Source organism: Phyllobates terribilis, unplaced genomic scaffold (genome assembly GCF_046119375.1).
Source record: "Phyllobates terribilis strain yellow unplaced genomic scaffold, ASM4611937v1 Scaffold_3__8_contigs__length_932513732, whole genome shotgun sequence".
Lineage (NCBI taxonomy): Eukaryota > Metazoa > Chordata > Amphibia > Anura > Dendrobatidae > Phyllobates > Phyllobates terribilis.
This window is the reverse complement of record NW_027362763.1, coordinates 139,106,680-139,395,037: the sequence shown is the minus strand read 5'-3', so window position 1 is coordinate 139,395,037 and position 288,358 is coordinate 139,106,680. Positions and strand designations below refer to the sequence as shown.

At 46.5% G+C, this 288,358-nt stretch overlaps 2 protein-coding genes and 2 long non-coding RNA genes across 5 annotated transcripts; 2 read left to right on the top strand and 2 right to left on the bottom strand.

The window, feature by feature from the left end:
• Window positions 1–101,505: 101,505 nt before the first annotated feature.
• Window positions 101,506–106,209, bottom strand: ODC1 (ornithine decarboxylase 1). 2 transcript variants are annotated; one of them, XM_073674159.1, is made up of 11 exons: window positions 106,015–106,209; window positions 105,012–105,158; window positions 104,782–104,924; window positions 104,517–104,690; window positions 103,969–104,141; window positions 103,626–103,760; window positions 103,347–103,512; window positions 103,057–103,219; window positions 102,857–102,972; window positions 102,036–102,250; window positions 101,506–101,941 (listed from the first exon to the last, which is right to left on the bottom strand). In XM_073674159.1, the coding sequence occupies exons 3-11, from the start codon at window positions 104,881–104,883 to the stop codon at window positions 101,803–101,805; spliced, it is 1,383 nt and encodes a 460-aa protein (XP_073530260.1). In that variant the 5' UTR covers window positions 104,884–104,924; window positions 105,012–105,158; window positions 106,015–106,209; the 3' UTR covers window positions 101,506–101,802. The 2 variants fall into 2 exon arrangements, with proteins under 2 accessions (XP_073530260.1, XP_073530259.1); XM_073674158.1 differs by having other exon boundaries at window positions 102,857–103,219.
• On the top strand, window positions 106,021–112,172 carry LOC141258911 (uncharacterized). Its single transcript, XR_012318346.1, has 3 exons — window positions 106,021–106,381; window positions 110,789–110,857; window positions 111,170–112,172. It is a non-coding gene; the product is annotated as an uncharacterized lncRNA (long non-coding RNA).
• A 2,545-nt stretch (window positions 112,173–114,717) lies between these two features.
• On the top strand, window positions 114,718–196,843 carry LOC141257982 (uncharacterized). The gene is made up of 3 exons (XR_012318157.1): window positions 114,718–114,868; window positions 190,794–190,871; window positions 196,081–196,843. It is a non-coding gene; the product is annotated as an uncharacterized lncRNA (long non-coding RNA).
• Window positions 196,844–211,066: 14,223 nt separating this feature from the next.
• On the bottom strand, window positions 211,067–268,780 carry NOL10 (nucleolar protein 10). Its single transcript, XM_073674157.1, has 21 exons — window positions 268,572–268,780; window positions 268,074–268,119; window positions 267,736–267,834; window positions 267,569–267,646; window positions 266,577–266,614; window positions 265,753–265,889; window positions 265,251–265,316; window positions 264,983–265,043; window positions 264,776–264,861; window positions 263,908–263,986; window positions 259,389–259,538; window positions 255,907–255,973; window positions 254,312–254,364; window positions 233,558–233,684; window positions 232,652–232,731; window positions 232,449–232,547; window positions 231,249–231,335; window positions 230,209–230,376; window positions 229,514–229,761; window positions 215,721–215,823; window positions 211,067–211,372 (listed from the first exon to the last, which is right to left on the bottom strand). Exons 1-21 carry the CDS (start codon window positions 268,635–268,637, stop codon window positions 211,256–211,258), a joined length of 2,055 nt encoding a protein of 684 aa, XP_073530258.1. The 5' UTR covers window positions 268,638–268,780; the 3' UTR covers window positions 211,067–211,255.
• Window positions 268,781–288,358: the final 19,578 nt, after the last annotated feature.

The following is a 288,358-nucleotide window of genomic DNA, read 5'->3' as shown; positions in this document are numbered from 1 at the left end:
GTAAGGATGGAGGGTGGACCAGGGCTCGGTAGGCTGCATGCATCACACACACCCCATTTCCGAGGGACAGCTCAACGGTGCTCCCATTAGACAGTAATGCAGGCACGACAGAATCTGTCCCTGGCTGGAGTGGGGAGGGGAAGGATAACCCAGTGGTGTAGGAGCAGGAGGGGACGGTCTCTGGGCATAGGCAGGAGCCCATTGGTTGCAAGTCACCTGGGCTCATACACTAGAGGGAGGTATATAAGGTGGACACCATCTTAGAGAGTCAGACAGTCAGAGGAGAGGAGTGAGAGAAGGAGTTCAGCCAGAGAGGGCTGACAGGGAGCTGTGGCTCAGTCTGGGCCCAGCTCCATGAGGCAGGCCTGGAGCAAAAGCCAGAAACCGCAGAGAGGAACAGAAACAGCAAGGAACAGGAACAGAAAGGAAAGGAAGAAGGAAACAGAACACTAGGAGAGGCCCAGAGACACGAGGGCAGAAGGAACCCCAAAGGCCCAGGAGATTGCGGGTGACGGATTGGCAGAACAGGGTACCGGATCCCAAGTTGGTGGAGTTGACTAATCCTCAGCCAAGGACCGGCGGTCGTGATCATATCTTGGTGCGACCCCTCGCTACACCTACTAGAAAGGCAGACCACATAGGGTCAGGGAGGTGAGCATGAAGCCCTCCCAAGAGAAGACCCGCGGGAGCTGGACAGACGTAGTGTCACTGGTGGGGCACGGCCAGAGAAAGGAATAGAAGGGAGTCCTGTGACACACTCTGGAACTACCTGGGGGTTGACCGAGCCCCCTGCCTGGTGGACGCAGCACGGCTCGGGCAGTCATTGCCGGCAGAATGACTAAGAATATAACGAACTGTGAGTAAAGCATTTGAACTGCAACCCCACGTCTCTGTGCTTCATCGCCGCGCCAGCACTACTAGTGCTGGGACGCTCGCACCATCACTCCCATCATCCACTCTTACTGCCCTGGGACTGCACTCTTCCCGTGGGGAGTCACACTACCTCAGCTGCATACACCATCAGCCCCAGCGGTCTACCTTGCAGCGGCGGTCCACACTGACCGCAACCCACGGGTGGCGTAGTCGGACAATTAACTTAAAACCCTATAAAGACTGCCACTGGTTTGACCACCCTGAGCCACGGGACCGGGTCGCCGCCACGGAGACAACAACCCCCCCCCCCAGAGACCTGGTTCCGGGTAACCCACTACACGTGTACGCTAGGCCCAGGGGGCGAGTCACATCAAAACTATGAATTAACACATGTGGAATTATATACTTAACAAAAAAGTGTGAAACAACTGAAAATATGTCTTATATTCTAGGTTCTTCAAAGTAGCCACCTTTTGCTTTGATGACTGCTTTGCACACTCTTGGCATTCTCTTGATGAGCTTCAAGAGGTAGTCACCGGAAATGGTCTTCCAACAATCTTGAAGAAGTTCCCAGAGATGCTTAGTACTTGGTCGTTTTGCCTTCACTCTGCGGTCCAGCTCACCCCAAACCATCTCAATTGGGTTCAGGTCTGGTGACTGTGGAGGCCAGGTCATCTGGCGTAGCACCCCATCACTCTCCTTCTTGGTCAAATAGCCCTTACACAGCCTGGAGGTGTGTTTGGGGTCATTGTCCTGTTGAAAAATAAATGATGGTCCAACTAAACGCAAACCAGATGGAATAGCATGCCGCTGCAAGATGCTGTGGTAGCCATGCTGGTTCAGTATGACTTCAATTTTGAATAAATCCCCAACAGTGTCACCAGCAAAGCACCCCCACACCATCACACCTCCTCCTCCATGCTTCACGGTGGGAACCAGGCATGTAGAGTCCATCCGTTCACCTTTTCTGCGTCGCACAAAGACACGGTGGTTGGAACCAAAGATCTCAAATTTGGACTCATCAGACCAAAGCACAGATTTACACTGGTCTAATGTCCATTCCTTGTGTTCTTTAGCCCAAACAAGTCATACACCTAAAATGTCTGCTCGATGACTCACCACCACTACCACAAACAGAGTTTTTAAGCTCTGTTGAGCCTCTTCCACCAACAGCGGTTGTGGCATCACCTGCTCCTGATTTGACCACAGAAAATGTTGATCTGCCCCTAGAATATCTTTAGGACAAACGTAGGCTGCACGCTTTATCAACGACGCTAATAACATCCCCTCTTCAGTCCCCAGATCTTTTTCCCAGGTCTTGTCCACCACAGAAGCTCATCAAGAGAATGCCAAGAGTGTGCAAAGCAGTCATCAAAGCAAAAGGTGGCTACTTTGAAGAACCTAGAATATAAGACATATTTTCAGTTGTTTCACACTTTTTTGTTAAGTATATAATTCCACATGTGTTAATTCATAGTTTTGATGCCTTCAGTGTGAATGTAAATATAAAAAACATGTCAAGGAAAGAAAGTTTTTGGATTTTTGAGATGGACACCTTGAAACCAAAGGAACTTAACACTGAAATCGAAATCTTTGCCTTTAATGACCAATGAAGGCTGATCAAGCGCTTTACCAATTAAGATGGATCTATCAATCAATTAATACTGACAGACATTAACTATAAAAAGGATCATAGGCAGAAGTTGGACCATCCCTGATGAAGAAAGCCGCAGCTTTAGAAACGCGTAGGAATTGGTCCTTCTGCCACACCGTTACCAGCCCAATCACGTGCTTCACACGTGACTGCGACGTCACGTCAGGTCCTGAAAGGCCCTGCATCGGCGCCGCATCGCTACATCAGGCATCGCGGAGCTAGAGTCACCGGCTGGGACTCTGCTCCTCCTCTCCTGGTGCTTCACTGTATCCTCCAGCCTGGGGACACATCCAAACAAATGGAGGTAAGACACTGATCTCCGTGACTCACCGCAAGACAAGACTCCGCAGACTCTAGAACGGAGGTAAGCCACAAACCTCCCCACTTGCAACACCAGCAGCAATCAGGGAGATCCTCTCCCACAGCTCCACCTGCTACCAGGCATCGTCTTACAGACCATCTACCTGGGTAAGCGTCCATCGCCACACAATTCATTGCCACACTCGTCACTTAACCCCCCTGCTCATTCCTCCCTTCCCCCTCCTCCTTCTCCTACAGGCCAATCTGACTGGTTGACAACATCCATCTGACCAGTCCACACTGACCCATATTTGAAGACCCAGGGAGGACTCCCACCATCCATTGCTAAACTGGTCCAACCATACACCACGCTGTGCCCAAGGGGAGATCCATAGGTGCCACTCTTTGACACAGGTACATTTTCTAAAAGCCAGTACACCTGACCTGACAACCTGTATGACCATTAACCTATTTCATTATCTACTTAGGTATCTAAGGTACCTCTATCAGCAACACTAGCTGGCCTACATCCATCCAGCCCAAAATTTCAGGTCAATTCCTCCAATCCTATAACCGGTATATCATTTATATCATATATGCACATCCACTTATAACAGACGACTGTGGATTTAACTAATCTTTACTTGACTCCAACCAGCTTTCCACTGTTGCACACGTGACGATCCCGTTACCTGTGAACCTATACTAGACCACCTAATAACCAGGTAACTATTATCAGCCTCAGGCCCTAACAATAGCACCCACTACAGCCACTAATTTACCTCCTTTTCTATTTTCTAACAGAAGAACTACCATCTGGTGCACGCTCTAAAAAATCACCAAAACAGCGGATCCCACCAGGATTCCATCATCACCTTCAGCCTTTTAAATTGTTTTTATTATATTCTTGTCCTAAAGACCCCACTTTAGGTTTTAATTCCCCTCCTCATTCTCTTTTAAACCATACTAAATAAACTGTGATTTCATTGTGAATCTGATCTCTCTCTACTCATTTATTCTGGGGATTTATGTCATTTAATTTATCTAGTCACATTTATTTATTTATTTATCTACCCAATCAATACTCAGCCAGTGCACCATTTAGCGGTTTCCTTGGTCTAAAGGGCAGCGCGAATTTACTTACCTAAATTATACCCTTGGTACCAGCTACTGATACCACCTGGACAAGTAGTGGCTCTTGTTCCAAATTTGCTGCAAGCCCAATTGACCACCTACCAGCGCCACTGCTTTTTACTAATTCACTTAGATTTCACCATAACCACTGCAGAGGCAGCATAGTAGGATCACACCATAATTTCCTCCTCTCTCTTCTAAATCTCCATCCTAAATAATGGCAGACCTTTGGAACGACAGAAGATCACGTATACATAACATTCAAAAAATTTTTCAAATACCACATCACTCAAACTCCTGTCCTCCTGATAACGATAAAATTAATAACATCAAAGAATCGCTTAAAATACTAGATCAACTACTTCTAAAAGAAATGCGAGACCAATGGGAAATAGCTACCCTGGACCTGTACCTCGCACAAGACATGATCCCACAAGGCCTCACTGTCTCAAAACCACTATCAGGGGACATAGGGGATCCAGCCACCTTACTAGAATGGGAACACATGTTCAAAATGTTTTCCCAGCAAGCGGTCAAATTCATTATTGATAAAAGGAGAAAACAAGTAATGGAAAGCAAAACAAAAATAGCTGAACTTTTTAATGAAATAAAACCATATCAGAATCTCCCTGAAGTTATTTGCCTATCCAACAACATTAGGAATCAGATCAACAACAAACAAAAAGACATCACTGACAAAAAATGCCGGAAATTTGGCAGAGACGCCACCTCAAAAACCAATAAACGTTATTACGAAAAAGAGAATAACAGATATGAAATTATTGATGAGATAGGAGCTACTACCCCCACCTCCCCATTCTCAGAGGATAGATTTTCCATCTACCCGGTCTCTGAAGAGGACTCCCCCTCAACCCACCAACCAAACAATGAATCACCCCACCAGTGTCCCATTCCCGCATTAAACCCTCAAGCTATTAATACCAACGTACCTCCTGCGACCCCAATTCACACTCAGAATAGATTTGATCCACTGAACGATCATAATGAAACTCCCCCGATTGACCTACCTTCATGCAGTCATTCTCAAAACCCTACTACGCCATGCGCAGAAACAACCACCAATCCTCCACAAGTGAGAAAAAGAACAAGCAAATCAAATTTTTTTCAGGTGGCCCCAAAAAGAGATCTAAGAGGGGCAACAGGGGGGGGAAGTTCACCAAAAAGAAAACACAATCTCAGAAGTCAAACCAATACCAGACCCTAAACAAAGGTGTCTTTAATTTAAGCCAGTACCCTTTAAAACAAAACAAAATCTCTCTGCTGAACAAAGGCCTCAAATATGTCCCATCCTCTAAATTTTAAAAATGTGAAGCATTCATAGGGATAAAACAGTTCATGCGCAAACTTGCCATCAAAAAGCACTTCCTCAAGAAGGAACCAATTATAGAAAACCTGGCCACGGAAGAACCCAACGTGACCTATGTACACACAAGGTTGAGAAACAAATCTAACTTCAACCCCCTCAACGAATATTCAGAAGCCCTCTTAAGCTTCCCAAAAAATACCATCTCGGACATACGCCGCATAAGCGACAAAAAATGAGCAAAATTCAAGAATAACCTTACAATATCCGAGCAAAAAGCGATACAGCAATCACAAAATAATAAAAATATTGTCATTAGGCCAGCCGACAAAGGCGGTGGAATTGTACTCTTGGAATCAAGTCAATACCAAAATGAAGCCTCTAGAATCTTAAATGACACACGCACTTATAAAATTCTACAACATGACCCCACTAACGCTTATAAACTCGAACTAAATGAATTAACGTTGAAAGGATTACAATCAGGTTATATAAATAAAAAGGAGTTTGAGTATATTAACATTCCCCATCCAAGAACTGCCGTTTTTTACTATCTACCCAAAATTCATAAATCCCTTTCTAACCCTCCAGGCAGACCCATCATATCCGGCATACAATGCCTCACTTCTAATCTATCAAGATATGTTGATCACCGCCTTCAAAACCTTGTTCCGAAACTTCCCTCGTACCTCAAGAATAGCAAACATATATTACAATTACTTCAGAATCTAGTATGGAAAGACAACTATATCTTGGGCACCTTGGACATAACTGCACTCTATACTGTCATACAGCATGATAAAGGCTGCGAATCAGCAGCATATTTTTTAGACAACTTGAGCCAGACACCATCGGAACAAATCTCATTTTTAAAGGACTGTATGCAGTTTATTTTGACCCACAACTTCTTCCTACACGAGGGACACTACTACACCCAGCAATGGGGCACCACAATGGGGACCAGGTTCGCTCCCAGTTACCCAAACCTTTACGTAGGTAAATGGGAACAGACCGCTATCTACCGTGGGGGAACCCTACACACGAACCTGGTCCTCTGGCAAAGATTCATAGACGATATTATTTTTATCTGGTCAGGTGATCAAATCTCACTTAACCAATTTCTGTCAGACATAAATAAAAATGACTATCATCTTGAATTCACATCCCAAACTAGTTCCAATCAAATCAACTTTCTGGACCTAGACATATATATTGAGAAAGGGCACTTACAGACCCGCACTTATTCAAAACCAACGGACGCAAACAGTTTTATTCCATTGGACAGCTGTCATCTACCCCAATGGTTACTAAATATACCCCGTAGCCAATACACCAGACTTCACCGTAACTGCTCACTCCCTCAAGATTTTGAAACAGAAGCAAATACCCTGACAAACAAATTTTTGGAGAAAGGATATCAAGCGTCATTTCTGGAATCAGCAAAGAATAAAGTCCAGAAAATCTCTAGGAATAGGTTATTGACAGACAAGGAGCCCAAATCCAACCTTACACATAACGACATCATTATAGATGTCCCTATAATTCCGCAATATAACTCAAACACTCACCTAATTCGGAAAATTTTTAAAAAAACACTGGGACATACTCAAGGACAACAAGATCTTAGGGGCAAATTAGCACAAAATCCAAGATTTGTTTTTAGAAAGGCCCAAAATTTGGGAAATTTAATTGCTCCATCAGTCAGAAATCCACCAAAGCTTAACAATTTTTCCAACACACTCACAAAAAACCTGAAAGTTTTTTTTCCATGTAAAAAATGCAAAGCCTGTAAACAGTCATTAACGTCCAAACAAAGAACCATCATAACGCCACAAAAGGAATATCCTATCAATGACTTTATTACATGCTCCACATCTGGCGTCATTTATTGCTTAAAGTGCCCATGTGAGAAGGTTTACATAGGGCGCACCATACGCCCCATGTTTAAACGTATCAACGAACACCTAAGAAATATTAAAAATCTATTTCCAGGACACCCCCTCTCTGTACATTATGCAGAAACACATGGGGGCAATATCGCAGGCACTCAGATAATAGGGATACAGACTATACCAAAAAATTGGAGAAAAGGCAACTATATAAAAAACATGTCAAGGAAAGAAAGTTTTTGGATTTTTGAGATGGACACCTTGAAACCAAAGGGACTTAACACTGAAATCGAAATATTTGCCTTTAATGACCAATGAAGGCTGATCAAGCGCTTTACCAATTAAGATGGATCGATCAATCAATTAATACTGACAGACATTAACTATAAAAAGGACCATAGGCAGAAGTTGGACCATCCCTGATGAAGAAAGCCGCAGCTTTCGAAACGCGTAGGAATTGGTCCTTCTGCCACACCGTTACCATCCCAATCACGTGCTCCACACGTGACTGCGACGTCACGTCAGGTCCTGAAAGGCCCTGCATCGGCGCCGCATCGCTACATCAGGCATCGCGGAGCTAGAGTCACCGGCCGGGACTCTGCTCCTCCTCTCCTCGTGCTTCACTGTATCCTCCAGCGTGGGGACACATCCAAACAAACGGAGGTAAGACACTGATCTCCGTGACTCACCGCAAGACAAGACTCCGCAGACTCTAGAACGGAGGTAAGCCACAACCTCCCCACTGGCAACACCAGCAGCAATCAGGGAGATCCTCTCCCACAGCTTCACCTGCTACCAGGCATCGTCTTACAGACCATCTACCTGGGTAAGCGTCCATCGCCATACAATTCATTGCCACACTCGTCACTTAACCCCCCTGCTCATTCCTCCCTTCCCCTCCTCCTTCTCCTACAGGCCAATCTGACTGGTTGACAACATCCATCTGACCAGTCCACACTGACTCATATTTGAAGACCCAGGGAGGACTCCCACCATCCATTGCTAAACTGGTCCAACCATACACCACGCTGTGCCCAAGGGGAGATCCATAGGTGCCACTCTTTGACACAGGTACATTTTCTAAAAGCCAGTACACCTGACCTGACAACCTGTATGACCATTAACCTATTTCATTATCTACCTAGGTATCTAAGGTACCTCTATCAGCAACACTAGCTGGCCTACATCCATCCAGCCCAAAATTTCAGGTCAATTCCTCCAATCCTATAACCGGTATATCATTTATATCATATATGCACATCCACTTATAACAGACGACTGTGGATTTAACTAATCTTTACTTGACTCCAACCAGCGTTCCACTGTTGCACACGTGACGATCCCGCTACCTGTGAACCTATACTAGACCACCTAATAACCAAGTAACTATTATCAGCTTCAGGCCCTAACAATAGCACCCACTCCTTTTCTATTTTCTAACAGAAGAACTACCATCTGGTGCACCCTCTAAAAACCACCAAAAGAGCGGATCCCACCAGGATTCCATCATCACCTTCAGCCTTTTAAATAGTTTTTATTATAGCCTTGTCCTAAAGACCCCACTTTAGGTTTTAATTCCCCTCCTCATTCTCTTTTAAACCATACTAAATAAACTGTGATTTTATTGTGAATCTGATCTCTCTCTACTCATTTATTCTGGGGATTTATGTCATTTAATTTATCAAGTCACATTTATTTATCTATTTATTTATTTATCTACCCAATCAATACTCAGCCAGTGCACCATTTAGCGGTTTCCTTGGTCTAAAGGGCAGCGCGAATTTACTTACCTAAAGTATATAATTCCACATGTGTTAATTCATAGTTTTGATGCCTTCAGTGTGAATGTACAAGTTTCATAGTCATGAAAATACAGAAAAATCTTTAAATGAGGTGTGTCCAAACTTTTGGTCTGTACTGTATATAGATGTGGTATTGTCTGTACACCATCATACTGTAGCTCTCATTGCCACATATGGATGGCCAGATTAAATAATTATACCTGGTTAATAAAAACATAGCAGAATGGAAAGGTCAGAGCAATGAATGTTATTAGTACTCTGTCTGCAATTTCTTATATCACAGCAGCTATCTCAGGCGGACAAGTGAAAATGTCACATTATCAATTCCAGTTTCCAAGGTTCAAATTGGAAAAAGTAGATTCAAAGTGACATCCTCTGACAACCTGCTTAATGGAAATACAATGGTAGCTTATCAAGCTGCTACAATATTATCTAAAATGCTCTATAAATTAATTATATACTGTATATCAGTGACATCATAACTGTGGAATTGGAGATGTCAAATGTCACGACAAGAGGAAAACCCGTTGTATCCACATTTTATGATTCCTTATCGCCTTGTATTTCCTCATCCCCAGCTATTTTTCTTTTGACATTTCCAGTATGTTGTTACTAATGAGCCTTCTAAAATTGGGTAAGTTCGCTCACAGTATATGTAGTGGTACCTTATCTATGATGCAAGACTTTTGTCTTCTGGGTAGAGAGGGATAAATATATACATAGCACTATCTTTATTTAACCGAGGAAAGTTTTAACTTATCTTTATGCAGCATGCAGGGCCAGCATTTGGGGGTTAATTGGGCAATTGCCCAGTGCCCCCATCATGAGGGCTGTTACGGATCCGGATGGTGGAACCTCTATGCTGCGGTGCAAGGAGGGACCCAGAGGGGCGTAACTAGGTATCAACTCGGAGCGACCCAGGTCGTAAGGCGGCTAACGACTCCGTGACCAGGGAGGATCCGAGCAGAGGGACCAGGTGCTACTCTGGGGATGACCTTGTAAGGGAGCAGGTGACTCCCACGGTACAGATGGCAGGGACTGACCGATATTGCAGATGGGCACAGCAGGCAGGCTGAGGAGTGATCCGGGTGGATGGACTGGCAGACACGGCAGGTGACAGGCAGGAGCCTCTAGGTAGGCTGTCAGGTGATCACGGCAAGTGACGGACAGGAGCCTCCAGGTAGGCTGACAGATGGTCACGGCAAGTGACAGGCAGGAGCCTCTAGGTAGGCAGTCAGGTGGTCACGGCAAGTGACGGGCAGGAGCCTCCAGGTAGGCTGACAGGTGGTCACGGCAAGTGACAGGCAGGAGCCTCTAGGTAGGCTGTCAGGTGGTCACGGCAAGTGACGGGCAGGAGCCTCCAGGTAGGCTGATAGGTGGTCACAGCAAGTGACAGCAGGAGCCTCCAGGTAGGCACGGCAGGTAGCGGGCTGGTGCTTCCAGGTAAGCAGGCGGGCAGAGCCCATAGTCAGACTGTCGGGCTGAAGAGTAGTGAGGCTGGCGGACTGGCCTCTTAGTCAGGCTGGCGGCAGGACTAGTAGTCAGGCTAGCAGCGGGACCTGAGGGCTGAAGCAGAGGTAAGTACACTGTGCATCAACTATTGCTCGGGCACCTCCATTTTGGAGGAGGTGCCTTATATATGGGAGGACCTCTGGCAATTGGCCGGGGACTCCTTAGGGCGGCAGCAGCAGGAAGAGGCGCGCTGGAGAACGCAGGGCGGGGAGCGCGGCGGTGAGAGGGATGGCGTCTCTGCCTGGCAGGGGGCAGAGACGCCGATGCTACAGTACCCCCCCTTTTACGCCCCCTCTTTTTTAGGCCAGAAAGAAATTTTTTAAGGAGAAGCGGGGCATGAATGTTCTCCCTGGGTTCCCAAGTTCTCTCCTCTGGGCCAAACCCCTTCCAATCCACCAGAAAAAAGATTTTTCCTCTTACCCTCTTGGTGGCCAGAATGTTCTCTACCTCAAAAACGTCCTCAGCGGAAACCGGAGCAGGGGGAGTACCTGGATTGTTGGAAAAAGAATTAAACACAACTGGTTTGAGGAGAGACACGTGGAAGGAATTGGGAATCCGCAAGGTGGCCGGGAGTTTTAACTTGTAGGCCACTGGGTTGATTTGTTTGAGGACTTCAAATGGACCAATGAACCGAGGACCCAACTTATAGGAGGGTATTTTGAGCCGAACATGTTTGGAGGAGAGCCAAACCTTGTCTCCTGGAAGGGAATTGAGGCGGATCCAGACGTCTCTTGTCAGCATGTCTCTTCATCCGCTCGGAGGACTCAAGAAGTGCGGACCTAGTATTTTCCCAAATGGTGGAAAATTCGCTGACCAGAGACTCCGTAGCAGGGTTGTCCACAGAAGCGGAGATGGGAAACGGAATCCGGGGATGTTGACCGTAGACTACAAAGAACGGGGACTTGGAAGTCGATTTGCTCTCATGATTGTTGTAGGAGAACTCGCCCATGGTAGGAGCTCCACCCAATCGGTATGGTGAGCGTTAACAAAGTGCTGGAGGTAGCTGGTAAGGATCTGGTTGATACGCTCCACTTGGCCATTGGACTGTGGATGGTAAGCGGAGGAGAAATCCAGGGTGACATCCAGTAGCTTACACGTAGCTCTCCAGAAGCGTGAGGTGAACTGAACTCCTCGATCCGACACAATGTGGAGGGATAGGCCATCGAGACAGAAGATGTGAAGGATGAAGTCCTTAGCCAGCTCCGATGCAGACAGGAGACCAGGCAGGGGAATGAAGTGGGCCATTTTAGAAAAGCGGTCGGCGACCACCCAAATGACTGTACAACTGGCAGAAACAGGGAGATCTGTAATAAAGTCCATAGCAATGTGCTGCCATGGGGCAGCAGGTATGGGAAGGGGCAAGAGGTGACCAGCTGGAAGATGTCTGGGAACTTTGTTGCGGGCACAAGACGAACAGGCCGAGACGAAGTCTACCACATACTTGCGCAGGGTAGGCCACCAGTAATGCCGGGTAATGAGCAGGAAGGTCTTCTTCTGACCGGCATGGCCGGCTAGTTTAGATGAATGACCCCAGTGAAGAATATTCTCCCGATCTGAAACCGCTACAAAGGTCTTACCGGGTGGGAGACAAGTCAGATCCAAGGGGGCCATACTCATCACTTTGGAGGGGTCGATGATGTGCATAGGCTCCTCCTCTAGATCGGAGGACAGGAAGGATCGGGACAAGGCGTCAGCTTTAACATTCTTGTCCGCCGGGCGGTAATGTAGGATAAAGTCGAAGAAAGCGAAGAACAGAGACCACCGGGCCTGACGCGGGTTGAGTCTTTGGGCATTCTGAAGATATGCTAGGTTCTTGTGATCAGTATAGATGATCACCGGGTATAGAGCCCCTTCAAGCAGGTAACGCTACTCCTCCAGTGCCAATTTGATAGCTAGCAGTTCTCGGTCTCCTATGGAGTAGTTGCGCTCAGATGAGGAGAAGAGTTTGGAGAAGAAGCCGCAGGTTACCATTCTCCTGGATGAAGATTTTTGGGTGAGCACCGCTCCGGCTCCGGAGGAGGAAGCATCAACCTCCAGGAAGAACTGTTTGTCGCAGTCTGAACGGTGCAGCACTGGGGCAGAAGAGAAGGCTTGCTTTAAGGAAAGGAAGGCCTCCTCAGCTTCGGGCGGCCATTCCTTGGGATTTGCTCCCTTACGGGTGAGCGCAGAGATGGGAGCAGTCCGGGAAGAGAAGTGCGGGATGAAGAGACTGTAGTAGTTGGCGAAGCCCAGGAATCGCTGAATCGCCTTCAACCCCTCCGGACGGGGCCACTTTAAGACAGCAGAGAGCTTTTCGGGGTCCATTCATAGACCTGTCTGGGAGATAATATAGCCCAGGAACGGAAGGGAGGTCTGCTCGAAGAGGCACTTCTCAAATTTGGCATAGAGGTGATTCTGCCTGAGCCTAAGCAGGACCTGACGAACATCCCTCCGGTGTGTGGGAAGGTCCGGAGAGAAGACCAAGATGTCATCCAGGCACACCACCACACAGGAATATAGAAGGTCACGGAAGATGTCAAAGGCTAATTCTTGGAAGACGGCGGGAGCATTGCAGAGACCGAAGGGCATTACACGGTATTCATAGTGACCGTCCCGGGTATTGAATGCCGTCTTCCACTCGTCTCCTTGACGGATCCGGACCAGGTTATACGCCCCACGTAGATCCAGCGTGGAAAAGATCCTAGCGCCCTTAAGGCGGTCAAACAACTCGGAGAAGAGCGGCTGGGGGTATTTGTTTTTGATTTTGATTGAGTCCTCTATAATCTATACAGGGACATAATGAACCATCTTTCTTCTTGACAAAGAAGAATCCGGCTCCAGCCGGGGAGGTAGATTTCCGGATGAATCCCCTAGCCAAATTCTCCTTAATGTATTCCGACATGGCCCGGGTTTCGGCCGACGACAACGGGTAAATACGCCCACGGGGTGGAGTGGCACCGGGTACCAGGTTGATCGGGCAATCATATGGCCTATGAGGTGGCAGTGTCTCTGCTTCCTTTTTGTCGAAGACATCTGCATAGGACCAGTAAGGTGCCGGTAAAACGGGTAGATTAGCCGGGGTGGGTGGCGGACGAACCGGGCGGACCGGGACCAGGCAGGTCTTATGGCAATCCTGCCCCCAACGGAGAACTACACCGGATTGCCAGTTCAGCACGGGTTCATGTCTCTGAAGCCAGGGTAGACCTAGCAATAGGGAGTGAGAGAGACCGGAAAGCACATGGAAGGAGATCCTCTCAGAGTGCAGCATTGCCACCTGCAGGGTTATAGGTTCTGTGACGAGCAGAATGGTCACCGGAAGGAGTCTTCCATCCACGGAAGCGACTGCCAATGGTTCAGCCAGAGGTTTGGTGGGAATGTGATATTTCTCTACCAGGGACTGGGAAATGAGGTTCCCAGCAGCTCCGGAATCCAGGTGTAAAATTTCAAAGTAGCGGTTCTCTCCCCAGGAGATAGAGACGGATAAAGTAAAGGACAGAGAGGATTTACTTTTGCCTAGGACGACCTCTCCGAGCGGTCCTAGACTCTGGAGTTTCCCGGCTTCACCGGGCAGGAACGGATCAGGTGCTCCTTACTACCACAGTAGAAACAGCTCCCCTCGGTTCGGCGAGTTTCTAGGCGAGACTTGACCATCTTGGTCTGGTCAATCTGCATAGGTTCGGGCGAGCGTGCCCGGGGCATTGCTGGTTGTGAAACCGGTTTCTGAAAAACAGGAGCAAGATGAGGAAATCTTCTCTCCCGGGCAACCTCCTTGGTACGTTCTTGGAAACCGATGTCAATCCGGGTAGCTAGTGACACTTGGTCATCCAGGGTGGTAGGAATGTCCCGATCGGCTAACTCGTCCTTAATCCGACCGGAAAGACCCTCCCAGAAGATGGACACCAGAGCCTCGTTGTCCCAGGCAAGCTCAGAAGCGAGGGTACGGAACCGTATGGCATATTGGCCCACGGTGAGACTCCCTCGGCGGAGACGTAGCAGAGAGGAGGCAGAAGAGGATTTTCGTCCTGGTTCATCAAAGACTCTCCGGAAAGCAGCGAGGAAATATGATAGATCGGACACCAGGGGATCCCCCCTCTCCCACAGGGGATTTAGCCATGCCAGTGCTTCTCTGGTGAGGTGAGACATGATGAACGCCATCTTGGACCGGTCGGAGGGAAACTGATGTGCCAGAAGTTCAAAGTGCAGCGTGCACTGGTTCAGAAAGCCCCGGCATGAGACGGGGTCACCTCCAAAACGAGGAGTTGCAGAAAGCCGGGGACCTGGGTTGGATGCCGTGGTATTGGTGGGCAGCGCCGCTGCCGGAGCGGGAGTCGCACGACTCGGGGCGGACACAGGTGGGACAGACAGTGTGTCCAGGCGGGAGTTGACATTCCGCAGGAAGTTCAGGATGGTTTCCTGTTGGGATCTCTGATGAGAAACCTCCTGGTACAGGTCAGAGAGCGAATGGGCTTGGGGGCCACCGGGTTCCATGGCCCGAGAAAACTGTTACGGATCCGGATGGTGGAACCTCTGTGCTGCGGTGCCAGGAGGGACCCAGAGGGGCGTAACTAGGTATCAACTAGGAGCGACCCAGGTTGTACGGTGGCTAACGACTCCGTGACCAGGGAGGATCCGAGCAGAGGGACCAGGTGCTACTCTGGGGACGACCTTGTAAGGGAGCAGGTGACTCCCACGGTACAGATGGCAGGGACTGACCGATATTGCAGATGGGCATAGCAGGCAGGCTGACGAGTGATCCGGGTGGATGGCAGGTGACAGGCAGGAGCCTCTAGGTAGGTAGTCTGTCAGGTGATCACGGCAAGTGACGGGCATGATCCTCCAGGTAAGCTGACAGGTGGTCACGGCAAGTGACGGGCAGGAGCCTCTAGGTAGGCAGTCAGGTGGTCACAGCAAGTGACGGGCAGGAGCCTACAGGTAGGCTGACAGGTGGTCACGGCAAGTGACAGGCAGGAGCCTTTAGGTAGGCTGTCAGGTGGTCATAACAAGTGACGGGCAGGAGCCTTCAGGTAGGCTGACAGGTGGTCACAGCAAGTGACAGCAGGAGCCTCCAGGTAGGCACGGCAGATAGCGGGCTGGTGCTTCCAGGTAAGCAGGCGGGCAGAGCCCATAGACAGACTGGCAGACTGAACGGAAGACAGACTGTCGGGCTGAAGAGTAGTCAGGCTGGCGGACTGGACTCTTAGTCAGGCTGGCGGCAGGACTAGTAGTCAGGCTAGCAGCGGGACCTGAGGGCTGAAGCAGAGGTAAGTACACTGTGCATCAATTATTGCTCGGGCACCTCCATTTTGGAGGAGGTGCCTTATATATGGGAGGACCTCCGGCAATTGGCCGGGGACTCCTTAGGGTGGCGCGCGCGGCCCCTTTAAGAGGGAGGGAGCGCGCGCGCGCCCTAATCACAGAGCCCGGGAAGCTGCGTGCGCCGGCAGCAGCAGGAAGAGGAGTGCTGGAGAACGCCGGGCGCGGAGCACGGCTGTGAGAGGGACGGCGTCTCTGCCTGGCAGGGGGCAGAGACGCCGATGCTACAAGGGCCTCCAGCAGTACACATACATGGAGTGGCCAATTTACTGACAACTATATTGGCGTGTCCCAGCATTATCTCTCATCGTTATGTAAGCCACAGGTTGCTTTACTCCTGCAGCCTACAGAACGCCGGGAGCATACTTAAGACAGGAGTATCCTGGCTCAGGCGGCGTGATGGCACCACTGCATTACTCCGCCCGTGCTGGCAGACTCAGGGATGGGTGAATAAGGTTTATTTTTTTACTGTATAGGTTAGTACTCGCAGAGGAATGTGTGGACACTATACCATGTATAAGGAGCTGTAGGGACTATTATACTGTGTATATGGGCTGTGAGGGCCATCATACTATAGATAGGGGGCTGTGGGGGATATTAAACTGTATGTAGAAAGATGTGGGGGACAACATACTTGATTAAGGGGAGCTGTGTGGACCCCATACTGTGTATAGGGAGCTGTGGGGACATTATACTGTATATAGGGAGCTGTGGGGGACATCATACTTTATACAGTAGCCTGTGGGGGTCTCATACTGTGTATAGGAAACTGTGGGGACATTATCCTGTAAATAAGGGGTTGTGGGGGCCACATTCTGTATTTAGGGGGCTGTGGGGACCCAAAATTGGTTATAGGGGGGCTGTGGAGGCTATTATACTGTATATAAGGAGCTGTGAGGAACATCATACTATATGTACTGTATGTGATTTGTCCAAAGGCGAGCCAGCACTGATTGGCAGTAGGGATCAGTGACATAATGTCAAGGTCCACTGGAGAGGCAGTGCCAACACCATTGGATCGGTGCCTGCATCGGAGGTGAGTATAAGTGTTATTATTTTATTGGGGGTAAACATAGATGAGGGGTTGTCTGAGTAGTAGACAACCCTCTTAATGGGGGTTTATCATCTGATATTGCTAGGAAATGCCATCATTTAACGATTGGTGCCAATTTGACCTGTGGGACCCCTAACAATCCTTAAAACAGTGGACACACAGAGGAGTTGAGCAAAATGATTTGCAGGATCCTGGTCTAACAGCTGTATTGGTAGACCATGGCCGACAGACCAGAGCTCTGCGTACTCCCTACTACCTGAAGTCAGTCCCGATACCTCTTCTGATTAGTAGGCCTTGAGCAACATCGTGCATTTAATGCTCTGCAACAATGATGTTGTGCTGGCTTACTAATCAGAAGAGGTGCCGGGGGGGTGACAAAAGTTAGGAGGAGGTTTACAGGGCTCTGGTCAAGTGGTCACGGGCTACTGCTAGGTTTTTTCTGCACCAGTCTGTGCAGAGAACTGCAGCCAGTCTCGGACATTTGAATTGGGTCACTGCTGTGAAAGTGACAAGTAGTGATGGGGAAACTAATAAATTAGCGCTTTACACTCCAACTGTGGCTAAAGCCGGAGATTTGGAGAACCAAATGTGGAAAACCCACCCATATAAGGATATAGTATGAAATGAATTCACATTGACTCTTAACCTTCACATGAGGGAGCTTGTTTCCATCTTGTGTTCACATTAGTGACTATAAGCAATACATTAGTGAAATTATAGGGTCCATTAAAAGGTATACCCATATAACTATGGGTGATTTTCAGTAACTAATGTGTTAAAAGGTCACATGAGAATAATCTACTCTGCATAAAGCATTTAGATTTATTTTCAATGGGTTTGCATTTATGTAAATGTTGTATAATTTGTCATTTTGCCAACTGGTACATGACAAATACGTGACATCTGGATCCTGAAAATAGCACTGAGCACATAATATAATAGAAGATGCTTTGTTGTGTAATTGGTTTTGAGGAGAATACATATAGGAGCTGATACTATGTTGCTTTTGTGCCTTTTTTTCTGAAATAAAAATGTTTTTCATATTGACTTTTTACTTGTGCCGTATTCATTATTTGATTTGCACCTTTTATAAGATTATTTAGTTTTAGCTGTTTTTTTTTGTTTCGCATTATGAGCATGGTTTTGGTTATCCAGATGTTTTAGCCTAATTCAACATTTATGACTTTTTTAAATGCTACAAAATCTTTGCACAATTGTTCTCTAGTATCTGCGTAGGTACAAAATTTGTCAATTTTTTTTTGTTCAGTTAAAGCCTAATGTGCAATGTTTTAAAGGTTATTTGAAAGGGCCATGCAACTTTTCACTCTAAAAAGGTACAAAAGAGTAAAAAAAAAAAATAGTCCACTAGTTGTAGAAATACAGGGATCCGTCACTGCTTCCATTCACACTGTGCGCGATAAAACAGTAATGATGAAACTAACTACCGTATTTTTCGGACTATAAGACGCACCGGACCATAAGACGCACCTAGGTTTTAGAGGAGGAAAATAAAAAAATACAAATTTAAGCAAAAAAATGTGGTCATCATGCACTTTTAAGGGGGAGGGGGTCTTCTGCTGACACTGGTATAGGGGTAATGTCCCCCAATTCTGACAATATCCCCCATCCTGGTATATATGCCACCCCCCTTCCTTTTATATGTGGTCCCCATCCCCATCCTGGTATGCCTGGCACCCCTCCATCCTGGTATGCATAGCACCCCTCATCCTTATCCTGGTATGCATGGCACCCCTCATACCTATCCTGATATGCATGGCACCCCTCATCCCTGTCCTAGTATGCATGATACCCCTCATCCCTGTCCTGGTATGCATGGCACCCCTAATCCCTATCCTGGTATGCATGGCACCCATCATCCTTGCCTGGTTAGCATGGCACCCCTCATCCCTGTCCTGGTATGCATGGCACCCTTCATCCCTGTCCTGGTATGCTTGGTACCCCTAATCCCTGTCCTGGTATGCATGGCACCCCTAATCCCTGTCCTGGTATGCATGGCACCCCTAATCCCTGTCCTAGTATTCATGATCCCCCTAATCCCCATCAGGCTGCACATTAAAAAAAAATAAACATTCCTACTCACCATTCTTCTCTCCTCCAGCGCTGGGACCGGTCTGCCTGCACTGATATCTCCATGTGAGCCGCACATGACGTCACTGCCATGCGCGGCTCACATGGAGAGATCAGCTGCTGGAAGTCACTGCTCCCCACGCCGGGACTGTGTGCGCGGGGAGCAGTGACTTCACTCTCCTTCATAGCCGGCGCACAGCGGAGCCGCGCTGCGGCTGCTGCTGCTGCCGGCTATCTCCTGTGCCCGTTCATTAAAGGGCATGAATATTCACCCCCTCCCCACGCCCATGGGCGTGGAGAGAGGTTGAATTTCATGCCCTTTAACAGAGGGCACAGGAGATAGCCGGCAGAAGCAGCAGCCGCAGCGCGGCTACACTGTATACCGCTGTTAAGGAGCATGGGCGTGGGGAGCAGTGAATATTCATTTTCTTTAGCAGCGGGGACAGTGTAGGCTGCAGCAGCAGGGACAGTGTAGGCTGCAGCAGGCGGCTGCTGCCTCCTGTGCGCCGCTCCTCCACCGATACCGCTCCCCCCACACCACACATAAATATACACCCCCCCCCAACATTCAGACTATAAGACGCACCCCCCATTTTCCTCCAAAATTTTGGAGGAAAAAAGTGCATCTTATGGTCCGAAAAATATGGTAGATTCAGCAGCTGATTAACAGTCTTAATGGTGCTCACCAGGACATAGTCCAATAGTAATGTAAGGAAAAAATGGGGCACTCACCACTGTGCATTAAAATAAGCTTTATTTGCGGTTCCAAACAGAGATTGTGGAGACAATGTGGCTGGCAGTTGTTTCGCGTCTAAGTCATGCTTCCTCTGAGCCATCCATTCATGGCTCAGAGGAAGCGTGACTTACATGTGAAACGACAATCTCAAATTTGGAATCACAAATAAAGCTTATTTTAACACACAGTGGTGAGTGCCCCATTTTGTCCTTGCGTAAAAATAAATAAATAAATAAGCATCTTTGACGTGCTCCCATTTCCAATAAGAAAAATAATTACTTAAAAAAATGCAATTGATGAATCAGATCAGCAGTGAACAAGAGGATACAAGTGTATATTTAAATTATACAGATATGTCTTCCTTTCCTCTCATCCCCAGATGATTGGCGAGAGATGAGCTGCTTTGCAAAAAAAAAATGTTTTTCTTTGTTGGCCATTACTTATGTTATATGTCAGCAAGAAACTGAAGTTTGTCTTGAACAAAGGAATACAGCAGCGCTCTGTAAGCACTAAGATCAGTGGCGTACCGCCAATGGCAGCAGGCCACGCCACTGCTATGGGGCCTGTGACCGGAAGGGGGCCTGTGAGCCGGGAGGGCCCCAAACAGCGTGGGAACCAGGAGGATAGGTGAGTATTGGGGGGGAGGGAGGTTGCGGTGGCGGAGGAGCGGGTTGCGGTGGTGGAGGAGCGAGCACACGTGGTAGCCGCTGCTGCAGCTACCGCTTGTGCCCGCTGCTAAAGGGACATATTCCCTCTTCTCTACTCCCATGGGCGTGGAAAAGAGGTAATATTCATTCTCTTAAGTAGCGGCCAAGGAGGAGCGCTGAGCCCCGGCTCCTGCTGTCAGTGCCCGCTGCTAAAGAGAAAGCACATTCGCGCTTCTCCACGCCCATAGTCCCGGCATGGAGAAGCGTGAATGTGCCGGCAGCAGCAGCTCACCTCGGCTTCTGAGAGCGCGCCTTGCTCAGATGCCGACATGAACTGCAGCAGACAGCGCTGGCGCAGAGGTGAGGAAGGAAGGTGAGTATAAGTGTTTATTATTTTATGTGTGCAGTGATTGGGGCCATACATAGTAGGATTGGGGAATGAGGAGGCCACACATACCAGGATTGGGGGGATTGGGGAGGCCACACATACCAGGAGGGGGTATTGGGGAGGCCACACATACCAGGATTGGGGGGATTGGGGAGGCCACACATACCAGGATTGGAGGGGGGATTGGGGAGGCCACACATACCAGGATTGGGGGGGATTGGGGAGGCCACACATACCAGGATTGGGGGGGATTGGGGAGGCCACACATACCAGGATTGGAGGGGGGATTGGAGAGGCCACACATACCAGGATTGGAGGGTGGTTGGGGAGGCCACACATACCAGGATTGGGGAGGCCACACATACCATGATTGGGGGGGATTGGGGAGGCCACACATACCAGGATTGGGGGGGATTGGGGAGGCCACACATACCAGGATTGGGGGGGATTGGGGAGGCCACACATACCAGGATTGGGGGGGATTGGGGAGGCCACACATATCAGGATTGGGGGACTGGGAAGGCTACACATACCAGGATTGGGGGACTGGGAAGGCCACACATACCAGGATTGGGGGATTGGGGAGGCCACACATGCCAAGATTGGGGGACTGAGAAGGCCACACATACCGGGATTGGGGAGGCCACACATACCAGGATTGGGAGACTGGGAAGGCCACACATACCAGGATTGGGGGATTGGGGAGGCCACACATACCAGGATTGGGGGATTGGGGAGGCCACACATACCAGGATTGGGGGATTGGGGAGGCCACACATACCAGGATTGGGGGATTGGGGAGGCCACACATACCAGGGTTGGGGAGGCCACACATACCAGGATTGGGGGATGAGGGGGTGCCACACATACCAGGATGGGGAAATTTACCAATAGCTGCTGCATTTCTCACCCTAGGCTTGTACTCAAGTCAATAAGTTTTCCCAGTTTTTGTGGTAAAATTAGGAGCCTCGGCTTATACTCGGGTCGGCTTATTTAAAATATATGGTATTTTAAAATCAGTGAGTACGTGATGCCCATAATACTGCAGGACTGTGGCGTGCATTATACTATATGGGGGCTGCATTTTACCCTATGGGGTGTGTAATATACTGTATGGAGGACGATGGGGAGTGCATTATATTCTATGGAGGACCATGGGAAGTTCATTATACTATATGGAGGATTATGGGGGGGCGCATTATACTATATAGAAGATTATGGGGGGCACATTATACTATATGGAGGATTATGGGGGGCGCATTATACTATATGGAGGATTATCGGTGGTGTATTATACTCTATGGAAGGCTGTGGAGCCATTATAATATTTTGAGGGCTATGTCTGGGGCCATTATACTGTATGAAAGCAATTATACAGTGTGAAGGGTTGTGTGGGGTCCATTATACTGTTTGGAGGGCTCGTGCGGGCCATTATACTGTATGTAGGCACATTATAATGTATGGAGAGCTTTGGGGGTCACAGTTGGGGGATCATACTGTGTTGGGGTCACCATACTTTGCCTTGGGAGTTGAGGTGGGGCACAGTAGGGTCATCATACTGTGCATGTGGAGGAATTCACCATGGGGGTGTCATACTGTGTTTGGGGTGCACTTTTGTTGGAATCACACTTTATGGGTCAATGAAAGAGGAATCTAGGACTTCAGCAGGAGGAAAATTACTGTGTAAAGGCTGGAAAGTTGTGAGATCTGCTCTTCTGTGACACAGACAAATATTTATTTATTTTTTGTGGGGGGGCCCAATTATAGCTTCTGCTATGGGGCCCCATGATTCCTATGTACTCCCCTGACTAAGATGTATGCAAGCATTGATATATATGAAATTTGATTTGCATTAGGGTATGTGCACAGGTTAAGTATTTGGTGCCAAAATATCTGCACTATTTCTGTGATTTTTTTCCACCCATTCATTAGTATGGGTGAAATCTGCAGCAAAAAGTCTGATAGAATTGACATGCTGCAGATTTAAATCTGCACCAAATCTGCAAGTCACAAATAAGCAACGTGTGCATGACACTTCAGGATTCTCATTCACTTTGCTGGCATCAGGAAACCCTTCAGGTTTTGTGACACCTATACTGAAAAAACGCAGCAAAAACGCAAAGTGTGCACACAGCCTTACTGCTATATAGAATATACTTATAAAAATGAAGGTACTTAGAGCATAAATTGGCCAATTCATGTGTGCCCCTCAACCATGGCAAGGTGACCTCTCTTTGATGGGTCCCTAAACCTAAGATTTATCAAACATGCCTCTCCAGGAATATAAGCTTACAAATTTAAAGGGCAGGTCGGATACAGCACTAAATAAAAGTAGCCTTAGGCTGATGGGAGGAGCACAGTCAGAAAAGGAGGAGGTGACAACCTTCAATAGTAAACTACAAAAATAAAAAAAACTGACCAGCACCTCCGAACAGAATAAAGCATGAACAGGTGGAAGCTGCCATGACTTCATAATATACAAACAAAAGAATACAGCAGCACTCTGCAAGCGCTAAGATGTATGCAAACATTGAATATATGAAATTCCCTATTGAAGTTGGCAGACCATAAAGGATGCGCACATCTATACCTGGGGTGAGCAGCTCACATCTCTTTGGTGACTGTAAAGTGGTGAGGGGCGGTAGCTGTGAGCGAGGTACTCGTCTCTTACGCCCCGGCACGTTACATGAAGGTGGGGGTCCTGACTTGGTGTGTGAACTTGTGGTGTAGGGGTGCGATGCCCGTGCAGCAACATGTAACCTGTGACATTGGTTTGCCAGGACAAGGTGTTGAAAAGTTCAATGAGGGAGACCACCAGTCAAAACAAACTTTTTACTCAACGATAACTGGAGAAGGGATTATATAGAGGAGATAGCGAGCACATGATGAACCTTTCTTTCATGATACAGAGAATTTTTCACACACAGATTCCTTCCTCTTTTCTCTCTCTTCCTCTATCTTCACCTTTCCTCTTTACATCACCACAGACCAGCTCAGTACTACAGTCAAACTTGTAAAAGTTCTATGCTCAACCCGCGTTTCTGCTTCCTTTTCCCTTAGGGGAGCTACTTTGCCACTATGGTCTTTACGTATCTCTTCTCTCTTTGACGCTCTGGAACTCCCACCCAGGGCACTCTCTTCGTCTCATGTACTCAGTCCCGTCTAGGCCCGTTACCTCTTGGAGTTGTAAACTCTGGCCTACTCTGCTAGGCGTCCCTCTTAGGACCTGTCTCCAAACGATTACTCTGCTCTCTAGGTCGTGTCTCTCTTCTTCTCTCCGCTAAGATATCGCTATCCTCCATTTCTGTCTACTCTCTCTTTAAGGAAACCCATGTCATGCGGCGCTGCCCACATTAAACCTAATGTGGTTTCTCTATGCACGCTGGGCCCTTTCTGATGTTCTAACAGGAAACTGTCACTTTCCCTTCATCTTAGTCCCTCCCACTCTGGGCTAGTCCCAAACATTACCTTTTGCTTTCTCTACTGTCAAGCAGGGGCGTACATAGAAATCATGGTGCCCCTTAGCAGAAGTTCTAATTGGCCCCCTTCCCCCAAAAGAACAAAGAAAAACAAAAATTAAATACTTGTCCGGGTCACAGAAGACCATATCTCACAACTTTCCAGATTCCTAGATTCCTCTTTCATTGCACCCATAAAGTATTATGCCAACAAAAGTGCCCCCCAAACACAGTATGATACCCCCATGGTGAATTCCTCTACATTAGCTTTCACTTGCACAGTATAATGACCCTACTGTATCCCATCTCAACTCCCGAGGAAAAGTATGGTGACCCCAACACAGTATGATCTCCCCAAATGTGACCCGCACACAGCTCTCCATGCAGTATAATGGGCCTACATACAGTATAATGGCCCCACACTGTATAATGGCCCGCACTAGTCCTCCAAACAGTTTGATGGACCGCGCACAAACCTTCAAACTGTATAATTGCTTGCATACAGTATAACGGCCCCACATAACCCTCAAAATATTATAATGGCCCCACATAGCCTTCCATATAGTATAATGCTCCCCCCATGGTCCTCCATACAATGTAATGTACCCCCCATGGTCCTCCGTACAAAAAATGCACCCCCCATGGTCCTCCACACAATATAATGCACTCCCCATAGTCCTCCATACAGTATAATGCAGCCCCTATAGAATATAATGCAGCCCCCATAGGGTATACTGCAGTCCCCATAGGGCATAGTGCAGCCCCCATAGGGTAAAACACAGCCACAGTCCTCCAGTAATATAGGCGCCATGTACTTACTGATTTTAAAAAAAATAATAATACATACTTACAGCTCCTCATTCCCCCGCTCGCTGCTTCGGTCTCTGCAGCGTGTCTCCTCAGCTCCACAACCTGACCCAGCGTGGCACGATGAAGTGACATAATTGCGCCCACTGCGTCAGACACAGAGGGGGAATTATGGGAGAGGGAGTGTCACATGATGATCCCTCCTCCATCATTGCTTTCAACTGTAGAGGCATCTGCTTATACAGTTGAATGCTGGTCAGGGGGAAGGCGTTGGCTGTCTGGAAGGGTGCACAATGTGGGGGGGCCCGATTGTGGGTGCTGACACCAGGCCCCATGGCTCACGGGCCCCAGAGCAGTCGCGTGGCCTGGCGACATTGGTGGCACGCCACTGCTGTCAAGCAATTCACATTATCAACATCAATAACAGCTTTAATGCGCAACACAGTTCACATCACACAATACAATAGCACTTGTTTCTTCAAGGGGGAACATGGGCAATATGTCCACCTCATTACATCACTTCTCCATTTGTAGCCTGGATAGTGGTGCACAGAGGTCAAAGGTCCTCTCTGTACTACCATATAAGTTGCTTTGGGTGAAGTATGAGTAAGGAGATGGACATATTGCCCTAATTTTCCCTTGAAGAAACAAGTGTAATGTAATGTGAATTGTTATATGCGTTAACGATGTTGGTAATGTGTGTTACTAGAATGGTACGGCAAGTTAGAGTTAAGTTCAGGATTAACCCAGAGTGGGAAGGTTTAGGTTGAAGGGACAGAAACAGTTTCCTGTTAGAAAGGGCCCAGAATGTGTAGAAAGAAGACCTAAGGTCTGATGTGAGCAGCGACACATGACGTGGGTGTCCTTAACGAGAGAGGTGAGAGAGACAGAGGATAGCCAGAGCCTAGTGCAGAGCAGGAGAGAGAAATGACCAAAAGAACAGAGTGATCGACGGCAGACGGGTCCTGGGAGAGGACGCCTAGCAAGATGAAGAGAGTGCCCCGGGCCGATGTTCCAGAGTGTCAGGGACACAAAAGATAAGTACTGGCCATACTGGAACATAGTTCCCTTGATGGGAAAGAAGATACATAACCGTGGGTTCAGAATAGGACTCTTGCTAACTGGACTGTAGTACTGAGCTGGGCTATAGTGAAGTAGAAAAGGAACGTTAAAGACAGAGGTAAGCAGGTTCAGAGGAAGGAATTGAAACAGTGTGTGGAAAATGCTCCGTATTGTAAAGGAAACGTACATCAAGTTGTATGCCCGCTATCTACTGTACATAATTTCCCCCAAGTTACCGTTGAGTGAAAAGTTTATTTTTGACTGGTGGTCTTCCTCATTGAACTGTCAAACATCTGGTCTTGGCCAACCAACGTCATCAGTTACAGGCTACCTGCAAGGGTGTAGCGTGCCAATAGCACAAGTCCACACACCTAGCCAGGACCCCCGCCTTCAAGTAACGTGTCGGGATGTAAGAGACAAGTACCTTGCCCATGGCTACCACCCCACGCCACGTTATATACAGTGAAGGAAATAATTATTTGATCCCTTGCTGTTTTTGTAAGTTTGCCCACTGACAAAGACATGAACAGTCTATAATTTTAAGGGTAGGTTAATTTTAACATTGAGAGATAGAATATCCCAAAAAAATCAAGAGTATCACATTGTATAAATTAGATAAATTTATTTGCATTTAAGTTCAGGAGCACATTGCTCCTCTGCCTCCCAGCACTTGAAGACTGACATTTTGGGCCGGTGGCATTGGTAAGCCGCACTGCCCACTTTCTGATGCTGCTAGCTGTGACAGCTTTGCCTCTGATAAAATGGAAGTGCACAGGGGCACTGAAGCTGGTAGAAACCAGCCAGTTTCAAGGCAGCACTTACAAGCTGTAAAGCAAACAGCTTTCAAGTGCACGCTACATATCTAGCAAACTGGCCACTTAACACTGGCAAGAAGCTGCATTCTATAGAATTAAAAATCCCTCTGTTCTTGAGAATGGAGAGGATTTTAACCACTTCGCACCAGAGCCTGTTTTTGCCTTCGTGACCGGGCCAATTTTTTCAATTCTGACCACTGTCACTTTATGAAGTAATTACTCTGGAACGCTTCAATGGATCCCCCTGATTCTGAGACTGTTTTTTCGTGACATATTGTACTTCATGGTAGTGGTAAAATTTCTTCGATATCACTTGCGTTTATTTGTGAAAAAATCGGAAATTTGGCGAAAATTTTGAAAATTTTGCAATTTTCAAACTTTGAATTTTCATGCCCTTAAATCAGAGAGATATGTCACACAAAATAGTTAATAAATAACATTTCCCACATGCCTACTTTACATCAGCACAATTTTGGAACCAAAATTTTTTTTTGTTAGGGAGCTATAAGGGTTAAAAGTTGACCAGCGATTTCTCATTTTTCCAACAAAATTTACAAAAACATTTTTTTAGGGACCACATCATATTTGAAGTCACTTTGAGGGGTCTTTATGACAGAAAATACCCAAAAGTGACACAATTCTAAAAACTGCACCCCTCAAGGTGCTCAAAACCACATTCAAGAACTTTATTAACCCTTCAGGTACTTCACAGGAATTTTTGGAATGTGGAAGAAAAAAATTAACATTTAACTTTTTTCACAAAAATGTTACTTTAGACCCATTTTTTTTTATTTTCACAGGGGTAACAGGAAAAAATGGACCCCAAAATTTTTTGTGCAATTTCTCTTGAGCGCGCTGATACCCCATATGTGAGGGAAAACCACTGTTTGGGCGCACTGCAGGGTTCGGAAGGGAAGGAGCGCCATTAGACTTTTTGAATGTAAAATTTGTTTGAATAATTAGCGGACGCCATGTTGCGTTTGGAGAGCCCCTGATGTTCCTAAACAGTGGAAACCCCCCACAAGTGACACCATTTTGGAAACTAGACCCCTTAGGGAACTTATCTAGATGTGTGGTGAGCACCTTGAACCCCAAGGTGCTTCACAGAAGTTTATAATAATGAGCTGTAAAAATAAAATTTTCACATTTTTCCCACAAAAACGTTTTTCATCCCTTAATTTTGCATTATCATAAGGGTAATAGGATAAATTGCACCATGAAATTTGTTGTGCAATTTCTCCTGAACACGCTGATACCCCATATGTGGAGGCAAACCACTGTTTGGGCGCACGGCAGGGTTTGAAAGGGAAGGAGCGCCATTTGACTTTTTGAATGTAAAATTTGTTTGAATAATTAGCGGACGCCATGTTGCATTTGGGGAGCACCTGATGTGCCTAAACAGTGGAAACCCCCCACAAGTGACACCATTTTGGAAACTAGACCCCTTAGGGAACTTATCTAGATGTGTGGTGAGCACCTTGAACCCCAAGGTGCTTCACAGAAGTTTATAATAATGAGCTGTAAAAATAAAATTTTCACATTTTTCCCACATAAACGTTTTTCATCCCTTAATTTTGCATTATCATAAGGGTAATATGATAAATTGCACCATGAAATTTGTTGTGCAATTTCTCCTGAACATGCTGATACCCCATATGTGGAGGCAAACCACTGTTTGGGCGCACGGCAGGGTTTGAAAGGGATGGAGCGCCATTTGACTTTTTGAATGTAAAATTTGTTTGAATAATTAGCGGACGCCATGTTGCATTTGGGGAGCACCTGATGTGCCTAAACAGTGGAAACCCCCCACAAGTGACACCATTTTGGAAACTAGACCCCTTAGGGAACTTATCTAGATGTGTGGTGAGCACCTTGCACCCCCAGCTGCTTCACAGAAGTTTATAATATTGAGCCATAAAAATAAAATTTTCACATTTTTCCCACAAAAAATGTTTTTCATTCCCTAATTTTGCATTATCATAAGGGTAACAGGATAAATTGCACCATGAAATTTGTTGTGCAATTTCTCCTGAGTACGCCGATACCCCATATGTGGGGGAAAACCACTGCTTTGGTGCATGGCAGGGTTCGGAAGAGAAAGGAGCGCTATGTTGGCTGGGATAGGTTGCAGACACCATGTCACATTTGAAGAGTCGCTGACATGCCGAAACAGCAGAAACCCCCACAAGTGACCCCATTTTGTAAACTACACCTGTTAGAACTCTCCTGTTAGGTTTTTTCTATTATGCTGGTCACATGACCATTTTTGCCTATTTAATCCTGCTCCGCCCTTCTGGCCTTGCTGGACTTCATTGTAATTTCTACTCTTAAGCTAGCCAGGTGCTTTGTTACCTTTCTCAGTCAGTTTAGCTAGGTCTTTTGACCTTTATGTTGTTTGTTTGTCTTTTTACTGCTACAATTTCTGCTAGAAGGTGTCCATCTTTCTCCCAGTCCCTAGTTCTTGTAGGGATCCCTCCCTCACATCTATAGGTCTTCATTCAGACTAGCTGAGGACTTTAGCGGGTCTGATCGCAGGATCAGGTTCCCCGTTACATCGTAGGGATCTAGCTTAGTTCTATTGTAGGGACAGATCTCCTGTCTTTCCTTAGTGCTTGTAGCAGATCATAACAGTAAGTCCAGCCCAAAAAATTTCTCTAAGGAAAGACCTCCAGTTTCCATCATGGTGTCGGTTCAGGATTTGGCTCTACGCCTGCAGGGACTCTCTCTGGAGGTGGCCGAGCTCCAACAACATGTGAGTAGCTGTTCTGGAGCGCAATTTGTGGAGCCAAAGGTACGATTGCCTGATTTATTTTTTGGTGAACAACAAGATTTTTTTTCCTTTAAAAATGCTTGTTTATTGTATTTTCGTTTGAGACCCAGATCCTCTGGTGATGAATCACAGCGCATAGGGTTCATAATGTCACTTTTGCGCAAAGAACCTCAGGGATGGGCCTTTTCTCTCCAACCTAGTGATCCATGCTTTAGATCAGTGGATAGTTTTTTTTCTGCTTTGGGGTTGTTGTATGATGATCCTGATCGTGTCTCATCAGCTGACACGGAATTGAGACATTTGAGGCAGGGATCAAGTAATGAGAAAAAATTATTGTACTCACTTCCGTCGGTGGTCTGCTCAGGTGGGGTGGAACGATTCAGCTCTGAAAAGTTTGTTTCTTGCTGGGCTAGGTGAAAGGGTTAAGGATCTGCTGATTGCTTATCCTACCCCTGGAAACTTGCAGGAGGCAATGCAATTAGCTATACGGGTGGACAGGAGACTGCGTGCAAGGGTTAATGAGAGTAAATCCTCTGCCATGTCAGCTCCAAGTCTTGAGAGGATCTGTACTGACAGAGCCGATGGAGATTGGGGCGATGTCACCCCGCTCTCAGGGAAAAGACCACAGGTTTTCTGAAGGTTTGTGCTTTTATTGCGGCAAATCTGACCATTTCATTAAGAACTGTGTGCTTCGTATGAACAAAGAAAAAAAAAAGTCAGTTACGCCCGTATAACCTGTTTAAACACTAAGGGTGTATTTCTTTCTGCTACTACCGCAGCTCAGGAAGAATTAATTGAATTTCGGGTATTTGTGGATTGTGGTTCAACTCTGAATGTGATTGATGGGGGATTCTTGGAAAAACTTAATTTAAAACCCAAACCTTTGTCATCCCCTATTGCCGTGGTTTCTGTCGATGGCTCTCCCTTGAAATGTGTTACTCACAAGGTTTATGAATTTCCCTTCACTATTAATGGTATTCACCAAGAAAATTTGGATTTGGTGGTATTAAATAATTTGCCTTCTCCAGTAGTTTTGGGGTTGCCCTGGTTAAAATTGCACAATCCTGTACTGGATTGGTCTACCAATGAAATTAAGTCCTGGAGCCCTAAGTGTTATGACAAGTGTTGTAACGGGCGCATTGCTGCTGTGGATAAAGGGGACTTACCTGTACCTATTCAGGATTTTTGGAAAGTTTTTTCTGAGGAGGAGTCGCAAATTTTGCCTCCCCATAGAGACTACAATTGTACCATTGAATTTGTCCCTGGAGCGACTCTTCCTAAAAGTCGTTTATTTAATCTGACTATTCCTGAGAGAAAGGCTTTGGAGGAATACATCCAGACGAGCTTGGCCGCCGGTCATATCAGACCCTCTAAGTCACCTGTGGCTGTTGGATTTTGTTAAAAAAAGGACGGCGGTTTACGTCCTTGTTTGGACTTTCGCGAGATTAATAAAATTACTGTATGCAATCCCTACCCACTGCCATTGATTCCTGATTTGTTTAACCAGTTAGTGGGGGCCAAGTGGTTCTCTAAAATTGATCTCCGGGGGGCATACAATTTGTTGCGCATGAAGGAGGGTGATGAATGGAAGACTGCTTTTAACACTCCTGTGGGTCATTTTGAGAATTTGGTTATGCCTTTTGGTCTTACCAATGCACCAGCATTTTTTCAGAATCTTATTAATGACATCCTTAGACCTTTGATCGGCAAAAATGTGGTTGTGTATTTGGATGACATTTTGATTTATTCGCCTGACCTGGAGTCTCATTGGCGGAGCGTACGTGAGGTATTGCAGTTATTGATTGACAATTCGCTTTTTGCTAAGCTGGAGAAATGTGAGTTCGCTGTACAGAGAATTAGTTTTTTGGGCTACATTATCTCCAGCGAGGGCTTTGAGATGGACCCGGTGAAAGCTCAAGCTGTGCAGGAATGGCCTAGGCCTATTGGTTTGAAATCGATGCAGAGGTTTTTCGGTTTTGCCAATTATTACAGAAAATTCATTAAAAAAATTTCTATTATTGTTAAACCACTGACCGATCTCACCAGGAAAGGTTCTAATACGGTTCAGTGGACTACTGAGGCCATTGAAGCTTTTGTGTTTCTAAAGGAGAGGTTCAGCTCCGCCCCCATCCTTATGCAGCCTGATGTGACTAAGCCGTTTTTGGTTGAGGTTGATGCTTCTTCTGTGGGGGTCGGTGCGGTGTTGTCTCAGGAAAACAAGGATGGAGTACATCCCTGTGCTTTTTTTTCAAAAAAATTTTCTGAGACTGAACTTAATTACGATATTGGTAATCGGGAATTGCTGGCTATTAAACTCGCATTTGAACACTGGCGTCATCTCTTGGAAGGTGCTAATTTTCCCATTCAGGTTTTCACTGATCATAAAAATCTGATCTATCTTGATGCTGCCAAGCGCTTGAATGCCCGTCAGGCTAGGTGGGCACTTTTTTTTTCGCGGTTTAATTTTTCCGTTACTTACATCCCAGGTACCAAGAATGCTAAAGCTGATGCTTTGTCTCACAGCTTTTCTCCCATGGTCGGTGCTGAGGAGGAGGAGAGCATTTTACAAGAAGGTGTTGTGATTGCTGCATTGGACTCCGTTTTGGAAGATGAGATTCTTAAAGCACAGGAGAATGCCCCATCTAACACTCCCCATGGGAGGTTGTTTGTGCCTAGGACCTTTAGGAGAGATTTGTTTGTTGAGTGTCATGAGTCTCAGTTGGCAGGTCATCCTGGAATTTCTGAGACCAATAGACTTGTGGGTCGCAGTTTTTGGTGGCCTGGATGGCAGAAGGAGGTCAGTAAGTGGGTGCGTCAATGTACTGTGTGTGCTAGATCTAAGTCTTCACATACTCCTGCTGCGGGGTTGCTTTGCCCTCTGGAGGTTCCTAGTGCACCTCGGACACATCTGGCTATGGACTTTATTACTGACCTTCCCCCCTCTGAGGGTTTCACGGTCATCTGGGTGGTCGTGGACCGTTTTAGCAAGATGTGTCACTTGGTTCCCTTCATCAAACTGCCCTGCGCTAAGACACTCGCTAAGGCCTTTGTCAAGGCGATTGTCAGACTCCATCGTGTTCCTACTGACATTGTTTCTGATAGGGGACCTCAGTTCTTGGCTCGTTTTTGGCGTGCCTTTTGTGACAGGTTGGGAGTTCATTTGTCATTTTCATCTGGATATCATCCTGAGTCTAATGGCCAGACAGAAAGGAAGAACCAGGATGTTGAGCAGTTCTTGCGTTGTTTTGTGGCAGACAATCAAGAGGGGTGGTCTGAGTTTCTGCCACTTGCTGAATTTGCTCTTAACAACCATACATCCTCTTCTGCTGGGTGTTCGCCTTTTTTTTGTTGTTCTGGGAGACATCCGTCTTTTGGGTCATTCTCCAAATTGGTATCGGCTGTGCCTGAGGAGGAGAGTTTTTCCGGTGATTTGGAAAGAGTTTGGACGAATGTGCGTGGTAATCTTCAGGAGGCTAGCAAAAAATCTAAGAGGTACTTTGACAGGAAACGTTAAGAGGTTTGGTTTACGGTTGGTGACATGGTTTGGTTGTCCTCTAAGAATCTGCGGTTGAGGATTCCTTCTAAAAAATTGGGTCCCAAGTTTGTAGGGCCCTTTAAGGTGCTTCAGGTAGTTAACCAATCTGCTGTTAGGTTGGAGGTTCCTACCTCCTGGAAGATTAATCCGGTGTTTCATGTTTCTCTATTGAAAAAAGCTGATGTATCAGATAGAGACGCCACTGCCACTGTTCCTCCGGTGGTGGAGGACGGGGAATATGAAATTTCCCGCATCCTTAATTCTAGACGGTATAGAGGGAGTTTGCAGTATCTCGTCGCTTGGAAGGGTTTCGGTCCCGAGGATAACTCATGGGTGAGGGCAGATGATGTTTCTGCTTCCAGACTTGTCAGAGCGTTTCACAAGAGGTTTCCTGATAAGCCTGGGCCTAGGGGATCCGGAGGATCCTCATAGAAGAGGGGGTACTGTTAGAACTCTCCTGTTAGGTTTTTTCTATTATGCTGGTCACATGACCGTTTTTGCCTATTTAATCCTGCTCCGCCCTTCTGGCCTTGCTGGACTTCATTGTAATTTCTACTCTTAAGCTAGCCAGGTGCTTTGTTACCTTTCTCAGTCAGTTTAGCTAGGTCTTTTGACCTCTATGTTCTATGTTGTTTGTTTGTCTTTTTACTGCTGCAATTTCTGCTAGGAGGTGTCCATCTTTCTCCCAGTCCCTAGTTCTTGTAGGGATCTCTCCCTCACATCTATAGGTCTTCGTTCAGACTAGCTGAGGACTTTAGCGGGTCTGATCGCAGGATCAGGTTCCCCGTTACATCGTAGGGATCTAGCTTAGTTCTATTGTAGGGACAGATCTCCTGTCTTTCCTTAGTGCTTGTAGCAGATCATAACAACACCTCTCAAGGATTTCATCTAGGGAAGTAGTGAGTATTTTTTAATTTTTAAATTTATACCATTGGGCAGTGAAAAAAGCATAATTATATTTTTACCACAAAAAAATGTTTTACCCTCAGATTTTACATTTTCACACAGGGCAATGGGTAAAAATGGTGCCGAAATGTGTCACACAATTTCTTCTAAAAGTGTCAATACCCCATATGTGGCTGTATCGTACCGCTCAGCCATACGGCGTGATCTGGGGGGGACGGAGCGCTATTTGACAATTGGAGAACAAATTATTGTAGAATAGGCATTTGGATTTGGGAGCACAAAATTTTCTGAATTTCTTTTGGGGGGCTTTTCCAGAGCCTTTCTGCTACCAGTAACTTGGAAGTCCCTTATATTTTTAACAGATGACGGACCTGAGTGGGGACTAGCTTTTTTTGAGGACTGAGTTGAAGCTTTTATTGGGAACATTTTACGTAACATTTATCCGGCGCTCTAGGCTGAGCACTTACATCGGGGTTTCCATCTAAATTTCCAAGTGATGTAATTCAGATGAAACCCCTGCGGGATCCATTCACTGTAATGAGGCAGCAGAGTTACTCTGGACTCCATCTGGCCTCTGTTTAGCGGTGTCCTTTTTTTCAGAAGTGCACAAAACTGTGGCCAACCTCACTTTTATACACGCCTAAAACAAATGACACCGTGGGATCACAGGCCAGACGGCATCCACAGTGGCCTATATCTGCCTCATTACAGGGAATCTTCCGTCATGGGTTCCGGCTGAATCACATATTTCAGAGATTTACACGGAAACTCTGGTGTAAGCGCTCAGCGCAGAGCGCAGGATAAATGTGAGCAGAGCCTTACTGCGATCATAATAAACAAATCAGTAGCAGGTGAAGAATTGGTTTTATTTATTTTTTACGCCGTTCCTCGTGCGGTATAAGTGATGAGATTACTTTATTCTTTGGGTCGATGCGATTACAGAGATACCAGATTTATATCGGGTTTTTATGACTGACAGCTGTCACACACTAAGAGACGCTTTTTTTTGCAAAATCTAGTTTTTGCATCGCCATATTTTGAGAGCTATAATTTTTCCATATTTCGGCCGACAGAGTCATGTGATGGCTTGTTTTTTGCGGGACGAGTTGACATTTTTATTGGTACCATTTTTGGGTACGTGACATTTTTTGATCGCTTTCTATTCCGTTTTTTGGGAGGTAAAATTAACAAAAACCAGCAATTCAGGAATTGTTTTTTGAGGGTTTTTTTTATGCCGTTCTGCGTGTGGTAAAAGTGATCAGGCAGCGTTATTCTTCGGGTCAGTACGTTTACAGCGATACTACACTTACTGTATTTTTTTTTAATGTTTTGGCGCTTTTACACAATAAAACAATTTTATAGAAAAAATATTTTTTTTGCATTGCTTTATTCTGAGCGTTATAACTTTTTTATTTTTCAGTTGATGGAGCTGCATGGTGGCTTTTTTTTTTGCAGAACAAGATGACGTTTTCAGCGGTACCATTTTTATTTCCATTTTGCTTTTTGATCGCATTTTTTTCCACTTTTTATTTGGCGATATGATGAAAAAGCATATTTTTTTGCTCCGTTTTTTATTTATTTATTACGGTGTGCACAGAAGGAGTTAATTAGTGTGACAGTTTTATAGATCGGATTGTTTCGGACGCGGCGATACCAAATATGTGTACTTTTTTTGTTTTTGCATAAATATACGGATTTATTGGTTTAATATTTTATTTATTTATTTTTATTTATTTTGTGATTTTTTTTTTTAACAGTTTAAAAACATTTTTTTTTACTTTTTTTTTTACATTTTTACTTAGTCCCTGTATGGGACATTAATTTTTATTTTTCTGATCACTGATCTCATGTAATGTAATAGACATGTATTACATTACATGAGATCTTTGCTGACTGTTTCACAGTCAGTGTGTCCTGCCAGGCTTTAGCTGCAGGCTGAGCCAGGCAGGACACCATATATGGCATTGCTGGAGGCGGTCATGTGACCTCCAGCTGCCATAGCAACGTCAGGTCCTGGAAGGTATCAGGGGTCTTCGGAGAGGTAAGTAAGACGACCCCCTCTCCTCTGTCTATCTTCTATATGCCGCGATCACTATAGATCGCGGCATATAGAACATAGCAAAGGGTTAACATCATTGGGACCTGATCCAATCAGGTCCCGATGATGTCCCTTGTCAGAGCTAACGCTCTGCACCGGAATCGCAGCGCTTGCAGGACCCTGGGGGTCCTGAGCGCTGCGAGACCACCCACCGTTTTTAAAAGTCGGCGCTGCACAGAGCCCAGCAAGCGCCGACGTTTATCTACAGTGGGCCATCGCGAAGCAGTTAATAAAAGTTAAAAATAGCAAAGTTAATTGTTTTACAAGCACTTTGCAATTTTACCCAATTATTATTAATATGAGACAGACCATCTAAAACAAACAATTTGGGAATGTATTGGTCCAAACAGGACCCCTTTCAAAAGTGGTTGTCACCTCAGTGTATTTGCCATTTCCAGTGGGGGTTCTCTAAGCAGATTTTGCAGCATCCAAAAAAAGTTTAACTTCAGCCTGATAACATAGTAAAAAACGTGATACAAAATATCAAACTAGGCAAGCAGGGGTGGATTAAGAGTATCAAGGGCCCCGGGCAGTTTAGAAGGCATGGGCCCCCCACACACACACAAACCTGATGTATCACATGTCACATGATCCCCTGTGATAGATCATGTGATAGTTGACGTGAAATTAATTTGGCACAATATTAATATATTAATTCTAATAATTTTTTTTAGGCTGTGTGCCCACTATGCGCTTTTTAAGCGTTTCCGCAGCGGCAATTCCACTGCAGAAACGCTTAAAAAACGCTTGGTAGAAAGCCTGCCATGTTCCCCAATGATAATCTGCATGTGCTGTGCACATGCTGCGGAAATTTCTGCTGCGGATTATCATTGCAGAAAAATCCGCAGCACTACCAATTATTTTGCGGAAGCGCAGCGTTTTCGCCACCATTGACTTGCATTGGAACACATGTGTAGCATCGGCGTCTCTGCCCCCTGCTAGGCAGAGACACCGTTCACCTCACCTCTCTGCTCCGTGCTCGGCGTCCTCCTCCCGCGCTGCTGGCAGCGCACGCTCTTCCCAGGCACTGTGCTTAGGGCGCGCGCGCTCTCCCTCTCTCTTAAAGGGGCCGCGCGCGTCGTCCTAAGGAGTCCCCGGCCAATTGCCGGAGGATCTCCCATATATAAGGCACCTCCTCCAAAATGGAGGTGCCCGAGCAAAGTTGTTTGCACGGTGTCTTCCTGTGCTTCAGCCCTCAGGTCCCGCTGCTAGCCTGACTTCTCATCCTGCCTGCCAGCCTGTTATCCGCCAGTTACCTGCCTGTCACCTGCCTCGTCTGTCAGACCGCTCACCTGGGAGCATCCACCAGTTACCTGCCTGTTACCTGCTGTCTCCGTCAGCCCGCTCACCTGGGAGCGCCCGCCACTTACCTGTCAGGTATCCGCCTCGTCTGTCTGCCCGCTCTCCAGGGAGCGTCCACCAGTTACCTGCCTGTCACCTGCCTTGTCTGTCAGACCGCTCGCCTGGGAGCGTCCACCAGTTACCTGCCTGTTACCTGCTGTCTCCGTCAGCCCGCTCACCTGGGAGCGTCCACCAGTTACCTGTCAGGTATCCGCCTCGCCTGTCTACCCAGAGACTGTCCCCGTCACTTGCCGTGACCACCTGCCTGTCTATCCAGAGACTGTCCCCGTCACTTGCCGTGACCACCTGCCTGCTTACCCAGAGACTGTCCCCGTCACTTGCCGTGACCACCTGCCTGTCTACCCAGAGACTGTCCCCGTCACTTGCCGTGACCACCTGCCTGCTTACCCAGAGACTGTCCCTGTCACTTGCTGTGGCTACCTGCTTGCCTTCCCTGGGAGTCACCCGCTTCCTTACAAGGACTTCCCCCTTGTATTGCAGCTCAGAGGTTCCACATCCCGGCCCCATTACAACATGGAATCCGCATCACTGCATCTGTACATGCGGATTCCATGCGGTTCAATGTGAGGATGGTACCCGGGTCTAGAGAGGAGGAGACTCTCCTCTGGACCCGGGCACCATAGTACCTGTAAAAAAAGAATAAAATAAAAAATAAATATTATACTTACCTGGCACGGGGCTTCATTAACCAGTGCACCCTGCACTTCGAACTTTTGGCACACCAGTTCACCACCGACCGGGCCAAGGTGGCCTTCATCATGTCCCATCTCACTGGAGAGGCACTGGCCTGGCTAAATCCTCTATGGGAGAGAGGAGACCCCCTGGTGTCCAACTTGCCAGCCTTTCTCACGGCTTTCCGGAAAGTCTTCGACGAACCAGGACGTAAGACCTCTTCTGCCTCCTCTCTGCTATGCCTCCGCCAAGGGAGTCTCACCATGGGCCAATATGCCATACGGTTCCGTACCCTTGCTTCCGAGCTTGCCTGGGATAAAGAGGCCCTGGTGTCCGTCTTCTGGGAGGGCCTATCCGGCCGGATTAAAGATGAACTTGCCGGTCGGGACATTTCAATCACCCTGGATGACTTGGTGACACTTGCCACCTGGATTGACATCCGGTTCCAGGAGCGTACCAAAGAGGTCACCCGTGAGAGGAAGTTTCCCCGCCTTGCTCCTACTTTCCAGAGACCCGTCTCTTCATCTGTAACTCCCCGGGCGCACTCGCCAGAGCCCATGCAGGTCGACCAGACCAAGATGGTCGAAACCCGTCAAGAATCACGCCGTGCTGAGGGGCGCTGTTTCTACTGTGGCAGTAAGGAGCACCGGATCCGTGCCTGCGCAGAGAGGCCGGGAAACGCCTGTGTCTAAGATCGCTCAGAGAGGTCGTCCTAGACAAGAGTAAACCCTCTCCATCTCTGATGCTGTCGGTCTCTATCATCTGCGGGGAGAACCGTTACTTTGAACTAGCTCAACTTGATTCTGGATCTGCCGGAAATCTAATTTCTCAGTCCCTGGTAGAGAAATACCGCATTCCCACTAAACCGCTAGCTGAACCCTTATCTGTCGCCTCCGTGGATGGGGGCCTCTTACCGCAAACCATCCAACTCATCACCGAACCCATAACTCTGCAGGTGGGAATGCTGCACTCTGAGAGCATCTTCTTCCATGTTCTACCTGGACTCTCTCACGCCCTTTTGTTAGGCCTACTTTGGCTCCAGGGACATGCACCCGTGCTGAATTGGCAGACCGGAGAAGTCCTACGCTGGGGGCAGGACTGCCATAAGACTTGTTTAGTTCCTGTTCATCCTGCTCGTCCCTCTCCTTCTCCAGCCAATCTACCCGGCCTACCGGTCCCTTATTGGTCTTACGCTGATGTTTTCAACAAGAAAGAAGCTGAGACATTACCCCCTCATAGACCATAATATTGCCCAATCGACCTGGTACCCGGCGCTACTCCACCCCGTGGGCGTATTTACCCGTTGTCCGCTGCCGAGACCCGGGCCATTTCTGAATATATCGAGGAAAATCTGGCCCGGGGATTTATCCGGAAATCTACCTCCCCAGCGGGAGCAGGCTTCTTCTTCGTTAAAAAAAAGGATGGTTCACTCCGTTCCTGTATTGACTATAGAGGTCTTAACCGGATCACGGTGAAGAATAAATACCCCCTTCCGCTCATTCCTGAATTATTTGACCGTCTGAGGGGTGCCAGAATCTTCACCAAGCTGGATCTCCGTGGGGCGTATAACCTGGTCCGTATCCATCGGGGGGATGAATGGAAGACGGCATTCAACACCCGGGACGGCGACTATGAATACCTCGTAATGCCCTTCGGCCTCTGTAATGCTCCCTCCGTCTTTCAAGAGTTGGTCAATGACATCTTCCATGACCTTCTCTACTCTCTACATCTTGATCTTCTCTCCGGATCTTCCCACACACTGGAGGGACGTTCGTCAAGTCCTGCTCAGGCTCAGGCAAAACCACCTCTACGCAAAATTTGAGAAGTGCCTCTTTGAGCAGACCTCGCTTCCATTTCTGGGCTACGTCATCTCCCAGACCGACCTACGAATGGATCCTGAGAAACTTTCTGCCATCCAGAAGTGGCCCCGACCGGAGGGGATGAAGGCTATTCAGCGGTTCCTGGGCTTCGCCAACTACTACCGCCTCTTCATTCCGCACTTCTCTTCCCGGACTGCCCCTATCTCCGCGCTCACCCGTAAGGGCGCTAGTCCCAAAGAATGGCCGCCCGAGGCAGAGGAAGCCTTCCTTTCTTTGAAACAAGCTTTCTCCTCCGCTTCTGTGCTGCACCGTCCGGACTGCAACAAACAATTCTTCTTAGAAGTAGATGCTTCCTCCTCCGGAGCCGGAGCGGTACTCACCCAAAAGTTGCCATCCGGGAGAATGGTAACCTGCGGCTTCTTCTCCAAACTCTTCTCCTCGTCTGAGCGCAATTATTCTATAGGAGACCGAGAATTGTTAGCCGTTCAGTTGGCACTGGAGGAGTGGCGTTACTTGCTTGAGGGGGCTCTTCATCCGGTAATAATTTATACGGACCACAAAAACTTGGCTTACCTCCAGAGTGCCCAAAGACTTAACCCGCGCCAGGCCCGGTGGTCCTTGTTCTTCGCCCGCTTTGATTTCATTCTTCATTTCCACCCAGCAGACAAAACTATCAAAGCCGATGCCTTGTCCCGATCCTTTCTGTCCTCCGATCTTGAGGAGGAGCCAAAGCACATCATCGACCCCGCCAAGGTAATGCAGGTGGCCCCCGTGGATCTGAATCGTCTTCCACCCGGTAAGACGTTCGTGACAGTACCTGATCGTGAGAAGGTTCTGCTCTGGGGACATTCGTCTAAGCTAGCCGGTCATGCTGGCCAAAAGAAGACCCTCCAGCTTATTACCCGGCATTACTGGTGGCCTACCCTGCACAAGGAGGTAATAGACGTTGTCTCGGCCTGTGCGTCCTGCGCTCGCAACAAGGTTCCGAGACATCTGCCAGCCGGCCACCTTCTGCCTCTTCCCGTACCTGCTACCCCATGGCAGCATATAGCCATGGACTTTATAACGGATCTCCCTGTCTCTGCTGGTTGTACGGTCATTTGGGTGGTCGCTGACCGCTTCTCTAAGATGGCTCACTTCATTCCCCTGCCGGGTCTTCCGTCTGCATTTGAGTTGGCTAAGGACTTTATTCATCATATTTTCCGTCTCCATGGTCTTCCTCTCCACATCGTGTCCGATCGAGGGGTCCAGTTCACCTCTCGCTTCTGGAGAGCCATGTGTAAACTGCTGGGGGTCACCTTGGACTTCTCTTCTGCTTATCACCCACAGTCCAATGGTCAAGTAGAGCGGATCAACCAAATTTTAACCAGTTACCTCCGGCACTTTGTTAATGCCCACCATTTCGACTGGGTGGATCTTTTACCGTGGGCCGAATTCTCCTATAATAATCACGAGAGTGAATCCTCTTCCAAATCCGAGTTTTTTACAGTCTACGGTCAAAATCCCCGGATCCCGTTTCCCGTTTCCACCTCCGTGGACAACCCGGCCGCGGAGTCTCTTGTTAGCAAATTCTCCTCCATTTGGGAGAGTACCAGATCCGCACTTCTTCAGTCCTCTGAGCGGATGAAGAAACAGGCTGACAAGAGACGTCTGGATCCGCCCTAATTCCGTCCTGGAGATAAAGTCTGGCTCTCGTCCAAATATGTCCGGCTCAAGATTCCTTCCTACAAGTTAGGGCCCCGGTTCATCGGCCCACTGGAAGTTATAAAGCAAATCAACCCGGTGGCCTATAAATTGAAACTCCCGGCCAACTTGAGGATCCCCAACTCCTTCCATGTATCTCTCCTCAAACCCGTGGTACTTAACTCTTTTTCCAAGTCTACAGGTACGCCTCCTGCTCCGGTCTCCGCTGAAGACGAGCTTGAGGTAGAGAGCATTCTGGCCATCAAGAGAGTAAGAGGAAAGACCTTTTTTCTAGTGGATTGGAAGGGGTTTGGTCCTGAGGAGAGAACATGGGAGCCCTGGGAGAACATCCATGCCCCGCTCATCCTTGATAAATTTCTCTCTGGCCTAAGAAAGGGGGGGCCTAAAGGGGGGGGGGTACTGTAGCATCGGCGTCTCTGCCCCCTGCTAGGCAGAGACGCCGTTCCCCTCACCTCTCTGCTCCGTGCTCGGCGTCCTCCTCCCGCGCTGCTGGCAGCGCGCGCTGCTTCCCAGGCACTGTGCTTAGGGTGCGCGCACGTGCGCTCCCTCTCTCTTAAAGGGGCCGCGCGCGCCGTCCTAAGGAGTCCCCGGCCAATTGCCGGAGGATCTCCCATATATAAGGCACCTCCTCCAAAATGGAGGTGCCCGAGCAAAGTTGTTTGCACTGTGTCTTCCTGTGCTTCAGCCCTCAGGTCCCGCTGCTAGCCTGACTTCTCGTCCTGCCTGCCAGCCTGTTATCCGCCAGTTACCTGCCTGTCACCTGCCTCGTCTGTCAGACCGCTCACCTGGGAGCGTCCACCAGTTACCTGCCTGTCACCTGCCTCGTCTGTCAGACCGCTCACCTGGGAGCGTCCACCAGTTACCTGCCTGTTACCTGCTGTCTCCGTCAGCCCGCTCACCTGGGAGCGCCCGCCAGTTACCTGTCAGGTATCCGCCTCGTCTGTCTGCCCGCTCTCCTGGGAGCGTCCACCAGTTACCTGCCTGTCACCTGTCTTGTCTGTCAGACCGCTCGCCTGGGAGCGTCCACCAGTTACCTGCCTGTTACCTGCTGTCTCCGTCAGCCCGTTCACCTGGGAGCGCCCGCCAGTTACCTGTCAGGTATCCGCCTCGCCTGTCTACCCAGAGACTGTCCCCGTCACTTGCCGTGACCACCTGCCTGTCTACCCAGAGACTGTCCCTGTCACTTGCCGTGACCACCTGCCTGTCTACCCAGAGACTGTCCCCGTCACTTGCCGTGACCACCTGCCTGCTTACCCAGAGACTGTCCCCGTCACTTGCTGTGGCTACCTGCTTGCCTTCCCTGGGAGTCACCCGCTTCCTTACAAGGACTTCCCCCTTGTATTGCAGCTCAGAGGTTCCACCTCCCGGCCCCGTTACAACATGGAATCCGCATCACTGCATCTGTACATGCGGATTCCATGCGGTTCAATGTGAGGATGGTACCCGGGTCTGGAGAGGAGGAGACTCTCCTCCGGACCCGGGTACCATAGTACCTGTAAAAAAAGAATAAAATAAAAAATAAATATTATACTTACCTTCTGATGGCCCCCGGTGTCTTTATCCGATGCGTCCTGGCTTGCCGGCAGCTCGCGGTAGACTAATGGACCTGTGGTGACGTCATTTAGTTATGTGACAGGTCACGCGACCGCTGACGTCGGCAGGCCATCAGAAGGTAAGTATATATTTATTTTTTACCATTCTTTTACGGTCACACTATATAAATCCATGCCGGTTGCATGGATTTATATAGTGTGACCAAGTTGTCAAGCACTTTCCAAGTGATGCTAAAATCGCTTGGAAAGCGCTTGACAACCCGCATGCGGAAATGCATGTGAAGAACGCTTCACTTCCGCTTGTCCCTGGCAGGAAAAACGCATGTACAATCCGCATGCGTTTTTTCTGCCAGGGAGATGCAGAAATGCTCAAAAAAAATCTGGAGCATTTCTGCATCGTGGGCACATAGCCTTACATTAATTGTATGGCTTAATATTGAGCACACGTAGCCATCTATACACAGCGGGAGGCCGCACATAGCCATCTATACACAGCAGGAGGCCACACGGCGACATCTGTACACAGCAGGAGGCCGCACGGTGCCATCTATACACAGCAGGGGGCCGCACGGTGCCATCTATACACAGCAGGGGGCCGCACTGTGCCATCTATACACAGCGGGAGGCCGCACGTAGCCATCTACACACAGCGGGAAACCGCACGTAGCCATCTATACACAGCAGGATGCAGCACGGTGCCATCTATACACAGCAGGAGGCCGCACTGTGCCATCTATACACAGAAGGAAGCCACACATAGCCATCTATACACAGCGGGAGGCCACACGTAGTCTTCTATACACAGCAGGAGGCCGCACGTAGCCATCTACACACAGCGGGAGGCCGCACGTAGCCATCTATACACAGCGGGAGGCCGCACATAGCCATCTATACACAGCGAGAGGTCGCACATAGCCATCTATACACAGCAAGGCCGCACGTAGCCATCTATACACAGCAGGAGGCCGCACGTAGCCATCTACACACAGCGGCAGGCCACACGTAGCCATCTATACACAGTGGGAGGCCGCACGTAGCCATCTATACACAGCAGGAGGCCGCACATAGCCATCTATACACAGCTGGAGGCCGTACGTAGCCATCTATACACAGCAGGAGGCCGCACGTAGCCATCTATACACAGCGGGAGGCCACACGGCGCCCCCCAGATACAGCGGGAGGCTGCACGGCGCCATCTATACACAGCAGGAGGCCGCACGTAGCCATCTATACACAGCAGGAGGCCGCACGGCGCCCCCCCAGAGACAGCGGGAGGCCGCACGCAGTCACGCACACACATAAACATATACAGACATATACATACACGCATAAACACATTTGAAACACAAAAATACATATAAACAGACATCACACAATGATATCTGCCTGCACACACACACACACACACTCACTCAATCACACACTCACACACACACTTACACACACACACTCACACACACACACTCACACTCACACAGTGAGGCACTATGTGTATGCACTGTGTAGGCACTGAACGCATACCGCGATCTCCGGCGCCATACTTACATACTTACCTGACTGGAGGAGCATTGCCGCGGCACCTCTCTTCGCCGGAGACCGGGGTAGGAGTGAGGCGTCAGATCAGCGCATGCGCATAGCGCTATCCGGCGCCATTTTACTGAAGACACATTTACAGTGTGTCTTCAGCAAAATGGCGCCAGACAGCGCGGTGTTCTGGCGCCGCACTCTTCCCCCGACCTCCGGCAGAACAGGACGCAGCAGCGCTGGAGCACAGAGAAGAAAGGTGAGTAAAGCTGTTTATTTTTTTTGTATGTGTGTACAGTGTGAAAGCGATGAGGGGGCCACACATACCAGGATTGTGGGGTGAGGGGACCATGCATATACCAGGATTGTGGGGTGAGGGGACCATGCATATACCAGGATTGTGTGGTGAGGGGACCATGCATACCAGGATTGGGGAGTGAGGGGTACCACGCATACCAGGATTGGGGGGTGAGGGGTACCACATATACCAGGATTGGGGTGAGAGGACCATGCATACCAGGATTGGGGGGTGATGGGTACCACACATACCAGGATTGGTGGGCGAGGAGACCATGCATACAAGGATTGGGGGGTGAGGGGTACCACACATACCAGGATTGGGGGTTGAGGGGACCATGCATACCAGAAAGGGAGTGAGGGGTACCACACATACCAGGACTGGGGGGGTGAGGGGACCATGCATACCAGGATTGGGGGGTGAGGGGGTACCACACATACCTGGATTGGGGGGTGAGGGGACCATGCATACCAGGATTGGGGGGTGAGGGGTACCACACATACCAGGATTAGGGGGTGAGGGGTACCACACATACCAGGATTGGGGGGTGAGGGGACTCAGCATACCAGGATTGGGAGGTGAGGGGTACCACACATACCAGGACTGGTGGGTGAGGGGACCATTCATACCAGGATTGGGGGGTGAGGGGTACCACACATACCAGGATTGGGGGGGTGAGGGGAACATGCATACCAGGATGAGGGGTACCACACATACCATTATTGGGGGATGAGGGGCCCATGCATACCAGGATTGGGGGGTGAGGGGACCATGCATACCAGGATTGGGGATGAGGGGTGCCATGCATACCAGGATTGGGGATGAGGGTGCCATGCATACCGGGATTGGGGATGAGGGGTGCCATGCATACCGGGCTTGGGGATGAGGGGTGCCATGCATACCAGGATTGGGGATGAGGGGTGCCATGCATACCAGGATTGGGGATGAGGGGTGCCATGCATACCGGGATTGGGGATGAGGGGTGCCATGCATACCAGGATTGGGGATGAGGGGTGCCATGCATACCGGGATTGGGGATGAGGGGTGCCATGCATACCAGGATTCGGATGAGGGGCCATGCATACCAGGATAGGGATGAGGAGTGCCATGCATACCAGGATTCGGATGAGGGGCCATGCATACCAGGATGGGGATGAGGGATGGGGTACCATGCATACTAGGATAGGGATGAGGGGTGCCATGCATACCAGGATTGGGGATGAGGGGTGCCATGCATACAGGATTGGGGATGAGGGTTGCCATGCATACCAGGATTGGGGATGAGGGTTGCCATGCATACCAGGATAGGGGATGAGAGGTGCCATGCATACCAGGATTGGGGATGAGGGATGCCATGCATACCAGGATTGGGGGTGAGGGGTGCCATGCATACCAGGATTGGGGGTGAGGGGTGCCATGCATACCAGGATTGGGGGTGAGGGGTGCCATGCATACCAGGATAGGGGTGAGGGGTGCCATGCATACCAGGATGGGGATGAGGGGTGCCATGCATTCCAGGATAGGATGGTGGGGACAGGATGGGGGCAGCACAAATACCAAGGGGGGGCAGCACATACCAGCATGGAAGACCATATGGAAATAAAAAACAGGTTCAATAGCTAGTAGATAGATAGATAGATGCCGAATTAAAATGTAACTTTTAATAGATATTTAATAAAATATATAAAGGACAAACCACCCAAATGATAGATATATACATTAAAAAAGGAACTACCAGTCCCTGTAATGAACTCACACTCGTCCCTGCCTGACAGCGGAGGTTCGCATCATTTTTCCTACACCAGTGGCGCCTCCGCTCCTTGGTGGCTATCCCTTCTATCCCTATAGGGCCCTGATACTAGATAGGGAAAAGAGAACAACTATGTGTACCTGGCACCGTATGCCTATAGGTACACATAATTATTAGTGTTGAGCAAGCACTAAAATGCTCGGGTGCTCGAAGCTCGGGCTGAGCTCACCGTGATACTCGGGTGCTCAACTTGAGCAATGAGCCCAATGTTAGTCTATGGGAGACCCAAGCATTTTTGCGGCGGCACCCCGGCAGTCTGTAGAAAGCCTAAAAAGTGCCCAAAACGATAGTGACAGTGCTCAAATGACATGGGGACAGCATGGGGATCGCCCCAGGAAGCATTTCTGACCCCCAGGTCACTGCTGTCAACAACGTGGTCAGAGGTATTAAGCTACTTTTACGGGCTCACAATAAAACGTTCAAAAACGAAACTGAAACTGTTTTCCTGTGAAATATGTTAAGGAACATCCTTTCCAGGGTAAAGACTTGTGTATAAGGTAAAATAAATAACTAAAAACAAAAATACTCCTCCACGCCTTGGGTTATGTTCAAAAGTAGCATTTTTTATGCGTTTTTGCACTTTTGTATTGCTTTCAACCGTGACAAATGCAGTCACCGGGAAATGTCATTTTAATATTTTACAACCTTATCTGGCCAAGTGCTGTGTGACACATGCATACAGTGCTGAAAAGACATGGGAACAGCATGGGGAAGACCCCTGGAAGCATCTCTGACACCCAGGTCACTGCCTAAAAGTGTGCCCATCAGAAGTGATCCTTGCCGCATCAGAAGATGCAGACTTGCAACTATCCCAGTGCAAGTCCTTGTCCCAGGGCAGTGTTCAATTGTACCTCCCCCATTCCTTGCAATGCAAGCGCAAATATGCAGCCTACCACCCACCCACCCGCAGGCTGCAATACTATACTGCTAGCTTGCACTTGAAATGGGGCCTTTTAGTTTGGAGGAGGCCAAAGCTGGCCACTACCTCATGGCTGCGTCGGCGGCGAGGTCTCCATACTCAGTCCCCAGCTGCCACTATTTGTCCCGGGAACCTTCCCCACACTTTTCTTAGCCTGTCCTGCTTTAGGGCAGCATTGGATGAGCCCACCAGACAACCAGAGACTCCTCCGGTGGGCCCTGGCTTCTCCATCAGGGGAGTTGAGAGTGCCAAGGTGAGGAGCATGGTGATGATGATAGAAGTTAGCATCAGCTTTGTTATCTTGGAATGCAAGCATAAGTGTGCAGCCTGCCACCCACCCACCCCCAGGCTGCAATACCATACTGCTAGCTTGCACTTGAAATGGGGCCTTTTAGTTTGGAGGAGGCCGAAGCTGGCCACTACCTCATGGCTGCTTCGGCAGCGAGGTCTCCATACTCAGTCCCCAGCCGCCACTATTTGTCCCGGGAACCTTCCCCACACTTTTCATAGCCTGGCCTGCTTTAGGGCAGCATTGGACGAGCCCACCAGACAACCAGACTCCTCCGGTGGGCCCTGGCTTCTCCATCAGGGGAGTTGAGAGTGCCAAGGTGAGGAGCATGATGATGATGATAGAAGTTAGCATCTGCTTTGTTTTCTTGGAATGCAAGTGACGCGCCCCCTGGGACATATTCCTTTTTGAGGGGAATACCCGGCACCGGATCAGATGGGGGGTTGTAGTCTCCGAGCGGCTGTGACCCGGCCCCGTGCCCAGGGCATCAAGCTCAGTGTTATGTGGCAGTCCTACAGATGTTATTAAGAGTTCTTTTGTGTCGACTACGCCACCCGTTGTGATGCGGTCACTGTGGCCGCCGCTGCAGCAGGGTCCGCTGAGGCTGATGGTGCAGGTGCAGCTTGAGATGGTATAACCCCCAACGGGTGGGGTATAGCCTCAGGGGGGACAGGTGCAGAGGATGGGGGTTGTGGTGGTGCAGTGCAGACGGCAGTGAAGACAGAGTCGGGTTGTGCAGTTAAGGGTGTTTACTTACTGCAGATGTTGTACTGGTCACTCCAGCTCCGAGTGACCACCCGAGCCGTGCTGCGTCCACCAGGTCCTGGATCCAGCCAACCCCCAAACAAGTCCGGAGCGTGGCCCTGAGCTCTCCTTCTGTCCCGTTCTCTGGCCGTCCCCACCAGTGATCCACCTAGGTCCAGCTCCCTCGGGCCTTCTGTTGGGACACCCTTGGCCTTGGGTTCCCTGACCCTTCATGTGGTGTGCCTTTGGGGTGGATGTGGTGGGTGACCGTGGCAAACGCTGCCCACGGTCTCCGGTCTCTGGCTGGGGAATGTTTTTACCCCCACCAGCTTGGGTTCCGGTACCCTGATGCCGACTCTTCACCCGGGGTTTTAATTTGGGATCTTAGAGTCCTGTTCTTCTGTGCCTCTGGGTCTCTCTCTCTCCTCTCTCACTCTGGGTCTTTCCTTCTCCTCTGCTCCTGACTTGTTCTCTGCATCTGACCCTGTTCTTAGTTGGTGCCCACCTTATATACACCCTCTATGTGTGAGCTCAGGTGACCAGCACCCAATGAGCTCCTAACTTTACCCAGGCTGCTCCCCCTATCTGCCCCTACACTACTTGGGATGTACCACCCCCCTCCCACTCCAGCCAGGAACAGACTCGGTCGTACCTGCACATTTCTAAGTGGGAGTACCGTCGGTCTGCTCCTCGGAAATGGGATGTGTGTAGTGCATGCAGCCTACCGAGCTCAGTTCCACACTCCATCCTTACCCGGGAGTGGAATATCACACCTCTGGGTTGAGGTGCAATACCCCTGTAGCAGCCGAATCCTCAGGGTGCTACACAAGCGTAAGTGTGCAGCCTGCCACCCACCCACCCCCAGGCTGCAATACCATACTGCTAGCTTGCTTGCACTTGAAATGAGGCCTTTTAGGCTTGTAGAGGCAGACACCGGCCACCATGTCATGGCTGCGTCGGCAGCCTGGTATCCATACTCAGTCCCCAGCCGCCCGGCGGCTGGGTGTCCACACTCGGTCTCCAGCTGCCAGGGGGCGGCCAGGTGTCCATACTCGGTCCCCAGCCGCCCATATTTGTCCCGGTGCGCCTTATACACAAGCGCGCATACCAAAATATTACCTGTGCCCTCCCCAGTGCATTTAGTGGGAAGGACAGCCTATTCCGCTGTAGTGTGTGCACCCAACCCCCTGTTCATGGCACATGCGAAGATGCCTCCCGCCCTGCACCTGTCGTTGCAGACTTGCAACTATCCCCGTTCGAGTCCTTGTCCAAGGGCAGTGTTCAATTGTACCTCCCCCATTCCTTGCAATGCAAGCGCAAGTATGCAGCCTGCCACCCACCCACCCTCAGACTGCAATACCATACTGCTTGCTTGCACTTGAAATTGGGCCTTTTAGGCATGTGGAGGCGGAATCTGGCCACCACGTCATGGCTGTGTCGGCGGCCTGGTATCCATGCTCAGTCCCCAGCCACCCGGCGGCCGGGTGTCCACGCTTGGTCCCCAGCCGCCAGGGAGCGACCGGGTGTCCATACTCGGTCCCCAGCCGCCCCGCGGCCGGGTGCCCACACACTGTCCCCAGCCACCTGGGGGCGGCCGGGTGTCCATAAACGGTCCCCAGCCGCCCCTATTTGTCCCGGTGCACCTTATACACAAGCGCGCATACCAAAACATTACCTGTGCCCTCCCCAGTGCATTTAGTGGGAAGGACAGCCTAACCACAAACACGTGGACAAGTGAATGTGGCCAGGGATGGTCCATCTCACTGACGCCTTCACACTCAGTTAATATTGTGGAAGCCAGGACACAGTTGGACACTGGGATGCAAGAAGTCCTCCAGACATAGAGGATTGCGGGTCCTGGGTCAATCAGGCTTCAACACAAAGTTCAGAAGGTAGACAGCAGCAGTGGTCGGCCTCCTACACAAAAAGTAAATTATTCATGATCAAGAGGCCATCCATCTCCTTAGCTTTCTGCTCCTTGGAATGCAAGCACATGTATGTAGTAGCGGCTAGGCCTGAGGTGGTCAGCGTTTTGGCGCATATCCTACCTCCTTCGAGGATTGCTGGATGTTTTCCTGCTACTATCCCAGTTCTATGACTCCCGTTAAAACAAAGCTTCAGGTGATGAATGAAGGATGAGGTGGTGGCAAAGGAGAAAGAGCAGGAAGAACAGGGACCATTCACATCAATATCAGGCCAGTCAACCACACATGTCTTGTAGGATATGTTTCTGTACCAAAAGGAGCGGTTCGGCTACACAGTTATAGGGCATACAGTGAGTGCAATGCCTACCAAAAATTTCGAGGCACTCCAATGCCCCTTGGAAGTGACATGGAGGTCAGAGGGCCTTAACTAAACCGTTTTTTCCATTTATAGCAACTGGGTCTCCTGTACACTGTTGGCCTAAGCAATGAATGGAAGGCTTTCCAAAAATTATGAGGAACTGCAATGCCCCCTGAAAGAGACGTGGATTACAGCGTACTAAAAACCTTCTACCCATTATTGGGGAGTGGGTCTCCCTTAGTGTTCGCCTATGCATTGAAAAGCAAAAGCTGCCTAAAATTAGGAGGAAATGCAATGCCCGTTGGAAGAGTCGTGGAGGTCCCAGTGGAATAAAAAGACAATATCAATGCCCCTTGGAAGAGTGGTGGAGGTCCCAGTGGAACAAAAAGACAATATCAATGCCCCTTGGAAGAGTGGTGGAGGTCGCAGTGGAATAAAAAGACAATATCAAATGCCCCTTGGAAGAGTGGTGGAGGTCCCAGTGGAATAAAAAGACAATATCAATGACCCTTGGAAGAGACGTGGAAGTCACAGTAGCTTAACAAGACGATTTTAATGCCCCTTGGAAGAGACGTGGAGGTCACAGTAGCTTAACAAGACGATTTTAATGCCCCTTACAAGAGCCATGCAGTACAGCATATTAAAAACATTATTCCCATTATTGGGGAGTGGGCCTCCCATAGTCTTGCCTATGCCTTCCAAGCAAAAGCTGCCAAAAATTAGGACGGAGGAACTTGCAATGCCCCTTACAAGAGCCATGCAGTACAGCATATTAAAAACATTATTCCTATTATTGGGGAGTGGGTATCCCATAGTCTTTGCCTATGCCTTCCAAGCAAAAGCTGCCAAAAATTAGGATGGAGTAACTTGCAATGCCCCTTACGAGAGCCATGCAGTACAGCATATTAAAAACATTATTCCCATTATTGGGGAGTGGGTCTCCCATAGTCTTTGCCTATGCCTTCCAAGCAAAAGCTGCCAAAAATTAGGACGGAGGAACTTGCAATGCCCCTTACAAGAGCTATGCAGTACAACATATTAAAAACATTATTCCCATTATTGGGGAGTGGGTCTCCCATGGTCTTTGCCTATGCCTTCCAAGCAAAAGCTGCCAAAAATTAGGACAGAGGAACTTGCAATGCTGGCAACACGGACCACAGTCACCCTGGTGGTATAGTGGTGGTGGAGGCTGAGGATAAGGAGAAGAGCAAAAAACAGCCGAAATGAGGAAGCGTATACCCATGTGTGGGTGTGAAGCGGTGCATGGGAATACACCTCCCGAAATAACACAGTGGATTTGACTTTATGTTACTCTGCTGTCATTTGGTGGTGATGAGAAGTCTGGCACAATGCAGCCCTTGTTCATTTTGATAAGGGTCAGCTTGTCAGCATTGTCAGTTGACAGGCGAGTGCGCTTATCAGTTATAATTCCCCCAGCGGCACTAAAAACACGCTCCGATAACACGCTAGCGGCAGGGTAGGCCAGGACCTCCAAGGCGTACTTAGCGAGTTCATTGCAAGTGTCCAGCTTGGATACCCAATAATTAAAAGGCACAGAGGAATCACGGAGGACGCTGCTACGGTCGGCAAGGTACTCCCTCACCACCTTTTGAAACTTTCCACTCCTTGTGAGAATACCCCGCGCCTCAGGGCCTGTAAGCTGGGCGGGTCTCATAAAACTGTCCCAGAACGTTGACAGTGTTCCCCTGCCTCTGCTGGATTGGAGTTGTGTCTCTCTCGCCTGGACGCCTTTGTTGGGCAACAAACTGTGACCTCTGCCGCTAGCGTGTTCAGATGAGAATTTTTTTAACAGTTCTGCAGCATGGGCCTTCTGATACTGCCCCATTTTTGTAGACCTCTCCACCTCAGGAATAAGAGAGTGAAAGTTCTCCTTGTAGCGGGGGTCTAAAAGTGTCACCAACCAGTAATGACTGTCACCCAACATTTTGACAACGCGAGAGTCACGGTTAAGGCAGCGTAACATAAAGTCAGCCATGCGTGCCAGACTGGTAACGGGCAAAACTTCCGTGTCCTCACCAAGATGATGACTGACCATGCTCTCCTCCTCCTCCTCCTCCCCCTTGTCCTCAGGCCACCCACGCTGAACCGACGGTATGACAGTTGTACAGGTACTACCGTCTACAGCGCATGATACCAGCTCCTGCTCTTCCTCCTCCTCCTCTCCCTCATTGTCCCCCAATGCACGTTGGGATGAGATGAGGCTGGGCTGTGTGTAATCGCCCGCTACTGCTTCTTGACCCATCTCATCATACTCTGGCTGCAGTGCCTCCTCTTTAATTCTCTGCAGAGAGCGTTGCAAAAGACAGACAAGTGGGATGCTGACTCTAATGATGGCGTCATCGCCACTCACCATCTTGGTGGACTCTTCAAAGTTTGTCAGGATGGTACATATGTCAGACATCCAGGTCCACTCCTGAGGTCTTTTGTGTGGAGTCTGACCTGAATATCGACGGCCTTGTTGCAGCTGGTACTCCACAACAGCTCTCTTCTGCTCACAAATCCATTGCAACATGTGGAGGGTAGAGTTCCAACGTGTGGGGACATCACACACCAGTCGGTGTGCCGGAATCTGCAAACGGAATACCCTCCCAGAGCTGTTGCTTAGATGTGAACTGCCTCCCGCCATCATAGACACTCCTTTTGATGATGCTCCAGAGGTTCTGAATGGGGTAGAGGTCAGGGGAGCATGGGGGTCACACCATAAGTTTGTCCCCTTTTATGCCCATATCAGCCAGAGATGCAGATGTTTTATGTCCAGCATGAGATGGGGCATTATCATGCAAAAAAATGATCTTGCTGTGAAATGCACGGTTCTTCTTCTTGAACCATGGCAGGAAGTGCTGTTTGAGAAAATCCACATACATTATGGAGTTCATCTTTAGCGCCTTCAGGGATCCTAAAGGGGCCGACAATCTCTCTCCCCATGATTCCAGCCCAAAACATTACTCCACCTCCTCCTTGTTGGCGCTGTAGCCGTGTTTGCATGGGGTGTCCATCAACCAGCCATCCTCCACTCCATCCATCTGGACCATCGAGATCATTTCATGCAAAACCTTTCAATTGTACTCTAATAGTTATTTGACTGGAAAATTACAACGACTGCAATTCATATAGATAATTTGGGAAAATCTGAGAAAATATTATTTGCATAATAATTTGGAACACAGTGTAATGTGACACAATGGCGGGTCCATTCATGACATTTTTTCGCTCCTAAATCTTCCCCCATCACCTGTGAGTGATATTATTGAGAAGTAGAAGGAAACGCAGCAACTCAGCCGTGAAGTGGAGACCCCATAACGTTACAGAGCAGGGGAATGAGTGCTGAGGAGCTGAGGGCAGAAAAGTCACCAACGCTCTGCTGACTCCATGACTGCAGAGTCCAGACCTCCTCTGGTATTACCATCAGCACAAACACTGTGCCCCCGCCAGGAGCTTCATAGCTGAGCAGCTGCACGCAGCCTTACATCACCAAGCACAATGCTGAGTGTCGGATACAGTGGTGTAAAGCCGCCGCCACCACTGGACTATGGAGCAGGGGAAACGTGTTCTGTGCAGTGACGGATCACACTTCTCTGTTTGGTTTCGGATGTATGAGTCTGAGTTTGATGAAAGCCAGGAGAACGTTACCTGTCTGACTGCATTGTGGCCGCTGTACATTTGGTGGAGGAGGGATAATGATGGGTTTGTTTTTCAGACGTTGGCCCTGGCTCCTTAGGCTACGGCCCCACTATCAGTATTTGATCAGTATTTTTTCTCAGGAGTGGGAGACAAAACCAGGTGAGGAACAATCAGAGAAAAGGTATAATAGAAACAAGTCACCAATTCTGCATTTATCACCCACTCTTGGTTTTGGCTCCCACTCCTGAGAAAAAATACTGACCGAATACTGACCAAATACTGATAGTGGGCCATGGCCTTAGTTTCAGTGAAGAGAAATCTTAATACTTCAGCACAAGACATTGTGGACAATTGTAGCTTCCAATTTTGTAGGAACAGTTTGGGGAAGGTCCTTTTCTGATCCCCATGACTGTGTCCAATGCACAAGTTCCATAAAGACATGGTTGGGGGAGTTTAGTGAGGAAGAACATGACCGGCCACACAGATCCCGGATCTCAACCCCATCCATCACCTGAGGGATTAACTAAAATGGAGATTGGGAGCCCGGCCTCTCCTCCAACATCAGGGTCTTCTGGATGAAGGGGCAAAATTTACCACAGATACCTCCAAAATTTCATAGAAAGTTTTCCCAGTAGAGCGGACGCTGTTTTATCTGCAAACGGTCCAACTCCATATTAATGTCTATGGACATAGAATGGGGAGGTTGTAAAAGCTGTTATAGGTGAAATATGGAAGTGTTCAAAACTTTCGTCCTTTTGTCCACATGATAGATATATATAATCATTTACAGGAGGTAAACTGTGCACAAAGCATTTTTTTGTTCTTCATGGCTTCTGGAGCATGTCTTCCCTCTGTACTTTGGAATTGTTTCTGCATGAGATGTATATACCGTATACAATGACAGACAGCGCAAAACATTAACATTGAAAAAAGAAATAGACAGAAGTTAGTGTTCCTCGTCGTTTTAATTCAAGATTATTGTAACTTCATTATTACAAATGTGGATTTAGTAAAGCTGTCTCTCAGCTTCTAGGGGAGAAAATGGAAAAAGGAACGGCGCAGATCTAAGTGCAGTATGTTTTAGGATTTGTAAATAAGGGTGAGGTAACTAAAAACTGCTCACCTTTAAGTAATCTTGAGGTTTAACGTTTAGTAGTGGTGGACTCTTGTGGCTTGCAGCACGCTTTACCGGAAGGATCAGGTCCTCATGTTGGAAGATCCTGTTTGCTCAGTAGATCGGTTCGATAAATTCCGGTTTGTATATCGCGGCGCTTCCAAATAGGGCCCAGTGGATATTTACATTCGGGATTTATTGATTAGAATATAAAATAGCAATGTACAACGCGTTTCTACTCATTACAGAGTCTTCATCAGGTACAATTTCGTAGTCATGCTTATGGAAAGTCTCTTCGTTATATAAAGCACTGATCAGGTTCATCAGGGTCATGGACCGCCCAGTTAATTAATCATGTTAATTGAGTTGATTTATGCATGTGATTAGTTATGCAATCTAAGGTTGTCTCTACTAGAGTAAAATCAAATAAAAATACAACAACAGCTACAATAAAAATGCAACAACAACAACAAAAAAAAAAAAAAAAAAAAAAAAAAAAAAACACACAAAATACTTTCTTAAATAATTAAGAAGAAATAAAAACCTGTTTTTGGTTAAAATGTTTAAAAGAATGTTTTTCTCCCCTGCATGTAGATCCAGTAACACTATCGCTCACTATTGACAGATTGTATTTAAGAGGAAAATCAGATTCATAATAATATTATGTTGTTCTTACTGACCTTCAGTGTGGTTATTATTTCTCTATTTAATGACTAATAAATATATGTTTATTGTTAATATATTCAAGGTCCTCTAATGTAAAGTGAACTCAGTGTGGTTCTGCCTGTTCAACTTTGTTTTTCTGTCAAATATATTCAATTCTGTCATTTAATCCCTCTGGCTGTAGACACCGCATGCGATAAATCCAGAAGGATTCCTTTCTATTCAATGTTTGAATTCTATTCTGGGTGGAAACTGGTATGGATTCTACGGGGGTTATTTGAACTTCAAATTTCCCCCCGTGATTCTGCAGTAGATGGCGTGATAGGCTATGTGTTAAAAGCCCTATTTTGGCATTGTGACGGTGTCCACTAAGGCGGTTTTGCACTTTTCTTATGGTACGACCGACGTATTGTAAACCGCATTTGCAAGTAATAACGTATATAACGTAGTCTGTTTGACAGGTGAGATACTGGCGAATTGGAAATTTTTCACCTGTACTATGACAGATAATCTCTTTGCAGCCGTGTGATATACATCTGCAACAGTTGCAAAGTTTCTTTCTGCATTTGAATACTCCCACTGATTTGGTTGTATTGAATCTTTTTCGCTCAGATAAAGTGGGGATGTTTTTAAGTCGGCTTGGAGCTATCAAATTCCTGATGGTTTTTCCTCTTCTAAAGGTGATCCCTGGTCTTTCAGGTAGGGATTCTCTTAGAAGAGGATCTTGTTGCAGAATATAACAATATTTACTGAGTATTTTTCTGACATTTAAATTTTCCGTAGATATATATATCCGTAGATATATTGATGATCTAGTTATCCTGTGGAAAGGAGACCAAAAAATGGCGGAACAACTTATTTATGAACTAAACCAAAATGAGTGGGGTATCAATTTCACTTTTAATATGAGTATAAATAAAATCAATTTTTTAGATTTAGAAATCAGTTTTAAAAAAAAATCATTAATAACAAAAACATACTTTAAAGTAGTAGATTCAAATGGATATTTAGAGTTTAATAGTGCACTTATAGTCAGTTTTTACGTATAAGGAAAAATAACACACAACTAGAGGACTATAATATACAAGCAAAAGTCCTTATAGACCGGTTTAAAACAAAAAAGTACCCCAAAAAACTAATTTCAGCAGCATATGAAACCAACAGAAAAAAGACACAGAAGGATTGCCTTTTGGCAATGAAAAATAAGTCAAATAAGACAGAAAAAATTAAGGAAAAGAGCAAGGAACACAAATTAGAAACAGATACCACCTTAAAATTCCCCAATGACAGTACAAGGTTCACAAAAAATCCTTTACAACCTAATAAATGGAGATTTAACTTCATCACAGCCTATAATAAGGAAAATTTAAATGTCAGAAAAATACTCAGTAAATATTGGTATATTCTGCAACAAGATCCTCTTTTAAGAGAATCCCTACCTGAAAGACCAGGGATCACCTTTAGAAGAGGAAAAACCATCAGGAATTTGATAGCTCCAAGCCGACTTAAAAACATCCCCACTTTATCTGAGCGAAAAAGATTCAATACAACCAAATCAGTGGGAGTATTCAAATGCAGAAAGAAACTTTGCAACTGTTGCAGATGTATATCACACGGCTGCAAAGAGATTATCTGTCATAGTACAGGTGAAAAATTTCCAATTCGCCAGTATCTCACCTGTCAAACAGACTACGTTATATACGTTATTACTTGCAAATGCGGTTTACAATACGTCGGTCGTACCATAAGAAAAGTGCAAAACCGCCTTAGTGGACACCGTCACAATGCCAAAATAGGGCTTTTAACACATAGCCTATCACGCCATCTACTGCAGAATCACGGGGGGAAATTTGAAGTTCAAATAACCCCCGTAGAATCCATACCAGTTTCCACCCAGAATAGAATTCAAACATTGAATAGAAAGGAATCCTTCTGGATTTATCGCATGCGGTGTCTACAGCCAGAGGGATTAAATGACAGAATTGAATATATTTGACAGAAAAACAAAGTTGAACAGGCAGAACCACACTGAGTTCACTTTACATTAGAGGACCTTGAATATATTAACAATAAACATATATTTATTAGTCATTAAATAGAGAAATAATAACCACACTGAAGGTCAGTAAGAACAACATAATATTATTATGAATCTGATTTTCCTCTTAAATACAATCTGTCAATAGTGAGCGATAGTGTTACTGGATCTACATGCAGGGGAGAAAAACATTCTTTTAAACATTTTAACCAAAAACAGGTTTTTATTTCTTCTTAATTATTTAAGAAAGTATTTTGTGTGTTTTTTTTTTTGTTTTGTTTTTTTTTGTTGTTGCATTTTTATTGTAGCTGTTGTTGTATTTTTATTTGATTTTACTCTAGTAGAGACAACCTTAGATTGCATAACTAATCACATGCATAAATCAACTCAATTAACATGATTAATTAACTGGGCGGTCCATGACCCTGATGAACCTGATCAGTGCTTTATATAACGAAGAGACTTTCCATAAGCATGACTACGAAATTGTACCTGATGAAGACTCTGTAATGAGTAGAAACGCGTTGTACATTGCTATTTTATATTCTAATCAATAAATCCCGAATGTAAATATCCACTGGGCCCTATTTGGAAGCGCCGCGATATACAAACCGGAATTTATCGAACCATTATTACAAATGTATTATTGCTTCTAATTTTGTAGTAATTCATTAAACAAATGAATCTAAATATACATAAAGGGGTATTAAGGTTTAGGAAAGATATCACCAATACACTCGATTGGTGTCAGGGGCACGCTGGGCCAGTGGGGGGCTGAGAAGCAAATGTTCCCCAAATCAGTACCCCAGAAGCTGCTTAAGGCCACCTGCTTCTTTAGTGGTCGTGGATCATCACTGTACCATTAAATGTGTACCATTACCTCGATTGCCATTGCACCAGGGCAATCGGGAAGAGCCGGGCAAAGCTCCAGAATTGATGCATCTAATGTGATGCGCCACTTCTGGGGTAGCTGCGGGCTGGTATTTTTAGGCTACTTATCTATCTATTCTACGTATCTATCTATTCTTAGGGTTCTGGCTGTGAATTTACTGTACTTAGCTGATGAAATTTCCTGGTTCCTTTGAGATGTGTGTGACAAAAAACCCCACATGGTCCCTGTGCCATCCGTTTTTTTATCGCACCCATGGACTTGCATTGGCGAGTCTTGTCCTATATAAACAGTCAATCGCAGCATGCTGCAATTTTTTCCTGTCCGGTTACGTTCTGGCACTTTACTGGAAAAAAGTGTCCCAGTGTGCTGTCCGGTGTGGGGTGCATCACACTCACTTGTAGGCCGCAGGCCTCCTCTGTCTCCAGGTCTCTGTCCTCAGTAGCCACCCCACACAACTCAGGGGACACCAAGTTCATTGCAACAAGCAAATGTTTACTAGTCAGTTCAAGTTCATCAGGTTATGACATGTGGGATAGGGCATAACACTTAATATTCCTTACTTTTTTAGCACAACACAGCCCTACAATTCGTTCCTCCGGGACTATCCCTAAGCCACTGACTCCATCAGCCCCAGGAAATTCCTGTCCAGTTCAGCAGTACACCCAGGATCAGCCACCTGTCCTTCACACGGTTCCACGTCCATCTTCCCCTGTACACCAGAGGACGCGATGCACCCATCAGCCTGAGAGGGGGTGGTCGAGGATTCCCACGCCCCTCTAAAGCTGTTTCATTATATGTGTGTATTATAGTTATCATAAAGTGTGTTGTTTATAATATGGCCATTAGATGGCAGCAGTGTATTACAGTTATACCACTTGACCAGTTTGTCAGTAATACAGAGAGTTAACCAGTTTGGGCCAGCCTCAGGAGGTGTGAGTTAGAGACTGAGGGATCTCTGGTGTACCAGGAGTGTTCTTCAGGACACAGGCGAGAAAACCAACTCTTACACAGTTGGTTCCCAACATAACTATTTTACTTATTTAAGTGAATATTTTTACCTGGACAATAGAAAACATTTAAACATTATGCAGACATTAGCCAACGGCTGGAACCTCTGTGCTATATATACAGCATGTTACCTAAGCAAGCTGTATTTACTATTTTTCTATAGGTTTGCCTGCTGGCGTGCCTGTCTAAACTGGCCGCCTATTACTGTTTTACACCCTGAGAATCAGATTACCTGTATGCGTGTAACGTAAAGGCGAGCCTGCGGTACAGCACTGAAGTTTACAATCTTACAAATATGTACTCTATTTCCCCAACCAAATTTCCCTCTCCCTTCCCGTGGTGTCTACGGCAAGCTCAGAGGAACAGTCTGTCCTCAACTGTATCGAAGATACCCTAAAAAAAAACTACGGTGACGGCAGGTTAGCCATAAATAAAGTCTTACGCAGTTGAATAACTGTCCAGTACTAAAATGCTCCTCAGAAACGTTCTCTTGGAACAAAATGGAGTTCAAGTGCGGTCCACAGTCTGTTGTGTGCAATGTCGGCACAAACAGAAACCGTGGCAGCGAATCTGAAAGTTCTGGACGCTGGTATTATTAGCAAACGTTGTGTGAAGCAGTCAACATGCCTAACTACCTACAGGCTATATTTCAGCCTTAAATATTTTGCCAAAATGTTATGTTATGCGTGAACCAGTGAGCAGTACCATTGATGCTTGTGGCTTAATTCCTCAGCGGTGTCCAACACCATCGCTGTAGGTCCCGGCCTTTATTGTCTCTTAACAGCGTGTCAGACAGGAATCTCCTCAAACCTGGACAGGTTCCGTCCGTGAGCAAGCTCAGCTCCAATATGCCACATCTCTGGTGTCAATGGGGTGTTTTCACAAGTAGATGTTGCTGAATTCCCTTCCAGCGCATCCTCTCCTGTTCAGGACATATCCCAGACTACCCCCAAGATGGCCGCTCCACTTATTCCTGTCATGTACTTTTCAATAGTCCACTGGGAAATCCCCTGAGCACATTAACTAAGCCCCTCCCACACTGGAGCTAGACCAATCACCAACTCTCCTTATGTAATACAATGCATTTTAAATCATTTACAGAGTTAAAGTCTTACATCAAAATATATACACAGTCTTTCAACAATTCTTAGAGAAAAGCGACATTTTTGTAAAGAAGCAATTCTATTTACAAGTACAGTGTTATACTGGTGTGGATTCAGATTTACACAATTATATCACTCTGGTGACACACATCTCACACTGGGAGTTGGGACAGCCATCTTAGAGTTCAGTTAGTAAGTGAGTCTGTGGGAAGACATGTGAGGAGCATGGGAGAGAAGAAGAGGACGGGTGTGTGTGGCGAATACTAAGGATCAGGATCAACGGGGACAGTTCAGGACAGTCTGTACTCAACAGGTCAATCTGCGGATTCTAGCCTTTTTCAGCCGTCAGGCAGTATTGAACATTTCGGGACTGCGACAACCTTATCAGCAAGGGGGATCCTGAAAGAGACAGGCAGTGGGAACAGTATGGTGAAAGAAAGAGCTCCCTTATGTCCAGAGGTAGTTTCCCTTAGGGCCGAGCCACACTGTGGAAGCTCATTGTGTGGGGACTATACCTGTGTCCAGAACACCATAAAGTGCCGTTGTCTGTAACATTAATTTTACCTGCAATCCTCTGCATCTGAAGGTGTAACAAGTAAAGTGGACTCTGTGTTTTTAAGACCTTTGTCTCATTCTGAGGACCAGAAGATCTGGATCTGCATAAGTAAAGAATGGAAGTGAGTAAACTTATCCACATCTACAGAGCACAGCACACCACATGCCCAGGGGCATGAAGATCCCCATATTTGTGTAGCGGGTCAGGGTCACAAAACAGGGACCCTTGGACATGACTACCACCCTACCCCTCTCTACAAGCCCACACAGTGAGCTTTGGGCTCCTGACGTTGCCGGAATGTCTGCAAGAGACATCAGTATGGCCTCCCACTGAGTTGAAAGATAGGTACATCCTGGCCCACCAGGAAGTCCCTTATTTTCACTAGCACTTCACCCCCACCCACTGTGGGCTCGTCCCAAACATTAACTGTATCTTATACCTGTAACTTGAGCAAACTAGAGTTACTATCCTATAACAGTATGTACTAAGCCTATTCTTATCTTACGTCCTGGTCTATTTTAATCTATACAGTCTTATGCTTACCCTATGCACATTCTGCACTACACACTACTCACATTGTATGTTAACTCTTCACATTACTTAAACACTGTATATTACCATAACACAATACATGGCAATTCACACGACACAATAAATGTATGAAAACGCATGACACTATACACATTACACGATTGTTGTCTTCAGGGTTAGGAACACGACAGTACATCCCCACCCTTAAAATAACACTTCCTGCAATTACATTAATTAATTTCTTAAAGGGATATTCTGCTCCAAGCAAGTTTCACCTATCCACGGGTTAAATTGATGTGGGTTCCATCAAACTTGTCACTTTTTTTTCAATGGGCGCAAAAGTTTGACCAGGAGGAGTTGAACTGAGTGTTTGGATCAAATCTATGACACTGACGAATATACCCCAGCTCAATGTGTGGCTATCATTGTTGTATCTTCAGCACCATTGACATCAAGTACAGCAGCAGGTTGTGTGACTAGCTGCTCCATTCAACTCCTTCTTGACGAAATTTTGCATACATTATTGATCTGATAACATCAGCATGATCATTTAGAGGGACCAAGAATTAGTATTGTTTCTTTTATTTTGCATTAGTAGTAGGTGGTGCAGTGTGAGTGCGGTTCAGTCATACATTGTCTGTGATGTGGACAGACAGCAACCCAAAAACAAATCTAGTTAGTCCACTATATCAAATTCATCAAGGAGTGGACTCGATGGATCAGACTCCACCTAAAGCCAGCTGGCATGTGTGCATGTGCGCACTGACACCGCCTGTCCCCGGTCACGTATGCATACAGAGGCTGGGTGTGCTTTCCCTGACGCCTCTCTGCTGACGCTGATCTCCACACTTCTGGGTGTATCAGTGTAGCGAGCTGAGTCAGCAGGGAGAACGCGTTTGGCCACTGTGTGTGCTCGCGGCCAGTCACAGGTAGTGTCAGTGCGCACACAACAGCTGACTTTACGCAAAGCTTGTCCTGGTAAGGAAGTGATTCTGTCATACAGAAGCAGGGGTAGCCCCCAACATGCAAAATTAGGGGGCTTAGCAGTGTACTGAGCTGTCGGGCATATCAAGGGTGCACCAGAGACCCCTCATTTGTATACAAATTAAAAGATATTTTCTCAGGCAATGTCCTAGTAATATGTATAGTGCTAGTATGCTTTTTATATGGGGCTAAGGCCTCTATATCACTGTATGGCTCATTTAAACTCCATTTTGGGGGTGACAGAGTCCCTTTAAGGGGTAACGTTGCTCTTTCAGAAGAAAAATACGGCCACCTCCATTGTAAAACAAAGCAAAAACAGATCTAAAATATCTTATCATTTACAAACTACGGATATCCCCATTGGTTGGAAATCGGGATACATTTATACACGAGCTTAATCTAGAATAAGGGGACGACAATATATATATATATATATATATATATATATATATCAGCCAAGCAAACACATGGGAAAAAAACACAAAAACATATTCATAAGTAGCGCTCTGCAGAGCCATAGACTGTAATAATCTCATGGAGTAAAACTATGCTTAATAGGTGTAGTATAGACTTTACTGTACTATTAAAAAGAAATGTTTACCCGGCATAAAGAAAGTCAAACATAAAGATAAGTAACTATGTCTGACCACTGCAGTCTGTGGCTCAGCGGAGCGGGACCTCCGACACCTCATTTGTGGGTTTTCAAATGTACATGTTCGGTCAACGCAAGATTGAAATGTGAGCAGCAGCTAAGTAAGGCTCTGTTCACATGTCCAATTATCTCTTCCATTTGTCGGTTCCATTTACAACAGACAAACGGAATTATCACCCTGAGTCAAATGGAAGGGAAGGACCCATTGATCTTTATGGGATCCAGGCTTGGACTGGATTACAGGAGAACAGGAGAATCCTCTGGTGGGCCACTCTGCAACAGTAAGCAAAAGGAAACTGACCTGCCTTCTATTTTACATAATGCATCTAGTAGTGCAGGGCTAGGTAAAATATGAGGAAGGTCAGTGAACGATCAGTGAGCTGTCATAACATCAAACAGATGAATATGTAATCAGAGCACCAGGTAGAGCGCCCCCCTATAGGCTGCCCAGAAGCACGAGCATATAATTATCTCAAAACTGAAAGTAAAGATTGCACAGGAACCACAGAACGGATTTCATCAACCAACCAAGGTATCATTTTAATCAGTGTAATGTCACCCATCTGACAGTGTATGTAGTTTACTGAGCACAATCCTGCTGACAGTTGCGCTTTAATTCCACTTGTATGTTCCTAAAACAGAAAAGACAAATACTGTAGATAACGCAGATGTAAAAAAGCCATTACAGATTTAGTAAATATGGCCCAAACATCCAAATATGTTTTACACACACATATACACTTATACAAACACCACAATACACTGTTACATACACACAGACACACATTTTACAAACATACAGTACAGACCAAAAGTTTGGACACACCTTCTCATTTAAAGATTTTTCTGTATTTTCATGACTTTGAAAATTGTACATTCACACTGAAGGCATCAAAACTATGAATTAACACATGTGGAATTATATACTTAACAAAAAAGTGTGAAACAACTGAAAATATATCTTATATTCTAGGTTCTTCAAAGTAGCCACCTTTTGCTTTGATGACTGCTTTGCACACTCTTGGCATTCTCTTGAATGTGTCCAAACTTTTGGTCTGTACTGTATATGCAAACAATTCCCCATGCACACACACATTGTAGAAAAAAATACTTGTCAGCTCACCCAAGGCTAAATGTAACTCCCAGATCCAATATAGAAGGTGAGGGAAGCACGGAAGGAAATCCCAGCTGGTTCCTGGATGAAGTAGCACTGAAGAAGCAATGAGAGGCTGACATTTGTATGTGTATGTCTTTGACCTATAGTGTTATAAATTTGAAGTTTTTGGATCCTACATAAGATAAAACACTATTCCTAATAGAACTATCTTTTGCTATAAAAGTTTTCTTTCAATTGATTGCATCCACAAAGTGTTTTTCTTTAATTATGGAGTAATATAAAGGGAATAATAGGGGACTGTATGTAAGAAGATGGAATTGATGCCCACATTTCCCCTGAAAGACACATGTATTGTTGCAATGTATTTTATGTGTGACATGACAGTAATGTGTTGTCATGCCGTAAACGGCAAAACTGGGAAATGGCTGAGTGTTGGGATCCGCACCTGTCCCTGCTACACTAGGGGGCCCTGACTTTCCTTTATCTCAGGGGTACCTCTGATGGTGAGGAGGCCTGAGCCGCCAGCATCTCCTTATCTCCTGCGCAGGCCCTGACAGTGACCCCCTCTCCCTCCAGGGAGGAAGACAGTTCAAAATAATGATACTGTGACAAGACAGGGAAATACAGACAGGGTAAACAGAAATAGCAGTCACACAAAATGCTCACTCACCACAGAGAAAACACAAGGGAGATAAGGAGGGGAAACCAAAAAGGAGAGAAAGCAGGTAAACACACAGCAAAACAGCAACCACCATAGCTAAGTAAACCTCCAAGCTCCTATACACAACGCTCTTCCTTCACTCTCCAAGTCAGGAAGATGAACTGATCACTGACACTCCAAGAAGTCAGAGCTGAATCTATATAGAAGGGAAGAGTAGTTAACCCAAATCAGATGAGAGACCAGAATCTCAGGAAAACCCAGCAACCAAGATTAACTCCTGCACTGCTGACAAAAAGCTGTAAGTTAATAAACTGGAGAGGAGCTTCGGGCCAGTGTATGTGAACTATGACCAGAACGCTGCAGTTCTCTGGAACCTCTCTGTCGCGGTAACCCCTTGACATGTGTGTTATTAGTAGTAAAGTTGTAGTCTGCCCAACACTAGGTAGTTGATAAGAACAGTTAGGTTTAACGGTTGGGAGGGGAACTCGCCCAGAGTAGGAGGTGCTAAAGTGAAGAGACTGAGAGAGTTTCCAGTCAGGAAGGCAGATAGGGCAAAGAGTGCAGCAGAAGCAGACCTATGGACTGACCAGCGAGCAGAGCCGCATGAAGTGGATGTTTCTGAAGTGAGAGGAGACCGAGGCATCGGAAAGCGAGACCCAGAGTGGAGATAAGGAAAAGCGATAGATGGAGTGAGTGATTTACTAGGAATGGGGTCCAGGACAGGAGGCCTAGCGGGACGGTCCCGAGTTCGCAAGCCAAAGAGGTGACGCAGCAGAGCAGAGAACACGAGACAAAGAGAGTGCCCCGGGCGGTAGCTCCAAGGGAGAAACCCCCACAAGTGACCCCATTTTGGAAACTAGACCCATCAAGGAATTCATCTAGGGGCGTGTTGAGGATGTTGAACCCGTAAGTTCACATAACTTTTTAAACTGAGGCTATGACAACGAAAACAATCTTTTTTTCTGCTAAAATGTTGTTTTAGCCCCAAATTTTTCATTTTCACAACAGATGATAGGAGACCCCATATTTTTGTTATGCAATTTCTCCCAAACGCAATGATACTCCATATATTGTCAAAAACTTCTGTTTGTGCACATGGCAGGGCTCGGAAAGGAAAAAGGGCTATTTGATTTTTGGAGCGTAAATTTGTCTGGAATAGATTGTAAGTGCCATGCCGCATTTGCAGAGTCCCTGACATAACAAAACAGCAGAAACGTCCCCAAGTGACCCCATTTTAGAAACTAGACCCTTCAAGGAATTAATCTAGTGGCGTACTGAGCATTTTTAACCTGCGGGTGATTCACAAAACTTAGTAACATTTAGATGTAAAAACAAAAAAAATATTTTTTTTCTACTAAAATACTGTTTTAGCACCAAATTTAAAATTGACACAAGGGGTAATAGGAGAAAATGGGCCCCATAATTTGTGATGTAATTTCCCCCAAACACAGAGATACCACATATGTGGTCAAAAAGTAATGTTTGGGCACATGGCAAAACTCGAAAAGCAAACAACGCTATTTAATTTTTGAAACGCAAATTGGGACACCGTGTTGCATTTGCAGAGCTCCTGAGGTAGCAAAAAAGCAGAAACACCCATAAGTGACTCCATTTGTCAAACTAAACCACATAATGAATTCATCTATGGGTGTGATCAGCATTTTAACCCATAAACTACAGAATTTTATAAGATAGGGCTGTGAAAACAAAAAAAATAGGATTTTTCCTCTACAATTTAACTTTAGCCTCAAATTTTTAATTCACACAAGGGGTAGTAGGAGAAAATGGACAGGACAATTTGCTATGCAATTTTTACCGATTGTAGCAGTACCCCATATGTGGTTGTACACTACTGTTTGCGTACATGGCGGGGATCAGATGGGTAGTAGTGCAACTTGGCTTTTAGAATCCAGATTTTGTTTGAATAGATTGCGGACTCCATTAGCCAAGCCCCTGAGGTGCCAGATCAGTAGAAACCCTCACAAGTGACCCCATATTGGAAACTTCACTGCTTAAGGATTTCATCTAGGGTTATATTGAGTATTTTCAATCCACAGGTGGCTCACAGAATTTTATAAAATTGGGACGTCAAAATATAAGATTTTAGTGGTACAAATGTAATTTTTTTATTAGCTGCAATTTTTTCAGTTACACAAGGGTTAATATGTGAAATTGGACACCACAATTTATTGCGCAATTTCTCCCAAATGCAGTGATGTCATCAGAAACTACTGTTTGGCAGCACGTCAGGGCAGAGAAGGAAGGAGCGCTATTTGGCTTTTGGAGCACAGATTTTGCTAGAAAAGATTGCGGGCGTCATTTGTGGAGCCCTGAAGGTGAAAAGTGACCTCATTATAGAAACTGCACCTCTCAATGAATTCATCAACTACTGTAACATAAAGGCCAGGCTTTGTTTTGGAGAATTGAAAATCTGCCAGCTTAGTGCCGATACATTGTGCCCCCATAAAGTGTACAGCCCCCATATATTGTGCTTTTGGAGACACGCACTCCGTAAATTGTTAAGTCCTCTCCCTACTATAATAATGCCAAACATGTGGAGGCTTAATGCGGTTTACGCACAGTGGAGCTCAGAAGGAGGGAAGCATTTGGATTTGGGAGCACAGAATTCACTGGATTTTATTTGAGGGGGGGTAAGCTGTCACTTTTAAAGAGTCTTTTGTTCTAGCAGAAACATGAGAACCCCCTATATTTCCAGGGACCGATGACAGACATGAGTGGGGGCTGGTTTTGTGTGGGATAAGTTAGGGGTTTTATTGGTAACATTTTTGGGTACATAACATTTTTTGATCACATCCAGTATAAGGCTGGGTCACATTCTTATGATCACATTCTTATGATACCAGCCTTATTCTTTACAACAGGGTTTCCGTGTAAATCCTACAAAAATTCAAACCCCCTCACTATAATGAGGCATATGAAGACACTTTAGAGTCCATTTGGCGTCTGGCGGTATCCATCTTTTAAGGCGTGCACACTTGTGTGCTAAAAAGATGCCTAAAATGATGGGACACCGCCGGAACAGAGACCAGTCCAAAGTAACTCCATCTGCCTCATAAGTGAGTAGTTCCATTGGGGGTTTTGTCAGAACCGCGATTTTTGGTATTTACACAGAAACCCCGATGTAAACGCTAAGCGGAGAGCGCAAGATAATTGTGAGCCGAGCCTTGTTCAGATTTTTGGGAGGCAGAATGTATAAATAGACAGCAGTGCAAAAATAGTTTTTATTTTTATTTTTGCGCAGTTTACCATGCGGTATAAGTGATAAGGTGGATTTATTCTTCGGGTCGGTACAATTAGAGCGATACCAGATTTCTATGGGTTTTTTTAGGTTTTACTGCTATCACAGAGTAAAAATGCTTTTTTTATATAAAGTTTTTTCATCACCATATTCTGAGAGCTGTAACTTTATTTTTTGGCGAACAAAGCTGTAATGGGAGCTTAGTGCTAAGCATCTCTGGGAACTCCTTCAAGATTGTTGGAAGACCATTTCCGGTGACTACCTCTTGAAGCTCATCAAGAGAATGCCAAGAGTGTGCAAAGCAGTCATCAAAGCAAAATGTGGCTACTTTGAAGAACCTAGAATATAAGACATATTTTCAGTTGTTTCACACTTTTTTGTTAAGTATATAATTCCACATGTGTTAATTCATAGTTTTGATGCCTTCAGAGTGAATGTACAATTTTCATAGTCATGAAAATATAGAAAAATCTTTAAATGAGAAGGTGTGTCCAAACTTTTGGTCTGTACTGTATAACTTTTTTATCACTTTTTATTCAGTTTTTTTGTGGGTAAGTGTGATGAAAAAGCTACATTTTTGTTGTGTTTTTTATTTTTTTATGGTGTTCACAATACAGAATAAATAATGTGACGGTTTTATAGATCAGGTCGTTATGGACTCAGTGATACCAACTATATGTACTTTTTTTGTTTATTTTTGCTTTAACCCAAAGGCTCCATTTTAGTGGCAAAACGGGTTTTCATGTTATTTTGTATGCTTTTTGTGTGTTTTTCTTTACTTTGTTACATATTTTATATGATTTTTTTTACTTTTCCACTTAGTCCTACTGTGGGATCGTTGGTTTCATACACTGAGATCTGTCAGTGACTCACTGACAGCACCTGTGAGACCCTGCTTATAGCTGGATCTAACAGGCCACCGTACCCTGGGGTCATCAGATGACCTCAGGGTACCATGACAACTATCAACACTTGCGGTTATGATCGTGAGGGGGGGATGGTGTCAAAGGGAGTTTCTATTAACCCCTTTTTAACCACTTAGATGCCGCAGTCGGGATTTTCAACCACTGGGGGGCACGATCCTGATCGCCATTTTTGTTGTGACGGGTACGATGTATGCGCTGTGCTTGTGACGGGTACGATGTGTGATTCACTGAAAACAACGTTGTGGATTTCTCCAATGTTGTTATAATACTGTTTCACTGACTAATCCAATTGGAGTGATAGTTAAGAGACCAGATGCTTGCTTCATGGCTTACACATTTGAAATAAATTCTTCTGACGAAGATTAGAAACCTGTAATGTCCTGCAACTTTTTAAATTTAACTTTAATTAATAGTTTAAAAATGCCAAGATATAAACAGACAAAAAGTGACAAAATAATCCAAAAATTATATAAAATCAGGTATACACTCAGAGTTCTAATTAACTGGAATGTATTGAAATTCCTTTAGTGAGAATAAGATTATTTCAGCTGCAAACTGATATCTATTGTTATTTATAGTTATATTTGCCCATTTAACTTTATCAGCCTGCACTTAATTCATCCAGTATCACTTGTCTTAATGGCTACAAACAGCATTGCCATACTTGCTGTATTTGATTAATCTGACACTAGAACTCCATATGTCAATCTCCTATACCAGCTTTATACTGGCTTATCGTTTCTGGAGACCCACCCTGCACCCTGTTTGCTGTTAAACTATGGTTAGCACACCTTTCATTAATCTCCTATAACAGCTGATAGCTGACTAGTAGCTGCTGGAGACTCTGCCCTATGGTTTCTTCACTACTTTTAGTTGCTGCCATGAATCATCAGGGGCTGGTAGTGTTCAACTATAACACAAAATGTCAATTAGGTATGATATACTATTGTTATTGACTGATAACGTATCGGCATGATGGCCGGCCGCTGGCAGTTAATTAGAACTCTATGAGTGAATATAATAGGCTAGTGTTACACCCTGCACATATAGCACTTTAATGAGCAGAACATCCATATCTGCTATTATCCTCTAATAGTAGCTCGGGAATACATGATCTTATATAATTTTTTGATTATTTTGTCACTTTTTATCTGTTTATATGTTGCCATTTTTAAACTATTAATAACAGTTACATTTTAACTACCACTCCAATTGGATTAGTGAATGACATGGGTATGATGTGTGCTCTGCTCATGTGTGTGACGTGTATGATGTGTGCACTGTCCTTGTGTGACATGTACGATGTGTCATGTGCACAGTGCTTGTGTAACGTGCACAATGTGTGCGCTGTGCTTGTGTGATGTATCAGATGTGTGTACTGTGCTTGTGTGATGTGTACGATGTGTGCGCTGTGCTTGTCTGACATGTATAATATGTGCACTGTGCAGGTTTGACAACAAGTACGATGTGTATGATGAGCTTGTGTGACGTGTATGATGTGTGCGCTGTCCTTGGGTGACAAACCAGGGGAGGAGTCCTGAGGAGATAATTTGCATATTCCCACTGCATTTTGGGGTAAGTGAAGAGTCTCCGCGAGCTCAAAGAACACTGGATTTTGGCTGTTGGAGCTGAAAAGAGGACATCGGTAAACCAGGGGAGGAGTCCTGAGGAGATAATTTGCATATTCCCACTGCATTTTGGGGTAAGTGAAGAGTCTCCGCGAGCTCAAAGAACACTGGATTTTGGCTGTTGGAGCTGAAAAGAGGACATCGGTAAACCAGGGGAGGAGTCCTGAGGAGATAATTTGCATATTCCCACTGCATTTTGGGGTAAGTGAAGAGTCTCCGCGAGCTCAAAGAACACTGGATTTTGGCTGTTGGAGCTGAAAAGAGGACATCGGTAAACCAGGGGAGGAGTCCTGAGGAGATAATTTGCATATTCCCACTGCATTTTGGGGTAAGTGAAGAGTCTCCGCGAGCTCAAAGAACACTGGATTTTGGCTGTTGGAGCTGAAAAGAGGACATCGGTAAACCAGGGGAGGAGTCCTGAGGAGATAATTTGCATATTCCCACTGCATTTTGGGGTAAGTGAAGAGTCTCCGCGAGCTCAAAGAACACTGGATTTTGGCTGTTGGAGCTGAAAAGAGGACATCGGTAAACCAGGGGAGGAGTCCTGAGGAGATAATTTGCATATTCCCACTGCATTTTGGGGTAAGTGAAGAGTCTCCGCGAGCTCAAAGAACACTGGATTTTGGCTGTTGGAGCTGAAAAGAGGACATCGGTAAACCGCGCGCCGCGCATTTTGAAGCTTTTTTTTTAAGCTTTTTTCACTGTTTTCAGAACATTAACAATAAGAACATGGAAGAGTCCAGGAGCCATTTGGTGAGCTGCATATCCTGCTACATGTTCACAGACTTGCCAGTGGAAAAGCCAAACTTCACATGCCAGAAATGCAAGCTTGTGTCCCTGTTGGAGGAAAAGTTGCGAAATCTAGAAGAGAGGTTAACTACCTTGAAAATCATTAAGGAAGGTGAAGAGTTCTTAGACAGAGCAGAATTATCTCTTCATGATTCAGAAAGAGAAGAAATTCGAACTGCACCTGACGAAACAGAGGAATGGAAGCATGTGACCCACAGAAGCAGGAGGATCGAGAGGCAGTCAGCACCCATACTGCTCAGGAACCAGTACCAGGCTCTCACGCAGGAGAACCATGAAGAAATACAGCAAAATAAGACTTTGCCAGCAATGAATAACCTTGTAAGCCCTCAGAATCCTCCTGGATGGAGAAAGAAGAATGTTGTGAAGAAAAAACGGAGAGTGGTGGTCATGGGGGATTCCCTGTTAAGAGGAACAGAGGCCGCTATCTGCAGACCAGACATAACCTCAAGAGAAATGTGCTGTCTTCCAGGAGCAAAAATTAAAGATGTGTCTGACAGGATATCAAGACTCTTCAGACCTACAGATCACTACTAGAGATGAGCGTTGTTCTACTCGAACTGTTCGCCAATCTCAAATTCGAGCTGTTTTGGGCGGTGTTCGAGCCGATCGGCGAACACGAACAATTTGAGAAAAATTCGGCTGTTCGAGGTTATGTTCGATAACTGTTCGTGCACCAAAATCATAACTGGATTTTTTCTCAGTAATGATGAAAATTAATGTTAATACGCAGTTTGAGTGTACAGCGGGGCGGGGGGAGGGGCAGGGGATGGATCTCTGCAGGAACAATGAAGATCTCCATTTTTTTTTCTCTTTCCCGCATTTACAGTGGGGAGGTGCAATCTGTCAGCCTATCAGCAGCGCACACACGGAGCGAAGTGCTTTTTTTCACACAAGCAAGGGCATGTGTGATTGGCAGTGTATGTCACATGTCCTTGCCCTATAAGACCAAGCCATTTTCCCCGTCGCCACCATTTTCTCACTGCTGCAGCTGCGTGTTAGACGGCACCGCTGTTGCTGTGTGCGCTATACCTTGTTAATTTCAAGCCAATTTTCGCACAAATATACAGATAGCTTGGGAGTAGGGAATAGTTGTGATTGCAGTCCTTTTAAGGACTAGGTTACAGCATTTCCTACGACTTTTATCAGGCAGGTCTGTGCTCTTAAATAGATAGATTGTGGGAGTAAAGACTAATTGTAATTGGAGTCCTTTTCAGGACTAGGTTACATCAGTTCCTATCAGTTTTTGCCAGGCAGGTCTGTGCCAGTGCTGTGCAAGTTTTTTTCACAGCATTTGGCTGAATCTAGCAAAGCTAATCCTTTTTGGCCTATTGCAGAGTGTGTTAGTCAGTGGAGTAGCCTATCTGTGTTGCAAGATATACCACCTGTGTATAGAATACCAATTTTTTTACTGCACCTAGTGAAGTAAAATCTTTTGGGCATAGCATCATTTTATTAGTCCATCTATACTGACCTCCATCAGGTTGCAAACTGAATATAATTTTTTTCTGCATCTAGCTCTGAAAAAATATTTGGGCTTCTAGCAGTGTGTGGGACTTGGTCTATTAGTCCATCTATACTGACCTCCATCAGGTTGCAAATTAAAAATAATTTTTTTCTGCATCTAGCTCTGAAAAAATATTTGGGCTTCTAGCAGTGTGTGGGACTTGGTCTATTAGTCCATCTATACTGACCTCCATCAGGTTGCAAATTGAATAAAAAAAATTTCTGCATCTAGCTCTGAAAAAATATTTGGGCTTCTAGCAGTGTGTGGGACTTGGTCTATTAGTCCATCTATACTGACCTCCATCAGGTTGCAAATTAAAAATAATTTTTTTCTGCATCTAGCTCTGAAAAAATATTTGGGCTTCTAGCAGTGTGTGGGACTTGGTCTATTAGTCCATCTATACTGACCTCCATCAGGTTGCAAATTAAAAATAATTTTTTTCTTCATTTATCTCTGAAAAAATATTTGGGCTTCTAGCAGCGTGTGGGACTTGTTCTATTAGTCCATCTATACTGACCTCCATCAGGTTGCAAATTAAAAATAATTTTTTTCTGCATCTAGCTCTGAAAAAATATTTGGGCTTCTAGCAGTGTGTGGGACTTGGTCTATTAGTCCATCTATACTGACCTCCATCAGGTTGCAAATTAAAAATAATTTTTTTCTGCATCTAGCTCTGAAAAAATATTTGGGCTTCTAGCAGTGTGTGGGACTTGGTCTATTAGTCCATCTATACTGACCTCCATCAGGTTGCAAATTGAATAAAAAAAATTTCTGCATCTAGCTCTGAAAAAATATTTGGGCTTCTAGCGGTGTGTGGGACTTGGTCTATTAGTCCATCTATACTGACCTCCATCAGGTTGCAAATTAAAAATAATTTTTTTCTGCATCTAGCTCTGAAAAAATATTTGGGCTTCTAGCAGTGTGTGGGACTTGGTCTATTAGTCCATCTATACTGACCTCCATCAGGTTGCAAATTAAAAATAATTTTTTTCTTCATTTAGCTCTGAAAAAATATTTGGGCTTCTAGCAGTGTGTGGGACTTGTTCTATTAGTCCTTCTATACTGACCTCCAGCAGGTTGCAAATTGAATATAATTTTTTTCTGCATCTAGCTCTGAAAAAATATTTGGGCTTCTAGCGGTGTGTGGGACTTGGTCTATTAGTCCATCTATACTGACCTCCATCAGGTTGCAAATTAAAAATAATTTTTTTCTGCATCTAGCTCTGAAAAAATATTTGGGCTTCTAGCAGTGTGTGGGACTTGGTCTATTAGTCCATCTATACTGACCTCCATCAGGTTGCAAATTAAAAATAATTTTTTTCTTCATTTATCTCTGAAAAAATATTTGGGCTTCTAGCAGCGTGTGGGACTTGTTCTATTAGTCCATCTATACTGACCTCCATCAGGTTGCAAATTAAAAATAATTTTTTTCTGCATCTAGCTCTGAAAAAATATTTGGGCTTCTAGCAGTGTGTGGGACTTGGTCTATTAGTCCATCTATACTGACCTCCATCAGGTTGCAAATTAAAAATAATTTTTTTCTTCATTTATCTCTGAAAAAATATTTGGGCTTCTAGCAGCGTGTGGGACTTGTTCTATTAGTCCATCTATACTGACCTCCATCAGGTTGCAAATTAAAAATAATTTTTTTCTGCATCTAGCTCTGAAAAAATATTTGGGCTTCTAGCAGTGTGTGGGACTTGGTCTATTAGTCCATCTATACTGACCTCCATCAGGTTGCAAATTAAAAATAATTTTTTTCTGCATCTAGCTCTGAAAAAATATTTGGGCTTCTAGCAGTGTGTGGGACTTGGTCTATTAGTCCATCTATACTGACCTCCATCAGGTTGCAAATTAAAAATAATTTTTTTCTGCATCTAGCTCTGAAAAAATATTTGGGCTTCTAGCAGTGTGTGGGACTTGGTCTATTAGTCCATCTATACTGACCTCCATCAGGTTGCAAATTGAATAAAAAAATTTTCTGCATCTAGCTCTGAAAAAATATTTGGGCTTCTAGCGGTGTGTGGGACTTGGTCTATTAGTCCATCTATACTGACCTCCATCAGGTTGCAAATTAAAAATATTTTTTTTCTGCATCTAACCCAGCCAATAGTTTTGGCCTAATACCACAGTTTGGCCACTCAGCTCTGCTCGGTTACCATCCATTGTTTTTTTGTGCAAACAACTCCAGAGTTGTGAATTAGTTAACCACCAAAATGAGTGGAAAAAGGCCTGCTGCTGGTGGAAAGGGGAATAGGCGTGTTGGGAAGGGGAAAAAATTTTGTGTCCGTGGGGTAGGTGCAGAAGAAAGACCATCTTCCAGCCAAACTAAAATGTCTACTTCTTTTAGCGGACAATGTGATAAGATCCCTTTCTTACGGCCACGCCAATCGCTACAAATTCCAGATGAGGCACAAAAACAGCAGGTGCTTCAACGGATATCAAGTGCTCCTTTAAGTGGGCTCTCCTCCACATCAACTTCAACATCACAAATACTCCAGTCCTCAAAGGTGTCACCCAAATCGCACTTGCTTCCTCACAGCTCCCAAATCTCCAGCTGCCCGTCTGAGTATGAGGTAGAACAGATGGTTGAGTCTGCAGAGCTGTTTACTCATACTATAGCCTGGGAATCAGAGGTCGACTCCAGCGCTTCTGTGAATCCAGACGAGGAAATGATCTGCACTGATGCCCAGAATCTTTATGAGTCGGATCCAGGACCAGATGCAGAAGGTTCTGACCATAATGTAGACCCTCATTCCCAAACTGTAACTCCTGTTGGTGGAGACAATGAGGAAGATGATGATAAGACTCAAATACCTGATTGGAGCGACAACTTTAGTTTTTTGTCAGGGCAGGAACAGGTTGGCTCTGAGGACGACGGGTGTGATAACGCACAGGGTGATGATGATGAGGTCGGAGATCCCACTTACTGTCAACCCACAGTCAGCCAAGAGATGAGGTCAGCAGAGGAGGTGGAGGAAGATGCTAGTGACGACGAGGTCAGGTTGCGCCTTTCTGGACAGAGACGTAGTACTGGAAGCACGTCAACAACTGCATCCTCAAACACAACTCTGCCTCTCACCACAAGTCGTGGTGGCTCTTCAGGTCGCATGGGTGCTAAGCCTTGCATAGCCTGGGCATTTTTTCAGATCGATAAAGATGACCCAACTCGTGTTATCTGTAACATTTGTCAGCAAAAGCTAAGTAGAGGCCAAAAAATACATAGTTTGAGTACTTCATGCATGAACCGGCACATGGACATGAAGCATAAGTTGCAGTGGGAAGCTCAGTGTGCTACAATGCGGTCTAGCCGGCCGGGCCAACCACCGTCTGCCATATCTTGTGCATCCGCGGCCTCTTCATCCTCTGTGACTGGGGGGACAGCAGTCACACCTGTTTTGGGGCGCAGACCTGCCACCTCTTTACCCGCAACAGCCAGCGTGATTGGCAGGTCATCATTTTCTTTGGAGGTGGTAACACCAGCTGGTCTTGAGCGCTGTCCGACATCGATAGCACCACCTTTGGATCAAGGCAACCTAACATGTCCGCCTGCATCTTCCTCACAGACCGTCAGTTTGCCGGGGACACCCTTATCAACCCCGTCTAAGCACAATAGCCAGCCCTCGGTCCCTCAGATGTGGACAAGTAAAAGACCATTTCCTCCTAGCCATGAGAAAGCTAAGAGGTTGAATTTCACCATCTGCAAGCTCTTGGCTACAGAAATGCTGCCTTTCCGCCTGGTGGACACAGAGGATTTTCGAGACCTTATGTCCGTCGCAGTGCCCCAGTACCAGATGCCCAGTCGGCACTACTTCTCAAAGAAAGGTGTGCCTGCGCTCCACCAGCATGTCGCACACAACATCACCGCTTCTTTGAGAAACTCTGTGTGTGACAGGGTGCATTTCACCACAGACACTTGGACGAGTAGGCATGGACAGGGGCGTTACATGTCGCTGACTGGGCACTGGGTAACTATGGTGACAGCAGGACAAGGGGCTGCTGTCCAAGTCTTGCCGTCCCCACGAGTTGTGCGTCAATCCTCTTTATGTCATTTTTCCTCCACTGCTTCTGCCTCCTCAACCTCCTCTCGGTCTTCCACCTGCACCCAAAGCCTGTCTGGTCATGCTACAAGCTTTCTAACTGCGCAGAAGGGATCCTGCACACCTCCTTACTATGCTGGCAGTAGGGCTCAACGTCATCAGGCGGTTTTTACATTGAAATGTCTGGGAAATGTGAGTCACACAGCTGAGGAGTTGTGGTCAGCTCTGGAGAACCAATTTCATGAATGGTTGTCTCCACTGGACCTGAAACCAGGGAAGGCCGTGTGCGACAATGCTGCAAACCTGGGTGCGGCCCTTCGCCGGGGCAATGTCACACACGTGCCTTGTATGGCTCACGTGTTGAACCTGGTTGTCCAGCAATTTTTAGCCCACTATCCCAGACTAGATGGCCTTCTGCAGAGGGCACGGTCGCTGTGTGCTCACTTCCGCCGTTCGCATCCCGCAGCTCAGCGACTTACATCTCTACAGAAGTCGTTGGGCCTGCCACTTCACCGGCTAAAATGCGATGTGCCTACCCGGTGGAATTCAACTCTGCACATGTTGCAGCGACTGTGGCAGCACCGACAAGCCCTGGTGCAATACGTTCTGACGTATAGCCTGGGCCAACGAGATTCAGAGGTGGGGCAAATCACGCTGGAGGAGTGGTCTCAGATCAGGGACCTATGCACCCTTCTGCACAGTTTTGAAATGGCGACGAAGATGTTTAGTGCTGACGATGCCATTATCAGCATGACTATTCCGGTGATTTACATGCTGGAGCACATGTTAAACAGAATTCGGAGTCAGGTGGTGGCACAAGAGGAGGTGGAGGAAGTAGAGGAGGAGGAGTTGTATGCGGAAGGGCTAACATCTGCAAGGTCCAGACGGTCGGCAGCACCAAGGCGGCAGGCATGTGAGGGTGGGGGAGATGATTTTACCAGGGCGCATGGTAGCAGCCAAACTAGTGAGGAAGGTGCAGGAGCCCAGGAAGAAGTGGAGGACGAACTGATGGAAGACTCATCAGATGAGGGAGACCTTGATCACATTTCTGTTGTGCGAGGTTGGGGGGAGAGGACAGAGGAAGGAAGCATGATTGCTACCTCGCCACCAACACAACAGGGACTTGGTGCTCCTGGATGCGCAACACACATGAGTGCCTTCTTGCTGCACTACCTGCAACATGATCCTCGAATTGTGAGAATTAGAAATAATCCTGACTACTGGGTTGCCACACTGTTAGATCCCCGGTACAAAAGTAAATTTGCAGAAATTATTCCTGCCATAGAAAGGGATGCACGCATGCAGGAGTATCAGCAGAGACTGTTGCAGAATCTTACATGTGCTTTTCCACAAAATACCAGTGGTGCACGTAGTGAATCTCACAGTTCCAACTTGCCAACCGTGGGACCGTCAAGTGTTCAGCACTCAAACCGTAACAGAACCACAGTATCTGCTGGTAACATCAATTTTGCGGAATCATTTCACCACTTTTTTAGCCCATCCTTTGCAAGGCCACAGGAGACAAGAAGTCTGACACATAGTCAACGCCTAGAGACGATGGTACAGGAGTATCTCCAAGTAAACATTGAAGCCACGACTGTGTCACTGGACCCTTGCTCTTTTTGGGCTTCCAATCTGGATAAATGGCCGGAGCTAGCCACTTACGCCTTGGAGATCTTGTCATGCCCCGCAGCCAGCGTTCTGTCTGAACGTGTGTTCAGCGCTGCTGGTGGTGTGCTGACAGATAAGCGCACGCGGCTCTCCACTGATAATGTAGACAGACTCACGTTCATAAAGATGAACAAATCATGGATCCGAAACGACTTTTCTACCCCTGTGTCATCCTGGGGAGAGTAAAAGCTTGATGATTGGTTAAAATCACCCTACCAACCGTTTTAAGCTTTCAAATTACTAATCATGTTTATCTGTATCTTGACTGGAAAATAATTTGGGCTTTGTAGCAGTGTGCAGCACTGATCCTATTAGGCCATCTATAATAAGCTTCACCAGATTTAAAATTAAAAATAATTTTTAGCTGCATCTAGCCCGGAAAATAATTTTGGGGCTCCGAGATGCGCAAGACACATAAGTGCCTTCTTGCTGCACTACCTGCAGCATGACCCTCATATTGTCAGAATTCGAAGTAATCATGACTACTGGGTTGCCACACTCTTAGATCCCCCAAACTTTTCGATCAACCTTTTCATTTTAATAAAGACCAAAAAAATGGTCATTTTTGAAATTATAAGCATTAGCAGGTTGTTAGAAACTGAAATCAAACAGTTTTCAACTCAAAACTTTATTCTAGGTGATGTTACATTTTCACATAGGACCCCTTGTTCGAAAGGAGCTTCTGAACTCTCTCGTCCATTGAATTTGTCAGGTTTTGGATGGTTTCTGCTTCAATTGTTTTGCATGAGGACAGAATACCCTCCCAGAGCTGTTGCTTAGATGTGAACTGCCTCCCGCCATCATAGACACTCCTTTTAATGATGCTCCAAAGGTTCTGAATGGGGTAGAGGTCAGGGGAGCATGGGGGTCACACCATAAGTTTGTCCCCTTTTATGCCCATATCAGCCAGAGATGCAGATGTTTTATGTGCAGCATGAGATGGTGCATTATCATGCAGAAAAATGATCTTGCTGTGAAATACACGGTTCTTCTTCTTGAACCATGGCAGGAAGTGCTGTTTGAGAAAATCCACATACATTATGGAGTTCATCTTTAGCGCCTTCAGGGATCCTAAAGGGGCCAACAATCTCTCTCCCCATGATTCCAGCCCAAAACATTACTCCACCTCCTCCTTGTTGGCTCTGTAGCCGTGTTTGCGTGGGGTGTCCATCAACCAGCCATCCTCCACTCCATTCATCTGGACCATCGAGCGCTGCACGGCACTCATCCGTGAACAAAACAGTTTTGAAATCAGTCTTCATGTAATGTTTGGCCCACTGGAGCCGTTTCTGCTTGTGTGAAGTGGATAGAGGAGGTCGACAGGATGGCATATGCACAGCTGCAAACCTCTGAAGGACCCTGCATCTTGTTGTTCGGGGGACGTTGGAGGCACAAGCAGCTTCAAAAACTTGTCTGCTGCTATGACAAGGCTTTTTTGCCGCTGCTGTTTCAACCTGACGTAATTGCCTGTAGGAAAGAGTCCTCAATTTGCCCTTATCAGCACGCACACGTGTGTACTGTGAATCAGCTACATACTTCTTGATTGCCAAGACACTTCATCCTGATCATCGCACAATGTTGATTGTAGTCATGCCTTGACCTAAACACTCCACAATTTGTTGCTTCTCAGCAGCCGACACATCCTTTTTCTTTCCCATTTTGGCAGAAAATGTAGGCTGCTTAATAATGTGAGAGAGCCTTCTTAAGTAGTCTTGCCTTTCATTGGACACACCTGCCAAACTAATTAGCACAGGTGTCTGCAATTGCTTACAGTGATATAAAGAGCCCTGACACACATCACCATCAATGAGTTTAACTGACAAACAAACAAATTCTTCCCTTATCACTCCTAAACACTTTTTGCATAATAATTTGGAACACAGTGTACATGTGCTTTTCCACAAAACACCAGTGGTTCACGTAGTGAATCTTACAGTTCTAACTTGCCAACCGTGGTCTGTATGGAATTGTTCAATAAAGGGCCCAAAATTAAGATAACATAGAAGGGAGAGGTCTCTATGAATAGGAATTCCTAAGTATTTGATACCCTGTGAGGGCCAGGCAAAGGGAAAGTTGGACTGGATGGAATCCTATATGGATTTAGGGAGGGAGACATCGAGGGCCTCAGACTTCGCTGCATTGATTTTAAAATTTTACCATGTAACAAAGTGATCTATTTCAGCCATAACAGCAGGGATGGATATATGTGATTGAGTGATATATACTAGGACATCATCAGCAAATAGAGAGCACTTGTACTCGGTGCCTCCCACCTCAATCCACCTAATATTGGGGTTATGGCGAATTGATGAGAGCAGGTGCTCCGTCACTAGGATGTATAAGAGAGGGGACAGAGGACATCCCTGCCTTGTCCCATTGGTGATTGTGAAAGGTGATGAAAATGTTCTGACGCACCCCCTGGGCCTTGGGACACCCGGAGCCGGACCCTTTTTGGTGGATGCTGGTGGTTGTAGTCTTCGTGGCGGCGATCCGGTTCCGTGGCTCAGGGCGGTCAAACCAGTGGCGGAACTATTTATGTGGTTTTGATGTTTAAATGTCTGACTACGCCACCCGTGGATTGCGGTCAGAGTGAACCGCCGCTACAGGGCAGACCGCTAAGGCTGGTGTTGTGGGTGCAGCAGAGCGTAGCATAACTCCCCACGGGAGGAGTATAGCCTCAGGGCAGTGTATGCGGAGGATGGGGGTGATGGTGCAGGGCAGCAGCAGTAACGACACGGAGTCAGTGATGCAGTTCAGGGCCTTTACTCACAGTTCTTATTATCCAGACCACGTCTGCAGGTAACGGCTGCCCACGTCGTACTGTGCTCACCAGGTGAGGGGCTCAGACAACTCCCAGATAACTTTGGAGCGCTTCACAGGACCCCCTTTGTGTGTCCTTTGTCTGGCCTTTCTTACCAACACTTCTGTCCGGCTGCCTCGGGCCTCCTCTTGGTAAACTTGGCGCCAGTTTCCCTGACCCTATGTGGTGCCTTCCTAGCGGGTGGAGCAAGGGGCTGCGCCACATAAAATGTCAGAGCCTCCGGTTTCTAGCTGAGGGTCGTTTCCTGCCTCCACTAGTTCGGGGACCGGTCTCCCCCTTTGGCCTGACCCCTCCACGCAGGTGGATTCGGGTGTGCGGTGGCGACTCGCCCGTCCGCACCCCTGGGATCCCTTCATTCCTCGTTCCTGGAGCCTTCTCCGCTCCTCTTCCTTCCTTCTCCCTCTTGCAGGCCTGGGCCTCTGTTACTAGGCCCGCCTCCGGAGCAGAGCTCATGCAGAGCCCCTGCTCCCTGCCACTTCTGCTCAGACTTCTCTGCACTGAACTAAGATGGTGCCCACCTTTTATACTCCCTTCTCAATGCACCCAGGAACTGCTTCCTCCCTGCTCCTGCACTGCAGGGTTCCCCTTCCTCAGTGTTCCCTCCCCCCACTCCAGCCAGGGACAGGGACTGTCGTGCCCATCTCAGGGGCATATTGGTCGCCCTGCCCCACGGCAATGTGGTGTAATGCATGCAGGTGTCGGGTCCTGATCCACACTCCATCCTTATCTGAGAGTGAGATATCACACCTCTGGGTGAGGTGCAATACGTCTGTAGCAACCGAGCCCTCGGTGCTACAGTTCCATTTATCTTCAGCCTAGGTGACGTATTGTGATACAGGGCCGTGATTTTGGCTATAAAAGGGTCCCCTAGACCCCTACCCCAAGCTTTTTAAGAGAATCATATATGGCGTGCCAGGAGACTCTATGGAATGCTTTCTCAGCATCCAACGAGAGTATCTACTTACAAATTTTTAACTGCATCTAGCCCAGGAAATACTTTGTGCCTAGTAGCAGTGTCTGCTAGTCAGCGGATTATCCCGGCTGTTAAGCAAGCTACACCACCTGTAGTTTGGACACTTAATTTTTTCAAAGGAAATGCTTCGGGACCACGGGATACTTAGTGAAGAGCATCAGGAGGCACCCCAAGGCATAGGGGCTGGGACTGGCACTAGGATGCCTTGCGGTGGACAGCCGAGCTCGATCCTTATAAAAGCTTTTTAACTGCAGCAGCTTTAGTGGACGCTACTGGAGCTGGAATTACGCGGCTGCTGGCATGAGACTTGCCCTCCAATAGATCCTTGTAAATGGATTTAAAGTGTATTCATTTAAATTAGAGGGACAATTTAAATTAAAAAGCTTAGAGCTGCCTCCACCACAGGGGGGCTCTCTCGACCCACCAGCGGACAGGCACCAGTATTGGGAGAGGGGGGCTGGCCGTCAGGGTTCACCGCGACTCTGGCACAAACCCGGCGACACGGAGGTGGCACGGGCAGGAGCGGACTGGCCGTCTCGGCTTCTCACTTTTTGGATTTTAGAAGGGCATGACATGCCTATATCTGTGTCTCCCCCTCCTTTTACTCCTCCACCTCTTTTCTTTTCGCATGACTATATGTACTTGTCACTTTTCCATGTGTTAGTTGTGTCTTCTGAGCAGTTTGTCAGCTTTTGGACACCTTTGAAGGTGTTTTCTATGTGTTTCTATGTGTTTTTGTTTGCCTGCCATTGGTTTTAACGGTGTTCGAAGGTGTTCGACGAACAGTTCGACGAACAGTTCGGCGAACACACGGGTGTTCGACGAACCGAACCGAACTCGAACACTACGGGGGTGGCTCAACACTAATCACTACCCATTCCTGCTAATACATGTGGGGACAAATGACACCGCAAGAAAGGACCTGGAAACCATCTGCAGTGACTTTGAAGACTTAGGCAAGAAAGTGAAAGAATTGGGAGCGCAGGTGGTCTTCTCATCCATCCTCCCAGTGGATGGCCATGGAACAATGAGGTGGAATAAGATTCTACAGGTGAACAACTGGCTACGTCGATGGTGCCGTCAACAAGGATTTGGATTTCTGGATCACGGAATGAATTACCTATACGATGGACTACTTGCTAGAGATGGGGTGCACCTTACGAAGACTGGAAAACATGTATTTGGAAGTCGCCTTGCTACACTCATCAGAAGAGCTTTAAACTAGAACAATGTGGGAAGGGAAGCAAAAGGCCAGAAAAAGCCATACAGCTGACAAATACTATTGAGATCTCTGCTACTGGAAGTGGAAAGGAAGAACAAAGACAAAAAAATCTAAATAATAAAAATATGGGAGGAAGAGAAACCAATCACAAACTAAAATGTTTTTATACAAATGCACAAAGCATGGGCAACAAACAAGGAGAATTGGAACTACTAATGCAGGAAAAGGAATATGATGTCATTGGAATCACTGAAACTTGGTGGGACGATACACATGATTGGAATAAAAGGCTAAAAGGATACAACTTATTTGCAAGAAACAGACTTGATAAACGAGGAGGAGGTGTCGCATTGTATGTTAGAAAAGCGTATATCTGCACAGAGATTGAAGCTTCAGAGACTGGGAGTTCTGTGGAAACTGTTTGGGTAAGAATACAAGGAGAGAACAACGGAAAGGACACCATTGTAGGCATTTACTACAGGCCACCTGGGCAAGCTGAAGATATGGATGAACTCTTTATGTATCAAATGACCAAGTTCTCCAAAAAATATGACGTAGTGGTCATGGGAGATTTCAACTATCCAGACATTTGTTGGGAATCTCTCTCAAGTAAAACTAACAGGTCAAGCAAATTCTTATCCTCTCTTGCTGACAACTTTATCTTCCAAAAGGTAGGGGAGAAAACAAGGGGATCTGCTACTTTGGATCTAATCCTTATAAACAGGGAGGAAATGGTTGAGGAGGTAAAGGTGGCTGGGACCCTAGGAGGCAGCGATCATGCTATTATAGAATTTTGGATAACTAGAGGAGGAAGACATGTGAAGACTCAAACTTCAAGGTTAGATTTTAGAAAGGCAGATTTTAAGAGACTCAGAAAGAGAATAGGAGGGATCCAATGGCTGGATGTCCTTAAGGACAAAAATGTCCAGGAAGGATGGGAAATTTTTAAAAATGAGATTCTCAAAGCACAATCGTTAACAATCCCGAAAAGTAGGAAGAATGGGAAGCATTTAAGGAAACCAGGATGGATGAACACAGAACTTAAACACATGCTAAAAAGAAAGAAAGAAATGTTTATTAAATGGAAAGAGGGAGGCATATCTAAAGAAGATTATAATGCAGTCTGCAGATCCTGCAGGGCACGTATCAGGTTAGCTAAAGCTGACAATGAATTAAGGCTTGCAAGAGATGTCAAAAGCAATAAAAAAGGATTTTGGGGGTATGTCAAAAGTAAAAGAAAAGTCAAAGATGCTATAGGATTTTTACAGGATGAAAATGGAGAAATGGTAAGAGAGGATGTTGAGAAGGCCGAACTTTTTAATTCCTATTTTGCATCTGTTTTCTCTCAGAAAGAAAATGTAACATCAACTGATCTTCACTGTCCTTTTAAAGGAATAGAGGAATCCAAGTTATCTGTAAACATAAAGATTGTGAGGGAATATTTAGCTAACATAAATGAGTTCAAGTCTCCAGGTCCAGATGAATTACACCCCAGAGTACTGAAGGAGATCGTAGAAGAAATTTTAGAACCACTCTCCATAATCTTTGAAAATTCTTGGAGAACAGGAGAAGTCCCAGAAGACTGGAGAAGAGCAAATGTTGTTCCTATCTTCAAAAAGGGGAAGAAGGTGGACCCAGGGAACTATAGGCCGGTGAGTCTGACTTCTATACCAGGAAAGATCTTTGAACAAATTATTAAACAACATGTATGTAAGTACATGGATAAGAATGAAGTGATTAACCAGAGTCAGCATGGGTTTGTAACTAACAAGTCATGTCAGACTAACTTAATTTCCTTCTATGACAGAATCACTGACTGGGTGGATCAGGGAAATGCTGTAGATATAGTATATCTTGACTTCAGCAAAGCATTTGACAAAGTATCTCACACCATCCTTATTGAAAAAATGACCAAGTATGCAATGGACCAGGCAACTGTTAGGTGGATTCATAACTGGCTTAGTGATCGGACTCAAAGGGTGGTTGTAAATGGCTTCACATCCAGCTGGATGAATATCTCAAGTGGGGTACCACAGGGCTCCGTCCTGGGACCTGTATTGTTCAACATCTTTATCAATGATTTAGATGAAGGAATTGAGGGTAAACTGATTAAATTTGCTGATGACACAAAGCTAGGAGGGATAGCTAATACTAGAGAAGAGAGAGAGAGGATTCAAAAAGACCTAAATAAACTGGAGCAGTGGGCAGCAACCAACAGAATGTTTTTTAACAGGGAAAAATGCAAAGTACTTCATCTGGGCAATAAAAATAAAAAAAGCATATACAGAATGGGAGGAATAGAGCTAAGCAACAGTACATGTGAAAAAGACTTAGGTATACTAATAGATCATAGACTGAACATGAGTCAACAGTGTGATGCAGCAGCAAAAAAGGCAAATACAATTCTGGGATGTATTAACAGAAGCATACAGTCTAGATCACGTGAAGTCATTATCGGTCTTTACTCCTCTTTGGTCAGACCTCATCTGGAATACTGTGTACAGTTTTGGGCACCACATTTTAAAAAAGACATAGACAAACTGGAGCAAGTTCAGAGAAGAGCGACCAGAATGGTGACTGGTCTGCAAACCATGTCCTATGAGGAACGGTTGCAGGATTTGGGAATGTTTAGCTTGCAAAAAAGAAGACTTAGAGGAGACTTAATAGCTGTCTACAAATATGTCAAGGGCTGTCACATTGTAGAAGGATCATCTTTATTCTCATTTGCACAAGGAAAGACTAGAAGCAATGGGATGAAACTAAATGGGAGGAGACACAGATTAGATATTAGAAAAAACTTTTTGACAGTTAGGGTGATTAATGAGTGGAACAGGCTGCCACGAGAGGTGGCGAGTTCCCCTTCAATGGACGTCTTCAAACAGAGGCTGGACAGACATCTGTCTGAGATGATCTAGTGAATCCTGCTTTGAGCAGGGGGTTGGACCAGATGACCCAGGAGGTCCCTTCCAACTCTACCATTCTATGATTCTATGATTCTATGTACGATGTGTCATGTGCACAGTGCTTGTGTAACGTGCACAATGTGTGCGCTGTGCTTGTGTGATGTTTCTGATGTGTGTACTGTGCTTGTGTGATGTGTACGATGTGTGCGCTGTGCAGGTTTGACAACAAGTACGATGTGTGTGATGTGCTTGTGTGACGTGTATGATGTGTGCGCTTTGCTTGTGTGACAGGTACGATGTGTGCTCCGCACTTGTGTGACGTGTACGATGTATGCTTTTGTGATGTGCTGTATGATGTGTGCGCTGTCCTTGTGTAACATGTATGATGTGTCATGTGTGCTGTGGTTGTGTAACACGTATATTTTTCAGCTGTGCTTGTCTGACATGCACAATGTGTGAGCTGTGCTTGTGTGACATCTGATGTGTGCACTGTGCTTGTGTAATGTGTTCGATGTGTATGAGGTGCTTGTGTGACATGTACGATGTGTGCGCTGTGCTTGTGTGATGTGTGCGCTGTGCTTGTGTGATGTGTATGATGTGTGCGCTGTGCTTGTGTGATGTGTATGATGTGTGCGCTGTGCTTGTGTGATGTGTATGATGTGTGCGCTGTGCTTGTGTGATGTGTATGATGTGTGCGCTGTGCTTGTGTGATGTGTATGATGTGTGCGCTGTGCTTGTGCGATGTGTATGATGTGTGCGCTGTGCTTGTTTGAGGTCAACTTGTGACCTGTGCTTGTGTGACGTATCTGACGTAGGCTTTTTCCTTATATGACATATACACTGTGATTTTGTGATTTGCACTCAACAGATTTTTGCTGTATGAAATATATAACTTAAAGAGATTTTCCATTTTAATATTTTTTTCATTTATTGAAAAATAATAAAATTAATTGTGTGCTGTAGTCATAATGTCACCTGTGCAGTCTGTTAATCGAAGACCAGACCCAGGGAGGATGATCAACTCTAATTTTATTATTTTTCCCTAGCGTAAGCTTATGAACTTGAAAAATTAATATGGAAAACCACAATTTCCCACACATTAGTCATAACTCTTTGTCCGCTCCTGCGTCTGTGCCTATGTAAACAGTGAAGGGCATATGGTGCTTGCAGAAGCCCACAAGTCTAGACCATCAGAGTTACAGACCTGGAGCCTCGCTTTAAGGCCATGGCTCCACTATCAGTATTTGGTCAGTATTCGGTCAGTATTTTTTCTCAGCAGTGGGAGCAAAAACCAGGAGTGGATGATAAATGCAGAATTGGTGACTTGTTCCTATTATACCTTTTCTTTGATTGTTCCTCACCTGGTTTTGGCTCCCACTCCTGAGAAAAAATACTGACCAAATACTGATAGTGGGGCCGTGACCTAAGACCTTGTGTAGAACCACATGACAAACCATCTCCTGCTACCGTGATTCTTGCTAATTTGCGAGAGCCTTGTTTGCGTTTTAGATGCCACCAGGGGGAGCTTAGGACCGTCATTCATACCTCCGACATCAAGAGCTGTAAAGTACGTCCACATGGGATGGAAAAAAGTTCCACAAATGCACCTGTGAATTGCTCATTTGCAATTGAATTCCTTATATCCAAATAACTTCTGGTAAATCAGATCATCGTTTCCCTCTTAGGGTAAGGTTAATGACTATTCATTACCCTTTTTCTGCGTCTGGAACCTAAACTAAGACTTTTATTTATCAGCACAAATAATTCTTCTAAGCTCAGTTTCACACATCTGTAAAACACAGACATTGTTCTGATTGAAAGACCCAGCCTAACTTATCCAAACCTGACTATCAGGCAGTTAGTACAGGTCAGCAGACCCAGCGGTTGGGTAAGGTCTTCCGATCTGAGCATGGTCTGTGTTTCACGGATGTGTAAAACTGGACTAAGGCTACATTGACACATTCAGACAATTCTTGATGAGAGACCCTACGGCTGCCTGCACCTGCCCTTGCTCACAGATCTCTCACTCGGATCCATGATTTCACGGATGTATTTATGGATACATGTAATTCTATGGGTCAGTGTGCTGGCTGAGAAAAAAAATTGGACAGTACATGGACTTACATGTGAATGTAGCCTTAGGCACACATTTTAGAGCAGACGGCACATGGAACCATATAGTCTCATTGATCCGTACACACAACCATTTGAAAAATATCTTCCGTCTTGTCCGGTTTAGAAATAAGACTCAGGTATTAAAGTTTATGGAGATCCATTACAAACAGATGAAAAAGTGGAAGACATCGGACCGATTCATCAAAGCTTTCACACCACAATTCTGGCGTAAAACCTTAGAAGAGTCACAAAATTTAGGCATAACTAGGAGTTGCACCAAAATTTAGCAATTTTTGGCATTCTCACACCAGTTTCTTCCATCTCCGACAAAATGGGTGACCTCTGCTAGTCAAATTCATGGCTATTCGCCATGTTCATGGCTTTCCTTTCGCCATGCCACAAATCTTATTCCAGCAGCGGCTGGGGTAGGATTTGTGGTAAGGTGCACATGTAGGCCCATACCACTCGTCTGACGCTCCTGATTCACAAACGGGTGTATGAATCTTCATGCAACAGCGGCTTCTGACCCCAGCATGTCCCCCTTATCTAGACAGTCATGAATAATAAAACCTTGCTTTCCATCTCCCCTTTTTTAACTGATTTGATCATGTATGTCTAGTTAAATAATTGTTAAATAAAATTGTTTGTCTCATTATTTGTATGGGAGTTCTCTTTTGGCTTTAGTTTAACCCCCTGCTCCTATACACTTTTTTGACCTCCTTTGGTTGTTAGTCGTGACTTGTGAATAATACTGGTCTTGATGAAACGGGCCCATACTTTAGCAGCGGGAGGTAATTATAAAAAAGCTTCTTTTCATCATAAAAACACATTGGGCTATTTTGAATCGTAGTGGAGAACCCTTTTAAGTTCTTACTTTGCTCAAGACCTGGCTGATCATCTTTTAATAAGAAGGTTCATGACTGCAGCCTCTTGATTATCCCCGAGAGTAGTCAACTTAGGCCACGGCCCCACTATCAGTATTTGGTCAGTATTTTTTCTCAGGCGTGGGAGTCAAAACCAGGAGTGGGTGATTCCCACTCCTGGCCGCTATCACTGGCCGCTCACAGGCAGAACGTGACCCCCCACTGATGTCACGTCAAGTGAGGTGTGACTCAGCGCTGGGGTCCCCCCGGTGGCGGCTAGGCTGTGGGCGGGGTTATTCCCCGCGTCACACCCAGCATCCACTGCGCGCTTTCCCAATGAATGAGGAGAGGGAGAGCGTGCGGTGGATGCCGGGTGTGATGAGCAGGGTAACCCCACCCACAACCCAACAGCCACCATGGAACGCAGAAGAGGGACCCCCGGCTGTATCCGGAATCATGATGTGACATCAGCAGAACAGCAGAGGAAGGAATTTACAAAGAAGCTTCTATTCATCATAAAAACACATTGGGCTATTTTGAATAGTAGTGGAGAACTCCTTTAAGGCTGAAATCTGAACTTTTAACGTATTGAGTTTCATCCCCTTCTGTAGACCATTTTGGAAAGTCTTGGATTTTAGCAATACCCTCAACAATCGCATACTTTTCATTACCATAAGGCACGGGAGGGATGATAAAGGTCCTGAATCAAGGGGAAACTTGAGGAGGACCAGGCAATTAACCTCTGCTGCCCAATAAGCAAAAGGTTGAAGGGTATATTTAAAAAACAGTCTCTGCCACAGAGCAGAGCCCTGCTGAATAACCTCTTCATGGACCTCCAAAACAACAGGAATAATACTGACGTATGGAGGTGGGAAGGGGCTATTTAACCTCTGTGTGTGCTGCCCCTTAGAGCTTGGAGTCAACTTCCTATGGTGCGGTCATCGAGGTTGACTTGAGAAAAAGTCACTTATTATCTAATGCTTTTTTCTAAAATGTCATCTAGAGCCAAGCTAAAGAAAAACCTAGTTTAGCTTTGGAAGCTGTTCTCTAAGGCTATGTCCACCTAAACCTTTTTTATTTTGATACTTTTTAAAAACCACATTCAAAATTGCTTCAAATACTCTTTAAGAGTTTGGGCTTTGGAGCAAATCCACTTAAAAATTCTGCTCAAAACTGCATATGAACTTAGACTAAGGGTCTTGTTTTAGATGTGTAATTCTAATGAGATCTTGTGACCAAGATGGCAGGAATATTGAGTTTAAAATGATATTGCAAGGATTAATGTCCATAAAATGCAGTGCAGTCTTCTTGGGAGATTGTAAAAATGGAAGCATTACTAAGTTCAAAGGAGAACTCAAAATACCATGACAATCCCAATTCGTTGCAGATTGCCCATGGATCTTCAGCAAAACCACAAAAACAAATCACTGCTAGGTTAGAAAGAAACTGTACAAACCTCTCTGCCTGAGGTTGGGATATACAGAAGCAGGTAGACGACCAGGCCAACAATCATCACAGACGGGGATTCTTTACTGTGTGAGCAGTGAGACTACGGAACTCTCTGCCGGAACATGTTGTAACGGTAGATTCACTAAACAAGTTACAGGAGGGCCTGAATTTATTATGCTTGCTTATATAGTGCCATCATATTCTCTAGCGCTTTTACAGACTGTCATCACTGTCACCATAGGGGCTCACAAACTAAATTCCCTATCAGTATGTTTTTGGAGCGTGGGAAGAAATCCATGGAAACATGGGGAGAACATACAAACTCTTTGCAGATGTTGTCTTTAGTGGGGTTTGAGCCCAGCACCGCAAAACAACAGTGCTAACTATTGAGCCACTGTGCTGCCTTTCATAATAAATATATATGACAGGTTATGGGTACTAGATTCTGTGATGGCACGTTTCGAAATCATCCAATTTCTTCATCAGGATAGAAACCGCAAAAAAACAAGCCGCCAAACAGCTTCATTAGTGGAAAATTAAAAAAAAAGTTATAGCTCTCAGAATATAACAATATTTTTTCTATAAAATAGTTTTTATTGTGTAGAAGCGACAAAACATAAAAAATTACATCAATGTGGCATTGCTGTAATCGTACGGACCCAAAGGTATAGAGCTGCCTTATCACTTTTTACCACATGTGGAACGGCATAAAAAAACAAAGACCAAAAAGGAATTCCTGAGTTGCTGCTTTTTGTTCAGTATGCCTGTCAAAAATCGGAATAGAAAGTGATCAAAAAATACTGTGTGTCTGAAAATGATATCAATAAAAACTCCAACTCATCCCACAAAAAACAAGCCCTCACATGACTGTCAGCAGAAATATGGAAAAATTATAGCTCTCAAATTATGGAGATGCAAAAACTTTACTTTTGTAAAAGAAAAGGCTTTTTTTTACTGTGTGACAGCAGCCAAACATAAAACACCGATATAAATCTAGTATCGCTGTAATCGCACCGACCCAAAGAATAAAGTCGTCTAGTCACTTATAGCGCACGAAGAATGGCGTAAAAAATAAATTAAACCAATACTTTACCTGCTGTTGATTTGTTCATTCTGCCTCCCAAAAATCACAGTAATGCTCTGCGCTGAGCGGTTACACCGGGGTTTCCGTGTAAATCTCTGAAATAAGTGATTCAGACGGAATTCCCGGTGGAAGATTCCTTATAGTGAGGCAGATGGAGACACTAGACGCTGTCTGGCCACTCCGTCTTTTTATTAGGAGTGGCCACAGTTTTCTGCACCTCTGAAAAGCCAGATACCGCCAAACAGAAGCCACACAGTCCAGACTAATTCTGATGCCGCATTAGTGAATGGATCCCTCCGGGGTTTCATCCAAATCACATTCCTTTTAGATTTAAATGGAAACCCAGATGTAAGTGCTGAGCGTAGAGCGCAGGATAAATGTGAACTGATCCAAAATGTTCTGTACCCCAAAATGCCACCAATAAAAGCTTCTATTCAACCCACAAAAAACAAATCCCCACTCAGGTCCATCATCTGTTAACAGACTTATAGGTGGAGTTCACATTATTGGTAGCACAAAGGCTCTGGAAAAGTGACATGGCTCCCACAAAAACAAAACCAGTGAAATCTGTGCTCCCAAATCCAAATGCCCCCTTTTTCCTGAGCCCCATAGTGTGCCTAAACTGCAATTAGCACCCACCTGTTTTTATTTCTGTAATGATGAGAGCCCACTTAATTTACAGTGTTTGTCTCTAGAAGCACGAGATGGTCACTACAATGTATGGGCACTCTAATGTACAGGCACTCTAATGTACGGGCACTGCAATGTACGTACACGTGTGTGCGTCCGCAATCGATTCCACAATTTTGCATTCCTAAAATCAAATCGCACTCCTTCCCTTCCAAGCCTTGCCATGCACCCAAACAAGAGTGGGTGTGGGGTATGCTGTGCTCATGAGAAATTGCACACCAAATTATGTGGTCCATTTTCTCCTGTCACCCATGTGAGAATGAAAAATGTGAGGGCTAAAACAACATTGTGAGAACTCGTAACTATTAATTTTCAGTCTAATGTTTTAAAATTCTGTGAAGCACCTGTGGGTTTAATATGCTCACCACTAGATAAATTCCGTGAGGGAATTGGGTGCATAGGGTGGATCGAGGATAGAGTGATGCTCTCTAAAGATAAGCTAAGGAAATCAAACGAAAGGTTTTTATTAGAAATGGAGAGGTGGTGGGCTGGATGGCTTAGGGTGCTTTCAACATTTGGTTTAGGCACCCGTTCAGTGGTCCCGTCGGGGCTTACGTCCAAACTCTGGCAAAACAGAATTTGAACGTGCGCTCTGTCGTGCATCGTTTTCAGGTATATACGCCTTACTGGGGGCGGACACACAGACGCCATTACCAAAGCTGGGTTCCTCCTCAGAACCCGATAGGGAAGCTTAGGTCCTCACTCCTGTGGTGATGTTAATGACACAGAGTCCACATACACAGATATACATACATAGGAAGAAAATCATAAAATGATTTGGTATATCCACAACTGGCTCCTAATACAGGAGCTTTGTAAAACGCAGAGGGGCCACAAGAGAGACTACATTTGAAACTACCTCTATACAAGTCATTAGTGCAGACACATCAAAGTTTGTTTTTTTTCACGACCAGTTATCAAACTTGGGCTCAGCCTGGAGAAAATAAAGGCCTAAAGGTGATGCCACTACCGTGTGTGAATAAACGAGGGACCAAAAGATCTTCAGTGATATTTGTACACCGGACTACAACAATGGAACGGACTCTCCTCTATAACTAGAGGAACGTTTCTTCCCATCACAGAAAGACATCTACTGTGAGGCAGTGGGACTACGAGTTCCCAAAATGTAAGAGCCCCAGATACAGATTATTATAGGAGCCCTGACTGCTGTAAGAGTAGTGAGAGATGGGATCCTCCGCACATGATGTACTGTTGATTCACAACAAAGCATAAAGAGGGCCGTGATACCTTCCCTGATAAACCATCACAGATTATGGGACCAGAATCTAACATGATGCTGATCAAGGAAACTAGACAGATTTCAGTATGTGGAGTCGGGAAGGATTCTTTCCCCCAACACGATTAGCATCTATCTCGTGGTATTATCTACTCCTGGAACAGTAGTATGTCAAGTTATAGGATGAACGCAATAGATATATGTCTCCCTACAACCATAACTATGAAAGAGTGCTAACTTTAGCACTTAAGGGCAGTAGCTAAATTGAGACTGCTGTTACAAACAGAAGCAATACTAAGCCAATCCAAGCATAGTTGTTCCTTCGACTAATCCTAGATGCAAAGAATGAGGCAAAAGGAAGCTGGTTCTGGGTCCAAAGACACGAGGACTCTGTAACTGAGTCGAGGCAAGAGAAAGTGTGAAGTGGTAGGCTGCGACACAAGGCATGACACCGGCGTCCCGAGGAACAAGGCGCTATAAAAGGAACAATGTACAGACTAGGGTCATTCTTGACCAGACTCAAGAGTTACAATCCAGAGGGTAATCCTTCTGAATTCAGGATAAACCTCCACCTCAAGGCTGTGTGCCCACGCTGCGCTTAAGCGTTTCCGCAGCAATTCTGCCGTGGAAACGCTTAATAAATGCTTGGTAGAAGGTCTGCCATGTTCCCCAATGATAATCTGCATGTGCTGTGCACATGCTGCGGAAGTTTCCGCAGCAGATCATTGTGGAAAAATCCACAGCACTACCATTAATTTTGCGTTATCGAGCCGCTTTCGCCACCATTGAACCGCATAATATCCGCATGACTACATGTGCACATGCAGATATTCTGCGATTCAATGTGCGGATGGTACCTGGGTTTGGAGAAGAGGCAGAAGGATGTAGTTAGCCCCAATCAGAGGTGCCCATGTCACATGACTGCAAGTTGCTGATGGGTTCACATGACAACCTGGGGTCTGCAGGAGACCCCAGGGGATCGCCAGGATGCTATGAGTACCGCCCAGTGGTCAGCACTCATAGCAAGTGAGCATTTCTGCTATACATAACAGGGCTGAAGTGGCTTGAGGCAAAGACTCTACTCTTCCACCCCCCTCCCCCGTACAGCTTGAAAGAGGAGAGGGAAGGCCGAGATATCCTGTGGAGCTTCGTGGTATCCTCACTCTAGGTGCAACCTCATGTGACTATACCCTGTAAGGACAGGGAAATCACTGGATGGGCCTTTTAACCTGTCCTGTTATAGGTTAAGGAAGGACTACCTCCAATGGTGATGTCCAGATGGATGTATTGGAAATCTATAATAAATTGGGTACAGTAGTACAATGCAGGCTGTGCTGAATATTTTTTCATACAAATTTGGATAAGTTATGAAATGCCCTTTAAGTGTCTGTCCCTGATCTAAGGACCTGGGCTTTTAGTTGAGATGAATCTGTAGAGTCAAAAGTTTGGCTTACCAACTTCACAGTGTAGCGCCCCGAGGGTTCGGTCGCTACAGAGGTATTGCATCTCAACCAGATGTGCGATATCTCACTTCCAGGTAAGGATGGAGTATGGCTCAGGACCCCGACACCTGCATGCATTACACCACATTTCCGGGGGCAGGGCGACCGATATGCTCCAAGTAGAGCACGACAGTCCCTGTCCCTGGCTGGAGTGGGGGGAGGGAACACCGAGGAAGGGGGGACCCTGTTGTGCATAGGAGGGAGAGGGCAGTTCCTGGGTGCACTTAGAGGGAGGTATAAAAGGTGGGCACCATCTTAGTTCAGGGGAGTCCAGTCAGAGGAGGAGACAGGGAGCAGAGGCTCAGTCCGAGTTCTGCTCCGCAGGCAGGCCGGAGAGAGCGGCCGGAGCCTGGAGGAAGGAGAAGGAAGGAAGGGGAGCGGAGGAGGCTCCAGGAACAAGGAACGAAGGGACCCCAGGGGTGTGGACCGGCGAGTCGCCACCACACGCCCGAATCTACCGGTCAGGCCAAAGGGGGAGACCGGTCCCCGAAGCTAGTGGAGGCGGGGAACTACCCTCAGCTAGAAACCGGAGGCTGTGACATTTTATGTGGCGCAGCCCCTCGCTACACCTGCTAGGAAGGCACCACATAGGGTCAGGGAAACGGCACCAAGGTTTACCAGAGAAGGCCCGAGGCAGCCGGACAGAAGCAAGGTCACTGGCAGGGTATGACAGGCCAGAGAAAGGACACACAAAGGGGGTCCTGTGAAACGCTCCAAAGTTATCTGGAAGTAGGCCGAGCCCCTCACCTGGTGAACACAGTGACGTGGGACGTTATGACCAGCTGTAGTAACGTGGATAAAGAACTGTGAGTAAATACCCTGGACTGCATTACAGGACTCTGTGTCGTTACTGCTGCTCCCACGCGCCATCACCCCCAGCATCCACACTTGCTGCCCTGAGGCTATACTCCTCCGGTGGGGAGTTATACTACCCTCTGCTGCACCCTCAACACCAGCCTCAGCGGTCTGCCCTGCAGCGGCGGTTCACTCTGACCGCAATCCACGGGTGGCGTAGTCGGACATTCAGCATATAGACTGCCATTTGGGTTGACCACCCTGAGCCACGGGATCGGGTCCCCGCCACACAAGGACTACAACCCCCAGCATCCACAAAAGGTCCGGTTCTGGGTATCCCCACACACACACGGTCCAGGGGGCGCGTCAACTTTTGGCGTAGTCGGCAGGATTTCGTGCCCGCAACCACCGGGTACTGCGTGCCTGAAAGACTGTTTTACTGTATTGAATGTGGTGCCCACCCCAGCAGAACGGACGCCATTATGTGCGCGCCAAAAGACAACAAGAAGCCACCTCCCATCGTGGGTCAGGTCCCAGAATGGTGCCAAAGAAGGAGCCCACCCCCAACAGCCTTGAGTGCGGCTGTAGAGATGTCCATCAATGTGGGGGGGCGGCCCCTGAGAGTGATTGTCAGCAGGTTGCCCCGGGACCACCCCCAACAGGGGCGGAAGGAGAAGGAAACCGGGGGGCAGGGTGTGGTTTGGATCAGTCTTGGCAGACCACACCCGGAGATGGCGAGCAGCACCGACTCCAGCACCCTGATGGGTGGCCTGCTGCAGGCCGAGGCGGTCCCGTACAGCCTCACGGAGCTGATTGCTCAGCTCCCTGGAGAAGACCCGGAGTTCATTCGGACTGCACTGGAGGATCTGGACCGGAGGATGGTCCACGTGCAGCGGGAGGCCATAGCGGGATGGAGAGAGGAGATGGCCCGGCAGGTCGCGGCCCGGCATCAAGTGACGCCGCCAGCACCGGACAGCGAGCCAGCGCCTGAGGACGAGGAGCGGAGGCCGGGAGCCGAGAACAGCACAGCCCTGGAAGCAGGTAAGGGGGACACCCCTGCCACCAGCCCTGATGCTACAGACCTGCCTCTGGACCCCGTCATGGAGCCAGACGTCCCGTGAGTCACTGCGCCTCCTTCGCTCCCGCCGCCGGCATCTAGGCCCCAAGCTGTGAACACAGTCGCCGGACCACGGCCCAGGCCGTGCCCCCTGACCCCGGGTGCGGTCGGAAGCGGCCCGCTCCAGGCCCGGTCGCAAGGCCTGATCTCCCCAGGCGCCTTCCAGCAGCGTGCGCCCCCGGTCCCAACACTGCCACCCCTAGGGACCGATTTATACAGCCAGCTCGCCGGACCCGAAGGAGAGCCGGTCCCACTTCCAAGCTGATGGGTTCACCCTTGTCTCTGGAGGGACCTGTCCGCAGGGGCCGAGGTCCCGCTTGCTCCGCTCCTGTCCACTTCACCGCAAGTCACCAGCCCCCGGAGGAAGAGGTCCAGAGAGTGGGACCAGACCGGGGAGGACCTAATGGGGTTTTCACAGGAGACGAGGGCGGCCGCAGCTCGCAGGCGGGAGTTCTGTCAGCGGGAAATAAGGCAGCTGGAGAAGGAGGAGCAGACGTGGCGCCAGAAAAGGGAGCAGCTGCAGGCCCGGAGGAGAAGATGCGGACCCACCGAAACCCCCAAGCTGCACGCGATCCCAAAATTACCGGGACCGTGGTTAAGTTCCATCAAGAGAAGGGGTGGGGGTTCATCTGGGACCCCACCACAGCCACAGACCTCTATGTTGACAGGAGGGATGTGGAGGGTCACCTGCCAGCGGGTCACCCGAAACGGGAGCTGCTCTCGGGAGATCGGGTAACATACACCCTACATAGAGTACTGCAAGGGTGGTACGCCCTCAATGTGTGGAGGGTAGAGAAAGAACACTACCCCGAACCCTACTACCCAGAGGACCCGGACGGGTCTGAAGAGTATGGTGAGGAGGAGCAGCATCCACAAGGAGGACATCGCTATTGATGAGCGATAGCCTAACTGTATATAGTTACCCGCCTGGGTGAAAAAAAAAAAAAAAAAAAAAAGAAAAAGAGTTTCAGGACACACCATTTCTCAGATTATAAGAAGTTTACCCAGTTAGGGGTTGTTGTTCGTTAGTTTTATTAAAGTTACCCAAAAAGGGTCTGTGAATTATCCAGCTGAGGACTGAGAGCAGCCAATCCATGTAAGTAGTTGCACTTCCTAAAGTGCCCTCTACTGGTTTCATAAACGTTGCAACCAGGTAAGGATGGAGTGTGGATCAGGACCCCGACACCTGCATGCATTACACCACATTTCCAGGGAGCAGCGTGATCGATATGCTCTAAGTAGAGCATGACAGTCCCTGTCCCTGGCTGGAGTGAGGGGGGGGGGGGGGGGACACCGAGGAAGGGGGGACCCTGTTGTTGTGCATAGGAGGGAGAGGGCAGTTCCTGGGTGCACGAAGGAGGTATAAAAGGTGGGCACCATCTTAGTTCAGGGGAGTCCAGTCAGAGGAGGAGACAGGGAGCAGAGGCTCAGTCCGAGGCTCAGTCAGGCCAAAGGGGGAGACCGGTCCCTGGAGCTAGTGGAGGCAGGGAACTACCCTCAGCTAGAAACCAGAGGCTGTGACATTTTATGTGGCACAGCCCCTCGCTACACCCGCTAGGAAGGCACCACATTGGTGCAGTTTCCCTGACCCTAGGTTTACCAGAGAAGGCCTGAGGCAGCCAGACAGAAGCAAGGTCACTGGCAGGGTATGACAGGCCATGACCGGCCAGAGAAAGGACACACAAAGGGGGTCCTGTGAAACGCTCCAAAGTTATCTGGAAGTAGGCCGAGCCCCTCACCTGGTGAACACAGTGACGTGGGACGTTATGACCAGCTGTAGTAACGTGGATAAAGAACTGAGTAAATACCCTGGGGACTGCATTACAGGACTCTGTCGTTACTGCTACCATGCGCCATCACCCCCAGCATCCACACTTGCTGCCCTGAGGCTATACTCCTCCCGTGGGGAGTTATGCTACGCTCTGCTGCACCCTCAACACCAGCCTCAGCGGTCTGCCCTGCAGCGGCAGTTCACTCTGACCGCAATCCACGGGTGGCGTAGTTGGACATTCAGCATATAGACTGCCATTTGGGTTGACCACCCTGAGCCATGGGACCAGGTCCCTGCCACGCAAGGACTACAACCCCCAGCATCCACAATAGGTCTGGTTCTGGGTATCCCCACACACACACATGGCCCAGGGGGCGTGTCAACAGCACCTGCTGTCAGGTAACATACCCGGTCGTTACCAACACTGGCTTCATCACCAGACCACCTAATAGATGTGTGGCTCCTTACTCTTGTGATGCTGATGTTAGAGGGAGTTTGAACTATGGTAATGATGAAAGCAGCCTGAATAAATGCATTTACAATTGGTGGTGGCACAAGTTTTTTTTGTTAACCGACAGGTTATCATACTTGGGACTCACTCAGCTTGCAAAAACAAAAGATGACCATTCTACAGTGAAAGTGAGGGAAAAGCACGATATCCTTCCAAAGATTTTTTTAACACCTAGTCTGCAAGTGGCCATAGTGTATATCTAAAGGAAAGCAAGCTTTTCTAATAAGAGGGTAATTCTTTACTGTAAGAGCAGTGAGATTGTGAAACAGTCACATGATGTTGTAAAGTTTGATTCGTGACAGTTCGAGGACGGCCTGTATGCCCTTCTTGATTAGATTGTGATGGGAGTGTTGATCCTGGAAGCCAGTGATTGCATATGTGGCGTAAAGAAGGATCTTTTCCTCCAATATGGGGAAAGTTGAACATTTGCCCCATGGGTGTTTTTTTACTCTTCTCCCAGTAGTAAGATGTAATCACCATGTTTTGCACATTAGGTTTGTCATTTAGTGACTTAAAGATAACAGAAGTGCAAAAATTTTAAATATTCTTTATTTGTAAAATGGGTTAAACAAGAAGAGGACAGTCTGCCAGTACACAAGCTAAAATGCTTGGTGACAGCAATGTCTCTAATACAACTGAAAAGAATTAAAAAAAAGAAAAGTTTCCATAGGAACACAGATAATTGTGACCCCATCTCATAGTCATCCATTTTGTTGCATTAATGCTGAACGTTTAACTCTACAAAACAAAGTTAAGTTATGGTCCCAAATAACTACAGCTACATATAGTAACTAAACCTACCTACAGCAGTTAAATAGAAAAAAAACTTTATACATTGACGCTCGCTGAAGTACAGGCTGTGGTACTCAGCTCTTTCCCACTCTCCTGGGCACAAGACACATGAAGCGCGCTCGACTCTGGAACCTCAGGAACAATCCCATGCTCTTTGATATCATGCATCAGTTGCCTGAAAAGGTAGTAAAGGAGAAAGTTACTACCAGCAGCAAGCCAGCTCAGAAAGCAAACCAACATTTGTTTCTCGTTCGAGCGCCATTTCTTACCAGTATGGCCTGGACATCACATAGAAGAGCGATGGTCTCTGGAATCCATTGAATGTTGAGGATGCAGCTACAGTGTAAGCTCCCATGTTCTCAAACAGCATCCAGTCTCCAACCTGCAACTCCGGTAGGTCAAATCGCTCGACGATACGATCCAGGCCGTCACACGTTGGTCCCCAAATGCTGCTAGAGTAGTATTTTTCATCCATTTTAGGCTTCTGTAGTGATAAAGATGCGTTTTTAGGCCACAGATTAATCTTCATCTTGGCAATTGCCCAACAGTAAAGTAGGAAACGTGAAGCTATGTTGTATGGCCTTATGCTACCCTACTTTAATCCAGAGATTACAAGAGTAAATCTTCGTTAGCTACATGCATTCAATAAGTCATTTAGTCCAATTCAGACCCATTTATTAGAGTCACAAAGCAACCAGTAGTCACAATTATGCTCCTGCAAGATTAAAAGGAAACATGAGGCTTTGATACCTCAACCTAAAAGGATGTATGTAGAGGTGATCATGCAGAGTAAAGTTGTACCTTGATGTTTGATAAATCCAAGATTGAAATTGTAGGTAAACAAAGGGTGGGACATCTACTACCCTATACCCCACCATCCGTTTGTCTGGCAGGGAAAAGGGACGAAGGAAGGAGCGCTGTAAGTGCAGTGTCCCACACTGAAGCACTTGCAGCTCCTTTACCTATGATTTTAATGATAAAGGTATGGATTTACCCAGCATGACAGTGCCTGTACATACATGCCATGAGGATTTTAAGCTGTATTTATTTCTCCTGAAACAGCACATCTGCTAATGCAGCTCTTAATTACCTTCTGTAAGACAGGCTTCACATGAGCATGGTCATACAAGATGCAGTTGAAAGATCCATAGACGCCATCGTTGACATAATACATAAGCGTTTTGTCACAGCTAGAGTCATCTTCATCTGAAATGGATACAGTATTGTTACATCGGCTTGGAGTTTGGGATTTTTTGCTTTTTTGTAAAAACGTTAAACCTTCACACATACCATCAGATCCAGTCTGTTCAGTCACCATAACCTTCTTTGCAATGATATTGACAGCGAGGGTGAAGGCTGATGCCACGTAGTATCTTCCAGGTTCTGCAATGATTTTCACTTTGGAATCAACTGGGAAGTATTTGTCTAGAGCCGGGTTTATTACAGAGGTTACCTATAAGGAAATACGATGCACAGGGTCATGACAGACCAAACACCACTTTACATTTGACCTCCAATATTATTTACAGGGTATAGACTGACCCAATAACTTGCGGACAAGTCTCCAGATATAATCTTACCTCCTCAAACTTGAGCTTGACATCTTCAGATCCAGGAAATCCTCCACCGATGTCAAGTAAGTGCATATTGAACCCAAGCTCTTCTCCCATATCAAAGACGCATCGGGCATCAGAAACCGCTTGAACAAATGTCTGAGGGTCTGTGCACCCACTGCCAACATGGAAGCTAGTTGGGAGAAAAAGCAAGATTTGGTTACAACCATTAATATACAAGTACATAAATCCAAGCCTACAGCCAGGAGCATGCAGTGGTACATTATTCTAGAATTAAACCCTTACCTTACACCAATGATCTCCACATTGAGCTCCTTTGCACGTTCCAGAAGAGTCCGACTCATTTTAAGAGTGGCTCCAAACTTTACACTCAGTCGACACACCGCTTTGGAGTCATCGGTGGCGATTCGCAGAACAAGCCTGAAAAGAAAAAAAAAAAAAAGACTTTTATACCAACAGAAACAATGGGCCAATGTGGCAACAGATGCAGAACTAAGGAGCTGGTGGCTTAGGAGAATTTTTTTTTTTGTATGTTGTACCAGGCCACATAGTTGTGGTACTAAACTATTGCAGTATAAAGCAGATATCGCAGTGGTACGAGAGGCTTTGGGCAGTACAATACACTTACTTGGCATTGGGATGGTTTCTTGCCACTTTCATTAGTTCCACTTCACTGTCAAAGGTCATTTTCTCCACACCGCTGCTAGCAGCATACTTGATCTGGGAAACTTGTTTGCAGGGGTTGGCATAGATAATCCTCTCGGGTGGAACGCCAATACTTTGGACAAGTTGTATTTCAGTCTGGAAAAACAGAAAACTTAGTCTACGAAGACTCAAATTGTTTAAATATATGCCCCAAAACCATAAACTATGTCTAAAACCAGAAGGACTAGTACAACAGCTATTATCCATGACTGGTGAAGCAGTTAACAGCCTTGGAAAGGGGAAGACTTGCTGAAATGAATATTTTGCTTTGCTAAAAGTTTGGATGGCCTTGAAGGGGTAATCAAGTACCACATCAGGTTTGCAGGTTAAAGACAATAGTGGGTACAAATAATGCAAGCTCCAGGTATCAAACACCTGTCCCATATTGGAGAACATTAGCGGGAAGATCAGTAAATGTCATTATCCACTCATTCACCTCCTGATGGAAGGATAACTCCTTTAAATCCTTACCTTGCTGGCACAGTCAAATCCAGCCCCCAAGATGGACAGGGTCTTCACAATGGCCTTGCTATCATTGCATTTAACAGCATAAAATGGAGTGACTCGGGGGAGCGCTTTAAACCACCGAACATGCTTCTTCACAATATCCCCGAGGTCAGCCACATAAAAGGCATCCTTGTCGTCCTAAAATATAACACCGGATCAGCGATATAGAAACTATGGATAGTCATGGCATAAACACCCCCCACCCTCCTCTATGAACTCTCAAACTTACAGATAACGACACTTCGTTGATCTTCTGCTCCAGGACATCGCGAGCAGAGAAGCCTTCCTCGAGGAAGCTAAAGTCAAAGTCTTCGTTGCTGAAGCTGTTCATTGTCTCAACGTAATAAGATCACAAGACGAGAATGCAACAAACTGAATAAAAAGGCAAAAGACACTGGTTACAAACTCCATCACAAAGCGGGGCAGAAAAACAAAAACTGCTCATCAGCTGTCACTTACATGGACAAGTTAGAGATGGGGTTTATTACAAAGAGGGACTCAGCTTTGCACCCAAGGAGGCTCTCCGGTGAAATAGAAGCCTGGTAAGTATAAAACTAGCCCTACGCTCTCAAAAGAGCCGTTCTTTACTGCTGTGCTGCTGGCGTTCTGCAAGAGGAAGAAAAAAGTCATTAGTCATCACACATCTTCTCGTTACTTATTAATCAGTTACGATCACTAGGGGAAAAAAAAAAAGATTTTGAAACTAGATCCACTGCGTCATCATGCACCCAACCCATTCCATGAATGAGAGGCTCCATCCACCTACACAGAAAGCTGCCTCGTGTCACTAGCCGGCAGGGAGGGTCCTCGGCTGCCCAATCAGCGCCCATACCGGCAGCCGCCACCACCCGCTGCACCCAGCACTTGACAGCATGAGATAGACTATCAGAGAAGATCCAAGATCACCGTACAGCTCCAGATACAGACTTAAAGAGGTCATCCAGAAATGGAAAAACATGGCTGCTTCCTGTCCATAGCTTACACCTGACATTGCAGATCACATCCATTCAGAGTTGTATACCAGACATGACCCATGCTCAGTGGAGGCTTATCACAGAAAGAAAGCAGCCATTTTATTTTAGTTTTGAACAACCCCTTTAAAAGAAGAAGACACCCTTAACAGTTGTAAAACATGATCCCCTGTCCTCAGTGCCCAGGAATCCCCTTATTAAATGTCCAACATGTCATATGCTGGCTCCTTAGGTCAGGTCTCAACTATTTGGGGATACTGGACATAAGAAAACGTTTCCTGGGGTCAAACAAGTCGAGATAGTCACGATACAAGTCCCCCATCCCCCACCTCATTCATCAGCCACGTGTGCAGCACCTGCTCTCCAGTAAGAGCTTGTTAAAAGATATAAACTACGGAACGCAAAAAGGTATAAAAGTGCTCAAATCGCGCACCGCATGTGTCTCCCTAGTAACATAAAGACCCCCTCAAACGCTGTTAGGTAAAACTTACCTTAAAAAGCATTTACGAAATCTGTACCCATCGAGGCACCAAATGCCCAGAAGAGAAGAAATATAGCCACGAGGAGAACAGACACAAAATATAGCCGGATAGACCCGTACGAACCGACCGCACACTCCTCGCCGCCCGCGAACCTGACACTGACTGAAATGAAGAAGCTAGCGCTCGCTGCCTTATATAGACCGGCCTGCGTTGTCAAGGCGACGCGCCAGCTCAAACCAGCGCTGATCGGTTTACTCCAGGAGTCAGTCCGAGCGCGCTTGGCGCGCAGCCACTCGCCTATTGTGACGTCACCGCCCGGCCGTGGTCACCGGCAGGAAGAAGTGATGGAGGCGATATCTGTGTGTACAGAGCCGAAGTGTGTGGTAAAAGTGTGTGCGATCCGGATGGGGAGCATCATATATACAGATATATGTGTATATTACAGTGTGTGCGGCTCTACAGACTGCATATAGCAGAAGGGATAGCTCTGCACACACGATAATGGTCATGTGATGGAAACCAATTCTATTGTGAAACTTTTCCTGTCAGAAGTTCAGGAAAGTTTTATCAGAGACCAGGAAAAAAAATAACAAAATGGCATAAGCATGACTGGAAATTGCCGTTTTCAGGCGAAGTCTCGAGACGCTGATGTCCGAAGCGGCCGCGGGTGACCTGACAGACTCAGCCTAGCGGGCATGTAGGAGACGCGCGGCCGCTCCGGACATCCTGGTCCCATAGTCTTCCCATGATTGTCAGATATTGGAAACTGGCCTAAGGCGCTGTTCACACACTGCATTCGGTGTATTTTCGCTGCCATTCTTCACAACTCCTTCACGCAGTGTTTTTGGAATCAGAAGCTGGCGTAAATCATAGAATCATAGAATGGTAGAGTTGGAAGGGACCTCCTGGGTCATCTGGTCCAACCCCCTGCTCAAAGCAGGATTCACTAGATCATCTCAGACAGATGTCTGTCCAGCCTCTGTTTGAAGACGTCCATTGAAGGAGAACTCACCACCTCTCGTGGCAGCCTGTTCCACTCATTAATCACCCTAACTGTCAAAAAGTTTTTTCTAATATCTAATCTGTGTCTCCTCCCATTCAGTTTCATCCCATTGCTTCTAGTCTTTCCTTGTGCAAATGAGAATAAAGATGATCCTTCTACAATGTGACAGCCCTTGACATATTTGTAGACAGCTATTAAGTCTCCTCTCAGTCTTCTTTTTTGCAAGCTAAACATTCCCAAATCCTGCAACCGTTCCTCATAGGACATGGTTTGCAGACCAGTCACCATTCTGGTCGCTCTTCTCTGAACTTGCTCCAGTTTGTCTATGTCTTTTTTAAAATGCGGTGCCCAAAACTGTACACAGTATTCCAGATGAGGTCTGACCAAAGAGGAGTAAAGACCGATAATGACTTCACGTGATCTAGACTGTATGCTTCTGTTAATACATCCCAGAATTGTATTTGCCTTTTTTGCTGCTGCATCACACTGTTGACTCATGTTCAGTCTATGATCTATTAGTATACCTAAGTCTTTTTCACATGTACTGTTGCTTAGCTCTATTCCTCCCATTCTGTATATGCTTTTTTCATTTTTATTGCCTAGATGTAGTACTTTGCATTTTTCCCTGTTAAAAACCATTCTGTTGGTTGCTGCCCACTGCTCCAGTTTATTTAGGTCTTTTTGAATCCTCTCTCTCTCTTCTCTAGTATTAGCTATCCCTCCTAGCTTTGTGTCATCAGCAAATTTAATCAGTTTACCCTCAATTCCTTCATCTAAATCATTGATAAAGATGTTGAACAATACAGGTCCCAGGACGGAGCCCTGTGGTACCCCACTTGAGACATTCATCCAGCTGGATGTGAAGCCATTTACAACCACCCTTTGAGTCCGATCACTAAGCCAGTTATGAATCCACCTAACAGTTGCCTGGTCCATTGCATACTTGGTCATTTTTTCAATAAGGATGATGTGAGATACTTTGTCAAATGCTTTGCTGAAGTCAAGATATACTATATCTACAGCATTTCCCTGATCCACCCAGTCAGTGATTCTGTCATAGAAGGAAATTAAGTTAGTCTGACATGACTTGTTAGTTACAAACCCATGCTGACTCTGGTTAATCACTTCATTCTTATCCATGTACTTACATACATGTTGTTTAATAATTTGTTCAAAGATCTTTCCTGGTATAGAAGTCAGACTCACCGGCCTATAGTTCCCTGGGTCCACCTTCTTCCCCTTTTTGAAGATAGGAACAACATTTGCTCTTCTCCAGTCTTCTGGGACTTCTCCTGTTCTCCAAGAATTTTCAAAGATTATGGAGAGTGGTTCTAAAATTTCTTCTACAATCTCCTTCAGTACTCTGGGGTGTAATTCATCTGGACCTGGAGACTTGAACTCATTTATGTTAGCTAAATATTCCCTCACAATCTTTCTGTTTACAGATAACTTGGATTCCTCTATTCCTTTAAAAGGACAGTGAAGATCAGTTGATGTTACATTTTCTTTCTGAGAGAAAACAGATGCAAAATAGGAATTAAAAAGTTCGGCCTTCTCAACATCCTCTCTTACCATTTCTCCATTTTCATCCTGTAAAAATCCTATAGCATCTTTGACTTTTCTTTTACTTTTGACATACCCCCAAAATCCTTTTTTATTGCTTTTGACATCTCTTGCAAGCCTTAATTCATTGTCAGCTTTAGCTAACCTGATACGTGCCCTGCAGGATCTGCAGACTGCATTATAATCTTCTTTAGATATGCCTCCCTCTTTCCATTTAATAAACATTTCTTTCTTTCTTTTTAGCATGTGTTTAAGTTCTGTGTTCATCCATCCTGGTTTCCTTAAATGCCTCCCATTCTTCCTACTTTTCGGGATTGTTAACGATTGTGCTTTGAGAATCTCATTTTTAAAAATTTCCCATCCTTCCTGGACATTTTTGTCCTTAAGGACATCCAGCCATTGGATCCCTCCTATTCTCTTTCTGAGTCTCTTAAAATCTGCCTTTCTAAAATCTAACCTTGAAGTTTGAGTCTTCACATGTCTTCCTCCTCTAGTTATCCAAAATTCTATAATAGCATGATCGCTGCCTCCTAGGGTCCCAGCCACCTTTACCTCCTCAACCATTTCCTCGATTCCCAGGACCCGTTTCAGCGGCCATGTCTGAAATCTACGGCCCGAGGACGAGAGCTGTGAGAACCGCCTCTTACCTCCCGGCATAGAATCATAGAATGGTTGAGTTGGAAGGGACCTCCTGGGTCATCTGGTCCAACCCCCTGCTCAAAGCATCCCGGACCATTCTTATAATTAGATCATGATTAAGACTAACGTCGAAACGCGTAGGTCGTAACTATTATAGTGCACCATTGCCAACCTATGGTGGAGTATCATGTTTTAAAGGCTAAATAAAAGCTAAGTTTTGCTAACTTTTTAGCAATTCCTGCTGAATCGTTTTGTATTTTTTTCTAGAACCGCCTCTTACCTCCCGGCATCCCGGACCATTCTTATAATTAGCCAGCTTGGGCACTATGTAAAACGAAATTGCACCAGGCCGGTTGATTAAAAGAAAAGCCGGCGATACAGTTCACACATTGCATTGGATGCATTTTCGCTGGCGTTCTTCTTATCTCCTACGTGCTCTGCATTTTCTTTTTTGCAGCGTTATTGGGGTCAGTGGTAGAGTTGGTACGAATCGATTCACAAGACCAGGTCCAGCGGCCACGTCTGTAATCTACGGCCGGAGGACGAGAGCTGTGAGAACCGCCTCTTACCTCCCGGCATCCCGGACCATTCTTATAATTAGCCAACTTGGCACAATGTAAAACAACTTCTTGCCAGGCCGGCTAATTAAAAGCAGAATCGGCGATACCATCAGGTAAGAGGCAGTTAGTAGGGCGCCCGTCCGCCATCCACAGATTACTAACGTGGCCGCTGGACCTGGTCTTATGAATCGATTCGCACCAACTCTAGTCAATGGTGTTTTTTTTTCTCAAAATAAATAAATTGTAAAAAAAGCAATGAAACGTATGTATATAAGTCAACACTACAAAGGTGTATAGAGGAGCTTTAGGGGGCTTTCACTTTGCGTTCAGGCACCCATTCGGTGGCCCCGTCTGGGCTTTATGTCTAAACCCCCCTGCAAAACAGGATTCGAACATATACGCCGACGAGGCCATAGACTATAATGGTGTCGGCCAAGCGAACGTGCGCTCTGCTGTGCATCATTTTCAAGCGTTTGCTGTTTGTTCACTGTAATCTATATTTGTATTTTGTATGTAAACTTTCCTCATGTACAGCACCATGGAATCAATGGTGCTCTAAAAATAAGTAATAATACTTTTCCTCTGATTATTCCACTCCTGATTTTGGCTTACAAATACTGATGCAAAATACTGACCAAATACTGAATGTGCCCTTGCTCTTCAACTCAGCCACCTGATATGTATGGGCCTTCCCAGCTCACTGGAGGCAGATGTTGGGACTATAGGGATCGGACAGTTAGATTTTAACTTCCCAATCTGTTCTTGAGGAGATAAGTGGCTTACTCTCCTTTTGCTACAGATAATACATTTCATGCATTATCAGCCAAGTGCATGCGGAATAGAGATGTTGGGAGAGATAGATTTAGGCCAAACTAGTGTTCTGCTGACAGCTATGTGATGTGCATGGTCAACTTTAGTTCCAGTGCATAGTGTATTTCTGCTAAAATGATGGAAATGCAGGATAATCGTCCACTGTGCCTCATATTTGTGTCTTTTATTATTATTTAACGGCCTTCAGCTCTGTCTCGAGCCATGGCAACTTGATGGATGAACGCTCTGTAGGAAGATCTGTCTTTCGCAAGCCTAGGTAGGTCCACAAGGGTCTTCTTGGCTGTTAGCTTGATAGTATGAAGCCATCAGGTTGCTGGTTTTCCTCTTCTCCTTGTTCCACTATTCTTCCCACTGTGATGTCCTTTTCCTGTGATTGTTATCTTTGATGTGTCCAACGTAAGCAAGTCGTAGCTTGGTGATCCTTGCTTTGAGTGATATGTCTGGCTTGATTTGTTTTAAAATTGATTTGCTTGTTCTTTTTTCCATCCATGGTATTGATAACATCCTTCTCCAGTACCACATTTCGAAGGCGTTGATTCTTCTTCTGTCTTGTTTCTTTATCGTCCAGGTTTCGCATCCATATGTTACCACAGAAATGACCAAACTATGTACGAGCCGTGTCTTCATCGCCAGTGAAATGTTCCTCGATTTGAAGACTATGCTGAGCCAGCAGGCGCGTTGTCTGGGCGTTGTGTTTGACACCAATCTCTCCTTCACCTTCCACATACAATCTCTTGCCCGCTCTTGTCACTTGCACCTGAAGAACATCTCTAGATTCCGCCCCTTTCTCACCTTGGAAACAACAAAAACCCTCACTGTTGCCCTGATCCACTCCCGCCTTGACTACTGTAACTCTCTACTAATTCGCCTCCCCCTCACTCGACTTTCCCCCCTCCAGTCCATCCTTAATGCTGCAGCCAGTGTCATCTATTTGGCTGTTCCTGAGACTCCTCCGCTCTGTGCCAGTCTTTGCACTGGCTGCCCATGAATTATAGGATCCTATTTAAATTGCTTGTTCGCACCCACAAAGCCCTCCATAGTGTGGCACCCCCCTACATCTCTTCCCTCATTTCTGTTTATCAGCCTACCCATTCTCTACGCTCCGCAAGCAACTTTCGACTAACATCCGCACTAATCCGTACCTCCCCCGGCTTCAAGACTTCTCCCGAGCTGCACCTATTCTCTGGAATGCTCTACCCCAAGAAATTAGGATGAACCACAACTTACACAGTTTTAGGCGCTCCCTAAAAACACACCTGTTTAAAGCAGCCTATCACCTTCCCTAATTGAAGTCCTTTTATATTCTTATAGCCCATCCCTTATTTCTCCAAACATAAGTCTCCACCGAACCCAAAAGCACTACAGATACTGGCTGGTGATGAGCTCATGCAGCCTTTATCTATCCCTCATCCCCTCAAGATGGCTGGACCATCCTTGTAAATAAGCCATTGTCCGTTGTGTCACCCCCACCTCATTGTAGATTGTAAGCTCTTACGAGCAGGGTCGTCATTATTTTTGCTGTAATTATTGTATTATCTTTAGCTATGTTACTTATGACTGTTGTATATGAACCTGTGAATTGTTAAGCGCTTCGGAATATGTAGGCGCTATATAAATAAAGATTATTATTATTACATTATTATTTGTCAAGTGACTTCATTGTTGATTTGCCCATAGCTATTCTCCTATTGGTTTCCAATGTCATCGCTGCATCTTGAGTGATCGTGGATCCGAGTGAGTTGAAGTTCACTTACAACTTCCAGTTTGTCGCTGTTTAGCTCACTTCTGTCCCAGTCATACTTGACAGTAGTCAATATCTTTGTCTTCTTTGTCTTGAGTAGCAGTCCCATGTTCAAGCTTTCCATTTTGACACTCCGTAATAAATCCTTCATTCCATCTAAGCTTATTTCTGTATTACGATTAGAAAAATAAGGCAAGGTTAAAAAAAATAAATAAATAAAACACTTCAAGTGTAAAGACATGATGCTACAATTGACCCTGGGATTGCCCTCGATCGGCTTCTTGCCACAGAATTGGACAGAGAGTCAGTGAGCTGCTTGTGTTTATTGTTATAAATTGTATTATTACAGGCACTAGTGTTATTACTTTAAGTACTTTTCTACATTTTAAGTTTTCCTTCTACTTTGTCCGACGTGTCTCTATTTTTATATAGAATATACAACAGATCGTGAATGTCCATCTTACATTCACCGTCGCTTTATCAGGATTATTGCTATGCTCGGGAACAGGAGGGACACCAAGAGCGCTGACTAAAGATTTCCTCTGCTTCTTTTTTCCTCTTGTTTAAAAAGAATGGTGAGTGACTCATTGAAAGTGACTGAACTATCCCGATGCTGCAGCCTCAGGGGTTTTATAATTGAATACTGTATTTATTTGTTTTGAGGATTATTTGGATGTATCCTGTTGCCTTGTGCGTTTCTTCCAGAGAAAGAGACTGCTGAGGTCCACTTAGTTTATCTGGAAAACTTTAAGAAATTCTTTTGGCATATCAAAATTAGATTACCCCAAAGAAACACACACTAATCTTCTCCATGGTTATGTCTGGTATTACAGCTCATACCTATCCAAGAGAATACTAGATGTAACCCATGGACAAGAGTGTCACTTTTGCTGGGAAAGAAGCCGGCCTTATTTCATAATTCCAGACTACCTCTTTAGCTCAAGTGATCTACAGCAGGGTCCCCCAACTCCAGCCTTGAGGACTGGAGTTGGGGAACCCTGAGGGGCAGCACGGTGGCTCAGTGCACTCAGCCTTGCAGCGCTGGGGTCCTGGGTTCGAATCCCACCAAGGACAACATCTGCAAGGAGTTCTCCCCGTGTTTGTGTGGGTTTCCTCCAGGTTCTCCGGTTTCCTCCCACACTCCAAAAGACAAACTGATAGGGAATTTGGATTGTGAGCCCCAATGGGTACAGTGCCAATAATGTCTGTAAAGCGCTGTGGAATTAATGGCACTATATAAGTGAGTAAAATAAATAAATGAATCTACAGTGCCTGGGAATGGCAACGAAACAATGTACAGAGCTGTATACTGTTTATGTATGTTTGGAGCTGGTAACAGCTAATCTGTGTGGGTGTTGCACCCCCACCAATCAGATACGGATTACCTATCCTAGGGATGTCATAAATATAATAGCATTGAAGAGGAGAAGAAATTGCAGTACTCACCTGTGCATAAAATTCAGAGACTTTATTTCCAAATAGATAAAAGAAACCACGTGGTAGTGAATGGCATACTCCTAAATTCATACAACAGCCAATTCACACCAAGCCAGGGCTTCTTCCTGGTCCCAAGATATATTAAATATAATAGTAAACAATTTTTGAAAAGAAGCTAGCTTCTGTAGCCCTATGCGATCAGCTGTTTTCCCTAGGAAAGTTATGTCCAGTTATAGGTTTCCCGTAAAGTAGACTTACACATTGGGCAGCAGCACGGTGGCTCAGTGGTTGCTTTGCAGTGCTGGAGTTTTGGGTTCAAATCCCACCAAGGACAGCATTTGAAAGAGTTTGTATGTTCTCCCCGTGTTTGCATGGCTTTTCTCTGGTTTCTTTCCACACTCATCCTCCCATCAATCCTGAGGGTGAATTAGCACTGCATCACCTTCTAAGTTTTCTCTGCACAATGGCTCTTCTGGACACCGACTGTGCGCTGAGCTGCACCTGGCCCCATTCACCTGCAGTTCCCCCAGCATTGCAACCCCTTCTTTCTTATCATTGGCACCCACCAACCATAAACTGATCATATTACTTTAAGGCCTAATTCAGATGGCCATATTGCACCCGTGCTATGATCCCTATACTATGTGCACACCATATATGAATAGAGAGAGATGATAAAATCATCAGTTCAGTATCACCACTTACACACAATATACAGTATAATACATTGTATCTCGACATTGTATCAACACATACTAAAAAAAAATTTCAATTTCACTATTTCTTCATATTTAATGAACATTCTAAATATTTTATTGCCCCCGTGTCAGTGTAATGACCCAGTAGTGGTTGCTGCCATCGGATCCTGTATACACCCCTGTTTGCTTTTTGCCACTTTTGCACATAAGTATCCTCCCATTACTATTTGCTCTCTTGTTTCTGAAAGCCTGGGCGTTGTAAAAGCACAGAATCAATGACATCCTGCCACACTTCTGTATTTTACATCATACAAGTTCATTTTCCTAGAGACTATGCAAACAAAAAGGGAAACAGATGTGAATAAAGGAGCGGTCACCACATAGCAAAAAGGTATTGTAAATAGTGTCTTATCACTTTGGAAAGCCATGCAAGCCCTTGTCAGCCTATTGCTTCATTTTTTTATGTTGGGGCACTGCAGAGAAATTGAACTGTTTCCTAAAGCCGTTTTCACACATCCGAGTTTCATGGTCCGATTTCCGGTCAGGCCGCAGGTCTCTTAACCCAGGGTCGGTTTGGAAATCATAGCCCATACATGCACACAGAATGTTGAACATGTGCAAACGGCCTAACAGATTATAACTGCATGAAGGTAGCCAAAATAATGTCAGCGCCAGTAGCCTGTGAACCAGGCCTGTGGAGTCGGTAAGCCAGACGTCCTACTCCGACTCCTCAATTTCCCTGACTCCGACTCCCTCATACATGGCTCATGTTTAAGTGATAAATTGACTGTAGTAAAATGGTAACATCAGGTAATCACCATTATGATACCATAATCAAGCTATTTAGATAGAACATAAAATATATTTATTGGAATACAACTTTAGAACACAAAAAAACTTTAATAAATTGTAAATATGCAATACACTATGCATTATTCCGACTCCACGACTCTTAACTCCGACTCCACAGCCCTGCTGTGAACATAAGCAAGTGCCAGGGCCCACTGAGCCAGGCAGGTCCACTCGGCCCTGTTCATACTGCATATATGCATCTGGCTCAGAAGCTGCGCCTGTGCCATACAGCATTGATGCTTTCTGAGTATAAGAATTCAAATTGCTCGACCTTTCCCGGAACTTTATAAAAAAAATAACATGTTTGGTATCACCTCATACATAAGCTGTTCCCTTATGTCCACGCAAGTGAGTAGAAATTTGCCTTTTCGTCCCAGGTTCTTTTCATTATTATATATGCAAAACAAAAACAGGAGGTTCTTGTATTCATTCATGAAATTACCACCAGGAACAAAGAAAAGCTGACTCACTTGTGGGATTGTGTTGCAAATTTCCAGTCCTCTCATGTATTTAAAACTGAAGGACAGGTACAGACTAGATTCACTTGCAGGAAAACGTTTGTTGCCTTTGTTGAGCTCTGACCTATTTTCACATAGCCTTTTCACATGACAATCATTGAGGAGTCATACGTATAGGCCAGTTCAAATGAGAATTTTAGCCTTGTGCGAGTCAGATTTTGAAATCTCGTTTAACGTTCATATGGGGAGATGTATCCGTGGATTTACATTAGAGATGAGCTGATTGATTCACAGGACTCCGGTCCAGCGGTCAAGTCTGTGGCACCTGGCAGCCAGATAGGAGGACCACAAATCTCTTATCTTCTGGCATCTCTGGTGTGGCATTTGATTTGTCAGGGCTGGTGCAACATCATCCGTGCACCAAAAGGTAAGAGATTTGTGGGCCTCCCATCTAGCTGCCAGGTGCCACTGACCTGGACTCTAAATTGGAGTCCCACAAATCGATCCGCTCATCGATTTATGAAAATATATGGTGCTCATAAAGTCAACGTGCTAAAATAAAGAGTAATGGTTCGTATAAAGCCAGTTACAATCTATGGCCACGTTAACACGTTCAGTATTTGCTCAGTATTTTACATCAGTATTTGTAAGCCAAACCCAGGAGTGGAACAATCATAGGACAAGTGTAATAGACACACGTCACCAGTTCTGCATTTTCCACCCACTCCTGGGCTTACAAATACTGAACGTGCTCACTTCCCTTTGTAATCGGAAGTTGTCAAGCAGTGCCATCAGCTCAGAACTAGCAGCATCCAGTTGGACCCAGCTATAACCATATATTGTTCAGAGAAGTCTGGCTAGCAGTGGTCTTCATAGAAGAACTGCAGCCAAAAACATATCTTTGACATGGAAACGAGACCAAGCAACTCAACTACGCATGAAAACATAGTAACTGAGGTGAAGAAAAATGGCAGCAGGTGCTCTGGACTGATGAGTCAAAATGTGAAATATTTAGTTGTAACAAGTTGTATTCTACAGTAGAACAACGACTCCAAACATACAACCAACATCATTAAGAATTATCTTCAGCTGAAAGAAGAATGAAAACTCCTCAAAGTGATGATATGACCCACACAGAGCCCTGATCTCAACATCATCCAGTCTGTGGTGAATTATGTGAATAGACAGAAGGATTTGCACAAGCAACATCCACAGAAGATCTCTGGTTCTCCAAAATGTTTGAAAAACCCTCCCTGCTGAGCTCCTTCAAAAACTGCTTGCAAATTTACCTAGAAGAATTGATGCCATCTTGAAGGCAAAGGGCGATCACACCAAATATTGATTTGCTTTAGATTTCTGTTTTTGTTCATTCACTTAGCATTTTGTTAATAGATACAAATAAACTATGAACACGTCTATTGTTGAAAGCATGCTTACTTTGCAGCATGTTTCCACGCCTGCCTAAAACATTTGTAAATTACTTTATATACATGGGGAAACGGTTGTGTCATTACAGACGGTCATGCAGCAGTGTTCTCCAAACCCATGGCCGGCCTTCAAACTGTTGCATGAAGATATGACACTGTTGGATGTGCTGTACAATTTGTGGATAGCATGTTATAGAGAATGAGAAACTGAGCTGAGTGATGTATAGGCTTGTTGGAAAATAATTAGAATGGCTTGTATTTTATTAATTGAAATCTCTAGTGTTTGTATGCATATGAGTTCAGTAGGCCTTACTATACAGCTTTTCACAGCTATCTCTGCATGCACAGTCATACAGGGGTAGACTGTTTAATTACTGAATAGGTCTGATCAGTAGTCATGTCCATAGAAACACCAGGGTTTTCAATGAATAGAAAGCAAGTCTTACTGAAACTTTTCCCAGAAAAATGTATATTTATCTATTCAGCTCCTCCTGATCTATAAGATCCTCCCTTCCTCAGATACCATTTTCAACATGAAGAAGATGTCACGGATAAAGCAGAAGAACCAAACTTTGAAGACTTTTGTCTTAAACCTGATCAGAAAAATGTGTCCAATATTTTTACCCATAGAAAAACCTCCTATGTCAGATGTTCTAATGGAGCTTCAGACAGTCTAATGTGTATGAGTCTCCTGACAGACAATTGTCGGAGGGAGTTAAGGACCAGGCATGTCTGATCCTTTTGTTCTCACTTTGATAAAACATGTATGTCAGTAGCTCTGTCATAGAGTGCTCTGCTGAGCGAGCGCTCCTTTGTATGTGATATCCCAGTGAGATAGCTGCCAGATGAACAATCAAACCACCATTCGGCGAACAGCCATCTAAGGTGTATGGGTAGGGGGGCTTTAAGGCCCCGTCACACTAAGCGATGCAGCAGCGATCCCGACAACGATACGACCTGTCAGGGATCGTTGCTGCATCGCTAATACATCGCTGGTGAGCTGTCAAACAGGCAGGCTCACCAGCGATCAGGGGAGCAGCGATATCGTGGAAAGAATCGTTCCACGATGTCCTGCTCCCGTTACCAGCCTGCTGCAAGCAGGAGCAGGCTGGTAACTATGGTAAACATCGGGTTACTAAGTGCGCGTGTGCCCCTAGTAACCCGCTGTTTACCATGGATACCACTCTGCTACGGTGCGCGGGAGCCTCCGTGCACCGTAGCAGAGTGGTATCCATGGTAAACAGCGGGTTACTAAGTGCGCGCGTGCCCCTAGTAACCCGATGTTTACCATAGTTACCAGCCAGATCGTTGGTCCCGCTGGTCACACACAGCGATGTGTGCTGGCCAGCGGGAGGCCAACGACCAAAAAATGGTCCAGGACACTTTGCAACGATCAGCGACCTCACAGCATGGGTTTTCATGTCCGACAGCTGCTTGCAAGTCTAAAGGCCCCGTCACACTAAGCGATGCAGCAGCGATCCCAACAACGATACGACCTGTCAGGGATCGTTGCTGCATCGCTAATACATCGCTGGTGAGCTGTCAAACAGGCAGGCTCACCAGCGATGAGGGGAGCAGCGATATCGTGGAAAGAATCGTTCCACGATGTCCTGCTCCCGTTCCCAGCCTGCTGCTTAAGCAGGAGCAGGCTGGTAACTATGGTAAATATCGGGTTACTAAGTGCGCGTGTGCCCCTAGTAACCCGCTGTTTACCATGGATACCACTCTGCTACGGTGCGCTGGAGGTTACCGTTCACCTTAGCAGAGTGGTATCTATGGTAAACAGCGGGTTACTAAGTACGCGCGTGCCCCTAGTAACCCGATATTTACCATGGTTACCAGCCAGATCGTTGGTCCCGCTGGTCACACACAGCGATGTGTGCTGGCCAGCGGGAGGCCAACGACCAAAAAATGGTCCAGGACACTTTGCAACGATCAGCGACCTCACAGCAGGGGCCTGATCGTTGCAAAGTGTCACACATAGCGACATCGCTGGTGAGGTCGCTGGTGAGTCACCAAAACCGTGACACAGCAGCGATCTCGCTAGCGATATCGCTTAGTGTGACGGGGCCTTTAGTCAGTCGGAACCTGCTGATTTCAACATTCCCAATTCTTTCTTCCAGCAGGAGATAACACAATCCCCAGATGAGTATGGTAGTATCTTATCTTTCAGCTGAACTTGTATGCCATCGTTAATCTAATTTGTATGGTCTTTGTTTTAAATCTCCTTGTTATGTTGAATCATTGGTTAGACAAGGTTTCTGCACAATAACTTGCAAATCTGTCAATTGACACCACACATGGAAGATCAGATGAATCTGCATCTAAAATCCAAAGAAATGGTCCATGTAGGACCATGGTCATTTTCAGTCCTTTTATGACGTCACCTTCAAGGGGTTGTCTGGTCGTCTGATAGTCACTCTATGTGACTGTAGACTTCTGAATCCTTACAGCGTGCACACCGCACACATGTCAGGATTCTCCAGTGTTGCAAATCAGTTGAGCGAGGCCGAGCACATCTAGTCGGAATGTGACTGGAAGCATGCAAATCGCATGCTTGCGGTCACATGACTGCTGGCAACACTGGAGAATCTGGACAGCATGTGTAGTGAGCATAAGTGACTGCAGACTTTTATCAGAAGACCGGAGACCCTTGTAATTGTCATTTATAGAATGCGTTTTATTAGAAAACACTATCTGACGATTTTACTCAATGTCCATTGTACACCTAATAGAAAAAGATGAAAAACCTTTACACTTTAGTTCAAAGGGGCTGTATAAGATTGAAAAAAATAGCATGATTTAAATGGGTTTGTGACCTCGCAGACGAATGATAAATCCTGACTATTGTTCCTTGTAAATATTTCTGCTCATCGTTTGATCCCTTCTGTTACGAGATCATTATAATCAACGTACGTCAGCAGCACATCCTTGTGTAAACAGGGATGTACCGCCAATATTAAAGAAACTGAGTGAATGATTGCATTAATAACGATCGGTGCGGATGATTGCTTCATGTGTATGGAGCTAAACAAGCATTTATGAACTTGGTTTAAAACTGTTATGAACGTGTTCTCACACTTAATAGCGGATGATGGAAATGACTAATAAAGGGAGATGCTGCACTTACACCCAACTGGTTCCTGTGCAGACTAGAAAAGTCCCTAGCTGCACAACTGAAAAACACCTGCTCGGACCAGGCTCTCTAAAAGGCCGTAGAGGGGTTTCTCGTAACTCCTGAGGAACCTGAGAGGAGGCCGCACACAAATCCTACAAAGGGAAAGGAGAACATGCAAGGAGACACCAGGACCCAGGGTAAGAAACTAAACATGTGCACACAGGATGGACAGGGGAAAAAAAACAACCAAAAAATAAACGGACTAAGTGAAAACCTCCCAGACGTGGAAGAAAGAATAGTGTGCTGGGGAGGATAACTCACAAACAGATCACAGGTGAGCAACTGAGATTACTTAAACAAGATAATCTCTAGCTAAGGATCTGGAACTCCAAACACCATCAACCTTGAAGTATAGCCAGCAAAGAAAGCAGGTGCAAGGTGAGTATAAATAGCTCCTCCCAAGAAATGATAGGGCAGAACCACATGAAATGAGAAACACCTGAATATAAGCAAACAAAGGAAAGCAAAGAGAACTATCAGCAGTTGGATAGAGAATGAAAAGGCTGTGGCTCAGCTGAGAGGGAAACCATCCGTGAGGCAGGAGGTCACCAAATTGAGTCCCGAAACTGAGCTGTGACAAAAATATAACATCGTCTTTATACAAAGGTATGTATATATTACAAACTTGTCGATCTGAAAGACTATATGCTGGATTGTACCAGTCGACCATTTTCTTAAATTGTTCATAAACACGTATTACTAGTATGAGCTATGTCTAAAATGTCACAAATTGAATGTGACCAGAAAAGGTCTTTGTGAGGAAATAAATACTATAATTATATCTGAAGTTCCCAAGCTTGAGATCTGTTGTTCTCTGTATATGGTTGTCAAATATATGTAGAAGTGGTGTGCCTGATACATTCATCACCTGAATAGCACAGTACCTCTTTTCCTGTATATTGGGCCACATTGTGGTAATGTGCAGTCAGTGACTATGTGGGAGCTGTAAAGCACCAAGGTTACATAGACAGATTTGTATATATTTGGCTGTCCACCATCAGTGTCCCTGGAAATGCTACATTGCAATACAATATCAGCATTTTTAACAACTGATAATTGTGTGAAAGCAATGTTACTTTTTTCAGGCCAAAAAGAAAAAAATGTTGAACGCTTGGCGTTCATTCGAAAAGGTACAATTTATAGTGCATTTCATTTCAAATAAAATGTCTTTGTGTGTGTGATATATTTAGCTTTGACAGGTAAATGAATGGGAAAAAAAGAACTTGGCTTTTTATTCCATGTCAAAGATACGATTTTTGGTCTTCCATGAAGGCCAGCCACTTCTGGTCAGACTTTTCTCAACAGTTTATGGGTGAATCTGGATCTAACTGGTTGCTACCAGTTCTAAGTTGATGGCACTGCTGAATATCTGATTTCAAAGGCAATCATGATGTATTTACCAGGACGAGACTGGTGCTTGAAATGCACAGGTTTCATGGAGGTCTTCCCCTTCATTTATTTTAATTTTGCAATGTGTATATCTTTTTAATGGATTAACAATAAAATCACAATTTTATCTCCTATTATATTTGGAAGCTGGACCTTTTTTTTCTTAAACTTTCATCTGCTGCAGTAAGTTTCCTTGGCTGAACACTGCATCTATGGCCCTGACAGTTGCAGATTTCTTGGTGCGTCTTCAAAAGAGCTTGAAAAGCACATCTTGAAACCCTAGTTTGCTTTGAGATCTTTGTCTGGGAGAATCTTTGCTGATGTAATCTAACTATTTGTGTTAGGCTATGTGCCCACGATGCAGAAATGCTGCATATTTTTTCCGCTTCTCCCTCGCAGGAAAAACGCATGCGGTTTTTACATGCGTTTTTCCCGCCAGGTAGAAGCGTTTGTCAAGCGTCTGTGCATGCATTTCTGCATGCGGGTTATCAAGCGCTTTCCAAGGGATTTTAGCATCACTTGGAAAAGTGCTGGACAACTTGTTCACACTATATAAATCCATGCAACCGGCATGGATTTATAGTAGTGTGACCAAGTTAGTTAAAAAAAAAGAATAAGAATGGTAAAAAATAAAGATTATACTTACCTTCCGATGTCCTTCCGGTGTTTTCTCTGCTGCGTCCGGTGTCTTGGGCGGCTTGCAGTGGTGTGAAGGACCTGCGGTGATGTCATTGAGTCATGTGACAGGTCACATGACTCAATGACGTCATGGCAGGTCCTTCACAACACCGCGACCCATACAGCAGACCAGACGGAGGGGAGAAAACCCTGGGAGGACATCGGAAGGTAAGTATAATCTTTATTTTTTATTTTAAATTCTTTTTTAACAGGTACTATGGTACCCGGGTCTGGAGGAGAGTCTCCTCTCCTCCAGACCCGGGTACCATCCGCACATTAAATTGATTAATATCCACATGTGCACATGTAGTGCACATGCGGATATTATGCAATTCAATGCAAGTCAATGGCGGGAATTACGCTGCGTGTCCGCAAAATTAATGGACATGCTGCGGATTTTTCCGCAATGATAATCCGCAGCGGAAATTTCCGCAGCATGTGCACAGCACATGCGGATTATCATTGGGGACCATGGGGCACGTATTACCAAGCACTTTTTAAGCGTTTTAGCTGCGGAAATTCCGCGGCAAAAAAACGCTTGAAAAACGCATAGTGGGCACGCAGCCTTATGCTGCTGTGCCTAGTCTTGCCATGGTGTATGACCTGTTACATGAAACCGTCTTCCACAAACTCACCTTTTGTAACAGAGTTTGAATGTTCCTCACCCAGTTTTAAGCCTCATAATCAGCTTTTTCAGTTGTGTTTCAATCAAAATGATGATCATTATCATCTTTTTATTGTAATTGGTTACTCATACACCTGACATATATACACTCCTCAACAAGTAGGTTGTGGTATTATGCAAATCACAGGATAGATAGACATGCTAATGATATGCGGATGGTAAAAGAAACTTTATTCAGTAATGAGTATGAGCCGCACGCGCAGAAGCACACACATACCTTGGCTGCTATCAGTGAGGTTATTAATGGATGTCTGAGCAATGTTCTACCTCACTGATTGCACTTGGGCAAATCATCAAGGTCTGCTGCTGGCAGCTTCCTATGCAATTACCAACCAATGACATCCCAGATGTGTTTGATGAAAGATAAGTGTGGAGACGCTGCAGGTCATGTTAGCTCCTTTACGCCATGCAGGCTGCTCATATTCGTATAAACAACACGCAACTTGTCGTCATGTTCAAAAAGTCTCCTGGGCCACTTTGGAGAAATGGCCATACCACTGGTTTTTGATGATTTGTTTGCTTATGTTACGCACCTGCCTAGGGTCAGCAGGGCTACACCACCTTCCCCCATGGCCGCTGCCCTTTGCTATGCTCCACTTCAGGTTTTACAAGTGACCCGGCATGCCTCCCTGACGTAATCTCCTTAGGCCTATTTAAGTCCCAATAAGACACACAGCTGTGTCTTGGTATTGAGACTCCTAGTCTTGTGGCTGTTGTCTATCAGCTCCTGGTCTGCATCCGCCTTGTGACCCTGCATACCTCCTTTATTGCTTCGAACTTTCCTGCATTCTCTCTGCACCTGGCCTCCTGTGGTCTCCAGTGTTCCAACTCCTCCCTCACAACATGCCTTCCTGCCTGCTACACCAACTCCCGGGGTCCGTGTGCCCACTTAGACCTTAGGCATAGTGGATCCTCTTCACTAGGTGAGCCTAACAGCCCAATTGCATTCAGCGTCGCAGAGCATTTCTCAGATAGCCATTGATACCTCATTGATAGCATACCAAGTGCATGTATTTCTCTGCATGGCACTCATAGTTGATACTGAATAAATCAAGATATTTTGAAAATGTTGCTTCCATTTTTTCAGAATTTGCACATCATTAACATGTCTATCCATCCTTTGATTTCCATAATTCTGCTTTACTTTCCTTGTCTTTTAATTTCTATATTGAGGAGTGTATATTGCTACATGAACCAGATGGAAGTTCTAATAACGTACTGTGGCAACAACAAATACTAGAAGAATAATCATACTTAGTTTCTTAATATTTGTATCTGGCTAATCTATTTGATTTTTGTTTTGTTTATACCTGAATGCTTCTAAACAATGGCAAATAATAATGGAAATTACAACACAATATCACCATACAAAGCCTAAGAGAATTAAAAAATATATATATTTTTACGACATACGACTCATATTTACGTCATATGTCGTGTCCCTGACTTTGATGCGTGCTCACAAGCTGAGCCCACTTCTTTCCCGACACATGATGGCTGATTTAGTTAGCCATCATGTGCTCCGCCAGTGGCTGTTAGCCAGTTAAATCCCACTGTCAATCTCTGACAGCGGGATTTAACACGCGCCAGCCAGAAGCATGTCATTCATCCCGCCCATGGGCGCCCCTGGCATGTGATCGCAGGGCGCTGATGGGTTGTCATGACAGCCAGGGGTCTAATGATGACCCCTATACCTGTCATTATGATACTCCAGTGAATGCCAATTCAAGGCCAGTATTCATAGGAGATCATGATTTCTGCTATACATAGCAGTGGTGAAGCACTGGTATGTATATCACAGATGATAACAGCTTCAAGTCTCCTAACAGGACTAATAAATAAAATTAAAAGTAGAAAAAAATAAAAAATATGAAAAAAAATTGTAAAAAAAATAAGTTCAAATCACCATCATTTTGCCCACTTGAAAATAAAAAACTTAAAAAAAAATACACATATTTGGTATCGCTGCATTCAGAAATGTCTGATCTATTAAAATATAAAATAAATGAATCCAATCTGTAAACACTGTAATGAAAAAAGGATCAAAACGCCAGAATTGTGTTTTTTTGGCTGCTGCAACACTGAAATAAAATGCAATAAGAGGCGATCAAAACATATCTACCACAAAATGGTATCAGTAAAAATGTCAGCTCAGGGCACCAAAAAAATGAGCCCTCACACAGCCACATATCCCGAAAAATGAGAACGTTACGAGTCTCAGAAAATGTCGACCAAAGCAAATTTTTTTTTTCATACAAATTTCCGAATTTTTTTTTCACGACTTAAATATAAAAAAAAACTATGCACGTTTGGTATCTGCGTACTCGTACTAACCTGGAGAATCATATTGCCAGGTCAGTTTTACCATATAGTGAACATGGTAAATAATAAACCCAAAAAACTATTGTGGAATTTAATTTTTTTTGCAATTTCACCGCACTTGGAATTTTTTTCCTGTTTTCCAGTACATTGTATGGTAAAATAAAAGGTGCAATTCAATAGAACAACTTGTCCCGCAAAAAAAAAGCCATCATACGGCGATATTGACGGAAATATAAAGAAGTTATGGCTCTTGGAAGAAGGGAAGAAAAAAACGGAAAATGGCCCGGGGGTGAAGGGGTTCTTGTCTTGTTTGTTTGTGCATCTTTGCTGGTGCGTATACTGTCAATGTCGAAAGGCAATACACCAGCACCCATTCTGGGCTTCCTCCCAACCCAGCAGGGTGTGCTGCCAAACAATTATTCTCTAACATTTGACCTATCCTTTTCAAACATATTGTCTTATTACATATATTGTCATATTACATAGGGCAGATGGTGAAAGAATTCATGATAAAGGTTCTTGATGGCCTGGGGCAATGAAGATTTAATAATTATGTCCCTGTTTATCGAGAGTAGTAAAGTTTTTTTTCCTTCCTTTTTTATGTTTCTCAGGGAGCTCAGACCACGGATTTGCCAACCCCTTATAACAGTCCGTGTATACTGTATATCAGTGATTATATTGGAAACATATTTGACTTCTGGGTTTTGTTTTGAGTTGTAGAACATGTAGGGTGTGAACATGACTAGATGCAGTATTAACCATTCTTCCAGATCACAACCTAAATAGATAAGAGATACAATTTGAACAGTCCTAAGGAACTGTAAGGGTATGTTCACACATGGACGATACACTGTAGGTTTTCCATCTAGATTTGTGGAGAATCCACAGTGTTTCACAGTAGCAGCAAAATGGATGAGAGGTCAATGTATCGCATCCACACACTGGTGAAAAAAATCAGCTGACCCTTTACCTATGGATGTATATTTTTAATCTGCGGCGTGTAAATATTTGGTGCAGATTTCAATTTTTTTGCAATGCATAAGAAGAAATCTGCAACTATTCCCTGTTCAGACATGCAGATTTTACCACAAAACCTGCAAAGGATTTTTTCTACCCAAATTATAGTATGTGTAAATATCTTAAAGGGAACATGTCACCAGGCTTTTCCCATATAACCTATGGCCATCACCCTTCAGCCCCATGTGACAGCATTTTAAAATGCTGTATATATGACTCCAATTTGCCCTATAAGATAAAAAAAAATGTTTTATTATATTCACAGGGCGTTCCGATGGGCATGGCTGGTCTTCGTCCCGCCTCCATCCTTCATTATCCACACATTGTTCCTCTCTCTACCCTGCCGAGGGCAGAGGAAAGTATTGTAATGCGCATGTCCCGGAGCTCTTTGGCCTTTCCCCGCGCATGCGCAGAACAGTACTTTGCTCTGCCCTCAGCAGGATAGAGAGAAGTGCGCCTGCACAGGAGTGCGAAGGTGAACATTGTGTGGATAACGTAGGTCGCAACATCCACACAAAGCAGAGAAGGAGGGCGGCATCACAAGAAGAGAGGAGGCCCAGGATGAAGGTCAGCAACGCCCATCGAATCGGACCGCCGGTGAGTATAATAAAAGGTGTTGGGCGAATTGGAGTCATATATACAGCATTTTAGAAAGCTAAGGTGGTGGCCGTAGGTTATATGGGAAAAATCTGGTGATAGGTTTCCTTTAAAGTTTTGGTTCACCCTCTACAAAGCTTCCGCTGAAGTGTGTGCTAGCCAGGACAACTGGGCAGAACTGCGATGAGGTGCGACAGAGGGCTTACTAAAGATGCTGATATTCAGATCCCATTGAACTTGCATCATTTTTTAATATGAACATTTATGCACATCCCTGGCTATACCCATGGGAAACATCTATTATGCAGCATGCACTTATTGGTTATATTATATGTCAGCATTACCAATATTAATATAAGTTCACTAAATGCCATAAAGAATAATAATGTGACCGGACTGTACATGAATTCTCTGGTTCTGTACCTTTTATTATTTATTTAAGAAAATTAAAAGAACAATATTCACAGCTGCAAGAAAACTGCTGCCTTTTAGCAGAATCTCTTTTGTATGCTCTTCAAGTTCAGTTCTTTTATCATGAAAAATTCTTCACATATCTGCAATTTCTTCTCACACAGATTCTGTCAGCAAACAAAGCTGCTTTGTGCTCATAAATATTTCAGGGCTGATATTTTTTTTGTTGTTGATATGATATATTCTTCAATACTAGTACACGAGACTCAGTGATATCCTATAACTGTGATTATAGAACTGTGAAGTCGGGGTTTATTAAATTGTATTTTTTTTTATTTTACGTTATATGGATTCTCTAAATCATGGAAATTACTTGCATGGGCAGCAGAGGAGTTCCCGTTTTATTGTTATGGCCTTTAGCATGGCAGGTATATATCATGAAGCAATTATGATGGTGTTTGCACACTTTGTCAAGTGTGATCACATAACACCGGTGTATGGCTTGTTACAGTACAGAGTCTATGTATCACATAGTAAAGTCTCATCGCAAAAATAAAAAAGTTTCTAAAAAGAAAGTTTAAAGTCAAAACAATAACACCAATTTTCCAGTAAAAATCCACTTATAATAAAGATAATATATATATATGAATGTATATATATATACATATATATATGTGTGTGTGTGTGTATATACAGTACAGACTAAAAGTTTGGACACACCTTCTCATTTAAAGATTTTTCTGTATTTTCATGACTATGAAAATTGTACATTCACACTGAAGGCATCAAAACTATGAATTAACACATGTGGAATTATATACTTAACAAAAAAGTGTGAAACAACTGAAAATATGTCTTATATTCTAGGTTCTTCAAAGTAGCCACCTTTTGCTTTGATGACTGCTTTGCACACTCTTGGCATTCTCTTGATGAGCTTCAATAAGTAGTCACCGGAAATGGTCTTCCAACAATCTTGAAGTAGTTCCCAGAGATGCTTAGCACTTGTTGGCCCTTTTGCCTTCACTCTGCGGTCCAGCTCACCCCAAACCCTCTCGATTGGGTTCAGGTCAGGTGACTGTGGAGGCCATGTCATCTGGCATAGCACCCCATCACTCTCCTTCTTGGTCAAATAGCCCTTACACAGCCTGGAGGTGTGTTTGGGGTCATTGTCCTGTTGAAAAATAAATGATGGGCCAACTAAACGCAAACCGGATGGAATAGCATGCCGCTGCAAGATGCTGTGGTAGCCATGCTGGTTCAGTATGCCTTCAATTTTGAATAAATCCCCAACAGTGTCACCAGCAAAGCACCCCCACACCATCACACCTCCTCCTCCATGCTTCACGGTGGGAACCAGGCATGTAGAGTCCATCCGTTCACCTTTTCTGTGTCGCACAAAGACACGGTGGTTGGAACCAAAGATCTCAAATTTGCACTCATCAGACCAAAGCACAGATTTCGACTGGTCTAATGTCCATTCCTTGTGTTCTTTAGCCCAAACAAGTCTCTTCTGCTTGTTGCCTGTCCTTCGCAGTGGTTTCCTAGCATGAAGGCCTGCTGCACAAAGTCTCCTCTTAACAGTTGTTGAAGAGATGTGTCTGCTGCTAGAACTCTGTGTGGCATTGACCTGGTCTCTAATCTGAGCTGCTGTTAACCTGCGATTTCTGAGGCTGGTGACTCGGATAAACTTATCCTCAGAAGCAGAGGTGACTCTTGGTCTTCCTTTCCTGGGGCGGTCCTCAGGTGAGCCAGTTTCTTTGTAGCGCTCGATGGTTTTTGCAACTGCACTTGGGGACACTTTCAAAGTTTTCCCAATTTTTCAGACTGACTGACCTTCATTTCTTAAAGTAATGATGACCACTCATTTTTCTTTACTTAGCTGCTTTTATCTTGCCATAATACAAATTCTAACAGTCTATTCAGTAGGACTATCAGCTGTGTATCCACCAGACTTCTGCACAACACAACTGATGGTCCCAACCCCATTTATAAGGCAAGAAATCCCACTTATTAAACCTGACAGGGCACACCTGTGAAGTGAAAACCATTTCCGGTGACTACCTCTTGAAGCTCATCAAGAGAATGGCAAGAGTGTGCAAAGCAGTCATCAAAGCAAAAGGTGGCTACTTTGAAGAACCTAGAATATAAGACATATTTTCAGTTGTTTCACACTTTTTTGTTAAGTATATAATTCCACATGTGTTAATTCATAGTTTTGATGCCTTCAGTGTGAATGTACAATTTTCATAGTCATGAAAATACAGAAAAATGTTTAAATGAGAAGGTGTGTCCAAACTTTTGGTCTGTACTGTATGTATGTATGTATATATATATATATATATATATATATATATATATATATATATATATATATATACACAGTGGTGGCCAAAAGTATTGGCACCCCTGCAATTCTGTCAGATAATACTCAGTTTCTTCCTGAAAATGATTGCAATCACAAATTCTTTGGTCTTATTATCTTCATTTAATTTGCTTGCAAGGAAAAAACACAAAAGAGAATGAAGCAAAAATCAAATCATTGATCATTTCACACAAAACTCCAAAAATGGGCCAGACAAAAGTATTGGCACCCTCAGCCTAATACTTGGTTGCACAACCTTTAGCCAAAATAACTGCAAACAACCGCTTCCGGTAACCATCAATGAGTTTCTTACAATGCTCTGCTGGAATTGTAGACCATTCTTCTTTGGCAAACTGCTCCAGGTCCCTGATATTTGAAGGGTGCCTTCTCCAAACTGCCATTTTGAGATCTCTCCACAGGTGTTCTATGGGATTCAGGTCTGGACTCATTGCTGGCCACCTTAGAAGTCTCCAGTGCTTTCTCTCAAACCATTTTATAGTGCTTTTGGAAGTGTGTTTTGGGTCATTGTCCTGCTGGAAGACCCATGACCTCTGAGGGAGACCCAGCTTTCTCACACTGGGCCCTACATTATGCTGCAAAATTTATTGGTAGTCTTAAGACTTCATAATGCCATGCACACGGTCAAGCAGTCCAGTGCCAGAGGCAGCAAAGAAACCCCAAAACATCAGGGAACCTCCGTCATGTTTGACTGTAGGGACCGTGTTCTTTTCTTTGAATGCCTCTTTTTTTTTCCTGTACACTCTATGTTGATGCTTTTTCCTAAAAAGCTCTACTTTTGTCACATCTGACCAGAGAACATTCTTCCAAAACGTTTAGGCTTTCTCAGGTAAGTTTTGGCAAACTCCAGCCTGGCTTTTTTATGTCTCGGGGTAAGAAGTGGGGTCTTCCTGGGTATCCTACCATACAGTCCCTTTTCATTCAGACGCCGACGGATAGTATGGGTTGACACTGTTGTATCCTCGGACTGCAGGGCAGCTTGAACTTGTTTGGATGTTAGTCGAGGTTCTTTAGCCACCATCCGCACAATCTTGCGTTGAAATCTCTCGTCAATTTTTCTTTTCCGTCCACATCTAGGGAGGTTAGCCACAGTGCCATGGGCTTTAAACTTCTTGATGACACTGCGCACGGAAGACAGAGGAACATTCAGGTCTTTGGAGATGGACTTGTAGCCTTGAGATTGCTCATGCTTCCTCACAATTTGGTTTCTCAAGTCCTCAGACAGTTCTTATGTCTTCTTTCTTTTCTCCATGCTCAATGTGGTACACACAAAGACACAGGACAGAGGTTGAGTCAACTTTAATCCATGTTAACTGGCTGCAAGTGTGATTTAGTTATTGCCAACACCTGTTAGGTGCCACAGGTAAGTTACAGGTGCTGTTAATTACACGAATTAGAGAAGCATCACATGATTTTTCAAACAGTGCCAATACTTTTGTCCACCCCCTTTTTTAGGTTTGGTGTGGAATTATATCCAATTTGGCTTTAGGACAATTCTTTTTGTGTTTTTTCATTGAAGACAAATTAAATGAAGATAATAATACCAAAGAATTTGTGATTGCAATCATTTTCAGGAAGAAACTGAGTATTATCTGACAGAATTGCAGCGGTGCCAATACTTTTGGCCACCACTGTGTATATATATATACAGTTATATGAAAAGTTTGGGCACCCCTATTAATCTTAAGCTTAATGTTTTATAAAAATTGGTGTTTTTGCAACAGCTATTTCAGTTTGTTATATGTAATAACTGTTGGACACAGTAATGTTTCTGCCTTGAAATGAGGTTTATTGTACTAACAGAAAATGTGCAATCTGCATTCAAACAAAATTTGACAGGTGCATAAGTATGGGCACCCTTATCATTTTCTTGTTTTAAATAGTCCTATTTACTTTTTACTGACTTACTAAAGCACTTTTTTTGGTTTTGTAACCTCATTGAGCTTCGAACTTCATAGCCAGGTGTATGCAATCATGAGAAAAGCTACTTAAAGTGGCCACTTGCAAGTTGTTCTCCTGTTTGAATCTCCTCTGAAGAGTGGCATCATGGGCTCCTCAAAACAACTGTCAAATGATCTGAAAACAAAGATTATTCAACATAGTTGTTCAGGGGAAGGATACAAAAAGCTGTCTCAGAGATTTAACCTGTCAGTTTCCACTGTGAGGAACATAGTAAGGAAATGGAAGAACACAGGGACAGTTCTTGTTAAGGCCAGAAGTGGCAGGCCAAGAAAAACATCAGAAAGGCAGAGAAGAATGGTGAGATCAGTCAAGGACAATCCTCAGACCACCTCCAGAGAGCTGCAGCATCAACTTGCTGCAGATGGTGTCACTGTGCATCGGTCAACTATACAACGCACTTTGCACAAGGAGAAGCTGTATGGGAGAGTGATGCGAAAGAAGCCGTTTCTGCAAGCACGCCACAAACAGAGTCGGCTGAGGTATGCAAAAGCACATTTGGAGAAGCCAATTTCTTTTTGGAAGATGGTCATGTGGACTGATGAAACCAAGATTGAGTTGTTTGGTCATACAAAAAGGCGTTATGCATGGCAGCAAAAAAACACAGCATTCCAAGAAAAACACTTGCTACCCACAGTAAAATTTGGTGGAGGTTCCATCATGCTTTGGGGCTGTGTGTCCAATGCCGGCACCGGGAATCTTGTTAAAGTTGAGGGACTCATGGATTCCACTCAGTATCAGCAGATTCTTGACAATAATGTTCAAGAATCAGTGACAAAGTTGAAGTTACGCAGGGGATGGATCTTTCAGCAAGACAATGATCCAAAACACCGCTCCAAATCTACTCAGGCATTCATGCAGAGGAGCAATTACAATGTTCTGGAATGGCCATCCCAGTCCCCAGACCTGAATATCATTGAACATCTGTGGGATCATTTGAAGAGGGCTGTCCATGCTCGGCGACCATCAAACTTAACTGAACTGGAATTGTTTTGTAAAGAGGAATGGTCAAAAATACCTTCATCTAGGATCCAGGAAATCATTAAAAGCTACAGGAAGCGACTAGAGGCTGTTATTTTTGCAAAAGGAGGATCTACTAAATATTATTGTCACTTTTCTGGTGAGGTGCCCATACTTATGCACCTGTCAAATTTTGTTTGAATGCAGATTGCACATTTTCTGTTAGTACAATAAACCTCATTTCAAGGCAGAAACATTACTGTGTCCAACAGTTATTACATATATCAAACTGAAATAGCTGTTGCAAAAACAACAATTTTTATAAAACATTAAGCTTAAGATTAATAGGGGTGCCCAAACTTTTTCATATAACTGTATATATATATATTTTTATATATATATATATATATATGTATATATATATAATGTATGAATTTCTGTTGTCCATTCTTTATGCAAGGCCCAGAGACTGGACCAATTTGAACCATATTTACCATGTAGGTAAATCTAGTGCTTCGGAAGGTTTTAGACCGGGTTTTGGCTTTCTAGGACCTACCATTCTCAATATATATATTTTTTTTAAATGAAATACAAAACCAAATAATTTAAAACTCTCCGGGACACCACTAGAGACACAAAATTTATTCTCATAACAACTTGGCGTGTCAAATTACTGATCATAACGTGTGGGCTTCATATCAGTAAGAAAGTTTTTAACCACGCACACAAACCGTTAAACTAAACAGACCCATACGAAGTATATATGTTTGTGTATGTGTATCTATTATATACTGATTACAAATTTAATTTGTTCTCTTCTGTCAGAAGAATAATTGAAACTACTGAATTGCTGGAGCTTTAACATTTTGAAGCCCACAGCACCCAATGAAGCCCATTGAATATAATAGGGTCTGTAAAGTTTACATCATGGTGTCCATCATTTTACCAGTCAAAATAATTCAATATGCTTACTCTATATATTTGGCCAGATTTGTGTCATAGGCACCTAATGAGCACAGTAGTGATCCTCATGAAGCCGTGCAATGTGTTTGCCGCCATGCAAACATTATGGAAAGTGCTTTCTTCTTCTGCTGGGTGGCATGTTTTCCACACAGCCAAAAAAGTTGGTTGGTGTTACAAGTGTTTCTGACGGTCTTTATATTAATGTTGCCATTCAGTGGACTAATATGTCCGGCAGCCAATGGGATTGCACAACACTCTACTATACTACCCTGGGGAACTTAATATTGGATTGACCTCTGTATCTGACCCTGCTTTGTTCTTCCTTTGTTTTTTATGTTTACCACTTTGAGGTTCTTATAGATTTCACCCTTAAACTGTTTGGCTGCTCCTGACTTATTGTATTTCTAATACCCAGGTGAACATATTATTGGTTTAACCTCTGTATCTGACCTGGCTTTGGTCTTTGTTTGTTCTTCTGATTAACACTTTAATTTTCTTATAGATTTGACCCTTGGACTGTTTCACTGCTCTTGACCGACCTCCTAGATTTGAACTCTGCTATCCCCTTGTTTCTGATTTGTTGTTATTGTTTCTTCCTTTCTGGTCCTGACCTGGATTGTTCCTGCTTTTCCTTCAACTTGCTCCTTCCATGAGCAGCTACTCCTTAGATGAACACAAGGGCCCCCTGCCATATAGTCCAGATCTTTTCACAGGGATCAAAGTGTGAATATCAGGGGACCCTTAGGACCCGCTAAGTGGAGTAGTCTGCACAAAGTCTGTACGTGGTGCCTACTTGAGTTATTTAAATTCATAAAGAAAAATATAAAAATAATTGTATCCTATAGGTCACAATATGCATCATTCCTAAGGGGGTGAAATCATTTGTACACCTCCCTCTAAAAGGAATTTATTAAAGCTTTATTTTTTTAGTAGGAAATAACAACAATATTCAACAAAGTAATAAGAACACTGAATAATTTACTAATTAAGGTTACAGTTAAATTCCTTGATTGCAAAAACAAGAATCTGTATCCTGTAACAATCTTATCTATTGAGGTGACCAGATGTGATTGAATAACTAGTGGAAGAGCTTCTCATCCGAGCCATAACTGACCGACCTTGAGACAAACATGAACAGCTACTAGATATGAGAAATCCTTGGCAGTTCCAAAAATCTGAAAAAAAAAAGTTCACACGGATGAGTATACAGTGCTGTAAAAAGTACTTGTCCCTTCCCAGTTTTTTCTATTTGTGCATATTTGTCACACTTCAATGTTTCAGAACACACAACTACTTTTAACATAACATTTCTCAGCAGATTCATGCCGGAACGAAGCTTGTAACAGCAAAACACAGGTTTGGAATATGTAATCAGTCAGCTCATTGACATTGCATCTTCCTTTCCCTTTGCTCTTGTGCACATGGAGTTACCATATTAATTTGGTGCACATCTCTGGTGTCACTTCTCAAGGTCTTTTAACACCTGCTAACACCAGGCAGATGGTCACCTCCTGATCACAGCCATTCTGCATACTCGTCTCTGCAGTTCCACTTGCTCTGCGATGTCAAGGTTCTTTTTTGCACACCCAGCTTTGCTGTTTCAAGGTGTGGTCCCTACTCTCAGCTGTGCTTTATAAATGGGTGTGTCTACATACTTTGATCTGCTTGTTCATGGTGCTGTCTGCACTTTCTGCTTTGCTGTATCAAGGTGCTTGTGACGCGCCCCTGGGCCTGCTGTGTCGTGCGGCATCGCGCGCACGGGGGCTTACCCGGAGCCGGATCAGATGGGGGTAGTAGTCTCGTGGCGGTGACCCGGTCCGTGCCCAGGGAGTCAAGCTGAGCGGCAGTCTTTAGCAGTAGATGTTAGAATGTTCGACTACGCCACCCGTTGAATGCGGCTATGAAGCCGCCGCTGCAGGACAGTCCGCTGAGGCCGGTGGTACGGATGTGCAGCGTGGATGGTATAACCCCCAACGGGAGGGGTATGGCCTCAGGGCAGCAGATGTGGATGATAGTAGTTGTGATGGTGCAGCAAGGAAGCTCAGAGACGTGTGGTGCAGTTTCAAGGCTTTTACTCACAGGTGTTGCTCCGGTCACTTCGGCCAAGAGTGACCACCCGAGCCGTGCTGCGTCCACCAGGTGCGGGACTCGGCCAACTCCCAGGCAGTTCCAGAGCGTGGTCCTGAGCTCCCCTCTCTTCCTTCCTACTGGCCGTCCTCACCAGGGACCCACCTATGTCCGGCTTCCTCGGGCCTTATGGGGCAAAACCTCTCTCCGGTTTTCCTGACCCTATGTGGCGTGCCTTCCGGGTGGATGTGGCGAGGGGTCGTGCCAAAGCTTGACCACGACCTCCGGTTCCTGGCTAAGGATGATTTGCCTCCACCAGCTTGGGATCCGGTACCCTTCTCTGCCAACCCTTCACCCGTTTTAGTTCACTCATGGGATCTCAGGGTTCCCTCTGCTTGCGTCTCTGGGCCTTTCTTGGTGCTCCTGTTCCTTCTTCTCCTTCCTCTCTCTCTGCCTCAGGCCTTCAGTCCAGGCCTGGCTCTGGAGCTGGGCCCAGCCGGAGCCACAGCTCCCTGTCAGCCCTCTCTGGCTGAACTCTCTCTCAGAACAGACCCTGTCTTAAGATGGTGCCCACCTTATATACTCCCTCTGACACCCGAGCCCAGGTCACAATGCAACCATGGGCTCCTCCTATGCCCAGAGTCCCTCCCCTGACTGCTCCTACACTACTGGGATGTTCCTCCCCCCCTCCCACTCCAGCCAGGGACAGACGCTGTCGTACCTGCACATCTATCTGGTGGGAGTACCGTTGTTCTGTCCCCCGGAAATGGGATGAGTGTAGTGCATGCAACTAGCTGAGCTCAGTCCCACCCTCCATCCTTACCCGGGAGTGGAATACCACACCTCTGGTTTGAGGTGCAATACTCCTGTAGCAGCCGAGTCCTCGGGGTGCTACATTCCCCCCTGGTAAACCACAGCACGTCCTCGGGCTGGAAAAGAGCATAACTTAATGAAACATACAAAATTTTTTTTTTTTAAAGTGCACTTACATATAAAATATATCAACTTTTTTTTTTTTTCATAATATAAAACCTTTTCATATAAAACATTCTTGACTAATACGTCCGTGATCCCTGGCCACCGTGCAACTTGTGACCAGGTAAGTGCAACAGTCACTAGAGAAAAACAGTTCTTTATAAAACCAGAAGGGGGCGCTTTAGGAAGCGCAACTATTTAAAGGGTATGGCCGCTCTCAGTCCTCGGCCAGTGGGGATAGGGGAATGGCTGCTCACAGTCCTCAGCCTGGTAATGGATAGGGGCACACAGGAAACAGTTCTTTAACAGTCCCACACTAGTCCCAACGGGGACCACACTCCATTTAGCAACATGTCAAATACTCATACGGGTAACTTATCTACAGTACTTTGCTTATGCTACTCCCCTTTAGTAGCGGTGTCCTCTCCTTGTCTCCTCCTGAGGGTAGTCTTCAGACCCGTCCGGGTCCTCTTGATCTTCCCCATACTGCAACTCCTCCTCCGTCAACCGGTGCACGTGAAGGGCGTATGGTCCTTTGGCACACTGGTGCCGGGTGAAGGTGACCTCATTACCCGGGTAGAGGTCACGTCCTCGGTGTCCCTCCGGCAGGTGAGACTCGACATCCCTGAGGGTGACAAAGACGTCGCCGGGGGTTCTGTGATCCCGGATAAAGCCCCAGCCGTGCTCCATTTGAAATTTTATTACAGTCCCGGTGGCGCGGGGACCATGGGCCGCACGGCGGTTTCGTCGGGTCCGGCTTTTCTGCTCCGCGCTTTGGACCTGCAGCCGCTCCTCGCGGACCCGCCTCTCTCGCCGTTCCCTCTGAAAGACTTCCAGTTGTTGTCGGCAACACTCCTCACGTTGGGCTGCGGCCGCCCGGGTCTCTTGGGTGAACCCCATGAGGTTTTCACCGGTGGGGTCCCATGCAAATTGGGCCTCCTCCAACGGGAGCGGGACAATGTTGGCGGGTGCCGGAGCCGGGATCAGAGGCTCACACAGAGGCCATTCCTTCCGGAGTCGGGGGTTGACGTACTCCGGTGGCCAAACGAAAGGCAGCCCGTCCGGGCTAGTATGCTGCGCAAACAGATCTTCACCCAGGGGTGGCACGGTGGAGGTAGAGGGCGCTGTAGGGGCAGCGGCGCCCGGGGGCGCTCGGCCTTGCGTCCAGGCTGTAGGCATCCTGTCTGGATTCAGGTATGGCGCCTTCCGGGAGGAGGGCGCTGTGGGGACCGCGGCGCCCGGGGGCGCTCGGCCTTGCGACCAGGCCGGGGGCACTTCCTCTTTTGCCGCGCTCAGGGTCCAGGGGCGTGGCGTAACAGAGGGCGCGACCGCGGCTCCTGCCGCTTGAGGCCTAGTTGGTAGCAGCGGCGGTGCGGCAACGGGCACGGTGAGTGGAACTTCGGGCTCTGCGACGGGGAGCTGGGGCAGGCTTACGGCTACTGGGCTCGGGGTGATGACGTCCCCATTACCTGCTTCCATCCCTGCGGCTCCCTCCGCGGCGTCGTCTCTGGCCTTCGTCCCTCCTGCACCATCCTCAGGGGCAGACACGCTCCACGTTGCGGGTGGCATCCTCTGCTGGCGAGTTCCAGCCTGCTGGACCATCTCTCTCCTCCACTCGGCCAGTGCTTCTTGCTGCACTCGGGCCATCTTCCGGGCCAAGGCCTCCAGCGCGGTCTGTGCACGCTCCCGATTTCTGGGGAGCTGTGCCAGGATCTCCACCAGGCCTTCTGGGGTGGCAGCCTGCAACAGGTTCCGGACCACAGGGTCGGTGCTGATTGACTCTTCCTCCATCTCCGGGTGCGATCTGTCCAGACTCCTCCAGGCCGCACCCATCTTCTCTGTTTTGTTCTGTATCCTCCCCCCTTGAGGGTGGTCCCGTGGCAACTTAGTGATTGTCAGTTCCAGGGGCAGCCCTCTCACGCTGATGGACATTTCTATCATTGCAGTCTCTGCTGGTGGGGGCGGTTTCCGCTTTTGGCGCCATTCCTGGACCTGGCCCACGATGGGAGGTGGCCTCTTGCCACCCTCTGGCACGCCCACAATGGAGTCCGCTCTGCCAGGGCGGGAAATCGTCTCAGATGGCGGGAATCGTCTCCTTATGGCGGGAAACTCCGTGGATGGCGGGAAAAGGCTGCAGATGGCGGGCAAACGGCGGGAAACGACCCGAGATGGCGTCCGATGGCGGGAACCCTCTGGAATTGGCGGGAGACTCCTTTTTACGGTAAATGTGAACTTTTCTTCAGGCACGCAGTACCCGTCAGTTGCGGGCACGTAATCCTGCCGACTACGCCAAAGTTGACGCGCCCCTGGGCCTGCTGTGTCGTGCGGCATCGCGCGCACGGGGGCTTACCCGGAGCCGGATCAGATGGGGGTAGTAGTCTCGTGGCGGTGACCCGGTCCGTGCCCAGGGAGTCAAGCTGAGCGGCAGTCTTTAGCAGTAGATGTTAGAATGTTCGACTACGCCACCCGTTGAATGCGGCTATGAAGCCGCCGCTGCAGGACAGTCCGCTGAGGCCGGTAGTACGGATGTGCAGCGTGGATGGTATAACCCCCAACGGGAGGGGTATGGCCTCAGGGCAGCAGATGTGGATGATAGTGGTTGTGATGGTGCAGCAAGGAAGCTCAGAGACGTGTGGTGCAGTTTCAAGGCTTTTACTCATAGGTGTTGCTCCGGTCACTTCGGCCAAGAGTGACCACCCGAGCCGTGCTGCGTCCACCAGGTGCGGGACTCGGCCAACTCCCAGGCAGTTCCAGAGCGTGGTCCTGAGCTCCCCTCTCTTCCTTCCTACTGGCCGTCCTCACCAGGGACCCACCTATGTCCGGCTTCCTCGGGCCTTATGGGGCAAAACCTCTCTCCGGTTTTCCTGACCCTATGTGGCGTGCCTTCCGGGTGGATGTGGCGAGGGGTCGTGCCAAAGCTTGACCACGACCTCCGGTTCCTGGCTAAGGATGATTTGCCTCCACCAGCTTGGGATCCGGTACCCTTCTCTGCCAACCCTTCACCCGTTTTAGTTCACTCATGGGATCTCAGGGTTCCCTCTGCTTGCGTCTCTGGGCCTTTCTTGGTGCTCCTGTTCCTTCTTCTCCTTCCTCTCTCTCTGCCTCAGGCCTTCAGTCCAGGCCTGGCTCTGGAGCTGGGCCCAGCCGGAGCCACAGCTCCCTGTCAGCCCTCTCTGGCTGAACTCTCTCTCAGAACAGACCCTGTCTTAAGATGGTGCCCACCTTATATACTCCCTCTGACACCCGAGCCCAGGTCACAATGCAACCATGGGCTCCTCCTATGCCCAGAGTCCCTCCCCTGACTGCTCCTACACTACTGGGATGTTCCTCCCCCCCTCCCACTCCAGCCAAGGACAGACGCTGTCGTACCTGCACATCTATCTGGTGGGAGTACCGTTGTTCTGTCCCCCGGAAATGGGATGAGTGTAGTGCATGCAACTAGCTGAGCTCAGTCCCACCCTCCATCCTTACCCGGGAGTGGAATACCACACCTCTGGTTTGAGGTGCAATACTCCTGTAGCAGCCGAGTCCTCGGGGTGCTACACTTGTCTGCTTACTCAGCTCAGCTGAATCAAGGTACCTGACTGCATATCCAGCTGCACTTTCCACACTGTTCCACATGCCGGCCAGCTTCGCTGTTCAACCCTGGTCCTTGAGCTGTCTAGCATATCCAGCTTTGCTATTCTACACTGCTCCACGCGCCAATTTGGTAATCCAGTTTTGCTATTCCACACACTGTCCGGATTATCCATCTCTGCTGTATCTCATTACAACAACGTCTCCAGTCTGAGCTGTTCATTCATAACTACAGCTTAGCAAATCAACCTCACCAGGTGAGCCATAACAGAATATTCAGTGAATGGAATCAACACCTTTGCCATTATATACTGGTAATTTACCTGAACTTGTATCGCAACTAGTTGTGGGTCAATGGGGGGTGGTCTAGGCTGTGCGTAACCTCCCTCCCTGTATGAATGCACTGGCTCAAACACCTGTTGCTTCATTTCCAGTTTTAGAACATTAACTTCAGCTACTCTCACAGACGTTATATTCCTCTTGAGAATCATCTCCACATTTACTTCCCCCAGATAATTTTGTTGGGAATCCTAAAGCAAGCCGTCATTATTTTACCACTGAAGTGGTGCAACTAATCTAAGTTCCTTACACCTAGTATCATACTTACCATCTGCTGTCTTCATCTGTTATCGGCGCCGGTTCGGCCGTCTTCTGCAGTTTGTGATATGCCAGATTGCTCCAGTGTTGCTGAGTGAGCCGGAAGTCACAGCTCAATTTAAGTCTATGAGAGCCAGGAGGCCAGAACAAGGCTCTTATAGACATACTGAGAGCTTGTGACCGTTACCTCTGACTTTCAGTCAATCAGAAGTTGCACCACTCCAGCGCTAAAATAAAATAAAAAATGGAGTGGTGCTTTGAGTGTTTAGGTTATAAGTATGTTAATAATGTTCTTTGCACAGTTCCTGGAGACCTGTGGCATTTCTCGCTCGTATATATTTGGGTACAGCGCTGCTCGAGTTGTACTGGGCGTCTGTGCAGAAAATCACTTTCTTCAGAAGACTTCACTCTAAGTTCATGCTGAAAACTTATAACTCTGCTCTTCATCTGGCCAAACAAGTCTACTTTACCACCCTCGTCACATCACTAGCCAACAATGCAAAACAACTCTTCGAAACCTTCCACTCCCTCCTGAGTCCTAAAGTACAGACCCCAGTCACCAATCTCAGTGCTGATGATCTGGCCACTTATTTCCTACAAAAAATCAACCACATCCTTCAGGACATTTTTGCACAATTCCATCAGAGCCTGGATCCCCTTCCCTCCCGCACCTCAAGCTCACTTTCCATCTTTGAGCCTGTCACAGAAGAAGATGTGACCAGACTTCTCGCTTCTTCTCGCCCTAAAACCTGCAACAGTGACCCTATTCCCTCACATCTCCTCCAGTCCCTCTCCCCAGCTGTCACTACCTACCTTTCTACAATTTTTAACCTCTCTCTTTCTTCCGCTATTTTTCCCTCTGCATTGAAATATGCCATCATAACCCTTTTACTTACAAAAACATCCCTTGACCAGAACTGCTCTGGAATGCTCTTCTCAGATCACTCTCTTTGTGAGGAGCTGCCCATTTTCTAAAGACTATGATACTTTTCCAGCAACGGACCACCATTTTTGTTAATATTATTATTGTGTTTTATTAGTGATTTACTTGTTATGTTTTATATAGTTCTGCTAACTTGTCAGTATGTGCACTATATTCACTTGTAAAATGTCCAGCAGTCCACTAATCTGTATCTCAGGATTATCTAACCATTGTTCCAATAGCCAATAATCTCATTATGTGTGTGTAGATTGTTGACACAGTGGAGCTGTCCCCACAGGGGGTCTTACATGCAGTTTCAGATGGACCCTTCTAGAATATTCTTCATTGTTGAGTGAACAGTGAATGTTTAAGGGGGAGGGTGTGATCACTTCTGACCTGGGAGGGGACTGAGCCCAGTGGAAGAAAGGACAGACATGTTTTAGGAGAGTTGGGTGGAAGGTTTGAAGGAAGAGGATGGAGACAGTGAGTACGGCCTTATACAAAGCCAGTGGAACTACTGAACCCAGATTGGGAATTTGAGGACTGAGAGAACTGTTTTTTGGACATTTACCTGGAATTGCTTATTACCAAGGCTGGTATCAATAAAATATTGTTGCATCGTTAATCTGCCTAGGTGATTTCTTACAACCCACAACCTCACATCTTTACACTCTTCTTGACCCTTTACAATCTGGTTTCCGCTCTTTACACTCTACTGAAACTGCCCTTCCTAAAGTCTCTAATGACCTATTAGCAAAATCCAATGCCTACTACTCCCTGCTGTTTCTCCTGGATCTCTCTGCCGCAATTGACACTGTGGATCACTATCTCCTCCTCACTATGATCCACTCTATCAGCCTCAAGGATACTGCTCTTTCCTGGTTCTCCTACTACCTACCTGACTGCTCCTTCGTTGTAGCTTGTGCTGGCTTTTACTCTTCTCCCCTTCTCCTTACTATCAGGATTCCTCAAGGCTAAGTGCTAGGCTCCTTTTCTCTCTATACACCGACCCTATTGGACATTCCATCAGCAGATTTGGTTTCCAGTATCATCTCTATGCTGATGACACCCAAATATACACCTCTTCTCCTGACATCTCCCCCACCTTAATACAAAATATCAGGGATTGTCTGTCCGCTGTCACTAACACTATGTCCTTCCTCTATCTGAAACTGAATCTCTCCAAAACTGAACTTCTTGTGTTTCCTCCCTCTACTAACCTACTTATTCCCGATATTGCAATTACCTTGGGTGGTTCAACCATAAATCCCAAGCAGCTGGCTCGCTGTCTTGGATTCATATTTGACACAGAACTTTCCTTTATTCCTTATATCCAATCATTCAATAGCTTATGTTACCTGCATCTTAAAAACATCTACAAAATCCGACATTTTCTCACCTTTGAAACTGCAAAAACTCTTACTGTCGCTCTTATTCAATCTCGTCTGGACTACTGCAACTCTTTACTGATCGGTCTCCCTTTAACCAAACTTTCTCCTCTCCAATCCATCCTGAATGTGGCAGCCAGGGTCGTATTTCTGTCCAGCCACTTCACCGATGCCTCCACATTGTGCCAGTCATTGCACTGGTTACCCATCTGCTACAGAATACAATACAAATGTATCTCTCACCCTCAAAGCTCTTCACAGTTCTGCAAAATCCTATATCTCATCTCCGTCTATCACCCTACTTATACCCTCTGCTCCTTAATTGATCTAAGAGTAACAAACTCTATAATCTGAAGCAGTGTTCTGGAATGCAGTTAAAAACATTTAAAAAGCACAAGGCTTCAATATAACAACAAGCCCCATCACAATATTATGTGGGCTAAACCTCAAACATAGAGAGTCATAATAGACACAAAATGGCACAATCCAAGAAATTGTTATACAAATAAATATAATCCCTGCTTACAATACAGGATAAAGCAAGGAAACATGTGAAAACATACTCACATGGGTAATTACTATTCTGCTGTAGGTACAACCATATCAAGAAAAAATTATAGGACTTTTATCTAGGGAAAATACCCAAAGTGCCATGCAAGTGATGTGTGTAAAAATGCATAAAGAGGTGAAAAAATGCATTTTTACACACATCACATGCATGGTACTTTGGGTATTTTCCCTAGATAAAAGTTCTATATTTTTTTCTTGATATGGTTGTACCTACAGCAGAATAGTAATTACCCATGTGAGTATCATTTCACATGTTTCTTCGCTTTATCCTGTATTGTAAGCAGGGATTATATTTATTGGTATAACAGTTTCTTGGATTGTGCCATTTTGTGTCTATTATGACTCTATGTTTGAGGTTTAGCCCACATAATATTGTGATGGGGATTGTTGTTATGTTGAAGCCTTGTGCTTTTTAAATGTTTTTAACTGGGTTTGTTTGTCTAGTTACTTATCCAATAAAAATTTATGATTAAAAGTTGGTGATCCCTGTCTATACATACTTCTTTTTTTTCTCTTATGATGTAACTGCAATTGTCTGGTATGTGACGGGTTGAACACTATAGTATAGTATTACTATTATTGCTATTGTGGTGCCCTCCGTTTTTCTCCCTAATAGTGTTCTGGAATGCACTACCCCAAAGGACCTAATATCTAGCCCCCATGTTTGTAAGCGTGCTTGAAAAAAAAATCTCTTTAGACAGGCCTATCACCTCACTTCACTAATCTAACTCTCCCCTCCTCCCTCCTATGACAAAATAGCTTCTTATCTTAATCAGCCAGACATGTAGATTTGTTAAGCCAAGAGAAATGCACTATTGTGTTTGTGTTGACTTTAGAAATTGTGTATGTTTCTTTCTTGGGTTAAGAAGGACAGACCAGTATTTGTATAACCCTGAATGTTGTCTTTCTTGGTTCTGAAATAATTATATTTGTTACTATGCTAAGTGCATATTATACTAAAGCCAGCTAGATGTTGATTTAAAGAGTCCCCCCTGCTGTACCAACTATGTAAATTGATTAAATGCACAAACAATGAGACCTGAGTCCTGTGAAATAATATCATCCCTAACCCTTGACCTGTGGATGTGTACTTGACAGGACAATTGTAACTTTTTTAAGGAACATATGCCTCTGTAGCAGTCAGAATGGAAATGATAATCAAAGATCAGGCAGACTCTTCAGGAGAGTAGCTTGGTAGCATGGCTTTACCCAGAGAGACACAGATTTGGATTCTACATGATTCCGTCCTAAGGGTACATGGCCCTGACTGGAAGGATACAGATCTGCTCCATTGACCATCAGAGAACCCATAGATACATTTTGGGAGACCAGGTTGGGACAGTGAAGTCACCTGGCTCCATGGATATGTTGTTTGGGGTTGCCAGGTGGGACCCTCCGGTCGCCTGGAACCCATGGAGACTTTCGGAGAAGCCAGATTGAGACCAGCCGGTCATCTGGCCCCATGGAAACTCTCAGAGAAGCCATGGTGGGACCCTCGGGTCTCCTGGCCTTGTACCTCGATGGACTGTCAGCTTCCTAAGCTTGCGCTACCTCCTTTCTGTGGGGGCCCGCCAAAAGCGAGGGGGCCTCTGGTGGAGGTAGTTGGCCCTGGAAGTCCCAAAGTCGAAGCTGCTCTAATCCCAGGCGGGCCAGCAGAAGGGTGAGACTATAATGTTGTACCATCTTGGGTATTTGCTGGGACTGTTCTATCTGTTTATTGTCCGTTTGGTGGTTCAATAAAATAATGGCACACTGTTTTATCATCACCCTGTGTTGTCTGAGTAGTATTACGCCCATGGAAGACCCCGGGTCTTCACACCTCCTTCTAAATGTTAATCATAATTTACTCCCTCCTATTCATATGGTTGATTCCTCCTTGATGCCAGTGAAGAAACTGCATCTCTGTCAGCAATGGACTGGCAGGATGTGATCTATTCCCATCTTAAAGTATCGCCATTGGTCAATAAAAAGCTGACCCAATTTTATATTATCTATCAAAATTACCAGACCCCTCTTTGCTTACATAGGGTGGGCAGCTTAATTTCTTGAGTGCCATCATTACCACTTTTCAAATGCAGCTTCTTCTTCTTTTTTTTTTTTTGCTGCAATTTTTCATGCAAATTTAACTTTTCACAACATGCGCATAGAATCATAGAATGGTAGAGTTGGAAGGGACCTCCTGGGTCATCTGGTCCAACCCCCTGCTCAAAGCAGGATTCACTAGATCATCTCAGACAGATATCTGTCCAGCCTCTGTTTGAAGACGTCCATTGAAGGGGAACTCACCACCTCTCGTGGCAGCCTGTTCCACTCATTAATCACCCTAACTGTCAAAAAGTTTTTTCTAATATCTAATCTGTGTCTCCTCCCATTTAGTTTCATCCCATTGCTTCTAGTCTTTCCTTGTGCAAATGAGAATAAAGATGATCCTTCTACAATGTGACAGCCCTTGACATATTTGTAGACAGCTATTAAGTCTCCTCTCAGTCTTCTTTTTTGCAAGCTAAACATTCCCAAATCCTGCAACCGTTCCTCATAGGACATAGTTTGCAGACCAGTCACCATTCTGGTCGCTCTTCTCTGAACTTGCTCCAGTTTGTCTATGTCTTTTTTAAAATGTGGTGCCCAAAACTGTGCACAGTATTCCAGATGAGGTCTGACCAAAGAGGAGTAAAGACCGATAATGACTTCACGTGATCTAGACTGTATGCTTCTGTTAATACATCCCAGAATTGTATTTGCCTTTTTTGCTGCTGCATCACACTGTTGACTCATGTTCAGTCTATGATCTATTAGTATACCTAAGTCTTTTTCACATGTACTGTTGCTTAGCTCTATTCCTCCCATTCTGTATATGCTTTTTTCATTTTTATTGCCCAGATGTAGTACTTTGCATTTTTCCCTGTTAAAAACCATTCTGTTGGTTGCTGCCCACTGCTCCAGTTTATTTAGGTCTTTTTGAATCCTCTCTCTCTCTTCTCTAGTATTAGCTATCCCTCCTAGCTTTGTGTCATCAGCAAATTTAATCAGTTTACCCTCAATTCCTTCATCTAAATCATTGATAAAGACATTGATAAAGATGCGCAGTACATGTACGGTGCAGGTCGTGTCTCCCGTTTTGCAGGATCTGTCCAGCTGTCATGTGCCCCTAACAGCCGCTGGTGGAATCTCAATCCACCTGCGTCTGTTAACATGTTAAATGCCGCTGTCACACTCTAACAGCGGCATTTAACATGATCACACCGGAAGCTCGTCACTGGCTCCGCCCATCGGCGACCCCGTCATATGATCGCGGGTCGCCGATGGGTTTGAATGACAACCCAGGGTCTGCAGGAGAGCCCTGTGGTTGTCATAGCCGATCTGCTATGTGCGCCACCCAGCGGTCGGCGTTCATGGCAGATGAGCATTTATGTTACACATACCGTAGCAGGGCTGAAGCCCTGCTATATGCAACACAGGCGATCGGAAGATCGCAGCTTCAAGTCTCCTAAGGAGACTAGTCTCTCATCAGCCGACGCCTGTGCGTTTTTGCCACGTTTTTAACCATTGACTTCAATTGAGTCAGTCATATTCCCAGCAACAATCCGCAGCAAATCCACAAAACATTTTTATACCTGCGTTTTTGCTGCGGATTTGACTGACTCAATTGAAGTCAATGGGTGCAAAACATGGCAAAACCGCACAAAGAATTGACATGCTGCAGATTTAAAAGCATTGCAAATTCTGACAGGAAAATTCCTGATCATGTGCACAGCACTTCAGGATTGTCATTGACTATGCTGGCACAAGGATTCCCTAGCATTTTTGGGCCAATTCCTCACGCGCCTAAAACCCACCGTGTGCACACAGCATTGCTTAGAAAAACCCCAATGTATAAAGACGATATTACGACACATGTCTGGTCCCTCCTCAGCGCCGGAGCCCTCACCTTTCTGGGCACATGACTGCTGATCTGTACTGATCTGTCACGCATGTCATCTGCGTGACAGCGTGGCAAATTAGGGATGTTCGTGGGCGGAGCCGATTTATGGGCACGAACAAGACGAAACCCTGAACACGAACCTGAATTTGAAATGCCGAACAAATTCTCTCAACACTAATCACAAGATCGCGGGTCGCGATGGAGACTATTGAAGCATGCAAAAAGTATAAAAAAAAATGTTTTTAAAAATGTAAAAAAAATAAAAAAGTTTAAATCGCCTCCCTTTCTCCCCATTCAAAATAAAACAATAAAAAAAAAATCAAATATACACATTGCTGGTATTGCCGCAAAAAATGTTTGAGATGCAGCACTCACTTCTTTGTCATAAAATAAAAAAAACATATGTCATCATAAAAACTGTGAACATCCTGGAAGAAGATCCTGGATCCACACAGAGAGACCTGCCCTGAGTCTTCAGGCTATGATGGAGAAGTTGTTCCACTGCTTTATTGATTGTTGTCTCATAAAAGGTCTTGATTTTTTGCCAAAAAAGTAATTGCTAGGTCTCAAATAACACATATACGTGCTGTTACCAGTACACATGAACCGCTGAATGGCCTTTTCCCACAACAGCTTTGTAAATACCCTTACAAAAATCTCTTCTCTGATCATATCTTGAGCTAAATTCAGAATTTTGCTCTATTCCTGTTACCAAAGATAAGATAAAAAAAAAATTTCCCCTCTATACTATAGTTTGTATCATGCAAATACTTGAGGGAGATTTATCGATACTGTTGTAAAATGAGATGGGAAAAATGTGAAATTTATTTAAAGAGGATCTGTCACTTGCCATAAATATTCCATTTGTTACCGGTTGTAAATGCCGCCATTTTCTTACACACATATATATGTGTGTATATATATACACTGCTCAAAAAAATAAAGGGAACACTTAAACAACAGAATATAACTCCAAGTGAATCAAACTTCTGTGAAATCAAACTGTCCACTTAGGAAGCAACACTGATTGACAATCAATTTCACATGCTGTTGTGCAAATGGAATAGACAATAGATGGAAATTATTGGCAATTATCAAGACACCCTCAATAAAGGAGTGGTTCTGCAGGTGGGGACCACATACCACATCTCAGTACCAATGCTTTCAGGCTGATGTTTTGGTCACTTTTGAATGTTGGTTGTGTTTTCACACTCATGGTAGCATGAGACGGACTCTACAACCCACAGAAGTTGCTCAGGTAGAGCAGCTCATCCAGGATGGCACATCAATGCGAGCTGCACAAAAGAAGGTTTGCTGTGTCTGTCAGTGTAGTGTCCAGAGGCTGGAGGCGCTACCAGGAGACAGGTCAGTAGACCAGGAGACGTGGAGGGGGCCGTAGGAGGGCAACAACCCAGCAGCAGGACGGCTACCTCTGCCTTTGTGCAAGGAGGAACAAGAGGAGCACTGCCAGAGCCCTGCAAAATGACCTCCAGCAGGCCACAAATGTTCATGTGTCTGCACAAACGGTTCGAAACCGACTCCATGAGGGTGGTATGAGGGCCTGACATCCACAGATGGGGGTTGTGCTCACAGCCCAACACCGTGCAGGACGCTTGGCATTTGCCACAGAACACCAGGATTGGCAAAGTCGCTACTGGCGCCCTGTGCTCTTCACAGATGAAAGCAGGGTCACACTGAGCACATGTGACAGAGTCTGGAGATTCTCGCTTGAGAGAATCATATCACAGGTGTGTAGAAGACAGAAAACTTAATTTCTCCATCTTCCCAATTATCTCTGTTCACTGTGGTAAGACGACTCACTCGGCTGCTTCAGAAGTAGACTCAGGACACAGTTTCCTCTGCAGGTTTATTGTATGGCATAAAGCTCTGCAGATTCAGCAAAATAAACACGGCCTTCCTGGCATAACGGCAGAGCAAAAGATAAATGATAGCACAGTCCATAGGAGTGTGGGGTTCGCCTACACAGGTTGTAGTACAGCCTTCACCTCCTCCTGAACTATAGCTCTCCAGTCCTTGCTTCTCCAGACACACAACAACAGAAAAAAAAAAATAGTGACCGAGCATTTAACCTAGCTCAGCCACACCCTGAGGGGAGGTAGGATGAATGACTTCCCACCCATCTCTATGTCATTCACACAAAACCACACCCTTTTTAGGTGAATTAACCCCAACATATAATATGCTGGAGAAAAGTTGTAGGTTCATTTCACACAGGCTAGCAGCCGTAGTGACACATACCTCCCCTCACACATAACACCAGTGACTCTGTCACATATTCCCCTCCTCTGCCCAAAGCCGGGGGTTTGGGCACCTTCAGACAGCAGGCAGGGAATTCTAGAGAGGGCATCAGCGTTCCCGTGTAACTTCCCGGGCCTATGCTCCATGTGAAAATTAAAGTCCTGGAGACCTAAAACCATCTAGTTACCCGGGCATTTTTACCCCTCTTTTCCCTCAACCATCTCAAAGGGGCATGGTCTGATACAAATTTAAACTTCCGGCCTGGTAGGTAGTATCTTAGTGTATCTACGGCCCATTTTATAGCTAAGCACTCTTTTTCTACTATCGCATAGTTTTTCTCGCAGGACGAGAGCCTCCGGCTCAGATAGAAAATGGGATGTTCTTCCTCATTTATCTCTTGAGAGAGTACGGCTCTTAGGCCAACTTCTGAAGCATCTGTCTGGACCACAAATTCTTTCTCAACGTCTCGTGCGACCAGGCCGGCTGCTTACACAGTGCTAGCTTCAACCGTTGGAACACCATCTCTGTTTCCTCTGTCCATTTCACCATCGTTGATCTGGTGCCTTTTAGGAGATCCGTAAGTGGCGCGGCCATCATGGCAAAATTTTGGATAAACTGCCGGTAATATCCTACAATTCCCAGCAACGCTCTCACTTGCTTCTTGGAGAGCGGTTGCTGCCAGTTCTGGATCGCCTCCACTTTATTGACTTGTGGCTTTTTTTCGCCTCTCCCGATGACATAGTCCAAGTACTTGGCCTCCTCCTTTCCAACAGCACATTTTTTTGGATTTATAGTAAACCCCGCCTTCCTCAGAGCACCCAGAATCGCCTGTACCTGAGGCAGATGACTAGCCCAGTATGGGCTAAAGACTACAATGTCGTCAAGGTAAGCTACAGCATACTTCTTATGTGGGCCTAGGATCCAATCCATAGCCCTTTGGAAGGTGGATTGGGCCCCTGAAGTCCGAACAGCATCTGAGTGTATTGTAAACACCCATCAAGTGTCGAGAAAGCCATCTTCTCCTTGGCCGTTTGGGACATGGGGATCTGCCAGTAGCCCTTCGTCAGGTCGAGGGTGGTAATATATCTTGCCGGTCCAAGCCTATTGATGAGTTCGTCGACCCGGAGCATCAGGTATGCGTCACACTTGGACACCTCATTCAGCCGACAGTAGTCGTTACAAAACCTCCACTCCCCGTTGGGGTTTGGCACGAGGACGATGGGACTCGACCATCCACTCTGTGACTCCTCTATCACACCGAGGTCTAACATCCTTTTCACCTCGGTTGAGATCACCTTTCTGCATGCTTCAGGAATCCTGTAGGGTTTTAGGTTCACCCTTATATGTGGCTCTGGTAGCATGTCATGCTCTACCACCTGAGTATGCCCCGGCAACTCAGAACAGGTCACGACTGCGCTGTAGCAGTTCTCAACACTGTTGCTTCTGGGCCGACGATAGAGTCTCCGCTATTGTGACATCTTCCACCTGGCCTATGGGAGTGGCTCCCAAGCAAAGAGCTCCCACGAGTTCCTGATCTCTCCACGGCTTGAGCAGGTTTACATGGTATACCTGACGCGACATTCTTCGGCCAGGCTGGTGCACTCTGTAGTTCACTTCACCGAGTTTCTCCACCACCTCATATGGGCCTTGCCACTTGGCCAGGAACTTACTTTCGACGGTGGGAATAAGAACCAGAATGCGATCCCCAGGCTGGAACTGTCTTAGCCTTGCCGACCGGTTATATACCCTCTCCTGGGCTTCCTGCACCTGGAGGAGATGTTCCTTCATGTTGGGCATCACTATCGCCATTCTCTCCTGCAACTGGGCGACATGTTAGATGATGCTGCGGTGGGGCGTGACCTCGGCCTCCCAGGTTTCCTTGGCGATGTCTAGGAGACCTCTTGGATGGCGACCATACAGGAGCTCGAACAGAATGAAGCCAGTGGAGGCTTGAGGAACTTCTCTGATGGAGAAAAGTAGAAATGTAAGCAGGTAGTCCCAGTCTCGCCCATCCTTTTCATTGACCTTCCTGAGCATTCCTTTCAAGGTTTTATTAAAGCGTTCCACCAGGCCATCCGTCTGTGGATGGTAAACTGAGGTCCGTATCTGGGCAATCTGAAGGACTCTACATAGCTCCTTCATCACTTTGCTCATGAAGAGAGTTCCCTGGTCTGTGAAAATCTCTTTTGGCAGACCTGTCCAAGCAAAAATATGGATCAGCTCCCGGGCAACACTCTTACTGGACGAGTTCCTTAAGGGTACCGCTTCAGGGTACCGGGTCGCATAATCCATGACCACCAAGATGTATTGGTGGCCCCGGGCTGATTTAACTAAGTTACCCACGAGGTCCATGGCAATCTTCTCAAAGGGAACCTCTATCAGCAGTTATCTGGCAGGTGGGGCAGGACCTACAATAGTTTAGGATCTCCCGGTAACATCCTGGCCAATAGAACCTCCTCATTATTCTTTCCTGGGTTTTCTCAACCCCCAGGTGTCCCCCCAGAACATGTGAGTGGGCCATATCTAATACCCTCCATCGGTATGGCCCTGAAACTAACAGCTGTCCCACTACCTCTTCACCTCTTAGTTTGGTTACCCGGTATAATAGCTCCCCCTGAACTGCAAAGTGTGGGTACCTTGTGTCTGCCCCCGGCTCTTGATCAACCCCATTACAGACAGTAACATTCTCCCACGACCCCTTCAAGGTCAAGTCCTGAACTTGAGCTGACCCAAAATTCTCTCCGAGCATCTCTAAGACAGGGAGGTCAGCCTCCTCGGTCACAGTCTCGTCCTCGTCGCCAGCAAAGACACACAGTGGGAACTTATCCACTTCAGATGTCAACCAGGGTATTTCCATAGGGACCTGGCTTTTGTCCCCGTGACTCAGTCCGGTTTCCTTCCCCCACAAGTCCCAGAACAAAGAAAAATCGCGCCCCAATATGACAGGATGTATCAGGTCCTTGACCACCCCGACCTCGTGGGATTGGGCGTCAGTCTGTTCCCACTGTCACTCTCACCATGGGTAGTTCTTGGCATCCTCATGTATGCATCGGACGCCCACAGTTTTGGCTGGGATCAGCTGGTGGGGAAGGGAGGCACTGATTAAGGTTGCCAGACTCCCTGAGTCCAATAGTCCAAGCACCATCACTCCATTAATGGACACGGCACAGGCCTGCGACCCCTCACTAGGTTGACCATGCATGCTACAGGCCGGATAGGCATAATAGGAGCAATGCCGGCCTAGACTGCAGTCCATTGGTTCACGAAATACAGGGCACCGGGCAGCTATATGTCCAGGATTATGACACCGCAACATACCACATCCCTCACAGCAGTCTTTGCCGGACCCTCAGTGGGATTGGGACGACCCCCGTTTGTGACTCTAGCACCCTTACGTGGTGAGCCCTCCCCTCTTTGGGTACCCCAGTAAGGGGAATTGACTATGTGCGGTTTCCCCAGGGATTTTTTGACCACTTGGTACCTCTCCACCAGGCCCACGAGGTCGTCCGCATTCCGATGGTCGCCCTGGGCAACCCCGGTCTGCACCGGCCTGGGTAGGGAATAGATGAACCTGTCCATCACCACACGCTCAACCATCTTGGCAGGAGAGGAAGACTCTGTCTGCAGCCACTTCTGGACTAGATGTACAGTGGGTGTGGAAAGTATTCAGACCCCTTTAATTTTTTCACTCTTTGTTTCATTGCAGCCATTTGGTAAATTCTAAAAAGTTTTTTTTTCTCACTAAAGTACATTCTGCACCACATCTTGACTGAAAAAAACAGAAATGTAGAAATGTTTGCAAATTTATTAAAAAAGAAAAACTGAAATATCACATGGTCATAACTATTCAGACCCTTTGCTCAAACACTCATATTTAAGTCACATGCTGTTCATTTCCTTGTGATCCTCCAAGAGATGGTTCTACTCCTTCATTGGAGTCCAGCTGTGTTTAATTAAACTGATAAGACTTGATTTGGAAAGGCACACACCTGTCTATATAAGACCTCACAGCTCACAGTGCATGTCAGACCAAATGAGAATCATGAGGTTAAGGAACTGCCCAAGGAGCTTAAAGACAGAATTGTGGCAAGGCACAGATCTGGCCAAGGTTATAAAAGAATTTCTGCATTACTCAAGGTCCCTAAGAGCACAGTGGCCTCCATAATCCTTAAATGGAAGAAGTTTGAGACCACCAGAAGTCTTCCTAGACCTGGCCGTCCAGCCAAACTGAGCAATCGTGGGAGAAGAGCCTTGGTGAGAGAGGTAAAGAAGAACCCCAAGATCACTGTGGCTGAGCTCCAGAGATGCAGTAGAGAGATGGGACAAAGTTCCACAAAGTCAACTATCACTGCAGCCCTCCACCAGTCGGGCCTTTATGGCAGAGTGGCCCGACGGAAGCCTCTCCTCAGTGCAAGACATATGAAAGCCTGCATAGAGTTTGCTCAAGAACACATGAAGGACTCCCAGACTATGAGAAATAAGATTCTCTGGTCTGATGAGACGAAGATAGAACTTTTTGGTGATAATTCTAAGCAGTATGTGTGGAGAAAACCAGGCACCGCTCATTACCTGCCCAATACAATACCAACAGTGAAACATGGTGGTGGCAGCATCATGCTATGGGGGTATTTTTTAGCTGCAGGGACAGGACGACTGGTTGCAATTGAAGGAAACAGGAATGCGGCCAAGTACAGAGATATCCTGGATGAAAACCTCTTCCAGAGTTCTCTGAATCTCAGACTCAGCCGAAGGTTCACCTTCCAACAAGACAATGACCCTAAGCACACAGCTAAAATAACAAAGGAGTGGCTTCAGAACAACTCTGTGACCATTCTTGACTTGCCCAGCCAGAGCCCTGACCTAAACCCAATTGAGCATCTCTGGAGAGACCTGAAAATGGCTGTCCACCAACGTTCACCATCCAACCTGATGGAACTGGAGAGGATCTGCAAGGAAGAATGGCAGAGGATCCCCAAATTCAGGTGTGAAAAACTTGTTGCATTATTCCCAAGAAGAATCTTGGCTGTACTAGCTCAAAAGGGTGCTTCTAATCAATACTGAGCAAAGGGTGTGAATACTTATGACCATGTGATATTTCAGTTTTTCTTTTTTAATAAATTTGCAAAAATTAAAAAATGGGGTGCAGAGTGTACTTCAATGAGAAAAAAATGAACTTTTTAGAATTTACCAAATGGCTGCAATGAAACAAAGAGTGAAAAATTTAAAGGAGTCTGAATACTTTTTGTACCCACTGTAGCAAGTCAAACATCTGTGAGCGTGGAGGTTTGTCGCCAGCATACGCCCAGTGATGGCCCCTTTGTGCTCTGACAGACATAGTTACTCCTGAGCATGCCAATATCTCAGTTCTTAATTTGGCGTATTCCTTTGCGTCTTGCAAAGCCAGATCATAATAGGCCTTCTGCAGCTGCCTGGTTAAATATGGCACCAGAACCTCCGCCCACTGCTCCGGAGGCAATCTCTCCCATTCCGCCACCCTTTCAAGAACAGTTAGGAACGCCTCAACATCATCCCCCGGGGTCATCTCTTGTAACGCTCTTCTTACCGTCTTCCTGATGTACGAGTCATCACCTGGGTTTGGGGGTAGGGTGGTTGTCCTGCCACAGATCTCCCCTGCTAGAAGCTCCATCTGTTGTTGCTGCTGCTGGATTTGCTGCATCAGGAGTTTAGTTGTCTCCCGCTGTTGCTTTTGTTGCTGCTGTAGCTGCTCTCAGTGCTGCTGCTGCATGCTCCCTGTGGCAGGTACACGTGTTCCTGGAATCTTGCCCGCATTATCCACCAACTGTGGTAAGACCACTCACTCGGCTGCTTCAGAAGTAAACAAAGGACATGGTTTCCTCTGCTGGTTTTTTGTATGGCATAAAGCTCTGCAGATTCAGCAAAATAAACACGGCCTTTCTGGCATAACGGCAATACAAAAGATAAACGATAGTACAGTCCATGGGAGTGTGGGGTTCATCCACCCAGCTTGTAACACAGCCTTCAGCTCCTCCTGAGCTATAGCTTTCCAGTCTGGAGACCTTGCTTCTCCAGACACAGATAACTACAGAAAAAAAATAGTGAGCGAGCATTTAACCTAGCTCAGGCACACCCTGAGGGGAGGTAGGGTGAATGACTTCCCACCTATCTCTATGTCATTCACACAAAACCACAACCTTTTAGGTGAATTAACCCCCAACATATAATATGCTGGAGAAAAGTTGTAGGTTCAGTTCACACAAGCTAGAATCCGTAGTGACACATACCTCCCCTCGCACATAACAACAGTGACTCTGTCACAGCGCGTACATCGGACTGCACTAGGATAACATCCGAGTGCAGTCCAATGTTTCACACACACCCATAGACTAATATGGGTGTGCATGATCCGATTATTGAGGCACCCACTTCATGCTGCCATTGTTTTCTCATGAAAAAATTGCAGATCTGCACGATCCCATAGTATGACATTGGGCTGAGTGCTATCTGATAAAACATCGAACAGCACTCAACTCTGCTGAGAAGTGGAATTTTTTAGATCGGTGGCATTCATGTAAAGTAATTTCATATTTATGGCAAGTGACAGCTCCTGCTTAAATTGCGCTTGCAGAATGTTGAATTTGACACAACTCGCTAGCCATGTGGAACAGTTTCCTTTTTCTTACAGCATGACAAACTTGGTGTATGCTACACAAATATCTTGCGCACTACTTAAATCTGATACACCCCTTTTCAAAACTGACAAAAAAGGTTAAAAAAAAAGTGTAAAATACATAAAGATTGGTGAACACCATGTATTCCACTTTTTTGGGTACAATTTTACCAGAATTCTGTAGTAAGTCTCCCACATTGTGTTTTGATTTCCCCACTTGAATCAGATGACTCTGGTCACTTTTACAATGGAGGCTTTATTCTGAGCCTGTGTCATTCGTTCCATCATATTTCATATTTGTTCCATCATATTTGACAAAAAGGATAGTACTGCATGCTGCATCACTGTTCATATCGAACCAGCGGACACCATGACTGCACTGATCTGACCCCATTGTAAGTCAGAGGAGTCCATTGAGAACTGTTAGTATCTGTTATACTACTGATCCGACAATAATAAATGATGGTTCTCATTATAAGAAATATGCACAAACAGTGATCACCAAAAATAATAAATAACAAATAGTTTACTAAAACAATCAAACAAGCCAAAAAAGCTTAAAACAATTAAAAAAAGACCCAAAGGCTCAAGAAACCTGACCAAAAAACATAATGGAGCTGTGGTCTAACCTATCCATACATGCAAAGTGTAGGAAACATGCAATAGTAGATGGAAATAAATAATTGATATAATGCCGAATAAAAGATCGTAACTATGTGGTGCAAACAGCAATAAATAACAATAATGAAGAAGCTGGTCTATCTATTAATGAATAGTTGAGCAAAGTGGGACAACAGTATACTACAAGCAAAAACCAATGGAAGCTAATACCACATTAAATAGGACTAGCGATGAGCAAGCACTAAAATGCTCAGGTACTTGTTACTCGGGTTGAGTAAATCGTAATGCCCGGGTGCGCGACCCAAGTAACGAGAATAATGAAAGTCAATGGGAAACAAGCATTTTTCGGCGGAGCCCCCTCGGAAGTCTGGAGGGGTCTAAACATTGCTCAAATGAATGGAAACAGCGCTGAAATGGCATGGGAACAGCATAGGGAAGACCCATGGAAGCATCTCTGAATCCCAGGTCGCTGTTGGGAACAATGTTGTCAGAGTATTACACCACTTTTACGGACTGACAATAGAACATACAAAACTGAAGCTAAAATGGATTTTACTGGAAAGAATGTTAACAGACACACTCCTGTTTAATTTATGAAGGAGGGACTCTGAAAGTCCCATTTTTTTTTTCAGGGCTATCAGTCGACCATCGCCATTTGTAAAGGGCCACACTATTGTTAGAGGGCCAGCAGGTGTCCCTCATTATTGTCAGAGGGACATTCGGCGGCCCTCACTCAAATTTTAGGGGGCCAGCTGCTGGCCCTCACTCAACATTTTTAGAGGGTCAGCAGCCTGCCCTCACTAAGCATTTTTTGGAGGACCAGCAGTGACTATACTTTGCATTACCGTATATTGCTACTGCAATATAACGTATCCATCTGAGGTGGTCAAATTTTCTTTTTCATATATATTCTGTAAAGTTTGAAACTTAGAGTGCCAGCAGGCACCCTCCACTATTTTTAAACGGCCAGCAGGCGTCTTGTGAACAGATGAGACCAAGATACAGCTTTTTGTTAAAGCACATCATTCAACTGTTTACTGTAAATGGAAGGAGGCCTACAAATAAAGGAACTGGGTTTCTTAACTGTGTGCAAGGCATAATGAAATGTGAGGATTCCAAAGGATTTTTGGTCGCAATATAGTGCCCAGTGTTAGAAAGCTGGGTTTGTGTAGCACCCTGAGGATTCGGCTGCTACAGGGGTATTGCACCTCAACCCAGAGGTGTGATATTCCACTCCCGGGTAAGGATGGAGTGTGGACCTGAGCTCGGTAGGCTGCATGCACTACACACATCCCATTTCCGAGGAACAGGCCGACGGTACTCCCACTTAGAAATGTGCAGGTACGACCGAGTCTGTTCCTGGCTGGAGTGGGAGGGGGGTGGTACATCCCAAGTAGTGTAGGGGCAGATAGGGGGAGCAGCCTGGGTAAAGATAGGAGCTCATTGGGTGCTGGTCACCTGAGCTCACACATAGAGGGTGTATATAAGGTGGGCACCAACTAAGAACAGAGTCAGTTGCAGAGAGAAAGTCAGCGAGCGGAGGAGAAGAGAGACCCAGAGTGAGAGAGGAGAGAGAGAGACCCAGAGGGGGAAACAGAAGAAAGGACTCTAAGACCCCAAATTAAATCCCTGGGTGAAGAGTCGGCATCAGGGTACCGGAACCCAAGCTGGTGGGGGCAAAAACACTCCCCAGCCAGAGACCGGAGACCGTGGGCAGCGTTTGCCACGGTCACCCACCACATCCACCACGAAGGCATACAACGAGGAGGGTCAGGGAACCCAAGGCCAAGGGTCTCCCAACAGAAGGCCCGAGGGAGCTGGACCTGGGTGGATCAATAGTGGGGACGGCCAGAGAAAGGACAGAAGGAGAGCTCAGGGTCACGCTCCGGACTTATTTGGGAGTTGGCTGGATCCAGAACCTGGTGGACGCAGCACGGCTCGGGAGGTCACTCGAAGCTGGAGTGACCAGAACATCAGCAGTGAGTAAACATCCTAAACTGCATAACCCGACTCTGTCTCTGATTGCCGTCTACACTGCATCACCACAACTCCCATCCTCTGCACCTGATCCCCCTGAGGCTATACCCCACCCGTTGGGGGTTATACCATCACAAGCTGCACCTACACCATCAGCCTCAGCGGACCCTGCTGCAGCGGCGGCCATAGTGACCGCAACACAACGGGTGGCGTAGTCGACAATAAAGAACTTATAACATCTGTAGGACTGCCACATACAACTGAGTTTGACACCCTGGGCACGGACCGGGTCACAGCCACTCGGAAGACTACAACCCCCATCTGATCCGGCTCCGGATATTCCCCCTAAAAGAATATGGCCCAGGGGGCGCGTCAACTTTGGCGTAGTCGGCAGGATTACGTGCCCACAACACCCGGGTACTGCGTGCCTGAAGAAAAGTGCGAGTTTACCTCAAAGGGAAGTCTCCTGCCGGTTCCGGAGGGTCCCCGTCATCGGACCCCATCACCAGTCGATTCCCGCCGGTTGTCCGCCATTGACAGCGTTTTCCCGCCATCTGCAGAGTTTCCCGCCACTGGGAAGCGATTCCCGCCATTTCCAAAGGTTTCCCGCCTTGGAAGAGCGGACGCCATTATGGGCGTGCCAGAGGGTGGCAAGAGGCCACCTCCCATCGTGGGCCAGGACCGAAAATGGCGCCAAAAGTGGAAACCGCCCCCACCAACAGAGACTGTGATGCTAGAGGTGTCTGTCAGCGTGAAAGAACTGCCCCTGGAGCTGACAGTCACCAAGTGGCCCCGGGACCGCCCTCGAAGGGGGAGGAGACGAAAAGAAGAGAACAAAGATGGGTGCCGCCTGGAGCAGTCTAGAGCGAGCGCACCCGGAGGCAAGAAGCCTGGAGAAGAATATCGGAGGAGCTTACCCGGAGATGGCGAGAAAGCAGAGCAGCACCGGCCCGTTGGCCAGGAGCCTGCTAGAAACAGAGGAGGGAGAGCAGAGCAGCACCGGCCCGCTGGCCAGGAGCCTGCTGGAGACGACTGTAGGAGAGCAGAGCAGCACCGACCCGTTGGTCAGGAGCCTGCTGGAAACAACGACCCCACTAGGCCTAGTGGAGGTCCTAGCACAGCTCCCCCGAGACCGGGAGTGTGCACAGACCGCTCTGGAGGGCCTCGCAAGGAGGATGGCCCGGGTGCAGCGAGAGATGTTGGCGGAGTGGAGCCGAGAGATGGCCCAGCAGACCGAGACCCGTCAGCGGAGCACGCCACCCAAGACGAGGAGACAGACCGCCTCTGAGGATGGCGCGGGAGGACTCAAGGCCGGAGACGGCGCCGAGAAGGGAGCCGAACGAGTGGAGGCAGGTAAAGGGGACGTCTATACCCCAAACCGGGAAACCGCGTACCTGCCCCAGCTCCCCGTCGCAGAGCCCGAAGTCTATCCTGCCGTGCCCGTCGCTGCAACGTCACCGCCGCAGACTAGGCCTCAAACGGGAGCCGCGACCCCTGTGACGTCACACGCCTCGACCCCGAGCGTGACCAAGCAGAAAGTACCACCAGCCTGGTCGCAAGGCCTAGTACCCCCGGGCGCCGCAATACCAACAGCGCCCCCTACCTCCGCGGAGCCCCCGGCCTGGTCGCAGGGCCAAGTAGCCCAGGGCGCCGTCGTCCTTACGGTGCCCTTTACCTTCCAGATACCCCAGGCCTGGCCGCAAGGCCCGGGCAACCCGGGCGCCACCACCACCGCGCCCATAAGAACAAGAGGACCCGGACGGGTCTGAAACTAGAGCCAAAGGTAACCATAAAGCAAGAGCAGGAGGACGCCGTCGCTAAGTACAGCGAAGCAGGAGCTGTATATAGTTGCCCGTCGGGGCACCGTAAACTGAAACTGAAACTGAAACCGTGAAACTGAAACTGAAACTGTTACTGTTGCTAATGTAGTCCCCGTTGGGACCAGCAAGTGTGAACTGTTACCCGTTTAACCCCTAAATCCCACTGACCGAGGACTGAGAGCGGTCATTCCTCCCCAATACCTGGCCGAGGACTGAGAGCGGCCATAGCCCTGTAAATAGTTGCGCGTCCTAAAGCGCCCCCTACCGGTTTTGTAGGAAAACCAGTTTTCCAGAGAGACTGTCGCACTTTACCCGGTCACACGTTGCACAGTGACCGGAGGAGGAGCCAGAGGCGACGAGAATGTTTTATATGAAAAGTTTTATGCTAATATATGTTGTTTTATGTTTTATATGTTTATGCAAAAATTTGTATGTTTGTGGATGTTTTGTCTTACAGCCCGAGGACGTGCTGTGATTTACCAGGGGGGAATGTAGCACCCTGAGGATTCGGCTGCTACAGGGGTATTGCACCTCAACCCAGAGGTGTGATATTCCACTCCCGGGTAAGGATGGAGTGTGGACCTGAGCTCGGTAGGCTGCATGCACTACACACATCCCATTTCCGAGGAACAGGCCGACGGTACTCCCACTTAGAAATGTGCAGGTACGACCGAGTCTGTTCCTGGCTGGAGTGGGAGGGGGGTGGTACATCCCAAGTAGTGTAGGGGCAGATAGGGGGAGCAGCCTGGGTAAAGATAGGAGCTCATTGGGTGCTGGTCACCTGAGCTCACACATAGAGGGTGTATATAAGGTGGGCACCAACTAAGAACAGAGTCAGTTGCAGAGAGAAAGTCAGCGAGCGGAGGAGAAGAGAGACCCAGAGTGAGAGAGGAGAGAGAGAGACCCAGAGGGGGAAACAGAAGAAAGGACTCTAAGACCCCAAATTAAATCCCTGGGTGAAGAGTCGGCATCAGGGTACCGGAACCCAAGCTGGTGGGGGCAAAAACACTCCCCAGCCAGAGACCGGAGACCGTGGGCAGCGTTTGCCACGGTCACCCACCACATCCACCACGAAGGCATACCACGAGGAGGGTCAGGGAACCCAAGGCCAAGGGTCTCCCAACAGAAGGCCCGAGGGAGCTGGACCTGGGTGGATCAATAGTGGGGACGGCCAGAGAAAGGACAGAAGGAGAGCTCAGGGTCACGCTCCGGACTTATTTGGGAGTTGGCTGGATCCAGAACCTGGTGGACGCAGCACGGCTCGGGAGGTCACTCGAAGCTGGAGTGACCAGAACATCAGCAGTGAGTAAACATCCTAAACTGCATAACCCGACTCTGTCTCTGATTGCCGTCTACACTGCATCACCACAACTCCCATCCTCTGCACCTGATCCCCCTGAGGCTATACCCCACCCGTTGGGGGTTATACCATCACAAGCTGCACCTACACCATCAGCCTCAGCGGACCCTGCTGCAGCGGCGGCCATAGTGACCGCAACACAACGGGTGGCGTAGTCGACAATAAAGAACTTATAACATCTGTAGGACTGCCACATACAACTGAGTTTGACACCCTGGGCACGGACCGGGTCACAGCCACTCGGAAGACTACAACTCCCATCTGATCCGGCTCCGGATATTCCCCCTAAAGAATATGGCCCAGGGGGCGCGTCATTTGCATCCTAGGTCATGGGTTTTCCAGCAGGACAATGACCCCAAACATACTTCAAGAAGCACCCAGAAATGGATAGAAACAAAGCACTGGAGAGCTCTGAAGTGGTAATTCCAGCTCCAGTAGTAAAGTCTCCCACAACTACTTCTTAAATACAGAAGCTACAGAGAAACTGTGAATGGACACATTAAATTAGTTAATTTTGCCTGCTTTGATGAATTTCTGTGTACAGATCACTGTAAAAATCACGAATCCGTCAATGAGTTTTTTGAAAAAGCAATCAAGTTATAGACAGTGGAAGAGATGTATGTGACCAGAATGAAGACTCATTTCCAATGCAGCCAACAGCGGTATTAATAGGGAATAGAATAATAAAAATAAATTTCGGTTACGTTTTGGTTCGGTTAAAGCCTCCTCTTTAATTGTGAGCAGCGAGCGTTTCAGTAGACAGAGAAGTGGGATGGTTAAGCTGATTACAGCGTCATCGCCGCTCACCATCTTGGTCGAGTCCTCAAAGTTTTTAAGAATGGCACAGATGTCAGACATCCATGCCCACTCATCAGCTCTTATGTTCAGAGGCTGACCGGAATACCGACAGACATGTTGGAGCTGGTATTCAACTATTGCCCAATGCTGCTCACAAAGCCTTGCCAACATATGTAACATTGAGTTCCAACTTACGGTGACATCGCATACCAGTCGGTGAGCTGGAAGTTGCAAACGCTACTGAAGCACTGCCAGGGCGGTGGAAGCTTTAGCTGACTTGCGGAAATGGGCACACACGCTGCATACTTTCACAAGCAGCTCAGACAGGTCAGGGTAGGTTTTGAGAAACCGCTGAACCACTAAGTTGAGCATGTGGGCAAGGAATGGTACGTGTACGAGGTTACCAAGCTTCACAGCCACCACCAGGTTATGGCCATTGTCACACACGACCATGCCTGGCTGCAGGTTCATGGGCGAGAGCCACAGATCAGTCCGGTCTGTTAGACCTTTCAACAACACTGTGGCGGTGTGCGGTTTGTCACCTAAGCAGATTAGCTTCAGCTTGCGACTGATGTTGACGTTCTGGAGATGGAGGAGGTTGATGTGCAGGAACTGCTGTAGAAAGAGGGCGAAACCCTGATTGAACCAGGGTCCCCAATCCTCGGCATCAGGAGCACATGTTCCGTCCCAGGGTCCGACTGGGTCCTGGCTTCCACAATATTCACCCAGTGTGCCGTCATGAAAATGTAGCGTCCCTGGTCACAAGCACTTGTCCACATGTCCGTGGTTAAGTGGATCTTCCCAGTGTAACATCCCTGGCAGCGTGCTTGCATGGTGCACCACCTCCCACCATGCAAGATCGCAATCTTACCTGTCAGTCCAGGCAGCACTCTTTGCTCCAGTACCTGCTGTGTCCATGTCTCTTGGCTGATTGCTTAGGGCGTCGGCGCAGCTTTCTGCTTGTTTCTTATAGCTACTGTGTGCACAGTCCTAATGCGTCCCCAGCCTATTGCTGTGAGTCACTGGATACTTAAACCCCTTCCACCCAGTAGGAGGTGCCTGAGCAACACTTTCACTCAGTTTGTCTTTTGCAGCTGAGGTGCCAGGTTCTGTCCTGACTCTAGTCTGTCCGCCACCCTGGGGGCTGAGTACCCAGGGCCTATTCCTGTACCTGTGACTTCTAGTCTGTTTCCGCCACCCTGGGGGCCGAGTACCCAGGGCCGCTACTTGTATCTCTGACTTCTAGTCTGTTTCCGCTAACCTGGGGGCTGAGTTCCCAGGCTTGTTCCTGTATCTTGTTCCTGTCTGAATAGTGTCCTAGCCCGTTACTTGTTTTTCTCTAAGTCCGTACCTTCCCTTTTCCTGCAGCATCTGAACCTGCACCTAACTCCAATTCGTTGTCTCTGTAATTCTGTTTTTGAGTTTTGTGTCCACTCGCTACTTCCTTGTAAGTACCTTGTGTGTGTCTGGTTCTGTTTGTCCCCTTTCCCTGCCTCCATATCTACCTCCTGTGTTCTAACCATCTTCCTGTATTTTCCAGTCTGTTCCATGTGAACAGAGCCCTGTCCTGTCTGCCTTCTCCTTCTGCTCTGTTCTGCTCTGCTTGTTCACCGTTCCGGCGGTTCCTCTCTTCCTGCTTGTTTACCGCACCTGCGGTTCTGTTCTGCTCTGCTTGTTCACCGCTCCGGCAGTTCCGCTCTTCCTGCTTGTTTACCGCACCTGCGGTTCTGTTCTGCTCTGCTTGTTTACCGCTCCGGCGGTTCATCTCTGCTCCGCTTGTTTACCGCACCTGCGGTTCTGTTCTGCTCTGCTTGTTCACCGCTCTGGCGGTTCCGCTCTGCTCCACTTGTTCACCGCACCTGCGGTTCTGTTCTGCTCTGCTTGTTCACCGCTCCGGGTGTTCCGCTCTGCTCCGCTTGTCTACCGCACCTGCGGTTTTGCTCCGCTCTGCTTGTTCACTGCACCTGCAGTTTTGCTCTGCTCTGCTTGTTCACCGCACCTGCGGTTTTGCTCTGCTCTGCTTGTTCACTGCGCTTGCGGTTTTGCTGCGCTCTGCTTGTTCACCGCACCTGCGGTTTTGCTCCGCCCTGCTTGTTCACCGCACCTGCGGTTTTGCTCCGCCCTGCTTGTTCACCGCTCCTGCGGTTTTGCTCCGCTCTGCTTGTTCACCGCTCCTGCGGTTTTGCTCCCCTCTGCTTGTTCACCGCACCTGCGGTTTTGCTCCGCTTTGCTTGTTCACCACTCCTGCGGTTTTGCTCTGCTAGTCCACCGCACCTGAGGCTCTCTTCCTGTATCCCAGTCTGTACTGGTCCCTACCCAGCCTGCGTTCATACCTGCCAGTATCTGCCTGTCTGCATTCCAGCCGTGCCTGTCAGCACCCGCCAGTACCCACCTGCCTTCATACCAGCCGAGCCTGCTAAGTACCCACCTGCCGTCATACCAGCCATGCCTGCCAGTACCCACCTGTCTGCATACCAGCTAACCTGCCTGTTCCTGCATTCCCCGGTGTGGGTCAACAGCTGTGACCGGGGTCTGACCTGGAGTAGCACCTGGTCCCTCTGCTCGGTTCCTCCCTGGTTCACGGAGTCGACTGAGCCGCCGTGCGACCTTGGTTGGACCGGGTTGATACTTAGTTACGCCCCTCCAGGCACTCCTCGGTTCATGGTACAGTGGGATCACTAATCACGCTCACGCCAGTCAGTCCGGGCGCGAGCACAACACCCAGTAACAGCATTGGCTGATTTTATGGGACACGTGCTTATGTAAGGCCGGGACGGCACACCGGGAGAAATAGCGTTGGCTGGGGACCAAGTCCCGAGGGACAGCCGCCGCCATGAGGTTCCGTCTCTACAAGCCTAAACGGCAACATTTCCATTGCAAGCAGTCTGGAAATGTGGCTGGCTAGTATTGTGGCCTGTGGGTTGGTGGCTGCGTATTTGTTTGCGTTCCAAGGACTGGGGTAGGGACATCTGAATGCTGTGCTGGGACAAGGACATGGTTGCTAATGGTGAGTACACGTGTGCAACGACAGGTGCAGAGTGGGAGGCATCTTTGCCTGCATCATGGACAGGGGATTGGCGAGCATGTACAACAGGGGAAGAGGCAGTGGTGTCACCCACAGACACTGTTTCTGGACCCTGGCGTTCGGCCAACTAGTTGTGTGCTTTGCTGTCGTGTGCCTGAGCATGCTAGTGGTGGTCAGGCTGGTAGTTTTGCTGCCCCTGCTGATGCTGGCATGGTAGATGTTGCAAATGGCTTTTTTTGGGTTAACTGGACAGTCTTTAAAAAAGCGCAAGACTCTGGAACACCTAATTCTTAGGCTGGCAACTTCCCTCGTGTTGGTGTTCTGGGGAACAGTTGCCCTCCTTGTGTCTCTGGCCACCCCACTGCCTCTTCCTGCCTGTTATGGTGTTGTGTATCCCTCCCCCTCTGCGCTGCTGCCCTCGCTCTGCATGTCACTTTACCAGGTTGGGTCAGTGACTTCATTGTCCACCACCTTGTCTTCCACTTCTGCATCCTGGTCCTCCTCCTGACTTGCTGGCAATTGTGTCTCATCATCATCCACCTTTTGTGACAGTAATTGCACTTTCCCACCATCGCCTACTTGTGACCGTGGCTGCTCAAACATTTGGGCATCGCTACATGCGATCTCCCCATGTCCCACTTGAAGTGGGCAGGGCAAGAATCCAGAATCTATAAATTGAAATGTGAACAACTCTTCGGAGTGTTCAAGTGTGGGATCGCTTGTCTCCGGGCACTGGGCATGGTGGGAGGAAGGAGGATCAGGCAGAGGATTATGTGGTCTAGACTCATGTCTACTGAGACTGGACCATGTGGAAGACAGGGTGGTGCTGGAAAATTGACTGGAAGCATTATCTGCTATCCAACCAACAACCTTTTCACAGTCGTCTGGCTCCATGAGTGATGTTCCACACCCCCAGGTGCGGAACCGGTGCGACTGGAAGCTAGGTCGACATGTTGTGTGTGTTTGTTGTGCTGCCGCAGCAGGCACAGTTTCACCTTGTCCAAGGTCTTGGCCTCTGCGCTCACCATCAGCATCACATCCACTTCCTCATCCCTTACCACGCGCCTTGTCCATTTTAAAGTATGTATGATATTTCCCTGCTGAGAAAACTGTGCAGTATTTTTTTAGCGCAGTAAAATTTGCCCACCACAGATGGACTTGTTACAGTGCAACAGAAATAAAGCAATGCTACTCGTTACCGGTCAAATCTGAATTTATGTTTTGAATGCACAACTGGCGCAGTTTAGCATTGAATTGTTTGATGCTAAGAAAACTGTGCAGTATTTTTATGGCAGTAAAATTTGCCCACCTCAGATGGACTTGTTACAGTGCTATAGCAATATACAGATGCTATTGGTTACCAGCCAAGTTTGGATGTATGTTTTCAATGCACAACTGGTACAGTTTAAATAGCATAGAATTTTTTGATGCTGAGAAAAGTTTGCAGTATTGGCATCACAGAAAATTTAGCACACCTCAGATGGACTCTTTTCACCGCTTGCACTATATAGCGATGCTATTGCAACCAAACCAGTCTCCCTGCATGCTTTTAGCACACAAATGGAGCAGCATTTTTGCCGTAGAAGATTTTGATGCTGAGAAAACTTTTCAATCTTTGCAGTATTTGTATCACAGAAAATTTTGCACACCTCAGATGGACTGTTTTCACTCTTTGCACTATATAGCAATGCTATTGCAACCAAACAGGTCTGCCTGTATGCTTTTAACGCACAAATGGACTAATATTTTTGGCGTAAAAGATTTTGATGCTGAGAAAACTTTTCAATCTTTGCAGTATTTGTATCACAGAAAATTTGGCACACTTCAGATGGACTTTTTTCAATGCTTGCACTATATAGCGATGCTATTCCAATCAACCAAGTCTGGCTGTGTGCTTTTAACGCACAACTTGAGCAGTGTAAATGGCATATGATATGTCTTTTCACAACAATTTGCAGGATTAAGAGCAAACAGATTATTAGAAGCCTTCAGAAGGGCTATTAGATATGAGTTCTAGCTGCAGAAAGGACGTGCAATGAACCCTATCTTGTCCTAAACTATCCCTCCACAATCTCTCCCTAACTACTGCTAACAGCAATATTAATATTCATTAGAATGAGCCATAATAAGGGCTGTTGTTGCAGATTTCAGAAACAAAAAGTGGTGTGGAATCCCTACCTAAATGCAGGTAAAATTCTCTTTCTCGCTCAGCAGCTCCTCTCCCTACTATACCTGTTTCCGGGGTAGACTGTGACAAGGATAGGGTCCCGGGTCTTATATAGACACGATGATGCTATGCAGCCAGCCAATCACAGTAATGCCTCTACCAACATGGCTACGGCATTACAGTGACTGTCAGGCCGTCTCCGAATGTTTATTGGCTGTCTAAAAAGCGCCAAACGTGAGGCGGGGACTTGAGCTCCCCTCTGAGTTTTAAAAAATACTCGCCGAGTAACGAGCATCTCAAGCACAGTGAGTAATCTCCTCACTAAATAGGACCCATTGTGGGAAAAGGACCTGCACGTCCAATATTGTTGTACTAGGGGCAAAACACACCGCTTATCGCCACACAGAAGAGTGGCTTCCTCTGGGGCAAATAAGCTACAGGTGCATCTCACAAAATTAGAATATCATCAAAAAGTTAATTTATTTCAGTTCTTCAATACAAAAAGTGAAACTCATATATGATATAAAGTCATTACCAACAGAGTGATCTATTTCAAGTGTTTATTTCTATTTATGTTGATGATTATGGCTTACAGCCAATAAAAACACAAAAGTCATTATCTCAGTAAATGAGAATAATTAACAAAAAACACCTTCAAAGGCTTCCTAAGCGTTTAAAAAGGTCCCTTAGTCTGTTTCAGTAGGCTCCACAATCATGGGGAAGACTGCTGGCTTAAAAGATGTCCAGAAGGCAGTCATTGACACACTCCACAAGGTCCCAGAGTCTGGAGGAAGAGTGGAGAGGCCACAATCCAAGCTGCTTGAGGTCTAGTGTGAAGTTTCCACAATCAGTGATGGTTTGGGGGGCCATGTCATCTGCTGGTGTAGGTCCACTGTGTTTTATCAAGATTAAAGTCAGCGCAGCCGTCTACCAGGAAATTTTAGAGCACTTCATGCTTCCCTCTGCCGACAAACTTTTTGGAGACGGAAATGTCATTCTCCAGCAGGACTTGGCACCTGTCTACACTGCCAAAAGTACCAATACCTGGTTTAAAAACAACACTATCACTGTGCTTGATTGGCAGCAAACTCGCCTGACCTTAACCCCATAGAAAATCTATGGGGTATTGTCAAGAGGAAGATGAGAGACACCAGACCCAACAATGCAGACGAGCTGAAGGCTGCTATCAAAGCAACCTGGGCTTCCATAACACCTCAGCAGTGCCACAGGCTGATCGCCTCCATGCCACGCCGCATTGATGCAGTAATTGATGCAAAAGGAGCCCCGACCAAGTATTGAGGGCATTTACTGAACATACATTTCAGTAGGCCAACATTTCGGATTTTAAAAACATTTTTCAAGCTGTTGTTATAAAGTATTCTAATTTAATGAGATAGTGAATTTTGTGTTTTCATTGGCTGTAAGCCATAATCATCAACATTAACAGAAATAAACACTTGAAATAGGTCCCTCTGTTAGTAAGGACTATATAATATATGAGTTTCAGTTTTTGTATTGAAGAACTGAAATAAATTAACTTTTTGATGATATTCTAATTTTGTGAGATGCACCTGTATGTTTTTATTTATTTATTCATTATTTTTTGTTGATCCCTGTTTGTGCATACTTCTTTTCCTTCTTCTACTTGTCATATATTTGTATGCTTTAGGTTTATCCTGCTATTTTTAAGGTGGTGTCCGCCTCTTTTTTTCTGGTTTCCGTTATAAGAAACCACAAGTTGTGAGCACATATTCTGAGTAAACAGGCAGACTTCCTTGTACCAGAATTCTAATCATCAATAGTAATCTTTACAATTTCAGCTCAGTCTCTGGTCAAATGTCTGAGGACAGATAGGGATATCTTTGTCCAAGGGCAGTCAATACAATTTTGAAATAAGCTATGTGCACTAGTGGAGAAAATATAAAATAACATCAGAAACAGATAAACGGAAAACTATTTAGAAAGTAACTATTATTTACTGTAGTTATATTTACAATCTGAAAATGACCCTTATTTAAATCAAATTTTTATGTTAAATATATTTTTAAGTGTTTGGGGTGTTATTTTTTTTAATTTTCTATGTCATTATCTGTTAGAGATGAATGAACCTGTTTCAGTTTTTTTTTTTTTATTTATGTAAGAATTTTACAAAATTTCGAATTCTCAACTATTCAATTTTTTTGCAATTCACTTTTGCTTGAGTTTAGCAAAATGTTTGCTGAATTGTAGCGAGCAAATGGTGAAAAAAAATGAATACTCACCTCTCCACTTGCTTGTCTCGCCATTGCAGCCCTTCATCTGGTTCTATGTGCCTATTTTTTATTCTTTTTTCGCAGTCTTTATCCAGCACCTGGCCTTTGTTGCCAAGTAGGCCTCAGACATCATTACACACCTTGCCCGAGACCTCTTGAGTGACTGAAGCGATGCACATCATGACGTTGTGACATCTGAGTAAGAAACCTGGCGCCAAGTGAAGATTGCTGAAAAAGAAGCAAGTGCTGGGCACTGGAGGGCAGGCTATTGCAGTGGGACAAGTAAGCGGAGGGTGAGTATTTATTTCCGAATTGTTTTTCACCTCGACTTTATTATGCTCTGGGGTCGGGATGGACCTCAGGGCGTAATACCGAACATTTGATTAGCGCTGAATAACTTCAATGCAAATCATATTTCTCTGCCAAATTCATGTGATCTTCAGAATTCAAATTTCAACAAATTCACTCATTTTTATTATCTATATTTAAAAAAAAAAATCATGATATTTTACAGTTTTCACTCTGACTACTAAGCCTAATAGGATTAGTTCCTGTACTGTATAGATCACTTCTCAGCAGTCAACTAATTATCATCACAGGCTGGATTCCAATTTCAGATAATACCTCTAAATACAGTAGAGAACACAATCCACCATTCACAATAAGTTATGTCACAGCTCACCTCCTCTCCCTCTCTGCACAGGTCACAGAGCATGCCCACAATACTCTCCCTTGGAGACGAATAAACATCTCCAGTCTATTGGTGCCCAATGTCAGGACTGTTTGTAGCTTTCCTGTTGCCTGAGGCAAGAACTAAAATGATGCTACTCCCCATAGTGAAACATATACCTCCAGTGAATAAACGCAATTCTGTCTTTTGGGAATGACAGTGCAATACCAAACCTTCATAGGGTTGTTTTGAGTTTTTTTTGGGGGGGTTTGTGATAACATTTTGTGAGAGTCGTAACATTTTTGTTTTTCTGATGCTAATTTTTATTGCATTTTTAGGGTGGCGAGGTGATAAAAAAAGCAATACTAGAGTTTCAATTTTTTATATCAGAGTTAAATTAACTTTATATTTTGATAAACCAAACTTTTTAGTCCTTTAGAGGACTCGAATATGCGATTGTCTGATCATTTATACCTATATATTGCAATACTAGAGTATTGTAGTTTATGGGAAAAATCACGGTCTCCTATGAAGCTCAGCCTGTGGCACAGTAGAGCCAAAATGGGTGACAGGAGGCCTTCAAATACAAAAGTTTAATGCTAAACATAAATACAGACAATCTTTATCTTTATATAGTAATCTTTATCTTGCCTGGCCACACAATACTTTATTAACATGTAGTACACCATCTGACTAGTTATGGATTGCTACATATGTACATGATTAGAAACATCATCAGTGCATGAATACAGAACCAGAACCACCTTTAGTACATGTTTACCTGCACCAGAACTATCATCAGTACATGAATACAGCAGCAAAACTGCATATCTCTTAATGCTAGTAACAGAATGTAAGGCAAGGTGGCCACCACAATAATAGTGTATAGCAAATAAAATAATAAAATCATCATTTGGCAATGGCAGCCAGCAATCTAAAGGTTGGGTCACTACAAGTTTTATACAGTGCGGCTCATCATTATTTGCAGCCCTTCATTTTTTCACAGACTGTACAATATCTTCATAAATAAATGGAAATGTACCAAAGTTATATCCTCAGGATTTTTTAATTAGTGGTCCAAAGTAATACAACAATAAAACATTGTTTTTCATCTTCCATGTTGCAATTTCAAAGAAAAAACAGCATGTGCAGCATTAAAGGCACCCCTAATTAATACTTTGTTGCACACCCTTTTGCATTGCTGACAGCCTCCAAATGTTTCTTGTAGCCATCTATAGGCTTCTTGCACTTCTCAGCTGTAATTTTCTCCCACTCTTCCTTTGCAGTTTGTTCAAGGTCTTGAATGTTTGCAGGTTCTTTATCCCAATGGCAGATTTCAGCTCACCCCAAAGATTTTGAATGTGATTGAGGTCAGGACTCATTGCTGGCCATTTTAAAACAGTCTGTTTTTCCTTTTCACCCATTCCTATATACTTTTGGATGTGTGCTTTGGGTTATTGTCTGGCTGGAGGACCCATGATCTTCGACTCAAACCAAGTTTTCTTACACTGGTTGGATATTTTGCTCTAAAATCTCTTGATAATTCTCTGATTTCATGATTCCTGTGATACAGTCAAATCCTCTAGTACCAAACGCAACAAAGCAACACCACAGCATTATGGATCCTCCACCATTCTTAACTGTTGATAAGGTGTTCTTTTCCTTATAAGCTTCATTGCGCCGTCTGTAAACAAACTGTTGTTTTTACAGTCATCATGTGACCCCCCGCTGATGTCACGTTAAGTAAGGCGTGACATCAGTGACGCGGTCCCTGCGGTGGATGCTGGGTTGTGGGCAGGGTTACCTTGCGCGTCACACCCAGCATCCACCGTGTGCTTTCCCAATGAATGAGGAGAGGGAAACCCGGCCCAATGAATGAGGAGAGGGTAACCTCGCGCACAGCCCAGCATCCACCGTGGAACGCAGCACTGATGTCACGCCCGGCTGCAGCCGGAACTTGAACTGACATCAGCGGCTGTCAGAGTCGCCTGCAGCCGGGGGTTACATGATGTCTGTGAGCGGCCAGTGACAGCACCGCTCACAGAAAATAAAGGCACAGCAAGGTAATTAGAAAAAGTCTTATAATCAAAGAGTTAATACATTGGCATTGGGGAAATCGTAAAAAGTAGTGGATAACTCCTTTAATGTAAAGGGTGCCAATACCAGTGTCACAGCAAGCTTTATGTTTTTCTATTTTTCCCTCCCATTGTTTTTTGTTTTAAATTGTTTATCATTTGCTCTTTTGTATTTAACATGAGTGCTCTATACAAAAAAACTGTTTTACTTGATTCTGGTAGGCTCTACACTAAATAAGGAAAGAGCCTCTGACTGTGGTGGCCTCTCCCCGGGCCGTAGCGATTGGTGACCCGCCTTAGCTGCCCTTACTGACCAGTGATCCTGAAGTCCCTGATGGGACCAATGAAACGGAAGGGATGACTGCCACAAGCCGTCCCATGGATATATAAACACAGGATGTTCCACCCCTCCTTCCTTTTCCCTGGTGGTCTTGGAGTTGAACGTCCATGGAGGGATCAGGTCAGATTGCTGAGGCCCTGCGGGCTGGGATTTCACAGGGGGGCGAGTGCTGGTTACAGGCCCTCATTTCTTGGCACAGCGCTCATCCCCCTGGCCCCAGCTCCGAACCCCCACTCCCATTGTCACTCCCCGTAGCCCAGGCCTGTCCCCCGCAGCCCCTCACGGTGAGAGACCCATGTACTCGGCAGCCTCCTCTCTATGCGTGCCCCCTCGCTCCATGCAATCGCATGTTTTAGCGCCGGCGGTCAGCGCTGCCCTGGCGTTATGCCCACGCCCGCAGGATGCGGTGGGTCGTGATTCCCCCTATCAGGCACCGCGAGTTGCGGCGGCCTCCACAGCGCCGGATGTGGGCCTACACCCGCATCCTATTGAAATAGCCAGTCAGCGCCCCCAACACACGGGCAGGCGCAAGCAGTGGCGAGCCGCGCTGCACCTGCACTTAGTCCGCACCCGCCACCAGCGTGCGGCATGGATCGCGGTGCCCAGCCATCCCCTTTGTTTCCCACACAGGCGCACCTGCCACCAGCGCCTGCGGAGCCCTCCCCGTACTCACCAATGCCGAAGGAGCGCCCTGGAGAGCGGAGGTCCGGCCCGCACTCCTGCCCTCGAGGGCGCTTCAGGCATAGCACCCCGCAGCTCAGAAGCCTCCGGTCACATGTGCAGGATTCCCCGCCCCCTCAGCAGCACACAACAGATGAGACGGCACACAGTTCCCTGCCGGCATCTGTGCTCTGCCGCCCCCTCTGGCCACAAACCAGAATATAACCAAAAAGAAAAGTAAAAAATAAATAAAATTCAAAAACAGTACATATCACAGTACATACATTGATACCACTAACAAGCACTGCAGAGAGAGTATACACTTCAGCAGCCACCCTGCCCTCTTACATACACCCTCCCAATGGCGTGGCGACGGACTTACTTAAACCCCCATCAACAGCAGCGCAGCTGCCATACGACCAGATCACTTTCAACGTCCCCCTGACACCTACCAACTGGACACAAGTTGCACCCACCGGTCCCGGCGGGACACCTGCTATCATAGAACCAGCGAAGGAAGCGGTTGTCGCACTCATGGAGGAGATCGGCATCCCACAGGAGGAGGCACAGGTCTAGGTCCTCGAGGTGGCGCTCACCATCCTCTGCATCAGAGATGTCGAGCACATCGTCGAGCCCGACAGCCGGTTGCAACGACCCCGTCCTCCGGGGGATAGAAGCGAAGCAAGGGCACCCTCTAGAGCTTACAGCCTGCACGATTCAACGGTTTCACGCAGGTCTACGAGCAGAGGCACGCCGCTCACCCCGATCGAGACTGGTGCTGGAGTTCCTCCACACATAGGAGTCCCTCCTCCAGCCGCAGGCACGGGTGCGTGCGATATAACTGAAATGGGAAATAGTAACACTCTCATGATAGCGGCCCTTAAGGCCCTAGTTGAACAACTATCCGCGCCTCCAGGCGTGGAAAATAATTCTACGAAAGCGACACCACCATTAGCCAGCAAACAAGGGTGGTGGGATTAGTCCATTAGGAGCACACATAGATGATGAAACTGTTCAGCCCAGGGGATGGGGAGGACTCGGCGCCCGGGCCTTGTTGTGGCCTGACCTTGGGGGATGTTGCGGTGGTCGGCTCCCGGGCCCGTACCCTGGGCCTCTCTTTAAAAGGGCGTTGATGGATAATTATATGAAAGTTCGTGACGCCACTTGTGGTGTCTGGTGAGGATCACCAGCGCTGCAGTAGTCCACTGAGGCCAGTGTTGTGGCAGCTTAGATGGTATAGCTCCCCACAGGTGGAGCTAGGCTCGGGGCAGCGGGGATGTAAGGATGCAGGACAGATATCACCCAGCCGGGTCGGAGCAAGAACAGGGACAGACACGATAGTCACTTCAGTACCTTTTACTGATGGAATTTCAGGCACATCCCGGAGCACTGCAGGGTGAAGGGTGCATATCAGGATCCTCCCCAGTGAGCGGGTGTAGGGCCTCCTGTTTCTTGCCTTTGTGTAGTAAGTTTCTGACCTGCCTGGAGCTAGGCCTAACTTGGTTTCTGTACTGCACCGGCTGACTTTGTGGTAGGGCCTTCTCTTGGATTACGCGCTCCCTGCTTGCGGGGCCTCCGTGACTCCTGGCTCTGTTGCATATCAGCTTTTAGGTGATCCTGGGACTTGAAGTCTTCCAGGGATCTCCGGTTATGTCCTACTGGGTCATAGAGATCCCCGTAAGCTCGCACCCGGTGTCCTGTATATACTTCGGGGTGAGCTGGTTAAGCTCCTCTGCCCCCACTGCTACTCACTTTCCACTCGCCTTCCGCCACGCTCGGGCCCTCACTAGGCTCTACACACTGGCAGCTAGCTGGCTGCTTCTTGCCGCTCTCTGAGCGTCGGCAACGCTCCTGGCTCACTAACCTGAGCTGCTTGAGTCTAGACTAGCAAACTGAAACTAGACTGAGCTCCACTGCAGACTGACCTGTTTTTGTGTCTCACTCTGCAGGAACTCTTCAGAGGAACTCCTCTGCCTAGCTCCACCTTCCCTATTAATATCCCTATCGGGCTCCCTCTGGTGGTCTGAGGTGGAAGATGGAGGTGTGTATGTGCTGTGGGGGCCTCTTGTGGAGGAATCCGTTAATGCACCCCTCTAGGATCTGTGGCTCCAAGCGCAGCTGGGAGCCACATTCCCCCCTAGCAAAGCTCTGCACTCCCGGGCTGAAGTACATTTAGCAAAAAAGTATAACAACAGTATAATAACTCTTCCCTTTATGGGAGGCACTTTTCTTAAACGTTGCATAAAAGACATTAGAAAACAGTATATACACATTCAGTTTAGTAAGCAACCCCAGAATTCAAGTCTCTTGTGAGGTTCCCAGCCAGGATGTCCATCTCACAGGGCAGAGTACTTGGTAGCTTGAGGGACCTGTCCCAAACCCTCAACGTAGGCCCTGGGGTGGCTGCAGGGCATGAAGATCCCGAGTTGGACCTCCATTAGAGCCACTCCAGACAGGTTTTGCTTCTGAGGTCACCTAAAGGGGCACTCCAGGGAGTGCATTTATTTACAAGAAATAGTTTTTGGGCTGCACATAGTCCTCAGCCTCGGAGTTCTTAGATAAATAGCAAAGGAAGTCATTAGGCATAGTGTCCATATCACCTAAACTGTTCATCAATAAATCAAAAACACAAAGTAATATACATATGCATGAAAACACACAGAAATACAGTTCAATACCACAGGGATAACTATCTACACTTGTCAGAGTTTAGCTATCTTACTCAGTATATCTGACAGGGGGTTGACCTCGCGTGGTATGTGTTGATCTGCGTAGGACTGGGATGCATGAAGCACTAGTAGGTGCACTACCTCCCAATGTGTCAGAACCAGGTGTGGAGGGGCTACAAGACTGCATTGACCTCCCTACTGGACTAGCAAGCATACCATGGGCTGGGCTATCCTGCTCTGCTCCAACCGGGGATCCTTCTTCCGGTGATTCTTCTTGAGCAGGCTATTCTGAAGCGCTTACAGGTTCTTCTTGCTGTGGGTAGAAGGTGAGTACAGGGATGATTACTGCTCCTCCAAGTTGGGGCCAATCTGCCAGGAAATCTCCTAAGTAAGTGTGTATCACTGCTTCTTTAGGTTCCTCCGGTACGGTGAGAGGCACTTCTTCTTGGGGCTTTAGCAGACCTGGACACAACTTTAGATAGTCCCTGGATACTGTCGCGGACGTTCTTCCTCCATCTCTACTGATTAAGCAGGTCTTTTTATTATCAAATCTTGACTTCAACACAGTGTAGGGTTCCTCCTCCCACTGGTCATCAAGTTTGTGGTTTCTTCTCTTCCTTTTCAATACTATTTCACCAGGTGTGAAGGGTTCTGCTGGCGCACTTTTGTTGTAGTGGGCCTCCTGCTTGTCTCTCACCCGAGTGAGACTGTCTTAGACACAGGCCTGTACTGTTCTGTACTGCTCCTGTCTGGCCGTGTCCCAGTCCTCAGTGGCCACATCCACTTCTGGTTCTACAACACCAAGCTCCAGGTCCATGGGCAGCTTTCCTGGCCTTGCTCGCATGAGATATGCCGGAGTACAGTTGGTGGAACTTACTGGTATGTGATTGTACAGATCTACTAGGTCAGGTAGTAGGTCTGGCCACTGATTTCTCTCCTCAAGTGGTATGGTCTTTAGCAGGTCGATGATGATGTTGTTCATCTTCTCACAGAGACCATTGGTTTGTGGGTGGTACGGTGTAGTTCTTATCTTCTTACACCCGTATAGATGGCAGAACTCCTTGAACAACTCAGCCTCAAAGGCCGGGCCCTGGTCCGTCAACACCTGCTCAAGATAACCATGGGGTCTACAGAAATACGCTTGGAACGTCTTTGCTGCTGTCTCTGCCGTCAGGTCTTTGACGGGGGCGACCACCAGGAAACGTGAGTAGTGATCCACCATGGTCAGAGCATAAGAGTACCCTGACCTGCTGGGGGACAACTTGACATGGTCCAGGGCCACGATCTCCAGGGGTCAGAGACGTCTTGATGGGTTGCAGGGGTGCCTTCTGGCTGCTGTAGTCCTTTCTTCTGAGGCTACAGGGTCCACAGTTTCGGCACCACCGCTCAATGGAGCTGCGCATTCCTACCCAGTAGAATCGACAATTCAGCAGGGTCTCTAGCTTCTTCCAGCCAAAGTGCCCCGCCTGATCATGGTAAGCCTCCAACACCATTTAGATGTCTGTCTTGGGCATCACTATCTGCCATACCATCTCATGGGTTTTTGGATTGACGTACCTCCAGCACAGCTTCTCACGGTAGATAAACAGCCGGCTTCTCTCGTTCCACAGCTGCTTTGCTTGCAGAGACGCTTCCTTCTCCAGGGAGGAACCTTCTTGGGTTATCAGCTCCTTGATACGGCTGACAACCGGGTCACTGTCCTGTCCAGCTGTGGTGAGGCAGGGGGTTCAACGTCTTTCCACGCTGCCTCCTGGAGGCTCGTTGCTCGTGGATCATCCCATTCCGGTGAAAGGCAGGTAGCTCAATCTCTTACAGGTCATCCACTTCTTCTTCTGTGTCTGACTGGTGAGGCATCCTGGACAAGGCATCGGCGTTAGCGTTCTTGCGGCCCGCCCGGTATTTAATTGTGAATTGATAATTTGACAGCCGAGCCATCCATCGTTGTTCCAGTGCCCCTAGCTTAGCTGTTTCAAGATGGGTCAAGAGGTTGTTATCAGTGAAGGCAGTGAACTTACTAGAGGCTAGATAGTGCTTGAACCTTTCAGTGATGGCCCAAACCAAGGCCAGGAACTCCAACTTAAAGCTGCTATAGTTCTCTGGGTTCCTCACGGTCGGGCGGAGCTTCCTGCTTGCGTATGCGATCACTTTCTCTTGGCCATTCTGCTTCTGACTTAAGACAGCTCCCAGTCCTTCGTTACTGGCATCAGTATACAGCAGGAACGGTTGGCTGTAGTCAGGGTAGGCTAGGATCTCATCGCCTGTCAGGATCTCCTTCATCTCCTGAAACGACTCGGCTTGCTCCTTACCCCAGTGGAATGGGGGATTTCTACCTTTGGGGGACTGCCCTACCAGGAGGTCTTGCAGAGGAGCTGCTTTCTTGGTGTAGTCTTTTACAAACCTCCGGTAGTATCCTACTAGTCCCAAGAACTGACGCACCTCTTTGAGGTTCTTCGGCTCCGGCCACTTCTGGATGGCAGTGACCTTCTCCGGGTCTGGTGCTACCCCTTCCGGACTGACAATGTGCCCCAGGTACTGTACCTTTCTCTTGAGCAGGTGGCACTTTGAGGGCTTAAACTTCATCCCGTACCGGGACAGTGACTCAAATACCTCTGCTAGGTGCTTCAAGTGGTCCTCATACGTTTTGGAGTACACTATCACGTCATCCAGGTATAGTAACACAGTCTCGAAGTTGCGGTGTCCCAGGCAGCACTCCATCAATCTCTGGAACGTTCCAGGGGCATTGCCGAGTCCAAACGGCATACTGTTGAACTCGCAGAGTCCCATCGGGGTAGTGAAGGCCGTCTTCTCCCGATCCTCCTCAGCCACAGCTTCTTGCCAGTACCCACTAGTGAGGTCAAGGGTGGAAAAGTAATTTGCAGACTTTAAGGCAGCTAGGGACTCCTCTACGCGTGGTAAAGGGTATGCATCTTTATGTGTAATGCGATTTACTTGTCGGTAATCTACACACATTCTCATGCTCCCGTCCTTTTTCCTAACTAGCACTAGGGGAGCTGCCCAGGGACTACAACTATCCCTTACTACCCCCGCCTTTCTCATGTCGTGCAACATTTCCTTAGCCTTCTGGTAGTGTGCTAGTGGTATAGGCCTGTAACGTTCTTTGATGGGTGGATGGTCACCTGTGGGGATATGGTGTTGAACCCCCTTAATCCTCCCGAAGTCAAGTGGATGAACACCTGCGCGTATTCTTGAACCTCTCGGTGTACACCCTGTTTCTGATGGGTAGGAGTGGTGTCTGTCCCAACATGGAGCTGTTGACACCAATCCTCCACCTGGGTTGCAGGGTCATCATCCTCCATTTCGTCTAGTGAGGTTAATGACTCCGCCTTGTGAATGCAATTGTTATTTACAGCATGTAATTTGGCAACACTGGCATAACGTGGCAATCTGACCTCATCTTCCTCACAGTTGAGAAGACGGACGGGCACCCTCCCATTGCGTACATCTACCACTCCCCTGGCGGTTAAGAGCGTGGGTCTGTGCTCGGAGCAAAGGGGTTCTACTACCGCCTGGTAGCTCTGTCCTCTAAGACCTATGGCGGCTCTACACCAGATAAGCATTTCACTCATTGGGGGGATCACAATGGGTATGGGGTCCGTCACCCGCACATTACGGATTTCACCATCTGTTAACCTTACTTGCTGTTGGTACACCAGGACTCGGATCTCCTTCTGCAGCGCCCTCCTCTGTCCTGGTCTGGCAGTGTCAGCTGTCTGTTGGAGCAAGAACACAATTTCTCCCAAACAGTTACCAACAATGTTAGTGCCTAGTACCATATACGGTTTGGTATCATCAGGATTAGTCTCTACTACAATTAGTCCCTGGTCCTTCAGCTCCACTCTCCCCACCTTTACTGTCACATTCTTAACCCCAATTAGGTTAAGGGGGAGTCCATTTGAGGCTTAAACAGAAAGATTTGGAGCTGGCGGACGTAGGTCGTCCATGGACCAGAACCTCTTGTAGAGGACGTCAGGCATTATGGTTACCTGAGATCCTGTGTCCAGCAGAGCGTGCGTCAGGATGCCGTCCAGCGCGATGGACAGGAAAGGTCTTCCTCCGACGAACCTGTTGTACCAGTCTGAGGGGCCTGGCTGAGTTACTCCTGGGTGTCGGCCCTCGGACCCAGGGTTTTCTCGTTTAAAGGACAATTCTGGGCGGTGTGTTCGGTCTTGCGGCAGTGGTAGCAGGCAGGGTCCTTCTGTGGACGGCGCTGGTCACTGATCCTCGTAGAGGGTGGTGTTGTCCTCCTCCTCCTTTGCATCCAGGGGACATCCTCAGGGCTATCGGCTAACAGGATTTTCCCTCCTTCCTCGGGCTCCGTCCGCAGCTGCAGAGCACTCAGCACAGTGGTCTGGGTTTTGCTCAACTGGCGAACTTCAGAGAGCAGACTGTCCAGCTCTCTAGGGGACGTTGCTGGAACCTTGGCTTCAGCAGCCACTGGGGAAAAGATGGGTGTAGCAGGCACTGGGGTAGCCCCACCCTGGTAACATTGGATGGCATTTGTTTCCAGGGGCTGCAGTCCTTTTATAGCCATGTCCTTAAGATTGTCAAAGGTAGCATCTGAATGATCTAAGGACCACCAACGCACAGTCCTGCTCTCCTCTGGAGACCTCAGTCCCCGGACAAACTGTTCCTTCAGAATTTTGTTTTCATTTTCGATGCTGGTCGGACTAACCTGTTTCAGAGCCCGCAGGGCCCCTTGTAGACGTCAGGCATAGTCCCGAACATTGTCCCCCAGCTGTTGGGAACAGTTGTAGAACCTCATCCGGAGGTCCGCCTCAGTATGATCCTCAAAAATAGTCTCTAGCTTTTTAAAGATTGCGGACACTGACTCCTGGTCTGCGGCTGACCATGTTTCCACTTCCCGTTCCGCAGCACCAGTCAGTTGTCCTAATACAACAGCAGCCCTCTGCTTGCCTGTCATAGAGTACATGTCCAAGATACCGCATATCTTCTGTTTGAATCCAGACAGGGTATCTGGTTTGCCGTTGTACTTGGGGAGCCACTTTGCTCCATGAATGTATGGTAGAGTTATGGGGATGACAGGAGTTACAGGCGCTGCTGGTGGAGCAGCCGCTTCGGCCTGCCCGGCGTCGGGGGCGGGTTGAACACCAGGGCGGTTAACCGGTATTCCGGCGTCGTGCTGTTCCTCTGACATTCTGACGCCCCCCTAGCCTACCTTCTTTTCTTCCGGTAGGCCGCAGCTCCGCAGGTGTCGGTCGTCTTCAGGACCTTGCGTCGCTTGCATCCTACGTCAGAGCGTTCAGCGACGCTCCTTCCAGGACCTGGCGCTTCCTGGTTTGACGTCGAAGTGTGGGGCGTGTCCGGGGCTTCACACACTTTTGCAGGTACGCTCCTCAGTTTCCCGCGTTTACGCCCTTCTTCTCGCTCGGCGGCCCAACAATGGCGGCAATCTTCACCACAGTTTAACATACACAGTTTTTAATTAAAGGCGCACAGTACCCGGTGGCAACGGGCATAACACTCCGTCGTTGCAGCGTGCATGCGATCCTGTTCGTGACGCCAGGAAAGAGATGTTTAGCCCAGGGAATGGGGAGGACTCGGCGCCCGGGCCTTGTTGTGGCCTGACCTTGGGGGATGTCGCGGTGGTCGGCTCCCGGGCCCGTACCCTGGGCCTCTCTTTAAAAGGGGGTTGATGGATAATTATATGAAAGTTTGTGACGTCACCTGTGGTGTCTGGTGAGGATCACCAGCGCTGCAGCAGTCCACTGAGGCCGGTGTTGTGGCAGCTTAGATGGTATAGCTCCCCACAGGTGGAGCTAGGCCTCAGGGCAGCGGGGATGTAAGGATGCAGGACAGATATCACCCAGCCGGGTCGGAGCAAGAACAGGGACAGACACGATAGTCACTTCAGTACCTTTTACTGATGGAATTTCAGGCACATCCCGGAGCACTGTAGGGTGAAGGGTGCATATCAGGATCCTCCCCAGTGAGCGGGTGTAGGGCCTCCTGTTTCTTGCCTTTGTGTAGTAAGTTTCTGACCTGCCTGGAGCTAGGCCTAACTTGGTTTCTGTACTGCACCGGCTGACTTTGTGGTAGGGCCTTCTCTTGGAGTACGCGCTCCCTGCTTGCGGGGCCTCCGTGACTCCTGGCTCTGTTACGTATCAGCTTTTAGGTGATCCTGGGACTTGAAGTCTTCCAGGGGTCTCCGGTTATGTCCTACTGGGTCATAGAGATCCCGGTAAGCTCGGACCCGGTGTCCGGTATATACTTCAGGGTGAGCTGGTTATGCTCCTCTGCCCCCACTGCTACTCACTTTCCACTCGCCTTCCGCCACGCTCGGGCCCTCACTAGGCTCTACACACTGGCAGCTAGCTGGCTGCTTCTTGCCGCTCTCTGAGCGTCGGCAACGCTCCTGGCTCACTAACCTGAGCTGCTTGAGTCTAGACTAGCAAACTGAAACTAGACTGAGCTCCACAGCAGACTGACCTGTTTCTGTGTCTCACTCTGCAGGAACTCTTCAGAGGAACTCCTCTGCCTAGCTCCACCTTCCCTATTTATATCCCTATCGGGCTCCCTCTGGTGGTCTGAGGTGGAAGGTGGAGGTGTGTGTGTGCTGTGGGGGCCTCTTGTGGAGGAATCCATTAATGCACCCCTCTAGGATCTGTGGCTCCAAGCGCAGCTGGGCGCCACAAAACCAAAACTAAAATATGGAATAACGAGTACATCGACATTTGGTCACTCGTAGCCGCTGACCAGCATACTATAGACAAATAGAGAAGGATAGCCGACAGACCGTTCGACAAACACAGACAAAAAGTTGCAAAGACAATGAGTAACTGGTTACAGGCATTTTCTTGGCTGCGTTATGGGCCAAAAGCATCTAGAACGCTGCTCGGAACTGTTCATATACGGTGTATAACTCGTACAAAGCCCACGGCAGTTCAGCACGGTGGCGCTATGATGAAGAGTTCCGGAGGCGGTTGGCCCTGCAACCACATCTAGGCTGGGGGGTAAAAGCTACAGACGTCTGGTTAGAACTAATGCTGTCACAGAAACAACATCCCTTTCCCACAATGTCTACTGGACAACCGGCAACAGCAGGCCAAAATGCAGTGGTCGTATGTAGACCAGGGGCCTGCTGGCAGTACAACGAGGGACATTGTCGTTTATACACCTTATGCAGATTCAAACACAAATGCTCAGCCTGCGGGGGAGCCCACCCAGCAGCAAAATGTTCTCGTCCCACAAGCAAATTAGCAATTAAACTCCGATAGGCAGAATCCAAGGACCCCGGTAAGCATAACCACAATGGGCCCCTGGCTAGACCAATATCCTAAGAAAGATGCAGCGGGGCAGTTAAGTTTCGGTTTCACATACTTTTTTTTCATCCCATTCAAGCTCAATAAATCGCCTACCTTTGCAAATAACCTTAAATCAGCAAGAGAACACCCCGAAATACTTAGGCAAAAAATACAAAAAGAAGAAGCCCTAGGCAAAATAGCGGGCCCCTTCCCAAAAACACTATTCAGTAACCTAAGAGTTTCCCCATTGGGAATAATCACCCCCCCTCACCCCTAAAAAAAAAAAAAAAAAAAAAAAAAAATGCCAGGCTCATTCCGCCTCATCCACCATCTGTAAATGATTTTGTAAATGATGGTGTTTCGTCAGAAGACTCCTCAGTCTCTGACGCGTCCTTCGACAGAGCAGTAATGTTAGTACGCGATGCAGGGCCCCGAGTGCTGCTCGCTAAATCCGACATAGAATCTGCCTCTCGCCTACTACCGGTGCACCCAGATTGCTACCACCTGCTATGATGCCAAGTGGGCAACGACTACTTCTACGACACTTGCTTCCCAATGGGTTGATCAATATCTTGTTATTACGTTGAGCTATTTAGTTCCTTCATGGAAAGGGTGCTGAGGTACGAAACCGGCAATAGGTCCGTAACACATTACCTAGATGACTTCCTATTCGTCGGACCCCCCAAAAAAAGAAAAAATTTCAAACCAATGCCAATCATTACTTAACGAATTCACAAACATCTCCCGTCGGTTTTGAGTCCCATTATGCCCAACAAAAACCATAGGCCCCACAACAAAGCTGTTGTTCTTAGGCATCGAAATCGACACCACAGCAAGGTTGTTCTGCCTCCCAACGGAAAAAATACAAAAAACATTACACCTGATCAAGGGATTTTGTGCAGCACGGAAACTAACACTACAGCAGATGCAAGTGTTACTAGGTCTCCTCCTGTTTGCGAGCCGGGTGATGTCAGTCGAAGGGTTTTTTCTCGTCGTTTATCGCTTGATACAAAAGGGATATCAAAGCCGAATCATAGAATCAGAATCACAAGGCAGCCTCGGTCACACAATATTTATGTCATAAGAAACATCCAACATTTAATTAAAATTATTTACCGGGGCGGCAGAATTCGGTGGTTATGCAGCTATACTAAATAACCAATGGTGCACGGGCTTATGACCTCCCTATTGGTCGAAAAAAGTACTAACAAAAATCCACTCCTGGAACTCTTCCCGATAGTGGTAGCAATAGAATTAGGGCAAACAAAAATATACACTTCATAACAAAAAACACCAGCCTAGCGCACTGCATTAACAAAATGGCATCATCGTCTCTCCTGGTGCTAGGCCTCCTAGGTAGACTAGCACTTCTGTGCCTAAAACACAATATATGGGTCCGCGCTAGCCACGATGCTGAGGGATCAAACGCTGCTGTTAACGCTTTATCACAATTTAATTGGCTGGTTTTCAGAGAGCTCCTCCCCAACTTCCACCCGTCGGGCACCAGTTTCCCCCCCTCCCTATGGGATCTAATGGTGAACAGCTGATGCCATTAATCAGAGCGTCAGTCGCCCTGTCGACGTGGCAAGCATACGGTAAGGCATGGGAAGAGTGAACACGACTAGTGGCAGGCAGACGGGTTGACCAATGTGAACAAGCCAGATTACAAGTCACCATAGAATTTCTCCACCAGCTAATGATGAGGGGCATATCAGGGGCATCGGCGCAACGGTGGCTGACCGGAGTGGCATGTTATTTCCAACTACTGAATTGGGGAGACGTGACAAAAAAAAAATAAAAATCAGGCAATCCTTGGAAAAGGGCTCAGCCAAGGAAGGAGTGCAGACGTCCCGTGTCATTAAAATTGTTACTTATAATTCAAAGCGACACTACTGTCTACCGCATTTGCGATCGCCTTCTTCGGGGCAATGTGTATAGGCGAATTAGTCCCTAGATCAAAAATAGCGCCAGCGAAAGCTTATTACACCAGGACGTAGTCATAGCCAATAATGCAATACGCTTACGCATACGCAAATTCAAAACGGACCCAGCGGGCAGGGGCACTGGGGTGTTTTTACATCCCACAAACGGGACACTTTGTCCGGTTAAAATACTTAAAACATATACAGCCTTCAGGCCACAAAATAATTTCTTCCTATCACACATTGACGGATCCCCATTAACGAGATACCAGTTCCAATCAATGTTTAATAAATGCCTAACATCAGCAGGAAACCACCCTAAGGAGTACGGGACACGATCATTCCGCATAGGCGCAGCCACGGAAGCAGCTAGAGCAGGACTGTCAGAGACGGAAGTACAGAGGATAGGGAGATGGCGATCCGCGTGTTTCGTAAGACCGGACTTGTTATCCTGGTTTGTTTTCTTACAGGTGACATAAAGCCAACAGTGTGGGTGATAGGCCACTCGTACATATAATGGGCAGAAAAAAGGGCAAAAGTCCGCCCAGGCGGGAGGATTTTGGGGTTTCAGAATACACATCTCAACTGGAGAGGTATTAGAGGCCTGCGATGGCCACAGGTACTAATGGAGGTAATCGAAATAGGGAGAGAGGCAAGAGGTCCGGTCATATTAGTTATACAGGCCGGGGGAAACGACCTAGGTCATCACAAGAGCGCATAACTAATGGCAATAATGAAACTAGACACTGAGCGCTTCAGAGTATTTTTCCCAAAACTCATTTTAGTGTGGTCAGAGATTGTGCCGAGAGCGGTAAATCTAGGTGCACGAGACATCATGGCCATCGAACAAACAAGGCGGATAATAAACTCACGGATGGCAAAATTTATAAGAGACAGAGGCGGAGTAGTGATACGACACTGACAACGGGAAGGAGATAAAGCAGGCCTTATACGGCCCGATGGAGTTCACTTAACTGATATTAGTCTGGATATATTCTTGTCAGGACTCCAGGACGGAGTCGAGTAAGTTTTAAAAGTGATGGGTGGGGGTCGGAGTCCTGCATACAGGTACGCAGGATCCTCCGTGGCCGAAAAATAAAGAAAGGACACGTTGGAGACTTCTGCTTGTTGGCAAACTTGCCGGTGTGGAGACACAGGGCATGCTGCAACGAGCTGATTTTTGGAAAAATGAAATAAAATGCCTTTCTAATGAAATGAATATGAAGAGTTAATAAAGCTGTGACCGATCCTCACACATCCAGTTGTACGAGTTACATTATTGTATTGGCAAGGAAAGGGGGCGGTATGGGGGCTGAGCGTCAGGGTTTGGTTGGGGGTCCCCACAGTCATTCTTTTCAGTCATTCCACATTATGTACTTAAACTTCATGGGTGCCAATAATGATGAGCAGGACCGTATTGTGCAATTTGTCATATTGTTCTTGAGTACTGCATTTGGATGTTATATGTTCAGTTACATTATCTATCTGTGTGCTTTTAGTGAATTTGTAGGTATAAGTTTTTTTGGTTTATTCTTAATTATTTATTGCAATATTCGATGAGTATATCTCTATATTGCTTTGCATAAATCTGTGATTGCTTTGATTTTTCACTTCTTTTCCATGTTTTTTTTTAGAAACTCCTAATAACATTTATATGTTAACCTATTAAAGTGTTATACATTCTTTGGGGGACTCACATTTTATTTGTACACGCTAAGATACTCTAATCGTAAGTTGGTTTGAATTAGAAGAAAAAAAATAAAAATAATTAGGAAAACAAAAGAATATTTGTTACTCTGTAGTTTTAGCTATTAAAAAAACAACAACTGGAAATAGAAATTATAATATAATTTTTAATCTGTTGATCAAGTGAAACAAAATTGTTGTCAGTCTCTGAAGCTCATGTGGATTTCACATGGCCGCTTTGATGCATTTAGAACAACTTTGCCGATTTCAAGGAATATATTTTTCCAGGCCCAAGATCAAAGCCCTATTAACAAGTATGGTAGGTTACAGTGTAAGGAATTTTTCAAAGAAGCGGTCTTGATTGTTTTTGTATCTAGAACTTGTTATCACAGGGAAGCCCCTTTTCTGAGGTGCTACAACAACAGCGTTACCCAAGCATTAACCAAAAGTAGACAGCAAATTATCGTTTTAATTTAAATCATCCGATGCCCAGGCAGATTCTTGAGATAAGAAGAAAAAAACTGCCTGTTTTCAGTAGAATGGAAGTAGCCAGACGAGAGGCGCCAGCGTATCTTTGTGCCAAAGCAAAACAATGTGGAATATAAAACAACAACTTTGAAAAGACCCGATTAAACTCCTTACAGACCCATCCTGAGACAGCAGCCTGCGAGCAGACCTCCAGGATTTCGCTGTAAAATGGGATGGGATCTTTGCTTTTTCTATTTTTTTTGCTTGTTGGAGTAATTTTCTTCAAAATGACAGTAGCCTGTCTGAGAAATGTCAAAACACAGACATATTTTCTCAGGCCGGATAAAGCAAATCTGCTAACTCGAAAAACAGACGTCTAACACTATAGCCTCGAGACGTAGAGGATGAAGAACCCCAAATCCAATATTATTAGCAACGAAGGGGTCATTGTGCCTGATGAGACATAAGGAGATGAAGGAACCTCTAGTATAGTGGTATCAGAGTATTTAATGGTAGGGACTAGGCAAAAATTGTGCTAGATGGGTTTAAACAGGGGAAAGTAGTGCATAGCCATGAGCTCCAGTATGTCTTTTTTTCTTTTAGTATTTTTTATGTTATTTGTAAAGCCGGATTGCATTACTGCGCTTTTACTAAAAGCTTTTCGCTGGTGGATAATAGCGGGGAACGATGTTTCATCTCGGGCAGCAAGGTTGCTCAGTGGTTAGCACTGCAGCGCTGGGGTCCTGAGTTTAAATCCCACCAAGGACAACATCTGCAAGGAGTTTGTATGTTCTCCCCGTGTTTCCTCCCACACACCAAAGACATACTTATAGGGAATTTAGATTGTGAGTCCTAATAGGGACAGTGATCATGATCAAAACATCATCTAGATTTCGGTGCTAGAATGCAGTGGAATATGATTGTACTATATAAGCAAAATGTAACACTAATCCTAATCCCGGTGCTCCTGCATGAGTCCCCTTCCCCTACCATGCAGGGACACCGACATACTCACCTCCCGAGCCGCGCTGTGAGCGTCCTGTGTCCTGCCTGTCTGTGCACACCGCACTGACACCCCAGTGGCGTGCCTAGTGCACGTGCTCCCCTGCTCTTAAAGGGGCAGTGCATGCACATTGTAAATGCCCCCGGATAATAGCTGGGAGGCATCTCAGTATAAAAGGCACCCTCCACATTAAGGAGGTGCATGAGCAACCCCTATAGTTCCCTGAGTAGTGTGTGTGCAGCTGTATGTTGCCAGATCCCTGTCTTAGTATCTAGTGAAGTTAGTTCCTGAACCCTGAGAAACCGCACCTGTGGTATCCGAACCTCAAACCATTCTGTCAGCACTAGAACCTGCACCTGTCCATCCTGTTTAGAGTTCCAGAGTCCGAACTGTCCAAGCCTGTGTTGTGGGTGGATAATTGTGGCAGGCAGATGGGCACTGCTGGCCTCGTTTGAAGAGGTCTTGTCAAAAAGTGGACAGCTTTTATTCTTATTTTATTTAAGCTGTTACCCTGAATATTCCAATTTTTGTTTGTTTTTAGTTTTTTGTTTTTTATTCAATCCAATATACAGATCTGGAGATATGGACCTTTTTATTTAGTGCTAATTTTTATGCTCTTTACCAAAGGCTCACAGGATTCTCTGGAGGCATGACTTTAGGCTACGTTCACACATTCAGCACAAAATGACTAAACCAAGTAAAGGAGCTTGATGCACCCTTAGTGTGGCCAAAAAGTTCAGATCACCTTCCCACCTGCTTGTTTTCCATGTATCTCATCCCTTCCCTGGCTCTATAAAGCCAGAGCTGTCAATTAAAGAAGGGGGGGTGGAGATAGAGGGAAAACAAGTAGGTGGGAGGGTGCACTTAAATGTTTGGCCACACCAAAGGTGCCCCGAGTGCCTGTACTTGGTTTGAGCAGTCATTTTGTGCTGTCAGAGTCCCTTTGACTTCCGAATAAACACTGAACAAGCAGGGAGGACTGTAGTGTTTGAGCTCAGAATTGTGAATGTAGTTCTGGAATAACATAGGCTATAAAACTGCTATAACTTGGAACAGTACAAGATTAATGAAACCAATCATATACAAAGTTACTTTTTAAGTAGATTCCCTCCAAATGCGAAGTATAAAATGACTCTTGAAGGTGAATTACACCATAAAATCTCTCGTTCTACCATGGAAATCCCCGAGGAACATTTCATTACAACTATTCTAAGATTTCTCTTTCCCTCTTTTCGCACCAAATGTGTAAATAGGAAACATTTTTCCAAACAGCTGCGGCGGACGCGTGTCTGGAATTTTAATTTCCATTTTGTTTCCAGGGAATGAACGTACATCACAGAAGGAAACCAGAAGATTCAGGAAGCAATTTTACTTTACTGGCTCTGTGATGCGATAAGGTAAAATTAGAAAGATAAAAAATAACACATGGCACGCATTAACGAGGCGGGGTCTTGTAAATAGTGCAACCTTTCATGAAATAAATAATTTTTCACAAATATTCACTGTACATCAGACATGATTCTGAAAAATGTCATATAAAGCAGCATTCTGTGCTGACCTCTAAATGTTTAGCGTTATACCCCGCCCACTTGTACAAAACCTCCCCCAAACTGACATGTATTGAATCATGAAATGCATATGACCTCCTCTATTACACTTCAAATACTGTCGCCAGATCAGACCCCTATACTAATACAGACCAAAGAAAGGACTCCTTAATAAATACAGACCTAAATAAAGTAAAATATAATCCAGAAACCCTAAAATAAATATAGATCCCCTAAACTAAAATACAGGTGCATCTCACTAAATTAGAATATCATCAAAAAGTTAATTTATTTCAGTTCTTCTATACAAAAAGTGAAACTCATATATTATATAGTCATTACAAACAGAGTGATCTATTTCAAGTGTTTATTTCTGTTAATGTTGATGATTATGGCTTACAGCCAATGAAAACACAAAAGTCATTATCTCAGTAAATTAGAATAATTAACAAAAAACACCTGCAAAGGCTTCCTAAGCATTTAAAAAGGTCCCTTAGTCTGTTTCAGTAGGCTCCACAATCATGGGGAAGACTGCTGACTTGACAGATGTCCAGAAGGCAGTCATTGACACACTCCACAAGGTCCCAGAGTTCCAATTTTCATTTGGAAATCAAGGTCCCAGAGTCTGGAGGAAGAGAGGAGAGGACGCAATCCAAGCTGCTTGAGGTCTAGTGTGAAGTTTCCACAATCGGTGATGGTTTGGGGAGCCATGTCATCTGCTGGTGTAGGTCCACTGTGTTTTATCAAGACCAAAGTCCGCGCAGCCATCTACCAGGAAATTTTAGAGCACTTCATGCTTCCCTCTGCCGACAAGCTTTTTGGAGATGGAAATGTCATTCTCCAGCAGGACTTGGCCCCTGTCCACACTGCCAGAAGTATCAATACCTGGTTTACACACCACAGTATCACTGTGCTTGATTGGCCGGCAAACTCGCCTGACCTTAACCCCATAGAGAATCTATTATAGAGAATCTATGGGGTATTGTCAAGAGGAAGATGAGACACCAGACCCAACAATGCAGACGAGCTGAAGGCTGCTATCAAAGCAACCTGGGCTTCCATAACACCTCAGCAGAGCCACAGGCTGATCGCCTCCATGCCACATTGCCGCATTGATGCAGTAATTGATGCAAAAGGAGCCCCGACCAAGTACTGAGGGCATTTACTGAACATACATTTCAGTAGGATAACATTTCGGATTTTAAAAACATTTTTCAAGCTGTTGTTATAAAGTATTCTAATTTACTGAGATAATGACTTTTGTGTTCTCATTGGCTGTAAGCCATAATCATCAACATTAACAGAAATAAACACTTGAAATAGATCCCTCTGTGTGTAATGACTTTATATAATATATGAGCTTCACTTTAGGATCCCTCCTAAATGAATGCAGATACCAAACACACACAAATCCAGACTTTAAGTCCCCTTAAAGGGAATATGTCCTAACCTATTGTAAAAGTCAGGTTTTGATGTTAGATGTAGTTTTTTTAAACACATTTGGCAATTTTTTTCTCCAGATCACAATCTTATTTCTTAAATCAATAGTACACATGAAAAGAAACCTAATTCTAATCTATCTTTTCAGAGAAATCTGCTTTTTTCGCCTCCAAATTTATGGGTAAAATTTGTACTCAGTGAAGACAGATTCTCCTATTACTGAGATAGGAACTGAGATTCCTGCTCTAAAATGTAACAAAAAAAAGTTAAATAAAAAGCATTTTTTATTTTGTGCCGCGCCATAATAGAATATGGCGCTAATAACGTCAGCAAATGCCAATAGACAAAAAAAATATTTCAATAAATTGCAAATGATGAATCAGGACCACATAATGACGTAATTCCACCATGCTGATCATTACCAAACACAACTGCACCAAGACCAATATTACTATCAATACTGCAATATAAAAGACAAATATTACCCCCAGACCATAACCACATTACTAGCATATATGGTGATAATACCACCATACTGATCATTAACAAAAACTACATTACTACGCCTGATATTACCACCAGTGAACATATAATGGTAGATATCAGTGGCTCACTGTTGACTTTCTCACAGATCATAGTCAGTTTCCCTTTTCTTTTCCATTTGGCCCAGACCGCCATGACTTCTTCTATCCATGACTCGTCTCTGCATGTAACACGCAAACACTTTGGCTAATTGCTTTTCTAGTCCCCTCCTCACATTTCCCCACCTCTACTCATCATATAGTGCTATAACCAGTGCCCTAGACAGAAATAAGGTTCCCTCTGTGCCCCACACAATAATAGTACCCTCCCGTCAGTGGAGAGTCCCAGGCCGGAGGTGCACAAGTAAAGTGTTTTTAGTCATGGAGATAATTACATAGCTCTACGTGTGATCGCTTGTAGGATTGTTATACAGTTATATGAAAAAGTTTGGGCACCCCTATTAATCTTAAGCTTATTGTTTTATAAAAATTGGTGTCTTTGCAACAGCTATTTCAGTTTGATATATGTAATAACTGTTGGACACAGTAATGTTTCTGCCTTGAAATGAGGTTTATTGTGCTAACAGAAAATGTGCAATCTGCTTTCAAACAAAATTTGACAGGTGCATAAGTATGGGCACCCTTATCATTTTCTTGTTTTAAATAGTCCTACCTACTTTTTACTGACTTACTAAAGCACTTTTTTTGGTTTTGTAACCTCATTGAGCTTTGAACTTCATAGCAAGGTGTATGCAATCATGAGAAAAGCTACTTAAAGTGGCCACTTGCAAGTTGTTCTCCTGTTTGAATCTCCTCTGAAGAGTGGCATCATTGGCTCCTCAAAACAACTGTCAAATGATCTGAAAACAAAGATTATTCAACATAGTTGTTCAGGGGAAGGATACAAAAAGCTGTCTCAGAGTTTTAACCTGTCAGTTTCCACTGTGAGGAACATAATAAGGAAATGGAAGAACACAGGGACAGTTCTTGTTAAGGCCAGAAGTGGCAGGCCAATAAAAACATCAGAAAGGCAGAGAAGAAGAATGGTGAGATCAGTCAAGGACAATCCTCAGACCACCTCCAGAGAGCTGTGGCATCAACTTGCTGCAGATGGTGTCACTGTGCATCGGTCAACTATACAACGCACTGTGCACAAGGAGAAGCTGTATGGGAGAGTGATGCGAAAGAAACCGTTTCTGCAAGCACGCCACAAACAGAGTCGGCTGAGGTATGCAAAAGCACATTTGGAGAAGCCAATTTCTTTTTGGAAGAAGGTCCTGTGGACTGATGAAACCAAGATTGAGTTGTTTGGTCATACAAAAAGGTGTTATGCATGGCGGCAAAAAAAACACAGCATTCCAAGAAAAACACTTGCTACCCACAGTAAAATTTGCTGGAGGTTCCATCATGCTTTGGGGCTGTGTGGCCAATGCCGGCACCTTGAATCTTGTTAAAGTTGAGGGACGCATGGATTCCACTCAGTATCAGCAGATTCTTGACAATAATGTTCAAGAATCAGTGACAAAGTTGAAGTTATGCAGGGGATGGATCTTTCAGCAAGACAATGATCCAAAACACCGCTCCTAATCTACTCAGGCATTCTTGCAGAGGAACAATTACAATGTTCTGGAATGGCCATCCCAGTCCCCAGACCTGAATATCATTGAACATCTGTGGGATCATTTGAAGAGGGCTGTCCATGCTCGGCGTCCATCAAACTTAACTGAACTGGAATTGTTTTGTAAAGAGGAATGGTCAAAAATACCTTTATCCAGGATCCCAGGAACTCATTAAAAGCTACAGGAAGCGACTAGAGGCTGTTATTTTTGCAAAAGGAGGATCTACTAAATATTAATGTCACTTTTCTGGTGAGGTGCCCATACTTATGCACCTGTCAAATTTAGTTTGAATGCAGATTGCACATTTTCTGTTAGTACAATAAACCTCATTTCAAGGCAGAAACATTACTGTGTCCAACAGTTATTACATATATCAAACTGAAATAGCTGTTGCAAAAACACCAATTTTAAGAAAACATTAAGCTTAAGATTAATAGGGGTGCCCAAACTTTTTCATATAACTGTATACAACCAACCAACATCTTAGAATATTATATATGCATCAAAAATTACAAGTATGCATCCAGTGTGTGTGTTTATACTGTTTTATTGTAATGTACTCTTCAGTCAAGAGTTCAATAAAACAAGCTAAAAAATAATTATAAGAATTCCCCAGGCCTCCTATTAATAATAATGTCCCCCTATACATTCTGATGATAATAATAAAATAATTATTATAATAATACCTTTGTGCCACCTTAGAATAATAATGACCCCATTGGGCATCCTTTTAATAATGACCCCCCCTTTGTTCCCTCTCTTAATAATGGCCCCCATTGTGCCCCTTTCTAATAATAATAGAAAAGTTCTCCTGTGAATGTGTCAAGGAATGAAAATAATCTAGTACTCACCTCACCCCGCTCCCCGCGGTGATGCGCTGCTCTCTTTCAGGACAGTAGTTGCTTGTTGCCTGCCTGAGTAAGTGGCAGAGCAGGGAGCCAATGGCTCCCCGTTGCGATACTGTGTTTAATAACATCAGCAAACTGGGAACTCCGATACTGTTGAAGGTGTTGCAGGCCGATGCGGTCAATTGCCAGACCGGCTCATCTGCCATTTGTCAAGCCTAGTGCTCACATTATAGGCGCATTCAGACATCCGTACAAATCGGTCCGACATTGGACTGCAAAGCACAGACTGGCTGCTGGTCTCCCGACCCGAGTGTTACCGCTTCATATATTTATATGAAGATGTCACGCTTGGGTCAGGAGAGCCGCGGCCAGTCCGTGCATTGCACTCCAATCTCGGACCAATTTGTACAGACGTATGAGCGTGCCCTAATGTTCCCCCTACTAGTCACATCAAGCTACCTCCATTCCCCTAGTAGTCATAGCATTGCATCCATTTCTCCCACAAGTCACAACAAGGTTAGGGTCTTACTTTTCCTGTATTATTGAGTGATGTATTAATCACTGCTTAGTTCAGCACTGTACAATGTGTTTATTATGAGTTACTCAGAGACTTTATTATCAATTATTTTAGAGACGGAGGACGCACACCCAGAGCAGTACAAGCAGAACCAGATAACTGCAGATTGCTAAGATGTTCTGACTTTACATGGAAACAATTAAATGAATAATTTAAAGCACATCTCAGATGGTTCAGGAAATGACATGAGGCCGGGCATCGGAACCAGAGAAGAGAATATAATATCTGATCACAGGGCTCAACCTTCAAAACCTTCATTATTCCAAGATATAAGGGCTGGCGTCAAAAGTCTCCATGGTACATAAATTATATAATTACAATTTATCATTTATTTCTAGATAGATCGCTTTCACTTGAGAGCGGTGGTGTGAGATCAATGGAGAACTTTAGCTGGAAGTCTGGCGTGAAGCCTGATTTGTTCAAATTCCTTCTGATGGTTTGCGCAGAGAATGCGTGACGTCTTAGGTTTGGTATGTGACCTCCAGTTTCACTTCCAGTACAGAATGGATCAGTCGTGGTACCAGTGGTACAGCCATTTGTCCAAAGTGTCCCAGGAGGCGTTCTTCTTCACAACACCACCAGGCCACATGTTGCTTGTGCTACTTTAAGCAGCCTGCATGGCCCAAGCATACAACCTTGGCCTGCAGCATCTCCAGACTTGTCTACTATCAATCAAATCGGAGACGTCATTGGTCGGCAATTACAAAGGAGCTGCCAGCAGCAGATCTTGATGATTTTCCCAAGTGCACTCAGTGCAGCAGAACAGTCTTCAGACAACCATTAATAACCTCAGTGATAGCAGCCAAGGTGTGTAAGTGTCGGGATTTGGAGCTCAAACACGATATGGAATAAATCGAGATGTTTTGAAAATATTGTTTCTATTTTTTCATGATTTGCATATTATTAATATATCTATACATCCTATGATTTCTATAATTCCACAACTTTTCTTTCTTTGTGTTGCAATGTGCAATAAATATCTGCTCCCAGCTTAGAAGTGTAGCTTTAGGTGACGCAGAGGTAGCAGTTGTTACCATGCTCTAGTCTCTCTGACACATTAGAGGGAGCTAGTTTTATAAATGACATTTGATTGGTGCCCTGTTATAGCTTTTGCATTGGGACCCAGCAGTTTTAACTTACACATCTGTATGTTAAACTGATGACGTAGCATACTAACTAGAGCTATATCCACACCAGGTCATAAAATTCAATCGATTTGCTTCTTCATACAAAACAGTAGTGTTCAAAATAATAGCAGTCCAATATGACTAACCAGATTAATCACTGTGTTTGGTTTAAATTCTATTACCACATGTCAAACAATTTACCAGTTGGTGCAGTAGATTCTAAGAAAACCAATAGGCTCAGCATTCATGATCTGCATGTTTTTGAGTCTGTGTATTTGAATAATTGTTCAAAATAATAGCAGTGTGGAGTTCAATTAGTGAGGTCAATCATTGTGTGCAGAAACAGGTGTGAATCAGGTGGCTCTTATTTAAGGGTGAAGCCAGCACATGTTGTACATACATTTCTCCTTGAAACCCTAAGAAATATGGGGCGTTCTAGACATTGTTCACAAGAACAGCGTACTTTGAAAAGGTTGATTGGAGAGGGTAAAACTTAGAAAGAAGTGCAGACAATGATAGGTTGTTCAGCTAAAATGATCTCCTATGCTTTAAAATGGAAAGCAAAACCAGAGAGATGTGGAAGAAAATGGAAGACTACCATACGAATGGATGGAAGAATAGCCAGAATTGCAAAGGCTCAGCCAATGATCAGTTCCAGGATGATCAAAGACAGTCTCAAGTTACCTGTGAGTACTGTGACAGTTAGGAGACACCTGTGTGACGCTAATCTCTTAGCAAGAAGTCCCCGTAAAGTCCAACTGTTAAAAAAAGAAGCGGATTTGCCAAAGAACACATCAACTGGCCTAAAGAGAAATGGAGAAACATTTTGTGGACTGATGAAAGTAAAATTGTTCTTTTTGGATCCAAGGGCTGCACAGTTTGTCAGACGACCCCCAAACTCTGCATTCAAGCCACAGTACACTCTGAAGACAGTGAAGCATGGTGGTGCAAGCATCATGATGTGGGCATGTTTCTCTTACTATGGTGCCGGACCTATTTACCACATACCAGGGATCATGGACCAGTTTGCATATATTAAATTACATGAAGAGGTCATGTTGCCTTATGCTGAAGAGGATCTGCCCTTGAAATAGGTAATTCAACAAGACAACGACCCTAAACACACTAGTAAATAAGAAAAATCTTGGTTCCAGTCCAACAAAATTGAGGTTATGGAGTGGACAGCCCAATCCCCGGACCTTAATCCGATAGAACACTTGTGGGGTGACATCAAAAATGCCGTTTCTGAGGCAAAGCCAACAAATGCCAAAAAGTTGTGGGATGTAGTCAAAGCATCCTGGGCTGGAATAACAGTTGACAGGTGTCAGACATTGGTTGACTCTGTGCAACATAGATGTGAAGCAGTTCTAAAAAACTGTGGATCTACAACTAAATATTAGGTTAGTGATTCACAGGAATGCTAAATCCTCAAAAAAAAAGAGTACATATTGTAAGTTTGTAAAGACAAATGCAGACACTGCTATTTTTTTTAAAGAGCCCAATCTTCATATTTTGTTATTTTCTGTAAAGTAGCTAAAATTTCTATATATTTCTCTTCATGTTTTGAATTAGAAAACAGTGTGCAATGTTCCCAATGCATGGAAATAAAAAACTAGTATAAAGATTTTGTGCTTAACACATTTTTGAACACACTGCTATTATTTTGAACTTTACTGTATAAGTTTACAAGATACAAAAAGCAAAGCCACAATAAGAAGAATAAAAATTCCCCCAAAATTCAAGAAAAAAAAACACAGCAAAAAAAAGCAGCATTTACCTGCTCAGATCTTCAGACCTAATGCACTACCAGGGTGCAGCAAACCCATATAACAAAGATGGCGGCTACACCGGTGCAAAATACTAATGGGACAATCACAATTGCTTAGTATTAAGATTGCACACAAAGAGGCTTGTATAGGGTGCTGTTCACACCTGGGTAGTGCAAAGTATCGGGCTTACAGCCTATTAGTTACGCACATACTATTAGATTAGGCAGGCTGTCCAGTGCTATCGAAGTGCACTCCATGAGAACAGACACCCTAGTTTACAATGCCCGCACTGATGGGCCTGGCTGCACCCTGGAATAAAAAAGTGCAAAAATGCATATTATTATATATATGATACTAATATATGAGGTATTAATTGATATTTTGGCCAAAATGCGCATGCTCGTAACCTGCGTCGAGGTTCCTCATGCTTACGAGTCCCTACACTAAATACTAAAAGCAAAACCACAATAAGAAGAATTACTGCTGCTTTTTTTTTTTGCTGTGTTTTTTCTTGAATTTTGGGGGAATTTTAATTCTTCTTATTGTGCCTTTGCTTTTTGTATTTAGTGTAGGGACTCGTAAGCATGAGGACCCTTGACGCGGGTTACGAGCTTACGTATTTTGGCCAAAATACCGACTAATACCTCATGTATATATATATATATATATATATATATATATATATATATATATATATATATATATATATAAAAATTATATAAAATTATAGACTGTTCATGTCTATTCCTGGGTGCAGCCAGGCTCCTCAGTGCGGGCATTGTAAACTAGGGTGTCTGTCCTCATGGGGTGCACTTGGATAGTACAGGACAGCCCGCCTATTCTAATAGTATGGGCGTAACTAATAGGCTATAAGCCAGATGCTGTGCACTACCCAGGTGTGAACAGCGCCCTATAAAAGCCTCTTTGTGTGCAATCATAATACTAATTAATCACCCCCTCCATGAAATGGTAGGTTGTGAGTGATTGTCTCATCTGTATTTTGCACCGGTGTAGCCGCCATCTTTGTTATATGGGTCTGCTGTATCCTGGTAGTGCATTGGGTCTGAAGATCTGAGCAGGTAAATGGAGAACACAATATGTGGTGTGGGATGATGAATGGTGTGCAGGATATATGATCAGTGGCACTTGTGTTTACATTTTTTGTGGGTCTTTAATTGCATAGCCCACATTCGTGCCTGCACTCTATTCATCTGTACTCTATGCCTGATTCCCTCTTTTTATCATCTGTTATACACATGTATGTGGGATACATTGTAATTTGTAATGCTTAATATCTGATGTTAACAGGTTAATTAATACCTGTGTGCTTATGATGGGTCCGTTCAGGGATCTTTTTGAATGTTGCCGGATGTGCGTGTGCGCTCTAGCTCATATGTGCTGCCGCTCGGTCTCCGGCGTTCACGCGATGCGCGCACACAAGGGTCGGAGGGAGTGCACCCTCTGACCTGTGCGCGTCGTTGCGATGCCCCGGATGCCATGCTTCTGTACTGGAGCGCATGCGCCGCTATGTCCGGATCCTCAATTAGTGGTACAGCTGCGGACTGAAGTTAAAAAGAAGCGTGTAACACCAGTTCCATTAGGTTACTCCCCTTGAAGAAGGTGCTGTGAGCACCGAAACGTGCGTAGGGGCACAGAACCAAGCGGTGAAACACACGGGGAAGGTAATTATTATGCTGATATGCTGATACTAGGATTATCCATTGTGATTATGTGACTTTATGCATGTTCACTAAGGTGGGACTTGTGACTTGGGCACATGCTCCCCGGATCGTGGGTGGAGTTTTTGTACTGTGACACCTTTCTTTATAGATTCAGGTTAACATCCAACCCTATATGTGAATATCCTAAATCCTATGCATGTCTCCACCCGTGACTCTGGAAAGTAGTCACGTACATACAGATCTGTGACCTGTGTTCCCTCTCCCATGTGGTTTGCATCGCACTGATTGTGAGCCTATATCTGGGCCAATGTTCTATTACTGATGAGGAACTTTTCACCTGTACTGTTGCTAATGAGCACAGTTCTCTTACTGTCATGTATGTCTAGTGTTTAATAAAATTATGCTTATTTCTATCGTGATTAATGGTTTAGATCTTTTTATGACTCCATATTAGTGCTTTGTAGGGAATAAAATGGAGAACACAGGAGCATTCGGCTGAACAAGCGCTCCTGTGTTCGGGGAAATTGGCTGAGATGGCTGTCGGCTGAACGATCTTTCGGGTGACAGCATATAATGTGTATGGCTGACTTTACTATAGTGACCTAGAAGTAAGTCACTATAGTTAGGATCCAACCAATGAGGTCACCTTGTTGTTGGTGAAGAGCTTATTTTTTTCTTTGGTACAATAAATGTTAGCGAGGTAGTTCACATGTTCAGAAGAGAAAAGTAATAGAACACATCTGTTGTGTAAGGGTAGCCGAGTAAAACGGATAAGTGAATAGGGGGAGAGATGGCATATTAGGAGACTTGTAACATTGGTGAGGACTTTGACAAGATTGGTAATACAAGTGGGAGGATTATCAAGCATCTGCCAAGTTGAGATCAATGTGCTTGAACTGAAAGAGCCGAAAGTGTAGAGGGATAAGGTATGGATTGTTTGCTGTATTTCTTCCATGTCCATGTATAACATCCTGTATTTCTGGCATACTTGGGTCATATTTTCCTTACTGACTTTGATGTATTTTTTTCATCATGTATTTTCTACAACAAAGAGAAATCCACATTTGATGTAGGGCTGTGCACATATGGTCTTAATACAGATGATTATATGAGAAAAAAAAAATGGATGCCACTTTTTATCAATGTTGAATTTCAGAGGTTTTCCTTCATTGAAGGGGAGAATATGGCAGTTTATGAAGACACTACCGCCCTGATTCGCCAGCTCGAAGATGAGCAAAACTTTTGACATTTTTATGCCAGATCTTGCCAGCTCGGCAAACTTTCTGAAAAGTGGGAAAAGCTCAGGAAGGACGGACATGGTGAAGTTTGGTCGGCAAATTCATCAAAATTTACCCCACAAAAGTTTGCCACAGGTGATCCTATTGTTTTTTTGGTATGAAACACTGAAACAAAAATCCACTGGCCCTGCCACAACTACTGCTGTCTCATTATTGCAAAAAGCAGGCGTTAAAATAATTTTATGCAAGTAGGCAAACTTGCAGTTAACACGTAGAGAAAAGGTAGAGGACTCGTTTGGGGCAAGTGGCCAGGCCCACCTGGTCACACCCATAACTATTGGATATTTTCACAATGCCATCAATCTGTTAAAGAGCTATTATTGTTCTACATTTATATATAAATATAAGTTCAGAGCAAAGTGTCAGCACGAGAGAAATTGATATGTTAGATGAAGTGGTGAGCAGTTACAAGTATTAAATCCTTTCCAGTCATGCCGCGCTTCCCCAACAATCAATCCCGCATTTTTATATACAGGTGCATCTCACTAAATTAGAATATCATCAAAAAGTTAATTTATTTCAGTTCTTCAATACAAAAAGTGAAACTCATAAGTTATATAGAGTCATTACAAACAGAGTGATCTATTTCAAGTGTTTATTTCTGTTAATGTTGATGATTATGGCTTACAGCCAATGAAAACACTAAAGTCATTATCTCAGTAAATTAAAAGAATTAACAAAACACATCTGCAAAGGCTTCCTACGCGTTTAGTCTGTTTCAGTAGGCTCCACAATCATGGGGAAGACTGCTGACTTGAGAGATGTCCAGAAGGCAGTCATTGACACACCCAACAAGGTCCCAGAGTCTGGAGGAAGAGTGGAGAGGCCACAATCCAAGCTGCTTGAGGTCTAGTGTGAAGTTTCCACAATCAGTGATGGTTTGGGGAGCCATGTCATCTGCTGGTGTAGGTCCACTGTGTTTTATCAAGACCAAAGTCAGCGCAGCCGTCTACCAGGAAATTTTAGAGCACTTCATGCTTCCTTCTGCCGACAAGCTTTCTGGAGATGGAAATGTCATTCTCCAGCAGGACTTGGCCCCTGTCCACACTGCCAAAAGTACCAATACCTGGTTTACACACAACAGTATCACTGTGCTTGATTGTCCAGCAAACTCGCCTGACCTTAACCCCATAGAGAATCTATTATAGAGAATCTATGGGGTATTGTCAAGAGGAAGATGAGAGACACGAGACCCAACAATGCAGACGAGCTGAAGGCTGCTATCAAAGCAACCTGGGCTTCCATAACACCTCAGCAGTGCCACAGGCTGATCGCCTCCATGCCACACCACATTGATGCACTAATTGATGCAAAAGGAGCCCCGACCAAGTACTGAGTGCATTTACTGAACATACATTTCAGTAGGACAACATTTCAGATTTTAAAATCATTTTTCAAGCTGTTGTTATAAAGTATTCTAATTTACTGAGATAATGACTTTTGTGCTTTCATTGGCTGTAAGCCATAATCATCAACATTAACAGAAATAAACACGTGAAATAGATCACTCTGTTTGTAATGACTCTATATAATATATGAATTTAACTGTTTGTATTGAAGAACTGAAATAAATTAACTTTTTGGTGATATTCTAATTTAGTGAGATGCACCTGTACATATCCTATTCTTATCAGGACTGGTGCACACAACCATGCTGATACTTTACAAGTGGCTGTTGCCAATACATTACGAGCTCTTCTTGCATCTCTGCAAAAAAGAGGGGCACTGTAAAACGCCTTCAAGGGGACCAAGAACTTCAAGTTCCTTCCCTGACAATAGATGCACAGAAAACCGTAAGGTATATTATGTCTACGTTCCCACAATCAACTTTTGGAGAGTTTTTGATGCTGAAGATTTTCTGCACCCATTAAGTAAAATAGGTTACTTTCATTTTTTTCGGAAATACGCAACATAAAAAAAAAAAACCTCACCAAAAATCATTGTGGGAACATAGCCTATAATAGGGTGAGATTGTGCATCTGACGGGCGCAAAATATGGGTCTAACAAATTCTATTATGAACTGGTCCCAGTGCACATTAGTGACAGTTTAGTGTAACTTTATGAAAAAAACTTAAATCAGCTGTGTACCTTCATACTGTCAGTCTGACATTACAGTGTGAACATGCATGTCACTATCCCAGCAACTGAAATCATATGCTTTGCAGGCATCCTGGGAAAAAAAAAGAAAAAAAGTCCTGTTTGGGTGTACGTCAAAGGACGCACAAGATAGGAGACATCTGCAGGATATGGTCATTGAGGACACCTACAATTTGGCAGAGGCCTTGAAAAGGATGTTTTGTGACATCTACGAGGCAGGTTTTTTTTTTCCTATCGCTATACGTATATCACAGTGGGAGTCGAATAAGCTGTTGTGTGACTTGTTGCAGGTATTTGGGGAGGACAGATGTTCCGGGAGGCAGTGACTCTTCCTTTGTTAGTTAGAGTTGTTTCCTTGAAGAAACAGATGAAAATCCACTGACCCCACCCCAACTACTGGCACAGAGGGAGTTGTAGGTTTAGAACTACTGGACAGGCACAGATAAGTACCCGGGTGTTGGACATTTTCACATTAGGTCAGATCAAATCATATTGCCAGCCAGAAGATGACCCTATGCCCAAAATCTGCACCCGAACAGTCAGTCACTCACCTAGGAAAAATTACAATGGAAAACTCTAGAAAAGTGGAGTGAAAGCCAACATTGCTACCATCACAGCTCCCACAAAAGCGGTCACCTTGTTACATCCCTTCCCCTACATTACGGTATGACGCGTTAAGGAAAAAGCAATTTTTTGAGGAGTCTTTTGGAGCTTAAAAAACATTTGTATTTTTATTGTAAAACTATTTTGCTTTTTACAGTAGTGTTCAAAATAATAGCAGTGTGTTCAAAAACACGAGTTAAGCAGAAAAGCACAAAATCTTTATACTAGTTTTTATTTCTATGCACTGGGAACATTGCAGACTGTTTTCTAATTCAAAAGATGAAGAGGAATGTATATAATTTTTAACCACTTTACGGAAAATAACAAAAAATGAACATTGGGCTGTTCTAAAAAAATAGCAGTGTCTGCATTTGTCTTTACAAACTCACAATATGTGCTCTTTTTTGAGGATTTAGCATTCCCGTGAATCACTAACCTAATATTTAGTTGTATACCCACAGTTTTTTAGAACTGCTTCACATCTATGTTGCATAGAGTCAACCAACTTCTGGCATCTGTCAATTGTTATTCCAGCCCAGGATGCTTTGACTACATCCTACAATTATTTGGCGTTTGTTGGCTTTGCCTCAGAAATGGCATTTTTGATGTCACCCCACAAGTCTTCTATCTGATTAAGGTCCGGGGATTGGGCTGGCCACTCCATAACCTCAATTTTGTTGGACTAGAACCAAGATTTTGCTCGTTTACTGGTGTGTTTAGGGCTATTGTCTTGTTGAAACACCCATTTCAAGAGCATATCCTCTTCAGAGTAAGGCAACATGACCTCTTCAAGTATTTTAATATATGCAAACTGGTCCACGATCCCTGGTATGCAGTAAATAGGTCCGGCACCATAGTAAGAGAAACATACCCATCATGATGCTTTCACCATCATGTTTCACTGTCTTCAGAGTGTACTGCGGCTTGAATGCAGTTTGGGGGTCGTCTGACAAACTGTCTGCAGCCCTTGGACCCAAAAAGAACAATTTTACTTTCATCAGTCCACAAAATGTTTCTCCATTTCTCTTTAGACCAGTTGATGTGTTCTTTGGCAAATTGTATCCGCTTCAGTACATGTCTTTCTATTTTTATTTTTTTTAACAGTGGGACTTTACGGGGATTTCTTGCTAAGAGATTAGCTTCACACAGGCGTCTTCTAACTGTCACAGTACTCACTGGTAACTTGAGACTGTCTTTGATCATCTTGGAGCTGATCATTGACTGAGCCTTTGCCATTCTGGCTATTCTTCCATCCATTTGAATGGTTGTCTTCCGTTTTTTTTTTTCACATCTATCTGGTTTTGCTTTCCATTTTAAAGCATTGGAGATCATTTTAGCTGAACAGCCTATCATTGTCTGCACTTCTGTATAAGTTTTACCCTCTCCAATCAACTTTTTAATCAAAGTACACTGTTCTTCTAAACAAATGTCTCGAACGACCCATATTTCTCAGGCTTTCAAGGAGAAATGCATGCACAACATGTGCTGGCTTCACCCTTAAATAAGGGCCACCTGATTCACACCTCTTTCTCCACAGAAGGATTGACCTCACTAATTGAACTCCACACTGCTATTATTTTGAACAAACCCCCTTTCAATTAATTAATCAAATACAAAGACTCAAAAACCTGCAGATCATGAATGTGGAGTCTGGTGGTTTCCTTAGAATCTACTGCACCAACTGGTAAATGGTTTGAAATGTGGTAGTAGAATTTATACCAAAAACAGTGATTAATCTGGTTAGTCATATTGGACTGCTCTTATTTTGAACACTACTGTATATGTTCAGTCTTTTGAGCATTTTTCTTTCATTTCAGGTTTCGAATAAACACCTGTTGGGAGCAAAGAAAGTGCATATCACCTCTTTGAAGTGGCTTCTGACAGAAAACGCCCCAAACTAGGCACTGTCCAGTCTAAAAACTGCAAAAAAAAAAAGTGCTTTAGGGAAAAAACCCTATGCCAATACGCTAGAAAAACTTTTCAAAACAGTTTCAGGAAATGAAAAAATCTTCCAAAGACGCCCCAAAAAGTAGGAGAGTTCCCTGAAGCTGTTCCCAGTTCAAAACAAGTTGTTTTTTTGTAACGCCTCAAAAAAAACCTGTGCACAATTAAGGGCTGTGGAGTCGGTTAGCCAAACCTCCGACTCAGACTCCACAGCACTGCCTCACCACTCAGCATGTACATAAAGTGCAGCACAGATTCATCTCAACTAAAAGCCGAGATCCTCAGATCAGGAACAGAACAGACATTTATAGGACATTTCATAACTTTCCCAAATTCTTATTAAAACATTTACAGCACATCCTGCATTGTACCCAATTTATTATATATTTTAGGAGTCAGACTCTGTCCATTTTATACTGACTCAGACTCCTCAAAGCTGTCTGGAGAAGCTGGGTAACAAGACAATTGTTGTAGTGACATAATGGTGTTATCTGTTTTTGGAGAAGGTTTAGGCTATGTGCACATGTAGTTCTTCGAGGAGTTTTTGGAACAGAAACTCTCCATTTCCTCCTCCAAATATTAAAGCCCTTCAAAAACTTTAGAGTTTCTGCTCAGTTTTTTGCTCCAAAAATTCTGTAAAAAAACCCCTCAGTGTGCACATAGACTTAAGGAGAATTTGTATGAACCTGATTCCTCAGGTGACCGGGGATTAGATAGAGCATTTTACGGTTCTATCATTAAGTGAGGCAGATGAGACGCCTAATGCTGCTAGTCTGAAATCCCCCAGAGGCACATATAATTCAAGGCTTGGCACGAGTGGCCTAGATAATTCCCGATAAGCACAGGGACCAGTCTTCTCCTGTGCCAGGACTACGACGTCTGTATTTACAAAACCCAAGAAAAAAACAAAATTGCGCAAATACCTTATAGTAAGTAAATAAGAAAACAGTAATAGTATATGTAAAGAACATCGGCATTTATCTACAAAGCTTCCCGTGGGCAGGTGGCTGAACAGTGTCCTGCTCTGCCCTTATTCACATTGAGGTCAGCAGACACAAGGTAAGGTTTTAATTCCAGGACAAGCTACGACCGTCCCAACTGGGTACACCTTGTCGCGGTGGGATGGCTTTTATGAGTTTTTGAGCAAAATAGCGTTAACCAAGTCCCCCATGTTATTTACTTGTACTATTACTGTTTACATATTTACTTACTACAGGGTAGATGATTTTTTTTCTTGGGCTTTGTCTATGAAATTGCCACAGTGTGAACGTGCTCTTACACATTGCACGTATACCAGCTTATGCTCCGGCTCATTTCTTTGGTCTTCTGTTTTATTTATACAGTACAAACCTATTGTCATGTCCGGCTTAATGGACAAGGGATTTAGGAGGAGTATAAAGCTACGGTTTTGACAACTAGATGCATCCAATAACCTTCTGAACATTCAATGATAGGGTTAATAGATAATGGCCTATGTTCTGTCATATGGAATACACTCATCACATTGTTAAAGCACTCCTCCTACCATCAAAGTTTTTATCCTCTTAATACACTGCTCAAAAAAATAAAGGGAACACTTCAACAACAGAATATAACTCCAAGAAAATCAAACTTCTGTGAAATCAAACTGTCCACTTAGGAAGCAACACTGATTGACAATCAATTTCACATGCTGTTGTGCAAATGGAATAGAGAATAGATGGAAATTATTGGCAATTATCAAGACACCCTCAATAAAGGAGTGGTTCTGCAGGTGGGGACCACAGACCACATCTCAGTACCAATGCTTTCTGGCTGATGTTTTGGTTACTTTTGAATGTTGGTTGTGCTTTCACACTCGTGGTAGCATGAGACGGACTCTACAACCCACAGAAGTTGCTCAGGTAGTGCAGCTCATCCAGGATGGCACATCAATGCGAGCTGTGGCAAGAAGGTTTGCTGTGTCTGTCAGCGTAGTGTCCAGAGGCTGGAGGCGCTACCAGGAGACAGGCCAGTACACCAGGAGACGTGGAGGGGGCTGCAGGAGGGCAACAACCAAGCAGCAGGACTGCTACCTCCGCCTTTGTGCAAGGAGGAACAGGAGGAGCACTGCCAGAGCCCTGCAAAATGACCTCCAGCAGGCCACAAATGTGCATGTGTCTGCACAAACGGTTAGAAACCGACTCCATGAGGGTGGTATGAGGGCCCGACGTCCACAGATGGGGGTTGGGCTCACAGCCCAACACCGTTCAGGACGCTTGGCATTTGCCACAGAACACCAGGATTGGCAAAGTCGCCACTGGCGCCCTGTGCTCTTCACAGATGAAAGCAGGTTCACACTGAGCAATGTGACAGACGTGACAGAGTCTGGAGACGCCGTGGAGAGCGATCTGCTGCCTGCAACATCCTTCAGCATGACCGGTTTGGCAGTGGGTCAGTAATGGTGTGGGGTGGCATTTCTTTGGAGGGACGCACAGTCCTCCATGTGCTCGCCAGAGGTAGCCTGACTGACATTAGGTACCGAGATGAGATCCTCAGACCCCTTGTGAGACCATATGCTGGTGCGGATGGCCCTGGGTTCCTCCTAATGCAGGAAAATGCCAGACCTCATGTGGCTGGAGTGTGTCAGCAGTTCCTGCAAGATGAAGGCATTGAAGCTATGGACTGGCCCGCCCGTTCCCCAGACCTGAATCCGATTGAGCACATCTGGGACATCATGTCTCGCTCCATCCACCAACGTCACGTTGCACCACAGACTGTCCAGGAGTTGGCGGATGCTTTAGTCCAGGTCTGGGAGGAGATCCCACAGGAGACCATCCGCAACCTCATCAGGAGCATGCCCAGGCGTTGTAGGGAGGTCATACAGGCACGTGGAGGCCACACACAATACTGAGCCTCATTTTGACTTGTTTTAAGGACATTACATCAAAGTTGGATCAGCCTGTAGTGTTTTTCCACTTTAATTTTGAGGGTGACTCCAAATCCAGGCCTCCATTGGTTAATAAATTTGATTTCCATTGATGATTTTTGTGTGATTTTGTTGTCGGCACATTCAACTTTGTACAGAACAAAGTATTCAATGAGAATATTTCATTCATTCAGATCTAGGATGTGTTATTTGAGTGTTCCCTTTATTTTTTTGAGTAGTGTATATTGCAGTCATCATACTATATAGCACTGTGTACTTACAATTGCTCATTTTGCCTTTCTACCCAGCTAATTCTTCTCTTTTCTCTGCTCTATGTAGAAAGAGGAAGTCTCTTGTCCCTGCAGAAATCACCCCCCTCTTCAACTGAACCAGCTGCTCCCTCCTCCCTGCCATTGACTTTTGTAGTGACTGATGACTCATACAGGAAAAATTGACCTCCTGTTTCTACATAGAGTTTAGAAGGATTCAGTGTCTATTATTAATCACTTGATGTCATAGATCAAATAGAAAAGAGAAGAATTATCTGGGTAGAAAGGCAAAATGAGCAATTGTAAGTGCACTGTGCTATAGAATATGATGATTGCAATATATTAAGAGGAAAAAATTTTGATGAGAGCGCTTCTTTAATCACTTTGTGTGGGTTTTGATAGTAAACTTCCTTAGACCTCTACCAAAAAAAAAAAAAACACAAAATTTTTCATCATTGTGCTGGATTAATTTTCATCCATTTTTAATCAGCGAGGCATCGGTTTTTCTTGTATGTGGTTACAGTCAATCCATTGTTCACTTCTAGTGGATAAAAAAACCCATGGCAGTGTGCAGAGAATATACAACATAGCAAAGGGGGGAAAAAACCCTTCACTGCCCCAATTTAGTGGTCGCTGCTTTCTTCGTGCTACGAATATGCGGCATATATTCGTTTAATCAATGTCGCCCGTGACAGCTAGTCCGAGATGAACCTCAGCAGTCACATGAATGATTTACACCCTCTGATCGCTGCAGGAGGTCAGCTAAGGCCACCAGGGTGGCAGTGGATAAAAGTTTTTATTTTTTAATAAATTAACCCACTCCCTGCTCGTAGGGCATGTTCACACCTTGTCTTTTTTGGGTCCTCTCCACTTTCTAAAAAAAAAGCCTTCAGAAAACACGACTTGGTGTGCATACAGTTCAATCTTTTAAGCGTTTTAACAGCTTCAAGTTTCCAAAAATTCCAAATAACTCTTCTACCAATTAAAGCAGATGATTTCTTTACATATCTCTCCATGGCGCTCGGCCATGTCCCCCCTCTTCCTCCTCACGGTCCTGTGTGAAGCTGTAAAACCAATGGCTGCAGCAGGAGCCTCTCCCCTCTGCTGTTTGTAGTAGGACTAAAGAATGTGGAGCATCGCCTTTCAGCCAAGGGGGTGGAGCTTCAATCGACCATGTGCCGGAGATGGAACTGATCAGCAGATGCACTCCTGTAGTCTCTACAAGAACGTTTCAGGATTATTCTGCAGAAAATATCGTTAATTTAAATATTCATATTTAGGTTCAATGTTACATAACAGGCCATAAATATGCTAATGTGCTGCTATCAGCGAACGCTATTAATAAGTGCACCTATTACCAAAGTAGAATTAAATACAAAATAAAACGAAGCTTTATTTATAAGCGTTTGTGAAACACGGCTTCATCGATGGAGTGTAGTCCCCCCGGCCGGTGCCGTGTCTCAGATTCCCACCCACATCATAGCTCTTCATTATAAAGTTCGGGCGGGCGACTCTCTTATGGTCAGAGACCAGAAGATCTCAAAGTTTCTCATTAAAACGGCCTCCCCTTGGCGGGTTTGCCCTTCAAGTGTCCTGCAGAGCGTCGCAGCTTCTTCCGCTCCTCTCGGTGTTGTTTCTCAGCTTCTTGTCTCTTCTTTTGTTGTTCGGACTGTGCCGGGGGAAAAAAAAAAAAAAAAATCAGACTACAGAAAACAAAAAAAAAAATGGAGCCATTGCCCATAGCAACCAGATTCTAGCTCATTTCCTCAAAGGCCCTTAGAAGATGAATGTACCATGTAATTGGTTGCTATGGGGATTTATTAAAAGTAGTGCAAGTGAAAAGCGCAGTGGTTGCCCAATAACGAATCACCTACAAGAGCTACAATCTGGTTGCTATGGGCAACCACTCCATTTTTTTTTCTACTACTTCCAATAAATTTCTTCTAGCTTCTTTGTTGCCCATAGCAACCAATCACAGCGCAGCTTTCATTTTTCAAGAGTAGAGTACAAAATGTAAGCTGCACTCTGATTGGATGCTATGGGCAATAGAGTTTGATGACCTAACAAACAGACTACGGTATAAACAATACAGGTAGATCCATTATCGTGAGCAAGACCCTTATAAACAGCACTATGATGGGGGGCTCACTAATATGTAATCATTAATGCTTTTGTATTGGGGAGACACAAGGACACATCTGTCCAGTCTTCTGATCCTATACATGGGCTCTCCTATACATCCACTCATATCAGATCTCACAAGGTGCCGACAGCTGGAAGACCGTTTCCTTATATATTCCACGCCATGTTTGGTGGTGATCTTATGTCGGTGGCGGACACGGAGCAGCTGTCACAATCACACAGCAAACAAAGATCCTGCATACATTTTTGCTCTTAGAGTCATTTATTTTGAGTTCTAAAATCCAAAAATTATCATGGAAATAAGTGCTCACCAAGGTATTAAAAATGGTTTAAGTGTAGATATTAGTGTGCACAGCATTGTTCAATCTCTGCATATCCCTCCCCTCCACTGGGCGTCTCATTCGCCTCCCCTGTCCCTTCATTGGAGTAGATACTAGTGTGCACAGAATTGTTTACTGTCTAATTCATCTTGGTCCATCAGCCCACCCCTCCTACACTGGGTGCATCAACCCCTTCCACAGCCCTCCCCCATCTCCAATGGGTGCGCCAGTCCACCAACCCCCCACTCCATCCCCACTGGGTGCGCCAGTCCACCCACCCCCCACCGAGTGCACCAGTCCTCCCCTTCCACCCACACCATCTCCACCGGGTGCGCCAGTCCCCCCCCCACCCCTCCCAAGTGCGCCAGTCCCCCCCCACCCCTCCCAAGTGCACCAGCCCCCCCCCCTCCACCTCGTGCGCCAGTCCACCCCCCCCCCACCTCGTGCGCCAGTGCTCCCCTTCCACCCACTCCATCTCCACTGGGTGCGCCAATCCCCCCCCCAACCAAGTGCGCCAGTCCCCCCCCTACCCCTCCCAAGCGTGCCAGTCTCCCCCTTCCACCCACTCCATCCCCACTGGGTGCGCCAGTCCCCCCCTACCCCTCCCAAGTGTGCCAGTCCCGCCCTTCCACCCACTTCATCCCTACTGGGTGCGCAAGTCCACCCATCCCCCCCACCGAGTGTGCCAGTCCCCCCCCTTCCACCCACTCCATCCCCACTGGGTGCGCCAGTCCACCCCCCCCCCCCACCGAGTGCACCAGTCCTCCCCCTTCCACTCACACCATCTCCACCGGGTGCACCAGTCCCCCCCCACCCCTCCCAAGTGCACCAGTCCCCCCCCTCCACCTCGTGCGCTAGTCCACCCCCCCTCACCGAGTGCACCAGTGCTCCCCTTCCACCCACTCCATCTCCACTGGGCGCGCCAGTCCCCCCCCCCCACAAAGTGCGCCAGTCCCCCCCCTACCCCTCCCAAGTGTGCCAGTCTCCCCCTTCCACCCACTCCATCCCCACTGGGTGCGCCAGTCCCCCCCTACCCCTCCCAAGTGTGCCAGTCCCGCCCTTCCACCCACTTCATCCCTACTGGGTGCGCAAGTCCACCCATCCCCCCCACAGAGTGTGCCAGTCCCCCCCTTCCACCCACTCCATCTCCACTGGGTGTGCCAGTCCCCCCCCTACCCCTCCCAAGTGTGCCAGTCCCCCCCCCCTTCCACCCACTCCATCTCCACTGGGTGCGCCAGTTCATCCCCCCACCGAGTGCACCAGTCCTCCCCTTCCACCCACTCCATCCCCCCACCGAGTGTGCCAGTCCCCCCCTTCCACCCACTCCATCTCCACTGGGTGCGCCAGTCCACCCATCCCCCCCACCAAGCGTGCCAGTCCCCCCCTTCCACCCACTCCATCTCCACTGGGTGCGCCAGTCCACCCATCCCCCCCACCGAGTGTGCCAGTCCCCCCTTCCACCCACTCCATCTCCACTGGGTGCACCAGTCCACCCCCCCCATTGAGTGGTGCACCAGTCCTCCCCTTCCACCCACTCCATTTCCACTGGGTGCGCCAGTCCCTCCCCCACCGAGTGCGCCAGTGCCCCCCCCCCCCCCTTCCATCCACTCCATCCCCAATGGGTGCGCCAGTCCACCCATCCCCCCACAGAGTGTGCCAGTCCCCCCCTTCCACCCACTCCATCTCCACTGGGTGCGCCAGTCCACCCATCCCCCCTACCGAGTGTGCCAGTCCCCCTCTTCCACCCACTCCATCTCCACTGGGTGCGCCAGTCCCCCCCCCACCGAGTGAGCCAGTCCCCCCCTACCCCTCCCAAGTGTGCTAGTTCCCCCCTTCCACCCACTCCATCTCCACTGGGTGCGCCAGTCCCCCCCTTCCATTGGGTGAGTCAGTCTCTCCACTCTCCAATGGGTAAGTCTGTTGTCGTCCCCCCATCTACAATGGGTGTGTCAATCCCCCCCTTCCCACCCCATCTACATTGTTGCATGTGTCCCCCCTCCCCATCGGGTGCAGCAGTCCCCACCCCTCTCCGGTTTCAACATTGGCCATGTCTTTTGCCCCCTGTGTCACCATTGGGAGATTATTGCCCCCCCACTGCCTTTCTCTTGACCAAGTAGCAATTCAGCCTCAATTATCACCATTTCCTTATAATGCAGACAATGGGGAGTGATCAAGCCACTGATTGAGTGTCCATTAGACCCTTTTAAGTCTGTACAGTAGTGATGAGCGAGTATATCTCATTAACCCTTTCGGCGTGCACGCTCGGGTGCTGACCGAGTATTCTGGTGTGCTCGGCATTTCTTTTACTGTCGCCGTGGCTGCAAGTGTCAGCAGCGACAGCAAAAGAAATGCCGAGCGTGCTCGCCGAAAGGGTTAATGAGACATCACTACTGTACAGTAATCTGCTTCCTAGGGCAGCTTTATAAGGTCGCTCACATTTGTAATGACAGCGGCTGACTTATTCGTTATTGGTCACTAAGGTTTACACTACCGTTCCCGTCCCAATACTCTAATCTTATGAAAAATGTCTCCCCGTCAGCGGCAGCATTACCCCCCAGAGCTATTTTTTACCACTTATCCCCTCAGATACACAACAGAGGACAAAATCGAACCTGAAACACAAAACTAGCATTGACTTGGACGGCACGCTGACTGATGCACCGTGGTGGTCTCTTGTCCAGCTACCTATAAAAAGCTCTAAGCTGTTGCCTGATCAGATTCCCTGCGAGCTAAATATAAGTCATACAGAGCTTAGTTAGAGAGACGTGTCACCGGAGATGATGAATGAATCCATGCTCTGATCATCCGAGTCCTCCTCCGTCATCCTCCTTACATAGGAGCTTCATCGCCTTGGTGGGAATTGCAGAATATTTTACTAGGCATCTCCAATAGAGGAAACCTTTATCAGTGAATTCTACTGTTTACTAATCCTGACAGTATGGCCTGGTCCCAAACATTAACTTCCTATAGTCCGGGACTCAATAGGTTTTAAGAGGTTGGCCGACAATAACAGCTTATATCCTATCCAAGATCAGTGATCATCTACTGACCACTAGGACCTCTCTGATCCCAGAATGGGGCTCCTGAGAACATATTCATAAAAGTGCACTTTGCTATTAGATTGCCTTTTCTTTTTGAATCAGAAAACTTCACTGAATCAGTGATGCTAAAATCATTTTCTTAAAATGCTATGAGTGGTGCATACAGATTTGCCAGATCTGGTCCTGCGGCTAGGTAATCTTTGGCTGCCAGTTGACAGACTTGTGAACCACCTCTTACCCGCAGGCATCCCCAGTTCTTCCATTGATTAACCGGCCTGGCGCAACATCTTGTGACGTCTCACTAGGCTGACCAATCAAAAGAAAAGCTGCAGATGTTGGCAGGTAGTAGGTGGCTCTCAGGACTCCTGTCTGGCGGCCACAGATGACCAACCTGGCTACTGGACCGGATCCTGTGAAATTATTTGCACAATCTCTAGCAATGATCTATTTAGACTGTACTTGGAAACAAGACTTCTCAAATTTTTCATGTCCCCCCCAAACACCCATTTCTTACCCTCTTCAGCTGGAACGTTAACCGTTTGCTGCCCACGGCGGTATCAGACACATTGAGCGTTCCGAGCTGCTCTTCCACCTTCAGCCGGTCTTCGAGTGTTTTCCTTAAATGACATAAAGGAAGAGTTACATGTACTTGTGCAACTAGGTTTGTCCAGGAGAAAAATATGGCTCCTTTATTCCTCCTAGGAACCGTGTCATTAACCATGGCCTGTGTCGTGTGCTGCAAACTTTCTAACATGGCCCAAAGCTCCTCCTCAAGAAACCATAAATGAGAGGAGCAGCTCACTTTTGGGTGGGGTTTGTATAAAACCTGCCTCTTTTGTGTTACTGTTCACAGGATGGTTTATGGCAGAATTGGAGTAGTTGCCAGGTCTACTATTGCATGCCATATTAACATGACTGCTGTCAAATGGCCGAAAAAAAGTTAAAGAAGTTGTTCAGTACTTTACATTACCCCCCTAACGTATCCCCCCGGGGTCCCTAAGGATTTTTGTAAATACCTTACGTTGCTGTTTCTGCCTGTGAGGGGCGCCATCAGTGGCCGCTCACAGGCATCATGTGACCCCGCGCTGACGTCATGACAAGTGAGGAGTGACTCAGCGCTGGGGTCCCCGGGGTGGCTGCTGGGTTGTGGGTGGGGTTACCCCGTGCGTCACACCCAGCATCCACCACACGCTTTCCCAATGAATCGAGAGAGGCAGAGCGCACGGTGGATGCCGGGTGTGACGCGGGGGGTAATCCCGCCCACAGCCTAGCATCCACCATGGAACGCAGAAGACAGACCCCCGGCTGCTGCCAGCACTTGTCGTGACATCAGCGGATGTCAGAGCCGGCCGCAGCCGGGGGTCACGTGATGCCTGTGAGCGGCCAGCGATGGCGCCGCTCACAGGCAGTATGTGCAACGTAAGGTATTTACAAAAAGTCTTAGGGGCTCCGGGGGGGGATACATTGGGTGGGGGGTAATATAAAGTACTGGACAACTCCTTTAACTTACATTAGTGCCTCTTTTAGAGGCACGAAAAGACCCAGAGATTATCTAGCAGTTTACAATCAGAATATACTGAACATCTCTGGGTCAGCACTAGATGAATGCTGCATTCACAGTTATAGCACATTTTATAACCCGGAGGCACAATTTTGCTTTTGTAACTTGAAACAATCAACATGTTTTTAGACAGCCAGAGCACAACTTGGCTCCATCATGCAGAAGAGATTACTGTACAGTATTTGATGTAGACGCTATACTTTCCATATACACAGGCATAATTACTATCCGTGTCCTATAGTATCGATAGGATGGCATTGGAGGTGAATCTCCAAAAAAATAAAATAGCGGCGTGCATGAACCGTAAAGGGGTTATGCTCAACATCAAACTTCTTAAATGGGCAAAATTGCCCGCAAAAAACAAGCAATTTTGCAAAATTCCTTCTTGACCCCGAGAAAAGGCAATTACTACAAGAACCCTGGATCAAAAGTACTACTATTGGTGTAACATTTTGTCTAATTTAACTGTAACCCACAATGTTATGTGTATGAAGGAAGTCATCCAGCCCTTTTTTGAAAGCTGTTATAGTGTCGGCCATCATTACCTCTTGTGGTCGCCATCCACAGTCTGACTGCTCTGACTGTAAAGAACCCTTTCCTGTTTATGGGTGGAAGAAAGGTGATTCCAGCACCTAAAGAGTGCCCCCTGGTCCTTAGTATGGTCTTTGGAAGGAATAAGTCATGCGCCAGTCCTTTGTACTGACCACACATATATTTATACATATAAATGAGATCTCCTCTGAGGCGTCGTCTTTCTAAGCCAAACAAGCTCAACTTTTCCATCCTCTCATCATATGAGTCCTTCCATCCCTTGTAATAATCTAGTTGCCCTTCTTTGAACTGACTCTAACTTCTGAATACCCTTTTTAAAATGTGGAGCCCAAAACTGGATCCCATATTCTAGATGTGGCCTCACCAGTGATTTATAAAGGGGTAACAATACGTTGGGATTGCGAGATTTTATTTCTCTTTTAATACATCCTAAAATCTTGTTTGCTTTTGCGGCTGCTGCCTGACATTGAGTACTGCTGCTCAGTTTACTTGTAACTAGAATACCCAAGTCCTCCTGTTCTGTAGTTCCGAGAATACTCCCATTTAATGTGTATGCAGCAATAGGATTTCTCCGTCCGAGGTGCATTACTCCACATTTATCTACATTAAACCTCATCTGCCAAGTGTTTTCTCTAATTGTTCACCTTGTTTTGTCTCCCACTCCTGAGAAAAAATACTGCCTGAATACTGACCAAATATGGATAGTGGAGCCGTGGCCTTAAAGAGAATCTGTCAGCCATTTGAGTTAATATGGGCATACAGGTTGTATACAGCTGAAATTAGTCCTAGCTGTGTGCCTCCTGGGTGATTCCTCGTTCAGTAAAAATAATCTTTTATACCTTTGATCTTCCAGGCGATGGGGCGTAGACTGCGCGGAAAGTAAGACTGCCTCCGGTCTTCATTATACAAGATTTCTCCTCCCCTTCTCTTCAGCGGCCAGATATCCTGCGCCTGTGCATTCTGCCTGCCGTCGCTCCTCAGCACAGCGGGGAATTAATCTTTACTGTGCGCCGGAGATCACTGGGACCGGGAGTTAGTGACTCTCCGGCACCTGCGCACCTCAAAATTGAAGACAGCGCCCACAGAAGGGCGAACCGAGCAGAGGAGCGATGGCGGACAGAATGCGCAGGCGTGGGATTTCCGGGAGCTGAAGAAAAGGGGAGGATAAATCTTGTATAATGAAGACCGGAAGCAGTCTTCTCTTCCGGGCCGCCTACACCCCATCGCCTTGAAGACTGAAGGTATAAAAGATGATGTTTACTGAACAAGGCATCATCCAGGAGGCACACAGCTAGGACTGATTTCACCTGTATACAACCTCTATGCCCATATTATTAACTCAAAAAGGGTGACATTCCCTTTAACTTGTGCAACCGGACTTACAAGGCAGTAACTAGGAGCGAGAATGAGCCGCTCTACACCTACAACGCACTGGCACCGCATTACTGCATGGGATGGGCATTTTATAAGACCATGCCGTCTGCAGATCAGACAGGAGGAGAGGGAAGCCTTATGCAACGTTTCAGCTATTTCCCTAATGAGGGGACGTCATTGCACAATGTTACAATAGAGATGTAGGTCACGCTGCAATTAATAAAAAAATAAATCAGACATGTCGGGAAATGATACAATGACAACATGTCAAAACAATCCATAGCCCTGATGTGCCAAGGTCATTCAATGATGTAACCTATATCATCACTGTTCTAGTACAATGATGGGGGCTAAATAAGGGCTTTAAAAAAATAAAATTGATAAACAAAAAACCCTGCCTTCCCAAAAAAATCCTGATGTGCAATTTGAGATTCTCCCAAAGTGTGTATATGTATGTATATATGTGTGTGTATAATATATATTATATACACACATTATATATATATATATATATATATATATATATATATATATATATATATATATATATATATATATATATATATATATATATATATATATATATATATATATATATATATATATATATATATATATATATATTCACACACACACACACACACAGTACAGACCAAAAGTTTGGACACACCTTCTCATTTAAAGAAATTTCTGTATTTTTATGACTATGAAAATTGTACATTCACACTGAAGGCATCAAAACTATGAATTAACACATGTGGAATTATATACTTAACAAAAAAGTGTGAAACAACTCAAAATATGTCTTATATTCTAGGTTCTTCAAAGTAGCCACCTTTTGCTTTGATGACTGCTTTGCACACTCTTATGCATTGGATGGGTAATAAGTGTCTGAGTTTTATACAGTTGAATAAAAAGATTTACTGGACCCAGTCCAGCAGCCACATTAGTAACCAAAGCTCTGCGGATCTCCTCCTACCTGCCGACATCCCCTACAACTTATCTGACTAGTTGGTCCAATGCAATATCATGAGTGTCATGAAGCAACAATGACGTAGTACCGGGCCTACAAATCAGGGGATCTTGGCAGGTAGGAGGTGGTTCGCAGTGAGCTGATCAGCGGCCACAGACTACCGATGTACCCACTGCACCAGGGTCCTTCGAATCTTCTTGATCATCTCTAGTTGCCACTGACCATGAGTATTGGTGGTGGTTTTCATGTGGGACCACTGCTCTATCAATGTCTTGAGTATGGTCAATGGTAGCTGACTACAGCACCGGCAGTGCCACAGACATTGTATAGAGCAGTGGCCAAGCTTGTGCTCTACCGCTTCATTTATACAGGTGATCCCCATTCTCATGACTGATGGGGTTCCCAAAAATGATACCTGTCCTCCCAAACCTACCACTAATCGGATCACTACTGGTCTGTGCTTTCTGGCCTGACCTCGATACACCAGAAATGCCTTCACAGACAAGCACTGGCTGCCTCCATGATCTGCCTCAGCCAGAGGGAGCATGTCAGACCATTTTGTGGTGTGTTGAGGATGGGGACAAGAAATCACAGGAGATGGAGACAAGCGATTTTTATCAGCTTGGAAAACTTCTTAAAAGGAATGGTTAAAGTTTAGAAGACAACCTATTTTTACCAGCTCCATGTGGTCTCAGGACACTGCAGGATGTTGCTGTAGACATCAGAATGTTAGCACCTCTTACATGATTTTTTTTCCTCTCCCGAAGGACCAAATTCTTTTTAACGAGAAATGACTAGAGGAGGTGGCGGTGGGGGAGGCTTGTTAGCTCGTTGTTTCTGAAAGTCTTCAATTGTGTTGGGGTCAGGAAACGATTAGTCATTTCATTGAGGTTGCTTGAAACAAGCTGACAAGCCGTGTACTGGCATCTGTTCACATTACCACCCTGCCCAGCTACACGCATGAACAAAAGACTGCAAGAAGTATTCAACAGGACTGGGCACTACAGGAGTAACAGTCTAGAAAACTTTTCGTTCCAATTTGTGATCAAATGGTTCTGTCCAGTGGCTGGCAATCCAGTTTGGAACTCTAAGCCAATAAGACATTTTACCCCTCTGGTGTATTTTACCCCTCTGGTGTATTTTACCCCTCTGGTGTACAGTCATGGCCAAAAGTATTGAGAATGAGACAAATAGTAATTTTTCCAAAGTTTACTGCTTCATTTTTTGTAATGGCAATTTGCATATACTCCTGAATGTCAAAGAGTGATCTGCTTAACAGCAATTACTGTACTTGCAAAGTCAATATTTGCCCAGAAAATGAACTTTAACCCCCAAAACACATTTCAACATCATTGCAGTCCTGCCTTAAAAGGAGCAGCTAACATCGTTTTAGTGATTGATCCATTAACACAGGTGTGGGTGTTGATGAGGACAGGGCTGGCGATCAATCAGTCATGATTAAGTAAGAATGACATCACTGGACACTTTAAAAGGAGGCTGGTTCTTGGTATCATTGTTTCTCTTCAGTTAACCATGGTTATCTCTAAAGAAACACGTGCAGCCATCATTGCACTGCACAAAAATGGCCTAACAGGGAAGAGTATCGCAGCTACAAAGATTGCACCTCAGTCAACAATCTATCGCATCAAGAACTTCAAGGAGAGAGCTTCCATTGTTGTCAAAAAGGCTCCAGGGCGCCAAGAAAGACCAGCAAGCGCCAGGACCGTATCTTAAAACTGTTTCAGCTGCGGGATCGGACTACCAGCAGTGCCGAGCTTGCTCAGGAATGGCAGCAGGCTGGTGTGAGTGCTTCTGCACGCACTGTGAGGCGGAGACTCTTTGAGCAAGGGCTGGTTTCAAGGAGGGCAGCAAAGAAGCCACTTCTCTCCAGAAAAAACATCAGGGACCGACTGATATTCTGCAAAAGGTACAGGGAGTGGACTGCTGAGGACTGGGGCAAAGTCATTTTCTCTGATGAATCCCCTTTTCGATTGTTTGGGACATCTGGAAAACAGCTTATTCGGAGAAGAAGAGGTTAGCGCTACCACCAGTCTTGTCTCATGCCAACTGTAAAGCATCCTGAAACCATTCATGTGTGGGGTTGCTTCTCAGCCAAGGGAATCGGCTAACTCACAGTCTTGCCTAAAAACACAGCCATGAATAAAGAATGGTACCAGAATGTCCTCCAAGAGCAACTTCTCCCAACCGTCCAAGAGCAGTTTGGCGCCCAACAATGCCTTTTCCAGCATGATGGAGCACCTTGCCATAAAGCAAAGGTGATAACTAAATGGCTCATGGAACAAAACATAGAGATTTTGGGTCCATGGCCTGGAAACTCCCCAGATCTTAATCCCATTGAGAACTTGTGGTCAATCATCAAGAGACGGGTGGACAAACAAAAACCAACAAATTCTGGCAAAATGCAAGCATTGATTATGCAAGAATGGACTGCTATCAGTCAGGATTTGGTCCAAAAGTTGATTGAGAGCATGCCAGGGAGAATTACAGAGGTCTTGAAGAAGAAGGGGCAACACTGCAAATATTGACTTGCCGCATTTACTCATTCTAACTGTCAATATAACCTATTGGTACTCATAATATGATTGCAATTATATTTCTGTATGTGATATAAACATCAGACAAACACTAATAAAAACCAGAGGCCAGCAGATCATGTGAAAATATAATTTTGGTGTCATTCTCAAAACTTTTGGCCATGACTGTATTTGAGGGGAGCTTATAAATAAAAGAGCCCCCTCTATATGATGCAATCTTACAGACAATAGGTAAAGTTTACAGACATAAGCAGCTATATCGTGCCACACGCGGCCTCCCCTTTTTGCACCATCTCGGCACCACTCCTGTACACGGGATGTGTCTGGAAATGCAGCTCAGGTAGACGAGTGCTCTGGGCCGTCCTCCAGTCTCCCGAAATTCCAGTAGACATAAAAGAGTGCAGTCATTGGTAGAAATGGAGAAATCAGCGTTCTCCGGTTCGGAGTGGTCGCTTTCCTGATGGTGTCCCGTGTTAAGCTACTTTTAAATTACGTATGAACTTAGGATTTGTCTTTCTGGTGCTTAAATAACCGGAACATGAAGGACAATTCTGAATCTGCACTTTCCAAGAGCATTTTGCTACTAAGCCAATTCTGAGAATATTTGACATCCTCTCCTGTTCCAAGACAATCGGTCTGATTAGGGGTTCTGCCATTATGCCCTGAGCTCGGATTTTCCTGGTAAATCCCTGTACAAACATCTCCTGTGTGCGCCTGCAAGCTGACTATGGCAGGAGATCAGTTGCTGGCACAGGCTCTCAGACTGGGGTCCTCCTTCTTTGGCCATATTCTCGACGACCTTTTTTCAGAGTGCACACAGAAGCCTCAGATCACGAGGAGTTTATATGAAAGGGAATCTAGGGGGTTGAAATCCTGCTGACAAACTATTTATATGCGCATGCAGCAATTTAAAGACAAACCCAGCAATACCTTTACATGGCCAGTCCGATCCTTCGTCACTGAGAAATCAGTGTTTGATTTCATATGCAAATGAGGCTGAAGAGCTATGGTAGATCTGAAACCTCTGTCCCTCCAGCTCTATTCCCCACCCAGCACTGCAGCCTCCTGCTTGACTGACAGCCTCTATGATGCATGACAAAGGAGAAATCTTTCAAGCAAGAGGAGGTGGTGCTGGGTGGAGAATAGAGGTGGAGTGACAGAGGCTTCAGATCTACTATAGCTCTTCAGCCTCATTTATAGATCCATTCAAACACTGATTTCTCAGTAATGGAGGAACGGACTGTCCATGTAAAGGTATTGCTGGACTTGTCTTTGATAGAGCTATATGCACCTATATCTAGTTTGGAGTGTGAAATCCCCTTAAAGCACAGTATACTATATATTGACGATTCCTGATTTTGCAATGACTGTCTGATAAGAGGATACCACCAAGAATATAAATGGAGGCTGCACATGATCGGCTTTCTCCATTAACTTTCATGGGCAGCATGGTGGCTCAGTGTAGTACCAAGTGGTCCTGGGTTTAAATCCCACCAAGGACATCTGTAAGTTTGTATGTTCTCCCTGGGTTCTCAGATTTCCTCCCACAATCCTAAAACGTATGGGAATTTAGTTTGTGAGAACCGAAGGGGACAGTGATGAGGTCTGTAAAGCGCTGTGGAATTAATGGTACTATATAAAAAGTGAGTAAAAATAAATAAATATATTAAATAATTCACTTGTATGGGAGTTCTGGAAAATCACCCAGCCAATTGTTTGGCTATTTTCAGAACTTACATAAAAAGTGAAAGGAGACTGCTGTGGGTGCACGGCCACCCCTCTATCCACAGTAGTATAAAAGAGAGGGTTTATACAATACCGAGACAGTTAAAAAGGTCAGATCTGAGCAGACGACATATTTGCATCTGAAATTGCAGTTTTCATCATGAATATTAAATCATTCTGTAAACGCTCAATGTTCAGCGAGGATGTGCCACTTACAAGAGCAGATGGGAGGATGGAGTTAATCCTTCCGATTTCCCAACGGGTCCTCCTGTCTGGCCTGTAGGCCTCGTGCTGTGCCCCCCTATTGTCCGTGTCTGCTTTATGCCATCTCATTGTTTTCCCCTCTCAATCATTTATGAAATGCTTTCTGTCATAATGAATTCCCGTTCAGACATCCGCTCTCCTCCCGCTCGCTTCCACATCGCTCAGACATTATTCATAACCGGGGGAGACAAAGAGCACAATGTGTCCACTACAGCAGCCAAATACCGAGAGGCGGTGACCAGGAGTCACACCGTTATTTTGTGTCCACCCATTATTTTATGCTATTGGAACAACTGCAGCAGAAGATCACCTGTAGCGGCCACGGACACCTTGAGGGCGATTTTTACATAAAACCGTTGATTTTAACTGTAAATTTTTTTAATGAGTTTCAGAAATTTTTTTTAGATCAATTGGCCTCTATGTATTACTGCACATACTGGGCTGCAGAATGAGTCACTAATGAATCAGTCAGTGAGCTCCTCTGATGGAAGGGTGTGTAATCATTAGCGCTCTTCTCCTGAACCATTAAAACTCAAATTTCAACTCTGATCATTCAGAAAAAGATAAGGATTACAGTCCCTGCAGTCCCGAGGAGCTCACTGACTGATTCACTAGTAACTCATTCTGGAGTCTGCTGCATAAAGAGATATGTAGAGGCTGTAGAAAATCAATCAATCAGTTTAAAATTGTAAATGAAAAGATTATAGAAATTATTTTTAGGTAAAAAGGCACCCATTCGTTAGAAAGATGGCGCTGCAACAGCACTTGTACTTTCTGGCTTCTAATGGTTTCGCTGCTTCTTTCTAGAGAGCCAAGTACACTGTGTAGGTCCAATCCAGGTCTGTGCCATCCATTCATCAAACAAGGCTGCTGAAACCTGTGATTGTCTGCAGCGGTCAGGTAATTATAATTAGAAGAATGCATATTCAGATCTTTCTCTTATGACTCACCTGACCACTGCAGCCGATCACAGGTTTTAGCGGTGCTGTTGATAATCAGGTGCTGCAGACATCGCATCCAGAACCGCTGCAGACTTCCGGAGCAGCCGGTGCTGGATCCACTGGTGTGATAGGAGAAGAGTATGCCTCCGATTGAAAATTGGATTTACGGTGACATCATTACAGTTATTAAAGGAGTATTCTAATCTCTAAGATTCTATCCCGATATGTAGTAGGTGTAATATTAGCAAATACCTTCAATTAGAAAAGTAGTATAGTTCTTCTGATTAGCTATGTCGCTTACCCCTTGAGCAGGGCATTGCAGTAGCTTAGGTATCCATGGTTGCGGTCACTCATTTAGTTACAGTTCGTTGCTAGGGGTCGTAACCATGGATACCTAAGCTACTGCAATGCCCTGCACATAGGGTAAGCGACATAGCTAATCAGAAGAACTATACTACATTTCTAATTGAAAGTATTTGCTAAAATTATTATTACACCTTCTACATATTGGGATAGGATCTTGGAATACTCTTTTTAAGCTTTTTTAGGACTTCTCACCGACCTGTAATAAGTACATTTTACTTTTGAGCTCTCGAGTGCTGATTTTTTGAGACAACTTCTCTTTTTTGCTCCAAATTTTAATTGTGGTAAAACGTTAAAGGCAGAAAAATAGCATCAAAATGAAATATGGGTCAGGACGTTCTGACACCAGCAACATAAAAGGAAAGAGGACGACGTGGAAAATGCAGCCGTTACCCACAGATAATGAATCCACAGGCCTCAGGCTCTGGAACGCTGTACTGGCACCGCTCGGATGTGTAACGCACGGCTCCACCGGGGACTGATCCTCCAGGGAGAGTTCAGACAAATGTAAAACCTGCAGCGTAAACTAGTTATGCCATTCTTTCAATGGCGTCTTTTTGTTGGTTTGTTTTTAGCAGTGTATACAAAAGCCTATAGAGAAAAAACACCTGAACATGCCATCAAGTCAGCATCATAGTTATATACATATATACATAGTATCTGGTTTTGCTACTCAGCCCCATTCTCTTGAAACTAATCAGCAATACTAATCACTACTGACCCCCAAAAAGTGACAAAACAAAGGGAGTGGGGGAGCGTTAAGGCGTGTGAATTCATCGATACTTTTTTGGGTGTCAAAAAGTTGAATATTTTTTGTCGCATGTCAAAAAAACCCACATTTTAGAATTTTAGATATTTTATGCTTCAGCTACTTTCTGAAAAGGTGCAAATAAACCTGATTTATGCAAGCCAGATTTATGGCTAGCAAAAGTTACAAAAAAGTCAAAACTTTCGATCCAGTAAGGTAAAAAATTGCGTAAAGAGGGAAAAAAAAAAAATATCACTAGACAAAAAGTGTTATGTCTAAAGATGAACCAAATCTATCGAACATCTTCCCTTGATAAATTTGGCACAAAAAGAATAAGCGAGTGATCTGGTAATGGACAGAATACAGTGGGATCATCGCGAGTTCTGTGATGAAGGTCCCAGGGGGAATTTAAGAAGTTTCCACTGTATAGCAGACGTAATTTCTCATCCGTTACGGCTGCAATTCTCCAAACTTTCGACACCATATGTGCCCACGACATTGTTAGTTTGGATCCCGAGAACGGCCATCGGCCGGGTGTAATAAAGACGAGAGAACGAAGCTGCGGTACGGTCACATGGAAAAGGTCGTAGTCTCTGGAACTTATCACCTTCCACCTCTCCACACCCTCATCACAGGGTCAATTACGAGACATCATCTAGAGCTGACGTCTATGACACCAAGCACGGGATCGTAAGGTGTGTAATACATTATTACCCAGCGACTCATAAAACGTGAGTCATGAGATTGTGCGAAAGTGTAATAACGATGCAATCCCAACTGATAAGGTATCGGCAACAGGAAACGTTCAACTCCGTTCAGCTCAGGAGAACAGAGATGTATCTGTTTTCTTAAAATAACCCCTAATGATATGCTGAATACACAAGTGTGAACATATTGCAATAAAAGCTGAAAAATACATAAGATCTCTCATCTATGTCTCCCCAGGAGAATGTCTCCGTTCCTCCTTCTATAGGAGTCATCTTCGCTGTGTGGTGCAGGTCTCCAGAATCCAAAGGTCACAGAGTTTTCAGAATAAACACCCCCCCCCACTATCCTGTATCTGGCTGTGATACAACTAGAGGCAGCAGGAGCCTCCCCCCACTCTACTCCCCCCCCCCCTACTATCCTGTATCTGGCTGTAATACAACTGGAGGCAGCAGAAACATCCCCCACTATCCTGTATCTGGCTGCGACACAACTGGAGGCAACAGGAGCCTCCCCCACTATCCTGTATCTGGCTGTAATACAACTGGAGGCAGCAGGAGCCTCCCCCCCACTATCATGTATCTGGCTGTAATACAACTGGAGGCAGCAGAAGCCTCCCCCACTATCCTGTATCTGGCTGTGATACAACTGGAGGCAGCAGGAGCCTCCCCTCACTATCCTGTATCTGGCTGTAATACAACTGGAGGCAGCAAAAACCTCCCCCACTATCCTGTATCTGGTTGTAATACAACTGAAGGCAACAGGAGCTTTCCCCACTATCCTGTATCTGGCTGTGATACAACTGGAGGCAGTAGGAGCCTCCCCCACTATCCTGTATCTGGCTGTGATACAACTGGAAGCAGCAGGATCCTCCCCCCCCCCCACACACACACACTCTCTCCTCCCCCCTCACTATCCTGTATCTGGCTGTGATACAACTAGAAGCAGCAGGAACCTCCCCTCACTCCCCCCCACTATCCTGTATCTGGCTGTGATACAACTGGCGGCAGCAGGAGCCTCCCCTCACTGTCCTATCTGCAGCAAGACAAAGACTGTTAATTGGGTCACACCATATCACCTATTTTTTGCCCACAGGGTTAAACCATCTAGGTCAAGAGCTCTCTCTGCTGCTGCTCCAGTCTGTTGATCAACCGCAGTGGTGACGAGTAGAAGGTACTTAGGCTCTATGATTGGCTGCAGCACCGTTGATGTGACATTACCACTGCCGCAGATCCTGGGGCAGTGGCAGAGAAACAGCTCTGGACCCGGGAAGGGCACATAAAGCTTAGTTTGCTATTTTAGACATGAATGAGTCTGTGGGGGTGGGAAATAAGAAAAAAAGTGTTGTCCGGCCTTTGAGTGACTGCAGATTTGTAGCCTATGTGACTGCAGACTTGTGAATCCTCACATTGCATGCACTGCATGCTTTCAGGATTCTCCGGTCTTAAAGCCAGGAGCCGGTGTTCACGAGACAGCAGGTATGCGATTTGCATACTTCCGGCCACATTCTGACTAGACGTGTCCGGCCTTGCTCAATTCACTTTGTATTGAGCGTGGCCGCGCATGTCTAGTTGGCACGTGACCGCAATTCAGAAACCACCGCTCCCTGCGCCAGCCCCGGAAAATCCTCGCAGTGCTCAGTAGGTGATGTGAGGAGTCACAAACGTGCAGGCACAGAGTAACTTGTACGTCTATGAAACCTGACTAAGTGTAAAGTACAGGTTCGTTCTCTCAACAGATTGTACGAGAACCCCGTGTCAGAACAGAACGTCACACTGGTCTGTAGTTTCGTACAATTTGTTGGCTTGGTTTTCCGTCTCCTGATTTAATACTTGAATTCCCATATTAAATAATTCATCTTTTCTTGGGACTCTGCATTGTGCCATTTCTCCTGGCCATTACTAATCCCCTTGAGACATCTCAGGGTATGTAGGAGCACGCCCTATTTAAGGAAAATGGTGACGCCCGGTCATCACCATCTGTATACATTTCCTGGAGGAATAAAAGGGACTAAACAGATCTAAGTAAAGATATTTCGGCAATAGTTATTTTATGGGATAAGATAGAGAACCTCTAATTTTTAGTTAAATAGTAATTACTTCTAATCACATGTAAAAGGGGTGCACCAAGTGATACATTATCCCCTATCAATAGGATAGGGGAAAACTTATTGATCACTAGGGGTCAGGGGTGCCCGTCCCATAGAGTGTGCTTGGAGTGGAGGGGCACATGGTTATCCTCCACTCCTCTTCAGAGGTCCATCTTTTGGGATCGGGAGGGTTCCCAGCAATCAAAAAGTTCTTCAATCCTGTCGATAGGAGACAACTTATCGTGGGACAACCCCTTTAATAAAGACAGCTAATATCTACTGTGAAGCCATAAATCTACTTAAAGGAACCTTTCATATGGCCGACGCTAGGAGGACAACTTTACTGCATCTCTGACCAATCTTTTCCAGAGGAACATAAGTGCTCCTCCACACATTGCTTATAGAGGAGGCTAGACCCCGAGGTCGTACCAGTCCGCCACGTGTCTCGCCCACCTACCTAATCATCGTCTGCTTTTTGGCAGCATCCTGGAAGCTTCTGAACTCCTCCCCGGCTTTTATCTCATAGAACTGTGGCTTGGGGGCTGCCTGGCGGTCCTCGATCTCCCTTTCCTGCCTCTTGGATCTTTCCTCTTGGCGTAAGAGTTTGCGCTGTTTCCTGACCTCTTCGACCCATCCCTTTTCATCATCGGAAGACTCCGAGCTCTCTGCATCACTTGGTTTTCCTTCTGCCTCTTCCTCTTCCTCCTTGGGGGCCAAAATTAGAAGTGACAATCAGACAAGTGGCTTTCCGGCGTTAATGGTTATATATAACCCTCAGCTGTGTCCTGCAGGACAGATGCAAATGAAACATTTCCCGAGAGACAAAAGGAGGCGACACCTGTGTTTTTACCAAGAGACATCCAAGGAGTAATCAAGATCTTTTCACGCACCACTCGTCAACATGAAGGAAATTTCCATTCTTTCAATTGAGACTAAAAATATAATTTCGGACAAAAAAGGAAACGAAGAATCCATGTTTCCACTGCAGCACTAATAATTATGACGTAATTTAGATTTGGTCAAGATCATCGGATCTTCTCTCAATTAATTTGCTTTTCTTACATTATGACACGTCCTTTAAAGAAAATTAAAACTCAGATGACCACACATCTTGGGATTATAATACATGTATATATGTCGCCATTACTGTACCTTCTCCTGCAATGTTTCCATCTCCTTTAACTTCTTCCTTCTCTTCTCACTGATTTTCGACACCAGCGGGTTCAGCAGCCTGAACTCCTCGCTTCGTTCGTCCACCTGGTAGTCGGGATTCTCAAACATGACTTTAAATCGGTCATCGGAGAGAATATTGGGCATTTTCTGTACAAGAAAAAAAAGTTAAGAATGTTTTAAAAAGAAAAACATTTAAATAAGAAACATTTGTAGCATCCAGGCTGGACACAGGTTGATGATTGGGACATGATCGTGGCAAGTCATTATTTAAAACTGTATTCCCATCACCAAGATCCTATCCAAAAATGTAGTAGGTATAATGATATTAGAAAATACCTCCAATTAGAAATGTAGTGTAGTTTTTCTGATTCGCTATGTCTCTTTTCTTTTATGCAGGGCATTGCAGGACCTTAGGTATCCCTGGCTACGACCACTGATATACTGACAGTTAGCTAGTGGTCGTAACCATGGATACCTAAGGTCCTGCAATGCCCTGCACATGAGAAAAGAGACATGGCGAATTAGAAAAATTGTACTACATTTCTAATTGGAGGTATATGCTAACATTATTACTACTACACCTACTACATATTGGGATAGGATCTTGGAGATGGGAATACCCCTTTAAAGGCTTCATCCCATAAGCTAAGAGCACCTCTGACCCAACATTTCTCCTGTGCTCCTGGGAGATAGCGGTAGATCACCATCAGGTGTCGAAATAATAAAATACTATGATCAGGTCATAACGCCCGCCTATTCCTCCACATGATAGGGAACGTACACAAGCTACCATTTCATTCAAAGGATAATGCAGAAGGAGACAGTGGAGCAGAGGCAGGGCCATGGACACTGAATGGGGCAGCTGGACACACGCCTGACCACTGCTTCACCAACTCCTTTGGATGAAGAAACGGGTAAAACTTGAGCTCAGAACATACGTCACTCACTAAACTCACATTATAGAAGTGTGATTGTACTGCAGAGCTTCATGCTCCGGCCATGACTGACGCGCATCTTACCTTTTGCTTTTTCTTCTGCAGGATAATCTCCCCATCCTCCTCTTCTAGCAGTTTGAGTGCGAGCTCCTTATTCACCTTGGGTAGTTTCTACAATGGAGATTAAATAATCTACATCATCCATCTGCATACAGTCAGCGACTATAACACCACAGATAAGAAATAGCGCTTGGTAGAATATATAGACCAGCACGGATGAGAAGCAGCAGAAATCCCAGGAACGTGCACCCATAATACTCCGCACCGCACTACTATGTTGAATCGTAAAGACCATTATTTCTAATTGCTGATTTTAACAAATGATATTCACCGTCAACCATCATCATCACCTCCCAAACTCAACAAATGTCCATTAAAGTGTTAACTACTTATCACACCCTCGCTGGGATCCTCACCAATCCGGAGAAATAGGCTCCGAAAGGCTTTGGTAAAAGGAAGCGGTACCACAAATGTGCGCCACTACTCCATTATGGCTATGGACTACCGGTGATACGAGAGCGCTGTATTCACCAATCTCCTCCAGTCCCATAGGGAATGCATTGATTGTAGAGTTGGTGCGAATCAATTAGCATGACCCCGTCCATCATCCAGGTCAGTAATATTTGGCCGTTGGACGGGAACAGGAAAACCGCCTCTTACCTGACGGCATCCACAGCTCTACTTTTCATTGGCTAGCCATTATTGTTGCGGCGTGATCCACATGTGACGTTGTGCCAAGCCGGCTAATCAAAGCCACGGATGTCATCAGGTAAGAGGCAGTTCTTAGGAGTCCTGTCCAGTGGTCACAATCCAAAAATCATGGCCAATGATTCCACTCGCACCAACTCTCATTGATTGGGTGATGTAGACGGCACGAGCCGCAGAACCAAGTGATTGGTTGCAGTAGTGACGACGTAGTGGGAAAGCAGCGCAGGGTCTGGCGAATGCAAGTTCTACTAAAAAAAATAAATAAATACAATTCCGGACAGTGCCCTTTTTTCTGAAAATCGAATTAGGGAATTGCTTGGTTTCCAATGTTTTGTTTATTGAGAAATAATCGAAGAGCAATTACAAACATCAACATTTTTTGAGGTATTAAAGCAGATGATGAACAAGTTTTAGGGAATTGCTTTCTACGCTCTCTCGAAACGAACATAAAATTGGAAAGCATTTTGTGGCAAAACCTCTCCTGTCCGCTTGGCTGCAATAGTCCGCGCATCTCACCTTAAGCTGGACCCGCTGAGCCCGAGTCTCCTCGATCTTCTGCCTGATCTTCTCCTTCTTGTATTCTTCGTAAGCAAAAGGATTGACCATCGCTTTCACCTGAGGTCAGGAGACAACGGGTTAGAATCCAGAAATGATTTAGAACTTTTCCAAAAGCCATGGGCGCATCACATGTAACGAAAAACAACAAACTGTTCAATTACCTTATGGTACAGCCGGATATCGATGAAATAGCCGTGCATGTAAGCGCGGAGCATGGGCGATCCGATGAGATGTGACAGTCCTGAAAGCGGGAAAGGGAAAAAAAATTGCATTATGTGAACTCATTAACCCCTTCACTGGCCAGGGTGTAGGCAATAAGTCTCTACATTCACAGTTTATTGCCGCGAGAATATAAGGGCTCCAATCCTAATATTCTAGATGTGAAATGTGGGGTGGAGCGCTCATTTAAAGTTGGGGGCAGCATGAAAAGTTTTCCTTCCAGGTTGTGTGTAAACTTCACTTCGCAATTTGGTAGAATGTGGAAAATCAACAAAAGTATTTTGCGGATCTGTAAAGGGTTGTCAGCCAGAGATACAGAAAGAAGGATGCATCTATGCATAAAATAGGCAGATTTATCATACAAGACCCAAGCGGAGTAAAAACCTTTAAAGGTAGTAGTAAGATTGACCTGATTTTCCAGAAATGTAACCCATTCATTTGTCGCATTGGGTCAGTACTGCGCCTCTCTAATCCATAGATAAGAGCCGCATACAATCAGCAGGTCTCGCTGAATATTTGGGTCATCCATGTATTGTATGGAATCGCCATCATGTACTACTACATCTGCCCTATAACCGTCGCTTTAAAGATCATTATTGGGGATCTCAGCAGCTGACCGTGATCGATCAAGCTCTTCCCCCATGGCTGTCTAGGAGGATGAAGTAGAAAGCAGTATATATTTTACGGGGATCTGTTTTAGAGATAAAATATTTATGATCTCTGTGTCATGGTCTTGAAAGGGAAAGAAATTATACGGATATGAGAAAAGCAGATGGGGGGGAAAGGTGTCACGTTATTCTTGGAAACAATAGTATGAGCGAGCCGGTTGTATATATAACATTACTCACCGAGGTCATCCAGATCTTTTTTGGTGACAAACTTGTAGTCGTCATAGACTGTGCTTTCTGGGTTCTCTTCCAACTCCTCTGTCAGATTGTCCAAGAACGAGCACCACCTGGGAGCCGGGCCCAGAGCCTGGAATCACAGATATGGGCTCAGTACAAACATGCTTAAGTATCCAGACACAGAGTGGACAGACTTACATCAAGGTCCCGTCGTCAGCATTGCTTCCCACTGACACAGAAGTCCCCCAATGGGGACAGTGATGAGAATGTCTGTAAAGCGCTGTGGAATTAATGGCGCTACATTAAAGCGAGTAAAATAAATAAAATAAATATCTATCACACATACACAGGACCTAAAAGATATCAACTTCCAAAATCAGAAAGCTATTAAAAACGAATCACCTATCCACAAAATAGATGACAACTTGATCGGTGGTGGTCCAACTGCTGGGACCCGTACTAGTTGATTGGTGGGGGTCCAACTGCTGGGACCCATACTGCTTGATTGGTGGGGGTCCAAAAGCTCGGACCCATACTCCTTGATTGGTGGGGGTCCAACCGCTGGGACCCATACTCCTTGATTGGTGGGGTCCAACCGCTGGGACCTATACTACTTGATTGGTGGGGGTCCAACCGCTGGAATCTGCACTGCTTGATTGGTGGGAGTCCAACCACTGGGACCCGTACTACTTGATTGGTGGGGGTCCAACCGCTGGGACCCGTACTACTTGATTGGTGGGGGTCCAACCGCTGGGACCTGCACTAAATCGGTAGAATGGAGAATTTTTTATAACCGTTACTAAATGGAGAAGCAGGTCAGAAGACCGGCCTCTGCTCCACCAATTGTCTGTAGGGCTGCTGGAAAAAAATGCCGAGCTCCATGTGGTTGAGCATGTGCACTGCTGCTCCATTCCAATGGGAATCAAAGCATTCGAGTGTGCCGATCGGTGCGTGTCCCAGAAGTCAGACCCCCCCACTGATGAACAAGTTAGCACCTATCCAATAGATAGGTGATAATTTGTTTTCACAAGACAACCCCTCTAAGGGTGGCCAAAACCATCAACCATTTCAGCCATCAATATTTTATAAACGATATAAAGAAGAAATGCCTCTCATCTGTGGATGGGGGAGATGTGACAATGCAAATGTGAGGTATAAAAACGTATGAAAGATGAGCCAAAGACTTAATAACCATCATTACCGACTACAATTGTTATTTCCAGTGTGAAAATAATGGTTTCTCAGCAATAATAAAAAAAAAAATACGGTTTGCAAAACTGTGGATTTTAGTTTGTGGGCAGCCGTCATGTTGAGGTTGGCACAAAATGCAAATCAAAATCTGCATGAAAACTGTTCTCCGTGAACCTACCCTGGTCAAGGATTTTTGGTCTCATGGCCAGTATGGCTGACAGGCCACATACGTCACCCAACAGTGAAAACCACACCGGGCTTCAGACAAAAAAAGGGTTTATAGATTACCATTTCTCAAATGTAATTCAGAAGTAGAGCAGCTAGTGTCTAATCTGACCCGCGGGCACTAGGCCTTGTGATGTGCCATCAGAGATCTGAACATTGACTTTCCCCTGCACACCAACACCGCATGACTCCTGAGGTGTGTGCTTACCCGGATGTTAGCTGTACACAGAACCTGGTTCACATCTGTGTATTCACTCCAGGATGATCACTGCGCTTTATTATGTATAACACTAGATAGACACAGCCCCATAACCTCCTACTGAAGACCCCATACACAGACTAATGTCAGCTGATGGCCTAATGTGTATGGGATGGGGGATTGCCAGCTGACTGATGGTTGGGGAGATGTCAATCGTGCAGGTCCAATTTTGAACTGCCAATCGCATTGTTCTCCCTGAGATAAGGCGCCAGCCTGTGTCTGTTGGCAAATTTCTCATAGAGAACACAGGAGCGCTCAGCCGAGAGTGTTGGCCAAGATGGCTGCTGGCTGAATAATCGCCCGATGCATAGTTCAGCCGGCAGCCGCCCGATGCGTGTGGCCGGCTTAAGTCCAGGGATCTAGATTTGGAGAGGCCTACAAGATGCCTACTTCCCCATGCCACGGGAAAAGGACAGTGTAAAAGTTGCTCCAGCTTCTATCATCCATCCGACTCAGACTTGCGTTGACACTAGAATCAGTGTTGGACATGTCTGCGTAGACCGGGTCCTGCCCAAGTAAGATCTCGAGTAAAACTTCTTATACTGACCAAGTATCCTGTTCAATACAACTATTAGAAGTGAGATAATGGTATTCTGCAGAGCGTCATTTCTCATTAGCCGGCAGTATTGATGACGATTGTCATTGGTACAGGGTCTTCATAATGCAGTGTAGACCACGTTTTCCAAGTCACATGAACTCAACCAAAAGGTCTATGACCCCCCAGGTCCTGGCAATTCCTTGACTGGGTCATCAGTATTTATAGTGCCTGTCATCCACAATGTCCCTGCCTGCACTTACCAGGGTGGTGCGCTGTATATCTACATACACTAGAGGAAAATACTGAGTCCTGGAGTGACATGAACACCAACCAGGTGATGGTTTCTGCATACAGCCAACAATCAGTATAAGCACACACTCCTCAGGGGTCATACAGTGTTTGTGTGCATGGGAAAGCCAGAGTTTATATACAGGGTGGGCCATTTATATGGATACACCTAAATTAAATGGGAATGGTTGGTGATATCAACTTCCTGTTTGTGGCATATTAGTATATGGGAGGGGGAAAACTTTTCCAGATGGGTGGCGGCCATTTTGAAGTTGGCCATTTTGGATCCAACTTTATTTTTTTCAATGGGAAGAGGGTCATGTGACACATCAAACATACTGAGAATTTCATAAGAAAAACAATGGTGTGCTTGGTTTTAACGTAACTTTATTCTTTCATGAGTTATTTACAAGTTTATGACCACTTATAAGGGGCAAATGTGTTCAAAGTGCTGCCCATTGTGTTGGATTGTCAATGCAACCCTCTTCTCCCACTCTTGACACACTGCGTGCAGATTTTGCAGGTATTTGCTGTTGGATGCAAATAAAAAAAAAAAAAAAAAAAATCACTCCCGATGCTTCTAGCACTGCCTTGATTCCTTCCTTGTATAACCTATCCTTTTCTGAATACATTTTCTCCCTCGGGAGGGAACAAACTTTTTTTAAACTTTGGAAAAGATGGGTTTTTCTGAGGATTTTGCTGCAGGTAATTCCATTGCTTTTAGTGGGTGCCCAATGCTCCAAAATGTTAACTTATGAGTAATCAATCTCATTATTTGTCTAGGTAGATGGGCAGATGCATAGATATATACACGTTGTACACCTCAAAAAATAATATATATAGATATAGATATATATATTTTTTTTTAAAAGTGTGAGAACAGTGTTAAAAAAAACAACAACTTTAATTGTAGATTGGGACTTAAACGATGAAAAAGGCAAATATATTGGGTCGGTCGGAAACTCCTGTAGAGGAAACATCATGAAGATGTTAATGGCCGTCAGGGCTTTTATCAGAAGGCAGGTGTGAGCAGTAAATACCGAACGGGCTCATTATGGAGCAGATGGCAGTGAAGAGAAACCAGGACGTCACAGCGGAGAACATGGAGCAATCAGAGCTGGCGGCCCCCCAGATGTCCCATAGCGGCAGGATGGGATCACCTATGTAACTGCATGAGTGGATACGGCTGAATATCGCACTGTGGGAAGAGATATATCATCAAGTGGAGCTACAGCCTTTATTAAAGTTTCCCTGGATGCTGCATTACAGAACATTCCTTCTTCTAGGACACCATAAATCTGAAATATGGTCGGGTACTGAGGCACCACCAAAATTGGCTACGGATCCGCAGTACAGAGTTCCAGGGACTGTCTCCATCTAAGCTCAGATGGAAACACAATCATGCCCCGACTTTGTGAAACATGCCCCATTAGGACAAATGCCATAGAAGGGCTCCTTTTTGAGCCAGAACCATTCGGTAAGAGCGACTCCCATCCTGGCGACCTTCAGCAGCCCGTGTAGTTCAAGGTGAGACACTCAGTTGTATAATACTTCGCTGCAGGGGAAATGCTTGGCTGGTTGCAGCCTTTTCCCATCCGTTTGCTTGAGGTGCATCATATCTGTCCCGGTCAGTGCCCGGTATTCTCTAGAATGGGGATGAGCAGTGATGGAGCCCATGGACAGGTGTAACATTTATTGGGGGAAAGCAGTAGAGTAGACATTGTTTTCTAACCCTTAAATAGGACCCATCACTTGCTAGAAACAGGTTATTTTTTTTTTACCCTGGTGTAAAAGCTGCGGTTTTCCTGAACCCAGTGTTGCTTTTCTTTTCTTCCTGCTCCTCTCCGTTCCCGAGATATGGCCTTCTTTTCCATTCTAGTCCATTTAGCCAACTAGGCGTGGTCCCTAATAAAATTCCCATAGACAAAGAAGTTGTAGTCTGCTCCCTCTTTGCTAAAATAAACCAACTAGATATATACACAAAAAAGAGGAGCAGAGAAAAAAAAAAAGGCAAATTAAGAACAGCAGCTTTCATTTACACCAGGTAAAGTTTTTTTTTTTATATATATTACATATGACAAACCGAAAGGTCCATTTTAACAACCAATTGAAAGCTAAATTTTAAAGAAAAATTTATGATCCCTGCTATAAAATAAAGGGCTCTTTAACCCATCCCCAGGTCCAGCGCCGAGCGTCTGGCGCTGCACCCGGTGTGTCCAGTACTGGCGCTGCACCCGGTGTGTCCAGTACTGGCGCTGCACCCGGTGTGTCCAGTACTGGCACATTGACACCTGAACAGACACTCAGTGAGCTCAGTGGGTGGCCGTACCGGCGACATGGGCAGAGCCGCTGATCTACACGACGTCAGCACTGCAGCCAATACTAGACACCTAGAGAAGCCAGAGACCCAGCGAGGACGAATATAGCGCAGTTATTTTGTTTTCTGAAACTGGACAAGCCCTTTAAGTTACATATTCCCTCTATTGATCCCTAAAACAATATAAAATTCTGCTTTTGTTCATTTTTTTTTTCTACAGGTCTAGGAAGTGTGAATGAGGGCTCAAATTCCCATTAACTAGCTATGCTGTAATGTAACCCTAAGGCAAATGCTCTGCAATCCTGTGCTAAGAATTGCAAGGGGGCACAGGATCAAAGATAAGAAGTTCCATGCGGATTCTCTTCCTTTTCTGAGCCAAAAGTTTTGCACTTGCAGAAGTTCCAGTAACAATGAAGTGTCTCATTCTTGAAGATAAGGCAATAAAGCAAACACATCGCACACGTCGGTCCTCACTGGAGGAAATCACTAGGATTTCCTGTCGTTGGGTCTGATTTTCTCATTTCTCTCGCTCTTGTACATGTTTGGGCTGGCGGAGGATGCACATGTTTTCCACCCTGCACTAGATACAAGCCGGGTGAAATCTGTAACACATTGACCTACTTCTTCCGGCTCCAGCCCATCTGTGCACGGCTCAGCCAGATGACAAGCATGGAGCAAAGTGCACGAGGGGCGACATCCTTCCCCGAGAAACACTCATTTACTTATCTACCACCCGGATCTATGGAGGTCCACTGGCTCACCCAATTTATCTAATGGGAAAAAAATAAAATGGTTGTGTACTTTTTGCAAAATAAGGACATAAGAAATACAGTGGGGAAAATAAGTATTTGATACACAGTCGATTTTGCAGGTTTTCCCACCTACAAAGAATGGAGAGCTCTGTAATTTTTATCGTAGGCACACTTCACCTGTGAGACAGAATCTAAAAAGAAAAAAATCCAGAAAATCACATTGTATGAGCTTTAAATATTTCATGCAATAAAATGCAAATTAATTTGATACAAAAGAAAAACAGGACTGAATATTTGGTACAGAAACCTTTGTTTGCAATTACAGAGGTCAGATGTTTCCTGTAGTTCTTGACCAGGTTTGCACTCACTGCAGCAGGGATTTTGGCCCCTTCCTCCATACAGATCTTCTCCAGATCTTTCAGGTTTCGGGGCTGTCGCTCAGCAATATTGAGTTTCAGCTCCCTCCAAAGATTTTCTATTGGGTTCAGGTCTGGAGACTGGCTAGGCCACTCCAGGACCTTGAAATGCTTCTTATGGAGCCACTCCTTAGTTGCCTTGGCTGTGTGTTTCGGGTCATTGTCATGCTGGAAGACCCAGCCACGACCCATCTTCAATACTCTTACTGAGAGAAGTAGGCTGTTGGGCAAAATCTTGCGATAAATGACCCCATCAATCCTCCCTTCAATACGACGCAGTCATCCTGTCCCATTTGCAAAAAAGCACCCCCAAAGTATGATGTTTCCCCCACCATGATTCACGGTTGGGACAGTGTTCTTGGGGTTGCCCTCATCCTTCTTCCTCCAAACACGGCGAGTGGAGTGGATACCAAAAAGTTCGATTTTGGTCTCATCTGACAACGTGACCTTCTCCCATGCCTCCTCTGGATCATCCAGGTGGTCATTGGCGAACTTCAAACGGACCTGGACATGTGCTGGCGTGAGCAGGGGGACCTTGCGTGCCTTGCAGGATTTTAATCCATGACGGTGTAGTGTGTTACTAACAGTAATGTTTGAGACTGTGGTCCCAGCTCTCTTCAAGTCATTGACCAGGTCCTCCTGTCTAGTTCTGGGCTGATTCATGACCTCTCTCACAATCACCTTTACCCCACGAGGCGAGATCTTGCATGGAGCCCCAGTCAGAGGAAGATGGACAGTCATCTTGTGTTGCTTTCATTTTTTAATAATTGCGCCAACAGTTGTTGCCTTCTTTACAAGCTTCTAGCCTATTGTCCTGCAGCCCATCCCAGCCTTGCACAGTCTACAATTTTGTCCCTGGTGTCCTTAGACAGCTCTTTGGTCTTGGCCATGGTGGAGAGGTTGGAATGTGATTGATTGTGTGGACAGGTGTCTTTTATACAGGTAACGAGTTCAAACAGGTGCAATTAATACAGGTAATGAGTGCAGAGTAGGAGGGAGGCTTAAAGAAAAACTAACAGGTTTGTGAGAGCCGGAATGCTTGCTGGTTGGTAGATCAAATACCGTATTTTTCGGATTACAAGATGCACTTTTTTCCCTCAAATTTGAGAGGAAAAAGGGGATGCGTCTTGTAATGTGAAGGTATGGTATTTTACCTGGGGGGCTGCGTCGGTGGAGTGGGGTCACAGATACAGGAGGTTGACGGTGGTTGGGGCCAGGGTTGTGGAGTCTATATAAAATTGACAGACTCCAATTCCTAAAATATATAATAAATTGGGTACAGTAGTTCAATGCAGATTGTGGGGAATATTTTTTCATAAGAATTTGGGAAAGTTATGAAATGTCCTATAAATGTCTGTCCTATTCCTGATCTAAGGGTCTAGACTTTTAGCTGAGATGAATCTGTGCTACAGTAAAACATGAGCCATGTATGAGGGAGTCGAAGTCGTGTAGTCGGTGTCATGGAAATTGAGTTGTCGGAAGTATGGCTTACCGACTCCACAGACCTGGCTGCGGCAGAAGTGGGACGATGCTGCGGACCCCATCCTCTCAAAAGAATTTGGCGGTTAGCAGAGGTTCCCTCTCCTGTACATAGCCCTGAGGTGAGCTTCAACAAAATGGTCGCTGGAGCATGCACAGATTGAGAGCTCGGGAGACGAGATCTTGTCTCTCGAGATCTCGATCTGCGCATGCTCCAGCGGCCATTTTCCCCAAGCCCACCGCAGGGCTATGTATGGGAGCGGGAATGTCCGCTCACCGCCGACTTCTTCTGAGGACGGGGCCCGCAGCATCGTCCCACTCCCGCGACCGCCCCAGTCCTCCTGAATCAGCGACCCTTCTGAGAGGACAGGGCCCGCAGCATCCCCCCCACTCTTGCTGCAGTCACCGTCAACCTCTTGAAGCAGTGACCCTGACTCCTGTGACCCCCGCTCCTCCACCACCACCGCCCCCCTCCCCCAGGTAAAACGGATCATTTCCTATTTTCCACCCCAGTTTGGGGTGAGTCTTATAATTCGGTGCATCTTATAATCCGCAAATTACGGTACTTATTTCATGCAATAAAATGCAATTTAATGATTTAAAAATGTTTTTTATTTTTAGACTGTCTCGCAGGTGAAGTGTACCTACAATAACAATTACAGACCTCTCCATTCTTTGTAGGTGAGAAAACCTGCAAAATCGGCAGAGTATCAAATACTTATTTTCCCCACTGTATGTCCATTATTGCAGAACATAAAAAAAAAAAAATAAAATGAATGTATTTCACTACTACAATTCCACTCCAAAAAGGAGGCCAAGCTGCAAAATCAGAACCAACTCACGGACAAGTGTGGTGCCTTTTTTTTCGGAAGAAAACAGCCATTTTTTTTTTTTCAATCTCTGAAACATCTAATTAGTGACGGCAATGGCCACAGCACAAGTTCAAGGAATCTATGTCCTCGTTCAAGTTAATTGGGGCAAATATTTAGCATCGGTCACAGTAGGTTGAAGTCAGCTTCAAAGTGAAGGGAAACACAGACGATGCAGCCAACGTTCATGCCGTTCCTTTGAGTGATTATTGGGTGGTCCAAAGTCTGGGGCCATCGATGATCCTCATAAAGAAGGTCGCCTTGGCTTCTGTTCTTCAGCTCACCCATCCTTTGTGCTCAGCTTCTTTCGTAACTCCCATAAAAGTGGACGGAGAGGAGGGAGCTCATAAATTGTCTTCATCTCTATTTTACACCTTTTTTTTCCAGTTGAGGTCACGTTGCCAGGAGATTCTCAGACCCCTGTTCTTGCCATACTGTAAGTTCGGGTCCCAGAGGTTACATATATCTCACAGAGAATGGTGACCGGGTGACTAAACAGCACCACAAGTTAGAAAATGGAAGACGTCTGAACGACAAACTACAGATCTTATTTTTTGTTAGTGGTGTCCCTTAAAAAATATTTCCGACAGAAGTCAAAAATTGTGTAAAGTACACAGGCACGCAAAGATTCAGTTCAGATGTGAAGGTTCCCGACGCTCCTTCGTGCGGACCATGTGTCAGATAACCGGTTTCTGAAATGTAACGCCCAGTAACACAAGACGAGGAGATTTAACGATTTCAAGGAAAATGGCTCAATTCCAGGGAGTGAGGATTTCCAGCATTCCCCTGATGCCGCTCACACAGTTTGCTGACGTTAGGCAGCTTAAACACAGGACACGCAGCATCAGCCGTGCAAGCCCCTTCATGTCACATCCATAATTATTTCAATACAAAAGTCGAGAGAAGATTAAAGGTATATCCTGTTGTGAACGTCCTCCACCCCTCCAGCACCACATCCCTTATCTAATGGTTCAATTGCTTTTATTTCCCCAAATATTCACAGGCTTCCGACCGTGACCAGAAATAACTGGATCTGTCTCATCTGTAAAGTGCAAGAGCCGCAGGTGATTTCCAGCTGCCAAACAGAAGTACAAAAATGAATTAAATGGCCATCTTGTCACAGACAACCTCTTTACTATGAGATCAACTGATTCACAATGTGAAGATATGGCCTCCCAGTTGATCAAACATTAACTTGATGTTGGCCTGTTGACTAAGCGTTTCGCTGACTCAGTCACACTCGTTTTGGATTATATTGAACAGTCATCAGTTCGTCAAAACAACATTTTCTGCTAAAATACGATCTTTCTTTACAGCTTAGTAAAGAAGGTTTGAGAGGTGAGAAAGCATCCAAGTTTTCAGGGAGGGCAAATCACACCAGCTGCAGACAGGGAGGAAAGCATCCACAGTACAGTGGGAGGGTTGAATCTTAGTGGGAAGGACAAATCAAGAAGAAAAGTTTTGAAACTAGGGGTAAGTTTCAAACTACATTGCAGGATTTCTGAAGATAGAAATTGCAACCTATAGTAGACTGTACCAATATTGAAAAATGCATTCGCTCAGACAGCAATACAACCTGTTAGCAAGCAGAAATATCTAGCCTTGACATGTACCAGGTCTCAAACTTACAAATGGTTATTCTCAATTTGTCTTTTGAACATCTCGCAACTACAGTCTCGTCACATTTTAGTGGGACGGGACATTTTAGTGGGACGGGCTTTCCTCCTTGAGTGACAGTTTTGGTGAGCAGCACAACTGTAATATTAGTGGAACTATAAAGCTCAGCACAAGTTCTGCTGTAACACTTTCAGTTATTTGTGGTTTCTTCTGGAGTGTGTGCATTGCCATCACTATATCACAGAGATAACAGGCATTTGAACAAGCACACAGCTGGGACAGTGTGAGCCATGATTAGGAGACCTGCTCTGGGAGCAGCCAATGCTGTGGGCTGGTGATTTTTCTAACTTTATAGCAGCTTGTCAGGAACTGATAGGGAGTGGGAGTGAGGAGAGTAGCTACCTGCTGTAAAAAAATAAAAAATCAATGGGCTGCAAAGAGGTGGCCTGTATGTTAGGAGTTAAACCCTCTTCTGGAATGTAACTACTGCACACACACAGGCACCAGTGGCCAAACACCATGGCTTCCAACCCTTGCTTTTCTCCAGTCTATTTGTCTGCCTTGATCGCAGAATGTTCTCATTTGGAGTACAGATGATGGCAGTGAAAGTGTCAGCTAAGCACCTGTGTCACTACCTCTGGGGATAAGCAGCTGCAGGAGATTGTTCTGAAAAGCACAACTCATCAGTGAAATGGCCAGCTCCGGTGTCCTCCTCTGACTGTTGTGCTCAACAGAACAATCTCCTACATCAGCTTATCCTCAGAGTTAGTGGACAATTGCTGAGCTGATCCATCACTGCCATCATCTGTACTCCTAATGAGTACATTCTGATATCAGTGCAGCTGAAGATAGGCAAATACACCAGGGAAAAGCAGGGGTTTAGAAGAAAAATCCCCTAATAGAGTGATTTGCAAAATCTCCATGCTGGACAAAATTATGAAAAAAAAAAAAAAAGTTAAAAGAAATCCCCAAATAAATAAAAGCTACAAAGAGGTGTCGCCCTACTTTTCAGAGCAGAATCAGAGCCGGAGATCCCTCCACCAGTGCCCTACATAGGGGGATCTACACAGTACACAACATAAAACAGAAGCTAAAATGAGCTTAAATACTAGAGGGTTTTTTTTTTTTAACAATTATGTTTTTGGAGATTTATGGTCCAATGGACATCATCTTTTTGCAGAGACCATAGCAGGCTAGAAATGCAAAGTCTGTCCCACCTGACACCTTAGATTTTGGATAACTTTTTTTCAACAAAACAGCCCAACAAATGTGACAAGAAAAGAAATTTGTGCCAACGCTGAAAAATGTCACCTTCCTTGCAAAATGCGGAGGAAGTCGTTTGCAGACAGAACATATGTCAGTCTACATCAGACCCCAGACTGGATAATTGGATAGTGCACTGTAATCCTAGAGCTGAAGAAGATCTGCATCTATTGGATTTGGCCCAGACGTTGGTCTCGGCAGGCACGGACACTGGCACCTTTATTCTGCAGACCGCCTGCCCTCTACACTGAGGGTCTATTTTTTGCATGGCTTTGTTGTTATTAAGGAGCTAATTTCAGCGGCACAGTGACGAGGAGCACACAAGAGATTGCACGCCCTGGCGGTAGGATGTGGGCACGGCAGGGCGTTTTTTTTCCAACCACAAGACAAAACTATATATGCTTCAAAGTGCACGAGAGGAGGGTAATTCCTACACATCGTATATAAGAGAAGCACAACTAAAGTAATGTGATCAACATTTTAAAATATGGATCAGCCGCACTGAATGACCGCTATCATGTATAAAAATTAATATATATATTATATATATATATATATATATATATACACACATACATACACATACATACATACATACATACATACATACATATATATATATCTCTATCTCTATCTAATATATATAATCGTCTTATCCCGTCTGTCTGTCTGTCCAGGAAATCCCACGTCGCTGATTGGTCAGGCCGTGGCCAATCAGCGATGCGGGATTTGAGAACAAGATGTCGGCCGTTAGCAGCTCAACCTCACGCCCGCGGGGACTCTGACGCTCACATGCTCACGCTCTGAAGCTCACCCTCACATTCTCACCCGCTCCCCCTGTGCTAGCCGGTCATCTCCCGGCTGCTCCCAGCAGAAGTACCCAGACCGGCGGCCTCGCTTCCCGGTCCTCCAAAATTCATTAGGGGGTTAATTTAAAGTAGTGCGCAACCCATTTAAACACTGCTTTGCTGATTAGTTGCGCCCGGTCGAAAAGCAGTCCAAGTGCATTGACACACCCCCTGTGCACTTCCAGCCTGATTTGCATATGGCCTCAACACTAGATTTCTCATCAATATGTACAAAAAAAAAACCACATGCAGTCATACCAATACGTCTATTTGTAAAAGTGTGCTTGGCTATTTCGGGCAGTCTTATAGGCTATGAATGGAGTTGAGGTCGAGCACACGCACCTCCACTCCCACTCAAGACAGGGCACTGTGGAGCCCCATTCTCAGGATCACTAGGTGTCCTATGGATATAAGAGAGCTTACAATCTCAGAGGCAAAAACACAGAACTTTCTATCAACATTTTTCTGTCTGTAGGTTCCAGAACTACTGATGCAAAATAACAAGCAAATAGGCACATATGGAGAAGGCCTTAATGTGGTTCTAGTATTCCCAGTAGTGGGAATGTCACACAGACAAACACAACTGCACTGTGTGTGTGAATCTACAGGCTAGCATCGAATATATGGTTTTTGAAAGGCATTATATAGACCATACTTAAAATATTGATGCACTTTGATCAAATCTGTGCGAGCCCATCTGCCAGGAACAAGGTGACCTCTTTGGATGGGTGTGGGGTGGGTATGGAGCAGGCCAAGAAGCAGAGACGGCTCCACACAGGGAAGAGGGTGGCTGTGTTTTACAGCCGGCACCTTCCTCTAACAGCAGCAATCAGCCTTCAAGTGGTGCAATCCTGATGGGTCATTCATCATTCCCATATGCCCCCCAGGTGATATGACCATGGGGTGCAAATATAGGGTCTGCTGAAGGCCCCCCATCCATCTATGAAAAAAATCTTATGATCCCATATGACTATTAGAAACAAAACACATTTTTAAAGAAAAAAAAACACCAAAAAACTGTATGACATTTGTTATCACGGTAATCGTCCTGGGCTGAAGAATCATGTTGCCAGGTCATTTTTTTTTACCACAATTAATGCTGTAAAAACAAAACTGCAACTTGTAAAACTTCTAAGTCTTCATACGGCTATGTTGATGGAAAATTTGAAAAAAAAAAAAAAAGTTATGGCTCTTGGAAAAAAGATGAGAAAACTAAAGCACGAAAGCTGAAATTGGCAGCATTTTTAAGAATCAGATAAAATCCAGGGCTAATTAAAGAAAAGCCTAAGCCCAGGAGAAGCAAGTCTGCTAATGTAGGTGCCCCCTGCAGAGGCCGCCTTGTCAATGGCAGATGGGCACATACACTTTGATCAAACTTTGTGCCAAGTCCACTAATTGTACAACTACAGTCCATATAGCAGTAATGCAGCTCACTACTCATATATTCACTGCTGACACAAGCTGCGGTTGTGTGTTTATATGCCGGAGCACAGAAGTCACAGCAAGCTGAACATTCAGCTCATTTAGTTAGGAGCCGCCTAATGGTTAAGTCAGTGATTACATCTCCGCACCCAGTTCTCAGAATCCGCAGTGGGTGATCCGCCCGATGATGCAGTAAAATATTGGTTGCCTCCATCTCACACGGCTATAGTTCTGCCACTGCGGGACTTGTGAATGGCACCACTGATTTTACCATATAGTATGCTGGAAAAAAAAAAATCCAAATGACAAGAAATTGCAAAAATAAGTGCATTTCCACAATAGTTTTTAGGGTTTTTTATTTACCACGTTCACTATATGGTAAAACTGACCTGCCATGACGATTATCCAGGTCATTACGAGTACGCAGATACCAAACATGTATAGTTTTTGCGTTTGTTGCCAAAATGTTATGGGTTTTTTTGTACAGAGGGGTGTGGCTAATTGGATTCTCCAGGGGGCGTGTCTCCAGAGAGAATTACCCTTTGAGCCACATCCCCTTGAAAAGATAAAAATTAGAAAGAAATAAAAAGGCCCATATCTCTGAAACCATGTGGCGGATTTTTTTAAAACAAAAAATGAAATAATCAGGGGAGCAGCGGGAATAAAATAAGAGCAAGAGGGATTTTTGGTACTCACCGTAAAATCTCTTTCTTGGAGCCTTCATTGGAGGACACAGGACCATGGGTGTATGCTGCTGTCACTAGGAGGTTGACACTAGGCAAAAAAAAGAAATAGCTCCTCCTTTGCAGTATACACCCGCCTACAGGCACCAAGCTCACCAGTTAGTGGCTAAAGCAGTAGGAGGAACATAGAACAGTTAACTATGCAACGCCCAACGGGGCACAACTGTGAAAACTAAATTAGATGCCCAACAAGGCCAACTGTACCTATGCCCAAAATCAGGGAGGGTGCTGTGTCCCCCAATGAAGGGTCCAAGAAAGATTTTACGGTGAGTACCAAAAATCCCTCTTTCTTTATCGCTTCATTGGGGGACACACGACCATGGGACGTCCAAAAGCAGTCCCCCTAGGGTGGGTGAACAGAAAAAGATAGCCACAGACTAGGTCTGACTGCAGGCAACCACTGCCTGCAAAACCTTCCGTCCAAGACTGTAATCAGCCGAGGAGTAAGTGTGGACCTCGTAAAACCTTGAAAAGGTGTGGAGTGAAGACCATGTTGCGGCCTTACAGATCTCAGAAGCTGAAGCCAGATGGCGAACAGCCCATGAGGCCCCCACCGCCCTGGTGGAGTGAGCTCTTACCCCCGGAGGGGGAGGTTTGTCCGAGACGCGATATGCCTCCAAAATGGTCAAAAGTATCCAACGGGCGATGGTTGACTTGGAAGCAGGAAGACCCTTGCGACGCCCTTCAGGGATGACAAACAGGGCATCCGAACGCCGAAGGGAAGCCGTTCTAGAAAGGTACACACGTAGAGCTCTGACCAGATCCAGATTATGCAGGGATTTCTCCCGAGGGTGCACTGGGGCAGGGCAGAAGGAAGGCAAAACAATGTCCTCATTGATGTGGAAAGAGGAGACTACTTTTGGCAAAAAAGAAGGCACTGGCCTGAGCACTACGTTGTCTTGATGGAAGACCAGAAAAGACGACCGACAAGAGAGGGCTGCGAGCTCTGCAACCCTCCTAATAGAGGTAACAGCCACCAGAAAAGCCACCTTCCAGGAGAGAAGAGAGGCTGAGATGTCCTGAATGGGTTCAAACGGGGGCAGTTGAAGGACGCTCAGGACCATATTAAGGTCCCATGGATCCACCAGGGAGCGATAAGGCGGCGCCAGGTGAGCCACCACTTGTAGAAACGTCTTGACCTGAGGACGGAAAGCCAAGTTACGTTGGAATAGAATGGACAAGGCCGAAACTTGGCCTTTGAGAGTGCTTAGAGAGAGTCCCGCTTCCAGGCCAGACTGAAGAAAGGCCAAAATGACAGGTAGCGAAAAGGACATGGGAGCTAGCTGATCCTTCTCGCAGTGACGAAAAAAGGCTCTCCAGGTTCTGTGGTATATGCGTGAGGTTGCGGGTTTCCTGGCACTAATTAGGGTCTGGATAACGCTGTCCGCAAAACCCGCCTTCAACACTGCGGCCTCAACGGCCATGACATTAAATTCAGAGAACGAGAACTCTGATGAATAGGCCCATGAGAGAGAAGGTCCGGGCGGTCCGGCAGTCTCCAGGGGGAGTCGACGAGCAGGTTTAATAGATCTACATACCAGACGCGTCTGGGCCAATCCGGGGCTATTAGAATTACCGATACTCCTTCTGTCTTGATCTTTTTGATGACCCGAGGGATCAATGGTAGAGGGGGAAAAAGATAGGGCAGCTGGAACTGAGACCATGAAATGACTAGCGCGTCTTGAGTGATCGCAAGGGGATCGCGGGACCGGGCTACAAAGGATGGAACCTTGTGGTTAAACTGAGACACCATGAGGTCGACGTCCGGCGTGCCCCATCGTTAAGAAAATCTGATGGAACACCTCGGGATGGAGAGACCATTCTCCTGAGGCAAGGGCCTGCCGACTGAGGAAGTCGGCCGCCCAATTGTCGACCCCCGGAATGTGGACTGCTGAGATTGCCGGAACTGTGTTCTCGGCCCAAACTAGCACTCTTGCCACCTCTTTCAAGACTGACTTGCTGCGCGTTCCTCCCTGACGGTTTATGTATGCCACAGCAGTGGCGTTGTCAGATTGTACGAGGACTGGGAACCCTGCAAGAATATCCTGCCAGTGACGCAATGCCAGGTAGATCGCCCTTATCTCCAATATATTGATCGGTAGGGAGACTTCGTGGGGACTCCAACAGCCCTGCACCGTGTGGTGAATGAAGACTGCCCCCCAACCGATGAGGCTGGCATCGGTCGTGACCACCTGCCAGTGGAGCGGTAGGAATGACCTCCCGGGTCTGAAGGAAGAAGGTCCACCATATTAATGACCTTCTCACATGAAGAGGCAACCTGATGCGTCGATCTAGAGACGACAGTTTCTTGTCCCATGCCAACAGAAGGGCCAGTTGAAGAGGCCGGGTATGGAACTGGGCAAACGGCACTGCTTCCATAGCTGCCACCATTTTTCCCAAGATACTCAGGCACAGAAGAAGACGGCGTGGACTTGGGTCGGAGAGAAGGTGAATCCCCCGACGGAGAGTGTTTATCTTTTCCCTCGGGAGAAGGACCCGGGTATGGGTCGTGTCGAACTGCATCCCTAGAAAGGTTACACGTTGAGATGGGACCAGGGAGGATTTGTCTGTGTTGATCAGCCAGCTAAACCGAGAGAGCGTGGTCAGGGTGATCTGGACACTGTGTAGACCGTCCCTGAACGTGGGACCCTTGATCAATAGGTCGTCGAGGTAGGGGATAATTACAATCCCCCTGGTTCGTAGAATGGCCATGACAGTCGCCATTACCTTTGTGAAAACCCTCGGGGCGGAGGCAAGGCCGAATGGGAGGGAAGTGAACTGGTAATGTGCGTTCTGGAAGGCAAATCGAAGGAACTTCTGATGTGGTGCGCAGATTGGGATATGAAGATACGCGTCCTGAATGTCCACTGAACATAGATATTCCCCGGCCTCCATCGAGGCGATTACTGACCTGAGGGACTCCATTCTGAAGTGCCGTACACGTATCTGTCGGTTTAGCTGTTTGAAGTCTAGGATCGGACGTAGTGAGCCGTCCTTTTTTGGATCAACGAAAAGATTGGAGTAAAAACTGGAAAACCTTTCCTGAAGGGGGACTGGAACTATGACTCCTGAGCGCAGAAGGGAGGCAATGGCCTGAAGGAAACCGGGAAGCAGATGGATGATGGGGGTGGGACCTGAGAAATCGTGTTCCTGGTATGGTGTTGAGCTCAATCGTGTAGCCGGAGGTCACAATCTCCTTGCCCCAGGCATCCTCTATTGCCAAGACCCAAGGGTCTCGGAACAGAAGTAGACGGCCGCCCACCCTGGGAGAAATCCCAGGTGGGAGTGACCCGTCATGCTGAGGAAAATCTGTTGGATCGTGATCGGGATCCAGAGGGCTTGGAAGAGCGACCCTTTGCGCGCCAGTTGGGAGTGGGCCTAAAGGTAGGCTTACGTGCCTCTTGCTGTGCTGGGGTACGGTCCTGTTGAGAGGAGGGTCCCGGTTGAGCGAACCGACGAAAGGACCGGAACTGAAGGGAACGTCTCCTAGGAAAGGGGCGATTAGGTCTCGGCTGGGGAAGGGAGGTGCTCTTGCCCCCAGTGGCATCAGAGATGATCTGGTCTAACTTAGACCCAAACAGCCTGGAGCCCTGAAACGGGAGATTTGTTAAGCGATTTTTTGGAGGCCGGGTCGGCGTTCCAAGCCTTCAGCCAAAGAATTCTACGTATAGCGATGATATTGCTAGAGACGCGGGCTGAACAGGTAGCAGCGTCAAGGGACGCCGTGAGAAGATATTTCCCTGCGTGGGCGATCTGATCCGCTAGGTCAGCCAGATCGTCTGGGGAAGCCTCCATTAGGATTCCCTGCCTAAGCTGTTTGGCCCATGCGGAGACTGATTTTGATACCAAAGTTGAGGCGAAGGAAGGACACAGGGAGGTGCCAGCAGCCTTGGAGGCTGACTTCGCCAAGGCCTCAACCTGTCTATCCGTAGTGTCCTTGAGGGAGGAACAGTCTGGAAGAGACAGCACAGTCTTAGACGAGAGACAGGAGGATCCACAGAAGTGGACTCCGTCCATTTGCTGACGAGGTTGTGGTTAAATGGGTATAGCATGTCTAACGGTTTCTTTCCAGTGAAGCGCTTTTCTGGATGCTCCCACTGTTTCTGAAAGAAACCATCAAATTCTGAATGGTTAGAAAAGGTGCGTGCCGAGCGCTTGATTCTCTTGAAGGAAACAGAGTAGTCCTGAGAAGGGCTCTCGTCCTCTTTAACATGCAGTGTCTTATTGACGGCCGATATAAGGCTGTCAACCATGTCCTGGATTCTAGAATATTGGTCCGTGTCGGATCCAGAGTCAGAATCTGATGCCGTGTCTGATCCCGGAGCGACCTCTGGGGAAGAGGTGTGAGATGCAGGGAGCAATTTGGAGTCTGGAGAGCTGGAGGATGAGCTTGTGTGAGTCCGTTTCTGAGAACGTGACCTCGGTCTGCCCCTAGGAGGAGGGGGCAGGGGTGCCTGCGAATCGTCCGTGGGAACATTCGGAGCGCTGGTGGCTGTGGATAGCATGGGCAAAAGTTCTAGGACCTGCACCAGAGATTGAGATACCTTGGTGAGGTCAGAGACAGACTGGGACATAGCAACAGCCCACTCCGGAGGAGGGGGGAGTTACCTCATCCTGGGCGGCAGGGGGGTCTTGGGGTGCCAGCATGGTGGGAGGCTTGCAGGTCGAGCAGAAAGCCGTTGTCAGACCCACGGGCCACTTAGTACTGCAAAGAGCACAGGCGCAGTACGTGACTGTGTGAGCGGGACGGACAGAAAGCTCCCTGGGTTTGGGTATATGTGCCTAACCAGGAATACGGCAGAGGAGGGAGCCTGTGTGTGTGGAAGTGGCAGAGTAGGGCCTACCCGGTCTGTAATGGGCACGGTCCCGTATCCCACGTCGGAAACTCCGGAGCCGCGGAGACAGGAGCAGGGCTGCGGTGATGAGGCAGTCACAGAATGATGCTGCCGGAGCCAGAACAGGGAGCAGCGTAGAGGGGCGGGGCAGGAGCAGAGCGTGCTGCCCTGAGTAACCTAGGGGAGCCGAGGCTCTGATAGGCAGAAGGAATGGGGGCGGGCTTAAGAACCCAGCCGCTGATAGGTCCCCGGGAGAACTGTGGGCGTAACAGAAGCGTCACATTGCTCCTCGGTCCTGATTGGCCGATTGCCGGAGGGGGCGTATACCCGCCGGTAAGAGGAACGCCCCACCCGAGACGCTCCCGATGGAGAAAACGCGGGCAGATTTGCCGCGCAAAAAGGAAAAAGAAGGGGAGGGGGGTGCCATGCTGAGGGGGACGCCATGCTGCGGGAGATGCCATGAAGATGCGAGGAGAGGGTGCATGGCCAGGGAAGCGCAACTGTAAGTGAGCGTCGGTGGAGATGTGATGCCCCCATTAACAATCCACGGGATTTACAGGACCCGCTGGCAGGCAGCTCTGTGCCATATCCAGTGTTCTGAGGGACCTGGGGGGCTGTGGTTGTAAGGCAGCAGGAGTGGGAGGGATTACCTTTGTTAGAGGTCGGATACCTCTTCTTCCTCTCCCCTTCTGAGGATGGTCACAGGAGGTCCTCCGTAGATAGGGGAAATCCTGGCTCTTCCTCCTTCCCGCACTGACCGGTCCTGGACAGTGCAGGAGACGGTGTCAACCCCAGAATCTGGGGGAAAGTCACCGCGGGGACCACCGCCTCCCTCCCAGGCCGCTCCGAAGAGGGGGCTGGGGTGGGAAATGGGCAAGGACTGGCCACCGGGAATCACCCTGAAAAACCTGGAGGTGAGAGGGGGTAGGTCCTGCCCAGCGGGTCAGAGAGTGGGCGATGTGGGGGTTGCCACACTGCTCTCTCGGTCGCTTGTGGGTTTACAGGGGACGCAGTGTTACCTGTTAACCCTGATGAGCTGTATCTGAAAAATTAAGAACAAGGATTAATAAAACACAACAGGGTTGGATTTGATAGTGTCTGTAGGAGGTAGACCTGGATCCTAAGCTTAAACTGGTGAGCTTGGTGCCTGTAGGCGGGTGTATACTGCGGAGGAGGAGCTTTATTTCTTTTTTTGCCTAGTGTCAGCCTCCTAGTCACAGCAGCATACACCCATGGTCCTGTGTCCCCCAATGAAGCGATAAAGAAAACTGGCCATTTCTGACCTAGTCTTTAAAGGGGTATATTCCCAAATGAGACATTCAAAGCATATTGTGTTTCTAGAACAGTAGGCAATGGAGGTTGTCGTGTATGCACGGCTCTTCCGGAGCCAGGTGGAAGCATGCTCATATCTTCTGGGGTCCCGAGTACACCATCTGCCCAATTAAACCAGGATGAGTGGGAAGGTTTCTCGCATAATTGGACAGATTTGCCACCCATGAGTGAGAAAGCCGACGGATAACCCCAGAAGAAAAGGGATTTTGGCAATAGTGTTTATTGAGTGGTCATGATTCAAGGAACACTGCTCGTACTGAGCCGCCATTAATAGGTACAGGCCAAACAACTGTATGTATCTACGCCTGTTAAATAAAATGTCCATGGCACACAGCACCCACGACACAGAACGGGTGAACTTACCGGAATATAATAGACGTTCATTTTAGGAGCTTCGTTGGCCGTGAACAGCATTCCTGGGGATGCAGAAGGAAAAAATGTTATCAGACACCTGGCAGCTGTGCGGAGTCTACGGGCAGAACGATAGCGGGATTATGGGAACGTTCTGCATCTCACCATTATCATCAGTGCTGACAGCAGGGAGCAAATCAAGAGGGGGAGATAGGACCCAAAATATATACTCGGTGATAAAACCTCATGTACTGACAGTCAGGCCTCAGACACGGAAATATAGCAGCACCCTCTACTGGACAGTGCAAAGATAGGCGGGTAAAGAAACCAAAAGGGGAATGGTCACGACAGAATGACCGTCTTATAAATCAGTTTGTTTTTTTTATAGTTTTTCTCAAAACATCTCTAAAAATATTTGACATTACATACACACATACACATACACATATACATATATATATATATATATTCACACACATACACTGTAGAGAGGAAAACTTGATCTCTAGCGCCACCTATTAGAAGTAGCAATCCTAAAAGTCAATGTCAACCCTGTAAAGAGCCATGCCACATGACTTAGGATAAGAAGCCAAACCAGATCCTCCATTTGCAGACACATGTTTAAGGGTGTATTCCCCTCATCAGTGCAAAGCAGGAGATCTCTTCTGGCTAGGCAAGAGGCCTCTGACTGTGGGTCTAAGGCCACGGCCCCACTATCATCATTCGGTCAGTATTTTTTGTCAGGAGTGGGAGCCAAAACCAGGAGAGGAACAATCAGAGAAAAGGTATAATAGAAGCAAGTCACCAATTCTCCATTTATCACCCACTCCTGGTTTTGGCTCCCACTCTTGAGAAAAAATACTGACCGAATACTGACCAAATACTGATAGTGGAGCCGTGGCCTAAGGGTATAAACTGGATAGCACTTAGCCCAATGTTATTCTATGGGCAGCACACAGTGATTATTTTCTCGTGCCGATTCAGCGTGAGAAAATCTCAGCATGCTGCGAGTGCATTTGAGAATCGGATCGCACGCCCCCATACAAATCTATGGCTGCGGGTGAAACATCAGACTGCAGTTGTGATGTCATCCGAGTGCAGTCCGATTACTGCGGATGCCGGCAATGGAGGAGATGGAGAAGTTACTTTTTCCGTCTCCTCGGCACCTGTGATACAATTCTCTCATGCGAGAGGATCGGTCACAGTAAGAGGACACTCAGCGCAGTCTCCGAGAGTCTGATCCACCTGTCATTTACATAATACGCCCGATTCTCTGGCACTAGAGAATATACGCTCATGTGGCCCTGGTCTAAAGGGGAACATTTCTCCTTGTGGCTGTGTGTTATAGAATAGCTGAAGGAGAGAGTAAAATGATGCTTGCACCTGTGTAACCCCAGCACTGCCCAAATTACCTAGATCTTGGTTTCCCTAAAAATAGGGTATTGGAGGGGGGAGGGGAGCTACGATGTAAAACTGACTGACCCCATTGCCTTGCAGTAACAGGTACTGGAGAGCAGAAGCAAGGGAGCACTGGCTCTATGGGCTGATTGTGGTGACAGTGGGGGGCTGAAGACCGTATTAGGGGGTCACATTTTCTATATTCTCACCTGAATTAGGATAAAGGCAAACATCATTGACATCAACCTCGGGTTCAATGGAGGTAAAAACTTTTCCCTGTGGGGAAAAAAGAAAATAATATCCTAGTGAATTAAAGTGGTATTCCTATCGCCAAGATCCGATCCCAATATGTAGTAGGAATAATAATAATAATAGCAAATACCTCCAATTAGAAATGTAGTATAGTTCTTCTGATTCACTATGTCTCTTACCCCATGTTCAGGGCATTGCAGAAACTTAGGTATCTATGGTTACGGCCACTAACAACTAACTGTCACTATATGAGTGGTTGCAAACATGGCTACCTAAGCTACTGCAATGCCCTGCACATGCGGTAAGAGACATAGCTAATCAGAAGAACTATACATTTCTAATTGGCTAATATTATTACACACACTACATATTGGGATAGGATCTTAACAGTAAAAATAACTCCCTGGTCGTGAGATCCAGGTAGATGATGAGTAAGGCTGAAGGAGACGCCGCCATCTGCACATTATGTGGCATCTGGAAGCATTTTCAGGCTGTACAATCCGGTTCTGAAATAATTGCAGAAAACAAAATCCCATTCATTCCCGTAATCCCAGCAAGATCTGCTATAAAACCGGAGCACACACCCTGGAGATGTGCGCTCGGACTGGTTCACTGCTGCAACCAGTGGGTAAGACGGGAAAGGCCGCCCATAGACCTGGAGCGGGCAAATAAACCAGGTCTGGACACAATTACAGAGCGCAATGTTCACACTGCACAAAGTTTTAACCCCGTCTCGACCAGGCGATAGATTTATTTTGCGCTTTCATTTATTCCTCCCCTTTTTCAAAGAGCCAGCACCTTCTTATTCTTCTCTGGACAGCAGTATGAGGGTTTCTTTTTTGCGCGACCAGTTGTTTCTACGGTTCTCATTGTGCAGTATTTGGAGCTGTGACAGCCGGCTTTTCTGCGTTGAGCTGATGTTTTTATTGATATCATTTTGACTGCTTCTTATTGCATTTTTTTCGATGTTTTGGCAAAAAAATAAATAAATGCATATCTGCCATTTCAATTTTTTTCTTATTACGGAGCTTAGCAATAGAGTTACTTCATTTTATAATTGATTTATCAGACTAACAGATGCAGACATATCACTTATGTTAATTTTTATTTCTTTATTTTGAATGGAGGAAAAGGGAGCAATGTAATATTTTTTCTGTATTTTTAAAATATTTTATTTTGTATATTTTTTTAGTCCCCTTTGGGGACTTGAACCCCTGACCATCTATATTATATACCGCAATACCCCAATATTGCAGCATATAGTAAAAATCAGAAGTCTCCAGGCTGGTCTTCACCGGAGCACTGTAATAGCAGACCCTCCCCAGCGGCTATGATAACCCATAGGCACCCCGCGATCGTGTCACGGCCGATGGGTTTCTGAAACGGCGCGCCACCTTGTTTACCAACTGTAAATGCTGCTGTCAAGAGATTGGCAGCAGCATTTAAAAGGGTTGTCCGGCCTATGTGACTGCAGACTTATCAATCCTCACAGCGTGCAGTGCTTCTCTGTCATCTGACAGCAAGAATGTGATTTGCACACTTCCAACTAGACATGTCCAGCCTCACTCAATTCACTGGCATTGAGCGAAACTGCGCAAGTCTAGTCGGCATGTGTCTGCATGTATGTAAATCACATACTTGCGGTCATGCGTCTGCAGCTCCTGCCACTGCACACAGTAAGGATTCACGAGTCTGCAGTCGCATAGAGTGACTGTAGACTTGTAGCCTAGGGCCGGACAACCCCTTTAAGAGGATAACAGTGGGCGGCGCTCTGCTTGTTGCTGTTAGAGGCAGATGCCAGCTGTATAATACAGCCATTATATCCCAGGAATGATGCGGGCACAGCTCCTGAGCCTGCAAAAAAAAAGATGCGAACCCAACGTTGGATGTATTGAGAAAGATTAAAGATGTGGAGGGAGACAGATGACTGTACAGGAAGGTTTTATCTACAGGGGAGGAAGAATAGTTCTGCGACTAATGGGAGGAGAGACTGCCCTAATTACTAAGAAGCAATAGTCACGTGTAATGGTATATTCATAGGAGGCAGATTTGCACCCAAAAATGTCTGTCATTGCTGGCAGTAATCAAAGCAGACACAGCAGCTAAAATCCCATTCAGACGCACGGGATGGATTTTAGACTGCGAACAACCTTCTGTAGATGAGAGATATAGTCCTGTATCACAGGCAAAGGGATGAGCCAACAAAAACCCATCACCTTGCCTAGTAAAGGATCTGTTCTCTGGGGGTCTTATCAATCAGTAGGACGGGAGGGCCTGATGCAGGACCCTCAAGCTTCTCCTAGGAAGGAGTGAAGAACGAACAGCGCACGGATGCAACTCCGCTGTCATCAATGTGCGCTCCATTTTTAACCACTAACCCATGTACACGAATGACTAAGTTCAGAGAAAAACGGAAAGGGCTCCACTTTTTTTTTCTGTGCACCAACTGTCAGCAAAAAAATATATAAAATAAAAGTGATCATGCGAGCAGCCCCACAAACTATACCGGGGACGTGTCCAATGTGTGAAAAAGATATGTGAATGAGTCCTGAAGCTGTTTTTTCACCAATTCTTCTCAGATGGATCACATACCCAGCATAGCCTATGAAGCGGTTCACACTACCCTTTTTTTTGGAGACTTCTCAGTTTCTGATCTGCAGATCAAAATCATGCATTGAAGAAAAATTGTCCATGGAAAAAAATGTTGATGCACTTTTACAATCCATGTATCATTTAACTGCTGAAAGTTTTTAAGGCCTAATTCAGACGTCGGATTTTCACCTATGTGTGCCATCTGTGAATCTTCATGGATAGCGCCAATACCTGTTATTGTCTATAAGGCCATTCACATGTCTGTGATTTTTCGATCGGCCCAAGGAAAAATCGCAAAACACATCTCCGAGGGTTGGATCAAAATCGGAAGTGCAAGTCAATGGGTCCGTGAAAGTTTGGAAACTATTTTTTGTTGCTTGCATGCAATAAAAACACTTGACTGGATGGTCATGGTCAACAAGTAGATGGTAAAATGCTGATGAAAACCAGTCTTTTTTTTTTTTTTTGCATATGGGAAAAAAAAAACTCTGATGTCTGAATAAGTCCTAATGGAGCAGTGGCCATGCTGCCATGTCTATGGTGCTGATGGAAACAGCAGAGCGCTTTACTTCGTGGTCTCTGTCAGCTCCATACACATTGAATTAAGCTGCAGGTGGATTGTGGGACCACCACTTCATTCCAGTGATCATACAATACCCATCCTGTACATAGGTAATACATGTTTTTCATGGGACACCCCCTATAAGAATGTAGCACAATGCAGTATGGTCAGAACTGACACTGGCAAAGTGTTTTCCTGACGTGCCTATGGCGGCGGTCGGGTCCAGCGGACTCTGGCTGACTATTCTCACAGCGATCTACCAGCACCGCACATTTCTGCACTTACATTATCCTTGTTCCACATTTTGATGATCCTGGAATCAGAAGATATAATCAGCTCTAACGGATCGTGAAACTGGATGGATTTGATGGGCAGCCCGTACTGGTGATCCTTTACAATCAGCGGCCGGTTGGAGCGGAGATCGTACACCAGAACCTGCAAAAGGAGGACGGGAAATTAAAATAATTGTCAAAAAAAAAAAAAAAGTGTAAAAGTAAGCAGCGTGACTGTGCCCAATACCCACATAAAGGGGCACCCTGAGGGCAATGGTACATGCACAGTGCGGGCACTCAGATCGGTGGGGTCGCCTTTCGTTCCCCCCCCCCCATGGGATTCTACTGCACATGTCTATAAAAAAATACAAGTGGAAGAAAAGAAAATATTATAAATATAAAATATATAATATAAAATATATATAATCTGGCAACAGAATTCTCCAGGTCCGTATGGTTAACATGATCCCATATTCACCAGGAATCAGTCACAGAAAGCCATCTGATCACAGCGTCCTCCCTCAGCTTCTTATATCATGAGTACAGATCACCATGTACGCTGGATTCTGACTATTTAATTACAGCAATTTTTGGATTCTACCATGTATTGGAAACGGGTGATGCTAGTGTTCTAGTCCTCATCCTCTCTGAAGGGACAATTTGCATATTTAAAATTTCCCAGAGGAGCATGCATGGCCTACAAGTCTCCTCACCCTGACATGCCAGGCTTGGCTTGCTACTCTCCACAAAGATAAATGTTACCCTTTAGACCCTGGATTCTACCATGAATTCTGTCCCTCTTCACTTTCCTTGAAGAATAAATGTTGCTTGCTGGTTAATACATTTATTTGGGATTAAAAAATAATTTTTACAATTATTTTGCATGACAAATTTCACAGTTTGGCTTTTACAGGCTCTTTGTATCAACTTCGATGCAGTCTGTGGTCATAAATCGACCGAGAGGAGATCAGAAAAGAAAGATAAAAGAACTACAGACTGCCCATTAAAGTGGGTTGACTGACTGATTCTCAGTTAACTCCTTGTTCACAGGTTCAGTATTCAGTCAGTATTTTACATCTGTATTTGTAAGCCAAAACCAGGAGTGGAACAATCAGAGTAAAAGTATAATAGAAACACGTCACCACTTCTGCATTTATCACCCACTCCTGGTTTTGGTTTAGAAATACTGATGTAAAACACTGACCAAATACTGAACGTGATCTAATGCATACTATGTAATACAGAGGCTATAAAAGGCAAACTGCAAAAGTTTTAATGAAACCGTTGCAAAATAATGATTTTTCATTGATTCATATTTTTACCATACACCGTAAAAACGAAAGCCCAAAAATTAAAAAAAAAAAAAATGCAATTTTTGGGCTTTCGTTTTTATTTTTTTACATTTCACCACCCAATTGTATTTTTTTCCTGTCTTTCCAGTACATTATATTGACAAATCAATGATGACATTCATAACTACAAAAAAAAAAAAAAAAGTTATAGCTCTTGGAAGAAAAGTAAGAAAAAAATCAAAAAGCGTAAAAATGAAAAATATACTCATCAGGACAGGGATAATCAGACTAGTTTTACTATTATTAAAGGGATTCAGCTTTATCGTGGGCTCGCATGCAGACTTTGGGCTGAACTCAGCTTTTTAGGGTATATCTACAACCCCTGGCCAAAATTATGGAATCACCGGACTCGGAGGATGTTCATTCAGTTGTTTAATGTTGCCCTGCATGGGGCATTATATGGGGGGTGAGGTGACATCCTGCATGGGGCATTATATGGGGGGAGAGGTCACATCCTGCATGGGGCATTATATGGGGGGTGAGGTCACATCCTGCATGGGGCATTATATGGGGGGAGAGGTCACATCCTGCATGGGGCATTATATGGGGGGAGATGTGACATCCTGCATGGGGCATTATATGGGGGGAGATGTGACATCCTGCATGGGGCATTATATGGGGGGAGATGTGACATCCTGCATGGGGCATTATATGGGGGGAGATGTGACATCCTGCATGGGGCATTATATGGGGGGTGAGGTGACATCCTGCATGGGGCATTATATGGGGGGAGAGGTCACATCCTGCATGGGGCATTATATGGGGGGAGATGTGACATCCTGCATGGGGCATTATATGGGGGGAGATGTGACATCCTGCATGGGGCATTATATGGGGGGAGATGTGACATCCTGCATGGGGCATTATATGGGGGGTGAGGTGACATCCTGCATGGGGCATTATATGGGGGGGGATGACATCCTGCATTGGGCATTATATTGGGGGGGATGACATCCTGCATGGGGCATTATATTGGGGGAGTGACATCCTGCACACATATTATTCCCTCATTTAGAGGATATTTTTACAAAAAAGTGAAATTTTCAAAAATTCAGAAAATTGGCTGAAAATGACGAAACATCAAGGACTCATCGGGCGAATCACTCTGGAACTGAAATCGGGACGCTCACTGACATTTCCCCTATCTGAAAGTCTGATAAACGCTGGAAAAATGAGTAAGTCTGAAAAAAAAATTTTTTCAACTTTTTTCAATTTTACCCCCGTGGGATATATATTCTACCCACACACATTTGGAACTCCAGATCACAGACATGGCACAAAATTAAAGTAATTTCAAATGGCAACTTTAGGGCTTTAAGAAACACTAAAAGAAATCAAGATTAAAAATGTGGTACTCAGTAAGGGTAATTTTTTTTCAGACCAAGCAGAGGGAAAAAATTATGGAATCACTCAATTCTGAGGAAAAAATTATGGAATCATGAAAAACAAACACACAAAAGAACCCTCCAATACATCACTAGTATTTTGTTGCACCACCGCTGGCTTTAATAACAGCTTGCAGTCTCTGAGGCATGGACTTCATGAGTGACAAACAGTACTCTTCATCAATCTGGCTCCAACTCTCTCTGATTGCTGTTGCCAGATCAGCTTTGCAGGTTGGAGCCTTGTCATGGACCATTTTCTTCAACTTCCACCAAAGATTTTCAATTGGATTGAGATCCGGACTATTTGCAGGCCATGACATTGACCTTATGTGTCTTCTTTCAAGGAATGTTTTCACAGTTTTTGCTCTATGGCAGGATGCATTATCATCTTGAAAAATGATGTCATCATCCCCAAACATCCTTTCAATTGAAGGGATAAGAAAAGTGTCCAAAATATCAATGTAAACTTGGGCATTTATTGAAGATGTAATGACAGCCATCTCCCCAGTGCCTTTACCTGACGTGTAGCCCCATATCATCAATGACTGTGGAGATTTGCATGTTCTCTTCATGCAGTCATCTTTATAAATCTCATTGGAACGGCACCAAACAAAAGTTCCAGCATCATCACCTTGCCCAATGCAGATTTGCGATTCATCACTGAATATGACTTTCATCCAGTCATCCACAGTCCACAATTGCTTTTCCTTAGCCCATTGTAACCTTGTTTTTTTCTGTTTAGGTGTTAATGATGGCTTATGTTTAGCTTTTCTGTATGTAAATCCCATTTCCTTTAGGCGGTTTCTTACAGTTCGGTCACAGACATTGACTTCAGTTTCCTCCCATCCGTTCCTCATTTGTTTTGTTGTGCATTTCCTGTTTTGGAGACATATTGCTTTAAGTTTCCTGTCTTGACGCTTTGATGTCTTCCTTGGTCTACCAGTATGTTTGCCTTTAACAACCTTCCCATGTTGTTTGTATTGGATCCAGATTTTAGACACAGCTGACTGTGAAAAACCAACATCTTTTGCAACATTGCAGGATGATTTACCTTCTTTTAAGAGTTTGATAATCCTCTCCTATGTTTCAATTGACATCTCTCATGTTGGAACCATGATTCATGTCAGTCCACTTGGTGCAACAGCTCTCCAAGGTGTGATCACTCCTTTTTAGATGCAGACTAACGAGCAGATCTAATTTGATGCAGGTGTTAGTTTTGAAAATGATCATTTACAGGGTGATTCCATAATTTTTTCCTCAGAATTGAGTGATTCCAGAATTTTTCCCTCTGCTTGGTCTGAAAAAAAATTACCCTTACTGAGTACCACATTTTTATCTTGATTTCTTTTAGTGTTTCTTAAAGCCCTAAAGTTGCCATTTGAAACGACTTTAGTTTTGTGCCATGTCTGTGATCTGCTTTTTTCAACATTAAACAACTGAATGAACATCCTCCGAGCCCGGTGATTCCATAATTTTTGCCAGGGGTTGTACATGTTGACTATTCGCTACAGATGTTTCTGCATCTCCTGGCAGGAAAAACTCAGCGAATAATAAGTTTTGGCTGCAGATTTTTCCCAACTCATGGGTGAAATCTGCAGCAAAAACACTGAAAGGACTGACATCCTGCAGATTTAAAACTGCAAGGAAAAAATAAGCAACGTGTGCATGAGACTCCAGGAATCTCATTCCCTTTGCTGATACTAGGAAATCCTTCAGGTTTTGTGACAAAACTGGCAAGAAAAAAAAAAAAAAGCAATATGTGCACCGACCCTTACAACCAATGGCATCTCCTTACCTGTCCGGTGGACATTCCCACGGCCATGTGCAAGGGGCCATTAAACTTCAAAGCAGAGACAGACGGTAAACCCTCAATTCTGAAAGAAGAGACACAGACGGATGATATTGATATAATCCATGTAACAAAGATAAAGGGACAATTCATTATTTGCATTTTTTTTTTCTTCTTTAAGTCACTTATGCAGTTCATAAATTTTGAACAAAATCAAAATTGCTCCTTATTTTTGCCTTTTGTAACTTTTAAGCATAAAAAGCTGCATGTTCTGCTAAGAAGTCATACAATTTGCACAGGAAATTCAGAAGTTTGACTTTTGTTTTTTTACATTTTTCATAGTGTAGGGGGGGGGGGGGGGGGGGATCAGCCAGCAATCCGATTCTGCAGGTCAGTACAATTACAGAGTGGATACGAAGTTTTACACTCATTTCTTAGTTCCCTTAGGGGACTATGCATAACAAGTCCAGCCACAGGTTGATCTTCATAAGTGAAAACAAGATGGCGGTAGCAGGGTCCTTCAGTTCAGCTCCAGTTACTACCGATAAGTGCAGGTGCTGGCTGTATAACAGTCGGCATCTTGAGTGTTTGGAGGGGGCTCAGCTCCTAGGCCTGCTCCATATACCCGCACCCAAGCTTTGATGTATATATAGGTATCCAGTTAAAGGGAAGCTCCATTGTCGTTGCCATTCTCGTTTCCCCACTACAAGTCCTGATCAGCAGCTACCATTCCCAAGTCGGCCATGTAACCCGTCCTGCATAGACACCTTGGCAATAGCGCTGTCGATCTACATCTGTCAGACAGGGATCAATTAGCGTGAGCCCCGGACGATCTACCAGTCAATGATGTGCTGCGGTTTGTCATTGTACTTACTCTGTGTCTTCTGTTACACTGCCCAAGGCACAGTCCAGAATCCCCACGCGACTCCTTATCCGGGGGTCCCAGCATTCCACTTTACCCTATGGAGGGGGGGGGGGGTATTTAGAAGCGTAACCATCTTTCATCATCATGCAAAAGCTAAAAGATCAGCGATCCAAGTGAGAAAAGAAAATATGGCCGCCAAGTGCAACCAAGCGTTACCTCCACTGTGCCGGCTGCAAATAAATGGTGCGCAGGATTGATGTCACAAACGTTAATCTGCCTGGAAAATAAAAAGGCAATTGTATACATGATATACTGTCAGCAAGGTTAATATTTGGAGGAAAGGAAAAAAAAAAAAAAAAAAAATCAAGACAAAGTCCTAAATAAAATCCTATACAGATGGATGCTCTCCAGTGTGAACTCATTCATTGTTACGCGACACTCTGGTGCCATCTGGTGGCTTTCAGCATGTATTACTACAACTTACGTAGCTTCAGTCTGTAGGGGATTTAGGTAGCGTCCTTGCTCTAAATTTAACCGGTAGACTTCAGAACTGGAAAGAGAGGAAAGTTTATTTTATTTATTATAAGGCGAGGTCTAGTTTATAAATGGAAATTTGTATTTTTAGACAAATACTTCCCGTGTATGCCACTTCATATCCATACATCAGCACACATTGCAGGATAAGAAAAAAAAAGCGCATTGCCTCACAGTGAATAGACAAAATAGGCAGAACGACACCTACTAGACCAATGGGGAGCAAAAAGGACAATTTTGGCCTTTGTCAGGTGCATGGGAGGCTTATGGCTATTATCAAAATATTTGCCATACCTCTCCCAATGCATAAGATCGTCACAACCCCATAGATCAGGTGCTGCTGCAGAGGGACACCCTGTGACCAACACATTAGCCGAGGTCCCATAGAGTAAAAAGGGATTGTCCAAAGCAGAACCTAAAGTAACGACGCGGCTCCCCGTCACTCTTCTTACCTTGCTCCAACAAAATACACATCGCAGGATGGGTAGTGGTAGGAGAAATCTCGGCCAAACTTTGGTATCCTCAGCTTGTAGTAGAAGCCGTGCTGCGAGTGGAACTCCACATACCGGTCGCTGTAGAGGAAGAGGAGCTGGAACAGAAAAGACAAGTGAGGACGAGCCACCTCCTCCGATCAGGCAGGCCGCCATCGCTGACAGATCGGCGCTTAAATGTGACATTTCTATGCACCGAGATTCCAGTATGAGAGCAAAGTAACCCATCCTATGTATGATGTTTGGGGAGCCAAGTATCCAAATACTGCTCGAGGGATTAGATACTGTGCCAAATACTGCAGCCTGTATCCAACCCCCTCACATCTGATGACCGGCCATTCTGCACTTTTATCCTAGTGTGTCCCAGACTTCTCCTGTGCAGCCCGTCCTCCACCCTCCATAGCTTAAAAGGGAGTCTCATCACAGACATTTACAGCACATCCAAAAGATGCTGATTATTAGGTAATTCCCCCGCACCCCTTCATGCCCTTGCTCCGACTTGGGTCATGACCGCAGAGATGGCTGCCCACGTGCATCACTCCTCATCCACCTCCACAAAAGTCAGGACCGGCATCCATCATCCTGCGCATCATATGCCATAAGTATCTAGGATACAACAACCCCTTTAAGATAAAGGTTCTGCTACACATGGACTGGGCAGGATATGCTTGGATTTTTAATGAACCATGTGCCACATGTGAATGTCACCTCCTCACCCCTACCCTCCCACCGAGACCCCCGCCTGAGGGGTACATAGTGTAACGGGACCCTATAGCAGCTCGTACCTTAGAGTAGTCTTCTGATAAGACGTCAAATTTAACCACTGAAAGAGAAAAATAAGTGCGGTGAGTGACTGTGCCGCTATAATGTCCTATACTGACGCAGAGGTAAAGGAGTATTCCCAAATTAAAGAAAAGGTCTCGTTCTATCTTATTTGCGCATTAAAGAACGTGGTGAGATGTGTCAGTTTATACCTTGTTCTCCTGGAGACGTGTCCAAATAATTCTGGTTGGTGAAGGTCGAGCACGCACAGTGTATTTGGGCACGAATTGTTTGCCGCCTTGGCACAACAGGACGAGTTAACGCAGCGGTGAGGACGCTGTGCTGTGGAGGCTCCTCCGTGTCTTGGCTACAAGTGAGCGCAGGAGATCGAAGCTCCTCATTTATATCACAAAACTACCCCAGCAAAGCACCGATTGAAATAATTCTGGGACATGTAGTTTCCCAGCCACAATCAGCGGTCAAGTACTGGGCGATGCAGGAGAGTCCACACTACTCCATTCTGTGATGGAGGAAGCAGGGCAAGAAAAGTGACTACACGCAGTGGATATATCTAAACTTAGGTTCTGGGATGTTATGTTGGTTTAAAAATAAATAAAAAAAAACATTTTTGGGAATGCCCCTTTACTCCAGAGCTGCATTCACAAGTCTGCTATCCAGAACAGTCATGGTGAACATTCATTTCTTATAAGAAATAATAATTCTCTTTTGCTGCACAAGAAAATGGTTGCAGTTTTTTTTTTTACATATTTTGAACACTGGTGATAGTTCTACAGATGCTGGCTGTAAAACGCAGCCTTCGCCAGCAATGTGTAAAGGCAGGCTCAGCTCCTGAGCCTGCTCCTTACACCCACACCATGACACGTGACATACTTATGTATCACATATCTGGAAGGGGTTAAAGTAGCCACCCTTAGTTCAGGCTAAATTGATCAAAGTATCTGAAAACAGGTTTTATCCAGCAGACGGCCCCCCCCCCATAAGGAGCGATAATTACCCTCTGAATCCAAGCACCGCTCAAACTTCAGAGACAGCTGGTAAGTGTCGTAACAGCGGACACGAGGCTTGTACGTTCCTGAAAGAGATAAGCGGAAACGTCATGGCCGACACCTTCACCGAAGACTCCCCATAGAGGCACAATACAAGCATCATTCCCGCACTCACCGGTGGCCAGAATGTACTGCCCGTCGCGGGAGACCCTGATGTTGGTGCTGACCGTGGGCATCTCAAAGTCCTGGATGAGTTCGATCCTCCTCCGAACATCTAAGAAAACATTTCATGTTACAGAGAAAGGTGAACGAAGCGGCCATTATAGGCTACAGGGCTCACGTGGCACCGACGTGGCAGCCGGTAGATTCGGCACAGACATCGTAGGAAAAGCTCCTGTGCAGGAGGACAGTAGACATTTTTGTTTTTATTTTTTACTCTAAAGCATTTAAAGGGGTTGTCCCAAATATCGGAAGCCCCCTTTAATGCGGTTTCGGTCCACTCCTCACACTCACCAACATTTTGTTTCTGCAGCGCCCTCTTCTTCCGATCAGAAAGCCACTGGAAGAGAAGATGGATCCAGGTCATTACCAAATGACGACGTTATACGTCACCCAGGACCTGAACGGTCACAAGAAGAGCTGAGCAAAAAGTAATGTAAGCCCCCGATCCAGCAGGGATGTCAGTGGTCCATCTCTTCTGACTGTCCCCCGCAATGTCAACGCGGGCGTCGTGGGTCTAAAAGTCAGAAGATGCCGCAGGTAGGGGGCAGTGTGCAGGGCTACCGTCTGCTGGCCATGGACTACTGACATCACCGCTGCAAATCTGACCTGCTGAGACCCCAAACCCCCGGCAATCACAGGAATGGGGTCATGTGTCCCAGGATGGGGCAAGACCACTATGTTGACTGGACCCCATAAAAGCCCAAAATGGGACTATCCCTTTAAGACCACCCATGGGAGCACAGGCAGCACCTGCTGGGGATCTGCACGGCGGCAGCAGTAGCCACTCACCTCCGGCAGGGACTTCCCGCAGCTCAGGCTGTAGATCTTCACGTCGTTCACATTAGACACCTGCATGACGGAAAAAGATGGAGACTACGGGAGCCACATCCCCAGACAACACGGCGAGCACCGCCTGCTCCGAGCCGCACACTCACACACACAACCACATGGACAGGAAGCAGGAAGTCGTACCAGAAAAGCTGCAAAGCGACGCCATCTTGTGGTTGTCAGCGCTTAGGGATGACGTAATGAGCAAACGCGGCTGGTTGGCAACACTTTTACCTAAAAGAACAGCGCCATCTGGTGGTTGTTCGCTCCCAGATGACGTAATGATTAGTCACGTGGTTAGCAAAGGTTGAGCGCCCTGAGTGAGTTCCAGACTAATTAACACGTTTACTCATTTTTATTCTGATAAATTTAGACTTTTTATAACTCTAACAACGATTTACAACATTTTCCGACTTTATTACATTTGTAGAAGCCACTACTAATTAATTTTTGACCTAAGACTCACAACACCTATTAAAGGGTTTGTCCAGGTTTATGACTTTGTGTGACTGCAGACGTGTGAATCCTCACATCGAGTGTACGTCTAGTCGGAATGTGGCCGGGAGTGTGTATATCGCATACATTTGGTCACATGACCGCCTGCTGCCGGCACCAGAGAATTCTCACATCGCACGCAGCGAGGCCGCGTATGTCTAGTCGGAATGTGGCCGGGAGTGTGTATATCGCATACATGTGGTCACATGACCGCCCGGTCTCGCACCAGCACCAGAGAATTCTCACATCGCACGCAGCGAGGCCGTGTACGTCTAGTCAGAATGTGGCCGGGAGTGTGTATATCGCATACATGTGGTCACATGACCGCCTGCTGCCGGCACCAGAGAATTCTCACATCGCACGCAGCGAGGCCGCGTATCTCTAGTCGGAATGTGGCCGGGAATGTGTATATCGCAAACATGTGGTCACATGACCGCCCGGTCTCGCCACCGACACCAGAGAATTCTCACATCGCACGCAGCGAGGCCGTGTATGTCTAGTCAGAATGTGGCCAGCAGTGTGTATATTGCATACATGTGGTCACATGACCGCCTGCTGCCAGCACCAGAGAATTCTCACATCGCACGTAGCGAGGCCGCGTATGTCTAGTCGGAATGTCGCCGGGAATGTGTATATCGCATACATGTGGTCACATGACCGCCTACTGCCGTCACCAGAGAATTCTCACATCGCACGCAGCGAGGCCGCGTATGTCTAGTCGGAATGTGGCCGGGAATGTGTATATCGCATACATGTGGTCACATGACCGCCTACTGCCGTCACCAGAGAATTCTCACATCGCACGCAGCGAGGCCGCGTATGTCTAGTCGGAATGTGGCCGGGAATGTGTATATCGCATACATGTGGTCACATGACCGCCCGGTCTCGCCACCGGCACCAGAGAATTCTCACATCGCACGCAGCGAGGCCGTGTATGTCTAGTCGGAATGTGGCCGGGAGTGTGTATATCGCATACATGTGGTCACATGACCGCCTGCTGCCAGAACCAGAGAATTTTCACATCGCACGCAGCGAGGCCGCGTATGTCTAGTCGGAATGTGGCCGGGAATGTGTATATCGCATACATGTGGTCACATGACAGCCTGCTGCTGGCACCAGAGAATTCTCACATCGCACGCAGCGAGGCCGCGTATCTCTAGTCGGAATGTGGCCGGGAATGTGTATATCGCAAACATGTGGTCACATGACCGCCCGGTCTCGCCACCGGCACCAGAGAATTCTCACATCGCACGCAGCGAGGCCGTGTATGTCTAGTCAGAATGTGGCCAGCAGTGTGTATATTGCATACATGTGGTCACATGACCGCCTGCTGCCAGCACCAGAGAATTCTCACATCGCACGTAGCGAGGCCGCGTATGTCTAGTCGGAATGTGGCCGGGAATGTGTATATCGCATACATGTGGTCACATGACCGCCTACTGCCGTCACCAGAGAATTCTCACATCGCACGCAGCGAGGCCGCGTATGTCTAGTCGGAATGTGGCCGGGAATGTGTATATCGCATACATGTGGTCACATGACCGCCCGGTCTCGCCACCGGCACCAGAGAATTCTCACATCGCACGCAGCGAGGCCGTGTATGTCTAGTCGGAATGTGGCCGGGAGTGTGTATATCGCATACATGTGGTCACATGACCGCCTGCTGCCAGAACCAGAGAATTTTCACATCGCACGCAGCGAGGCCGCGTATGTCTAGTCGGAATGTGGCCGGGAATGTGTATATCGCATACATGTGGTCACATGACCGTCCGGTCTCGCCACCGGCACCAGAGAATTCTCACATCGCACGCAGCGAGGCCGTGTACGTCTAGTCAGAATGTGGCCGGGAGTGTGTATATCGCATACATGTGGTCACATGACCGCCTGCTGCCGGCACCAGAGAATTCTCACATCGCACGCAGCGAGGCTGCGTATGTCTAGTCGGAATGTGGCCGGGAGTGTGTATATCGCATACATGTGGTCACATGACCGCCTGCTGCCAGCACCAGAGAATTCTCACATCGCACGCAGCGAGGCCGCGTATGTCTAGTCGGAATGTGGCCGGGAATGTGTATATCGCATACATGTGGTCACATGACCGCCCGGTCTCGCCACCGGCACCAGAGAATTCTCACATCGCACGCAGCGAGGCCGCGTATGTCTAGTCAGAATGTGGCCGGGAGTGTGTATATCGCATACATGTGGTCACATGACCGCCCGGTCTCGCCACCTGCACCAGAGAATTCTCACATCGCACGCAACGAGGCCGTGTATGTCTAGTCAGAATGTGGCCAGCAGTGTGTATATTGCATACATGTGGTCACATGACCGCCTGCTGCCGGCACCAGAGAATTCTCACATCGCACGCAGCGAGGCCGCGTATGTCTAGTCGGATTGTGGCCGGGAGTGTGTATATCGCATACATGTGGTCACATGACCGCCTACTGCCGTCACCAGAGAATTCTCACATCGCACGCAGTGAGGCCGCGTATGTCTAGTCGGAATGTGGCCGGTAATGTGTATATCGCATACATGTGGTCACATGACCGCCCGGTCTCGCCACCGGCACCAGAGAATTCTCACATCGCACGCAGCGAGGCCGTGTATGTCTAGTCGGAATGTGGCCGGGAGTGTGTATATCGCATACATGTGGTCACATGACCGCCTGCTGCCAGAACCAGAGAATTTTCACATCGCACGCAGCGAGGCCGCGTATGTCTAGTCGGAATGTGGCCGGGAATGTGTATATCGCATACATGTGGTCACATGACCGTCCGGTCTCGCCACCGGCACCAGAGAATTCTCACATCGCACGCAGCGAGGCCGTGTACGTCTAGTCAGAATGTGGCCGGGAGTGTGTATATCGCATACATGTGGTCACATGACCGCCTGCTGCCGGCACCAGAGAATTCTCACATCGCACGCAGCGAGGCTGCGTATGTCTAGTCGGAATGTGGCCGGGAGTGTGTATATCGCATACATGTGGTCACATGACCGCCTGCTGCCAGCACCAGAGAATTCTGACATCGCACGCAGCGAGGCCGCGTATGTCTAGTCGGAATGTGGCCGGGAATGTGTATATCGCATACATGTGGTCACATGACCGCCCGGTCTCGCCACCGGCACCAGAGAATTCTCACATCGCACGCAGCGAGGCCGCGTATGTCTAGTCAGAATGTGGCCGGGAGTGTGTATATCGCATACATGTGGTCACATGACCACCCGGTCTCGCCACCGGCACCAGGGAATTCTCACATCGCACGCAGCGAGGCCGTGTACGTCTAGTCAGAATGTGGCCGGGAATGTGTACATCGCATACATGTGGTCACATGACCGCCTGCTGCTGGCACCAGAGAATTCTCACATTGCACGCAGCGAGGCCGCGTATGTCTAGTCGGAATGTGGCCGGGAATGTGTATATCGCATACATGTGGTCACATGACCGCCTGCTGCCGGCACCAGAGAATTCTCACATCGCACGCAGCGAGGCTGCGTATGTCTAGTCGGAATGTGGCCGGGAGTGTGTATATAGCATACATGTGGTCACATGACCGCCTGCTGCCAGCACCAGAGAATTCTCACATCGCACGCAGCGAGGCCGCGTATGTCTAGTCGGAATGTGGCCGGGAATGTGTATATCGCATACATGTGGTCACATGACCGCCCGGTCTCGCCACCGGCACCAGAGAATTCTCACATCGCACGCAGCGAGGCCGCGTATGTCTAGTCAGAATGTGGCCGGGAGTGTGTATATCGCATACATGTGGTCACATGACCGCCCGGTCTCGCCACCTGCACCAGAGAATTCTCACATCGCACGCAGCGAGGCCGTGTATGTCTAGTCAGAATGTGGCCGGGAGTGTGTAAATCGCATACATGTGGTCACATGACCGCCCGGTCTCGCCACCGGCACCAGAGAATTCTCACATCGCACGCAGCGAGGCTGTGTATGTCTAGTCAGAATGTGTCCGGGAGAGTGTATATCGCATACATGTGGTCACATGACCGCCTGCTGCCAGCACCAGAGAATTCTCACATTGCACGCAGCGAGGCCCCGTATGTCTAGTCGGAATGTGGCCGGGAATGTGTATATCGCATACATGTGGTCACATGACCGCCCGGTCTCGCCACCGGCACCAGAGAATTCTCACATCGCACGCAGCGAGGCCGTGTACGTCTAGTCAGAATGTAGCCGGGAGTGTGTATATCGCATACATGTGGTCACATGACCGCCTGCTGCCGGCACCAGAGAATTCTCACATCGCACGCAGCGAGGCCGCGTATGTCTAGTCGGAATGTGGCCGGGAATGTGTATATCGCATACATGTGGTCACATGACCGCCCGGTCTCGCCACCGGCACCAGAGAATTCTCACATCGCACGCAGCGAGGCCGCGTATGTCTAGTCAGAATGTGGCCGGGAGTGTGTATATCGCATACATGTGGTCACATGACCACCCGGTCTCGCCACCGGCACCAGGGAATTCTCACATCGCACGCAGCGAGGCCGTGTACGTCTAGTCAGAATGTGGCCGGGAGTGTGTACATCGCATACATGTGGTCACATGACCGCCTGCTGCCGGCACCAGAGAATTCTCACATTGCACGCAGCGAGGCCACGTATGTCTAGTCGGAATGTGGCCGGGAATGTGTATATCGCATATATGTGGTCACATGACCGCCTGCTGCCGGCACCAGAGAATTCTCACATTGCACGCAGCGATGCTGCGTATGTCTAGTCGGAATGTGGCCGGGAGTGTGTATATCGCATACATGTGGTCACATGACCGCCTGCTGCCAGCACCAGAGAATTCTCACATCGCACGCAGCGAGGCCGCGTATGTCTAGTCGGAATGTGGCCGGGAATGTGTATATCGCATACATGTGGTCACATGACCACCCGGTCTCGCCACCGGCACCAGGGAATTCTCTCATCGCACGCAGCGAGGCCGTGTACGTCTAGTCAGAATGTGGCCGGGAGTGTGTACATCGCATACATGTGGTCACATGACCGCCTGCTGCCGGCACCAGAGAATTCTCACATTGCACGCAGCGAGGCCGCGTATGTCTAGTCGGAATGTGGCCGGGAGTGTGTATATCGCATACATGTGGTCACATGACCGCCTGCTGCCAGCACCAGAGAATTCTCACATCGCACGCAGCGAGGCCGCGTATGTCTAGTCGGAATGTGGCCGGGAATGTGTATATCGCATACATGTGGTCACATGACCGCCCGGTCTCGCCACCGGCACCAGAGAATTCTCACATCGCACGCAGCGAGGCCGCGTATGTCTAGTCAGAATGTGGCCGGGAGTGTGTATATCGCATACATGTGGTCACATGACCGCCCGGTCTCGCCACCTGCACCAGAGAATTCTCACATCGCACGCAGCGAGGCCGTGTATGTCTAGTCAGAATGTGGCCGGGAGTGTGTAAATCGCATACATGTGGTCACATGACCGCCCGGTCTCGCCACCGGCACCAGAGAATTCTCACATCGCACGCAGCGAGGCTGTGTATGTCTAGTCAGAATGTGTCCGGGAGAGTGTATATCGCATACATGTGGTCACATGACCGCCTGCTGCCAGCACCAGAGAATTCTCACATTGCACGCAGCGAGGCCCCGTATGTCTAGTCGGAATGTGGCCGGGAATGTGTATATCGCATACATGTGGTCACATGACCGCCCGGTCTCGCCACCGGCACCAGAGAATTCTCACATCGCACGCAGCGAGGCCGTGTACGTCTAGTCAGAATGTAGCCGGGAGTGTGTATATCGCATACATGTGGTCACATGACCGCCTGCTGAGGGCACCAGAGAATTCTCACATCGCACGCAGCGAGGCCGTGTACGTCTAGTCGGAATGTGGCCGGGAGTGTGTATATCGCATACATGTGGTCATATAACCGCCCGGTCTTGCCACCGGCACGAGAGAATTCTCACATCGCACGCAGCGAGGCCGTGTATGTCTAGTCACAATGTGGCCAGGAGTGTGTATATCGCATACATGTGGTCACATGACCGCCTGCTGCCGGCACCAGAGAATTCTCACATCGCACGCAGCGAGGCCGCGTATGTCTAGTCGGAATGTGGCCGGGAATGTGTGTATCGCATACATGTGGTCACATGACCGCCCGGTCTCGCCAGCGGCACCAGAGAATTCTCACATCGCACGCAGCGAGGCCGTGTATGTCTAGTCGGAATGTGGCCGGAAGTGTGTATATCGCATACATGTGGTCACATGACCGCCCGGTCTCGCCAGCGGCACCAGAGAATTCTCACATCGCACACAGCGAGGCCGTGTACGTCTAGTCAGAATGTGGCCAGGAGTGTGTATTTCGCATACATGTGGTCACATGACCGCCTGCTGCTGGCACCAGAGAATTCTCACATCGCACGCAGCGAGTCCGCGTATGTCTAGTCGGAATGTGGCCGGGAATGTGTATATCGCAAACATGTGGTCACATGACCGCCTGGTCTCGCCACCGGCACCAGAGAATTCTCACATCGCACGCAGCGAGGCCGTGTATGTCTAGTCAGAATGTGGCCGGGAGTGTGTATATCGCATACATGTGGTCACATGACCGCCTGCTGCCGGCACCAGAGAATTCTCACATCGCACGCAGCGAGGCCGCGTATGTCTAGTCGGATTGTGGCCGGGAGTGTGTATATCGCATACATGTGGTCCCATGACCGCCTGCTGCCGGCACCAGAAAATTCTCACATCGCACGCAGCGAGGCCGCGTATGTCTAGTCGGAATGTGGCCGGGAATGTGTATATCGCATACATGTGGTCACATGACCGCCCGGTCTCGCCACCGGCACCAGAGAATTCTCACATCGCACGCAGCGAGGCCGTGTATGTCTAGTCAGAATGTGGCCAGGAGTGTGTATATCGCATACATGTGGTCACATGACCGCCTGCTGCTGGCACCAGAGAATTCTCACATCGCACGCAGCGAGGCCGCGTATGTCTAGTCGGAATGTGGCCGGGAATGTGTATATCGCATACATGTGGTCACATGACCGTCCGGTCTCGCCACCGGCACCAGAGAATTCTCACATCGCACGCAGCGAGGCCGTGTACGTCTAGTCAGAATGTGGCCGGTAGTGTGTATATCGCATACATGTGGTCACATGACCGCCTGCTGCCGGCACCAGAGAATTCTCACATCGCACGCAGCGAGCCGCGTATGTCTAGTCGGAATGTGGCCGGGAATGTGTATATCGCATACATGTGGTCACATGACCGCCTGCTGCCGGCACCAGAGAATTCTCACATCGCACGCAGCGAGCCGCGTTTGTCTAGTCGGAATGTGGCCGGGAATGTGTATATCGCATACATGTGGTCACATGACCGCCCGGTCTCGCCACCGGCACCAGAGAATTCTCACATCGCACGCAGCGAGGCCGTGTATGTCTAGTCGGAATGTGGCCGGGAGTGTGTATATCGCATACATGTGGTCACATGACCGCCCGGTCTCGCCACCGGCACCAGAGAATTCTCACATTGCACGCAGCGAGGCCGCGTATTGTCTAGTTGGAATGTGGCCGGGAGTGTGTATATCACATACATGTGGTCACATGACCGCCTGCTGCCGGCACCAGAGAATTCTCACATCGCACGCAGCGAGGCCGCGTATGTCTAGTCGGAATGTGGCCGGGAGTGTGTATATCACATACATATGGTCACATGACCGCCCGGTCTCGCACCAGCACCAGAGAATTCTCACATCGCACGCAGCGAGGCCGTGTACGTCTAGTCAGAATGTGGCCAGGAGTGTGTATATCGCATACATGTGGTCACATGACCGCCTGCTGCTGGCACCAGAGAATTCTCACATCGCACGCAGCGAGGCCGCGCATGTCTAGTCGGAATGTGGCCGGGAATGTGTATATCGCAAACATGTGGTCACATGACCGCCCGGTCTCGCCACCGGCACCAGAGAATTCTCACAATGCACGCAGCGAGGCCGTGTATGTCTAGTCAGAATGTGGCCAGGAGTGTGTATATTGCATACATGTGGTCACATGACCGCCTGCTGCCGGCACCAGAGAATTCTCACATCGCACGCAGCGAGGCCGTGTACGTCTAGTCAGAATGTGGCCGGGAGTGTGTATATCGCATACATGTGGTCACATGACCGCCTGCTGCCGGCACCAGAGAATTCTCACATCGCACTCAGCGAGGCCGTGTACGTGTAGTCAGAATGTGACCGGGAGTGTGTATATCGCATACATGTGGTCACATGACCGCCTGCTGCCGCCACCAGAGAATTCTCACATCGCACGCAGCGAGGCCGCGTATGTCTAGTCGGAATGTGGCCGGGAGTGTGTATATCGCATACATGTGGTCACATAACCACCCGGTCTCACCACCGGCACCAGAGAATTCTCACATCGCACGCAGCAAGCCGCGTATGTCTAGTCGGAATGTGGTCGGGAATGTGTATATCGCATACATTTGGTCACATGACCGCCCGGTCTCGCCACCGGCACCAGAGAATTCTCACATCGCACGCAGCGAGGCCGTGTATGTCTAGTCGGAATGTGGCCGGGAGTGTGTATATCGCATACATGTGGTCACATGACCGCCCGGTCTCGCCACCGGCACCAGAGAATTCTCACATTGCACGCAGCGAGGCCGCGTATTGTCTAGTTGGAATGTGGCCGGGAGTGTGTATATCACATACATGTGGTCACATGACCGCCTGCTGCCGGCACCAGAGAATTCTCACATCGCACGCAGCGAGGCCGCGTATGTCTAGTCGGAATGTGGCCGGGAGTGTGTATATCGCATACATGTGGTCACATGACCGCCCGGTCTCGCACCAGCACCAGAGAATTCTCACATCGCACGCAGCGAGGCCGTGTACGTCTAGTCAGAATGTGGCCAGGAGTGTGTATATCGCATACATGTGGTCACATGACCGCCTGCTGCTGGCACCAGAGAATTCTCACATCGCACGCAGCGAGGCCGCGTATCTCTAGTCGGAAGGTGGCCGGGAATGTGTATATCGCAAACATGTGGTCACATGACCGCCCGGTCTCGCCACCGGCAACAGAGAATTCTCACATCGCACGCAGCGAGGCCGTGTATGTCTAGTCAGAATGTGGCCAGCAGTGTGTATATTGCATACATGTGGTCACATGACCGCCTGCTGCCAGCACCAGAGAATTCTCACATCGCACGTAGCGAGGCCGCGAATGTCTAGTCGGAATGTGGCCGGGAATGTGTATATCGCATACATGTGGTCACATGACCGCCTGCTGCCAGAACCAGAGAATTTTCACATCGCACGCAGAGAGGCCGCGTATGTCTAGTCGGAATGTGGCCGGGAATGTGTATATTGCATACATGTGGTCACATGACCGTCCGGTCTCGCCACCGGCACCAGAGAATTCTCACATCGCACGCAGCGAGGCCGTGTACGTCTAGTCAGAATGTGGCCGGGAGTGTGTATATCGCATACATGTGGTCACATGACCGCCTGCTGCCGGCACCAGAGAATTCTCACATCGCACGCAGCGAGGCTGCGTATATCTAGTCGGAATGTGGCCGGGAGTGTGTATATCGCATACATGTGGTCACATGACCGCCTGCTGCCAGCACCAGAGAATTCTCACATCGCACGCAGCGAGGCCGCGTATGTCTAGTCGGAATGTGGCCGGGAATGTGTATATCGCATACATGTGGTCACATGACCGCCCGGTCTCGCCACCGGCACCAGAGAATTCTCACATCGCACGCAGCGAGGCAGCGTATGTCTAGTCAGAATGTGGCCGGGAGTGTGTATATCGCATACATGTGGTCACATGACAACCCGGTCTCGCCACTGGCACCAGGGAATTCTCACATCGCACGCAGCGAGGCCGTGTACGTCTAATCAGAATGTGGCCGGGAGTGTGTACATCGCATACATGTGGTCACATGACCGCCTGCTGCCGGCACCAGAGAATTCTCACATTGCACGCAGCGAGGCCGCGTATGTCTAGTCGGAATGTGGCCGGGAATGTGTATATCGCATACATGTGGTCACATGACCGCCCGGTCTCGCCACCTGCACCAGAGAATTCTCACATCGCACGCAACGAGGCCGTGTATGTCTAGTCAGAATGTGGCCAGCAGTGTGTATATTGCATACATGTGGTCACATGACCGCCTGCTGCCGGCACCAGAGAATTCTCACATCGTACGCAGCGAGGCCGCGTATGTCTAGTCGGATTGTGGCCGGGAGTGTGTATATCGCATACATGTGGTCACATGACCGCCTACTGCCGTCACCAGAGAATTCTCACATCGCACGCAGTGAGGCCGCGTATGTCTAGTCGGAATGTGGCCGGTAATGTGTATATCGCATACATGTGGTCACATGACCGCCCGGTCTCGCCACCGGCACCAGAGAATTCTCACATCGCACGCAGCGAGGCCGTGTATGTCTAGTCGGAATGTGGCCGGGAGTGTGTATATCGCATACATGTGGTCACATGACCGCCTGCTGCCAGAACCAGAGAATTTTCACATCGCACGCAGCGAGGCCGCGTATGTCTAGTCGGAATGTGGCCGGGAATGTGTATATCGCATACATGTGGTCACATGACCGTCCGGTCTCGCCACCGGCACCAGAGAATTCTCACATCGCACGCAGCGAGGCCGTGTACGTCTATTCAGAATGTGGCCGGGAGTGTGTATATCGCATACATGTGGTCACATGACCGCCTGCTGCCGGCACCAGAGAATTCTCACATCGCACGCAGCGAGGCTGCGTATGTCTAGTCGGAATGTGGCCGGGAGTGTGTATATCGCATACATGTGGTCACATGACCGCCTGCTGCCAGCACCAGAGAATTCTCACATCGCACGCAGCGAGGCCGCGTATGTCTAGTCGGAATGTGGCCGGGAATGTGTATATCGCATACATGTGGTCACATGACCGCCCGGTCTCGCCACCGGCACCAGAGAATTCTCACATCGCACGCAACGAGGCCGCGTATGTCTAGTCAGAATGTGGCCGGGAGTGTGTACATCGCATACATGTGGTCACATGACCGCCTGCTGCCGGCACCAGAGAATTCTCACATTGCACGCAGCGAGGCCGCGTATGTCTAGTCGGAATGTGGCCGGGAATGTGTATATCGCATACATGTGGTCACATGACCGCCTGCTGCCGGCACCAGAGAATTCTCACATCGCACGCAGCGAGGCTGCGTATGTCTAGTCGGAATGTGGCCGGGAGTGTGTATATCGCATACATGTGGTCACATGACCGCCTGCTGCCAGCACCAGAGAATTCTCACATCGCACACAGCGAGGCCGCGTATGTCTAGTCGGAATGTGGCCGGGAATGTGTATATCGCATACATGTGGTCACATGACCGCCCGGTCTCGCCACCGGCACCAGAGAAATCTCACATCGCACGCAGCGAGGCCGCGTATGTCTAGTCAGAATGTGGCCGGGAGTGTGTATATCGCATACATGTGGTCACATGACCGCCCGGTCTCGCCACCTGCACCAGAGATTTCTCACATCGCACGCAGCGAGGCCGTGTATGTCTAGTCAGAATGTGGCCGGGAGTGTGTAAATCGCATACATGTGGTCACATGACCGCCCGGTCTCGCCACCGGCACCAGAGAATTCTCACATCGCACGCAGCGAGGCTGTGTATGTCTAGTCAGAATGTGTCCGGGAGAGTGTATATCGCATACATGTGGTCACATGACCGCCTGCTGCCAGCACCAGAGAATTCTCACATTGCACGCAGCGAGGCCCCGTATGTCTAGTCGGAATGTGGCCGGGAATGTGTATATCGCATACATGTGGTCACATGACCGCCAGGTCTCGCCACCGGCACCAGAGAATTCTCACATCGCACGCAGCGAGGCCGTGTACGTCTAGTCAGAATGTAGTCGGGAGTGTGTATATCGCATACATGTGGTCACATGACCGCCTGCTGCCGGCACCAGAGAATTCTCACATCGCACGCAGCGAGGCCGTGTACGTCTAGTCGGAATGTGGCCGGGAGTGTGTATATCGCATACATGTGGTCACATAACCGCCCGGTCTTGCCACCGGCACGAGAATATTCTCACATCGCACGCAGCGAGGCCGTGTATGTCTAGTCACAATGTGGCCAGGAGTGTGTATATCGCATACATGTGGTCACATGACCGCCTGCTGCCGGCACCAGAGAATTCTCACATCGCACGCAGCGAGGCCGCGTATGTCTAGTCGGAATGTGTCCGGGAATGTGTGTATCGCATACATGTGGTCACATGACCGCCCGGTCTCGCCAGCGGCACCAGAGAATTCTCACATCGCACGCAGCGAGGCCGTGTATGTCTAGTCGGAATGTGGCCGGAAGTGTGTATATCGCATACATGTGGTCACATGACCGCCCGGTCTCGCCAGCGGCACCAGAGAATTCTCACATCGCACACAGCGAGGCCGTGTACGTCTAGTCAGAATGTGGCCAGGAGTGTGTATATCGCATACATGTGGTCACATGACCGCCTGCTGCTGGCACCAGAGAATTCTCACATCGCACGCAGCGAGGCCGCGCATGTCTAGTCGGAATGTGGCCGGGAATGTGTATATCGCAAACATGTGGTCACATGACCGCCCGGTCTCGCCACCGGCACCAGAGAATTCTCACATCGCACGCAGCGAGGCCGTGTATGTCTAGTCAGAATGTGGCCAGGAGTGTGTATATTGCATACATGTGGTCACATGACCGCCTGCTGCCGGCACCAGAGAATTCTCACATCGCACGCAGCGAGGCCGCGTATGTCTAGTCGGATTGTGGCCGGGAGTGTGTATATCGCATACATGTGGTCACATGACCGCCTACTGCCGTCACCAGAGAATTCTCACATCGCACGCAGTGAGGCCGCGTATGTCTAGTCGGAATGTGGCCGGGAATGTGTATATCGCATACATGTGGTCACATGACCGCCCGGTCTCGCCACCGGCACCAGAGAATTCTCACATCGCACGCAGCGAGGCCGTGTATGTCTAGTCGGAATGTGGCCGGGAGTGTGTATATCGCATACATGTGGTCACATGACCGCCTGCTGCTGGAACCAGTGAATTTTCACATCGCACGCATTGAGGCCGCGTATGTCTAGTCGGAATATGGCCGGGAATGTGTATATCGCATACATGTGGTCACATGACCGTCCGGTCTCGCCACCGGCACCAGAGAATTCTCACATCGCACGCAGCGAGGCCGTGTACGTCTAGTCAGAATGTGGCCGGGAGTGTGTATGTAGCACCCTGAGGATTCGGCTGCTACAGGGGTATTGCACCTCAACCCAGAGGTGTGATATTCCACTCCCGGGTAAGGATGGAGTGTGGAACTGAGCTCGGTAGGCTGCATGCACTACACACATCCCATTTCCGAGGAGCAGACCGACGGTACTCCCACTTAGAAATGTGCAGGTACGACCGAGTCTGTTCCTGGCTGGAGTGGGAGGGGGGTGGTACATCCCAAGTAGTGTAGGGGCAGATAGGGGGAGCAGCCTGGGTAAAGATAGGAGCTCATTGGGTGCTGGTCACCTGAGCTCACACATAGAGGGTGTATATAAGGTGGGCACCATCAAAGAACAGGGTCAGATGCAGAGAACAAGTCAGATGCAGAGAACAAGTCAGATGCAGAGAACAAGTCAGCAAGCAGAGGAGAAGCCTGAGCCAGAGTGAGAGAGGAGAAGAAAGAGAGACCCAGAGGGGGAAACAGAAAAGAGGACTCCAAGAACCCAACTTAAATCCCCGGGTGAAGAGTCGGCACAGGGTACCGGATCCCAAACTGGCGGGGGCAGAAAACACACCCTAGCCAGAGACCGGAGGCCGTGGGCAGCATCTTCCACGGCCACCCATCACATCCATCCCGAAGGCACACCACATGAAGGGTCAGGGAACCCAAGGCCAAGGGTGTCCCAACAGAAGGCCCGAGGGAGCTGGACCTAGGTGGATCACTGGTGGGGACGGCCAGAGAACGGGACAGAAGGAGAGCTCAGGGCCACGCTCCGGACTTGTTTGGGGGTTGGCTGGATCCAGGACCTGGTGGACGCAGCACGGCTCGGGTGGTCACTCGAAGCTGGAGTGACCAGTACAACATCTGCAGTAAGTAAACACCCTTAACTGCACAACCCGACTCTATCTTCATTGCCGTCTGCACTGCACCACCACAACCCCCATCCTCTGCACCTGTCCCCCCTGAGGCTATACCCCTCCCGTTGGGGGTTATCCCACCAAGCTGCGCACCCACCATCAGCCTCAGCGGACCCTGCTGCAGCGGCGGCCACAGTGACCGCATCACAACGGGTGGCGTAGTCGACACAAAAGAACTCTTAATAACATCTGTAGGACTGCCACATAACACTGAGTTTGACGCCCTGGGCACGGGCCGGGTCACAGCCGCTCGGAGACTACAACCCCCCATCTGATCCGGTGCCGGGTATTCCCCTCAAAAAGGAATATGTCCCAGGGGGTGCGTCAACTTTGGCGTAGTCGGCAGGATTACGTGCCCACAACAACCGGGTACTGCGTGCCTGAAGAAAAGAATGAGTTTACCTCAGAAAGAAGTCTCCCGCCGGTTCCGGAGGGTCCACGCCATCGGACCCCATCACAGGTCGTTTCCCGCCGATTGTCCGCCATTTCCAGCTTGTTCCCGCCATCTGCAGAGTTTCCCGCCACTGGGCGACGCTTCCCGCCAAATCCGAAGATTTCCCGCCTTGGAAGAGCAGCGGACGCCATTATGGGCGTGCCAAAGGAGGGCAAGAGGCCGCCTCCCATCGTGGGCCAGGACAGAAAATGGCGCCAAAAGTGGAAACCGCCCCCACCAACAGAGACTGTGATGCTGGAGGTGTCTGTCAGCGTGAAAGAACTACCCCTGGAGCTGACAGTCACCGAGTTGCCCCGGGACCGCCCTCGAAGTGGGAGGAGACGAAAGAAAAGAACGAAGATGGGTGCCGCCTGGAGGAGTCTGGAGCGAGCGCACCCGGAGACAAGAAGTCTAACGAGGAGTCTGGAGCGAGCGCACCCGGAGGCAAGAAGCCTGGAGAGGAGTGGCGGAGGAGCTTGCCCGGAGATGGAGAGAAAGCAGAACAGCACCGGCCCGCTGGCCAGGAGTCTGCTAGAGACCGAGGAAGAAGAGCAGAGCAGCACCGACCCGTTGGTCAGGAGCCTGCTAGAAACCACGACCCCACTAGGCCTAGTGGAGGTCCTTGCACAGCTCCCCCGAGACCGGGAGTGTGCACAGACTGCCCTGGAGGGCCTCGCACGGAGGATGGCCCGGGTACAGCGCGAGATATTGGCGGAATGGAGCCGTGAGATGGCCCAGCAGACCGAGACCTGTCAGCGGAGCACGCCACCCGAGACGAGGAGACAGACCGCCTCTGAGGATGGCGCGGGAGGACCAAAGGCCGGAGACGGCGCCGAGAAGGGAGCCGAACGCATGGAGGCAGGTAAAGGGGACGCCTATACCCCAAGCCGGGAAACCGCCCACCTGCCCCAGCTCCCCGTCGCAGAGCCCGAAAGTCCCCCTGCTGTGCCCGTAGCCGCCATGTCACCGCTATGGACTAGGCCCCGACCGGAAGCCGCCGCAGCGACCCCTGTGACGTCACGCGCCTCGACCCGGAGCGTGACAAAGCAGGAAATACCACCAGCCTGGTCGCAAGGCCTAGTACCCCCGGGCGCCGCATCACCAACAGCGCCCCCTACCTCCGCGGAGCCTCCGGCCTGGCCGCAAGGCCAGGTAGCCCAGGGCGCCGCCGTCCTAACGGTGCCCTTCACCTTCCAGGTGCCCCAGGCCTGGCCGCAAGGCCTGGGCAGCCCGGGCGCTAACACCACCGCGCCCATAAGACCAAGAGTGCCGCATCTGGGAGAGGACCTGTTCACCCAACACACGTGCCCGGATGGGCAGCCTTTCATCTGGCCCCAGAAATATCATGAACTGGAACGACAGAGGAAGGCTGGGGCCATGTGTGCACCCCTGATCCCGGCTCCAAAGCCCGTGAAGAGGATCTCGCCCCCGCTAGAAGAGGCCCAATTTGAGTGGGACCCCACCGGAGAAGATCTCATGGGGTTCACTCAGGAGACTCGGGCAGCTGCAGCGGAGCGTGCTGAGTGCTGCCGCCAACAGCTCGAGGTCTTCGAGAGGGAGCGGAGAGAGAGGCGGGTCCGGGAACAGCAAGCTCAAATAAGGAGCGCGGGGCAGAAGAGCCGGGCCAGGAGAGACCCCCGTGCAGCGCATAGTCCCCGCACCACCGGGACTGTGATAAAGTTTAACCTGCAGCATGGGTGGGGCTTCATCCGAGACCACCACACCCTAGGCGACGTCTTCGTAACCAGGAGAGACGTTGAGTCCCACCTACAGGAGGGACACAGAGGTCGTGACCTTTACATCGGGGACGAGGTCACCTTCACCCGGCACAAGTGTGCCAAAGGTCCCTACGCCCTCCATGTGCATCGCCTGACGGAGGAAGAGCTGCGGTGTGAGGAGGAAGAACAAGAGGACCCGGACGGGTCTGAAACTAGAGCCAAAGGTAACCAAAAAGCAAGAGCAGGAGGACGCCGTCGCTAAGGACAGCGAAGCAGAAGCTGTATATAGTTGCCCGTCGGGGCACAGTGAACTGAAATCGTGAACTGAAACTGAAACTGTTGCTGTTGCTAATATAGTCCCCGTTGGGACCAGCATGTGTGAACTGTTACCCGTATTTCCCTTAATTCCCACTGACCGAGGACTGAGAGCGGTCATTCCTCCCTAATACCTGGCCGAGGACTGAGAGCGGCCATATCCCTGTAAATAGTTGCGCGTCCTAAAGCGCCCCCTACTGGTTTTATAGGAAAAACAGTTTTCCAGAGAGACTGTCGCACTTTACCCGGTCACACGTTGCACAGTGACCGGAGGAGGAGCCAGAGGCGACGAGAATGTTTTATTTGCTAATATATGTTGTTTTATATGTTTATGAAAAAAAAAAAAAAAAAAAAAATGTATGTTTGGTGTTTATGTCTTACAGCCCGAGGACGTGCTGTGATTTACCAGGGGGGAATGTAGCACCCTGAGGATTCGGCTGCTACAGGGGTATTGCACCTCAACCCAGAGGTGTGATATTCCACTCCCGGGTAAGGATGGAGTGTGGAACTGAGCTCGGTAGGCTGCATGCACTACACACATCCCATTTCCGAGGAGCAGACCGACGGTACTCCCACTTAGAAATGTGCAGGTACGACCGAGTCTGTTCCTGGCTGGAGTGGGAGGGGGGTGGTACATCCCAAGTAGTGTAGGGGCAGATAGGGGGAGCAGCCTGGGTAAAGATAGGAGCTCATTGGGTGCTGGTCACCTGAGCTCACACATAGAGGGTGTATATAAGGTGGGCACCATCAAAGAACAGGGTCAGATGCAGAGAACAAGTCAGATGCAGAGAACAAGTCAGATGCAGAGAACAAGTCAGCAAGCAGAGGAGAAGCCTGAGCCAGAGTGAGAGAGGAGAAGAAAGAGAGACCCAGAGGGGGAAACAGAAAAGAGGACTCCAAGAACCCAACTTAAATCCCCGGGTGAAGAGTCGGCACAGGGTACCGGATCCCAAACTGGCGGGGGCAGAAAACACACCCTAGCCAGAGACCGGAGGCCGTGGGCAGCATCTGCCACGGCCACCCATCACATCCATCCCGAAGGCACACCACATGAAGGGTCAGGGAACCCAAGGCCAAGGGTGTCCCAACAGAAGGCCCGAGGGAGCTGGACCTAGGTGGATCACTGGTGGGGACGGCCAGAGAACGGGACAGAAGGAGAGCTCAGGGCCACGCTCCGGACTTGTTTGGGGGTTGGCTGGATCCAGGACCTGGTGGACGCAGCACGGCTCGGGTGGTCACTCGAAGCTGGAGTGACCAGTACAACATCTGCAGTAAGTAAACACCCTTAACTGCACAACCCGACTCTATCTTCATTGCCGTCTGCACTGCACCACCACAACCCCCATCCTCTGCACCTGTCCCCCCTGAGGCTATACCCCTCCCGTTGGGGGTTATCCCACCAAGCTGCGCACCCACCATCAGCCTCAGCGGACCCTGCTGCAGCGGCGGCCACAGTGACCGCATCACAACGGGTGGCGTAGTCGACACAAAAGAACTCTTAATAACATCTATAGGACTGCCACATAACACTGAGTTTGACGCCCTGGGCACGGGCCGGGTCACAGCCGCTCGGAGACTACAACCCCCCATCTGATCCGGTGCCGGGTATTCCCCTCAAAAAGGAATATGTCCCAGGGGGTGCGTCATGTATATCGCATACATGTGGTCACATGACCGCCTGCTGCCGGCACCAGAGAATTCTCACATCGCACGCAGCGAGGCTGCGTATGTCTAGTCGGAATGTGGCCGGGAGTGTGTATATCGCATACATGTGATCACATGACCGCCTGCTGCCAGCACCAGAGAATTCTCACATCGCACGCAGCGAGGCCGCGTATGTCTAGTCGGAATGTGGCCGGGAATGTGTATATCGCATACATGTGGTCACATGACCGCCCGGTCCTGCCACCGGCACCAGAGAATTCTCACATCGCACGCAGCGAGGCCGCGTATGTCTAGTCAGAATGTGGCCGCGAGTGTGTATATCGCATACATGTGGTCACATGACCGCCCGGTCTCGCCACCGGCACCAGAGAATTCTCACATCGCACGCAGCGAGGCCGTGTACGTCTAGTCAGAATGTGGCCGGGAGTGTGTACATCGCATACATGTGGTCACATGACCGCCTGCTGCCGGCACCAGAGAATTCTCACATCGCACGCAGCGAGGCCGCGTATGTCTAGTCGGAATGTGGCCGGGAATGTGTATATCGCATACATGTGGTCACATGACCGCCCGGTCTCGCCACCTGCACCAGAGAATTCTCACATCGCACGCAGCGAGGCCGTGTATGCCTAGTCAGAATGTGGCCGGGAGTGTGTAAATCGCATACATGTGGTCACATGACCGCCCGGTCTCGCCACCGGCACCAGAGAATTCTCACATCGCACGCAGCGAGGCTGTGTATGTCTAGTCAGAATGTGTCCGGGAGAGTGTATATCGCATACATGTGGTCACATGACCGCCTGCTGCCAGCACCAGAGAATTCTCACATTGCACGCAGCGAGGCCCCGTATGTCTAGTCGGAATGTGGCCGGGAATGTGTATATCGCATACATGTGGTCAGATGACCGCCCGGTCTCGCCACCGGCACCAGAGAATTCTCACATCGCACGCAGC

Bases quoted from the DNA above. Each gene is read 5' to 3' on its own strand.
- NOL10 (XM_073674157.1), bottom strand. From the start codon at position 268,637: ATGCAGGTGTCTAATGTGAACGACGTGAAGATCTACAGCCTGAGCTGC. The intron at 255,974-259,388 runs GTAAGTGCAGAA...TTTTCCCCACAG, and splicing joins AAATGTGGAACAAGGATAAT to GGAAAAGTTTTTACCTCCAT. The intron at 230,377-231,248 runs GTAAGATGCGCG...TTTCTTGTACAG, and splicing joins TGCAGAAGAAAAAGCAAAAG to AAAATGCCCAATATTCTCTC.
- ODC1 (XM_073674158.1), bottom strand. From the start codon at position 104,883: ATGAACAGCTTCAGCAACGAAGACTTTGACTTTAGCTTCCTCGAGGAA. The intron at 102,251-102,856 runs GTAATTAAGAGC...TTATCACTACAG, and splicing joins TGAAGCCTGTCTTACAGAAG to AAGCCTAAAATGGATGAAAA. The intron at 101,942-102,035 runs GTAAGAAATGGC...CTACCTTTTCAG, and splicing joins GTGATGTCCAGGCCATACTG to GCAACTGATGCATGATATCA.